This window comes from Struthio camelus, chromosome 15, assembly GCF_040807025.1.
Source record: "Struthio camelus isolate bStrCam1 chromosome 15, bStrCam1.hap1, whole genome shotgun sequence".
NCBI lineage: Eukaryota > Metazoa > Chordata > Aves > Struthioniformes > Struthionidae > Struthio > Struthio camelus.
In genome coordinates, this window is record NC_090956.1 from 18,363,009 (window position 1) to 18,607,435 (window position 244,427).

A 244,427-nucleotide genomic window follows, 5' to 3' on the forward strand; every position below is an offset into this window, starting at 1 on the left:
CTCTGTGCCCTCAAGATCGATTGATATCCCAGCAAAAATTACAAAGATACACCAATTACCAAGTGCTCCAAGGATGTTGTTTGGAAAGCGAACCCCGGAATATGTTATGGGCATATTCGGGTTGTGGCAGAAAGTGCCAGGGGCTGTTCTCAGAAAGAGAGGAAAGGGACTGAGGTCCCGGTTCTTCGCAGCCGTGATGCAAAGCCCAATTTACAATGGGGTCATTGGTCATTCTGTCTATTCTTTTCACATACCAGCCTTTAAGAGCAGAGGAACATGAGGTTATATTTAAGAAGACCATAAAAGCAGTTATTTTCTGGTGTATATAATTTTTTTCTTCCTGAGGCAAGATAAATGTTTTCCTTTGTCTGATAATATGGTATGCCTTATTTTAATTCTGCAGCTTTTTGCAATTGTTACTATGTACAAAGTGCAGCAGTGACCAGATCAGAATGAAATAAATTTTTAATAAATGCAAATGCAAAATGCATCACACAGCAGTAGAATCAAAGTGGACTGTGTTGGGCCACCACAATTTCAGTCACAACACTAACATACTCGGGGTCAAATTGCCCTATATAATTCCTCTTGTTCCATCAAAGTCTTAATCCTACCACCACATCAATACATTGAAATAGTTATTGTTTCCTGTGTTTGAAGACCTCATGTAGCTTCTTCTGTAGCCCTTTCTGAGCTTGTAGAACACAGCTGTGTAGAAATCACGTTAAAGACAAAAACTGGAGATTGAAACAAGACTTTCTCAACCCCTTCCAGTTCCCTCTTTAAAATCAGACATCATTGCTAAATCGCTTAGATCATATCTACTCAGTTTGGAGTAGAGGAGAGAGCATCAGGTCATCTATATTCCTAGGCAGCAAAACAGTTACAGCTGCCTGGGTGAAATCTCAGATACAGCTCAGAAGAATACTCTCTTCTATCCTTTCCGAGCGAAAAAGAAAATCACCAAAAATATGATATTATAGAAGTGTGGGGTTTTTTTAATCATTCTGGCACTCTCGCCACAGCATAACAGATTTGTGGTTAAAATACTGTGTGATATTCTGAGAGAAGGGAAAGTGAAGCTATAAAGAGATGCACTGCAGTTAGGAACGCTCTGCTCCTCTTCAAATCTAACACTTATCTCATAGACAATAACTGCTGTCGCCATACCCGCTTCCAACCCAGCAGTACACAGTGTTGCCTTTCTATCGCAGATCAAATGAGGCAAGGGACAAAACGCCAGAGCAATTCTCTTGTCCTCAAAACCCAAAATTTAGAAAGGGCGTAGTACATGCATAGCAAATGTTTTACGAAGTTTTAAGTTGTGTAATTCCCTGAAGCACTGCGCTGCGGTATATTACATGGCTCTACAATCCCGTAGCCAGAATTTTCTATGGATTTGCAGCTGGGCTTACTCCAAAACCTGTGCAGCATACAAAAGACGATTGCATAAACCTGTGCGTAAATGTTCATCCCCACCTCTTTTCATCTGAATAATCCAAAACACTAAACAGAAAACGCGTTGCAATCTGCAACTGGACTGTTGCACAAATCAGAAAATGATCAAGTTAAGTTACACGTTGCAATGTTCACACACATTGCACAAATGTCAATTCCTTTAAATCTCTATTGATTCCTCTGCAGTTATGCTGGAAAATCCTGTACCATGCGTTACAGTAAGCGGAAACTTGTCTGTGAAATTATATGAATAGTTCAGACAAATGTTCTGAGGGTCCTTTGGCAGTTCCTATAAAAGAGACTTCGCTTGTCCTTTTAGCTCTTCCCACTGAAACTTTGCTGTGAAGACAGGTTGTCTAAAAGAGTCATCTGCAAAAACAGAAAGTCTTTATGTTTCTGTACAGTGTTAGCTTCTAAACCTTATTTTTCAGGAGCACACAAGCTTCGAAGTAACACAGGTAAAAGAGAATATGCGCAAGATTTTTAAGAGAAGAGGGGAACAGACAGTGCCGCAGTGCAGGAGGATGGCCTGTGGCGCCCAACCTTCTTTTAGGGGAGATGGAGGTAAAACTTCCAGAGAAAGTAAAACGTGTCAGGACTTTCCCTAAAAAAAAAAAAAAATCCCCTTAGCTGACCAGTAATGGTCAGACATTTGCTCAAAGTTCAGAAAGGGTTGCTGTTATTTTTGTTTGCCAGGATTGCCTGCTCTTTATGGAAGGTAAAGCCAGTTCAGAAGACTTTTAACCAAAGCATCTGCGATAGACATTCACTTGAACCAGGAGACTGTGAGATTAGCCTACAATAGGTATGAAGGGAAAAACTAAGATCATTCATGGGACAGGTGCCATGCAATAGGTGTCTGCTTTGCAGTCTTGTGAAATTTTATTTTTAAGGGTCGTTTGTCTGTAGCATGCTAAAAATTACTGATGATATATCTGCAAGATAAATTTTGAGCTGAGCAACCTGCAAAGAGGAAAACAGGTCAATTAATACTACCATTATTTTTCTACTTTTTGGCCTGACTTGGAGCCATAGAAACTCATACCACAAGTTACATCACAAACAGACTGTTTCTCTATGCCTTTTCACTGTCTCCCACCTACTCATGGAAGCCTTACCGACAACTTTACAACATGACTTCCCATTATTTGACTGCAACGCTTGGTCATTTTCACTGTTTTTAGCTATTTTATGTTGTAGTAGAAAGTGGAGTCATGGCATGGCAGCGAGAGCAATTTAACTCTACTTTGGGATTCTTGGATTAACATCTCTGTAGCTGTGCAAAACATTGTTAAATCTTTTGTTCTGTCATAGTTTTCTTTTAAAAAGACCCATTTCAGAATGATGGAAAGGGGAACGCTAGCTACAAGCTTTCCATCCACTGCCAAATCAGAGTTGAGTGCTGATGTTAATCGCAAAACTTCCCAGGGAGAGTGTCCTTTTTTAAATCAGCCATGGTTTTACAGGCATCTGTTCCTGTTCTTGTAGGAAATAACATTGCAAGATTGTAGCACCAGTGTGGCAAACCTCAGTGCAAGACCCTACCGGAGGTGAAGATCCTTAAACAAACCTGAGACAAAACCCATCGGACTCATTCACGCTCCCAAGTGTGAAGAGATACGTGTCCAGGTAGTCTGTCCAGCTGCCAGGCACCAAAATGCTTGTACCAAGGGGTTCTGCCCAGGATCCTTGTCATGACAGAGGGGACAAGGGACACCCACTGTGGGGTCCTCCTCACAAACCTCGCTGGGTTCATCTTAGATAGATGACCGTATACTGATTTTGGGTTTGCTTTTTCGTACCTGTTGGGAGGACAATGATTCTGATCTTTCGTCTCTCCATCATATCCCACTTACTAGGTTTTGCTCACTGTTCTCTGCCTCTTTATCTGGCTGTTTCATGGCTCCTATCCTGCTCTCTGTCTTCTCACCACCATATCCTAATGGCTTAGGTCTTTGTATTAGCTGGATTGCAGGCTGTCCCTTCGTTAAGGCTGTCCTTTGTTTCTCTGATCTGGATGGCTTGGACGCTGCAAGGAGATGTATTGAGAACTTGGCGCTTGGCTAATCCAGGTGCCACTAGCGCCTGCCATTTGTGCAGTCCTTCTCCTGCCGTGCGTTCCTTGGTGCTTCCGCACCCGGACATTTCCATTCACCCTCCGTTCATACCAGTCTTAACATTCCAGTTGCAAGTAAGAAAGTGACATTAAAAAAAGAAGCAGATGAGACCTGGCATCCAAGTTCCTCCACCGAGGAGCTGTAGCTATAAAAACATACTAGATGTAGCTGTATTTGTAGACAACAGCGTTACTTCACTTGCTTGGAAACGGAGCAAGTTTCTATTTCAGTCTTTGCTGACTCAAGGGTGAGGTGCCCAAGCTGACTCAGCAGCTTGGCAAGTCAGGAGAACTTCTTGTTATGAATGGAATGAGCAATAAATGTTAAAGTTTGTCTTCGTCTTCCAGAAATGTATATTTGAGTGAAGCCACCTCCTGGTGCCAGACATTTTGCCAAAGAAGTGGCATTATCTGTATTACTTTCAGCTTAGGAGGCCACTTGAATGAGGCAACCGTAAAGCTGGCAAGTAAAATCCTGGCCCGGTAGGAGCCAGTGATTCACACTTAGGTGGGCAAGGTTTTATCCCTCCTCTTTAGGCACAAATCACATAAAAAGATCTTCTACTGCTTTACTTTATTTTATCTGTGCATCTCACTTGGGACATGAAATTGTGTCAGCAATATGAATTGAATCTGAAAATTATAATTTGAACCACAATTTCAGAAGCTTGAAACTGCAGAACACAATTTAAAAAAACCCCAGCCACTTTGAGAAAATAGGAAGAATGCGCCACTTACTCAGCTTCCTTCGCTTCATCTGGAAAAGATGCCAAAGGCAATCCTCGGGCTCTTCTTTTACAGAAAAGTGAAATGAATACCATGAAATACATATAATCATTTCTCTGAATGTAGAATGCATGGAGGAGTAATGGTCTTCTGAAATATTTTCTAATGTTTATGTGTTAGTTCGAGAATGGAAGTCAGACAAGTTATTTTCCTAATGAAAACATGCGTTCTTTGACCTGGAGATTATCCGGATTCAGACCAAAGCTCAGGATGAACACCAGGCAGCTGGCAAGCATGCAGAAGCAGAAGTTTGTCAGAAGGTGAGATTCTGCTGCCTATCGAAGTAAGGAAGTGGGGAATGGGGCATCTGCAGTCTCTCTCCTAAATCTTGCTACCTCTGGATGTATAAACAGGTTTTTAACATATTTTCCTCCAATATTTTTGCTGTTTCCAGAGCCAGACAGGATGAACACTCTCCATCTGTGACATCTATGCCACTTTTTCTTTCAGGTTGTAAGTTTTGCTTTGTTGACATACAATAAAAGCCATAAACTTCTAAATAGCATTCCTCCTCCCCAGCTACACCAAATAACCAGGTATTAAAATACTTCTCTGCTGTTCTAGCCAGCAGTTCCTGTCTTATATTCTTTAAATGGACCAAGTTCTGCCTCACAAAGGCAGTTTGCAAAGTCTAAAAAAGGATCATGTGGGTTACCACACTTTAAGAAATCCCCCAACTAAGTGGTTTCATGCAGCTCCATCAGAAAACTGGTGAAGGGCAATACTATGAATGTCAAACAAACGCTAATCGGAGGAGCCGAGAAAGCTGTGCCTCTGAAAAGGCAAGCAAATCCAATTCTATAGACTAAATATTTAGCAGCGTGATTTAAAATAAATGTGCAAGCAGAATATGCATTTGCCTGAGCTATTGCAAAGTATTTCCTCTAAGGCAGGCTCTGAGAAAGGAAACCAGTCACAGTGTGTTTTGGAAGGGCAGCCAGGATTCGTTACAGGAGAACTACCAGACACTGAAATTCATACCGGACTCAAAATCAATACTGCACGTAGCTTCTGGCTGTATCAAGATGTGCTAACTTTGGTTGCCAAGAAGGGGCTTCTTCCGTAAAGGATGCTACAAACTTCATCCACTCAGACACCGGCTTAGAGGAACACACTAAGTGTATTATATTCCATGGTGTTAAAGTCCTCCTGGAAACAAAACAGAAAACAGAGAGGAAAATAACAGACAGGACTTTGAACCACTCTTTGCCCTTTAAGATAAATTTTACCTGAACACTTGAAATAAGTACAAGCATCATTGGCGTTTCTTGATTACTGCTTGCATGTATTTAATCTGCCTCTGAAAGTTAACAGGCCAAAGTCTTCATGATACAAGCAGAGTGAAAAATGACATAAGAACCGATCTTGAACCGATCTTGGGGTGCAGCACCAGCTTTTTCCCAGGCAGTACGGAGCTAACAAAGACACAGGCTCTCGGTTCTCCCCCCTGCATACGTAGCGTACGCTGCCGTTATACATAGAATTTGGTAACGACAAAAGAAGCTGGGGGACGGCTGGGCTGGTGAGCAGCCACGGCGCGGCCCTTCACAGTAACGCAGCTGTTAGCAGCTCTGCTTTCACGGTATGAACCCCAGACAGGCTTGGTCCGGGGATGTGGTAACACTAACTTACCGCCCTGCTTCACGCAGAAGACCGAAATGAGACTCCGAAATGAGCGGGAGTCTGCAGGCGGCAAACCTGCCAGGAGCTTGCTCAGGGGAGAAAGGATCCAGACGGGCTAAAAGCTGGGATCTGGAGCTTGCCAAATGAGGGTTTTGGCAAGTCAGATGCCTCATTTCAGTGTCTGTCAAAGCAATATGCTAAAGCCGGGAAAGAGGAGCCCACTTCGCTATTGGAGATCAAAAGCAGCCTCCGACTCGTAGCTAGACAAAATTTGGGGTCATGTGGGTCACTCCAGCAAAAACTTGTGATGCAGGCAATATCTTTGATGTGATCCCGTTTCTTCTAATACACAAAGTCCTGCTTTATGGAGCACGGGGGGAACAAGACACACTGCTCTTGCTTCCCAGCCGGTCCGAGCGCTGCCTCTGCTCGTCCTCCCTGTCCCGCACCCGCGTGCCGACAGCAGCTTAGGCAGGAACCGCTCCTCTCCCGCAACGGCGTGAACACGCGGGGGAACTCTGCGCACGCACGCACGCACGCTCGCACCTGAGCCACCTCCTCTGGCTCGCTCATTTACTGCTAAACACGCACGACCCGAAGCTCAGCAGCGTCCCTTCAGCTTTGCTCTGCAGGCAGGCATGCTCCTGCCGCTCCCTTGTCAATATTCTTCAAAATCGAATTGATTTATATCAAAATATCAAAATCAATACCAATATCAAAATCAGGCAGGTTTCAGTAATAACGTCGAGGGGCCTCATCTTTCGCTACATACAGCTTTATTCCCTCTTGCGCCAAATTTCTACAGTATCTTCGAAGCTGTTGGCCTCTAGGTTAAATAAATTCGTCTTCCTTTCTGAAGTAAAAAATGTGTCTTGAAGCACATTTAGATGAATCAATAAAAAGGCTGCAAAGAAGTCTTAGTAAACTTATCAATTAATAGGCCAGCCCAGGAGGCCCTCTGGCCTTTCTGCACGGTCAGCTAAGGGAGCGCTTTCTTCCTGCCAGCGTATACACAAGAGCGGCACTGTAAGCAGCACTCCTGATAAAATATTGATCTGCTGACATCAGAGAGACAGTTACGTTCCAGCAAAAACAAAGCAATTATTATCATTGATTGGACTTCTTTTATTATTGATTATTTTGGGCTCTAAGTACTTCAGAAAACGCAATTTTCTTCTGAGCCCCCTCCCCAACTTTACAGCCCATTAACGCACAGCGACCAATAACATTACGAAGGAAATGGAGAAAAAATACAAGCTTCAGTTTCAGTATCTGTGCGGTAACGTATTTTTTGTTAGCATTTAAAAAAGGAGGGCATTTTAGTGAATGGTGTCCTCTTAAGAAGACAAAGGGCTTGGCGTTGGGCGAAGCAGGTTCTCCGAACGGAGCGGACGTGGCGGAGGCCTGAGGAAAGACTCGCTTGGGAAAAGGCAGATGGGATTCAGGCGGCGAGAAGCACCAGCGGGGCTGGGGCTAGGTTGGGACCGGACAGGCGACAGGGCTGGACATTTTGGGAAGAGGTGTGGAAACAGGAGCTGAGCGGCGAGGAGGGAGCCCGGAGCGAAACTGGAAGTAGCTGCTGGGCCCGTGTGAGAAGGTCGGCTGGGCGCCACGGCGGGGAACGGCGGATGGCGAAGGGAGAGCTGGAAAGCAGAGGGGAACAAGGCGAAGAGAGCACGGCGAGGCAGAAGGAAACCTCGTGAAGGAGGGAAAGACAGGAGCCGTCTGGGAGGAAGAGATAACAAAATCCAGGGAACGGCACACGAGAGAGGAGCGGTTACAAACAAGCGAGGACTGGGGAAGGAGAGGGGGGAAAAGCGCCCGACTTTCCAGCGGACCCAGTGAGGCTGCGGAAAGGTTAAATTGTTTGTCGAGCCGCGTTGTGTTTGCGCAGGGCAAACACCAGCGCTGCCAAGCGTGCCGCTTCGTTCTTCTCCCCTTCGGGCAGACGGGAGCTTCGCGGGCCGCTGTGGCGCGGCTCGGCTTAGCGCGGCGGGGGCAGGCGCGCACCGCACCGCGGGCCGCGGAGGGCCCGGCCCCGCGGGGGGGGAGGGGGGGCGCCCGCCGCGCGCGCGCCTCCAACGGCCCCAACGGCCGCCGCCTCGCGCCGCGCGCGCGCCTCCAACGGCCGCCGCCTCGCGCCGCTCGCAGCGCCTGAGGGAAGCGAACGCGCCCGCCGCCGCCGCCGCCCGCGGCTCCCCCAGCCGGGGGCGGGCGGGCTCGCTCCGCTCCCGTCCCGTCCCGTCCCGTCCCGTCCCCGCCCCGCGGCCCCGCGGCGCCGCCGCGCGGCATTGGCCGGGGCGAGCGGGGGGTGGGAGCGGCGGGGGCGGAGGCGCGCTCCCGGCGGGCGCGCGAGCCCGGGGCTCCCAGTGACAGCCGGCGGCGGAAGATGGTGGCGGCGGCCCGCGCCCCGGCCCGCCGCGCCTGAGCCGGAGCGTCAGCCCGAGCCAGCGCCCCCGCCCGCCCGCTGCCCTCCCACTCGCTCGCGCACCGCGGCGCGCAGGCGGGCCGCAGCCGGCCCCCGCCAGGGCGCGGAGCTCCCGGCCGGGGGGGGTGGCTGAGGCAGCGCCGGGCCCCGCGGCAGGCGAGGAGCAGGCACCTGGCCGCGGCGGAGCGCGGCGCAGCGCAGCGCAGCGCAGCGGGGGCGGCTGGGGCTGAGGGGGCGCTCGCCGGCTCCGGGGCCCGCCCGCCGCCGCTTCCCCCGGCCGCTGCCCGCGGCGCCGGACGGGGCGCCAGGAAAGCGCGGCGCGGCTGCGGGGCCCAAGGCCCCGTCGGCGGGGAGCGGCGGGGCGGGCGGCAGCGGCTCGGGGCCGCGCAGGCCGGCGGGGGGCGGCCGCCTCTGCCGGGGCGCGGGAGGCGGCGAGGCGCGGCCGGGGCCGGGCGGGGAGCGCTGCCCGCCGAGCGCCGGGGAGGCGCGGCGCTTCCTCCGCGCAGCGAGCCGCAGCCGCCATGGAGGAGCGGAGCCCCCCCGGCGGGGGCCGGCTCTCCCCCCCGCGGCACTGAGCGGCCGCCGCCGCCGCCGCCTCGGCAGGGCTGCGCCGAGCCGGGCCGCCGGCTAGCAGCGGGCGGCGGCGCCCGGCCCCGCGCGCCCCCCGGCCGACGGGACTATGCGGGGCTGCCCGCGCCCCGGCGCCGCCTCTGCCCTGCCCGGCTCGGAAGGTGCGCGGCGCAGCGCGCCAGGCCTGCCCCGCCGGGCCCCCGCGGCAGCGAACTGAGCCCAGCTCTTGCCGCCAGGGTCGCTCCCCGAGCCCGAGAGATCCAACTCCTCCAAAGCTCTTAAGGAGGAATTGACAACATGGCTTCCCCACCGCACCAGCAGCTGCTGCATCACCACAGCACCGAGGTGAGCTGCGACTCCAGCGGAGACAGCAACAGCGTGACGGTGAAAATCAACCCCAAGCAGCACCAGGGCTGCTCGTCGGCCAAGCACTGCAAGTACAGCATCTCGTCCAGCTGCAGCTCGGGGGAGTCGGGTGGCACCCGCCGGGCAGCTGGAGGAGGCGGCGGCGGTGGCCTCCGCCGGCAGAAGAAGCTGCCGCAGCTCTTCGAGAGGGCCTCCTCCAAATGGTGGAACCCCAAGTTCGACTCCAACAACCTGGAAGAGGCTTGTATGGAGCGGTGCTTCCCGCAGACCCAGCGCAGGTTTCGCTATGCCCTCTTCTACATTGGCGCGGCCTGTCTGCTCTGGAGTATCTACTTTGGCATACACATGAAAGAGAAACTGATTGTTTTCATGGTGCCAGCTCTGTGCTTCCTCTTGGTATGTGTAGCATTTTTTATGTTCACTTTCACCAAGACTTATGCCCGCCATTACGTGTGGACTTCGCTGACGCTCACCCTCCTGGTTTTTGCTTTGACTCTCGCGCCGCAGTTCCAGGTTCTGACACCTATCTCAGGAAGTGGTGACATGTCCAACCAGACTCCCCCAGCAAATCCCACAGACACTTGCCTTTCTCAAGTAGGCAGTTTTTCTATGTGTATTGAAGTGCTCTTGTTGCTTTACACAGTGATGCACTTGCCCTTGTATTTAAGCTTGTTTCTCGGACTCTCCTACTCGATCCTCTTCGAGACCTTTGGGTATCACTTCCGTGATGAAAACTGTTTTACACCTCTTGGAACCAGTGCAGTTTACTGGGAATTGTTGAGCAAAGCCTTCCTTCACATCTGCATCCATGCCATCGGTATTCATCTATTTATCATGTCCGAAGTCAGATCAAGAAGCACGTTCCTGAAAGTGGGGCAATCAATCATGCATGGAAAAGACTTGGAAGTGGAAAAAGCCCTGAAAGAGAGGATGATTCATTCTGTTATGCCAAGAATAATAGCCGATGACTTAATGAAACAGGGGGATGATGAAAGTGAAAACTCTGTCAAACGTCACTCCACCTCAAGCCCCAAAAACAGGAAGAAGAAGCCCTCCATACAGAAAACCCCTATAATATTCCGTCCTTTTAAAATGCAGCAGATAGAACAAGTGAGCATTTTGTTTGCAGATATTGTTGGCTTCACTAAAATGAGCGCAAATAAATCTGCCCATGCTCTGGTGGGACTTCTGAACGATCTGTTTGGCCGTTTTGACCGGCTGTGTGAGGACACTAAATGTGAGAAGATAAGCACTTTGGGAGACTGTTACTACTGCGTAGCTGGTTGCCCAGAGCCTCGGGCAGATCATGCTTATTGCTGCATTGAGATGGGCTTAGGTATGATTAAAGCTATTGAGCAATTTTGCCAAGAGAAAAAAGAAATGGTGAACATGAGAGTTGGTGTTCATACTGGGACAGTCCTGTGTGGCATTTTGGGAATGAGGAGGTTCAAGTTTGATGTGTGGTCCAATGATGTCAATTTGGCCAATCTAATGGAACAGCTGGGGGTGGCTGGAAAAGTCCATATTTCAGAAGCTACAGCAAAATATTTGGATGACCGCTACGAAATGGAGGATGGAAAGGTGATTGAACGAGTTGGTCAGAGTGTGGTAGCTGACCAGTTAAAAGGTATGTGCTTCTATTTTGTACTGGCTTCTTTCTTTTTTATTTAATATGTTTTCCCCAGTGCCTGTCTTCTGCCTGTTGACTTCTGCCAATTGAACGTGTCTTACGGTTATCGCTATGTGCTAGTGATCAGAAGCTTCGTGGGGATTATAGACGGAAAGCTGCCGCGGAGAGATAAGTGTGAGAGATCTTCTGGGGTATTCAGAGTATACGCTGGCTTCAAAACTCCTTAAAATTCCTTGTGAGAGTATCACATAGTAGGGAGGAGAAGGTAAATGTGTTTGCTGTCTCCAAAGGATTTTTGTTTTAGTGTGTCATCTTTTCATTCAGTAAGTAAACTTGTTAATTGACTTCATGTGCCATACATAGAGCATATGTGTTTTGCAAAATTATGTATATCTGTGAAAAGTTTTTGGCACTGAAAGAGTTGGTACTGAGAAGGCTTTGGGGGAAAAATGACAGCTGGATTCACAGAAAGAAATGAGCACTGTATATTTGGCAGTTTGATAGCGAGTTGTTACAGTTAGAAGTTAGGCTGGAAAAAGTTAACTCAGGTGATTCACTAAGCTAGCAGATGTTCTTATTCCTGCAGTTTTAACGGTTTGGGGATGAAACTGCAAATTTGCAATTTGGAAAAGAAAATAAAGGATCATTTGATTCCCTTTATGGCTTGGATAGAGGTCCAATTTTCATTCTTCTGTGGAGTACTCATTTTGAAATGAAACCCTGGATTGCTTTCCAGTAGAGATAGCAGTACTTCAGAAGTACGTTCAGGAGGATTGTATGTGTTGAGGGTTTAATTGTCTGTCTCTGTGGACATATAAAACTGTGAATGCAGGCATCAGAAAAACTGTCTGTTTCTTTAGCGCTGTGCGTTTGTCTCACAGAGGTTTATTTGTTCTGCGGTGGCTGTGGTCCAAAGTGGGGAACAGACAAATGAAAGCCGGAGTGGAATATGTTACAAACCCTTTTTATGTTATGTGAGTTTGTTTATTCATTTGGTTTATATATGCATTTTTATATAGAAAACGTGGAAAACAGAGAGGAAGAAATTGAAGGAGCCATAGGACAGCGTTGTGATGGGGGAAGAGATACTTGTTGCAGTAAACGTAAGAAACGAGGACAGAGTGGTTGTAGAAAGGTCAGTGAGTAAGGACAGGAGGGGAGAGTGTTGCAAAACAGTGGAAGGGTAGAAGTGGTAATGGCAGTCTGCTCGCCTGTGGCAGGAGCTTATTTTGATATGTCACTAATCCTTATTTTTGGTGAACTGCCCGTCCATAAGCACAAGGCAACAAGGATGAAATGAGAGGCTTACGGGGAGGAAAATATCAGTAATAACATAGACAGCTGGAAGCCGTAGAACTGAAGCAGATGTCCCTGGACTTCAGCTTTCTGTTTAACTTTTAAAAATACAAATTAAGTTAACTTCTTTGAAAATTGCTGACATTGCTGTCTTTTAGACAAAAAGAAAAAAAATCAGATGTAAAAACTCCACATTATTCTGAATGGAGCCTTGGCTTTTTGATAAAAAACAAATTGAACAGAGACTACCCTGTGATGTTTAGGCTCTCATTGTTCGTCTTCCATCTAACTGTACAGCTAGATGCAGTGTGAAGGCCATGTTGTAGCAACAGATTAAGTATTTTCATTAGGTTCATAGCTGTCCTCAATATCATTAATCACAAAGTGACATTAACCTACTTGTGGAGGCTGCTGGTACTGCTCTTAACATTTATTTATTTATTTAGATTCTCCAGGAGACCACAAGAGCACTGTATAGAACAACTATTCCTCGTCCCAGAAGTGTTTTTTCATGGTTTTTCTCAGAATTCTGTTCTATTTTATGTTTCCTGTGAGAAGACGTAGGTTGCCATCTCTTCAATGGTTTGATGATAGCAGCTCTGAGTGCCTTTCACAGGTCTTGCTGTAGCCGGGATATTACAGGTGAACAAACTACACTGCAATCTAGATAAGATGAATGTGTGCTTCGTTTGTGGGTTGACATTTTAGCGGCTTCTTCTTACCTTGAAATCTAGCTATGAAGGTAATTGGAAAAGGTGGCAAGAATGACTTCAACGAGGAATATGGGTTGATTGTTGTTTTTTCCCCCATCCGTTTTTTGTGGTGGAACTGTAATTAGCTTGCGTTCTCTTACCTGTATGCCGTAGAATTGCAGAAATGAAAATCTGTGTGTATGTGTGCTCGTAAACTAAGCAGAACTACGACACACCTTTATATGCAGCTACGTTGAATACGGGGTCCCTTTCCCTCCTGACAGCTCTGCGCAGGTCACCTGTGATGCGTGTGGTGTGTAACACGGTTACCCGTTTCTTCCTGTTTCCTCAGTACTTTTCTTACACAGACAGGTTACTGGGCTGAGAGGTTTTATGGCATCAGGGACAAAATAGTGAAAAGGCAATGATACAGGCAATATAATGGCAGTGCCGCAGCACAGAAGAGGCTGGAGTTTAAAACCTGCTGCAGGGCAGGTTTTGTTACGGAGCAGCTCTGAGATTTTTGTAGGGAACTGAGATTTTACCTCTTAATTAGTTGTTGTCTGCCTTGTGCCCGCTCAGTTTTGTGAACGGAGGTGCAGTTGAGAAGCTCTCCTCACCGTGTGAGTTGTGCTTCCCTGCGAATTAGTTGGTAGTAGCGGCACAGAAGAGGAAGTTTATTGTGGTTATTTAATTATGTGATGCTAGTGCTCTTTTCAAGTATTGAAGTGCTGTCGAGATAACAGACATGAGCTTTATTTCCCCACCAGTACTTTACTTCTCAGCTTCCTTTCAGCCTTTGGTATCTTAATGATATCCTATTTTTTATGTTGTATGTCTAACGTATTATCTCTTAATTGTCTGAGCTGCCACAGTAGTCATAATTATCTTTCTAAGGCTAAGTCAACATTAGCAAGTGATCTGTCCTTGTTTTCTGGAAGGCACAAGGCATAACTGTAAAAATTCCTCTTTCCCTGTGCCGTTTTGTAGTTCACTGAAATTTTCAGAACGGAATTATCTTTTCTTCCTTCTTTGATTGCCAAAAGATATGATGCTTCCCTTGGCTCCTTATGGCAAGAACGAGGGCCCAGGTATTTTCCTACATGTGTTTCTGACTTAAATAGATGACATTTAAAACTAACCAAGGAGCAAAGAGAGCCGTCGATGATGCTATAATATTTTTGCCCATTTCAGACTGCTATTTCCTTAGGATTGTGCTGTGCCTTCAGCCGTCGATGATGCTATAATATTTTTGCCCATTTCAGACTGCTATTTCCTTAGGATTGTGCTGTGCCTTCTGTTTTCCCAGCACCTGATCCTCTTGGTTGTGTGGGGAGCACAGGGGAGCAGCACCATAATGATTTTTGAGGTCGACATGTAAACTGTAGGGCTCAGTTCAAGTTTATCTTCCGTAAAGTAAGTTTTTAAAAGGATTTTAGACGACTCACTTTGTCTGTTTTCTTACTTGCTGGTTTCCTAGGAAATAAATGTATTAAACACTGTGAGATACTGAGAAAAGACTGTGAGATGCTGAGAGTCGCATAGTACCTGAGATTATGGCAGAAATCTCTCTTCTAGACCTTGTAGACTCTGAGAGAGCTCTCCTTTTCAGGGCATAAAAAATTCTGCTTGAGGAAATATTTTTGTTTTGCTCTGTTCTTCTTGATTGTTTGCATTTCTCTTTCTTGTTACTTATGATGTCACAATATTGCTATTTACCCGTCAGCCAGAAAATCTTCCAGAAATATCAGGGTCACTGACATCTTTTTTTGAATGCTCAAAATACATAAGCTTGTCGGGGCAAGAACGCTTTCTCTGTGCTTATGGAGCCCAGCGCAATGGAACTATGATTTCATTTGGGGCATCTGTCTATATGCTGTTACTCATTTGAGTAACTCAACTTATTTGAGTTCTCATTAAAAAAATTCTCAACCATTCCGCAGCAAGATATCTTTTTGTTCAGTTTGTCTCAAGCAGTGGATTTATAACTGAAGTTCTTTTAGAAGCCCTCGAAAACACAGAAACATTTTGTATGTGATTGCTGTTTGCTTCATCTTGGAAAAAATGTAAATGGGTTTTGTGTCACTCTGTCACCTGGCTAGCAAAGCTGAATCATTCAGGGTTTCATGATTAAGATCAACTTTCACGGTACTCAGTGCATGAAAATGCACCAGTTCACATATGGCAAGCGATGGCAGTTACTGATAAAGCGTTGCAAAGAGCAGTAGCTTAGTTGATCACCTCTCAGCCTTCTCTGTTTCTTTTAAGAATTTTTCATAAGCCTGGTTTATCTGCTTTACTTTAAAGCAATTTTTAATAAAGTAAATTGGTTCTACAAATCAATTTCACTTGATATTGTCATCTTTTGTTCCAATCCAGCAATGCTATTCTTTCTCCATAAATAGTCTAACTTTCTACATGGTGGCAACATCTGACTGACAGGATGATTTTTCTCTTGGCAAACCATGGGCTGCAGCTCTGCCTGGTGACTCGATAGTCTACTTCTTTCTCAGGTTTAAGTTACGGGGAACATACTGCTGGTGTTCTTGAAAGAAAAGTCTCCGATAAGGTTATAAAAAGAGAAGTCTTTGAATTTTTCTTCCCTTCCTCCCCTCTGCTGCGGAAACAGGGGGAGAGACCATGTTTACATCCTGACGGCCGGGAAGTTTTCCTTGTGTGCCCCATCTTTCCGCCTTTCGTCGTGCCTGCGCGTAGAGGACCTGTAGCTGTCGTATGCTTCTCGAAGTTCATAGATAGGTGAAAATAAGATGAAAATTTTCCTTAGCTTTTTGAGTCCTGCCTGCTGGGCCCGGCGTAAATCTAGGAGGCTTGCGCTTATGCCAGCAGGCCGGCTCTGCAGAGAGATCTGCACAGATTCGTCGTTTGCATGCAGCGGGGCTAATAGCAGCTTTAGCCTCCAGCTAGCAAGGATTTGGGGGCTAGGGGGCAGGAGATTAGTGCGCTTGTTTGTTTTGTTCCTTCCGTCTGCTGTGCAGTTCTTCCTATTCAGCATCTAGTTTCATCACAGTCCGTAAATGCAGATCTTCCGATAGAGCCTTTTTGTATGTATTAATCTAATCTGTGACAGTAATGGTAATTTTGGATTTCATGTTTTCTGATGCTAATCTGATGGTCAGGTGGTAAATGATATATCAAACAAATGTCAATTATTTTTAAGTAGTAACAGAGGAAGTGTTTGTATATACTTCCGTTTTCCCACAAAACAAAATTCTAAGTGATGAGTAATGGAGGAAGAAAGTTTTAGTGAATGATCAGTTTATACATGTTACTGAATCTGACCTAGTAACTGTTGTTTTTGAGATGGTAGTTGATGATCTTATTTTGAAGTGTGCAACTGAAAAGAAAACATCATACACATGTTGACTTCTTCCCTGAATTTTAAGATAGAAAGTGTTCAGTGATATCTTAACAATGAGAAAAAAAGCATGAACATAGAAACAGATAAAGAGTTATAATTAGAGGTAATTTGCGTAAAGGCATATTTCCAGGAAGAAGTAAATTCTACATACATTTAACATTTTGACTACATCTGTAGTTTCATAATGTCATAACAAAAAGAAAGGGAGAAAAATAGTGAACGTAGTTGCGCGACTTGTTTCTTGTCTATGTCTTCACTTGGTGTAAGATATTTATTTCATAGTTAGCAATGAAAGAGAGAACTTTATACGAAAAGCTAGTAATTACTGAGCATTCTAAATATTCCGCATGATACAGCGACACAACGTTTTCTGAAAGTAAACCTACATATTTGCACATTTGTGCATTAGTACTGATGACTGCCAAGTAGGCTTTGTGGCCTCTGCAGAAAGGTAAATTTCTCAGAATTTTGAGAAAGATTCACGGAGTTCCACTTAATTTTATGCAAGACCAAGTGGAAAAATAATCTCTATTTAAAAACATTCACACTTAAGCTGCTTTTGTTACTTATAGGAAACTTGGCAGTTTACTTCCGAGTCTGTGAGCTTTGATAGCGTACTTTAGGGATAATTTGATTACAAACAATGAAATGTTACTTGCAAGTATAGTCAGTATCTGTATAAGATAAGATATCTGTAAAAGATACTGCTGCATTCTGTAGTCGTCATCCGCAGAGTCTTAAGTATTTATTTTAGATTTCTTTCTTTGGTTATCCAGAATATAGTTATTGCAATGTAAACAGGTATCCTTGCAAATAACAAGCGTGAACTCTGTTCTTGCTTCTTTCTGTTTACTGCAGTACAGTAAATCTTCAGAGGTATATGAGAGACTGCTTAAATACAGGAGTACTTCTTATGCTTTAAATAAAAGCCTTGATATTGTAGCTTTTAAGGGGAAAAGATTGATGGAAAAGACAAAACACAGTCAAAGACATGTTATTATGTTCGTCTTTTGTCATGAGAATACATGATTTGAATAGGTTGTGTGAAAATTGTCTGCAGTTATTTCATAATAACATGTACTTAACTTTTCTTCTAGCGTGCAAAGACTATAAGAACTTATGTTCACCACTTTAAAATACAGTACCGTTTCACTGCATATAAAGTTGCTGTAGGTTGTCCTGAAATACTAATACAATTAGTAAATTAAAATTATTTTCCACCATCTGCAGTTTGTGTTTAAGCCACATCTCGATCCAGAATCACAAGCTCACTCCATCCATCCTTGTTCTGTAAGGAGAGACAGCTATTCATATTACCGTTACAGCTGACACTTAAATTCTGTGCTATTTTTAGACTATTTTCAATCTCATTTCTGTCCTTTGAAAAGGAAAAAAAAAATTCCTAACCCTTAAATTTTTAACTTGCAGTAGGAGTTGCTTTTGCAAAGAAGCCAGCCAGTCAATATAATTGCCTTATCAGATTTTAGCAGGTTCTGTCATAGAAGTTTGTGTCATTGAGATGTCTGTTTCATCGGATTTGTAGGAAATTGATGGAATTTGATTTAAAGCGAAGCCATGTGGTTTATGCAAGTGCAGCTGCTTGCTTCCAAGTAATGTTTTGTGAAAATGTAAAGTGACAGTTGCAAAAGAACTGGACTGGAGATTGTACCTGAGTGTTACCAACTTTTTCTTCACCCAAATATCACATTGGGGTACTGCTACTATCTCGGGCACTAGGAAAGATTTGGCTGAACTTGAACTTCTCTTGCTAGACGTTTATCAGCATTGGACTGTATTGGAAGACTGTACTGCCCTTCCAAGCCAAACTGTCTTGATCAGATGAATGCTCTCTTTCACTTTATTCAAAAATGTTTTAACCTAGAGCATTAGACCTACTAAATATATGGCTTTTGGGATAGGTAGTTTTCATGGCTCTGAAATTATTTTGTGAAGGAGTGAAATGTTGTAGACAGTCTTCAGCTAGCATCTCTCAGTTTTTGAAATGCCCCTTACAATTACCTGAAAACTTTACTACAGTGTTGCTACAGTAACTTAACGTGGACATTGTTAGCATACCTTATAACTGAGGATTATGTATTTTAAGTCTTTATTTCACTGAGAGCATTTACTGTTCCTCCTGTTGCATTTCTAATGCTGATGTCTTCAACTTGACTTGTTACATCTAGAAATCATGTGACTGTCATGAAATAGCATCGCTCATGATAAAATCCAAAAAATTAGAATGCAGAAGAAGAATTAGCAGAAAAATAAAGTCCCCTGGCTTGTGGATGGGCCCTTTCTTGCTGTTTAGCTCCTTACTATATGCGGCAACGTGAAAACAAAGGAATGTGTCTTCTGCTATTCCAGTAACATCTTGATTGTCTTCTAATGCAAGAGTACTTTTTTTTTTTTTTGGCTTTTACTTTTTTTTTCCTCAGCTGTCTTCTGAAATTAACTCAAATTAACTTGTGTAGACCTTACTGTGGGCTGGAAGGCCAGGTACTCCTCCTGGCACTGTGTCTTTCCTTAAACTATAGGTCTTCCCACTGCATGGGGGGGACACTCGGAAAGAGAGCCAAAGAGCATTAGCAACCAACTGTGTATGAAATAAAGAGGGAAGATTCACTTTCCTTCCAATCTTGTTAATTTACAGGTTGGTTAATTTCCTTGCTGGAAAAATTCCTTTTTTTTCTCCTCAGAGAAGAGGGGGAGAAAGAGAGACTGGAAAGCAAAACTAGTTGATAATCAACACCAACAACGTTAACAACTGTTCGTATGTGTTTTGTCAGCCAAAATGGTAATAGTTTGGTTGGCTGTGCTTAAGCAAAAAGAAAAAAAAAAAAAAAGGTCTATAGTTGAAATAAGAGTCCCTTGTTTGAAATACTGATTCATCCTACCGGAAATACAGAACTTTTGCTTCTCATACTGGATGCTTAGTTTTTTGCCTTCATTAGGTTAGAGTAGATGTTAGAAATGGAATCTTATTTTAAAATATAACAACTTTGGACTTCAGTGTTTATACCTAATATACTAATTAGAAGTAACTTTCTCTTTATGGTATATTGCACTGCTGACATCTCTGCTCATGTTTAGCAGTCAAAGCCATGATGCTTTAGTGGGTATGCTATTTTCAAGAGAGCACCTTGATAAGCTTTTGCATAGCTGTTGCTGGTAGTTTTTGGAATCAAAATCCTCCATTTATTTTTTGTTAACTCTTGTTTAATGGATGTGTGAAGCCTCTTCTGTAAGGTCCTAAGTGTCTTTAGCCTCTGACTGACTTGGATGAAAGGTAAACAGGTACAGAGTTTGTTGGAAATCCTCAGGGCTTGACAGCACCAGTGCTGAAGACAGAAACTATGAGGAAACCTTACGGTAAGGACGTTATTTGCAAAGGGACCAAGTACAAAGTTAGCTCCAAGTTTCCTCTATTTAGAAAGTGTGATGCTTAAGAAGTATGGTCTGTGTTTCTAGGAAGTCCGCTTGGCAGTGCGGCATCAACTAGAAGCAGGGACATCGCTTGAAAATATCACATGAGAAAATTCAGTATTAGTTATTTCATAAGCCCAATAAACCATTTAAGAGAACCCTCCCCCCAGTTTTTAGTATTCATACTGACAGAAATTAAATTTCTTCTGCTGAGGATGTTAAAATGAATATGTACATCTTAGTTTATGAAACATTGCTGTCACTGGAATTTTCCATCGATTCAGAGTGGTAAATGAAAGGACAAAAGGGCTACTAGGCTTTACTGAAGTCACATTTTCTTACCCATGGTGGAAACTTTACTTTTAAATTGGTATTTATGATAGTTTTTCACAAGTAGGTTTAAAAAAAAATTTTTTTTTTTTTACATAGAACTATTGTAAGCTCTTTGCTTTTATATATTTAAAAAAAATCAGTAAATATATATAATATAAATATACATAGGTTCAGTAAATAACAAGCATCCTAAGGATGCACGTATGTGAAAATATTCCGTCGGAATTGTCTTTACAGTCCATTATTTATGAAACATAGTCTTATATGCATATGTCTGTCACAGTGTAGACCTTTGGACTCGCAGCAGGAGAGCTTGGGTGTCCTTTCTTGTCGTTCTGAGCTCTGTTGCTTTATCCGATTGGATCATGGCAAAATTAAAGACTTGATTTAAAAAAAAAAAAAAACAAAACTCTTACTAGCAGTAATACTTGTGACTCCACAATCTCATTTCAGTCCCATTGTCAAAAATTTTAAAATAGGGCTTTTTGGACAGCTATTTCCTGTTACTTTTTATGGGATACAAGCATATCCCTAACCTTAATCGTGTGACTAAGGCTTACTGCTGTCAGAGGATAGCTGACATGTCTGATATACAGTACAGGTATATTTGCAGGATCAGACATAATGCTATAAACTTAGTGCTTCAAAATTGGATTTTTCTGAAGGCACTAAAGAAGCTTAGATACCCATAGCCACCGAAATTGCCAGGGACCACAGTGGAATTCGTAGACTTAAGACTCCTAATCATTTATTTTACAGAGATGGTTTGCCTTTTGCAATTTATTGTCTTAAAACCTTCAAGTCTAAATCCGTTGTCTGCGTATCACGACAGATGCCTTAGTCCACTAAAGCAAAAAGGAATGTTTGATTTTGAAATCCTGTCAATTGAAATGTTTATGAAAAGTGTATATATCTTTTTATTAGCTTTCATCAAAGAGTAAAATGACCTACGTGTAGCCTTCAGCTTAGGCCTCCTAATAAAGGAAAGGACATACTGTTGGACATATATGAGCTTTCCAGTAATCTCGCCAGTGTTGTTTTGGTTTCTCTGATAACTTGGCACCTGATCACTTCCTTTATCTCAAGGTTTTATGTTGCTGCATATCATTGTAGGTGTAAAAATCTTCCACATAATTAATGCCAACAGTTACATGATTAGTGTATTTCCTGGGGGAGTCTGTGTCTTGCTTTTGAGAAGAAAAACAGAAACAATGTTTTGTTTTGGGTTTTTACTGTATGTTCCACATTTTATGTTGTATATATTAGTTTGGTTTGTTAATGGGGACATAGGAACGTATGTATAAATGCCATCCTTGTTATTGGAGAAAAGTAATTTTTGAAGAGGATTATTTTTGATTCTTTCCTTTAGAAAAACCCTGGATTAGCCTAATCTCCTTTAAGTCTTCATTTTATGGCTGGATCTCTTCAAACAAGAGTACTTTTTCTCCAGTTCACAGTTAGAAATTCAGCCCTGTGCGTCGCTTTGGTTTGAAGACAGAGACCAAAATCTTAAAGTCTGTGACATGGTTGGAGCTGGTAGGTGTGATAGATCTTGAACCTGAGCAATAGGTCTCACGTGGCCTGAGCATCTAGGCCAGGGTAGGCTGCCACATATTGTAGCAGCTAGAGCTAGTATCTGTTTTTTAAATTCACGATCAGATACATGAATCATGGTTAATCAGCCTGGAGTGTATGCCAAGTTCTTGTATGACTAATAGCCTGTTCTTCATCAAATGGGTGGCATTTTAAGGAAATAGTTTTGCTCAGTCATCCACATTTAATAAGGAGCACGAGGAAATGTGCGTGTGGCCAGTAGAAGGTGGGAGCAGCATCTAAGGTGGTTTTTCAATGTATATTTGTCTTCAGCTATCATTGGATCTGTCTGATTCAGCCAGACTTCTTTCAAGAGCTGATCTCTTGGAAAACAACGTGGCAGCCTTGAAAGTGGACATGTTGTTGAGGGGTACGCGTGGTTGTGGTAACCAAGCCCGTGGCCTCTTGCTTTGTGGGCTGCTGTAGGTGCTGGGACAAAAGTTGATAAGGAATGGCATTTTGTGGATCCTGCAGGCAAAGGCCACAGCCCCGGGGACTGCTGTTGTGCTTTGACACTTAACTCCTGCTTGGTGATAGAGACAGGTGGGCCATGCCTTCTGCTGTTCAACAGCTCGTGGTAATTTTGGGTCTATAATCAGATATTGCCACTGAAGCAGACCATACTGAAAACATTTTAGATCGACATGGTATTTTTCTAAATGTTATAAAAATGCATACATAATGTGCCTATATGTAAAATACAGGATGTTTGTCAAGCATTTAATTCTTGAGGGATTTCAGGGGGAACATTTTTGTATTCAATCGTGTCAGTAGGAGAGAAGGCTGGAAATCATCTTAAAACTTAAAAGTAAGATTTTAAAGTTTCGATATTTGTCTGCTAGGTTTCCACATTTCACAGTGCATCTTTAAAGTAGTGTATTTTATAAACACGTAAATATGCTGCATTCCACGTGTATTCTGGGACTTAATTTAGATGATGATTTGACTTGCGTGCCACCCAATATCAGCTATGGGCAACTGCACAGGAAAGAGCATTGGAAATTTGTGTGAGTTTTTCTGCTGCTGCTGTAGCAGAGAAGGCTTTGCTGCATTATATTATGCTGAAAGTGCATTTTTGCCTAACCTGTTCAGAGCAAAGGCTTTTGTTGATTCTTGCACTGCTTAGTTAGCCTAGGAGTTGGACCATGCCCCACTGATGTTTTGTACAGCTTTTTAAACAAGAAATCTTCCTGATTCAGATGGCACTCTTTGTTAAAGTTTTCAGTTATAATTTTTTCATTTCAAAGAAGAGTCTATTGTTTTAATAAGAGAATTATTGATTTGTGGACGTTACGTGATTGTGTGTGTGTGTGCATGTGTGTGAACGTGATTGTCTTCAAGACACTATTGTAACACGACAGCCGGTGTGGGAAAATATGTAAAACTCGATTTAGAAACTGCATTTTATATGCATTGAGTATATCTACAGTTTGAGACAATTCTGTATCTACAGTTTGAGACAATTCTAAATGAAGCGAATGGCTTTCACAAATATAAGTAAATCAAAATGGTGTTCTAAAAGTCATTGCTGTTGTATTTAGGTGATTCAGTATAAAATGAACATGCAGTACAAGAATGAAAGCTATAAATACAGACTTTGAGACTGGAAGCAGGATGGGTGACAGTATCTGTAAGAGTTTTTATTGCCCCCTTGTTTTAGAAATGCACATTTCAAATTTTAGCACTGCTGTGTCTTCAGAGGCTATTTTGTTGACTAACAGAAGGCGATCTTATGGAAAATTTGCCAGTGAATTGTAGCAGATATTAAAGGTTATTAAAAGGGTTAATCCTATCATTATTATTTATATAATGAGACCCTTCTCATATAAGAAGCAGTACTGAAATAATTACGGAGTCTTTGCTGCTACCTGGGCTTTTGAGGTGATTAGGAGCCTGCAGCACTGAGCCCCAGTGAGATGCACGCTCCTGCAGAGCAGCGGGTGTGGAATAGCTAGACAGTAACTTAATCCAGATGTGCTGTCATGCTGCACGCAGTACATGGTGTATGCACTGTGGAAACAAGGAAAGAAGGGGGTGTTGACTTGAATTCAGGGTTAGGCCATAATCTAGGAAAACCAGCAATGATCCCATCCCTATTTTTGAGCTGATAATGGCTCTTTTAGAACCTTGTATAGGGCATAGGAATGGTTGTCATTTTGTGAGCGTAGTTGGCTTTTTTTTCCTGGTCTGACTTCGCCATGTCTTGTAAATTGAAGAAAAGCCCCTTCAAAACCCCTTACTTCCAAGAAAATCTAAAAGTAGTCTCTTGATGTATATATATTTAAGGGCTTTTTTTTTTTTTATACTAATATGTAATGGAACCATAACAGCCTGAGGGTAAAATATTGCTCTCATATATTTGCTCTTGCTCTTTGCTCATCGGGAGGGGAAAACTCTACCCCTTAGACACAGCACACAAAGTGTAAAGATCACCGGGTATTTGAATAACTAGTATGGATTGGAATAACTAGTATGGACTAACTTTTTGTTCCTCGTGCATGGATACTGTGGTCTGTGGTAAGCCTGAGGCAAGTGCTTGGTTTGAAAAGTCTGTCTAGCGTCCCTATCTTTAGCTTCTTGATGAACCAGCTCCTCATCTATACTTATGTAGCTCATTCCTGAAAAACAGTTGTCTAGACATTTGACGGTCTGAATGTATTATTCTTCTGAAATATCCTTTCAATAACCTACTGGAGGAGGTAACTCTTACTCAAATGTCAGTTATATCTGTGGTCAGATGTCCTGGTGTTTGTTTGTAGTGTTCCTGCTTGCTCTAACAAAGCTACTGGAATGGTTTCCTTCAGTTTCCTGTTGTGTGAAGTTTAACTGTTGCAACCTTCTTTTTTATGTGGGACTTATCAGACTTGTCCCTAAAATGCGATGGCAAAGTGTTGGCTTGCTGTAATTGAAAGTTCTACTATCTGTTCTACTGCGTGGCTCCTAAAAACAGGCTAAAATCCCTATCGGTCATGCATTATGTTCACTTCTAACGTGTTTTTGTGATGGGTAGAGCAGCACAAAAAGTTCTATGTGCGCCGAGGTAGGCCAGTGGGCTTATTTCTTATAAGAAGCTGTACTACAGTTTTGTTGTCAGTGATCTTCCCGACACTCTGGATTTGAGGTTTATTCTAAAATGCAGCACTTGCTACTGGGAATGAGTTAAATAGACTAAATATTGTGTATATAATATTAGTATCATTGTTCCATGGGACGTGGAGAATGTATTAGATAATTCCGTCTTGGGCACTGTTTGCTTGTAAATATCTTTTTTGTTCTGAGATGGGAACATTTTCTCCTATCCAGTCATGTTCCCACATTTTCTTTCTATTGCTTTTTTTCTCCCCCCCTCATGTCAAGGTAGGGGGGAATATAGGGGAGGATTGTACTTTCCCTTTTAGTGTGGCAGTATAAATTATTTACAGGTAATTTGAGGTTTGCATGACATTTTTATCTTATTTTTTATGATGTAGTTTTTATTTGATAAAATAAATCAGGCTCACCTCCTCTAACTGTTATTCTTCAAAATGTAAATTTGTATTCAAGTGTTGGTATGTGGAAAGATCAGGGAAACCATGGAGATACCATACATCTCTGTTTCAAGAACAGGATTAAGAATTGAGGGTGGCAGCATTAAGAATGTGTGGCAGCATTTAAAATCTCTTCACCGATATAGGTAGATACAATATTTGCAGTGAACAATGTTCACTTTCTGTCCTACTCAAGTTCTCATCCATTCTGTTATTCGTTTTGTTTTCCTATGCTTTGGTGGCAGAGTCGCTTAACGGTATTTCCCAAGTTGCTGGTCTGCATGTTTTCATTTAGTTTTGAGTCCTCACACTCGTGTTAGGAACCTACTGTTCTGCCTCTAGACTTAGAAGGGAGACATTTTTCATGAGCTTTTTTTTTTTTTTTAAAGTTTTTAAAAGTTTTTTTAATAAGATTTTTTTAGCGGGCGTTATCTGGGAGGAAGGGAGACATTCTTTAATGGTCTAAAACGCTCTGGTGTCTAGCAGCAGCTTCATGGTGTGTGCCCTTAAAGAAAAGGGACCGCTGTCCTGAAGCACCGCTACCTAGGCCTGTCTTCTTCCAGCTGGTGAAGACTCACTGTGGTGTATTTGGAGCAATTCATAATATTTTCTGAAACAGAATGTCACTTTTCAGACATTGGGGATGGAAAAAGAATACTGCAGGAAGAAGGGTATAGTCAAGATGCTTTTTGCTTTTTTAAATAGGCTATCCCTAAAATAAATCCCCAGACCCTTGAAAGGGTGGTAGGAGGAGCCTTCGCTTGTCCTGTGTGTTGAAAAATTAAATGACTGATTAGTGAATTCATTTGGCTAACATTTGGCTAGTTCGATTACAGATACTACTTAGTGCGACTGTTTATGTGAATTCTACTTTAGATGTGAACATGTCTGCGTGCATGGACATATTGGAGTTTTTGATTTATCAATGTACATTGTCTGTGTAGAAATAAAAAAAATGCATGTTTTTAGTTGCAGTTATATCAGCCAAGACGACAGAGAAAAAGGCAGATATTTATGGCTAAGTGTATAGTAACATCTGTAAATTAATCTCTAATCTGAATGTTTATAGCACAAGTTGTAGGTTGCTGAGTTCCTTCATATTTACCTTTTAAAATATAGTACTATTAGAGTTGGAATTTTAATTACTTGATTTTAAAATATATTGCAGATTTAATTTTTTTTGTTAAATCCACTTAACTAAGAATTTGTTAGAAAAATATATTTTAATAGAGTCTGAAAATATATTTTAATAGAGTCATTGTTGATTTTTGGTTCAATGGGAGACAGTTAGTTCCCATGGTCAGTGCAGTCTCCTCAACATGGGGATGATGGTGCTTCTGTATTTCCCAAGTTCAGATGCTGGGGTCTCTCCGTGGAGATTACTTTCCCCCTTGGCTGCTCCTTCACATTCCTGGCCATAGATTTTATGGGCCACAAATGAATGGAATTTTCTCAGTGAAGCACGAGATACTAGCCATGATAACTGGGCACTTCTAAAGAAAGATCATGTTTGCTGGTAAAATACCCTCCCTCCCCGCAGAAACCTGACAGCTGTTTTAAGAAGTTATTTTCAGGCTGGAACGTGAAACTTGGAAGAGGACCAGACTCTTTTTATAAACAAACTTTGCAGTTTTTCTCCCTATTAAAAATGACTCTGTACTTTTATTTATAATTTAATATTGTTGATCATGCAAGAATACTGTAGTTTATTTCCCTTTGTTGTTTACTTTAATGATCTTTAATGTCTGCTAATAATTCAAAAGCATAAACAACTGGAGGTAGCAGTGGACATCGTAGTGTGAGTTATAATCATGTTTTCAGTGTAATTTGCTAATGTGAAATATGTTGTAAATTAGGAAAATTAGGATTTACAGCTATTACTACTATTATGGTTTCTAGTCATAGAACTGAAGAGCAAAAGTTACCTTTGAGCAAGATCTCACATATTTTACTGCAAGTTTCCAAGGTTCCATAGCACCATTGTAGCTTTTTGCAAAATATTGTGGCTTATGTAGATACATTTTCAAAGTGCTTGTTTTCTTTGTTCTCTTGCAACAGAAGATAAGCCCTGTAGGCATTAGAGCAGCAAACTATTCTAATGGGAAGGAAGCTGCTCAGGGAAAATAGTTATTCCTAAATTTTCTTTTGTATTTTTAATTACCCATTAGATTGTATCTTCTCAGAAGTAAATTAGAGAGGAGTGTTGTGACGGTATTCAGAAAAACTGGGTGGACAGTAGGGAGGTGGAAATCAGAGGGACATCATATGGCAGTGTGAGGGAAGAGATGATAAGAAGTAGAAATTTTTAGAAAACTTAGATGGTAAGTTTTCTTTGCGTTTCTTGTTTATTCCTTAAATGTCATTAAATTAATAATAGAAGAAACATAAACATAGTCTTCAGTTAGAGTTGATATGTCATTAATACGTCAGTTTTTCCTATGATCCTGTGAAGTCGTTAAAAAACAAAAGAAAAAGCGAGTGAAGACAGAGAATGCAATTTTGGTATTTAACCCTGGACACTAAAATCTAGTGTTTTAATTAAGAGTTTAACAAATAGGTTAGTTTAGCTATTGCTAACTAGTTTACCGAACTAGTTTCAGTCCTGGCAGATTTAAAAATTGCAAGAGATGGAACGTGATCTTTTAGAAACAGATTTAATCCAGCTGGGAATGACAAATGCCCCAGTCCTTAAAATATGTATGTCAGATGATTTTTTTTTCACAGATGGGATGAAAAGATTTTATTAGTTGGGAGTTTCTTTTCACCTCAGTAGGCATACTTCTTAATCCTAGAGCAATCTCAGCTGGCCTGCCCTCCTCATTCGGGCATAGATAGGTGTCCAGAAAAGTGCAAAGAAATTGTAGTTGTTTCTGTTTGGGGGGAAAAAAAAAAAAGTGGATGGGAGAGAGAGTTGTGTCTTCAGACGAGTTGAAGGCTTCCTGAAAAGAGGAAAGGAGGAAATTGTTGGCAATATATGCTGGAGATAGAACAAGAAGTCCTGTACTTAAACTGCTGCAAAAGAGCTAGGCATATGGGGAGGACACCACCACCAACTTTGCAATGTTGAGAATGCTAAAACACTGTAATAAATTAATCTAATAGCTTGCCTTGGGGTGTTGTGGAGTTTCCACTACTGACGGTTTTTAAGATTAAGTTAGGGAAGTATCTGTTGGGAATGTCTTGGATGTCTTGCCCTGGGGCAGGCAGACGAGTGGACTGGATGACCTCTCAGCACTCCTTGCAGCTATGTTTCCTGCTTCTGCAAAGGTAACTTAGCACGTCCTAGGAAGTAAGATTAGAAAGATGTGAATCATGATGGATTGCTGCTAAACAGCCTAACTGCGCCACTGTCAATAAAGATGCAGTACCTCAACAAGATGGCATTAAAAGAATTTTCAGCCTCTTCTGAAAAATTTGGCATAGGACTGTTGCTGGTTTGTTTGGGGAGAGGGTGGAGGGGGGGTTTGGTGGTCCTGAAAAGTCTGACTTGTCCAGGATACAGAAGAAAAGAAAATTCTTCCCCTTAAAGTAGATAGAGCTGATCTTTGCTGTCATCAGAAGCAGCATACTAGACAAGATGGAGTAATAATGTAAAACTGAAGATGTATCTTTCATTTCTAAGACTATTTAGTACCCGACACTATTTAAATGTTCCCAGAGGAGTGAGCCTGGATGCAAGTTTTGCCCGCAAATGTTGCAAGATTATGACCCAGATGCACATAGGAAGTGTGTCATCTTTATATACACACATGCATATATACACCCACACATATACATGCATACATACATATATATATGTGTGTGTGTGTGTGTGTGTGTGAAAACATTGGTTTTGTTAGTTCAGAGCAGTTAGTTCTGAAAGAATATGGTAAACTAACGTTTTGGCCTTTGTTTTGCTTTTGATGTGGAAGCCTTTGGATGCTACGGCCATATAAAATGCCTAGACAGAAGTTAGGGTATCCGTGTACGTTCCAGCTGTCAGGAAAGTTTTGTCTTCAGTGCAGAGGCAACCTGTGTCACTGGCAGCTAGATGTGACAGTCCAGGTTAGTTCTGCATATGCGTGAGGAATTATTATGTCTCCTGTTTCTGTACTTATCTGTGTTTGCCTTGGCCAGCCTACTCAAGAGTCCACAGTTAGCCAGACCTAGGTTTAAAACACTTATGATCTCTGGTCTAAAGGAGGTTTGGGGAGGGAAGGGGTTGGGGCGGGGGGAGGAGGGGGTTGGTGGATGGGAAGAGCATCCAGGTTACTTGTGTAGTGAAGATGTGTCCTGAAACAGAAATGGTGTCTTGATATTCCAGCCAGCGGCAGAGCTCAGTTAGGAAAAGTTGTCCCTATAGATCCTTCTCCTTTTAGTGCGTTCTTTTGGATAAGCTTATATGATATGTTTTTGAGATTGCAAACTTATTTGTTGTTAGAATTTATTCTGCTCTAAACTGCAGAGTTTATTATAATGTTTCCAAATTCCTTTAATGGGAAATTTCAGGCACACTGAAAAAAAATAGCGGTAATATGGGTGAAAATATGATCCATGAATAGTTTAAAAAAAAAAAAAAAGTTTCCTCTTGTGTAAACAAAAGCACATGTGTATCATGAAACTTTCTCAAATATTTTCTCTTTTCATTTTTATTTTTTCCTTATCTACTAGTACAATTGTATAGGCTTTCGATAAGCAGGTAAGTATCAGAACACTCATATCAAAGATTAGGAAAATAAACTTGATTTTTGATAGAGACAAAGTTGGGAAGTGATGGAAACAATATGGGTATAGAGGGGAAATTTTCTTTCGGGTAAGTGAGCCTAATGATTTCATTGATAATATTTCAGACTTAATAATGCCTCTTTCAGCTGTGAGGGGAAACATCAAATAACTAATTTATTATCAAGTTAGCTGTTCTTTCCTTATAGTTACCTACAGGCAGACTAAATAAAAACAACTTAGAAAAACCACGGCGCTAAAATGAAAATAACATTAGGGGAGAGTTACTTCAACAGCTGTTTTTAGGTTCCTAAAACTTGAGAATGTCTTTTTTCACAACTATGTTTACTGTTATAATCAGCAAAATTGTTGCCTCGAAGTACTAAATTTTTAAGGCTGTCAGGAGGTTCCAGGGGTTTATGTTTCATCACTTTATACCAGGACTCTTTCCTAAAGATTTCTTCATATATGTTGGGTTTTTTTTTCCTGTTACACTTTCTTGTTAAGGGACGTGTTTAGTACTGAAAGGCTGCCAGTATATATTTATATCCATTTTTTCAATTATTTTTTTCTCTCTTTGAGTTTGGAACTTGTGCTTTTATTTGGTTTAGTTCATGTCTGATGTAACAATGCCAAATACAATTATTTAAATTTCCTGTTATAACATTTTGTACTGCACTGAAGTTTCACAAGTCCAGAACTTATCCAAGCTCTACCTTGCATAAGGGTTCCAATTTGAAATCATAGTGGGAGCTATGTTCCTAAGTCACTTGTATCTATATTTCTACAGGTTGTGGAAACCAAGCTTTACATTCAGACTCTTGGGGAACAAAATTTAGCCCTCACCAAAGCTATTTTACTAGAAAGCAAGCTGTGCCTTATTCCTTTAAGCCCTGACTTATTTAGAAGAAGACTAGACTGACTTTTTAGAACTGTTCTAGCTGGATCCCCTGAAAGATCCCCTTGGTTGTGCTGTTGTAAAACCCCAATACTGCTGCTGTATGTCATGTCTCTAGCAGGGAGGTTGTGCAAACTGGGCCGTCACACTAGCTACTTTTCTTGCTATGGTACAATGCATTCCCAAGAAATACCAAAGAGAAAGAGTGGCCTATTTCTTCAGCCTCCCAATAGTTCAGGATTGATACAATTGGGATAGTCCTCAGATTAGTCCAGTAAACTGAATTATGTTTTTTGGCAGAAAGGAAACGGGCCCTTTAATTTCTCCATCCTGTTGCCAAAAACAGTTAATTTTTTTTTTCACGATTCCTTGAGCTGGCCGTTGTTTGGTAGAGGACAGCAGCGTGCCTCTCAGGCTGTTCCTCAACTTGCACTGACGATGGCCATGCTGCTTTTCTCTCTTCAGGATTTTCCATTACATGAGGTTACGTTTTTCCCTTCAGCTTTCTTTAGTTTTCCCATGTCTGCAAGCTCATGCCTATGACTAGCCAGCAAAGCCTCATCCCTAAACCGGCCTGCGGTTTTGGCATGAAGGCTCCTCAGTCTGTATCACTCTGTTCTCCTTGGTTGCTGCTGCTCGCTTGCTTGCACTCTTTTTTTCTTTTCTTCTCCTTTGCCAGCTCTCCCCTCTACTCTCATTAGTGTAACTTTTAATCAAATTAAATGAAGGAAACACAAGGGAAAACGCATACGTTCTAGGTGTCTGGTACGCCTCTGCTAACGCAGTGTTCTCTGTGCTGCTTTAGATCTGCCTTGGTGTAATATGTGGAACAATAGCTTTCTGCTGTGCTGGTTTCTAAAAACTGAAGAGTTGGGGCAGAAGCCTCAGCCAGTTATGGGGTTTTCAATAGGGAGGTAATGAGGGTAGTGAGGCTTTGTTTCCCTTCTTTTTGGGTGCAACGCGCTTCTCATGTGGTGCAGACAGTGTCCTTATGGCTGCATGGTCTTGGCCACCCCCCCTCGCTCCTTGTAGATCAGAATTTGTGAATGGTATTGACTTTCCAATTGCCATTTGAAAATTTGTTTTACCTTCCTCAATAAAGTCTGAAGTTTTTCCCTCCCTGCCTCCAGCTTCTTAAATTTTCCCCATGCCCCTTCTCTTCCTTCCAGTCTTTCCTTCCAGGTTTCCACTCCCTTTGGAGTCCTTAGATTGAGGCCATGAAAAAGGGTTGATTCAGTGTTTGAAACAACTGTAGAAGTGAAAAGCTGAAGCAATGGGAGTAAATGAAGTAATGGGAGTACATAGCTTGAGCAGGATAGCTGGAAACTCCTGTAGCGTATCTTCGGATGGGCAGCATTGTTCCTCGGTTGATAGTGGATCCAGTGCAGGAGTTTCCCTCTTCCTGCAACCTCTTTTCTTCCTCACAGTTGTCCAGTTAACGTGCCCACCAGGATGGGATTCTTGAAGAAATAGCCAAAAACTTGATTGGGAAAGGTCATAGTCTTGTTTTTAACTTTATATGGGGTATGATCTGGAAAGTGATCTGAATTTTGATGACCTGGGGGTGTATCTAAAGGCCCTTTAGTCTTCAAAACCCATTTTAGCCATTTTTAATAACATGAAAATGTAAAGAAGCAAGTAGTAACAAATGATAGAGTAAGTAGCAGGTAACCGAGTCCATCGTTGGTTCCTTTTAAGAAAAGGATACCATCTCTGACGGGCTAAGAGGCACCCATAAACTTTTTTTCAAACTGGTTTGTTCTAGCAGTGATGTATGGGATTTACAATAAGCACAACTGGAAGAAAACAGTATAATCTCATGTTTGGAGCATCTCTTTTGCACTTGAAAATAATTTAGATTAGTTCTTTACTTACTCTGGTTTTGGTTTTTTCCCCTCTGTAATAGTAAAGACAGTATGCGGATAATTTTGTGAAGAATAGTTTGCCCAGGGGATAACAGTGCCTTCATGTGAAGCATAGGGTGTCCCCTCCCCCCCCCGGCATTGCCCAGCCATTGACTTTGTGATCCATAAAAGGAAACGAAATTTCTTGTCAAAATACAGCCAAGCCCATTTGCTTTCTGGGAAAACTGTCCAATAACTTTGCTGATACAGCCCTGTGATGTTGTACAGATTAAAAGTATAAACATTTACTTACGCTAACTAGGATTGTTGGGCTTTAGAACCCATAAGGCAGGAGAATAATATATTGCTACCAACTCATGAATGGTCACTATTCAGCGATTTAAAACCTAGATATAGGTTTAACGTACAAAACAGTTTTTCAAATTTCTTTATTTTACCATGAGGAATATAGAATATACCAAACACTCATAATTTTCCAAAATCATTCCTCTTTACAGCAAAAATCAATTTGGGGTAAAAAAGCAAAGATGATTTTTTTTTTTTCCTTATCACTTAATTTGATTTATTCTGCATTAACAGTTTTTCCTTATTGCTGAGAGAATTTTAAATTTCTATAGGCTTCTCTTTAAATGATGCAAGAAAGCAATCTGTTGGCATATAATGTAAACTAACTGAGTGGAAAAGTAAATATTTAAGCCTGACATATTGAAGTTTAAATAGTGGTTACTGTGCGTAATGTTTTAATTGTAAAAACATTTCTAGAGTTCTGTTAGTAAGCAACATTGCTTGTCAAATGGTAGTGGCTTTAAAAAGCTGTATTTGTATTTTAGAAAGCGTATCTAAAATTGGTCACAAGTAAGTATTTGACCTTTGTTGTACCTCAGATCCCTGATGTGTTTGTCACTCATCTCTGTGATAAATTCTGGTCTGCCAGGCAGCAAATGCAAATCAATGGGCAGATAAGCTTAGCGTTGAGCTTTTTATCCAGGCTAGTTTGGGGGTTGTATGTCTAATCACAAAATTAGGAGAAAGGTCAGACAGTGGGAACTGGCTTCATAAATGCTAATAACTGAATCAACTTTAAATCCAAAGACCTACGCTTTTACCTGGATATTAACAATAGTCTGCTCAAATTAGGAAAGCTTTCTAGTTACGTGGAAGATGTTTCTTTGGGGGGATGTTTGCATTGCATCTTACTGATACAACTAGTTAACATTTCTCATCTTAGTCATCTCACCAAGGAAGCGGAGTTTGGTTTTTCTCACTCTTTGGAAGTTGATCTTTAGCACTCAGGTTTTGCAAGAATAGGATTTTTATCATACCTTGTTTCTTGAAGTACCTTGTCACATGGCATGAGTTGCAGGCGTCATGAAACACTCTCCTCCGAATTTCCTGTTCTTGTGAATTTAAGAAAGGTCCTAAATATTGTTTTAACACAGTTCTTGTGTTTAGGAGTAATTACACAAGCTTTACTGTATCATATCTGTGTCATCAAGACTGGCTGGCTTCCATCTGGGCACGAAACCAGGGAGATGGAAGCTTTTAGCATACTCTTGACATTGCACAACAGCTGTACACTACTTCAAGCTAAAGTTTAGCTCAGACTGAGCCAACCTGACATTTGAACTTAATGTTTAACATTTTTTACTTTAGGGGTGATGTTATAGGGAGATATAACGCTATTGAAAAGAGTTATGATGATAACTGAACATGAGCGTAGTCTGGAATTCCACTGATAGTTGTAGCTGTATCTGCCTTGAAAAGTTTGTTTTGTATGTAAAACCTATTTTGACTAAAAAGTTGTGTAAAATGGAATAGTGTGAGAGATCATCTTTCTAAATTTCAGCTTTTCTAGGTCTTAAAATATTGATTTTTAAAGTGCAGAAATTCAGCCTTTGATTGCCCAGCAGACTGTGAACACACTGGAGCCTTTCAGGGTGTTTTTCTTACCTTTTTGAAATGCAACTTACTCAGAACAGATTAATACATGAATAAGTGATATGCCCGGTTATAAACGTTAATTATCGTAGTCTCCATAGATGTTGCTGCTGTCTTTGTCAGCTCATACTTTCTCTTTTTTATTCTGTCTTTAATACTCTCTATTAATACTGAGTCATATTTTAAGTTGTGGTTTGGAGGCTGCCTTCCAGAACCATGAGCTTTCTGCTGGTGGAGCGTTGTACCGTGTTATTTCCTCTAGTAGCAACTTCTTTTGGGGGTAGCCAAAATATATGTTATATTCTGTTAATTTCTTTCTGAAATACCTTCAAGTTTTTTTTTTTTTCTTTTTCCCTTCTTCATCATGAAATCTTTGGTCGCTGTTTGAAGTAGCCTCGAGATGCCACTAGTTTTGTGTAGCAGCATAGAAACAGCGGCCTGCCGTCTTCATGCTTCCAAAATTCCTGTTTCTGCCTGGCTGTCCTTGTGATGTGATTGGGATCCTCATGGCAAAGAACTTTACCTCCACCAGGTAGATCCAGCAAGAGCAGGTGGATGATAAAGGGCAACTGCTTCCCTTGAAACTTAAGTCTTCTGGCTCTCGCAGCATTACGAAAGGCAGCTGAGAACAATATGAACATGTAACCAAATAATGTTTGCAGTCATATTGTTCTCTGACAAAATGATGTCAGTAATTTGTATACGTTGAAAAATAAATGATTAATACATTCTATGGCCAAGAAAGGAAAAAAAATCTCCCATTTTTTTGGTAGTTACTCAAATGCATACAGTAAAACATAGTTACATATTTAGAAATTAATATTTGCTCTGCCAATCCCATACCCCTGATGAGGATGAGGTAGTAGCACTTTTATTACTGCCCTCGTATAAGTAATCTATTCAAAAAATTGTTATTTTATTTATATCATGCTCATGCCTGTTAGCCTTAATAAAGATCAGAAACATTATCTTAAGTGCTCTACAAAGACTAAAAAAAGTCTGTTGCGCTAAGAGTCTAATTTAAATAAATGAGATTGATGCAACAAAGAGCTATAAACCAGCCCAGATGCAACAAAGAGCTATAAACCAGCCCATAAATAAATCTGTATACAAGAAAAGATATCACTACTTAAATATTTTCCTTTATAATGAGTTTTTTTTAAAAAGGACTATCTAATATGCTATCTTATATATTCAGAAGTCTAAAAGCTTTGTTCATAGTTATCAAATGCGCTATGCTTATAGTTCAATTTGAAGACTGTTCAACATGTACCAAAAATCTGGTCTTCCAAACTTTCCTCTTACAGATGTGTCCTCTCTTGCATTTGATCTATGATTTTTTTCTTGCAGCCTAGCACTACTTTTCCATCATCATTGATTCCATAATTTGTTGTTTATTTGCTCTCTCTGAGAGCCCTGGACCAACATTTGCAAAGGGTGTAAGAGGAAGGTTGCCCTGTAGACTACTATAAGACGTGAATACTTATTACAAACTGCTCATTTGCTATATTTTGCACGTACTCATGTACTTTGGTCCATGTGACTGTTTGGAAATAAGTTACTCAAACGTATTTAGATAGCTGTAGTAAGCTTTACATTTGTATCACATTTTACATTTCATTGCAGTGTGCAAATCCTATCAGTAACTGTTTAGGAATGGTCTTCATGGAGTCGGGATATAGTACGTTAGAGTCTTTTGCAGGTGCTTGCTTTATGCTCATTTCCTTTCTCTCTGTTGCCAAAAGTTAGATTTGTCTGACAATAGTAATTTCTTCCAAATGTTTGAATGCTAGAGTGATACACATAGTAAGAATGTAACTTACCCATGATGATCTTTATTTTGTGGCTATAATTCTCTGTGTTTTTTTATTTTTTATTTTTTTGTTTTTGAACAATGGTCCTTAAAGAGCGTTTTTGCTCTTTAAAAACGAAAAGTCCAAATGGTCATTGTTATTTACAAAGGCTGCCAGTGAAACAACACCAGCACACATTTGGACTATGTTTTCTTTGACAACCTTTCCTCTGCTCAAAATGCTCAAAAATTAAAATCAAAGAAATAAAAAACCTAATTATTGGCTAACATCTTGTATAGTTTTCATGATTTTTATCATAATGATATAGATATATTTAGAAAACAGAGGAGTATATTTTTCAAGCAACAGCTAACAAGGTTGAATAATGCATAATCAAAGCAGTATGCGTATTACTGTTCTGGTAAGAATGTCTCTAATAGATACTCCCCTATTTCCAGAACTCAGTAAAGGCCTGTATGCTTCATAATGTGGGAAACGTTGATTTGAATTTTATAAATAGTATATATTTCTGTCTATAGTAGTGGTAGCAACAATACATTTGTGTACATTTTTAAAGCTTTAATACCAGCAGATTTTACAGGCTGTATGTAGTCTCAGTTTCCTGAGAAATGCTGCATGCTAATTTACGATGCAGTTGCATTCAGTTTGACTCTTAATTTTCTGTGTGTGTCACTTAACAACAGATGCTTTGTGGAGTAAAGACTCCTATAATTAGATTTGGCATATGTTTTCATGATAGGTGAAATAGTTTGCATGCTTCCAAAATAAATATTTTCTGCAGTCTGTATTTACAATAATGATAAACAATTGACCATGTTAGCTCTCAAGTCCTGCATGTTTAATGTAAGCCATGGCTTACGGAATGGGTACCCTTGTGATCCAAAAATATTGAGTACTTTCTAATGACATTTTTTGTTGTTGTTTCAAAATGCCAAAAAAGGGAAAGATCAAAGTGCAGCCTGTTCTTTCCTGCCCTTCTAGATATACAAAACAGCTGCAAAGCACAATCAACTATTGTAGTGATATGTGCCCGAGTTCTATAAATAGGCGTAAGGCTGCAAACCTGAACTGTTCTGCTGAAGAGGCCAGGGGATTTTTGCTCCTGATTACTGAACATTCAGGCGCACATTTCTCATTTAGAACCGTATTTTCTTAGGTTGCTATATTCCATTAAATCTGAATTTGAAATGCTTTTACCACAAAAGCAAGACTACATGATTTCACTGTTTTCTCATTATCTGGCATTTTCTAACTTTTTTTTTTGTATTGTGCATAAGAATTTTGCAAGCTTGTAAGGGAAATCAAATTAAATACATGAACTAACACTTTACCAGAAGTGTATAGGTGTGATATATACCCTTAGTGGGAAGTTTAGGGCAGTATGTTTGAAGAGTCGGAATCTAGCTCAAGTTTCATTAAATAGTGTTCTGGACTCTCCTTCAACCTGTAAACGGGTAGAACAGTACTTGGTAAAAGAGTTTCATCTTCTTTTAAACTGGAAAGTATGCAGCTGCTTCAAGTACATTCAAAATGGAAAGTTTCTGCTTAACTGTGAAAAAGTGATTAAAATCTACATGGCAAATTTAGAGCGGTTAGATCTGTTCCTAGATTTTTTTAAATTCGATGTGCTGCGTACTTTTTTTATTCATTGTGTTAACTAGCATTGGAAGAGTTGTTGAGAATAAGAGAGCTAGGAACTTGCTAGATGATCGAGAAAAATTAGTGTATTTGGCATAAGTAAGCATAGGAGATTATTTGGATTTTGAGTATCCAGGATATAGTCAAAACTGCTTCTGGGAGTGGTGAAGGAGAGTGGAAATTACTCGCTTTCTTGCCTCTCTCTCCTCCCAAAACAACTATTGATTCCCATTGTGTTTTCAACAATATTGGTGCTGAACAATATTAGTAGTAAAGCCATGCTTTAAAATAAAATCAGAGCCCATGATTAAAATAGATATTCTAGCATTTAAAATTGCTACTTTTAAAGTTGAACCTTAACGCTTTGAGTGAGATAAACTAGTTCATCTCTTGAGTGGGAGAAGTCGGACAGTCTCCTGCCCCGGCTTTGCCTACCATCTTTAGTGCATCAGACAAGAATGGGCTTAGCCTTACTTCAGTGTCCAGTGTTCTTATTTACTTGCTTTTGAGACCAATAGCTATTCTGTGTCTTCCTGAAATGCTATTTTTTTTCCCATGAGATCTTGTTTGGGTTCTGATGTTATTACAGGCCCCTCACTTGAACTCCTCGGCCACCTCGTTATCCCGAACATAGCGCAGCAATTGCAATCGGCCTCACAGCAGTTCACTGTTTGAGTTGGCAAATCTTTGCCTGAACTTGCTGCACCCTCCAGTAGATAAAACTGCAATCTAAAAGCAACACAATCTTCACACCAAAGATCAAATTCAGGCTTCGCTGAGCACAGCTACACTTTTTTTCCCCCCCGCCTTTGTACGTGCTTTTGTACGTGCTCTTTTGCCTCATAGAGAAAGTGCAGCTACTCTGGTTGTATGCACAAGACTCAAAAGCGTATATATGCACCATGCAACTCCAGCTGAAAAGACAAATGCTTTGCTTGTGCTTTGGCGCTAATGGGAGAGCAGGCTTAAAATAATCCATTTTCCTCCAGGAGGTAAACAACTTTTATGCTTCTGACATAAAAGATGAGAAGTACAACTCCCTTCAAAACCAAAGCTGACTCCTTCAGTTTGTGGCAGCTTCATAAGTAAAAAGATTGTATATCCCAGCTATGAAGAATATCTCCATATTCTGCATATTCACTTTCTCCATATTCTACAAACAGGACATCTGCTTGTTGTGTAAGACCTTCATCAGACAGATGGGATTCAGTGGAGCCCTCCAGTAGCTATTAGAAAAGTATTTCCTTTCTCACTTGTAAGTTGTATGCCCCCCTCTGAGCTTTCCAAGCGGACTCTTAATGTGAACTCGCAGTGGCCTGGATGAATGACAAATCGAGCAAGGCATTTTAAAATGTCTTTTCTTGAACTGGGCAGCTAATTGGAAAAAAGGCATTGAATTATGGGCTAACACTAGAAATTTGTTTTAGGTTGGATCCTGTGCTCTGCAGGAGGATACTGCTATTCGTTTTAAAGTTTCATTTTCCTAAGAGACATAAATGGCTGTTTCCTAGCCTATTGAAGTGTCTCAAGAGGTACAAAAATACTGGTCATGCACATGAACTGTTCAGCCTTTTTCTATAGACAGAGATCGACAGCTCTGAACTAGGAAAGCAGTGACACCTTTTCCTTTGATGAAGACAAGTATTAGCTGTGTCATGCAATTCATTTTGTCCTGCCCATTTTGATACTACTGTAGATTTTTTTGCAGGAAAAAGTGGTCATTATATAAACTCTAGTGGAAGACTGTTGTATTAGCAATGAATATATGTATGCTTATATATATCTTATCTTCATACACTTATTCTTCTGTTATTCCTGGTGTTTTTAAGATATCTTATGACTTGCTTTCTAGGGCAGAAAAAGCGCTCTCTACATAGCACTTGCAGCGCTGACATGCCTTATTTTTCTACTGTGTATTAAAAATGCTTTATTTTCATAAAGTATTTGTCTAACTTTTACTGTTTTTAATGATTAAGCTTCTATTGAAAGAACATTTTTGTTAGACTCCTTTTTATGGCTAATCTTTTGGGGAGAGCAGTCTTTATTTGAGATACAATTCTTGCATAATTTTCATATCGCTGGTTAAGAAAGAACAGTAGGCAAGTGCAATAGACAGAGTGAAATGCAGCAAGAAGTCTATCCAGGAAGGGTGAAAAATGCCCATAAAGTGTAGAGATAGCATTGTAGAGAAGAACGAAGTAAAAATTGTGAGAAGTGGACTTTTTCTCATGGTGATACTTAAAAAAAAAAAAGACAGTAGTTATAAAAACACTCTCTTTTGATAATATATAGAAGCCTGAAGGTAGCAAAAAGCATGTTCACTTTCACATTCAAACAGGCTCGTGATGTTTCTTGGATTAGGTATTCTGCCAAAAGAATTGCTTATTATCAGTTTTTTTAAAAAAAAGAAAAAGAAAAAGCTTTTTAAGATGAGTAAGCTAAACCCGCTGTGATTCATCATGTTTCTCAGAAACACTGATCCCTAACCTCAGGGAAAGAGTAATCCCACAAAATACTTCATTCTTCATTGAGGAATTTTGTTTTAAAATGCTTGTATGCTCAAAAAAATCACAAAAAACTTAATTAGGAGAGTGGTTCAGTAGAATTACAAGGAAAGAGTATCAGAGAGATGTCACTTCCCATTCTAATAGAGTTCCAGCAGGAAACAGCAACAGCAGCGCAGAAGCACATGCAGCAGTGGGGGAAGCTTTTAGCCTTTGTTAGTTTTTCATTCAGTTCGGTGAGGTTAGGCCAAGAGTCTTTTTTTAGGGACTAATGGGGAAGGAGTTACTTCTGGGTTTTTCTTTTGCTTAATTTTTAGCTTTTAGGTGGTTTTTTAGTTGTTATCACAGGTATGGCTTATAGTTTTTACAGGAATCTTCTTCTAGAGACCTGAAATTTCTTTTCCCTGTGTCTCTACACCATGCTCCAAAGAGGCAGGGTGGTTAAGAGACTCTTAAAAGCTCCGTGCAGAATTGAGAAGGGATTTCAGTTCTGCAGGCACAGCACCACACCAGCCGGAAGCTGCCCTGAAGCTGCCTTGGGGGCTCATCCCATAACTTCCCTAGATACCTGGGCCTATTTATATAACTCACGGGGCTACTTTTGCTGCTGTTCCTTGACATGTGCTATAACTTCCGTTGCAGAGAGTCTGGAAAAAGAGAACACACTTTCGTGCTGTGTATATTCATTTCGGTTTAATACTCTACTTGAAGATGCCCAGGCCCTACAAGGGAGAGGGTGATGCAGGAATTTACATGGACTACAATAAACTTCTGCAATAAAAACTTTCTGTGAATAAACCTGTTATGCAGTAGTGTTCAATCATAAAGAAAGCGTCAAGATTTGTTCCCCATAAGAACTTTTTTAACAGATTGTTTTTGTTGGACAATTTTTTTTTTTTAATCAAGACTTACTTGTATGGAACACTTATCCCTTACAAAATCACATCAAAACTTTTAAATAGAGTAAAAAGGAATCATCTAAATCTTGAAACTAGCTAACCCTTTGTAAGAACGCAGTTAAATGTTAGGAGGGCAAGGTCGGGATTAAAGAATAAGCTATCAATTTCAATTATTTATTGAAAACACCTAGCTTTGTGATAAAAGGTTTCTGGATTTGACTATGGTGAAAAGAGTCAGGTTAGGTTTGCTTTAACTATAACAAATCATTCTGAATAAGTATATATCTTTCCAAAATATGAAGTATTCAATATTTCCTGAAACTTCTGTCTCTTGCATCAATTTATCAACAGTTACTCAGGGTAGCTGGCTATCTATCTAGCATGTAAGTATGGCATAAACATTATTAAAACTATGTTTTTTGTAGAATAGAGATGTCACTTCTGAAGAGTTTATCAGGAGGTTGGCTAAATCGGTTCACCAGTAGATTAACTAGGTGAGATAGTGGGCCACTTTGTGGTTTTGAGAGGAGATGATCTTTAGTCCACTCTGTTTACAGCAGCTCAGAGCCCACTGATTTTCACCCAAGTTGTTTTTCCATTCCAGGCGCGTTGCTGTACTCCCCCGTAATAACTTTTAGCCTAAGGGAAGTTTGAAATGTAGTCGGCTGGTTGCTAGCACAAACTCTGTGAATGTTTTTGTAAAAGATGAAAAAGTCAAATATGGGACACAAGCTGTCTGAGGAGCTAGTTGTTGGGGGCTTGATTTGCTATGCAGCAGACTGACTGCCAGGTTTGGATGATTTGTGAAATATTAGAGCCTTGGCAAGTAACTTCAGCTTGTTACTGTGTTTGAAATGAGTTCATCCTCATACGAAGAGCAACAAGTCTTTGCCCAGTGCTGATACTCAAATCCAGTTTTAAGGATGAAGGAGATACTATCACGACTCAAGTAAGCCAGTAAGAAAGTCTTTCAAGTGGCGTAAAACGGACTTGGGTGAAATAAGCACTTCTGCTCTGCCAACAGACTTATATTTGGAGAATGTTTACTTAACTGTATTTTGTGTAACATCATTCACCCTAGGTGAATTTAGTGACTTACGTAATGTTAGTCAAGAGAATTCATTGAGCAACAAGTGACAAATCTTGAATGAGATTAGTTTTACAGGCAGTTTGCTGTTTGCATGCATGAATGAATTAATTACATACATACTATTATTTTATAGGCATGTTTTGCCTAAATAAAAATCATGTGTAATCTAGCATGTATATCATTTGGTGTAGTACAAGTTACTAAACAGAATAGCGATACAACATTTGAAATGAATGCGCAAGACCAGGCGTAACATGCTTTTAAATCTTTGTACAAGAGCCCGGTATTTGCTATGATCTCTCCTGACTCAGCTATTTGGCTCTTGTATACTGGGAGCTTTGAATAATGGGCCTAAAACCCTCAGCAGCTACACATGTGACAGTAAGTTTGTTCTCTGTCCTCGTAGCTGGGGAGGATGCAGGGTTTCATCATCCCTCTTGCCTCTCGTGTCTTCTTCTAGGACTGAAAGATGCAGTCTGTGCCGCAGGGCAGTGGTGTAACTGGAGAGGATGATAGAAAACATCTTAGAAGATTTTTTGTTGTGTTGTTAGATGGTTTTCAACCTTTTCTGTTTGCAGCCTCCTATGAGTATAGATGCTTTGCAGTTCTTGGAGAATAGAAGCCTGTTCTTGCAGACTTGTTTTTCTTAGTTATCTAGCATAGATCCCTAACGAATACTCTGCAAATTCATTGAGTCTAAGGATCGCAAGCTGAAAACATCTGGTCAACAGAAAATTCAAATCAGGTGTGGGATAAGACTCCAGTTTTATGTTCTAATTGCTGTTGCTATCTTTCTGCACGCTTAATAGTCTCTATTTTAGAGGAGGTAACAAATACCTCCACATACTATTTGGGACAAGGAAGAACAAACGACTTACGTTTGCACATTTTATAGAGAAGATAATTGAGTTGCAGTTTAGGGAGAATAAGGAATAGATCTGAGGCTATTGGTAGTATAAAGTTTCATTTATTTTCCTATGTTGCCAGTTAAGTAGTAAGTTGTGTTTTTCTCATTGGTGTAACTAGTAAAGAGCATGCTGCTTTTCAGGAGGGGTTAGGGGTACGGTCTCACAAGCAGATGTGTAACCGCGATTGCAGAATCGGTCACATCCTCGAGGGTCTCGCCAACACCTAGCTACAGTCTCTGTCTTCACTATCGATTTAGTTGCATGCCCCAAGCGGAAGGGGTCTGTGTTGTGGATCTGACGTAAAGTCTGAAACCAGGGATGACACATGAAAGGGGGACTCTTAATGCGTAGTGCTAGAGATCGCCCAAATCTCTATGCGCAAGGGAAATGGAAGGGATTTCGGGAAGGTTTTGACTGTGTGAATAACCATAACTCTGGAAAAATTCCCTTTTCTTTTTAGCTCTATTTTGCAGTTTTCACATGCTTTTATTTTGGGAAGGGTTGTTTGTTTATATGTTTTGCTTAAGGAGGCGAAACAAACTGGCTGAAAAGATGTTGCTCGGGTGGGATGCGCAGCACTTAGCATTTCAGAACGGTGCAGTAGCTGTTCACTGCAGGGGCTCTCAATTAATCTTCTTTTTAACTAGAAATACTCCAAGTACTCTGTGGCCGGAGTTTGACGATTTAATTACAGGTACAACTGTATAGTAATGCATATTCACGTGGTGTCTGGGTTCAGGAGTTTCTTCTTTACCATCTCACCAGTGTTTACACTACTATTAATACTGTTATATACTACTGTTATATATTGTTATTCTAACGTGTCACTTGCAACAGTTTTGTTTTCATTTGTTTTGTTTTTCAGTACTGAATTAGTAACCATTTAAAACTGTCCGCTTTGTGTAAACAAGTGGTACCTAGGTTATTAATAACTTAACAACCTACCTTGAATTACAAATGTCTATTTGTATTTCACAATACACAAGGCATAACACTGGGCGAATTGTGAAACTGCTGAGTGCAACATCCTTTCTATTTGTCTAGTCCCTTGTAGCCCATTTGAATAAATATGTTGATGCTACCACAATTTTCACAGCAGGCAACATTGACAGTAATATTGCTGTATTGTCATGTTGTTGAAACATGCTTGGCTCTTCTGCAGTCCATCTATCAATATCACGTAATAGAGCAACACTTTTACGGTCTCTCTAGAGCCTGTGCTCACTCACTAAGTAGCTCTTGAATTTTGATGGGAGAGCAGCAGAGTTTGAATTTTTTCCTTTGAAAGGGAAAAATAATAAATAATCCTTATTAACCAGTTTCATGAGAAGCACTCAAATACCTTTAATGAACACTTGATCCAAATATTAATTCTTCAAACAGTGCTGGCAGACTATGGTGACAGGTGAGAAAATGATGATCTTTTTATTTACTTTGAAAACTGATGCAGAGATGTAGTTCAAAAAAATTAATAACCTCTTATTTTTAATGTGGGAACTATCTGTAGTATACAATTTTACTTATTATGATTTGATCCCATAAGGACCAAATTTTATTTTTTATGAGTGTGATTTTTCTTAGGCTAATCGAGTTAATGAAGTTTTACATGAGTTAACTTGAATGAATACTCTTCAGTAACATCTCACAAAGCATTCTCATTGTCTGTAGAACGTTTTTGTCTTATCTTTTTCGAATAAACTGTTTTTTAAAGTTACTTGCAGACTGCAGGGATCATCTTTCCATAGATGCCCCAGTGCCAATAAACAAGCCTGCCAGAGATTTGTAACAAATTTTGAGTAACTAGCAGAATCAGTAGTGTGCATTTCTTAAAACGCTGCTTTATCTTCTCAAATAATTACTTTTATTTTGTTATTGCTTTCTATAATATGAAGAAGTGACAAGTTATGCAAGTACATATCCAATACTGAGGAAAGGTTAAATGAGAAGGGTCGTTCTTAGCAGTATGTGATTAATACTTAGAAATTTGAGTTAGAGATCTCTCATATATTGTCATGAAGATGCTTGAGACGATATATTTCTGTTCTGACCTAAGTGAAAATATTGATGCTTGCTGAGTGTTTTCAGTATTACTTGATCAGTTGCTTGGGGGGGGGGGGAAAAGTACTCAAAAAATGGTGATGACAGAATGACATCATCTTTAACTTTGAAAAGTCAGATTGCAAATTTTTAACAATTACCAACCAAAAAAAAGTTACACGTGCAGAGTCAGCCAGCTCTCAGAGCAGGTTTGCGCTCACTTCTTATGATTTAGGTTTACTTCTCCGCAAGTCCACAGAGAGCAGTGAAGTTGCAAGGCTCTTAGGACATAATTAGCCTGTAGGATAGCCCTGGTTTTAATAAAATGCTGATTTAGCATGTAGGATTGTGACTACCTGTATTATGCAAGAGGGAAAGAATTTGCCCAGCTGTAGTCCTGTCAACACAAAGAGATCACACCAGTAGAGCAAAATAGACTTCTAAAATCTTGTTTAAATTGGTGTGTGCTCTTGTCTGGATTCTATTAAAAAGTATTAGTACCAAAAGCCACAACGGCTCACTTTGTTACCAAATGCCTAAGTAGGCTCAAGTTGCATCAGACTATTGTTTTGGATTGGAATCCTTCCATGCATCACGCATGCTTGCTCTTTGTCATTTCTTAAATATCAATCCAAAAGATAGGTGAAATCTCCCAGTGTCATGTGAAATGTTGCAGGGTGGAATTTCTAATAAACTTCTAATTGCTTTCGATCTGACTATGTCTTTTTAGTTTAAAATGTTCCCATTCCTGATAGCCTTGAGCTGACAAAATCCACACGTGGGGTCTATATCTGTTCGCCATATTAAATTGCATCTGTGTTTTGCAGCGGCTGGTACTGGCCCTCCACAGTTCCTGGGGTATACCATGCATTATGTGGACAGGAGAAAATTTAATATATAAGAGGTATCTGTTCCTGGAGTGCTTGTGGCTCTGTATAATTGTCCCATCTAGAGGATTTTTCAAGAAAATGCCACCCCTCATCTATCGATATAGCTTTGGTTTACAATCCTGTTGTTTAAACAGATTGTTTGAAGTCCCTGCCTTGGAGATACCCTCTGTATAATTTTCCGATCGCTTATTTCCCTCCTGCAATAAAATATAATTTTAAGTTAGAAACAGCTTTTTGTTTGATCATAACAAAATGAAGTTTTGAAAGTATATGCTATATACCCCGAAGAATTGTTACACTCTTTGAGCAATGTGGAAAGGCAGAAGTTTGTGTGTGCAACAAATTCAGCATGGAAATGTTAATGTCACAGAGGCCGGAGTGAAATCTCCAGGAGCCTCTAAGGCAACCTTCCCCCAGGGACTTCCTCCATCATCTTGCTGTCACCGAAGTCGTTATCATGGCCTGACCATAAGCAGTGATTCGATGCAAATACAGAACTGATGCTGAGGGTATTAGAGGATTCAAATACCTCTCTCTATGCTGGTTTGCATTTCGAAGAATTCTGTATTATGTAGGAGCTGTTGGATGATAATACGCGGTCCTAGATTGGTTCAAACAGAATATGATGCAGAAGAAGTTAAGGTTGTTTGCTGCTTTAGCCATGTATTTCTGCTCTTTGGAGGATTTTCTTGTCAATTGGGGGGAAAAAAAGGCATTTGCCGCTCAACAAGAAACTGGAAGAAAGCATCTTCTTTTTTCATTTTTTGTTGTTTTGGGGTTTTTTTTTTTCAATTTTAAAATGTAAAACATCTTTTCAGTGTTGTGACCCTATCATTTTTCTTAATTTTAAGAACAGAGTCCCTAGCATGCCAAAGAGCATATTGTCCATCTAAAATGCAATTACATCTGCTTTACATCACTGAAGCCATGCAAAACAGCGGACGCACCATAGCTCTTTCCAGCTGATATGCCAGTGAGCAGTGCAGTGTTACTGGACAGGCTTTCCTGGGGCCGAGATGGCTCAGTTTCTCCAATTTAACCAATTTACTCCTACTCTGAGGTTTCTTCAGTACTGCCACCTCAATCACAATTGAACCAGTGAAGCAAATGTTAAATTCCTGAAAGGGCCATATACGTAGTTAGATTTGATTTCTAACGCATTGTTCTTTAGGTATGTTTTCAGAAAATATATTTGGTAGTGGGAATATTGTAATTTTTGAAGAGGTTTCAAGCCCCTGAAAAAGCTATGCTTATGTTGACTCTTTTTTTATCTTATTCAAAAACTTAATTTTCTTTCGGCATTCTCATTCTTTCGCAGCTATTAAAATTAACGGAGGGGGTAAAGGCATAGTCAACGAATGTGAGAAATAATGCCCATAAGATAATAGCAAATGTTTTTTCACACATGTACTTCCATCATGGAATTTGTTTTCACAAAGAGGTTACAAAAATGAAGGTTTCAGAAGAGTTTAAAGGTGGATTGAGCATTTAATAGTTAATCCCAACTAACCTTGGACTGAATTTAAGCTCTCTTTGTGCCTTAAATATAGGAGCATCACGTATCTCAAGTTTTGCGAGGAATCCTTAGAACAGAGATAATCTTTCCCATGGCAAGACTAAGAAGTCATAGGGATCGGTCTCAGCTTCACATCTTTCCTTTTGCCAAGAGTTTTAAAAAATATATGTATGTACGTTCCTGAGCCAGCAGTTGTAGCTGGGCCGTTGTGTTGGAGCTGCGTGTCCTTCATGGGTTCCTCTAGGCCTTTTTCTCCCCTCTGCTTTTTTTGCACAGGTGAAAAGAAGATAAAAGAAACTGAAGGAGGAATAGGACACCAGGCTACAACTGTATGCCAGCAGTTTAACTACAAACATATATTGTAGGTTTGGATACAGGGTTCCCCACTTATAACTGGCAGATGCTGAACTCCAAAATTAGGCATATGTTGTTGATCAACATTTTCCAAGCCCGCTGTCGTCTGCGAGTTGATTAAAAGTAAGCATTTTGTTAAACAAAGAAAAACAGAGGTTTTCCGTAGGACAGATGATGTCTCTGGTTTCTCTGGCTCCTTGCACTCCTCCTTTTGAGACTACAAAGATAGGTTTGGGGGTTTTTGTTTTTTTGGAGTTTCTTTTGGCTTTCCATCTATAAAATTCTGTTTCTTATTATCGTTGTTTCTACTTTCCAGAGACCTAAGATAACAAGTTGGCTCAGAAATTCCCCGTTCTAATTTTAGTCGCAGGAAATATGGTCTATACATTCAAAGTGCTTTTCCAGGTAGGGTTGTTTATTACAAAACAGGCATTTTGTAATGACATGCTTTTGTTTGCACTGAGCTGAAAACAGTTTCTACTCTTCAGACAGTAAGACTTTCTTTGTCTGAAATGCAACTTTTCAGGTTAGAGAAAATTACTTTTATTTTCTGTAAAGTCGTCAAATGTTTTCTTGCACAATCCTGCAGTGTGAGTGAGGGAAAAACATCTGCTGATGAAAGTCATGTGCATTTTATTCAGCTATATGGATGAAATATCTGGAGATAAAATGCTGAAATTCAGTGCTAGAGCAGGACATATCTGAGGAGTATTTTGGGGCATTAAAAAAAAAAAAGACTCCTGAAATTTTTAAATGTCATTTTATTTGTGGACGTGATAGCTACTAACGAGAATTGTGATATGCATTTTGTCTGGCTTTTCTGGCGCTCAGCTATCATTTTTCAAGAGGGATGGATCTCATGACATCCTTTGGTTTCTACTTAATAATACTGAAGTGCTGAGTAAAGCACTCTTGCATGCAAAGTTGCTCACAAAACATACAGAAGTAGTAGAAATTTGTTAGCATTTCATATATAGGATATTAGAATTAATATAAGTAAGCATCTATCTTAATTGCAGGGGAAGAAGCCTGCTGTTTTGGGCTCCGCAAGGAGCGGATTACATACAGATGCGAAGGGGACAAGATGAAGGGATGGTGTCGTGTGATGACACTCTTGACTGCGGTCATCGTGAGGATTGAGTGTGTGACCTTCAGGCCTGACAGCATTAACCTCTCTGGTTTAATTTGCGAGAGCAGGTCCATGCGCTGAGGGAGAGAGTCAGTCTTTTGAGCCTGCCCTGGTAGCGAGAGAGACGCTGATCCGGCACCTGAAAGAAATGTCATACTCGGCAGTCGTGGAGAAGTTGTCCAACAGCATAAAGTAAATGTTACTGTTCATTTGCTATCTGATTACAGGAACGTGTTTTGCTCCTCCCCACCGTTTCTGTCTAGTCTATCCATGCAGGCAGTGAGAAAGATCTAGGAAAAAAAGCAAAATGGTGAGTTTGTAATCAGTACCAAGCAGAAGTACCCTATAGATATGTGTGGGGTAAGAGTTATTTCAGCCTCAGAGCTGGAGTAAAGGTTAACTAGAAAGACAAAATAATAGTTAAATACTCCTGCTTTTTCCCTCTGCTGTTTTCCAAAAAGTGAGGGAGAACAGCGCCTTTTTAGACGCTATATCCACTGTCATTTAAACGTGACTACTGGTAGTTCCTTCAGGAAATCGGATAAATTCGGTTTGGCATGGCTTGCTGGGTCCAGCCGGCAGGCCGGGTTGGGTAAGCGTTTCCACTCTTCGAGCATCTTGTAAACTTGCTTGAAAAGCTGCTCCGCTTGCTGTTAAAGATCAGCCTAATAACTCCGCATCCCAGGCACGCCGCCGCGCAGGAAGCTGGTGAGGTTCTGCCTTGGGAGCTCTGCCCCCTCCTTGGTTCGCCGTTCGCAGGCAGCTGTTGGAGATCTGCCTGCGCCGCTTTGGGGAGAAAGGTCTGTGGCACTTCAGAGTCCTGGTAGCTCAGGGCTTGCTCGGAGATTCAAGCACAGATTGATTTTTTTCAGATCAGTGAAGTGCTTGACTGCAATTTTCTCTCCCAGGAATATGCTTACAATGAGGCAACTTTTTTTTTTTTTAATTACTTGAAATTTTAAGATCTTTACGTGCCTAAATTTCTCACAAACAGGAACCTCAAGTTGGGCTTCAAAGACAGTGATTTCAGTGAATTGTGATTAAAGAATTATTACTTGCCTATAGCATTTCAGCTTTCTCAACTATGAAAATTCAATTAACTGAAAGATCTTTTGCAGGTTTATCACAACCTTTTTGATTATCCAGTTTGTGTTTAGTGGATGCTGTTACCCCAGTGAGGATGTTTCTCTGATCTTTTGCTGCTTTGTTCGTTTCAGCATAGATGAATTCTTTAATCATGAAATTATTAGAATCTTCAAGGAGAAAAAAAAGTACCTCTCTGAAGTTAGTTCTTAAATTTAACAGTCTGATAGCAGGTTAAGATTGCAAAATAGGAAAAGCAACTATTATTATTTAAGTAACAAGCCTAATTTACGTTTGAAGTTGCAGGTATTTTGGCACTGCATTCAGCTTGGTTACTGGGTTCCTCTTTAAAGGTGCCTCAGTTAGTTTGTATTATGTTAGCTACATAGCCAGGTTTTATCTAGGAGAAGGATTTTAAATTTCATTTATATTTGTCCATTTTCAGATTTGCTCTCTAACAGTTTCTAATGTTTATGTAATTTGACCAAGATCTCATGTTATGGTTGTATATAGCTGCCATTGATCCTTTAAGTATTTGTACGTATTATCCGTAAGTGTCAACGTTACTGTAGAGTAACATCTGACTATTTCAGTGGAGTGCAATTTTTGCAACTCAAGTATACTGTATTCACTTAAGGTAATCACTGTGTTCTTAACTTTTGCTACTTCTTAAGTTGCTTGTTGTGATTTAAACTACCCGTTGTCCAGTTAACTGGATTTGAATATTTTGTTATGGGGGAAGGAGAGAATTGCAGTGCAATGCTGGGTATAATAAAGTGAGAAAACATTCCTCATAAACACGAACAGATATGGCATTGATGGCATTTTAAGGATGAGATGAAGTACTATTTTTACTATTGAAAATCATTCACATCAGCTACGAGTTCTAAGATAGATTTGTGGGTGAGGACCCAAAGAATACTACAGCTCATGGACTAATGGCAGGCACTGTGTTACTTCTTGCATAAACATTAGATTAGATTAGTACCTGAAAAATTAAATTTTTAAATTTAAATTAAAAAAAAAAACATGGAAAAGTTAGGAGAGAAGTGCTGAAAGAAAAGAAACTTTAATTAGTAGCAATAAATGCATTTCTGGTCTCTTTTTTATTGTTATTTGCCTGTCACGTTCCATTCTAGAAATTGCAGTTAATATTTTATTTTACAGAGCAAGTCAGAGTCTGATGAAATTGTATGGCAACATATTTTATTATATGAGGAAGCCTAAATGTAGGTCTTGGTTTCCTTTCCAATGAATGGCAGTGGCTGAATACCAGTTTCGTTACTCCTAGGTCTTTGGCAAAGTAACAAGTTAATGTGTCTTTGAAGGAAACAGGAAAAAAAAATTTATTATAAGGAGAAGAGAAGAGAAAGAAAGAGATGATTATGGAGAAACATTAACCCAAAAGTAATTTGCCACCAATCAGTTTAAGAAAAAAAAGGAACTAAAGTTGATCCTGAACTGTAAAGCTTTTTTTATGAGCTTGCTATTCTACTGGTAGATACTTGTAGGGGTCTATAAATGTTTTTTTCCTCATACTATTTTTACAGGCATTCTTTTCTTAATATTGGAACTCTTTAAAAGATATCAGAGATATATAAAATGAGATAGTAAATTACTGAAAAATAATAGCTAACACTTGGTTCATCATGGCAGACAGGGAAGTGTTATTAGTTAGCATTATATTTTAGCTGAAAAAGTGCTGCCATATATTTTCTTGCTCTCATGTACGAGTGACAGTCACTTTTGTTCTCGCATGTGATGCAGACAAGTTTCCTGCAAACTCTTATTTTGGGATGCAAGATACTGAAAAAGCAGGGAGCTGCAAAAAAAGGGCTCAGTTATTTTTGTAACTTCATACCTATTTACTAATTATTTGGGAAGAAATACGCTGTTGAAGTGTGTAGACATTAAAGGAAATGATGGAAAGAAAAAATGAAGGAGAATTGTTAATATAAAGCTATTTGGTAAAAGGAGACATAATTAATACAATTTGCATTTTATTACATCCGTACGAGGCATGGCACTGATCTCCGCAGGAGAGAGAGCTGTATGCTGAAAAGCAGTTACCCTAAAAAAGAAGGTAACATGTCAGTCAATCTGTTAAATGCTGTTTCCTGGTACTGCGGCTAAAAAGGTGAAGCAATTCATGGAGGCTGGAACAGGAATATGTAGCAAGTATGGGATTATATCTTTATTAAATGCATCGGTGAGACCATGACTGAAATACTGTCATCGTTTTTTGGTGTCTGTTCCTTAGAATCAGTACTGAAAAGGGTTTCAAAAGCATTTGAAGTTCGTTAGATTATACCTGTGAGTATGTGGTTTGCCAGAAAGAAGGTAATTTTCATCTTTGCTTTTAACAGAGGGCTAAAAAGTTTCAGCTCCATGCAGGTAAAGTATAAAAAATCAAAACATGAGTCTTATTTTGACAGGATATTGCTTAGCAACACTTCTATGAACCACCCATCTCTTGAGGTCTAGTATTTGGACCTCCAAGCTCGGAAAGATTCCCTGACTGGTGCCCTATACAAAAAGTCAGATCAGATCGGCATGACAGCGTCTTTTGTCCTGAAGCCACAAAAGTGAAAATACACGAATGATTCAATGAAAGACTCAGAGGACCAGAAACGCTGCTTCTCTCCCTTTCCACGTTGCTCCCAGCAGTTACCTGAGAGCATTAATCTCTGCAGCCGCTGCTGCAGCCCGGGGCGGCAGAAACCCTCTGGTTGCAGCGCTTTGGCCCAAGCAGGCAGCTGGCAGGGAGCTCCCTGGAGCCGAGCGTGGCTTTGGAGCCCGCTCCCTCTCCCTGCCCCTGCCAGAGCCTGCGTTAGTTAATTTTCCACTCGCTCTGCAAAGATCACTTTTTCTCACGCTACTGAAACCAGGTTGAGGGTTGGGATGTTTATACACAAAATTATTTATAATTATGTTTGTTTATGTGCACGCAGAAAATCGTGTCTGTGTGAGTGCAGGCATACATATGATTTTTGTTATTAGGAGTATTTTTTTAGTATTTGGGGTGGATTTCTGTCTTTATAAGAAGTTCAGAGAGACGCCGCTATAAAAAGAAAAGCTAACTGAAGAACAGGGCAAAGTACAGGAATGTGTTAGGACTTCTAAAATTCAATGTTTGTGGGACTGATAAAAAACACTATAGTTATATGGAGGTCTTGCCCGTTAACTATGTTGTGAAAAATGCACTTTACAAACATTGCCTTGTCAATATTCGAAACGGTTGAATTCAAGAAATAAATCTTTTGGATCTGTAGGCAGGCGCTGTTACTCCTTGTTATGCCTTCAGGTTTTCAGAACCTGAAGACAAGTGAAGGCAGCAGCTTGTCTTTTGCAAATGTAAATATGTAACTTGTTTTTGCCAGGGGAGAAAATAACATGTAAATTAGATTAGTATGTTGGAGCGGGGTGGGGAGGTTGTTGGAGTTCCCCCCAGTCCGGTACAATATTTCTTCTTGAAGGAATTCGCCAGCTCCCAGGTACTGGTTTCTGAAAGGCATCTTTGGAAAAAGCCAAAGCGGGCGGTTGGGTAAAGCCTGCCGGAGTACGTACTTGCTATCAGACAGCTTGAGACTGGGTTATTTTTAAGTATTGACTTTGAATAAATTTGTAGGAGGGGATATAAACAGTATAAAATTGAGAGTGGCAGGGGGGGAAGAAAGGAAGAGCTCTTACCTTTAAAAATGACTTTAAAAAAGTCTTGGCTTTTCATAGTACTTTCTTCATTGTACTGGCTTGAGTCAAATTGTTGTGCGGCAGCATACACCGCAAAATGCAGTTTGTGTTTCGCATAAAACAGCTTCTCCTCCATTGTTAGCATATCAATTTAATATTTTGATATTACCTGATTTAAACCTGCCATACGGTGACGTGAATGTTTTTCCTTCTATGCGCTTTTCTTAATGGAACATGACAAAGTGTTACTTGTAGTAACTCACTGGATATTTAAGAGAAGGAAAAATACTACTCATGTATAATACATTTAGTTAAATCAATACAGTTCTACTGCATTAATGATCCATTTTTTAAACCAAAATATTTCGGGCTGAACATAGGAGTTGCTTTGTGAAGTGTCTCAGAATTACAAGGAATACTAAAGCAGATATAATTTTCCTGTCATAAGAAGGGTTTAATCACAAAGTATTAGGCAGGCAATATTAGCACAGTTCTGTAATGATTTTTAATCTCATTTGCAAAAACTTTTTAAAATAACCTTTTTTCCTTATTTGCTTTCCTGAGACCTTGATCTTGCAAACATTTAGCATTTGTAAACACTTAGCAGTAGGCGTAGTCCTGCTGATTTCTTATTAAATGTATGCTGTGATTCTGCAGAGTATTGGCTTGTGTTTGTCTATTTTCAGATGAAACCTTTGGAGCTATGCTTCCTGTTTAGCATACGTGGTAGGGGTTGGGAGCATGAGGAGGTAATAAAGAAAGGTTTTTTTTTTTTATAGTTAAACATTCTCGGTGCCAACAATCAGCCATTTTAGCCAACTTTAAACCCTGCAACTAAAACATGTGGGACAAAGCTATGTGTGTGAGAATAGTTCTTAATGCAAAATGTTGCAATAACTGCTTTTGGTTAGCAGGGTTGGCCACATATAGGAAGTATGAAGGGTGGAGTGGGGTAGAGGAGCCACAACCCACTGTGGTTTAAGGTTGGGGAGAGTGTGGATATTGCTTTTCCAAACAAGTTTTCAATTACGGTAGTACTCGTAGCCTTTTCACTTTTTCCTCAGCACAGGGCTTAAACTGGAGATAATTTTACTTTATGTAACACAGCTACAAAGTAATTACGCTGCACAGTAAAACAGAATAAAAGCATTTAAAAAATGCCTCTTTAAAAATACAGAAAACAAACAAAAATTTTTTTCCCCTTTAAAAAAATATAATAGTAGCAGTGGGAAAATAATCTGGTTGCTTTGAGGTAGCTTTTAAAAATAGGCAGTAGTAAGCTTAATGCTCTAGATTTCACCAGAGCAAACATATAATTGTAAGCTGATTGTGGTGAATTCCTTAAATTGCAGCCCCCATGAATATAAGTTTTATAAGAGACAGTTCCACATCTGGAAGCCAACAGCAGCTCAGGATTTTATGAAACACCAGTGCCAGAGTAAAGTCCAAGCGCTACTACAACTGGTATGAAAATGAAGATTGGCTATAGTATAACATCTCAAGTAAGTGAGCTAATGCCCCAGAATTGGAACAAGCTGAAGAACGCAGTAGCTTTCCTAGCAGCCGGGGAGCCTGAACTTGAAGTGGCCGTATGGATGCGCCTCTCGGTACGGATTGTAGCAGCGCGGAGGAATTTCAGTCACTAGTGGCATAAACAGAGAAACTGAAAAACTGCTATTCCTAGATCTATTATTTTTATTGGAAAGGTTACAGACAGAGCGTTGTCTGCATTACATATTACAGACAAAAAGTGTTTATAGAATATGACTTTTTATCTCTGGATAAAGTTATAAGGGAATGACCTTATCGTAATGACAGCCGTTACTGGAACGGAAGACCGCTGTCTTCCACAGACTGGACCGGAGCAGGCCTTGATAGATTTAGTTCCAGCTTCCATCCTATGGATGGGGGCGAGTGAATGCAGTTGATCATCGTGATAGTCAGTGTCTCAATACGACTTGCTGACAAGTATCTTGACCAAAAAACCCCCAAAAAACAAGAAAAGAAAGCGATGGTTTGCCAACCCAAGTACAAAATCAGCAAGAGATCACGTGAGATTCTGTCTTTCCAAACAAGGCAGGGAGAATTGGGTTGCGGAATCACGTAGGGCAGCAAACTTTAATGCTACAAAATAACAAACACATTCCAGGTCTAAGAGGTGATGCCCTCGGTGCTTTTAGGGGCGCGATTAGTGCCCTTCCCTGCTAGGTGAGAGATTTCCCCTACGATGGCAATAAAATTAACTCACTTGAATTCAAGAGTAAGTGGGATAACTACTTCCTTCTCAGTCTTTGTGCCTAGACCACGACCCAGAATATCATAACACATTTCTCTGGAAGTAAAGCGATATTCCAAACAGAATTCGGATCCTTATTTTTTTGAACGGGTTTTTCATACTGATGGGTTTGATACAACACAGTATTCACCAGCCTGGCCTTTGATATTGGATCTGATTTCCAATTATGCTTCAGTTCATACAACAGTTGCAGAGAGTGTGTGTGTGGGTGTATGTGTGAGAGAGATTGATTTTGTTCTTTAAAAATGTGAAGTCTCCCTTAACGATGAAAACCCGTCAGAATTTCTAACACTTACACTCCATTTCCTTTTTCAGTGTGCTACCAGCATCAATTAATCTTCACCACATTTCTGTGAGAAATGGAGATTATTACTGGAGGAATACATACAGATTTTCAGAACTGGCGTATCAATATAGATATCCCTGAAAACCAGGCTGTGATAAGCAGGCTGTAAATACTGTGCCAAAAGTAAAGAGTTAATGTCAGAGCTCCGATTACAGTTTTGAGGTGAATGCTTTAGGTCTTAGCTTTTTTTTCAAAAGTATATGAGTGAAAATGGAATAAAGAAAGTGCACGTCAGTCATGGCTGTTGCTATGTGCTAGAACAGTCTCTTGTATCTGGAACAGCAGATGTTGGCAATTCTGATTCCCACCACGTTACACACAGTATCTTTATATTCCTGATGGTTGTTCCCAACTAGCATCTGGGATTTTTGTGCTGTGTTCCTGATCCATGATAGTCAAATAGTATGAAAATATGCATTTTTTGATAGCTACCATATTTCATATCTGAGAAGTCAAAAGGAGTGTTATTTTTGTCATTCTGCCATTTTGACTCTTCATTTCTTATCTGTAGGTTTAAAGACGTACCTGATATCTGGTCAGAAAGTGAAGGACCCTCACTGCAGCTGCTCACCAGCATTGCTTCCTGGCTTGGAGTCGGGAGATGCAGCCAAGATCCAGGGAGCCTCATCAGCTGAGAACATTGGTGATTTGACAAAGACCCTCAAACATGCAGAAAAACCTAAGGTTAGTTCTTGTTTCAAAGTCAAGCGGCGTGGATCTAAAACTGTATCAAGTGAGAGACGTGTGGATGGGAGAACCTTACGATTTGCTTATTCATTGCTTTGTATATGTATATTTTTTTGTGACAAAACCTGGTTTGAAGGAGGAAAAAAAAATACAAAGCAAAATGCTTGACAAGAAATCTCTGAAGTAATGTGAACAAATAGAGAATTTTCTTAATATTTGTATTTTAGGACTGAGAAGTCAAAGCTTCTTTACCAATGGTCTCAATTTTATGAGAGGAAGAAAAAAGGATTCAGTGCCTCATGCAGCTGTAACTTCTGTGACTTTCTCCATTTGCTGTGTTCTGCCTCTGCTTTTCCCCATCATGCATGGCACGTCCATGTGAACCTTCTCATATGAATTTGTAGTAGATATCAGTAACTCTCTCCCCTGCTCCCCTTCCCCCCCAAAAAAGAAGATAACAGGGTTGTTCGTGTGGTAGGAGAAAATGCTCTGGTAGGCATTAGGTTGTGTTTTATCTGCTTGCTCTAGAAACCTATATCTAGACCTGAGGGCAATGATTTGTATGGATTCAACTTAGAGAAGTGATAACGTTTTGTTGCGTTCACACTTCTCACAAGAACTCTTGACAAGTAAATCTGTGAAACAATGTGTATTCCTTTGATGCTTTGCTGTTACTCTCAGTCTTCCAGGGCAGAATAGATTTCCCAAACAACAGATGACTGTTCTTTCTTTTCCTTTGGGTAAAGAGTTCCTCCTCTTGGGTTGGCTGAGCTGGGCACTAACGGTCACAACTACAGGAATGAAATGGCTATCTGAACACCACTGTTATTAGACTTGAGTGGTACGAAGCCCAGTGTATTTAGTCCTGAGAGGGTCTCTTCAACAAAGATTTGATATTTAGCTGACAGAGTCGATGGTTGAATGTCTTTGCTGCTTGTATGCATGTTGTCTGGATTAGGAGAGATGGCTGAGGCACCTCTACCCTGTGTCTGTGCTTGGTTGTAATTTTGGACTGAAAACACTTGATCACCAGTGAGGTCAGCCAGAAGGCTGATCCAGACTTACGGCTAAGACAGCTCTTTAAACAGCAAGCCAACTGTATGGCTAAGGAGAGGTACTGAAGCTGACTTTGAGCAAGCAGCTGAGGAGCGGGTTGTTTTCGCACAGGCATCTTGCTCTGCTTGTGGCTCATTCGGTATGGCTGTAGGTATCCTCATGGCACTGCTCTGAGTGGCACAGACATACTGTTAGTGTAGCATAATTCCGGTGTCAGGTAAGGAAAACGGGAGCCTGAGTACCATCGAGCTCCACAGCATTGTGCTGTTGTTGTTTTCAAGGGATGCTGTGACAGTAGTGAGTAATAAACTGATCTGCTTCGAGTGGTGAAGGAAGAAGAAAGTAGCAAGTGGAGCAGAATTACTGAGCTGCCAGTGAGTGAAGCAGGGGGCAAGGGCGGGGGGGGGGGGATTAAACAAAGCAATAAAACTGAAGTTGCTGCTGTGAGAGGAAGTAAGTATGCCCTGTTAATGTCAGACAGTAAAGTGAAGCTTTAACTGGGGGGCAGTGAAACCACAGTGAAGTATAGTACTGACCTGGCTGCTCTTAAGGTTTGCTAAAACGTATTATGTATTAACTTGAGGTACTCATTGTTAAAATGACCTGAGTCCAAAATATAATCTGCTGTTGAGGATCATCTGGCCTTTCATTATGTGTTTTCTAAAACACAAGATGACTTGCGCTGCAGAAGGGTTGACACAGTTGTGTCACTATTCCAAAACAAGTAGTATGCAACCTCGAGACGTGCTGCTGGCTCACATTGTTTTGTTGACTGCCTGGTCCCCTTCGTATGTTTTTTTACTCTGGAACTGTCTTGACCAGGTGCTAATTACTGTTTAAACACTGAAAGCTGGTCTGCAGAGTGCAAAAGTGCAAACATGGCTATCCAGATAAATGAAGGAGAAGCTAAAATTGGCAATTCAAGAAGGGAAGCTTCTTCAGAAAAACATCTAGGCCAAGTGGCTGCTCAGTTTCAGCCTTCTTGGATACCCTGTCTGCCTTTGTCCTAAATTCATGCTTGTGGGTACCTTTTTTTATTCATCACCATGAGCACTGCAGGTCTTGGCAGTGATTTCCCAAGCAGTCTGACAACACTTAAGAAAATAGTGCTGCCTGACTTGCCTGAAACGCAGGGATGCTGAAGTGACTCTTGAATGACCCTCAAACTTAGCTTTCCGTGCTGTCTGATAAGGATCCATACAATGCGTGACCAAAATGTTTCAGAATGGGTATAGCATAATGATGATGCAATTCATGTGAGTGCTGAGCATGTATTTTAGAAACATGCTCTATGACTGTAGTTGGAGCATGTTTGCAATTCAAACGGTACTTGCTTCTCAAAGCATTGCTAGTTGCAGATATTGCAAACTCCACAGCAGGTTTTCAAGTACGGACCTGCACCAGCCTTCTCTCTGCCTGGACAGTCTGTCGCTGAAGCGGTTGTGGACTGAGAAGGCTGGGTCAGTCTTTCAAGGAATGTTTACTTTGCCAGCCGTGCTAGAGCAGATCTTAGAGCATTAAAAAACAAACAAACAAACGACAAGGAACAACTTTATGATTTAATCACAGTTCATGCCCAATTTGGTATGTTTTTTTTTTTTTTTTAAAGGAGTGGGCTTCTTTTTACTTTTTTTTTTTAAGCCTTCAGTTTGCTGGTAGGGTCTAGAGATACAGTTTGCAAAAGAATCATGACTTATATGCCAACTGTTTTAAATACAAAGCTGTAAACAGTATCAGTGTGGGAGGTGATGACTCCAACTCTGCAAAGAAGACTAACTAGGAGGTGCAAAACTATAGGCAGTTTGAAATATTCTTGTTTTTAAGGGAATAAGTAACCATACTGAGGGAAAAAGATTACTTCAGTATTTTGATCTTGAATGGATGTTCTAGCGGACAAGGTCTCTTAAGGAAGGTCGGGGAGGTGAATGTGACAGTAAGTGATTCATAAAAGGAACTTTCTCATCCTCTCCTTGACGATATTAGTAGTTAATTGCAAAATATCACTGAAGTATAAATATCAACAAAATATTTCAAGTCATAAAGTTTGTACATGATAAAATGGTGAAGAAAGATGCTAAAAATAGAAGTAAACCTGTAGTAGCAGCTGATTCTTGAATGAAAGCACTGTAAGCTACTTACCTGGTTTTGGTGTCTATTTACTTTCCCTATTATATTTTATAAAATCCCTTACTTGACTTGGAATCGTAAGCTGCTGTAAAAATGTTCTAATCATCTCTTAGATGAAAACAGAAAGTAATTTTGCTTGACTTGGTGTTTGCTGAAAGTGCATTAATGTATTATTCATTGTGATTGGGCCACATACACATTGAGCTTATGTAAGCGCCTACAGTACAGAATGAAGTTAATGATGTTGACTTGCACACACAGAGATAAGTCAGATAAACTGCTGTCTCTCTTCAAACGGTCAGGCTTCTTTTCTAAGATTTTTGTCATCTGATTTAACCCCAAGAGCTAAGTATTTGAAATGATCTTGCTGGTTTGTTAGCAAGATCAAACAGGGAACGCTTTCTTTATTTTTGATGTTAGAGGTATTTGTGCTTTATTATCACAATTAACTGACTTCTGCCATGGTTAAAGCTACTAACTAATGCTCTAGGAACATAGAAGGCTTGTTAGTCCATTGTCATGTTCATTTTTAAAGCCATCTGATACTGCCTTATGTAAAGTGATCAAGGCATTCGTGACATTTATTCCTAGACATTTTTTAACCAACATCTTTTAAGACCTGATTGCATACTTTCTTCTTATGTGTTCATCTGTTTTCGCATTACAAAACTTGTAGATAATTTCAGTACCCCAGCCCAGACTGTGTTTCTGAGGAGCAACGCACATGACGGTTTGCTGCCTAAGAAGGCCCAGAATCTCCATGAAAGAGTTTTAGGGACCGTATTGGATGATTAGGTGGATCAACAGTCATTGGAAGAGTGGACCAGAAGAAATGCCATACCGTTTGCTATGTTCTATTTTTGAATTTGGATGTGACACCAGAGAAGGGAGGATGCTTTGGGTGAAAAGTCAATCCTCAAAAAGAGTTATACACTGATCTTTGAAACAAGGAGTGCATCTGAAGGGAGAAATGTCTTGGTTTTGGTCTAGAAGAGAGAGACACTCTAGAGGAACAGTCCCTCCTGAGTCCAAAATAAACAGATAAAATGGGCATGGGATGTTGAGTTTGGGATGAAAGGTGCATGCAAGACTCAAGCTGCTTGTTGGAAACTTTATCAAGATGTTCAGTGAGCTCCCTAAACCATCATTTAGTCTAGTGTGTCTAGCTAAATTTAGCATGCTCTTCCCGATGACTGGTGTGTCTGTACTCGTTAATAACCTTTTGACAAGCCTGGTAACAGTAAACCATCTTATGAGCATAGGAATTGCCAATAGGTATCAGATACAGCGTCCACCTAATGCAGTATCCAGTCTCTAAATGGCCAATACTAGAGAAAAGTTCAAAGAACTTTCCAAGATACAGATATGGGATTAATTCCCCTTAGAAAGAGCACATCTTAACTCTGAGGAATTAGATTATTTTAAAAACTGAAGCATGATGTTTGAGATTGCTTCCAAAATGTTACCTGCAACTATTACAACTCCCCGTGTTTTTGTTTCCGTGTTTCCTATGACATTTGCTCAGTGTTTGGCCTCAACAACGTTCCATAGCCTGAGCTCTGCTCCATCATCTTATGAAGCTGTATGAAAAAATATTTCCGTGTATTAGTTTTGGAATTGTTGCTTTCCATTTCTCTATGCCATTAACAGTGCATCATGCTGTTTTTTGTGTTTTTGAATTTTGCTGCGTTTTGGGCTAAGTCTTCACTTAGCTGGTCATAATGTCATTTAGATCCTTTGGCAGACAGGTTTTTAAATAAAAAAAAAAAATTGCACTTCTCTCACTAAAGGTCATTTCATTCTTCTTTGTTTACCAGTATATAGTGATTATGGTATATCTGTGATCTTATACTTGTAAAGCTTTCCTGGGTTAGATTTAGCTTTAGGAAACAGAAAATGTGTGATTTGGTTTTGAAATGGCAGATTTTGTTCAATTTTTGCTCCAGGTTTCCCATTCTGTATTATTGTTTCTAGTTTAACCATGCAGCAAATATACAAGTGGACCAAAATATGGATTGCATAATATTATGGTGATGCCAGAATGTTCCTGGCTAAACATTTTTTGTCTCATTGCAGCCTTGTCCTTCATGTAGTACCACCCTTGCTCCCCACTGCGATGTCAGCGTAGAAGAAGGAGCTATCCAGAATGGTTGTCAGGATGAGCATAAAAACAGTACCAAGGTAATTTAGACTTCATCACTTTGCTTTTTTTCCCTCATTCCTCTACTTCAGTTACCTTTCTTATTTTTGCATTGTGTTGCTATTCCTTTGTTTAACCTCTTAAGCAGCAGAGCCAGTTTAGATTTTGAATTTTTGTGTTGTCAACTTCAGTTGAGGCAATCCAAATTTTCCAAATGACTAGTAATTTTCTCAGCCCAGTTTGATGCCAAGAAGGACCTAAATTTTGGGCTCTCTAAATTATGCCAACACTACCCAAAGAAAGAGGCAGAAACAGCTCTATCACTCTCCATGACTTATACCAGTAGACTGTGTGTCACCTAGCTGCAGGTTATGCCTATATCTTGCCATTATCTTCTGCATAGGAGCTCTAAAGGACAACCGTTCCTGCTCATCCGCACGGCTGAAATTCTCAGCATCTAAGTTATTTCACATCCTTTTCTCGCTGACAAATACAGTCTTACATATTCAGCATGCTGCCACAGAGATTGTTTTTCTTGCCAGTTGCTTAGATATTCTTAGAGAAGCCACCTGCTTCCCCTGCAGTACCAGACATTACCTATTTGTCGTCTTGTTCATAGCCCTTCATAGCCTTTCTGCTCTGCCTTTTGCCTCTTACTCTTTCCTGAAAATTAGGCTCCCACCTAAATGCAGACTGGATGCCAATTTTCATCACCTGATTGTTGTATTTTCAAATAGGTTTAATGCCTCCCCTCATCAAGGAGGATTGCTTTATGAACATGCTCAGAGCTAGCCATCCCATCCCTTCAAATCTGTCTTTAAACCTCTCCTTGCACGTAGTGCTGTCCAAACGCTTGCCTGGCGAGCTGTTACATTAATCTGTGTTTCTGTATCTGACCTGTCATCACTTATCCTTAAGTTGTAAACTCAGAGTTAGAGGCAGCCTTATGGTAGTGTGTTGAAACGGTACATAGGACAGTAGGCTGTATTCTGTGCCAGGCTTCCTAGGAAATAATGTAAGGAAAATAATAATCTCTTCAACTCTCAGGATTTTAGAGCAGAGTGGCCAGCAGGTACTGGTCTCAGAAAAGCATCAGATCTTTAAGACGAAAAACATTGTGGGAGATCTTCCCAGACTGCCAAATGGTATGCAACAAGTTGCTTCTTATCCAGTCTGCTTCTGCCTAAATGCCAGGGATCTACAGAAGCAAACGGCAAACTGAAGTTTGTTCAAGTACCAACTGCCTAGTGCCATATATTGTCTTCATCAGAATTTGTCTTCAAATTTCTTTTCACTGCAGCTATATTAGCTTTGTGTGCTTTAATCATCAAGTCATTTAACCTTGCCGAGAAGAGATCTCTACAGTGCTGAATAAAATGTCAGTAATTTCACTGGAAGAAACATGCTCCTGGAGACCAAGTCAGATGTCCCTCATTTATTCTGTTTTATTTATTACTAGTCAAAAATTGGACCGGTTACATGCCTCTCCAGTAAATCTGAGATGCCAGTTTAAATGAAAGCTTAAATGAGCTGCATGCACAGAAGTTGCTGTGCCATTTGATTTCCAAATCTTCTTTGCAGTCTCAGATTTCTTAGGAAGAAGAGTCATAAGCTTGTTTTACACCTCTCTACAGTTGTTTTTTTTTCCCATGCCACATCACTGCACTTGATGTCAGCCTTGCAGCATTCAGGTTCTCTGTCTCTCTGCCTGTCTGCCTCTCTCATCTCCCTAAACTATATTAACCCCTTCCTTAGTCCTTCCTTGCGTCCTATCTTCCTGTCTCCTTGCGAGAGGAAGTTGTCACGTGGAGCATTGAATCTGAGAGCTCAGAAGAACTGTACAGCCTGTTGCCATCAGAAACCCTAGTAACATTGGGGCTAATGGCATTTATTAAATAGGGATTTTCTCTTGACACACAAGCAGTTTCAAATTCTAATCCTCTCCTGTTAAGATTAACAGAGTGGAGACAGCACAGGAAAACCTTGAGCTGACTGAAGGGAAGAATTTTCTTAGGGATTTGAGCTTTTGCCAAAGAGCTAAAGAGAAAAGGCCAAGAGAAGTCCATGCTGACCTTCTCTAAAAGAGCAGAAGATTTCACTGCATTCTTCAGATGAACTCAAAGATCAGACAGGGAAAGCAAACAGTACATAAAAGTGCATATCTTATATTTGAGCTGTTCGTACAAAAAAAAAAAAGTTTGTAGTCTGTCGTTTACTGCTTTTCAAGTAACGACATCTGCTGCAGGGGTGAGGAAAAAGAGGAAAATTCTTTCCAAAAGAAAGAATAATAAGGATAACCATGACCCTCATTTTCCTAGGCCTCAAGTTGTTCTGGGACGTGCCCAAAGCAAACATAATCTTTAGCATAAATTAGAGAAAAAGAAAAGAAAAAAGAAAAGAAGAACCTTCAATACTATCAACTTGTTTGACGGTTCTCTTTGGTTTGTCTGTTATTACTCCTCATCTCAAAACGAAAGATGTTACTCTAGTGCTGCAGTATGTCACGTGCTCCTTAGGAATGTTCTCTTTGGATAACCTAGGTAATCTGTTATAGTTACAGGAGGACCTGTTCTTAAGTTGCTGAATCTTTTCCCTTAGAAGAGATTCTGGTGGCCTTTTATTTGCAAAGTTCTCGTGCCTCTGGCTTACAAGGAGAACATCCCTTTATCATACAGCAGCACCTCTCCAGGCCAAGAGTTCTGGTCTGCTTTTGCTGAGATATGCAGTGCTAAATCACCTCTCTCTTCTGTTGCTTATGTTCTTTAGTAAAATATTGGCTGCGCCCCAGCACAACTACTAAACTTGACTATTACACTTCGTCAGCTGCTGTCACTGTATTATGAACACCTGCAAGCTGCCAAAACAAATGTCCTGAGTGGTGGTAGGGTTTAGACTTGGAATCCTTTCTCCTCCTTGCTCCAACACATGGCCCTCCAGGTTCTCGCTTCTATCTGGGCAGCCCCCAGGGTGGGAATCCTGCGTTTCTCCTGTGCTGGAGGAAAGGGAAGCATAGATCAACTCCCTCCCCCTTTTCCTGCAGCTTCAACAATCCATTCCAGTATACCTTGTTATAACATATGATACAGAGCAGGGCTTCCTTCAGCTCTTGAGATCATGACAGTGAGAAGGAACCAAGCCCAAGCACTTTCTGACTCTTCCCTACTCAACGTAACAGTCTCCTGCTGCTCCCTTAGTCTTACATCTTCAGTGTTACTTATGAGACAAGTGATAGATGAAAGTGTTTAATTTGCACGAAATACACGGGGTTTTTTTTCTACTAGAAGAATAGATATAAAGAATGCTTATGTTAAAGGAATGTTGTTGAGAGGCTTTTTGCAGCATCTTCCTTTCAGAAAATAGAGAATAATATGTAAACAGTTGCCTGTTCACCTTTAATTATACCTGGCTGTATTTGGGTGCCTCATTTGTTTTACAAAATAAATGCAAAAGGAGTTTGAATTAAATTTGCATGGGCAGTCAGAGATCAGATATTTCTTAACTTCAGGCTGATACTGCAATCTGAATGACATAATTCAGTGCATGATTTGGGTGGTGATGATATTTATGGTCTCAATTTATGGTCACTAATGTAGCATCCAGTAATAGTCTTATGGAGAAGCTAGTCACTGCTCTGCTGGCTGCTGCAGAGGCAGAAATGGAGAAACTTCTGTCATGAGTGCGTTTCAGGATGAGGATAAATGATACATGATAAATTACAAGACTGGAGGGAGGCGGTGAGCAATCAGATATGCCAAGTTTGATGTATGCTTGCCTTTGAAAAATATAAAATGATCCTGACTACCTGCAGCTCCCTTTCAGTCTAACCATATTTAGTTGTCTTAATTTCTTGACTTGCTTAAATGCGTATTAGTCTTGATCAAACAAAGTGTAAAGGGAGGAGCTTCAGGTTCTATGAAAATAGAAAAGTTTTTGGTTGGAATTTATTTGTGTTCTCAAATCAATCAAGGCAGAATTGGCAATCCTGTGCACTTAAACTGTATTGCAAGCTAGTATCAAAAATACAATGTTAATACAATTATAGAAGAAAACCAGAAGGAAAAGGTATTTTTTAAGTCAGGGAAGAAAAGATGTGTTTTCAGCTGCAGGATAATTTTGTATAGGATAATGAGACATATAAAGGGGCTGTTTCAATGTAGCCTGTAAAGGACGAAGTTTGGGAGGGCAGCAAGACTCTAAAGCGGTCGGGGGAAGGACCAGCAAGGCTGGCAGAATAAGTTGGCTCGTGACCTGTGGAAAGATAGCACAGTGTAAGCAGGTATTAAAAAAGCTTTCATCCTGGCTTGGAAGAGGAATACGTGAAATTTGGGCTTGTGTTTGGTCGTGGTTTCGTGTGTGGAAAAATTATTTTGTTTTCTGGTGCCTTGAAATTTGCAACATAAAGGGCAAAAAGACAACAGCTAAATAGCTTACATTTTATAGGAGAAAGTGTGAATGATTTCAAAGCAGGTAGAGTTATGTTTGTGAGATGGTCAGGTGAAAGTTCAGTGTGATGGTATATGCTGTGAGGGTAGAACTTGTTTCAACTTTTGTTCCATTAAATCTCTTCTGTCGCTTTTCCAACCGTTTAATGTTTCCTGTGTATGTTTTGCTTTCTGTCAAGCAGGCTCCAGGAGGGCATAACCCAAAGACTCAGAATGGACTTTTGAGTCCTCCACAGGAAGAAAAACTGAGCAATAGTCAGACCTCGCTTTATGAAATGTTGCAAGAGAAAGGAAGATGGATGGGAGTGAGTCTGGATCAATCCGCTCTCCTTCCTTTGAGGTTCAAAAACATCAGAGAAAAGACAGATGCTCACTTTGTGGATGTGATTAAAGAAGACAGGTAAGAAAGTGCAGGTTGCATAACGTAAAAATCCTACAAAAGAAGAGAAGGTAATGACAGTGGTTGTGTATCTTTAATCCTCATTTATGCGCTTTTTGTCTATTATTGTTGAGATGTTGTAACACGTTGTATGTTTTCTAATCTTGGTCTGTGTTCAGTCTGGAAACTACAGTAGGAACTTGACATCAAAAACACTCTGCTCAGGAATATGTAAAGCCAGTTTTTTTCATCATTTTTTCCTTGATGAACAATCATTCTTCATTTGACTGTTATAAAAGGAAAAACACCCCTTAAATGACTCATCGTGAAGTTGACCTTTTGTCTTTACATTCAGAATTCCTCCTACTGCATGTGTGTGTGTGTGTGTGTATATATGTAGGGAGTATATACATAAATAGGTGCAGCGCGTATATGTATATCTGCAGTTAGCAGTGCAACATAAAATTTGAGCCACAAAAATTCACATTTTTGTATACCAGAACAACAACATCTGGTGACATCAGGTGATTTACTAATGCATAGAAATCATATTTGCTTGGATTAATAGGAGAATTGCAGAATTAATAGGAGTGAATTCCCATGTACCTATTAGCTACTTACAGCATTTTGTAAAATTGGCCTCTCCATTTCAAACAAACAAACAAAAAACCCCCTTCTTTTGGGCAGAGGAAAATATGTTCTCTAAAGTTCAGTTGTAAGCACGCAGTCATATCTCCCTTATTATGGCAGTGATTTAACTGGATCAGATAAACAGATAACTTGAGTTTGTTATTATTTATGGCTAATCCTATTTTTGATTCAATAACAGAACTGCTTCCACTCAGATTAGGTGCATTTTATTTAAATATCCTTGAAACTGTGTGATCATATGTACTCTAGGCTGTTTGGAAGAGGGACAGCATCTTCTTAATTGAAAACATGACCAAAGCAGGAAGAAGTGAAAGAGAGGACATTGTGTTTTTTGTAACATATTACTTATTTTATTCTTTTTCATCATTATTACCTATCTAACTTTTGCTAACTTTCTGTCTTTTCAAACTTCTGTTTGTTTTGTTTTCATTGTATATATGTGCATCTTAGCCGTAATGAAAAATCAGTAGATATAATTGTTTCTGAATATCCAGTTTCTTCTCCTCTAGTTCTTTTTAGATTACATTTTTCCTTTGGCCACCTTTAGTAAAAATTCTAGGTTCCTGGGTTCTTTTATCATTTGTCATTTCTGTCATGAACATCTGAGAATAGGTGTTCAGTTGATATTTTCAAATATTATTGTGAAAGTCAAAATGTTTGCAGAAATCAGGAAGAACAAAATTTTGAATTTTTTTTTTTTAATATAACCAGCATACTGCAAATTTTAAGCTATCAGAAGTAGTTATGCCAATTTATGCCATTGGTCTGCTGGAGATGCTTAGCTGAAGGTCTTGTAGCTTCAAGGGCTTGGAATTTTCCTTCTCCATTTACAAAATGGATAATTCTTTCTGATTCGGAAAAAGGAAAAAGTAAGACTCTGATCTGACATCAGTCAAAGCCTAAGGTTTTTTTTTTTCCCCTCAATTAAATATCATCATTACCATATTAAGTGGGCCATTTCTTGTTGCCAGGGAAACTTCTCTGCTGAGTTCAGTTCATGTAAACATAACTTTCCAAAAATAATCTCCTGATTAATTAGGCCTATGCAAAAGGGATTAAGCCCACCATTTTACATTAATCCTTTTAAACATTTGTTAATGCTAAGTTGTATGTAATAAGTCATTTAAAAAATATTCTCAAGCCCCTACTATAAAACATATATGCTGTTGATCTCAATTAATCTGGTGCCTGGTGAAGATGTTCAGAAACGGAATATGAGTTTTCTTGGGTTGAGGGGTGGAATCCAAGCTTCTTTATCATCTTACGTGAAGCTCCTTTTGAATAGTAATATTGGAAATTTGATTTCACGTCAGTGCAAACTCAGCAGTGGCGAGCTGGGAGTTTCCCCTAGCACTGGGCAGTGATTTTCACTGTATTGCACAAGGCTGGTGTTCTGATCTGTCATGCAAATTAGGCACTGCATTAACAAAAAACGTCTAACCCAGATACGGTGATTAGATGTAGACACTAGTCACACAGACTTCCTGTACAGTTGGGGAAGAGCTAAATACATCCAAGGGACAATTCCGAAGCCTGTACGCTGAGTGAGGGAGCTGTGTGGGGCTCGCTGGTAGAAAAGGCTGGGCACTGGTGAGGTTTTTCATTTCTGACCGTCTTTCTGGAGTTTAGGTGTGCGGCTGAGAACTCCCCCAGCAGCCTTTGGGCTCTTTGCATGCTGAGATTTTGCCTAGGAGTTGATACCATGCACAGTTCCAGCTTTCTTTAATTAAAATAAATAAATACATAAAGTCAGTCTTAGTGTGGTATTTTTGTATTATTACATTATGCAGAATACTTTTCATAGAAGTCATAGGTTTGCCTTTTCTTAGAACTTGATAATATATATTTGGCAAACACTGCACAGTTGGAGCTTTGAAGCTGGCTTTACTACAGCCAATATAAAAATATCATGCTTTGTTCATTGTAATGTGTTGTGTGTTTTAGAAGAAAACTAGTAGTACAAGAGGTGATAAGAGTACGGAAAAGTTAATCGCGTTGAAGATGACCTCACAGGATTCTCTCTTTTGGGTTTTTGGTTTCCAAGAAGAATTATTTATCCCCAAAATTATAAACCTTTTGAAGTCTAAGAAACAAGTACTCATGTGCTAATCATGACAGTACTTACAAAAGGTCTCTTCAGAAGTGCGGAGTAGAGTCTCAGGGAAATATGAACCTTTCCCTAGAAGTTACTTTCTTTATAACCCTTTATCCTTTTTTTTTTTTTTCCTTCCCCCTTGGGTCAGTTTCCTGTTTAACTGCTTTTTTTTTTTAATATGTTTTTCTTTCATCTCCCACTTTCCAGTCTTACTTGAGTCATGGAAAACAGAGATACTGTTTGTGCTATAGGGGCCCAGGGCCCCATGGGAAACAGATTATGTGTTTGACTGTGTTTAGTCAACTAAACTGGGATCTTCATCTTTGAGACAGATGACTATTGACCTGGAACGGAGCTGGCACAGTGTGGCTGGTTGACATCAGAAATGCTGCCTTCTCCCTAATTTGGTAGTTTTTATGTCTTCTGTTCCCTGTGGCACTGGCAGTCGGGTTTATTCTTCCTACACCCTTCACAGACCATCACAACTCTGGCACAATATCAACATACTCCGATGAGCTTCCATGGAGGAAGAAAGTCACACTAAAAAAAAAAACTTACAAAATTCATATTGTAAGATGTTACTAGAAATTTTCTTACAATCTTCTGTGCCAGTTGTCACTCCTATGTCGTTGTTGGAGGAGGGAGGGAGGACACTGAAGAATGAAGGAAAGAAAGGGGACTCGAGTTGATGTCTTGTCATGCCTTTGGAGCATCCTGTAGTATTTTTTATGAACTGGCCATGGCCGAAACGTTTGAAGGATATAAAATAAATATGCCATACTCGTGGTTGAAGTCCCTTGATTGTCTTCTAGAGCTTCAATCTGGGAATGTTACGTGTGGTTGGTCTTGCATCTCAAGGGAAAATATCTCCCTTCTGCTATATTGTGCCAGGGAGGTTGGACTTCTAACAGACTTCTTTGCCAGGAGTAAAAAAAAAAAGAGTAACATGAAGAAAACAAGGCAAGCACAAGCTATTTCTGTAGGATCTTTCAGCTCCTTCCTCTACTTGGGTTTGATCTCATGTGCATTTCTGTGTCTTTTGCTTAGTGTTAATAACAGCAGAATAATCGAATCAAATTGTTGCTCAGGTGCTACAGTTTTCAAGGTGGGAATAGGAAAGAAGCTACCACATTTCAGATTCTACATCAGTCTTAAAAATAGCAAAAGTTACTAAATGACAAGTGGAATCAGTTGCTAGAAAATGAAAGGAGTCCCATAACATCAGATATTCTCAAGTCTCAGATTAGGACTATGTAGGAGAGAGGGTGACAGACTATCTCAGAAATAAATTACATAAGCAAGCATGACCTTACTCTGGGACCATTGTGCCCAAAGCATTCAGTGCTGTATAAGCTGAGTTCTTTCAGTTATTTGACACCTACTGGAGAGAGAAAATGTTTGCAGAACAGCAGCACCGTAGGTGTTAGAGCCAACATGAGAAAAGTGTTCTTTCATAAATCTCTTACAACTAATGTAAACTCAAAAAATGTTCTGTTTTTGTTCAGGGTGGGTGGGAAATAGAAACAACGTTTTAATGACTGAGGCATCTTTTATGTTTTTCCTGCACTTGGCACTAGAAAATAAGGTGAAGGAGCGTGCAAACACCCTCTGGTAGATGCTGCCTCCTGGTTCATTAGTTCTAGTAAGCTAGTTTCATTACTTGCCAGTGCCTTTGGTGATGATTCTGGTGATTTCACATTTTCTGTTGCAGAAGTAAATTTAAGCTATCCATTTCCCTAGGAACTCTTTTTTTTTTCTGCAGCCTGGATCATTAAATAAATGGTCTCAGCTGAGTTACTGAGTTATTTTAGTGTCTTTGAAATAACGAGAAAGTGCTGTTTTCTAAAATGGACAATGTTTTTTCTGACAAGTCACCTTTATCAACCTGAGCTTTGTTTTGAATGATAGAGTTCTAAGACATAAATATCCGAGAGCCATAAGTTCATGCCTCTGTAGCAACAGTTAACCTTTATTATTCACTGGCTTATACTACAATTATCTGTAGTCATTTGTGATTATAGTTGTTAAATTTCTGAAGGGATTTGCTAGTGTCTTCCTGAAAAAATAAAAGTTTGCTCCATCATGTTTTCGTAAAGTATTTCCTCTGACTGAGCAAGTGATGTACGTGGAAGGTATCAGTACCGCAGTAACTGAGAGCAAAGACATGCTGCGGGAACTTCAAAGCCAAGGTAGCCAAGCTTTGGTGTCACTGGAGGCAGAAGCCACAGAACAGTGGGCTCTGAAAGAACTGCAACTGAATAAACTGATACTGGTATGTCTTTTTTCTCTAGCCTCATGAAAGACTACTTCTTTAAACCACCTATTAACAAGCTGAGCCTGAACTTCTTAGATCAGGATTTGGAGATGGCCTACAGGACGAGCTATCAGGAAGAGGTATGATTCTCCTAAAGTTGGTTTCCTTCTGTAATCTGTCTAAGCAACCATCTGTACTTGTACTCATACTGTTTTTAACACATTTCATTGCAGTTGATGACAAGGGTCAGGAAATATCAAGTATGATTTATTGCTTGGTGCTATTGCCTCTGAAAACAGTCTCCTCCTTTCAGTTAACCTGTCACGCGCCAATGTCCTGAGTCCAGTCCAGTATTTGGGCTGGGAACGCATTTTTGCAATCCACCACAATACACAAGAACAAATTTTACTCGTTTCACCTACATTATCTCCATGTTCAGGTTTATGTTTTAACGCTCTAGGCAGGCCAGAGAGCTAGGCTAAGATAAAAGTAAAGGATCAAATGCTACTTGCCTCCTCATCAAGTATCCTGGCTTTGACAATGGTAACTTTGAATGTCAAAAATTTCATATATGTGCTGCATTCAGAACAGACAGTTCACAACACTGTGTGCAGTGTTGTTAAGAAACACCAGTTTCTTAACTGGTGCCTTTAGGGTTCTGCATTATTTGATCATAAAAAATCCTGAATCTCCTTGAGGAGAGGGGACTTTGGTGAACTGTTATGAACTTTCCGTGTCAGTTGATATTTCTGCCTGCTTGACATGAACTAGCAAGATGTAAGTTGCATATGGTGACATTAGGTGTCGGTATGAACTGAGGCTCCCACAAGTAGCTGAAAAGTAGCTACCAAAAGAGGGCAATCTCTCTCCCCTCCCTGCTCCTGATGGCTCTGGTGCTTATCAGACTGTTCCCTGCAGTGACCCAGTTCATTTTACTAACCTAGATAAAATACTCATCTGTTTTGTTTTTTGTTTGGGACTATTTTTTCCTTGTGTTTTTTTTTTCCTGCTCTCTTAGTGTTGAACCAGCAGAGAGTTTGACAAGTGCCAGAGCCAGTGCAAAACAAGTGACTGGGAGCAGAGAGGGAAGAGGGACCTTCCCTCTTAGTGGTGGTGCACTATCAGTTCGGATCATCCATCTTGCAGAATCACACCCTGATAAATGTAGGGGTTGATTCCCTCTTCCTGCCGCACATCTGAGGGCCGGGAGGATATCTGTCATGGTTCTAGCCAGCATTGTCATGTTGTCCTTAGCAATGGCCCCTTTTTGCTTGTTTTCCACTTTTTAAAAGTGAGACCTTAATTCTTTTTTTTTTTTTTTAACAAAGGTGAGGATAGCTGTGTTGCAGTTTAATTCATTCAATGTGTTCTGGAATGCTGCAGAAAATCCTGCGGCACTTTGTAGCAGTGGTATCTCTCTGAATAAACCTCGTGTAGCAACAGCAGGAGAAACTTCCTGTGAGATTCATTCACATTTATTAGATTATATCCGCAGTGTATTGCATCTGCTCATATCCTAAACTGAATGCGATAAGAGAACAAGTCAAGTGTTGTTTTAGTACTTTTTGACTGTTTTAGAAATCATTATTTAGAAAGTGCTGGAAATTAATACCGTAATATATGTATGTGAGTCTGATATGTGTGCACACACACACAGAATTGCCTGCACAATTTGCATACACTATACAGAAAACAGAAAATCAAATTCTTTCCAACTGAAAGTTCGGAAAGAAAACTAGTAGTATTCAAGCATATGTAGATTGACCTATTAATGTGGGTATGTAGGAAGTTCATGGAAGAAAGGAGCGGGAATGACTTCTGTCCATTTTGGTGGTGGTAAGCTGTTAAGGTGGTAAGCTGGCCTGGCTGCATTATGAAAACCTACCTGGAAATGGAAATCTTCACTTTGTAATTGTAACTGCACTATTTGGGGGAAGCCTGTTAAGCCTTAATATTAGAACGTGCTGATCCAAAACCGAAAAAATGAAATAATCTTCAACAGTGCTAGACACACACTTGTTTAATTGTCTTGCAGTAAATTGTTGCTGAAAGTAGCTTCCAACATGAGTGGATTCACCATAATTACATTATGTCAGCTGCATACTTGGTTTGTGATCACTGTCTTTCAGCAGCTGCCCTTCCTGAGAGCTGGCTTAGCCTGTTCTTGTTTGGAATTTAAGGCACTACTTAACACTCTTAAGGCACCCTGAACACTGTCACTTTTGGATACAGTGCTGCTTTCCTTAATTCAATTTTATGTAGCTGTCTATGTGGACTAAAGGGATTCTGCTACAGCTCAGACTAAAAGGTAGTTTTGTACTGGAATGGTGCTAGCTGAATGTATTAGATTGCAGAGAGGTGCAAATGAGAGAGAAGTTCATTTTCCAGTGTTCCTGAGTGCAGGTGGTGTTCTGAGGAGCAAAAGAAATTCCCGGAGGAAACCGTAGTACAAGACCGTAGGAGTCAAACTGGGCTACCTCTTGGCAATATTGATAACATACCTTCCTTCCTTTTTTTTTTTTTTTTTTTTCCTTCGGAGCTTACTTTCTGCCATCCAGTGTCTAAAGATGACTAAGTTTAAAACTGGAAGCGTTAAGGCTACAAAGAAGAGCTGCAAACTCTGCTTAGATCATCTGAAATAGGAGCTTAACGTTCTTTTTAAGCCCAAACGGTCACAGCCTGTTCCTCTGTCGTCCCGTCCCCCCCACCCCATACTCACACACACAAGCACACAAACGCTGGAAGCTGCACATTCTTGCCTCCTCCCTTGGGCAGGCATAAACACTCATAAGATTGGACTCATTGGAGTAAGCCGGGACATGGAGCTCATGATCTAGTTTTCAGCTGGATTGGCCCTCAAACCAGCTCACTCCACAGCTGCATGAACACTAGGGCCAGCACAAAATGGGACGGGAATGCGTGGTAAGGGGTTAGAGAAAAGCAGAACTTGATGTCCTGGGCCTACATCAATTTAAAATACATAGTGTCCTGATTGTTGCTTTTAATCTTGACTGAGAGACAGACATGAACTCTGCCACATGCAAGTCGTTGTCCCTGTAGACTGGTGTGTGGAGGGTTTTCTGAATGAACCATTGGAATCAGAATTTTTTTTTTTATTGTTAGAAAATCTATTGCTACTTTGAATAAAAATCTGTGAAGAAAACTTTTAGCTTTCTCTGTTAGTGATTATGGTTTTTATGTTTCTTCTCATAGCATAGGTAATTTTTGTGTAGTTTATTTCTGTATCATAATATCCTGTAAAAATATGTTAGTGGACTTTAAAAAGTAATAAAAATAAAAAATCATCCCAGCCCCAGTGCTTTTTCTCAACAGAAACTTACTCTCAGGGAACTGATAGTCCTGGAACTATCTGTTTGTTTTTGCTGAGGGGTGTTGTTTTTTAACACAGTTGAATTAATGAAGTGGCAAAATGTTCTGTATTGCTTTATTAGTTTTTGTGATCTGCTATTTATGGTGACGGTTGAATTCAGCAAAGGAGTATTTATTCTTGTTCATCCCTTCCCTCAATCCTTGTTTTCCCCATAGGTTATAAGGAATGCCCCAGTGAAGACGTTTGCCAGTGCTACCTTCAGCTCACTCCTGGACGTGTTCCTTTCCACCACAGTCTTCCTAATACTCTCCATCACGTGTTTCCTGAAACATGGGATGGTCTCATCCCCTCCACCGCCGGCAGCAGTCGTGGTATTCGTCATTGCTATCCTGCTAGAAGTGCTGTCCCTCGTCATCTCAATTAGGTAAATAAAGTGAAAGAAAGTCTTGAAATAGCAATATGAACTAAAATGGTGGTTGACTGGATAAACTTCTGTTTCACAGCATCCCAGGAACTCTCTCTGAGAATCTATAATATTTGGGGAACAATGTTAGCGAAGCCAGGAAGGCTTGCAGCAAATCTGGTGCGAGGAGAAAATCTAGCTAACCAAAGGGAAGAAACATGACTCTGATAAAGGCTACCTATGGATCTGTGCGTTGTGGCTGCCCCAGCTTTTTGTTCCTCTTGATGCCACACAGAGCTCACTGTCATCACCCTTCAGAGAACCATCAGAATGAGGGAACTCAAGCAGAAAACTTCTTTCTGTCCTTCAGAAAAAAAATCCCCTCATTTAAATTCCTAGACAAAAATACATCTTTCTGGTGTTAAAATTGATTTTTTTTTAAATCAGAAATGCAAAGAACAGTCCATTTCGGGGGAAAAAAAATGTGAAAATTGCGTTACATCTGTCCAGAATTAGTTTTCTTAATGATTTCTATTTCAATGTTCATGGGCTTAATATTCAAAATAGTTTGTGTTTTTCAGTTTGACACGTAAGTGAAGTTAAGCATTTCCCCTGAGCCCTCAGCTCTATGACAGTCATCTGCTGCTTGAGGTGGGTCACTAGTTTGCCTCTGCAGAAGGGACTGCTTCTCAGGACTGCGCTTGGCAGTGCCACAGTCCCCACGCTGTCTCTTTGCAGTTGGCAGTGAAGGATTCTCAGTCCCTGAGTTCCTAAACACAGAGGTCCCTGCAACCCCTGTGGCTGTACCTCTCCTGTGCCCTTGGAGGTAGGGTAGGGCTTGCCTAAAAATGCAGAGATTTGATATTTAATAGCAATTTTTCATTCTGGATTTATATCTGGTCACCTGCAGTGTGTGCGTCCTGGTCCTCTAAGACCCTTACGGTCTTCACCCCATCGTTTTTAGTCTGAAGACCGGTGACCATGCAGTTCCTACCTAATCTGGGCTTTTCTCCCAGACCTCATTGGAGATACTAATGTGCTCAAATTTAGTAGAAGACTGCAGTGGTACATGCTTCCAGTAAGGCTCGTGGTCTTGTGGGTGTGTTGCCTGATTTATATAGATACCACACATAACTTGTTATTAACCCAGATGATAGCCTCAGTAATAAGTTGTTTGTCTGTCTATACTTGTGTGAGCAGGTTTCTTCTCCCCCCCCCACCCCCCCATTTTACTGCAGTTCCCTCTGTCACAAGAGCAGGTAATAAAGGTGATGTGTGGAAATGTATGTCCTCGCTTGTAATTCTGCAAGCCTATAAGATATGTGTAAATTAAAATGCTTTTCTAATTACAAGTCAGAACAATTCTGCTGATGATTCAGAAGAAAAAATAGATGGCAATGTGCACTGTTATTCTGAATTTTGAGGGTCAGCTAAAAAGTACTAAATTACTACTTCAGTCACTGAAGTCAGCTGTTAATGCAAATGTGTGTACGAGTGTATGCAAGCGTATTTGCACAAATACAAAGCTAGCGTTTCTGGGTAAAGAGATACCGTTTTTGAAGAGTGGAAATGCTTTTAAAAATAGTATTTCTTAGCAGGTTTATTTTATTATTACAGTTTGAATAGTATGGTGCTTTGGGAGATCTTAGAAAAACGAGAAACTCGGGAAGTTAAGTGTTAAGACCTTTACTGGGAGATGCCCAAACTTCCAGTATATCCTATATACCGCAAGCTAGATTAACTGTTTCTCTGTGCTCTCACTTGCACCAGCCCAGAGAGGCGTTATCCCCTTTACAGAGCCATGTCAGAGTGCTCCGTCTCAGGAAAAAAAGGTGAAAGTTTTTTGTCAGCTTGACGTGTCGGGGCAGCTCTTTAGTTGTATCAGGTGGGGGAGTAGGAAAGCAGTACAGAGCAGTTAGGTTGGGCTAGGCAGCCATGCGACGGCATCCTTGAGTGTGTTCAGCTTTGAGCAATTCAACCGCCACTTTGTAGAAAAGCTGATTTCTGCTGTGCAGATATGTTTAGAGAAAATCAATGTTCCTTTACCTTGCAGGTGCCTTATCAAAGGATATCAAAATATCCAGATTTAGTATTTTTCAATTTATTATTTTTCTTGTTTATTTTTCTAGTGCTGAATGCTACTGTCTTTGCATTTACCTTTTCTTTTTCCATATGGTTATCAAAAATTAATGCTATAATCTGACAAATGTTTATGAGTAAGTACATAAGCTTTTACTTCAGTGCTGTTCTGTAATTGGTGATTCAGGTGTTTCTGAAGGAGAAGAAGAGAAAATGCTGTTTTCAGTATGCTATTTGTGTAATCAGGAGTTTGCAAAGCAGTTTTGTCTTTCTGAATTGCATGTGGCTGTAGAGAGGTTTAGATTCATTGCACCACTGTATGTGCTCTCTGGTAGTGAGCCCGGGGCGTTGCCGAGGTGAATTTAAGTGGCTTGATAAGGTTGTTTTTTAGCAGTATTTGGTTCTGCCACTAGTATTTCTGATATTTGTATGAGAATATGTATGGCTTAAAGCCTGAATTTTACTTTCTAAACCAGCCTAGATTCTTCGTTTCAAGTCAGTAAGATTTAAGAACTAAGGTGACTCCTAAGTCTCAGAAATATTTTTGAGATTTTTAGTCATTCTTTCATGCTTTATTCTGATTTGAAAGACAGATTGAGAAGCCTCTTATTTTGGAGAACACCTGTAGACAGCCATCAAAACTTAGGTAGTCCCATCTGGCGTAGTAATAATAGATTTTCAGTAAACAGTGTGTTGACAGCATGAAGGACTGGCTTTATCCTAAAGGACGCTCGAAGGAAGTTTAGGCATGCAGGAAACATTGCAATTCCTGCACAGGCTACTACCGCTGCGGGTGATCTATGGTTACCAGCAGTGACTGCGTTCATCTGAGTCCAGGATGACCATGAATCTCAAGACCCCACAGATCTTCATGGTTAGTCTGAGCAAAAGCATTGCTGGGTGGCATAAATAATCGCTGCCCTTCTGTGCCCCTCCATCAACCTTGCAGTTGAGGAGCAGGGATATAGGAATCCAGTTGCTCCTGGAGCCCCTGTCATGCTCTTAGCCTGAGGCAAGCACGAGACGTGGCCTTCCTTTCTTTTGGTGGGGGGGGAAATGTCTTTAGATCACTCTGTATTTACTGCAAAGTAATAAAAAATTGATTCTCAGGAACTTACTACCGCAGACTCACGTTCGTGATCTTTCCTCTGCTAAATGAGATGTAATTTGTATTTGGTTTACCTCTGCTCATTGCATCTAACACTGACCTAAATCTCTTAAGTGCAAAAAAGGATCATCTCAGGTTTGAGCAGATCTTACCCAGAATACTTTCCTAAAAAGAGCCTCATGCTACACACAGTGGTAAGAAAGAACACTTTGTAGATGAAAGTCTCAGCAGCTCTCTGGTAAACTCCCAGTTTTAAATGTGATTTTTTTTTTTTTTTTTTTGCAGGACTCCTGTTAGTAGGAACTGGTATCTGCGTTGGGTTTTGGTTTGGGGCCTTTTTTTCTTTTTGAATTAATGCTATGTATTTATTTTACAGTAAATAACTGTGCTTTCAGGCCACTCCAGTGCATTTCTGTACAGGTGTAACAGCCTTCCACTTCCCTACTCTGTGCTAATGAAGAAAAGTCTTGCCCTAAGTGTGCTCAGCTGGCTACATTAAATTCAAAATGTTTAAGTTGTACACTGTTTTGTATATCCCCAGACAATGGCTTTACAGACTGTTCTGTTTTTCCACTATTTAGGTATAGCAAATGTCGGCATTAGGAGGACAGACATATTGTTATACCCTCAGCATAAAGAAGCAAAAAGCTTCTTTTAAGGACTGTTTAACATACCGGCATATATATACCAGCTCACTTTGACCACTAGTTATACACAGACACAGCACAGAACTTCCCGTACAGAAATGTCATCCCAAATGACAATCACAGAATACCACAGAGATATCTGAAGGGAGGAGATTGGACTACAATGCTGGGCACAATCCCAACGTTTCAGGAAAGGGATTATTTTGAGACCAGAAAATTCTTGCCTAAGTTGCTCATTGTATTTTCATTATCATGATGCAAAACACGCTCTCTTTAAATCAGTCTAACTTTTAATTGAATCCAGTAGTCCAGCTAAGGAATACTCACTACAGCTCTTATGGCTGAGAGCTTTAATCCAGCTGAAATAATGGGAGAGGTGAACACTGTCTATAAAATGAGAAATAAATGAGAACTTTTAAGTCTGATATAGTTGAAGTCCTAATGGGGCAAAGCTTAGAAGGGAGAAGGGTGTTTTGTTTCCTCTCTGAAGTGTCTGATAATAAATTATTGGAGTATCTATAAATGAAGCTCCCACTGTTATCACAAGTGCCACTCTAAAATTAGTTGTATAAAGCTGCATGCAAAAAATGGTGCTTAATGTGTAAGCATGTGGAATATATCATCTCCAGATCTGTAACTACAATGCAAAGAATGTCCATCTGCGCACTTGAAATGTGACTGCTTTGACTTTCATGAGTTTAGTTGAAGTGTAAAAGGTCTTAAAGTTCTGACATTTTATAAAAATGTCTTGGGAAATGTCACTGAACGTATGACACTGTGGGATTTCGCTTGGGATTCTTAGGAATGCTTCTGCAAGGATACGTGCAGAAGACATCTGCCCACTATTTCAGGTGTAAGTACAGGATTTCTGTTAGCTAGAGACTTCTGCTAGCTCATTCTGGCTTTGGAGTAAAACTTTTTAGAAGTAAGTATTTAAAAAAAAACACATTGCTTTTGATGCCATCCTTCAGTAGAGATTGACCAAGAACAAAAATTGCTTGCTGAAGCTAGAGCTAAATGAGCCATCTCTGTTAACAACATGACTTATAGAGTGTGTATTGATGCAAGGGAAAACAATGTATTCTGTTTGCCTTTATTTATTTCTAACATCTGTGACTTTGGTAGTTAATATCCCACCAAATTGTTGCTATGCCAAAACCTTTGATTTGAAATATGGGAATCGATTTTAAACTGCCAGTAAATACAGAAATGACGGTAACGTTCTCCATTACCCATTAATCATTTATGTCAAAGTTACTAATTTGAACTACAGCTTGTGTAAACATCTTAGATGCGTTAGCATTTAAGCCCTGTTGTGCTACCCACTGACACTGCATTATTTACTGATAGTGCCCTGTAGCCATTAAATCTGTCTGCAGCTCTCACTGCTGTCTGGATTTAATGCAGTTCTTGCTTCCTGTGATGGGAGAGTTGTGCTGTATTCACAGCCTTTTGCTGTTTTGTGAAGGAAGGGATTTCAGTTGTTTCAACTCTGGAGCGCAGAGTATTGCAATAAATTCTATATTGAAAAAAAGTCAATGCAAAAAGGTAAACATTATCACTGAGAAATGTGGAGCTGTTCTGGAATTTGTGCTAGCTTTTTCAAACACTCAGCTGCCTAAATAAAGAAGTGTCCTCATCACAGGATTAACTGATCAGGTTTGCTGATGGATTTGTTGCTATAGTTCCCACAAGAATTTGTCCTGGCATGGAGGCTTGGCAAAAAAAAAGCTTTCTGCACCATCTAGTCCCCGTGTAGGTTGGGGTGAGAGACATGAGTTGCACTGGGTATCTGTCACACTCTGCATGCCACAGAACTGGTTTCTGTGCCAGCCTACATGAGAGTGACATGAACGATCACACCGTGCGTGGGCAGAGAGGTGTCACTGATTTGCATTTGCAGGGATTTGAGTTTTCCTGTCTTTTCATGCAGCTGGCGGGGAAGAGCTGTGGTATGTAGCTTAGCCCAGGGCATTCTGTACTGGAGCCTGACTTCTGTCTCCTTTCTCACGGTTTAGCCATGTAAATGCTAATCCCGACTCGTACGCTTTAGGAGAATTGAATTTTATTTTTAGCGGCATGAACTTGGGTGGCATTTTCAGAAGTATTCGATACTGGACTAACTTGGCTGCTACCGAAGACGCGGATAGTTCTGTCATTGATGTTAGAGGCACCGAAGTTAGGACAGTATGTAACGCTTAAGAAAATCCTGTTCTTACTCTGGGTAACTTTTGAATTTATTTTATTTTATTTTATGTACCGTTTTTCTGTTTCTGTGCTTTGTTGGAAGCTCCTTCTTGTGATGTAATGTGGCTTTTTTTTGTTGTTGTCTTAAATGGCAGTCCCGTGAGCCAGCAGCTGAGAGATGTGTTAGCCCCCTCTTGTGGGAGACTGGTGTATTACAGTGTCTTCCGTGCTGTTACCCAAGTTTTATCTTTTCCTACGCATTCAAATATAATTCCCAGATTTAAAAAAAAAAAAAAAAGAGAGAGAAAGGGAGAGAGAGAAGTATTATTAAACTAGGGCTGAACGACAAGAAGAGCTCTTGCAGCTTCCAAAGAAAGCTGGAGGTCGCAAAACGCTCAGAAGTCTAGACTTGAGAATTAAAATAACATTCACAAACTATACATTTTTGAAGGGATGCAAATAGTGTCAGTTTCACCTAAACAATTTTAAATTTGCCCTGTTTTGTGTAAGATTTTCATCTGGCATTATACCTTGTATTTTAGACAAGAGTATTAAAGAAAATCTTAAACATCAGTGGTAGACGTTGTGTAATAGGGAAGGATTTGTGCAACTCTGGAGTGTGGGGATTTCATATCCTGTGGGTGTTGAACATACAGAACATACATTCTCATTGTCTGAGAGCATCTCTGCCCAAAAAGTAGTGATTATTTGCTGTTTGAGCTCTGCTGCGGTTCACTGCTACAGTAGTTCACTGTGCTTTGTAGCGGTATGTATAAACTTCACTGCCCCGAAGTGTTGCAGTCGCTCTCTCTTTCAAGCAAGTTCGTGAAGTCGTGGAAAGGCAGGAACCCTTTGATAAAGCGATGAAAAGCCTGGGCACATTCGGATAATTATATTCATCCACAGTGAAATGGCTTTGTATGAAGTTAACTGTACTGCATTACCTTATTATATCTTAATAAAAATAATAAGAAACTTAAACAGCAGCTGCAGTTTTTCTAGCATGAGTAATGTTTTGGAGCTTTAGGAAGCAAGTTTCCTGAAGATCAGTTTCCGTAGATAAATAACAGTTTACATGCAGTGTCCTCAAGCATCAAGCACACTTTTGCCTTTGCTTACTCGTTTGAACAATTAGAAATGCTCTCATGTAAGAAATATGTCTGTTAAACTGCTCTCGAGAGCTCTTCCTGTTTCTCTGTCTGGCTCCTTCAGCACTTCGCAGGTTTGGGCCTCCCTTTTTACCAGCAGCTTGAGGCAAGAACCACTTCTTCCCGACTGTCTCGTGCAGAGCCAACTGGGCTGCTGCGCTAGATACCACCAGGCGAGTGGAGGAGCCGTGAGCTGCCAGCTGGCCTCCCCGAGCGCTCCTCGCAACTGCGTCTTGTGCGCCGACGGCAGCGGACGGTGCCAGCTCGCAACCCGCGCTCTCTTCCAGTGCCCTGATGAGAGGGAACGGGGTGTGATTTCAGCTGGGAACTTCTGTCCAGTTGGTTGTGACTGGGAGAATTGGTTTCCATTATAATATTAAAAATGCATGCGTTTGGATTGCCTCTGGATGGAGAATCTGTTGGTAGGATGTACAACCCTACTTTTCAAACATTTTGTGATGTTACTTCAGCTTCTTTAGCTTCCACTCCCTTTAAGGCTAAATATTTATGAATGAGGAGATGTCTTTCAGGCACTTAATCTTCCAAGTAACTGAAACAGTTTTTTCAGTTTGTTTCTGCAAAACGCACCGCCACACGGGTCCTCCTCTTTTCTTTTGTCGCACCCCCTTGCTGTACCAAGCAAATGATTCTCTTTCAGCAAGCATGGATTATTTCCCAAAATCATCGAGAAGTCATGCGTTGTACAATATGCTGTGACTGTTCATACAGCCTAAATGTAGTGTTCAAAGTTACATTATTACAGGTAAATTGAGACGTATGAAGTGATGCGCTGAAATTAATGCATAGGTTTGTCCTGTGATTTGTTGCAGAATGGCATTCTTTCTGGAGGAGGTGATGGCTTGCACGAAGCGTCTCCTGGAGGTGATATCTGGCTGGCTGCCTCGACATTTTTTCGGTGCAATCCTGGTTTCTCTCCCAGCTCTTGCAGTTTTTTCACACTTCACCTCTGATTTTGAGACAAACATACATGTAAGTTGTGGAACTCTGTTTCATAATCTGACACATTTGGATCTAACAGAGATTGTTGCTGGCCTGCCTTCTTCCTTCATATCCCTCATGTTCTGCATCTGTTTGATACAGATCTCTCTTAGAGAAGTAGTTTTTTTTGTGTATGATGAAATATATAGTTTGTTATGTAAATAGTCACTTCCTTTTTTGAAAACCCTCATATGAAAAGGGATGTTTATATACCTATAAATGCCTACCTACATATGTATATTCTTTCTCAGAATAAACAGTTCTTCAAGTGCTTTTTCTAGATAGTGTAAAAAGTGTATCTTAGATATTTTTTCATTGCATTAATTACGATTTTTGAGTTAGAATTTGTACTCTGAGATGAAATGATTGCTCTGCAAGGGCAATGAGAATGGTTAGAGAAATTCAACATCTATCTCCTGAAAAAGGTACTGAAAGAAATTGGCTTATTTAGCCCAGTCAAAGAAAGGTGCTCAAGGGATTTGGGGTGTCCTTTAATAAACACATTCAGAAGAGGTGGGGGAAGGGTTTAAATACTGAAGAGAGGGTAGAATAATTTAATTTAAAGGCTGACTAACTAAAGTCAATGCTCTTTATGAATAAAATACACTGGAAACTAAGACAAAAGTTTGTCTCAGAAATGAAGTTCTAGAAGAGTTCTAGTTCTAAAGCGAGTTGTGGATACGGGAACCTAAATTGTTTTGAGATACAGTTTGTTGAGTTTACACAAAGGAGCAATATAACTAAGCAGAACTCCTGCAGTTAGGAAATCCAGTGTGTGCTACAGGTTTCTGGGCATTTGATGCTCAAGCCAGTCTCTTCCGGATGACTGGCTTGTTGGAGCTAGAGACGTGCTGTTGCTCCTAGAGACGTTAAGTTCTCAGAACAGCGTCCTGTTCATGTCTTTGCCATATTTGGAGTCAGATGGCATTTTCCAGCCAGTTTAGACTGACAGAAATGGGTGCTTTGAGGAGGGGGGGTAGTTGTCTTCTGTTTTCTTTTTTCTCTTATGTAGCACAGTATATGACCATTCCTTTCCAGGACCTTCTGGGAATGCTAGTATCACAAATCTCTTGCTATTTTGGGGTCCTGGGTGTAGGTAATGACCAGATCTTCTTCATTCTCTCTATCACACATTATAGGTGCACAGTTTATTATTGAGTGGTAGGAAGCGTTTGGTCCATGGGAATGTGCGGATCAGGTGTTCTGTGGTCCTTTCTGATTGGAACATATATTCCACGATTTTCACAGTTGCAGAGGATGGAATTTGAGGTTCTGTGGCATCCCATGTTAAGATCATTCTACAGGTTTCATCCTTTGTGAACTTTAGTTAAGTTAAATATTTTAAAGCTATGTGAATTTCTTTAGTTTAATGATGGCCTTCCTCCCTCATGATGACCAGTTAACTAATTATAGGAGTGTTTTCCTCACACTAAAGGGAGCTGAAAAACTTCAGATCTTTCCAATTTCTTTTTCCATTTTATATAATTCCATTCACCACCATCCTTGATTATGTTTCTAAGCATTTAAAAATAAAATAGGAAGAACCACTATATAAGTGTATTCTCAGTACCTCTTCAGATCAGGTTATTAGTCCACGTGCTTCAGTAAGATGGTGGTGTTCATCACAAAACTGAGAATGAACTTTGCTTTCTTTCCTCTTGCAGGTCCTCCAGAGTCGTGGGGTTGTTGGCTCACTCTCCAAGAGATGTCCCAACTCATCTTGTGCTCAGTGATGTTTCAACAATCATGGAGCTCTAGGAAATGGAACCAGTCTATAGAGGGTCAGGTAAGTGTCATATTTTACTATGACATGGTTTTGCAAAGTTTTTTTTTAATTCATGGCATTTTATTCCTCCCTGGATATAAATAATTAAAAACAAAAATAACAACAACAACATTGAAAAAAAACTTTCCAAAGCCATGCATACATAGTAAAACACAGCACTTACTGACCCTCTGTAGGCTGGCTTCATGCTGGGGCATCACTTGGAGTGAGAACCAGTGCTCTGCCACTTTAGGAGACCTGAAATGGGGGAAAAAAAAGTAAGTTTAAATTATGTTTTTTTATGGACACTTCTGAAATTCATTTTATCCATTTTTGAGTCCTTAAATTAAAACTGTGCTTGTGGTTTAAAATGGTAAATTATGTAAGGGTTTTTTTTTTTTTCCCCATAGATAAACTGTTTCTACCTCTGAATCACATGCTTATTTGTTATGCTACCGTATTGCTAATTTTCTGTTCCTGTACTCCAGCTGTAAAAGAAATACAAAACGGAAGAGAGGGAGAATGATCATTTTGCTAGTGTAAAATCCAGTATGTAGCTAAAACAGAAAAGAGCTCTGTAATACAGTTGTGGAGTCTCTGTTTTAGCTTGGATTGTCATTGACATCCCCAATACAATCAGAATTTGCACATCAGCTTGAGAGTTTTGTCTGCTGCATCATTGTATCTCAGAGAGATTAAAACATTCTGGGGAATAGCTCTGTTCTGCACTTCCTTTTATTTATCCAGTAAAGATTTGGAAAGGCAAGGTTTTCTGAGATAGGAAATTTGGGACAGTAAATCTAAAATTGTCCTTTCAAATTGGCACAAACGGTGATGTTACAGAGCATCCGTTGACAATGACAGATACCCACTCTTGTTATCAAAACAGCTTTTTGTCATTCTGAGATCACCTGTTGCTGGGCAATATGATAACTTCCTCTAAGAGGGGTTTTTAAGGTTAGGCAGTTGCACAAAGTATCTGAGGGTGAATATATTCCGCATTTTCAGTCAAATGGAATTTGGATGTCCGATATAAAACAGCAGGATTGGATGCCAGTAGTTAGAGAGGAGGTTAGCGTGAATATACACCCTCTTTTTTGATAGGAAGAGGCACTGAGCTTTTTGCAAAGGTAAGCTGAAAGTACAATGGCTGCGTAATGCAGTAACACAAAACTCCAGCTGGTGAAAACTGTGACAGACTATCTATGCTGTAAGTTTTCTTGTTCTTTGAAAGGAAGACCTCCATCTAGAAGTGCTGTCTCCTGAAATTCTCAGAGAGTATGTGGGATTACTTGGTGTGCATTTTAAACGGGAAATTAGGTCCTTCTCTTTCATGTCACATGTTCCTTTATTTAAGGTGACATTTACGTACGGAAGGGCTCCAGTCACCAAGAAGACGCTAATGTGCACTCTCTCTCTTTGTTGCAGTATACCATGTTTATGTGTTGCGCAATTCTGATCACCATTGTCCAGTACTGTAACTTCTGCCAGCTTAGCTCCTGGATGAGATCTCTATTGGCAACTGTAGTAGGAGCAGTACTTCTCATTCTGCTCTATGTCTCCTTGTGTCCAGACAGGTGAGCATCATACCTTAGCACTCATAGACCGTGTTTTGGTCTTATTTGTTTTCTGCACCCATGAAGTGAGAGTCCAACGCATATGATTTTTGTATCTACCATGAATTTCTCCAGTATCTCAAACTTCAAAAATGGATTTGGGAGGAGGTCGGCTTTATTTCAAGGATTTCAGGGTGATGTCTGAGGGGTCCTTTCCTGTAATCTGTTCAGAAATGATGCTCTGTCTTCAAGCCATGTGTGTCTAGGGCATGCTTACACATATGTTAGTCAAACTCTCAGAATTTCCTTTTCGTCTTCTGCTTTGAAACCTCTGTTTTCTTTTCTTAAGACATTTCTGAGGTACTTAGTGGTGCTCTTTGGCACCACCTCTTCTTCAGTTTTTCCCCGTGCTCCTCCAGATTTGATTTTGGCCTGAGGATCTTATATATCTTTCTTCCAGCTTGCTCCTCAAGGAATTTTTCACTATAGAAGGCAGATACTCAGATTTAGTAGGGGTCTAATAGCCTGTTTCCTCTCCCACTTTTCTGCCTCTTCAGAGGATTCTGGAAGACGATAACCGGAGGAATCAAGTTAATGCAGTTTCTGTGTAATAACCTTAAGGCTTTTCAGTTTTTCCTCTGATAAGCAGTTTTCCCCATAGGAGAACTTATTTGCAGGATCCTTCTTCTAATTTCTTGCCAAGGTAGTCAAGGGACTCCTTCCAGCCATCTGTCCACTCTTATTGTTAAAATTTTATAATCAAGTTACACTTCTCAGAGGCTTAAGATGCATAAACTTTGGCACTCACCACAGCATGGACTTTGCAAGGATCTCAAAAGCCATTCTTTTTACCCTTCTTCAGAGTTTTGCTGAACCATATGGTGAAAAGCATGGAAAAACAGAGCGTTTGTAGATACATGATTTGTGTGAGCATTTAGCTTTTAAGCCCCTCTTCAAGTATATGCAGTGGTCTCTTTTAATCTTGATCTAATTTTAAAAAGAGAGAGGGAGAGAAAGAGAATAAAAAATACTCCGTAACATCTGTTCAGACCATATGTAACTCAGAAGTTGCTCTAAGAGTTGTAGGAAGAAGAGTCTTTCTCTCCTTGAAAAAATTAACTTGGAACTAGAGTCAGTTGGAGAAAGGTTTGTAGATCACTTTAGACTAGAGGAAATCTCTTTTTTGTTTTTAAGCAGAGCACTCAGGCAATGAGTACAGGACAGCCCTTTCTAGCGTCAGTGGGGAGAAGTAGTGTTCAGTTTATGGATGTCTCCCTATCTCATCTTTGATTTATCCATTTGATTTTGGTTGTCCAGCTTAACTAACTTTAATTAACTAACATCTTCCAGGATGCTAAATTCATTTCTACTCAGACACCTCTGACTATGTCGGCTCTCGCAACGGGGACTTACCTTGTACCTGTTGACGTTTTCTTTGTGCCACTATCACCGTTTCACTGTCTTTAAGTCTGTCCAGACATCAGCTTCACTGAGAAGTTAGCCACAGGTGTGTCTTTTCAGGGAAGTTAGTGAATAGTAAATCTTTGGTGGTCTTTCATGACTCCCTAGCTACTCTTCTGTAATTCCCCCAAGCAGAGGTTCTTACTGCTCCTTAGGCTACATGCATGCCACCATGTCTGCAATAGAGTTACCGTGGCATAACTAGATGCTGGTTCACTGCAAACCTTTTAAAAAAATCTAATGTAGTACCGGAAGCCTATGCAAAGGCATTTGTCATGCTAAAGCATGAAAAGTGTATCATCATGGTTGATGTTCTCTTGAGTGATTGCTTGAACAGACCTCTGTGCATCCATAGCAAAGGCGTTTTGTCACAGAAGAAAATCAGAAGGATTAGTATCATAATTTTAAGTCTAATTACTTATTCAAACTCAAAATTTTAGAAGAAGTTACAGGTGCAGTTATCATATCGGCTTGTAGTTACACTCTGCATCCTGGCTTTGTGCATAGGGCAGGACAAAAAACTTTAGGTAACTTATGCTTTTTCCTTCATACCAACTTTTTTACGAGACTGAGAAAGGCTCTTCCCAGGCAGAGAGGTGGCGACCTTGCCTGTGTATAATTTTATAGCATCAACTTTTACTGACTCCTAAAGGGGTGGTGTGAATGCTTAAGAAAGTGTCTTTAAGAATCATTGCCAGGGACGGCATATTTGGTCCTGTGGTTTGATTAGTGGTGACCATTAATGGACCGTTAAGTATGGAAATCATAGAATATGTTGTAATTTCATCTTTAAAAAATAAATATTTGAAGTAATATTGCTGTCCAGTTGCATACCCGACAAATAGTGACTTGTGGAAGTGATCATGGATGAAAATAATAGATATTGAACAGTGTGTCCCAAAACTTTTACTTGACTAGCTTAATAATAATTTTTTTTGTTCCTGTCTTATCAATAGTCTAGATAACAGTAGTAGTTGCAGTTTTTTGTGCATCACAGGCAAATTCATTCTGCACGTTTCTTCACTTCTTTCTTCCAGAAGTAACTGATCCTGAGAGTTTTAACACTTGATTATTGTAGAGAAATTGTAATGCAAATAAACACAAAACTTTTCTCAACTATTTATTTTCTGTCGTGACATTTTCAAAAAGAGGTTCTGTATCTGTCGTCTTTTATCATCTTTGTATTGTGTTAGTCGGACAGGATGGAGGCATAACATTTTTTTAGAGTCCTTAAATTGCTTTTCCATGCGTCCAAGGGAAGATTGAATTGTTTAAAAATGACTTGTTCCAGACATCATCTTGACTGCATTATCATCAGTTACTCTTCAGAGGTGTTTGCATCTCTGTACCTGGCTGTGTCTTGCAATGCAAAAAGTGCAGGAAAGTCCCGTTGAAACAAAGTTTGACTGAAGCTGATCAAAAGTGAATTGCAATTATTGGTCCTACAGTCTACATAATAGAAAAGTTTAAAGTGCTAACTGAAATTCTGGCAGAATGTTTTGTTGATTGTTTTAGCTTTCTTTCTGATATCAATGCATTTTTGTTTCAGCTCTGTGGAAACTTTTCATCTAGATTTGGCACAGAACTTTAGGTAAGCTTTATATAGAATGGCCATCTTTATATTTAGAGAGAATTCTTATTTTCTTTTTCTGCATTATGTTTTATGTAAGTGGATAAACTAGATCAAATAACATTTAGAAGTCATTTATCTAGAGATACATTTTTCAATCAATTATAATTAGCAAAACTTTACATGCACAGTAATACACTTGGGAGTTCAACAAATTGTGTATGCTGTATGCTGCTTGTGTATGGAACTTCCTTTCCAGAGGACTTGGACATGACTAAAAATCGTAAGAGACTTATGCTGCACTCATTGAATTGTGTAAAGCTATTTTCTTTTTCAATTAGATTTCTGGGAAGTAGAGCTATGAAGAAGCTGTAAAATTGCACCTGTTTGTGTAGTAGCAGACATTTATAAACATTATCCGCACATTATGGGCTATATTTTTCGTTTTTTTTGCTTGACTTGCACTGTTTGGAAGTGTGCAGATTTGGGTGCTACCCACAGCTGGCCAGCAGAGTTGCCTGTGCTAGAGGAACTGCAGCTGAAGAAGCCGGCTGCAAAGAGTCACGCTGGCAATGGAGAGTCTGGGAGGTGTTTGTCCCCCTGAGCTCTCTTGGGCAGCGTAGCCAGTAATATCATTTAGAGCAAGTGAAATCGTAGCCCTAGACTCTTTCCCTAGATTCTTTATAACCCCTTATAAACCAACACGTCAAGGATTCACTCTATTTTAGTGCTAACGTTCTCATAGTTTTATTGCGAGTTTCACTTCTGCCATTTTAAAAGCGTTTTTACTGGTCTTCAGTTTTAGACCATTATGTCCCCTAATTGCAAATTTAAGGGTAATTTTAGGATGATGTTGTCCTTGATTAAAATAATGACCCTGTGAATACATGAGTAAGCAATTCTTTTAAACAAGTATGTATTTAGGAGGATGTTGCTTTTCCTGGGAGTGTGTGTCACAACAAAATTACTTTTTAAAAAATTTTAATCTACACGAATGCAGTGATAGTTTAGAGGAAAAGGGTGTTTCCTAAGGACAAAGAGATGGTAACTATGCTTTCCATGTTGGATGTTTATTTGCCAGGAAATTATCTATTACTCTGGTGATTTTTAAGAAGGATTTTCTTTTTTGTATGGCTTTGATTCATGACAGGTACCTTTATTTTTGTAATAGAATTCCAGTTTGCTAAAGCCAGAAGACCTGGAAAGTTAAAGCCAAAAGAACAGAGGTGGCTTGATTTTTTTATAAGCCTGAACACTGAATTTGCTGAAAATGTAGTATATGAACTATTAAAGCATAGTGGTCACTGCAAGTAATGTCTTAGTATTGGCCTGAATTTGGATCTTCAGTGGTTTATTATTAATTCTGTGAAATCACCTAAGTTGTATTACTCAGAATTATAAACGTCTTACCCTTTGGTAACAACAACTTAGCAGGCTCCTCACAGCTGCTAATCACTAATAAATAAGTCATTCTGCCCTCAATAATTGACAGCAGTCTTCAATTCAGTGACGGTTTCTGTATCATCATATATGAGGAATCTGTCCAAAAACAGCTATCAAACTGTGCAAATATTTTTCTTCCAAAAATGTATCACGTAACTTTTAACTCATGGCAAATAAAGATACAAGTGGATACCAAGAAACCAAAACGTGCAGGGGTTCTTATTGCAAGCAGTCACGGAGTACACTCTGCCTGCTTTGCAAAACCTAGCTTGTGATTTAAATACCAAATAAGGCAGTGACCAAAATATCTGGCTTGTTAAACATTTCTAAACTTCATTTTAAACTTTTTATTGTGAGATGTTCTATATTTGTATTTTGTCTGTCATTCCTTCCTTCAGCTGGGGAAAAAATGCGTGCATACCATATATGTGTTTTTATCACACATGCTGCTCTTCTGCATGTCAGTAGCAGTTTTGTCAGGCGTTGGTTCGTTGTTTTCATTTTAGTGTGAGAACCGTATCAGTGCAATGTGATGCTTTTTAACAGTCCGGATTCCACCATTCTGAAGGAGCAGGAACTTATAAATTGACATGGTTCTTCTATGTGTTAGAGGTTGAGAGAAAGAACTAGGAGCTAATCCTGTTTTATTTCTATCACAGATTTCCAACAGAATTCAGCTTCTCTTTTCAGCTTTTGTTGTTATTGTTGTTGTTGTTTTTTGGGTTTTTTGAATGCATGTTCCAGGTCTAAAGTTCTGTATGAACAGAATTTCTCCTTTACCCAGGTGATGGACCAACAAAACACTGACGCTCCCTTATTCTAGTAAACTTTTCTGATGTTCGTTTCTCATTCCAAAAAAAAAAAAAAAAATAGATTCCATGTTCACCAGAGTCAGCACATAAGCTTTCCCTTTGCTCAGTGGAAAGTTACTTATTGCAGAAATAGTTTAAGAAGGCCAAAAAAACTTTTTTAACTTGCGTGCCTTGAACGAGGCCATTACCTTTGCCTTTTCTTGATCAAGAACTGAGATAGTTGTTAAAAGTACATGGGAAGAAAGATACTAGTAGTGAAGTTGTAGCACAAAGTTCACCCACCTCTGGATTGTCTACACTAAGCTAGATAATCAAAATATGGAATTTGCTGCCTTTTCTAGAGAGACCATTTCGTCAACCCAAAAGAGATACTACCATATACTGTGTCTTCTAAGTAAGAACTATATCTTGTTTTCATTCATTTCTTATCTCAGAGCAGGTAGTGTGTCTTTTTCCTGCTTCAGATGGCTCCAGGAGGAATAGTGATAGGCCACTTGAGATGGAAGACTAAAACCACTTGATGACAGTTTTCTTTAAATGCCTCCCCTACGTGTTCTTCATCAAAAGCAGCTGCTTTATTTCCCTTCTTTTCCTCACTGTTCCACCATTGCATTCTTTTTAAAGATTTAGCAGGCATGCATCCACTTTAAATAGAGCAAGACATCCAGATCCAAACATAGGATACTGCCTCAGAAGCAAAATGGCTCTCCAAAAATCTTTATAAGTAGAAAGCCATTATCTTTATGATTTGTGATCAAGCCAAAGGAGATTCTATCTCTGGAGCTCTCACTTGTTCCACATTCAGCACTCAGACCGGATGAAGATGCCAAGTTTATAGTTAGGCATCTATGCCAGGAAGTACTTCAACTGTTTGAGTTAAAGGAGCATTGTCAGCTTAAGATTTTCAATTTGAATGATTTTTAAAATTAACTTTCTACTGCAACATCTCATAAGAAGTTAAGAAGATTTTTAATAGAGGTGTGGGGTTTTTTCCTTCTTGCATTCTAAAGGGTAACTTCAGATACAGGGTTTCCTTTTCTTGCAGACTACCTAGAAGGTAATTTACAGTGACGGTAGGTCCTGAAACCTAGTAGCCGCAATGTTCAGGAAGAAAACTGATTTTCAAGTTAGTCGTATGTAATTGTTTCCTCCTTCTTAGTAATGTGGCTTTTTGTACTAATACTTGCAGCAGTCAGTGATCAAAAATGCTGGGTCTGAAAAAGATATTGTACCTTTTCTTTTGAGATACTAACCCATTACCTTATTAATGAAATCAGGTCAGCTTACAAGTGAGTCATTGTCATTTCAAACGCAGATTTCTTCGTTTGTACATCCACATGGGAAACAAGGTCAACCCAGTGCTTGAGGAAATGATTGAGAGCTCGCAGATGCCAGTACTTTAGGAAGTTCTGAATGGGAGGCAGGAGGTTTCCCTTAAAAGGCAGATCTTGGGTTCGGCACAGGCCACTTTTTATACTTTAAGATGCTGTGGTCCTTGCCTAATTTATTGAGGAATATTTTGTACAATAGAGAGTAAATAAAAAGTCTTTTATGACTTAAATGAATCCCTGTGGCAAGGATGTTTGATGTCATGGCAGATTATCTGAATCGAACTCAGGTACTCTCAAGGGAGCAACGTGTCATTGCTCCGGGCTTCTAGCAGATATCTTCCCAGTAGATACTGAAAGTAATCAATTGTTTTGAATAGTGCCTGAATTATGTTCCTTGAAAAAGATTCATTCCCCACCCTCCCCAGTCTTTTTTTTTTTTTTTTAATCTTTTCTCTGTGTACTGAAAATAGGTCTACCAGGAAGTTAAGGGAATCATAGCCATATTGCTGCTGCCAGTGTGATACCGCATCATCTCAGTACCTGATCCAGTTTGAACTCACCATCCAGGCTACTGAAAGCCCTCCCACTTTTTGAAAACACCCTTTCCATTGCTCATCTTCTATCAGATTAAAAATTTGCCAGGGGGGGACAATTTGTGAGTTGTTGGGTCCAGCTGACCTGGTAGTACCCATACTCCTTCATTCTTGAAAATGTGTCGAGTCCAAACTCAAATGTAATGTGTTAATGAACTCATTTGCCTAATACAACAGTGCAACAGTGTATGTATGTCCGTGTGAAGCTAGCCTTTCTACTGTTGAATAGAGTTTGGATAAGAGTCTCCCTTGGAGCAAAAACATCAGCCCTTAATAATATTTAGAGGAAATACAGAATTTGATACTGTGCAACCTCAACTCTGAATCACGTTTTTGGCCATAGACTACAACCCTAAATTAAAAAAATCAAAATTAGCCCCAGCGTGGTGGTTACAATCACTTGCTACGCTTCTCTGTTGCGTTTCATCAGAACTCTTTGCCTCAGTTCCTTCTAAAACCATCATTATTACTGACAAAAATTCTGGCATTTGGGTTGAAGTTGGAGATTCTCATGTGGATTTTAATTTACTGAATTTCAGCAGGAGAGTGCTTTGTTTGCAGCTATTGTCCATGTACCACTAAAGCTGCTTATTTTCATCTAAGCCATATCCTTACCTACCTTTTTTGCCATAGGGTATCTTTCCTTGACTCCTTGGAGAGAGTTAAATTACTTCAGCTTTCAGACTTTTTATAGCATCTATCATTTCACTTAAGTTTGAGAAAATCTAACCAAGAACCTTATTTCCTGTGGTTTGGTGAAAACATTTATCTGTTTTGGAAGCGTTTATCACACCAAAAATCCACAGCTACCTGGTTCCAAAATGATGGGATGCACTGCCTTAGGCGTCAGCAGCTGCTTCTTTCAGCCAAAGAGCACTTGTTGCTGCCGTTCAATTCCTTTTAAAAAGAACGAAATAAAACCATTTTATGATACTTCTTTTCAAAATTTACTTTTCTTCCCTTTGTTTTATTTTGTTTTTAAGCCCAGGAAATTGGGGCAATTTTTTGCTGTCTGCAAAATAGGTTGCAGGGATTGAATTTCAGGAACTGCTACCATTCTAGTCACTAATAATTTAGCCTTGTTTTTAATCTCAGATTCATTGTATTTCTAGGTAGAAAATGAGTAGGTTCATAACAGAGGTTCCATTGAGAAAAATAGTCCTAAGGGAGAAAGGAAGGAGTCTTCCTACAATAACGTACTAATAATTGCTGGAACTTGACTGTAGCGACCTCTTCTGTGGCTTGGGAATAGTATCCTCCTCTCATTCTCCCCTCTTGTCTTTTTAATGTCAAACCAATAAAATGGATGTAGCTTCACCTCTCTTGGGAGAAGGATGTTTTTGGTTGATAGCAAAAGGAGTAAGTTCCAGCAGAATGACAGAAATGTTAATGACCACATGCGGTCTTATCTTGAATCTGAAGTTCGACCTATAAATTCTCTATTGTAAATATTTAACTTGCAGGAAGCTTTTCCTCTGATAGCTTTACTATGATAAAGCCAATAGATACAAATGCAAAGAAAGACCGTAACCCATACAGATGTTTTCAGGGAATTGCATGTATTCATTTGTTATCACAACAGTGCCTTGTGTTTGCTGTAGCATACCTTTCTGGCTATGCTCTCAGTCAGACATTCGAGAATGAATATTCAGAAAAAGAAATTAGATCTGTAGTATGGCTCAGTTGTCAAAATATCTGCTTTGATTTCATGAATGGAAGCATGTCCCTCATGGATATAAAGAAAGAAATTGAACCTAGAAATATTTTCACATGTTACAGAAGCAAATTGAAAGTCTCTGCTCCAGCTGTTGCTACTGTTGTGCTTTGGGTTTTAATCTCTTTTGCTAACATACCCTTGTAAGAGGAATACAGAGAGACACTGAGAAAGAGGTTGCCTTTCTACTGTGTAGAAAGGCAACCTGTGTAGTTAAGGCTAGATGTATTCTGAGGAGAAAGCTTGGTGTGACGCTTTTGCTTATCAAGTCATCTCTTGACTTGAATAATCTCAGCATGTGTCTGCCCATGTCAAATCTTATGCTTTGCTATAAGTTTTTTTGAAAATATTGCAGTTAAGTGACTCCAGAAATCTGTAAATTTCCTGTGTACCAATCCATCCGGGTTTAGACTTGGTTTCTAGGACTGCATAGGTGGGGTCTTCTCAGACTGAATTTGCATCTTCACAGCTCTCTAGAAAGTTTAGATTGCACAGACTGCTGGTATCTGCTTGTTACGGGTGGTTTGGCACTGGACGCCTACTACATCCGTGCTTCTTAATCTGCACAGGCAGTCAACAAGCAATCAAAGGGATTCAAAATATGGCTCTCAACCTATGTGAGCGCTGAATGTTTTTTATCTTGACGCTCTGAGATACTTTGTCTCCCCCATAAAAAGCTTAAATGGCTATAATGTACAAAAGATGTTTAAGCCAGAGCTCCATATTTCCTGCTTTCATGCAGGTGACAGTATTTTCCGTGAAGTGACGCAGTTTTCCATCTTGTGACACAGTTTTCTTCTTCCAGAGCCTTGATATGTTAACGTTAAAGGCACATAGTAAAGGTTATTGGTCTTTGATGAAGAGACAAGGGAAAAGTTTTGAGAGTATAAAGTAGGTATTTCTGAATATGGGAGGTAATACAAAGAAATAAATTCCACATAATTTGCGCACACGCACGCACACACACACACACACACACACACACACACACGTGCATGCATGCACACCTATACACAGAGATACACTTACACACATGTATCTATATACACAGACGTTATAAAAGTTGTGTAGTATATTTTAGCTATATATGTATAAATATATAAAATATGTATTTTATATATAAAATATAGGATATAATGGTTTTCATTTATTTAGTTATAAATAACAAAAACTCTTTCCTTGTTGAAGTCCTTAGACTAGGACTAATGGAAAGGCTGGGCAATTTCTGTGTCACTGAACCCAACCGATGATAGCCTTTTAAGGAAGTACTCCGTAAGTTGAAGGTGAAAATTACTTCTACAGCATGTTTATCAGCAGAGAAAATTATCAGAGCATGTTTTGTAATTTAATACGGAATGTTACACTTCCTACACTTGTTTTCAGCAAAGGATTTCCAACTGCAGGGTAGAAATTACAGTGCCCTAACTCTGTATTTTGTTCTTTCTCGTTCTTTTGCTTTCTTCTGCTTCCAGCTCCAGAAAGAGTCCATGCAACAGCTCAGTGCCGAGTGACATCAGGAGGCCTGCAGACCTCATTGGTCAGGAAGTGATATTGGTTTTCTTCCTCCTTCTTCTCCTGGTTTGGTTTCTGAATCGAGAGTTTGAAGTTAGTTACCGCCTCCACTACCATGGAGATGTAGAGGCTGATCTTCATCGCACCAAAATTCAGAGCATGAGGGATCAAGCTGACTGGTTGCTGAGAAATATTATTCCCTATCACGTGGCTGAGCAGTTGAAGGTTTCCCAGAGCTATTCCAAAAACCACGATAGTGGCGGGGTGATCTTTGCTAGTATTGTGAACTTCAGTGAGTTCTACGAAGAGAACTACGAAGGAGGCAAAGAGTGCTACAGAGTCCTGAACGAATTGATTGGGGATTTCGATGAGCTGCTAAGCAAACCGCACTACAGCAGCATTGAGAAAATCAAAACAATTGGGGCGACTTACATGGCTGCCTCAGGACTAAACACCTCACAGTGTCAAGACAACAACCATCCACATGGACATTTGCAGACCCTTTTTGAATTTGCCAAAGAAATGATGCAAGTGGTGGATGACTTCAACAACAACATGCTGTGGTTTAATTTCAAACTTAGGATTGGCTTTAACCACGGCCCCCTCACTGCTGGGGTCATCGGCACCACCAAGTTGTTATATGACATTTGGGGTGACACTGTGAACATAGCTAGCAGAATGGACACCACTGGCGTAGAATGTCGTATACAGGTGAGTGAGGAAAGCTACCGCATCCTAAACAAGATGGGGTATGACTTTGATTATAGGGGGACAGTCAATGTGAAGGGGAAAGGTCAGATGAAGACCTACCTTTACCCAAAATGCATGGACAATGGGATTGTGCCACATCACCAGTTGTCTATATCTCCAGACATTCGGGTTCAAGTGGATGGCAGCATTGGGCGATCTCCGACGGATGAGATTGCCAACCTGGTGCCTTCTGTACAGAATTCTGATAAGATAGCCCATGGCACAGATAACTCAGAAACCAAGGACATACTTCCTTCCTCCAAGAAGCTCCAGAAAGATTCATTGAAAGCAGAAGAGAGGTGCAGGTTTGGCAAAGCTGCAGAGAAGACTGACTGTGAGGAAGCAGGACCTGAGGAGGTCAATGAACTGGCAAAGCTAAATATCTCTAAGAGTGTATGATGCACTGTCAGAGTTGCATGAAGTGCTCTGTCAATAGAAACACAAAGACATTTGCAATTGGCAGTTTTCTTTTTGAAGAGAGACCTTCTCAACACCTGGGTTGTACGTTTGTTTTCATTTCAGTGCCTGATGCTGTGTGGATCACAGTTCTTCAGGGCTTGTTTTCATCCATCTCTTTCCTCCATGCCCCAGATCCCATCCCAAGCTCCCCAGCTCCCTGTGCAGCCATCTTTCAGCTGAGTAGAGGATATTAAGTGCCTTCAGATATACTCCACTGAACTCCCTGTCAAGGTACAGAGGCCCCAAGTGAAATCATAGCTTTGGGTATTTATCTAATTTTAAAGAAAGGAAAAGCTGTGGTTATATCATTTTTATTGTTGTTTCTCACAAAACACTTTTTTTGCCTAATGCAACTCCTTGGGTTTTTTATATCTATCTGAACAATATTTTACCGTTTTCAGACCTTTTGTATGTAAACACAGACAAATGTGCATGTATCTACCATACAAGACTGACATAAAGTGCCAGTAACGTACCACAAAAGAATGTCTTGGCAAGGGGGTGACACAATTTTCCTTTATGTTGGGCTGGAGGAGGAGTTCTGCAGTGGCTTAACGTTTAGTTAGAGTTGGCTGAACAACTGCTGTAGTTTTATTCTCCTGTACCAATGCTTTCCTCAAACTTAATGTGCCATGGTGTGCTTTGGATACACTTGTTTTCCGTATAGCCAATGACTTGTTGACACGTGGGAATGGAATCGGAGTTCGGACTTCACCAACTCTCAGGACAGGGTTCCAAAAGCAGAGAAGTGACCGCAGAGTGTTACAATTCAGGTCTTAAGCACCTAAAACAGTTTCATTTTGCTCCGCACCCTAGCTGAATTTGCGAAGGTAGGTGAAGTTGGTATCTCGAAAGCTGGTCTGATTTGAGAGAGAGAGAGAAGCTAAATAAATGTTTTGGGAATGCCTTTATTTATTTATTTATTTTATTTCTATTTTTGTTTGGGTTTTGTGGAGGGGATTAGGAGAGGTGAGCTGTTAGTTGGTTTAATAAGAGTAATAAGAAGTCCAGTAGTGTTTCAGCCTCTTTGAACTACCAACCACTGTGAGGATGTTACTTAGGCAATATTTGTTTCAAAGCTGGAGAAACTTCCGAAGCCACCAAACGCAATTGAGGATCCCAGCTTCCCTCTGTACTGAATTAATGGTGCTGCACAATATTTTTCAGGATTTGCCCCCTACACTGTGCTTTTGCAGCAGGGAATAGAACAGCGTGTTCCCTGTATGCCGCTGAAAGCAGGAATAGGGAAAGAGTCCTTTATTGTGAGCTGAGAAGCACAATAACTGCCCAGCCCTACAAGACGACTTTGTGTGGATCCCTGTGACCAAGGATCTGCATGAGCACAGGAATCTCTTTGCACAGAGGTGGCTGCAGGATTGCAGCCTTAGACTAGATCAGTCCTCCCTTTGCATGCTTCCATCACCTCTTTCACTTACATTTGATGCCCTGCTTTGGATAATATTAATTATTCAGTTATTCCAGTTTAGCCAACTCCTTCCGACGCCAAATGGAATGAAAGAACTTTTTGTGCCCAAAATAAGTTCATTAGCCAGGGAAAAGCTGGTGAAATGCAATGCTGTATTGTCTGCGTATTGATATGTTTTCTAATTATTTCTTTCCGTCTGAACTGAAAGCAGAATATATGGATACTTCTTTTTATTCCCGGTGTGACTTTGTGGAGTTTGAGTTATAATAAATATATACGTTGTGAAGTTCCTATTCAGCTATGTGAGATCCATCTACACTCCATGGAGAGCACGGAGCTCTCGAAGCCTTTGTCAAATGTCAGTCTATAAGATTTTTGGATCTCAATTACATTAAACAAGATTCTGTACACTGTTCTCAGAAAAGCTGCTGTATATGCATCTTTAAACTGAGTTGGACATGGAAGCTTATTTAAAATGAATCTTACTTGCTCAGTCTCCCAGCACACAAAAAATACTGGGTATTCAACCCCCTACCCTTTTGTCATAGATGCTGTAAGCCTGATTTGGGGCTGCTCCTGACAAGCAACAATATAATGTTTTTCTTAATGCACATTTCTACAACAGCCTTCCTTGTCGGTAGATTTAAACTAGTCCCTTTCCCCCGCCCCTTCTTATTGGGTTGCACTTCCAACTTTCAGGTAGTATAACTCTGCAAATACCTCTTGCATCCAAAGAATGTATTCTTGAAACCCTTTTTAGGATTTTTGTTTCAGTTACTTCAGTGTGTGTCAGTATTTCTTTTCTTACAGTAGAGGCGTCAACATTGTCTAGAATTGTTTACATGCCTGCTAGTGTTATATTAGGTGTCTCAAGGTTGTTAAACTCTTTTTGCCTTTCACTTATTTTTCCTGATTTTAAAGAGACAGCTAGCTCCAGTGGTAAAATAGCATTTCGCGCTCGTTGATCAGCTGTGTATACTGGCAAAGTTCAATCAAGACGTGCCCACTTCTCTCTCGTGTTAAATGCCGCACAATAACTAGACCTCCACCAGCAACAGTCCTACGTCCAGTGAGAGGGGTTTGCACGTGGTGACTGAAAAAAGGAACAGTGTACTGCAGGTACTGGAGTAGGGCCCAGGACTGAGAGCGCCTTTCTTTAATTATTGAATTAATGCACTGCGTAATACAAAGGCCTCATCCTTTGGCCTATAAAACAAATAAAGCTCTCTTGCTGATCATGGTATGGTGCTGGGGGGGGGGGAGTATTTCTAGTTTTCTGGTAACATCAGCATACCAAAAAGTCCCAGGGCCTCTTCTTTGTTGGCACTAAGCAGATAAAGTGATCGAGGACATAAATACTAATGGACACTGAATTCAAGGGCTGTTGTCTGCTCTTGGAACAGATTTGTTCTACGTAGAGGAGTTGACTGCAGGCAACGTTACTCTGCCTTAAAATTGGAAAGCAGCCATGAAAAGTTGAGTAACGAGTCATACCTCTGTTTGCTTATTGCCACTGGAACAGCAGCAAACATTTAACAACTTCAACTGTAGAGATTGCCGTTCTTCCTTCAAAGGTTTTGAGTCTTTTTTTTTTAATGCCGTGTAGATACCAAATCAAGAAGCTGAGCTCTCAACAGAAAGTTTGAACAGCGAGATTTTTCAAAGGCACAAGGAGCAAGCAGATACCTATTTTCTATTGAAAAACAATGGGAGTTGAACCCTCACACCTACCTTTTACGCCTTTCAAAAGATGTGCCAGTCCTTGCAAAAATTTTTCCATGGGCGTTTCTAATGGCATCTCTGTGTTCCTCAGAGCCAAAGGCAGCCGTGTTACACGTTCGCTTGCAGGAGACCATGATCAAAGTTAATTTCATTAAAATATCTTTTGAGCTTGTTCTGTTAGCGCCAGCCCAATTGTTTAAACGCAGTGTAAAAGTTGAAGAGCTGGCCAGATAACCGGTAGCGTATTCTGCAAGCATAGTCAGTGCATTGTTGCACTGTGCTTCTGTTTTTAGGATGTCCTAATACTGATCATTTCAAAATTATCCGGGGAGAAGACTGCTGAATGTTAGCTAGTCCAGTTATTGCCTTCTGCCACGATTCACTTACAGGAGTTGTTCTAGAGCTTAGATTATTTTCCGCAGTGTCATCTTAGCCTGCTGCTAGCACACAAAAATGTTTTTTTTTCTCACAGCTACTTCAGTGAAACTGAGTTGATTTTTCATTTTAAAAAAGTAAATGGTCTTTCCATTTATTTATTTCTGGTGCTTCTGATTTTGCCGTTCTTCAAAGGTTTTGAGTCTTTTTTTTTTTAATGCGGTGTAGATACAAAATCAAGAAGCTGAGCTCTCAACAGAAAGTTTAAATAGCGAGCTTTCTGCTGCCCAGAATTTAGGATTATTCCCTTTTGCCTAACCTAAGAGTCCCAGTGTCCTAAGTGCTTTGAGCAGAGATTGGTAAAGGTGCAAGCTGGCTCTCTGCTTTCCTGCTGCTCTTTTCTAATACAGAGTACATCAGGGTTTGGAGGGGTCAATACAGGGGTGGAGAGGATGGACTCTCCAACAGGTAAGCAACAAAACTTCACCCAGAGTTAGGTTAGCACTGATTGGCAACAGGGAAATGGCTTTATGGGGGCGGGGGGGGAAGGTTGGAGACTCTTACGTTAGGCCCAAAACATAGAAAACAGGATTCTCAGAAGAAAAATGAAAGGCACTATTAACAAAAATTGTACATATACAAGCCGTTAGGTGAAGAAGAGCTAATTCTTGATTAAAGAACCAAGCTTTTAGGGTGTCTAGCACTTTAAAATTGCTGAACTCTGACTTGTTTCTAAAACTTTGATTCTGAATTTTAGAACTTTTAAGGTTTCTAGTGAGTGCCATGTTCAGCTCCTGCATTAGAAAAAAAAATGTTGAAGGTGAGCAGTTATTAACTTCTGGTCTTTATTTTCCAATGTTGCAGAGCACTGAAGAGACTATGAATGCCTGAAGTTGGTTATAATCTGATCAGCTTCCTGTGTGGCTTGTGGTTTTTTTTGCCAAATTTAAAGATAGTGCCTGTGTTCACACTTCTTTTGTGCTGCAGTCTTGTGTGTTCTGTAAGGACGGGATGTGGGGAGAGGTTCTCACCTCCCTATTCCTCGCCTTTACGAGACTAGAGCTCCTGTTTTTCGCAGCAGTGTTTGAATTCTGTTATTGTCAGGTCATGGTTTCATAGGTTTTCCTCACCAGTTCCACTGCTCTGACTGCTGCTTGCCTCTCTCTGTTTTTCCTACTATAAAGGGCAACAGTAAGTTTGCTTTGATATTTCTGTTCTAATACATTTGCCCAGTCGCAGCTGCACCTTTCTCCTTGGGTTATTGCTAAGCTGCTTAACAGAAGATAGAGAAGAGTAGCCGGCACGTCCAAATAGTTAAACTGAAGAATTCTGTTAAAAGAAAATTTTCATCTCACCAAAAAAGTTTGTTATCCTGAGTCTTAGGAAGCGTACAAAAGCAGAAGAGAATAAGAAATAAAATCAAGTGAAACTGTTAGCGGTGCTGGAATTCACCGAAGCAGAGTTGAAAAGGGTCCTTGTCTATCAGAGCACTCTCAGACAGTGGAAATGGCCTGTGGAAAGCGAGGAGGATTACAGAAGGAGCGTACTTCATTCGTTCTCTAAGTTTGAGGCCTCTTGGCTTAAAATTATATTGTGGGGACGGTTGTTATTTGAAAAGGAGTGTGGTCAAACAAAAAAAAAAGAGCAATTCTGCTTACTTTCCACGGTGGAAAGCTTCAGAAATACAAGTCTGCTGTCCATCCCAGAGATTCTTGAGCCGGTAGAGAGCTGACCGGTCATATGCAGATGGCTCCTTTTTTCAGTTAAAGACGGTATTAGTTAAATGTTATGAAACTTCTAAAAATGCATCAACTCTTAATTGATATGACTTCCTCAGTTGCTGAAGATGTCACAGGGATGATTTGACTGTAAAAAGACTATTATTTTCGAACAGCAGGAAAAACAGCCGATGCTGAAGACGGAAGTGTCCCATACTACTATATAGCAGTGAGCTATAGTACTTCAGCCTGGATGCGCAGGCAGCCAGGGAGACCCAGTCTGGGTCTCAGGTTATTTCTGAGACTTAGCTGACTATGTGTGGAACATGCGAATTGTTCAGAGAATTCGTGCAGGAAAGTCATTTATTCCAAGAAATGTTTTTTTCTTCTTTAAGATCTCTACGTAGGCTGTAACAGTCGTCGTTTGGGTTACCAGGGGGACAACGTTTAAGGGAAAAAAACTGAATTACTATTCATTATTACTAAGAATAGTCTCAACAACCAGTGGCTGTAGAATTTTGCAAAGTCCTGTAAAAAATAAGTTGGAAACTATATCCATTAAACACTACTTCCTGCAGACAAACCGTAGCCCTCTAGGTGTTTAGTTTGAGTGGTCCAATGGTCTGAAGATTTTCAGTTGAGCTGTGAAATCATAGATCATTTTCTGCTAAAACGCACAGTAGAGGAAACTTTGGAGGCGGAATACCAAGGCCTGCCTGTAAAAATATGGTGTGGCCAGCATGGGATACAATGTAATGATAGATTTTTTTTTTTTTTTCCTGGCTGTGCAAGCATAGACAGCCCAAGAAGCATGCTATACAATAACATACATGCTTCCAGGTCAGGAGATCAGGCATAAAGAAACTGTACTGCACTAATACATTGACATAGTTAAAAAAAACAATTCAATTGATTTTTAACTATCAATCTGAAAATGTAGATGTTTCCATGTCCAAAGCTACCATTGTGTTGTCCTCTTCTAGAAGTAGTACGAGGCCTGCTAATCAGGTGGCAAAATACGGGACAAGCGTATAACATCATGCACAAGACTGAGCTCAGCAAAATCGCTGAGAAAAAAGAGAAGGTGACCATGAAAGGAGATGGCAGGTTGTTTTGAAGACTGATCTTTAATTTCCAGGTTTGATGTCTTTGCTTGGCTGAAGTACAGGAAGGTTTATCAGGTATGAAGCAGAGCCCTTCTTTCCCAGTAGGCTTAAGAATTCGCTATTTTCCATGGTAGGATGAGGGAGCCTTAAAATGGATGGGTTTTTTTTTTTCTTTAAGTCTGCTTTAATCCTACCCTCCGAACTCTGTCCTCTCACAGTGGTAAGAAGGAGTTATTTTGTCAATGAAAAGCTTCTTATCTTGTCAGGAGCTTGTTATCTTTATCTTATTTGAGTTTGTTTAAAACCAAATGTCAGACTCTGAAGAAGCTCAAGCAGAAACTGAAATTCGTGTGAAATATGTTTTGCCTTAACCGCCAGCGGGGCTGTGGGAAAGAGTTAGGAGGTGCATTATATGCACGGAGAGAAACAAGTATAAAACTGGCAGAAAAAAATAATGACGGTTTTCCATATAAAACCATTTTTAAGTCTTTGCCAGGGGAGTTAAATTTTGTCTTCAGCTGAGTTAACTGGTTATGCGACATGTATACAAATGTGTGCTACTTCTGTGGGAGAGCTGCCGGTAGGCTTTGAGAAAGGGGATTATTCTGGAAGAAATCGATTGCTAGAAGATACTTAAAGCTTTTTTCCTAGTTCCTGACTGTAGCTGTAGGCGAGTGGCCTAACCCCAGCGTGGTGAGGAGCAAAGGACGGCGCAACGCGTTTTGCCACAAGCCAGTGCAGACGCAACAGGCTGCGTGTCCTTTCAGCAGCTCTTTCACACGCAGGTCTCCGAGCCGCGAAGCAGTGGGAAGGAAGCTGTCGCTTGCGTTTTACAACTACGGAAAGAGACTTTTAGGCTGCTCTGTCTGGTTTTTGCGTTTTAGCCTTCAGTCGTCTTTTGTATGTGTTTTATTCTGTCCTTTCACTGTTTTTGACTCGCTATAGCAACACGTATTTTAATCTCTAGGAGTTGCCGTGTTCGGTGAATCTTAAGAACCGCTAAGAGGGTAACAACGCGGGAACAGTTATTAAAATTATAATTTTCAGCTCTTTAATCAGTGCTGCTCTAACTGGTTTGTCATTTATAGCTGACATTAGCGATTATATGCAGTGAAAGTCAAAGCTGAGCCTCCAGCAAGTGATCGTTGTCAGAGCGGTGGTTTGTGCGTGTCCATAATTTGAGCATTTTGAGAAACGTGAAGCAGATGATGTCCAAGTAAACTCTCTAAAGGACTTTTGTTTTCTCCCTTAGCTATTAATATGTTCACTTATTTCTAGCTTCATGTATTGGCTAAATACTAGTTTGCAATTCAAAGGCGGTTTTTACCAATGTCTTGAGAGAGATAAGAGCTCAGGGTGTGGTACGGTGAAACCAGGCGTGCGTGTGTTGGTGGGCGCGCGTGCCTGTTCCTGGCTACGCGCCTGCGGGAGGTGGTTGCCCCTTTGAAACTATCGACCATCCTTGAAACTTTGCCTTTGATTTCACTTGTAATTTGTGATGTTAGCTTTATATTTTCATCTTGCTGTTGCCTGCTAGCAATTTGTCCGAAGGAGGGTTTTTTGCAATATTGCGGCGATCCGTTCCGTATCGTTGTCCGAAACGGAGTTCAGCCGCCACACAGGTACTAGGACAGTCATACCACCACCGTCGTACTTTTGTAGCGTGTTTGGTGTGTACAGTTGCTAGAGTAACCTTCCGCCTAATTTAACATCCTAAATTGTTACTTCTAGTTTTCCGAGGCCATGGTGGTACACCCATGCTGAGACAGGGCCTTGCACCCTATTGAGAACACAGCTTTAAACTTCCAGAGTAATAAACTCTTTAAAGCCAAGAGCCTTAACTAGCGCTGACATCTGTTCAGAGACAAAAACGCAGTTGCAAGTTTGTGCTGAGCGCTTGAGAATTTGTACGCTCGGCGGGGATGCCTCCCGTTTGTGAGGCGGTAACAACAGTATCCAAAGACGATACGGACCTTGGCCACACTCGCTGAATTCACGAGGAACGCACAGAAGCGCGTCCCCCCTTGTGCTCTCAGGAAAGCCATCTAACTCCCACAGCGCTGGCTTGACTTTCTCTATATTGGGTTTATCTTCAAAGCTCCTTCTTCCCTTGAATCGGTGTTTTTAACTCAGCATAAAGAGTTGCACATACGGCAGGTGAGGACTGGCTGCTGCCTTCCCGCCCCTGTCCCTTGGCAGTCCTGCTGCGCTGAGAGAAGGAGAAGGCAGCGAGGCGGGTTGTGTGGGAACGCCGGTGCCGCGGGAAGGAGTGCGGCTTTCCTCTGGGTGCGGGAGCGCGGAGGCGGGGACGGCCGCGGCGGCTGCGGTCCTGCGCACGGGAGGGCTGGCGGGGCCCGGGCGCAAGCGGGCTTTGCTCGCCGTAGCGCCGCAAGTGGGATCCCCCGCTCAGCTGCTGAGCTCGTGGATGTTTACGGAGAGCACGGACGCCTGCGCTTCGCGCGCTGGGCAGCGGCCCTCTGTCCCCATGGATTGAGACAATCCCCGTTCCGCCCGCTCGCTAATTAATTGCGCCTTTGTTCAACGACTTTGTAAGTGCGTCTTCCCTCTTCGCCTGTTGGTTTTGTTTTACGTTTTCCTGCGAGTACATTTCAGCTGGACATTAAAAACGTGCACTAGAAATGCAGACACTGCTGTGGGACCGCACCGGAGCCGCGCGGTGGGCCGGGCCGGGTTGGGTTTAGCCTGGGGATTTTCGTACCTTAGTTTCTGCAGTGTTACACCTGTACGTGACACTATAGAAGCAATTGCTGCGTGTAAAGCGCTGTGGTGCCTGGTTGGAGCGTTACCTGATCACAAGCCGCCTGCGAGCAATTCTTTCGGGAAGTGAGAATCTCACTTCGGAGTTTGCTTTTGTTTAACAAATAGCTGCGAGTTTGGCCAAGCCGTAACTTGTGCTCTGCTTGGCAGTGTGGCAGACCTGGGAGTCGACAGAGACTCCAGACCGTTACCTGCCCTCCTTATAAGCTGCCTCTACAGTATTACCCGAGACTCTAGCACCGCCTGTCCGTGCTCAAGCACACACGGAAATTGCACAGAAAGTGTTAAACATTAATTGAGAACAGTTTCCAGTTTAAAAATTAAAAAAAAAAAAAAAAAGAGAGAGAATGAACACGTTTTAAAGCATCCAGGTTAGCTGGAAACTGTTTCTTCGCGATGTCTTTGGTTTCTTTTTCTTTCCATCCCCAGCAGACCCCATCATCACACTACGTTCTCCCCTCCCTTTTTGCAAAAAGACGGAAACGGGCTGTTTACAAACACTTACACGGGGCAGTTGGGAACTTCTGCCAGGTAACTTTTGCTAGGGGGACGGGGCTTCCTTTCGGCAACTTAATTGTAAATATTCTGCATATGCTTTGTTGACAAAACAGAAATGGAAGAAAGTTGTATCTGTGAAATATTAAGCTATATATGTATATAGATAAAATGCATATTATCTTTGACTCGTTACTCCGGATCTGTAATCAATTGTGTATTAAACTGTTTTACTGTATCGCAGATCATTTCACGCTATCTTAGATGTAGAAAAGCTGAGAAAGTAATTCACAATACAGTATGTCAACTTAAAATTTGTTTGCTTTTTTATTTTTGCTTCAGCACAACTTCAAGTGGAATCTTGTGCCGTTTGCCCATTGTTTCGAAGAACAACAGTTTGGAACATACGTTTTTTGAATCCTTTGTTTTGGATCTGGCTTTTTACAATGTTTCTTTGACAAATCATGAAACCACTAAGTTCATTTTCGATTAGGCATATATATATCTTAAGTGCTAAAGGAATTATAGCCCAAAACGTAGACCTGCTGCCCCCTTAACGGTTGGTTGGTGGTAGATGACCTTGGTGTTCTCAATAGTGGTTTAGAAGAAGAATCCTTCCTGCTTTTTGCTCATCTTGATACTGCTTTAAAGGACTTTGGGAACGTGCTCTGCGGCAGCCCAGGTGACAGCACTGCTGAAGCCATCGCGCTGTCCCTGCTGCGAGAGACAGGCGAGAGCTTCGGCTGCAGGGGAGAGGTGGGGGTCAGGCTTTCCCACGCCAGGAGGTTGCTTTGGCTGAAGTTGGATGTGAATTTAAAATAGTTATCGTTTTATTTAGCAGACAGTGTGGATGTTTTATTCTGGAATACCAGTGCCTTATTCAGATTATCTTAATCCACTTGGAAAGTGGATTAAATTAATTCAGAGTGTGACATTCTTATTCTGGAGTAAGAGTCCACAGAAAAAGAAATACCTTACCAGGAATAATCGCCAGGGAAGACAGGCCTTATTCATATTTTCAAAGTCTGAGTTTGTCCAGCAGGAAGGGCTAAACCTGCTGGGCAGCTGTAGGTGGGTCGGCAGCAGAACCTCTGTCCGTCTCTCTTGCTCACACGCACACCCACACAGCCCTCGGCCTTCCTCTCTCGCAGTCTCCTTTAAGTATCCCATTGTATTTTCGTTGGGTTTCACCAGGAGAAAAATCCGTTACGTTTAACAAAGTGAAGGACTGTTCTGCGCCTTTGCAAAACAAGGTTCTGACCCTGAAGATCTGAAGGTTTCTTCTGGATTCGCTGCTCACCTCCTTGGCCCGAGGTGCTGTGCCCCTATCCTTCTGCCAGCTCGTGACCATAGATATTTGCAGTCAGCAGGGCTTTAAATTAATAAACCCTTTTCCTATTTTTATCTGCTAACGAGGGGGCTGTGCTGTCGTAAGTGATGGTGCAGGTTCAGTGGGACGTCCGTGTCCTGGTGGCTTGGGTTCGCTTCCCCCTGCCATGCTTGTGGGCTGCGGCAGACGTCCCCCTACGAGCTCGGTGGTCCTGCAGGCACTGAGAGGTGAAGTCTGATGTTTGTGAGGGGGCTGTGTTTCTGCTTTCCCCCATATTTTTAAATTTTTCCAAAGACAAGGTAAGTATCAGAGCACACGTATAATGCACCCGTGGTGCAATTTGCTCTACAGCCAGCAGATACCACCATATTACTCGATGACAACCCAGGATTTTATGCCAATACATGTATTTAAGCAATGCACAAGCGTTCCTGGGTGTTAGCCTTCTGCTGTAGGTGAAAACTGTTCAAATGTTATCCGACCGGTTTTCTGTTGTAGAACGTGGTGATTGTGAACTGCCAAGGGATATTTTTAAATAAATCTTAACAAAGGCCTTTCAAATAAATCCCGTCTTCCTGTTTTCCTTTTCAATTATATTTTGTCCTCTCCCAAAGTAACCCCATTTTAAAGTTTCCTATCTTTCTATACTTAAGTTCACAGTGAAAAATGGAGTCTGCGCAGAGGTTGGGTATATTTAAAAACATTGGCTTCCTATGTTTGCTTAATTTATTGGGGCAGTTGTGGATGGGAAAAACGCAAAGATCCTTCAGCTATGTAACCTCAGGGACGTATTTCGGAGCAGTTGCTGAAAGGCCGCGCTGCGTTGGCAGCAGAGCGGGTCCGCGGAGGAGCCGGCGGGTCGCGGCGGCGCGGGGCTGACTCGGGGCTGCCCTCCTGGAAAGCGCTGCAGCAGCCGTTACTCTTGCTGCTTTTTGTTTCACGATGACAACAAGTGCCAAGTTTATCCCGGACGCCTGAAACGTAAGTATTAACTCAGCCTCTGGCTTTCGTAGTTCGGCGTGGTCGCAGGCTGCGCGTGCTGCCGGCCGTCCTGCTCGGGGGCAGCTGTTTCTGCGGAGCCAACGTCGACTCTGGGGTAGCGGAGATGCGCGTGCGAGAGCCTGGGACCTCCTGCAGGAGCGCCCGCAGCAGCCCGGGCGCCTGGCTGGTAACTGCGCATCCATCCCCCTTCGTACTAGCACCGATTTTCTCGGGCTTGTACTTTTGGAGGGTGATCCGCCAAGCTGCGTGGGAGGGACGGCGAGGTGAGCCTGGCAGGAAAAGGAAGAGGAAGAGGAGAGGAGAGGAGAGGAGAGGAGTCCGTGCTGCCGAAGAGCCGGAGGCGTCTGGGCAGCCCAGCCCCTGGGCAGAGCCAGGCTCAAGCGCGCGGGAAGGGGCTGCTGAGCCCAGGGGGAAAGCGAGGAGCAAGCGGTTTAGAAACCCGGACGCCTCGGAGCTGTGGCTTGTCGCTCTCGACGTTTGGCTGAAGACCTCGCAGTCTCTTTGCCCCGGGGACGTCTGGCGGCTCTCTGAGGGCGGGAGCCCTCGGGCCACGGTCCCGCGGGGGACTTGGAAGGGAGGTGGGCGCGCGGCCGCCTGGGGGTCTCGGCCCCGGCCGCGGCCCTCTGCCACGCAGAGCGCAGCTCATGGCAGGGCTCCCTGCGCCGAGCGTTGGGTCTCGTTTTTGCTGCACTTCAAAAGATTTTTCTCTGTCTCTGGGGTGAAATCTCCCTTCTTTGAAGAATTTTTTCGCCCCGCTCTCCCTACTTTCATAACGTTTCCATCCAGCCAAAGGCCCTTAAGCAATTTGTATTCAATTAACATTGCTACTTAATCACCAGTTAGTTGCATAATTCAGCGCAGCTTTGCCACATCACTTTGGGGAGCCGGGACCTGCCAAAGCATTCGCTCGGATGTGCAGGACGCCGGGCCCGCGGGGCCCGCCGGCTCGGGGGATCGCAGCGGGCTTTTGTTCTCGCTTGTTAATCATTGTTTTGCTTCTGGTAACTAAATTTTGTTGCTTTGTGGTGTCGAGTGGCAATTCTCATTTCACAGCTTTGCAGAGTTTATGGGAATTTAAGGCCTGGATGCAAATGAACTTCATTAACATGCTTAATTATCTTATAAACCTCATATCCATCTGTCCTGCATATGCTTTGTTGTCGAAGCTTTAAGACAAGCAACCACGTTAAGCTTGGCATGATGCGTCGGAGAGCAGGAGTCCTTGGCGACAGCCAGGTTTTGCACGCGGAGGTACCTATTTTTAATATACGGCGGTTTACTCCGGAAAGCTGGGCTCGCCGGGGACGGCAGGGAGGCCCCGGCTGCTCCCGCGCCAGCGCTTGCCGCCGGTCCTGGCGGCGTGGGAGATCCCCGTGCCCTCCCTGGCGAAGGGGAGCCCCAGCCCGGGCCGAGGAGGAGGAGGGCAAACCCAGGCTGCTGTTAAAACAGCGAAACGCTGGAGGGAAAATACCAAAACTCGCAGCCCGGTTTTCCACGCGGCGCCCCGTAAGCCCACGTCCCCACGCTGCGCCAGGCTGCTGGCTACGAGCCGGGCACCTGCCTCGCCGGAGAGCCCGAGCGGGCGGCGGGATGAAGCAGAGCCTCGGCAGGGGCCGACCCGCTGCCCGGTCAGGGGACCGCGCAAGCCGCCACGATGGCCGCGGAGGAGAGGGCCTGGGGGCAGAGCGCAAGTGCCGGCGGGGACCGCGGCCCGTTAGCTGCGGTATCGCGCCCCGAAAGGCTCCCGTGCAGCATGCAGGAGCTGGCCGGTGCTCTGCTGGCACCGAAACCCCGGGGTGGAGAAAGGTTTGGGGCTTTCAGGGCCCGCCCAGGAGGGACCGGCGCTCTCAGAGCAAAATTCACCTGGTCAAAGAAGGGAGCCAGAGCCCGCGGGAAGGCAACACGGTGCTGCAAAACTGCCCGTTTCTGGAAGGAGCTGGACGAGGTAGAGGAAGCTGGTGCTGAGCCCTGGGAGTCCCGTGCAGCCCCGCAGCCCAAGCAGCTGCGTTTTGGCGCGAGAACGCCGTTAGGACTGAAACATCATCTTCCAAAGGCCACCTCCAAACCGAGAGATTGGAAAAAAACATGAGAACACGTGGCAGGACAACTCAGTCTTAGGAATGATTAGCTAAAAGCAAAAAAAAAAAAAAAAAAAAAAAATAGAAATTTTTCCGATATGTCAAATCTGGACAGACGCCGGCAAGAGTCTCTTGGGCTGGCAGCTGGCTCATGCGCGAGAGGACGGGGCTGGGATGAGAGTGCCGAAACTTCCCCTGCAGGAGTTTGCCATAAAGAAGCTCTGGGCAGGTCCCCAGGAGGAACCTGTCTTGAGGGCACCGCGCTGAAGGACCCATCCCCAGCTGATGCACCTCCAAACAAGTTTGGTTTTTTCGTAGTGACAGATAAAATGCAGAGGACGTGGGGCGTTGCCGTCAGGGTCACCGCCGAGCTTCGAGGCTGCGCTCAGCTCAGGGCCCCTCATCCCTCGCCCGCAGGACGCACTCTGCCGTCTCCTGCCCCAGGAGCAGGGAGCGCAGGGGAAGCCGAAAGCTCTGACGGCTCAAAGGTTTGCACCGTTTTTGGAATAAAGCTGGGCGTATTCTGCGTGTTTTTAAAGACGCTGCCATGGCGATGCCCCGTGTCCGTAACTGCGACGAAAGGCAGCGTGAGGACTTCACGCTCCCTGCGGTACTGGGTGCTTCATCCCGCGGAGCTCCTGCTGCCACGCAAACCCACGTGTTCTCCCTAAAACATCCCTGGGTTTCTGGCAATGGGAAGAGTAAGGCTCAAGGCAGAGATATCACAGCATCCAGGAGCCTGATGCGACAGCCTCCAAGCTAAAGCTCCGGAGACAGAAATCTGCACCAGCCTTTTTGGGAAGCCAGAGCGCCGGAGCCCTCCCTGACGGCCGGCTCCTCTCCCGCGCCGGGAACGCTGCCCAGCGCCCCCGCAAGCCAACGCGGCCGCGCTCGTGAGCAGTGGCTGGGCTCGGGCAGGCAGAGACCTCGCGACCGGCATTTGCTCATTTGCTCAACTGCTGCAAGTTGTTAAATCGTTCAGGCGAAAGGCTTTGCCAAACCAGAGCTGTGCGAGACTGTGGCCTCCGCATCGCCGCCTGAGCGGGGCAACTGCGCCAACAGCACCCGAGCCCCACGGCCGATTCGCCCCACTCCCAGCGGCATGTTTCCTCCTCTCTGCAAGATGCTCCCTCGCTCCTGCCATCGCCTCCCTGCCGGCACGTGCCCGCACCCGTGTCGGCCGTGGGCAGCGAGGGGCCGTACGCGTGGAGAGGGCTCCGGCTGAGGCCGAGGGAAGGGTGCTGGCAGGAGGTGCAGGGTGCTGCCTTGCCTCCTGGAGGCTGCAGTGGGGATGGAGGGCCTGGGTGCTTCAGTTCTGCTGGGGAGCTGCATCTCGGTATAGGGTACGGGAACAAGTCATTATCCTGAATATTGGCATATTACAAGATAATTCAAATATACCCCTAAATCCTGCCTGTTTGCAGCCCAAGAGCTCAAACTTGCATCTGTTGCTAGTGCGCAATGCGTGGGAAAGATGCACTACAGTCCCAGCGTTGCATGCCACGAGGGGAATTGCAGAGGATGCTTTTAGCCTCAGTTAATTTTAATTCACCATAAATGATAGTTTTGTTCAAAAATACCATGAAAAACATAAGCCTTTACTTACAGGTTGTTTTGCAAATCCATAGAAGCAGCAGTTTAGCTGCTGGATAAGAGTGTGTGCAAAGCCCACGTTTGCACCGCGGCCCCAGGAGGGTTTTCCAGGCTGGAGCAGGAAGACGATGTGTAACAAGTGGCTCGGGCGGAGAGGGCAAGGCAGCCAGCATGGCTCAGAGAGGTCAAGCTGGAGACACCATGATCGGCGCACACCAAATGAACGTGGGCACCGCGTGCAAGGAGCCTCGCTGGCCAGCTTCACTTCTTCGAAAGGAAAAGCATAGCACGAGCAGGAGTCTGTACAAATCATTAGCTCCTATGTACAATCGTGTCATGCCAGGAGTGCCTCCACCAGCGGCTCGTCACCATACGTGGGATAACCCACCACAGCGTTGCTCTGCACCCCTCGCTCTGCTCTCGCCTCGGTAAAAGCATGGCTGCTGTTTTGCACCGAATCGCTGCTCACTGGGGAGCATGTTTGAACTGAAACATTTTCCCTGGCCTGGAAGGGACCGAGGAGTCGGCTCATGGGGAGCCCGGAGCCGGAAAGCCCTTGGGATGGATGTCGTGTGGTCGCAGCCGTAAGCCCATGTTTTGGGGCGCTGGGAGCAGCAACGCATAGCAAAGCCCTGACGTAAGAGCTTGGTCCCTTCTTTCACTCCTCCTAACTTGCTTCATGGGAAAGACGTGTTGTTCCCGCAGGGGCTCAGATAACGCCCAGTCCCAGGAACCCCTCCGCCTGCTCCCTCTTCGCGTCCAGCCTTCCTGGTCTAGCGCCAACGTCCCTATTGAATTACCGCTCCAGCTACCGTCTTCCCCTCCACGACTGCCGGACGCTAAGTTTGAGAGAGAGGAGGTTGAAACCGTTATGGCAACTGGAGCTCTGACAAATTTTAAGCTTTAGCGATGGATGGTGACGCTGCTGCATATGCCAGGTTCTGCTCGAAACCAGGATGCTGGGTGAGCAATGCCGCCCTGCACCGCGGTGACGGTGATGCTGCTCCGGCAGCCGGAGCAGCTGAGGAAGTGTTTTGCACAGTGCACGGAGCCCCTGGCAAAGCCCACAAGCACCCTGCCGGCGTCCGGGTCACTCCTGTGCTGGGCATCCGGGAGACTGTGGCTCATCCCCACATCCCATTCATGTCCGAAGGGGGGACCCAGGTCACCAGCAGGAGCAGGGGGAAATGCATGGTTTTGGCACTGGTTGGTGGCTTTAGACGGTGGGGGTTTGCAGGCCCTCTGCAGCACCGCGTGAAATACGGCCACACGTGCACAGTCCTAGGGTTCCTCCACGGGTGCTCCAAAATGGTTTCCAGCCCCGGGAGACCCTAGGTCTCAGCTGACGGCACGTTCACAGGTGCTGGTGCCACCATGTGATGCCAGCTGCATCCATGCAGCTACCACGGGCTGCCAGTGGGCCAGGACGGGAGCCCAGGGCCACTGTTGTGGGTGTTTGCTACAGGCCACACGATCAGGAGGAAGAAGTCGATGAGGCCTTTTACAAACAGCTGAAAGTAGCCTCACGATCACAGGCCCTGGTTCTCTTCGGGGACTTGAACCACTCTGATACCTGCTGGACGAAGAACACAGCAAGGCTCAAGTAATCCAGGAGGTTCCTGGAGAGCATTGATGATAACTTTCTGACACAGGAGATGGAGAAGCCGATGAGGAGAGGTGTGCTGCTAGACCTTGTACTAGCAAGCAAAGAAGGTCTAGTTGGAGATGGGAAGGTTGGGGGCAGCCTTGGCTGCAGTGACCATGAGATGGTGGAGTTCAGGATCCTACGAGGAGGGAGCAGGGCAATAAGTAGGATCACAACCCAGGACTTCAGGAGAGCTAACTTTGGCCTCTTCAGGGACCTTCTTGGAAGAATCCCATGGGATCAGGCCCTAGAAGGAAGAGAGGTCCAAGAGGACTGGTTAATAGTCAAAGATCACCTCCTCCAGGCTCAAGAGCAGTGCATCCCAATGAGCAAGAAGTCAAGCAAAGTGGGCAGGAGACCTGCATGGATGAGCAAGGAACTCCTGGCAAAACTCCAACAGAAGAAGGAAGTCTACAGAATGTGGAAAAGGGGGCAGGCCACTTGGGAGGAATATAGGGCTATTGTCAGAGTCTGCAGGGATGCAACAAGGAAGACTAAGGCCCATTTGGAATTACCTCTGGCAAGGGATGTCAAAGACAACAAGAAGGGGTTCTTCAAATACAGCATTAACAAAAGGAAGACTAGGGAAAATGTGAGCCCACTGCTGAATGGGGCAGGAACCCTGACGACAGAGGATGCAGAAAAGGCAGAGATACTGAATGCCTTCTTTGCTTCAGTCTTTACTGCTAAAACTAGCCCTCAGGAATCCCAGGCCCTGGAGGCCAGGGAGAAAGTCTGGAGAAAGGAAAACTCTCCCTTGATTGAGGAGGATCAGGTTAGAGATTATTTAAGCAAACTTGACACCCACAAGTCCATGGGCCCTGATGGGATGCACCCACGAGTGCTGAGGGAGCTGGCTGATGGCATTGCTAGGCCACTCTCGATCATCTTTGAAAGGTCATGGCAATCAGGAGAGGTGCCTGAGGACTGGAAGAAAGCAAATGTCACTCTAGTCTTCAAAAAGGGCAAGAAAGAGGAGCCAGGAAACTACAGGCCAGTCAGCCTCACCTCCATCCTTGGAAAAATGATGGAACAGCTCATCCTGGAGGCTCTCTCTAAGCATGTGGAGGACAAGAAGGTGATCAGGAGTAGTCAGCATGGATTCACCAAAGGGAAATCATGCTTGACCAACGTGATAGCCTTCTATGATGGGACGACTGGCTGGGTAGCTGAGGGGAGAGCAGTGGATGTGGTCTACCTGGACTTCAGCAAGGTTTTTGACACAGTCTCCCATCACATCCTCATAGGTAAACTCAGGAAGTGTGGGCTGGATGAGTGGCCAGTGAGGTGGATTGAGAACTGGCTAGATGGCAGAGCTCCGAGGGTTGTGATCAGCGGCGCAGAGTCTAGTTGGAGACATGTAGCTAGCAGTGTCCCCCAGGGGTCAGTACTGGGTCTAGTCTTGTTCAATGTATTCCTCAGTGACCTGGAGGAAGGCACAGAGTGCACCCTCAGCAAGATTGCTGATGATACAAAACTGGGAGGAGTGGCTGACACACCAGAAGGCTGGGCTGCCATTGAGAGGGACCTGGACAGGCTGGAGAGCTGGGCGGAGAGGAACCTCCTGAAGTTCAACAAAGGCAAGGGCAGGGCCCTGCACCTGGGGAGGAATAACCCCAGGCAACAGGACAGGCTGGGGGCTGACCTGCTGGAAAGCAGCTCTGCAGAGAAGGACCTGGGAGTCCTGGTGGACAAGTTAAGCATGAGGCAGAAGTGTGCCCTTGTGGCCAAGAAGGCCAATGGTCTCCTGGGGTGCATTAGGCAGAGCATTGCCAGCAGGTCGAGGGAGGTGATGCTGCCCCTCTACTCAGTCCTGGTGAGGCCACACCTGGAGTACCGTGTCCAGTTCTGGGCTCCCCAGTACAAGAGAGACATGGCACTCCTGGAGAGAGTCCAGCGGAGGGCTACAAAGATGATTAAGCGACTGGAGCATCTCTCCTATGAGGAAAGGCTGAGGGAGCTGGGACTCTTCAGCCTGGAGAAGAGAAGGTTCAGGAGGGATCTGACGACTGCGTATAAATATCTGAAGGGACAGTGTCATGAGGTTGGGGCCAGACTCTTCTCAGACGTGCTCAGCAATAGGACAAGAGGCAATGGGCACAAACTGAACCACAGGAAGTTCTATCTGAACACGAGTAAAAACTTTTTTCCTGTGAGGGCGACAGAGCACTAGAACAGGTTGCCCAGAGAGGTTGTGGAGTCTCCTTCCTTGGAGCTATTCAAAAGCTGTCTGGACACGATCCTGGGCAATGTGCTCAAGGGGACCTTGCATGAGCAGGGAGGTTGGACTAGATGATCTCCAGAGGTCCCTTCCAGCCTCAACCTTTCTGTGATTCTGTGATTTTCTGGTAAGGTATTTCTAGGAAAGCAAAGGGACCCCAGCATGATTTTGTTCCTGGGGAGAGCAGGAGCCCTGCAGTGCTTCCCCTCGCCCCTGCAGGCAGCCCAGGACAGGGTGGCCCTGGGGACACAAGGACGATGGGGACAGGCCTGGGCCTGTGATGGTGCAAGGCCTGGCATGTCCTGGCCTTTACTTCCCCCTAGTGCCATCCACACAGCACGTTGCTCTGGCAGTGGTGTCCGGCAGCACAGCAAATCCGCCACGGGAAGGAAAAAAAAAAAGCTGCAGTGGGGTAATCAGCCATGGGAGCACAGGGCAGCAAGCGCGGCAAATGGCCGGGCCATGTTTGGCACGCTCCCCAGCAGCAGCATCGCAGGACAGGAGCCACGGCAGGCACTCCCAGCACCTGGAGGGCAGATGGTGGCATTGAGAGCGATGGGTCTGCACAGCCCAAAAGCTGGGTTCAAGCAAGCACCAGAGCAGGGCCCTTGGGTAGCCCAGCAACTACAAGGTGGCACCAAGCATCCTTGGGTGCTCATTGCTACAGGAGCGATGGGGAGGAGAGGAAGCTGGTGAAAAGCACAGTGATGAAGACACGGAAGGGAGCCGAAGCAGAAGTGATGTTTCCGAGGCTGAAAGGCTGCTGAAATGCAGTGCTGAGGAGCAGCAGGGATGCCTCTAGCTGAGCCAGGCGTCTCGGCCCCCGCTGCGAGCCCTGGTGGGTCATGGGGAGCATGTTGTCCTGGGCCTCTCTGCGCGGGAGACCAAGGCTTGTGGGCATGGGCCCTGCTTGGCGCTGAGCCCAGCTCAACCTCAGTGCAACCCTGCATGCATTGAGCGATGCCCGGTCTCAGCAGGGAGCTGCACAGCTCCTGCCTTTCCCAGGGCAAATGAACCATGTAGGTGCCCGCATATCCCTTCGCATCCCACTGGAGGAGCCCACCTGCACCCAGCTCCTGGGGCCTCGGCAGTGCCAGGAATTCATGCTTGGAGCCGAATTCCCCAAGCCCTAGAGAGAGAGCATAGAAAACAGCCCCAGTGCAGAGGGTCGGCATTCATGAGCATGCAGGGAGTGGTGGGGAGGGAGCCGAAGCACCAACCTGTGTCAATTTAACACGTTTCTGTTTGGTATTAGGGGTTTTTAGCTGCTCCGTTCCCAGCTCGGCCGCCTGCCAGCCCCACTCCGCTCCTGGGTACTGTCCCGTGGCACATAAGCAGCCCCAGGGAGTTTCTCAGCCGGGAAACAGCCCAAAGAAGGCTTTTGCTGCACTCTTCTGGCTTCGGAAACATTTTTCAACCAGATGAGTCCTCTTTTGCAAACCGTATTTAGTGGCGTCATGCACCCAAAGGGTTAATGGCAATTAAACCCCGTTCCATTTTAGCAGCCGGGAGCACTAACCCCCCCACCCAGGCGGACGCTGGCAGTCCCTGCACCGGGGTATTTATAGCACAGTGAACTTTGAGCGTGTCCAGCGAGCAGGCAAAACACGCCTTACGGACGTGGAGCGGGCCCTGGCCGAGCTCAGCGCTGCCGGGGGTCTCGGCCCCACTCTGCCCCTCGTTGGCTCTGCTCTCCCCCAGCTGACGTGCCGCAGCCCAGCCCCAGGGTCACGGCAGGGTGGCTGCAGCCATTTACCACCAGCAAGGCCACGTCCCAGCCCCTGCGCACCATGCTCCAGAGCAGGGTGCCCCACGGCCAGAGGACAGCAGGGCACAAGCGGGCCCCAGCCATGGGAACCAACCTCCTGGAAACACGCCTGGGCGAGCTGATGGCCCCGCAAGGACCCACCTGCAGCACGTGGTCTTGGCTGTCAGGCAGGTCGGAGGGTAGGGATAACGCCAAGGCGGAAATCACTGCTGAGCTCTCAGACGGGCAGCGCTGGGCATCCTGCACCTTCAAAGCCTGCTTTGCACGGCATGACACCCACCTTCACCCTTCTCCAGCCATGGCATTAGACAGCGAGCAGCATCCTCGCGAGCCAGCGCTCCCCTCTTCAGGGGGAGTCTGTGCTGTCAGCCGGACAGAGAGATTTTTCCCTTTTCCATTACAAGGTACAAGCAAAAGATCTCACCTTCTCATGCTGTTCCAGGCCAAATCCATTCCTGCCAGACAACTTGCCAACCAGGCCACCACGTCCTGGAGCAAAACAGAGAACCATCACATCTGGTTTCCAAACTCTGAAACTTGGCAGAGCAAGGGGGTAAGCACAGGAGGCAGACAATGGGAAGCCCTTGTATGTGCAAAGCCTTGAAAAAATAAAAACAAAAACAAAAAATCCCTGAGGTTTTGCAAATCTTTTACATTGTAAGCATGAGCAGACGTACTCGTAGGGTGACAGGCCCCATATTCAACACAGCAGTCCTGACAGTCAGTTTTGTCTATGCCAAGATGGTTTGCAGCAGAGTGGTGAAAGGCTGGAGCAACCACAGATGACCATGGCCATGGCCATGGCCATGGGGTGCTCCATGGAAGCCTCATGTCACGCATTGCCACTGTGTAGCGCCATTGAGTGCAGCTCCCCACCAAAGTGCCCTCCTTCAGCCGGAGGTTGTCCTGCCACTGGGGTCATCTGATGTCTGCAGCAAGGTCCACAGCCATCAGATGATCTGTGGGCATCCTGGTCTATGTGGACATTAGTGGTCTACACAGGACCACAAGTCTACGCAGGGCTTGTTAAGAGCAGGGGAGAGGAAGAGAAGTGATTCAAAGAGACTATGTCATCTGGAGCACACCCGAATGGATGTTTCAAAAGGGGCATTAATGTGAGAGGGCTGCTCAGGGGACATAAGCCTGGGAAAGTCAGGTCTAGCAATGTCCCCTTGCTAGACCTGAGACAACAGAGACAGCGCATGGGCTGGGAGCCAGCTGTAGGCACAAACCAGCTGAGCAGGAGCATTATGAGTCCAAAACAGCCTTCTTTCAAGGGAGGAGCTGCTGAAAGCGTGTAGCATTGTTTCTGAGAGTGGGCTGAGCTATTGATCCCTGCGCAGAGTGCCTGGGGACTGCTAGATGCCTCCAGAAGACCCTAGGCATGCTGGTCAGTGTTTTTGCAGCAGGAACATTTCTGAGGCCAAGATTTGGCTTGGAATGTTTTTTTAGCAAATAGAGAGAGAGAGCAAAATAGAAAGCACTTATCTGGCATGTCTCCATTCATGGTGGGCTTGTGCTTTGACTACTCCTGTGCAGTTCGGGTTCCCCGGCACAAAATAGATGTTTCTTTGTGTAGTAGGGCTGGAAGAGGTAGAAATGGGCAACATGGATGATCAAAGACGTTGAGTATCTTCTATACAAGGAACAACTAAACAGTCTGGGATTCTTCATCCAGGGCAGGAGATGACTGAAGGAAAGAAGACCAGAGGACTGGGAAAGTTAAATGGGGAATGAGTCTTGTTTCTCCTGACACAAGAGCCACAGGGCACCAAATGACCCTTCTTATACCCTTGAATTTTTGCCACCCAGTGACTGCTGAGCTTTAGCTCTCCTCACCCTCCATGCCGCAGCTCAGCCCCATGTGTGTGGTCCTGACAAACGCAGGGTCAGGGGCCATGGGGAGCTACCACCCACAGCACGCAGGGAAGGCTGGACAAAGGCTACACAAATTTTACTGCACAGAGTGTGGAGAGGGGGTTGCTGGTAGGTCTTTTCCCCACTTTAGACAAATTTGGGTGAATTTTCACAAGGACATTGGGTGACGGACCATTGACACAAGGATCATCTCCAACCCCATCTTCTGGGGCGAGCAGCTGAATGTACAGAAGTCGTTACTGGAAATCTACCAACGGTGCATATAGATTGTTTTTTTTTTCTCTCTCTCAAAGCAACTGAAATGTTTTGGCTGAAATTTAATTTTTTTCTTGTGAGATTTCGCTGTGATGCTGGCCCCTCGAGATAACATTTCATCTGAAGTAGTTAATGTTTGACAGTGTTATAAGCAAATGAAAACTGGGTCTTATAAAGGGAAGCGTCTGGATATCTTCATAATGGAGTATTAGCCTCATTTATAATTACAGGTATATACAGTTTTGTACAATTACGCATCTTGGCTAACTCTAACGGCAACTGCCCAAGATTGTATCTTTTTCCTGAAAGTGCAGGCAATTTATTTGGGGGAAAACTAATTTTATCCTCATAGGACAATAAATTATGCTGCTGTTACCCTCTGAGATGCTTCAAAGATGCTTTTACAGCCTCATCCCACCCCAGGACCATGAAATGGCCTTTCGCATGAGCAAGCAAAGGAGCAAGCACTGACAGGTAAGTGAAGGAATGACAGGAATGGTTTCAGTCTTAGAGATTTCTGCATGAAGTAGGGGATAAAAGCATGTCTTCAAAATAATTGAGCGAAGATACCGTTCATTACATAAAGTTGATAGGCTGATTTACGTTTTTATAAGAAAGAAAAAGCATTTTGTGGGTGACGTAGTACCTTCTGCTGAGAATGTCAGCGTGAGGTAAGTGGGCTTCGACTGACATGGGAAAAGTTTTCCCACAAGGACTGAATTTTTATCAGAGAGCTTAGTCTGAGAAGAAAGCATTTTTAAAATACAATTTTTGTCTCCATAAAAAGTTTGTTTTGATAGCACAATATGCGTTTACTGCAAGAACGTTGATTCTCACCTTTGCTTGCAAACTACCGTTGCTTCATCCGAGTTTGGTGGAGAGTGGCTAGCAAGAAAATTGGGCTGTCTGTGTTTCATAGATGTAGTGTTTGGTCACAATTCTGCAGGAGGAAGGTCTGATGTGCTTTTTAGGAAATTGAGGGTTTTTCAGGAGACATCAGAGCATGCTGTGGCTTAGCGACACTTTAATTTCATTCACGATGAGCGGCCTGGTGGGGGGTTTTATCCTGGTTTCAGGTTGGTGGCCTTTGGAGATTTGCTATGCCATGCTTCAGATCCACGGCTGTCTGGCATAACAGTTCAGGTTGTTCAAAAGCGGTGATTAGCATAAATGAAAGAGTGGGTGAAATGTTCATTATATTGCCTACTGTCATGTTTGTGTACCAGATTTTGGTGCCATCTGTCATTCCTGTTTTCCCGTCGTTGCCAAAAGTTGTCATTCTGAATGGAGGGTGGAGACATATTTTCAAAAGATAACATAAGATAATTTTAGGCACTTTAGGACTCATAGGTTCTGTGCTGCTGTGCTGCGTTTCAACAGTTCCCATGGACTTCAGCTTTGTGAGTCTCTGATTATTTCTGGGCAGTGATTTAGTTAATGTAGTTTTTAAAGTCACTGGTTGCAGAGTCATGCAAGAATCTCAGCTCTCAACATTAGAAAAGTATATTTCTAGCTCTAGTAATTGCAAAAAAAAAGCTTGAAAATAAAATACATGTCTTCCTTATTGCTCAAAAAACTCCAGAGAATAAAGAAGGGGGTATATAGTGACATTGCACAGTTAGAAGCCAGCCTCCTGACTAGAAATTTGACTGAAGGCAGTAACAGTTCTGCTATAATAGACTACAATGTCCCCAGACTATTTCCAGAGACAAATGTCCCAGGGATGGGAAGATGGACAAATTCAACCTTGAAATAAGCTGCAGCTCCCTCACAGTGAGGGTAACTACATACTGCGACAATTCGCCAGGGGAGCGGTGCGCTCACCGGGGCTTGGAGCCTTTAAAGCAAAATGGACTCATTTTAAACCACGTTTTAATTCAGCTTCAGGGAAGAATGAATGCAGCAGCCTGCGGGCAGGGAGGTGGAGCTGTGAGCCCCCTCTGGACATGGAGACTCCATGCCTGAGACTCCCTTGGCTCAGCCTCGGTTTTCAAGGGCCAGGGAGAGGAGAGGGGCCCTCAGATTGGCCTTGGTGGGCCGACAGCACCTGGGGCGTGGGGTGAGGGTGTGAAGAGGTGTGTGTGGTGCGAGCCTGTGGCAAGCTAAACAGGCTCCTGGGAGCCAGGCCATGGGGGCAGTGCAAGCCCTTGGAGGGCGACCCACCTCCAGGCTGGCTGCTCAGCCTCTGAGGTGGGTGTCCCACCTCCACGATGGGTGATCAGACTCTGAGGTGGGTGATCCATCTCCTGGGGGAGGGGGGGACAATCAGCCTCCAGAATGCGCAACCCACCTCCAGGGTGGGTGGTCAGCCTCCAGGTCAGGCCACCCACATCCTGGCTAGGCAATCAGCCTCCACCATGGACAATCAGCCTCCAACATGGGCAGTCAGCCTCTGGGGTGGGTGATCCACCTCCAGGATAGGCGATCCACATATGGGGTGGGTGACCCACCTCCTGGGTTAGCCATCAGCCTCTGGGGTGCATGACCCACCCCCAGGGTTGGCGAAGAGCCTCTGGGGTCGGCAACCCCCTCCACTCATTTAGCCAGGATTGTTGTGAGCCAAACTGATCACCCAGTTTGGGACAGGACTTCAGTTTTCCCTGTGCCAGCCAGGAAGGGAGAGGGGCTCTGGGCTCATCTGCCTGCCTTTGGGCTTGGGGTGCTGATCTTGTGCTGAGGGTGTCTAAACCTTCCCTGACAGTGCTGGGGCTGCACTGGCACCTCATCTCTTCTCATCTCTGCCCTGGACACACAGCAACTTTGCTCTCCTGAGGACTGCAGGGATTAATCTGACCCACATTGTAAAGCTGTGCTCAAGTGAAATGCAATATCCTGTGATGTACAGAAAGACAGAGGAGATGATCTAACGGTCTCAGCTGGACTTAAACTCCAGGAAAACACAAAACTAGATCATTTTAAAGGCCTAACTCGTGATTTTTTGATGGTTCAGACATGGTCAGCCAATGATTGAAATTCATAACCACAGGTACAACAATATCCCAGTGTTGTGGCCGGAACGCACAGCTAGAAGAGCGGTATAGAGGGCTATTGCTTGCACAAGGAGAGGTGGGGAAAGGGCAGCAGGGCTGTCTTTGCTCTGGAAGAGACAGAGACTTTTGAGCATCTCTGAAGATCGGTGGGGGGAGAGCAGGGCTGTGTCATGACAGGGGCCGTCTATAGTCCACTGGAGGAGCCCTGGGAGGCTGGGTTCTGGTGTCTGGTGTGTTAAGGGGCTGTCTGAAAAATTGGACAATGAGCAATTGCTTTCCAGGACATGGAGGAGCCAGGAAACATCTCAGGAGAGCAAACACAGAAAAAGGGCCTGAAGCAATAGGAGCTAGTCAGAAAAATTTTGAATAATGTGATTTAAGAAATAGCTGTTAAATTATTTCAAACCAACCTAGCTTCCTTCCCGAGCTGGCAGCGGAGCTGGGAGGAGCAGTAGGTGGGCCATACTCTGACTTTATAAGGGTCTTCAACACAATTCCCCATCCCTGTGCTATAAAGAACAGAACAAATAGGCATCAGCTTAAATCCCTGTGAAACAAAGGTGCATAACGGTTTGAAAGGAACAGCTGGATATGTGGTTAATACTGGCTATGGCAATGAGTGGAGATTTTAAGTTGGACCCTGAATCTCAGGCCTGAATCTGTTTTAATTAATAACTTATTAATTAGTCAGCTTGTAAATGAATAATTTGCTTGATGGAGTGGATAGGCCTGAGAAGGCATGGCTGCTACTGTTTGGTGGAGCCACAGCAGTGGGCAGGCGCTGAACCTCAAATGACCAGGGTGCCCTGAGGCTCTCCCATGGGGAGGCTCAGGAGAGAGGAGCCACACAAGGCCAGATACGGCTCAGCCCCCAGTTCCAGCAGGCCCTCGCAGGGGAGATGGTGTCCCGGTGGATGAGGGCTGGGCCAGGGCATTGAGGAGCCTTTCCACCTGCAGAGAGAGTTCAGGCCTATGTCTCCATCACAGGCCCAAAGGGGCCCAGAAATTGGTGTCTGGGCTGCGCCACAGAGAACTCTGGACCAGCCGCTGAAGCTAAAAAAGGGTACGTGAAGCATCATGTTGTGAGCAAGTGAAAACCACAACCTCCCTCTGTGACTCCCTCTTTGCTGGATGCTTCTTAGAAGCTTTTAAGCAACTCTGTGGTGGGTTGGCACTCTCGGTTGTAGCTACCACCCCACCTTGATCTTGCATATCTGGTGCCTTCCCAAGGCCTTCCCACCTCGTTGCACTTCTTCCCTGCGGCTCTGCTCTCCTGTGGCAAGCTGGGGGCACAGGGCTGAACTTACTTTAATGACTGATCTCATGCTAGCTACAGAACATTTGGTGATATTTTAGGCTATAAACTCTTCCTGGCAGTCTCCAGCCATGCAAAATCCTGTATTTTATGAGGTCCTCAGTTACTTTTGTAATATGGATTTGAGATAACAGTTTTAGCCTGTTTAAACACTTTACTACTGTAAATTGGCTTTCCCAGCTTGAATTCTTCCATGTTTGCTCTCTTCTAGAACGTGATTTTACAAAGCTCACAAGCAACTTCCACCTTAGCATTTCAGGACGCTGTGAGTATTTCTGAAAACCAATGTAAGAATGTTCAGTCTTTTATTTCACGAGTGTATTCAAACCAGCCCAGGAAAACTGCCCTAACTTTCAAGGCAAGTGACCAAGTGCCTTCTTGTAGAGGAGAGTGTGAAAGGCAGCTAAGAAGCCTTTAAATGAATGGGGAGATGATGTGGGCTTGGGCCACGGTGGGTGGAGCTGACCTGATGGAGGGGCCAAAATGTTGGCTCACAGACTGATTTATTAGATGTGATTGTGGTGTGACTGGGTATGATGGAGCTGAGGGACAGAGCAGAAGTGTGGTGGTTTGTTGAGCACTGCTCCAGGATCACAAGGAAGAGAAGCTCCAGGCTGGGCAGCCTGGTGCTGTTCTGGCCCCACTGCCCTGCTAAGTGCAAGACTGGGGGAAGTTTTAATGGCTTACATGGGATAAATGGAAAAACAGGAGAAAGGGAGTTTGTCTTATTAATCCCTAATTAGGATGATCTAAGACCGAAATATAGAGTGCTTACCGTGTGGCCCTGCACACTGGACAGCCAGCCTGCTGAACTCAGTGTTGGAGGAAGTAATCAGGGTGCATAAGGTGGATAGGTTGGTTGGAAAAGCGAGTCCTGTTATAATTGGAGACAATGTTGCAACAGCAAAAATTGTAGTGTCACAAATCAGAGGACAAGATGCCACAAAGACTTACAGTGTGCAAATTCTTGCAAGAATGGGATATGAGTAATATGCATAACAAAAACAATACAGCCTCATGCTTCAAGGAATGCAGCAATAATCTGAGAGAATTGGTGGAGATTTCTCTCCCGGTCCAGCAGACAAGGTGTTTGGCTGTGAGGAATTTCAAACGTGCAGATTATTGTGTCCAATCAAGGACACAAAATCCAAACAAATTAAAATGCATCTGGACTAATGTGCAGTGATGGGCATGTATGTTAAAAGGGCTTCCTGACCTTTACAGGGATTGTTTTATATCCTGGAGCATGACATTTTATTACTCTTGTCTTATGCATAATTTATCATACAAAAATATTATTTTGGCTATAAAATCATTTGACTTCTTTTTAAGCCCAGCAATGGTATTTAACTTTCTGATCCTTTTTAAAACTAATTTCCACAGGCAAATTACATGCTGTGCCAAGAATTTCCTTTGGCTTTAAATTTTCCTGCCATTAATGTCATAGTATGGAACATCACAGCTGAGAGGGCGATCACTTTTTGATAACCTTGAAAACAACAGAGTAGCGCACCTCAGCAGAGTTGCTCTCACACAGGTTTTTTAGTGGAAATTATCCCAGTTTGTCCTGTACCAATTACAAGCGCCACAACAGTCAGCTTTGCTGCCCTGCTCTGATCCCCTTAACCTAAGCTAGGACCAATAATGACAACAATTATTTCTGTTTTTGCCCGAGCCCATTATTTGGGCACTGTGCAAATACATGGTGGAAGGAGATTTCTGCTAAAAGTTTTAAGTTAAAGCCCTGACTCTGTGTTCAGGAGAAATTCTGGACTAAATCAGCAGAAAGAGTTCAGGTTCGGCTCTGCCACACTCAACACTAAACACCAAGGAGATTCCAGGCATGATTTAGGCAGTCAAATTTCTAGTCAGAAGGAGGGAAGTGAGACACATCTGAGTGGGATGCGCCAGACCTTATCGAGGAAGCTCACTAAAGAGAACCACAGAGGTAAAGGAATAGTAGGTTGCTTGAATTGGTTGTTGTCATATCAAAAAAAAAAAAAGAATGCAGTTTGAATCAAACTGAAATGAAAAATTCAGTGAGGGGAGGGTTAGTGAAATGATACATTTTGGGTGATTTGTCCTTTCTTACTCCTTTTGTTTCCCCTGTTTTGGAGCTAAAGACTATTTGCAAAACACTGCTCATGCAGCGCAAAGATAAAATGTTTTCTTTATCAATTAATGGATCAGAAGGTTTCAGTGCTTTCAAAATTCCAAAAGCTGAAACTCCCAGAGTTTTGTGAATATGCATTGAATACCTGAATATGCAAAAGAGTTGTCCACCTGTAGAAAACTGCAGTTTTCAGTGAACATGTTATGGGCTAGAAAAAAAAAAAAATTAACTCTTCTAGACTCCTGAAAATGCTGAAAGGGAGAGGAGTTCGGTCTCATTTCTTCTGGGAAATCCAGTTTCTTACTCCGGACCGGAGGGAGGTGTCTCCTCTGCTCAAGATCCACCACTGCTACACTCTCCTGATGTCCAGCCCTGCACCACAGCCCACCTGGTTTGGGCCTACATCTTTTGAATCTGAGAGACCTGGGCAGGAGGGCCCTCAAGAGGCCACCATGTTCATCCACTGCTGCAGGATTGGACCCGGACTTTGATCTTTCCTGATGGCTGCTTGGCCAACGTGGTGATGGGGCCGCTCGGCTCATTGGGGTGTCCTTCGCACAGTGTAGGGTGGGCTGCGAGAGCAGCTCTCCCACTTCAGACCAGACTCCTGTCCTCTCTCCCCTGTGGAAGTTGTTCATTTTTGTCTAAAATAGGGAAATAACCCGTGGGCTAAAGGAAGACCAAGACTGGTTGAATAAACAGGTGGTTAATATATTCTCCTTGTCGACCCAGCTCAGTGGGCTCCCTGTCCTAATGAATATTGAAGAATCTTATACAAATTGGAACAGGTTCAGCAGGACAGTTTTTCCAGAGACCCAGGCCAGAAAGGCTTCCTGATCACCACTGTGGGCCCTTCCTTCTGCAGTGGGAGAGCACAGCCTGTGGCCTTGCTCGAAGGCCCAAGGTGGGATGAGCCCATTCCTCTTCAGGGTGCACTGTGGGAGGTGCAGGCCAGGGAGCTCTCCAAGAAGGGCACTTGTGGGGGGACCCACAGGCCTGCAGGGTGGAGAGAGAGAGGCTCCTGAAAAGTTGCTTGGCCTTGGGTGCTGTGGACGTTCCGTGTGCCACAAGCTAGAGGTGTCTGAATGTGTCCAGCCACACCATGGTCACCAGGCATTTCCATCACTGGTAGTGTACGCCACATGGACCAAACAGAAATCAGAGGAACTAACTGGAACTGAAGAGCAAAGACGTTAGAAACAACACCACAGCTGTGACACTCTAGAAGCGCAAGAGGGAAGAGGAAGGGAGCGAAGCAGAGTTTGGCTCTATGTCTGCACACAGTGATGCCTGAACAAGGACGGGACAGCCTCGTTTATGGCAGCTACCTCTGAGGCACTGCGGGGGCTCAGTTGTTCTCAGAGAACCCACGCAGAGTTAACTCTTAGACCCTAACACAGATGATGAAGCACCTGCATGCCACCTAAAAATATTTCACGGAGGTGGCATGAACAGAAGAGCTCAGGGTTGCTCAAAGGTGACTCTGAGGGTCCAATAGATTCTCTGACAAAAGATAAAGCTTGTGATAAGGTTTGTGGACTTGAATCCAGAGCCAAAAGCTTATGGGTTAGTGGGTAAGCGAGGATTAACCTTTGACAAGGCCAACAGAGTTTTCTGGGAATGGAAGTCACTGGCTCAGAATGAAGTTCCTGGAGATAACCAAGATAACCTCTTGCACTAAAGCCATGATCAACACCAAGAGTTCCTCCAGAGAAGAAGGCTGAGGCAGAGGGACAGGCAGGGCTCAGTGAAGCAAGAACAACAGCAGACCCTACTATTGCGGCTACCTCCATCAGCCAGAACAATACCCAGGGCATGGGGAAAACACAGTCAGTGTGCCCATGGCCTTGTTCTGCAAAGGCTTAGCAAAATTTTGTGCACCGGTGACTAGCTGAATGATACTGAGACTATAAGCTCAGGCAGGGTTTTCATGGGAACATCAGATGTTGCCGCAGCAGAAAATAAGGCCTGTCAGCTAGAATGCAAGGAGGGCATTTCCAAGTGTCATCCTGGGCACTTATGTGGAAGTCCCTGCATTGCTGTGAACTCTGCTACCAATAAAAGAAAAGCTACGTGGAGAGCAAGAAAAACAGCTGAACTATTGGATTTGCAATAATCAATTTATTTCCACAAAAGAAACATGCAAACTAAGTGGGTTAATAAGAGTTTGGATTACATCATGGAAAGGAGCGATGCTTCGTGCGGAGCCCTTGATCTCTTCTCCCCGACGCCCTCATGGACAGAATAGAGGACAAAAACGGGTGAAGAGGAAGCTGAAGACATCTTCCAAGGGACAGGGAATCACCTAATCCCCCACCTGGGGGTAGAGTTTAGAGGAGATGCTAATATGTCATTGCTCTGAGTTTCACGGAGCGAATAGAAGGAAAAACGGACTGAGGTACCAGCTAGCCCTAGTGCGAAGGATGCGGTCTTTCACTGAGATATAGATTCAAGCAAGAGCTGAATTCTGCAGTGAACTTAGGAGAAGGAAGCACGAGCTGTGCTAGACACCAGAGCTCAGTGTGTTAATTTAGACTGTCAGTCCACCGATTCAGGATTAAGCTAACATGCCAGGCTGTGACCTGCAACACCTGAAGAGTTTGCAAACACTTCCTCCTCCTGACTGTGTAATGAGGAGGGCTAAGTCTCAAACAGAGGGACATGGCAGAGAGTCAGGAGCTGGAAACCCCATAAATCTTCCCAGCATACCTAGGGGCACCCTGACTTTCCATGTGCTCAGAGAAGGGAACTTTCACCGTATCCTGCAGGCAAAAAAAAGTTTCATGTCTTTATTTTGGCCCATGTTGGCTGAAACCACCCATAAACCACTAATTGCAATTGCAAAGAGGGAGCTGGCAGACATGGGACTTGCTGAGATTATGCAGATTACTATTTTATTGATAGAAATATGATTTTCAAACTGACTGTGAAGCTAGGTGAGAGCTGGTGGCAGATGGACAAAACTTTTTTGTAGCTGAGCCCAGAGATGGACATTTTTTTGTCTCAGTTTGATTTAAAAGAACAACAAAGAACTATTGTCTCTCAGATAAAATGCAAACTCCGATTTCTAGAGCAACAACTCAGGATGAGAACTTAAAGACGGATTTATATAGATTTTACTAGCAGTTTTTCAGGCATGGCAAAATTACAGGCCAGCTGCAGCAAAAGGGCTTCACATTTGCAGCATAAGAAAAACGGACCTCTTGGAGTGATGGATTTGATTAGGATGACAATTGAAGACTACATGTTTTTCCTGAACTGTTATTCTCACTTCTGTGAGATAACCTTACTTGTTAAATGGAGGATTTCTGGGCATCAGAGTTATACTTGTAGAAAGGATGGTCATGATAGACAGTGGGCAGGGGTTTAGCAGCTCACAGAAACGTCCATCTTTGCATAGGTAGCACCTAGTCCCCACTAGACCCTATTCAACAGGGTCTTAAAATAATAAATGGTCTTGAAATAATAATTACTCACTGAAAAGGAAAGTGGAATCAAGCTCATGCTTGACAGCATTAAATTACAAGGATGGCACCTACAAAATACAGCCAGCCACTTGCAGATATTTTGTTCTGCAGAAAATCAAGCGATAGGCTGCTTGGGATGTTAGGCGCTGTAGCCCAAGGAACTACGGGTTTGCAAAAGTGCACAGACACAAAGCTAAACACAAAACAGCAGCATGACTGTGGTCCCAGGGGTTACTACCACTTCCTGAACACAAGAAGAATTCACACATACATTGAAAATCAGAAGCCAGAAACAACAGTTATGTCACATAAAGTTGCTCCACAGTCCCATGAGTGCAGGGTGTGTCTAACCAGACATACTTGGAAGAAGAATAGGCAGCACCTTCTCCAGCAACCAGGAGGAGAGAAGATAACGGACACCAGGCTTGTCTTTTTGCCTGGGACAGCTTAATTTCGCAGCAAAACCAGCAGGTTAGGCAACCAAACTCTGGGACATAACGTTGCCAGGAAAAATGGCAGTTCCCAGTGAGAACTGTTCTGATGATGCCATGGTGACCTGCAAGTTACAGTGCAGAGCTCCTCAGAAGTTGTTCAAACACTGTTAATTGTTTGGCTGTGAGGATCTGAGGTCGCACGCTACAGAAATGATACTTCCATGCTTTGGCTGGGGAAGGAAGATAGGCTCTTGGGAGCTGTATCTTTAAGAAGCTTAATTCTGGAGACAGGGAGTCTGGAAATGGGCTGCAGCAGTGCAGGTTTTATTATGCAATTTCTCTTGGACGTAATATAACCCCCGAATAAAGGGGTTATCCATTAAGCACCTGCATTCACAGTGACTCCTGAGCACCACAGATAAAGTCCCCAGGAATCCATGCACGTGCTTAAATTGTCAGCTCGGGGGAGAGGGGGAGCTGTGCTTTTATGCACAAGGTACGGTGGGGGCCAGGACTGGGAATCCGGGGCACAAGTTTGCAGGACTGGGGTTCATCTGCTTGCTGTGTAATATCTCCCAGACAGTCTCCTTCCTTCTCACAAAATCATCCTATTCCAGTTGTAGCTCACTGTGCTTGGCATTACGGTGAGGCCACCTGAGTCTTGCAGGACTGACACAAACAAAGGGCTATGGTATCCTGAGCACTGCAGTACTATTAAGCCTTTTGGGCAAGTAAGGGTCAAGGTCTTCCCCCCGCTCCTGCCAATATCCCCATGCTGTTCTGATCCCATGGCAGGGGGATGACTAGGGCCATCCTAAGGGGACATCATGCCATGGAGAAGCTGCAATACGCAGTAGCATTAGGATTTCCTCTTCCTCTCCTGCTGCCCTGGTGTGCAGGGTTCCTTCCCTCCAAACCACCTCCTTCCTCTCCCCCTCTGGTTTCCGGGACTCGCAGCTCCCCTCTGATTTTACCTACGTGGCAAGTCTCATTTGGCCTGGCACTTTGCTGTAAAGATAGAAGAGCTCTTCCAGCTAGAGGGAGAGGAAGAGTGGCCTACTTCCATCTGCTCCCCATCCCCATTCCCAACACTGAGCATGCAGCATTGTTCTGGCAGGGCAGAGGCACACCAGGGCCAGGCAGGGCCAAGCAGGCTGGTACACAAGCTACCGTGACAGGTTCAGTGGCGGTGTCATGGTCCTCTTGCTTGCTAGTTGTGTGATCAGAACTGCAATACTGGTGGAACTTCAGCATATGGTCTATCAAACATCTTCCTGGAGCTAAGTGGTAGCTGTGGGACCACTTAGGTTCTGTTCCTGGCAGGAGATCCCCATCCTGACTCCATGCCAGAGCTCTAGTGTCATCGCAGCAGCACAGAAGGGGGTCATAAGGGAAGCGAAAGGCTACGGGCATCTGCTGATGCCAGCCACTCCAGCAAATCCTTTATTTTCAAGACCATACACGATGTAACGGGCAAGGTAAGAGCATAAAGTTATCCAAAAGCTACGGTTCAAAACTCGCTGACTGACCTTCTTGAAAAATGCAAGTAGCAGGTAGCAAAGGGCACTGCTGTCCTCTGTTGTGGCTGACAGACGAGCTGACCTGATTTCCGTTTCTCCACGTGCAGCAGAAACACATCTTCCCTCAGCCTAAACTGGGGCAAACACCTTGTATTACAATGAGAAGCTGTTGCAGATCCTCACTTCTGTGTTTTAGATGCCCTACCCATGTGAGAGAAACAGTGCCCCTCTATCATTGCATTGCCCTCATTTTTAAAATACACATTTTACTGCTCCCAGTCTTGAAACATCTCAAGCAGTAGATAAGACCTGAAGCCAAGGGGTTAGTGGCCTGTCACACTACTGCAGAGAAGGCTCATAAACATCTGTAGCAATGGTGTTTAAGCAGCTGGAGCCTCACCTAACCGATATGGACTTCCCACCCAAATGAGCTCCAGCTGCAGGTACCCGTTCAGAACTGGGACTCGTACCTGGAGCTGAAGCCCTGCCTCACACTGGACTACCCTAAAACGTACAAGAACTCTCTGCTTTTTAAGGAGACGTCCGAAAGGCAGACATAACCAGAGAGCCCCCGCACTTGTTTAAGAAATGAGTAATAGACTGATAGAAACAGAGCTGGTTACTGCCAGGCCTCTACAAGAGCAGGCGCCATGTAAATAAATATAGAATTTGCAAGTAAACGTAACGAAATGCATGTAAATATAGAAGTAAATGTAATGAGTATGAGGTAGCAGTAAACAAAAGACAAGGCTTTCTGTTTGCAAAAGAAGGTGTCATTATAGATCTCCTTTCAAAAAATAAAAGATTGCTGTTTAATCCATCTCAGCTTATGGACTTTATGCACACACCGCAGGATCGCCTCAGCTCCTTTCTCCCGCCTGTCCTCCAGTTAGGACTGCTCTTAAGGGATATGTCGACATACAGCAATAAGCGATGAAAACAGCCCTGAGCAACTAGTTTGGGTACGAGACGCTTTGCTGCTATGGCACGTCGCCTGGGCTTATAGAACGACCTTCTTCTCAGGTTAGGAACCAGTACGGAAACCAACTGAAGTACACGAGCTCCAGCCTTACAAACCTGTTTCAGCCAGGGAGGTTTGTCTAGTCAGAGCGGAGGCACGGCTGGAAGCAAGCGGTCGGAGCGGGTGCCCGGCGCCCCGAGCCCACCGGCCGTTAGGTTGGGTCCTGGTGCCTGAGCTGAGCTAGCAGCGACCGGGTCCGGCCGTGGGCGTCCCCGTGGGCCGGCGCGCGGCCCCTGCCCTCGCGTACGGCTGCGGGGCGGTGGCGGACGCCCTCAGCAGCAGCGAGGGGCCTAAGGGCGCGCGCAGCGGGGGGAAGCCCTTCGGGCGGGCTGCGAGGCAGCTCGGGGGCTCGGCGGGGATAACCGGGCAGGCGTTTCGGCAGGGCGCGCGGCCCCGAGCCACGCGGGCCGGGGCGGGCTGAGAGGCGGCAGGCGCGGGCAGAGCCAGGAGCAGGGGGCGAAGGCAGGAGCCCGCTGGCAGCGAGGCCACACGCGACAGGAGCGGGCGGAGGGCGTCTGGGCGCTCAGCGAGCCAGCGCGGGGGGCGACGGGCAGCCAGGGGCAGGGGGGACAGGCCGGCATCGCCTGAAGGCCCCTCTCGTCCCCGTCCCCGCCTGAACCCAGCGCTGGCCGCCTGGGCAAGGGGGCCCGGGCCTCAGCCGCGGCCGAGGGGCAGCTGCGGGGCGCTGAGAGGCGACAGCGACGGGGGGGGGCGGGAGGACGGGGAGGGGGGCGGGGGCCCCGCCGGGCCTCGCGCGGGCCGTTCCCCCCCCCACCCCCCAACCCTGGGCAACGCGCCGCGGAGCAACTGAGGACGAGCTCGGCTCTTTCCGGCGCCGCTCGCGCCTTTCCGGCGGCGGCGGGGGCGGGGGGCGGGGCCCGTGCGCGGTGACGCAGGGCGCAGGCCCCGCCCCGGTCCCGCCCCCATGGTCTCTGGAAAAGAGAAGAGAAAAAAAAACTTTTTTTTTTAATTGAGGAATCAACAGCCGCCATCTTGTCGCGGAGCCGGAGCGCGGCGCGAGCGGAGCGGGGCCGGGCCGGGCCGGGCCGGGGCAGCGGGGCCGCCCGCCGGGGCACGGGCAGCCGCGCGGAGCGCCGCCGACGGGCACAGGGGCTCGGGGCAGCGGGGCAGCGCCGGCCGGGGCCAGCCGGGCGCCGCCGCCGGGACCGGGACCGGGAGCCGCGGCGGCCGCCGCCGCGCCGCCCTCATTGTTTTGGGGCTTTATTTTTTCGGCCCCCGTTGGCCGCGGCTCGCCGCGGGCGGGCGGCGGGGGTGGGGGCGGCGGGCGGGGGCGGCAGCGGGGCCGCGGCGAGCCCCCCGCTCGCAGGGGAGGGGACGGGGCGAGGAGGAGCGGGTGGGGGGGCGCTATGCTCCCCGAGTGACTGACTGAGCCGCCATCCGGGCACCTCCTCGGCGGCGGCGGCGGCAGCGGCAGCGGCGGCAGGGCGGGGGAGCGGCCGGGAGGAGCGAGGCCGGCAGGGAGGGGGCGCTGGGCTCTCCCCACCCCGCCCCGAGCCCTCCTCCCTGCGGCCTGCTGCGGCGGCGGCCCGGCCCGGGCATGGGGGAGCGGGGGCCGCCGCCGGCCGGGCACTGAGCGGCGCTGTTGCTCGGCCGCGGCTCCCGTGCGGAGCGGAGCGGAGCGGGGCGCCTCTCCTCCTCTCCTCTCCGGCGGCGGCGGCGGCTGCCCGCCGATCCCGGGAGCGCGGCGGGCCCCGGCGGGGCTGCCACGGCCGAGCCGGCTACCATGGCGGAGAACTTACTCGACGGGCCGCCCAACCCCAAGCGAGCCAAGCTCAACTCGCCGGGCTTCTCCGCCAGCGACAGCACAGGTGAGGGCCGCGGGGCGGCGCGGGGGCGGCCGGGCGGAGGGACGGAGGCGGCGGCCGGGCCCGGCCATCCGGCGGCGGCCCATCAGCGGGCCGGGCCGCTTACCCGGGGCGGGGGGGGGGGGGGGGAGCGGCCTCCCCGCGGCTTCACCGAGCGGCGGGGGTGGGACGCGGCCTGGCGGGGAGGCGCGGCCGGGGCGGGCGCCCCGCAGCCGTCTGCCGGCGCGGCCGGGCCTCCCGCGGCCGAAGTTACCGGGCGGGAGCCGCGCGGTTGTTCCCGTCCCGGCCGCGCGGCTATAAATAGCGGCGGCCTGGCCGCGGCGCTCGGGGAGCCGGGCCGGGCCGGCGGCGGGGCCGGGCGGAGGGAGCCGCCTGGGTGCGCGGCCCGCGCTGCCTCCGCGGGGCGGGGCGGGGCGGGCGGCGGCGGCGGTGGGGGGGGTCGGTGCTCCTGGAAAGCGGCGGAGCGAGGGCTGCCGAGAGGCTGCTCCGGCTGCGCGCCGGGTTGCGCGGCCGCCGGTGGGGGCCCAGCCCGCGCCCAGCGTTTTTGTGTCGAAAAATTCGCAGCGCTGAAGTTGTGGGGTTTCTTCCGTGACGACACGGCCGGCGGGCTCGGGGCGGCTGCGGCTTGGCCGGGTGTCGTGCAGTCTTCGGTGCGCGCCTCTCTCTTTCTCTCCTTTTTTTATTTTTTTTTTTTTTAAATCGTCGTGGGGGGTGTGGATAATAAAATGCATCAAAACGATCGTTTCCAGTAATCGCCTGCCCGTTGGAAATACGCACGTGTGCAGAAACGCAGGCGTGCGTGCACTTACTTCTGTAAGTGTCCCGAGTGTTCAACACGGGGGCCGCATAGGAACAAGTGATATGTTTGACGGGTCTTTCGGTTCTCGGAGATTAATGAATCTCGTTTAAGGGACAGTGATAAGTTAATCACGCTATGCCTGCTATGTTTCTATAGACTGAAAAAATTATTACCGTAATGGAGCTGATAAACTCTGTGGGTTTTTTTTTTTTAAGTTTGCTCAGTCTGCGTTTGGCAGTAGTTTTATAGATAGGTCTGTGGGTTTGGGTTTTTTTTTTTTTTTTAATGGAATCTTTTTCTTCCCAAACTGCAAAGAAATGAAACATACCAAAAAGAAGCAATATTGAGACTAAGAATGGGTAGAGAATACCTGGGTGAGGTCTTGTGACTGAACTACTTTAATCCCTTTTTGTGGAAGTGACTGAATATCATAGTGAAGGCTGATGCAGAAGGTGCTGTGAAATGCACCGCAGTAACTCAGAAAAACACAGTTTTTCTTTAATTGCCCAAATAGACACGTTAGAGGCTACTGGTAGCCAGGAAAGGATCTTTGAAGCAGGTTTTTCTCTCTCTTTTATTTCCCCCCCCTCCCCGTTGCCTTGGTCTGTTCTGGAACGCTTCAGTCATAATTACGTCCTGTTCAGCAAGTTCTAATGCGTCTTGGTGAGCTCTGTGGAGCACTAGAAATGTAAACTTGAGTATCTGCATAAAGTTTTGCGCAGCTGAGAGGACCTTTGGTCACCAAGGACAGAAAACCTCAGGTTGTGTTTTTGACAAATAGGAGTATTTCGGTTGTGTTCTGTTGTGATCCTAGTGTTCTTCGGGGAGGGGAAGCATCTCTTTGAGGGTGCAAGCGATGTTTGTGTGCTTAAAAGTGCTTTTCTCAATTTGCTTTCTTTTTCTTTTTTTTTTCTTTTTTAAGATTTGTTGCCAGCAGCTAATACTACTTGTTGAAAGATTGCTGAACTCTTCTATGTGTTGTAGTAGGCAATACAAATAGTTTGAGTAGTGATTTCTATCAAATCCCTGGTCCTGAACCTAAAGCAGGCTGCTCTCTTGCACTGAGGCTTAAATAAAAAAGTCGTTGCAACATGGAAGGCTCTTTATTTATTTTAAATCAGAGAGATTTGGGTAGATAGTTTTGAGATTCGTGCCCTTACTTAACAAGCTGTAAGTTGTGTCCTGGATAACTGAATTGTAATTGCAGTCATAAACCCCAGCTGTTTGATGCCGCGGCTTGCGTGATTGGGACATGCTTTAAAAGACATCGTGTTAGGCCCAGTTGTGTAGTTTTGTTGCTGAATAACGAGGCATCAATCCTGCCAATGCTTAGAAATGAGTATAGTGGTGTGCTGGTGAAGGGTCTGGTGGCAGGCCTGAATTTTCAGCAGAATGCAGCTGCTCGCTCTTGTTTATATTTCACTTGATGCTTTGATGCGGTGATCTTGAGCAATTCCTTTTGTCAGGGTAAATGTTAGTTCCCTTTAATCTTTCTGGTAAAAATAGCTTCTTAGCCTACTGTAGCTAAGTTTGTGCAATTTAAACTGGCTTGCTTACGTTCTGAAAATATGACCTTTCCTGTTAAATAGCTAAATCAAATCTCTGATCTAAGAGAAGGGAGTAGAGAAAAGGATAGCAGAAACGTATACTATGTATATCATAAGGTGTCGTAACAGTTAGCACCAGGGCAACTCTGAAATCTGCTTCTGTCAATGAAGTATGCTGATGAAGACCCATGGCTACCGGCTCCGCTGGCCGTTGCCGTTCAGTATTCAACAAGCTGGCTAATATGATAAGAATATTCACGGGCGAGATTTTCCCGTATGTAGCCAGGTAGATTAGCCCTTTTGTCTAATGGCTACTTTATTAGATACCCACTAGTTTTCTTCACTAAGCATTTGTACCTCGTTTAAATCTTATGAGGCGTTCTCATCTGGGTTGCTTTAGAATAAACCAGAGACTAATATGAAAAGTAGAATTATAGTAACTTCAGTTATTGCAGAGTATTATTTTAACATTGAGCGTCGTGATTACTTTGTATATCCTGCCAGTTCACGGTATCCTGCCAAACGAGCAACGCCAGCAAAGTTCTTGAGCTGGTCCTGCTTTGAGCTCTGAGCACAGATTGTGAAAGATGTTTTTGGATCAAGCAGCAGCAAAGCTCGCGTCCGTCGGGTGCCCGTGCGCTGTGGTTCTGCAGAGAGCTTGCCGTTACGTGCATGGCACGTAACGCGTCTATCTGTGTTTGTTACGTACCCTGCAGCCTTCTGCTGCTATAGAAATATGCTTGTTCCAGAAATGACAAATCATAATTTGGGCCAGAGCAGAGGGTGTCCTTAGCTGAGTTATAAGTTAATATATTCTTAAAGTAGGTGAAGTTGGAGAGAAGGTGGGATGAGCGGCTTCAAAAGTCGGTTAGAGCTGGATTTTCAACCTCACACTTTCTCGTGGTTTTTCACAACTTCAGGACATAAACAGGTTAAACAGTATGCCTGCTGCAAAAGACGCAAAGCGAGCGTTTTGGTAATTCACGTTGTCTTTACGGTCCAGCCTGTAAGCGTTGTGGTGTGTGTATTTTAAAGCTGAGGAAAGACTGGCCCTGTCACACAGTCCTCTGTACGTAGTGAAAGGAGTAGGACTCTGGTTAACTCCCAGTAAGCTACTGGGAGTAGTGAGCTTATGTATCAATGCACAGCTTGATTTGATCTTACTCTTTTGCAATGTGCCAAAGAAATAGGTAGGTGTATATTGATGGATTTAGTTTTTAGCTTTAAAAGAGATGTTCCACCTTTAAATTGAAATGGCTTAATGAAAGCCATCAAGATTTTCTAAGCAAATGTTCAGGTTTTTAGCTAAGAGTTCAAATGGCCTCTCTTCTCGGTGATCAAAAACCAGATTTTGTTCATGTTCTCTTGTATACATATTTTTAGAAGTGGTCGTTCCTGCATATAGTTGATAAGTTTCATGGAAGCCTATTTAATCGGCATACTTTTGTTGTACATGGCACGTGTAAAAGCTTTTTTGCCTTTTGTGCAAATGTCGTATGTGCAATATAACAGTAGGAATTCCTTTGCTACATCTGCTTTCTCCCTGTCTCCCTTAGATTAAAAAAAAGGATAATTTCAGTAGGTGAATAGGCTTGGATTTATAAGCAGAAAAGGAGGGGAAGAAATGCTTGCCCTGAAAAGATCTAGGTGAAGGGAGTGCTTGTCGTTTTAATTGTTTCACGAGACTGTCGTTCGTTTTGTGGTGCTTCCACCGTAACTAGCCAGGATGGAAAAAACAGTGTGATATTTTATGCCTATACTCTTTCTTAAGACTTGTCATAAATGTGTAATGATGGAGGGGGAGGTGGACGGGAGGGAGATTATGATGCCAAGCAAAAATGTTTGCTGTGAGCTGTGTTGAGTTTGATGAAAGATGACTTTTTGCACCCTAAGTAACTGACCTGCGTAAATTTATGCCTGCGGTTGTAGTTCGGGCTAAGAGATGTGTGAGATTAGAAAATGGTTCAGCTGTTTAAACTCTAATGTAGCTCATTTGAACCAATTCGTGAAGCCTTACTGATAGCAAGGTTTGATGTAGTTTCTCACTGCTTGGGGATTTTGCAAATTTCTCCAAAGAGTTTGACACTGACGCTTGCATAAGATGAAGCAGTTGATCAGATGGGTCTGATTTTCTGTGACAGTCCACAGGGTGGTTAGGTCATGCTTTACAATTGTTCTCTTCCCCCGCCCCGACCCCACTCCATGCCTTAAGTGCTAATTCTGTGTATATGTTCGGAAGTTTATCAAACCGGTTTTCTTTGTGGTTTTTTGTTCGTTTCAGTGGCTTGCAATTAACATGGGAAATGCTGTCCTGTGCTGTGGCGTAGAGCTCCTGGAGAAGCCCTGCCAACACCAGCCGAGAATAAAGGCTGCGCTCAGAGGGTCAGGCTTTGCTGTACCCCTGAGATCTCTTGACAGCTTGTGAAATAATTCTCGCTTTTCTGTTGCAGATTATTCACTTTCTATTCTGGCTGCCTGTTCCTCAGAGTCATAGTCCAGTGCCATTAATTACTTCCGCAGCAACATGCTGTGGTGTTTTGCCACTGTATCTGCAACTTCAGATTAAACAACTCGCTTATTTTGGGTGTTTATTCTTATTGGAGGTTTTGCTCTGTTGCTGCCTGCTAATAGAGAAGAACACGAACAGAAACCTTGCTCTGTTAGCAAAATACTGCAATCTGATGAGAAATTGGTGGATTTGAAAAATTCAAGGATTTGTTCTTATACAATGCAAAAGCATGTGGGACAACTTAGAAATCTGACACTTCCATCTTAATTTGGTTTACGCTTTCCGGAATTTTTGCTTTGTAAATCTTCCCTTTAACGTATGTTAGTAACGTATGTTAGTTCAGATGGCTAAGTTACAGAGAGAACCTAAATCTTTTATTTGGAAAATGGTCTTTAATAGAGGTGTTTCAACAAATAGCGTTGAAAGTTTTGCAGAATCCTAGCATGAATGAAAGGAAAACTGAAACTTCTATTATCACTGCTAATTTGCAATCTTATGTAACTCGGAACCTGCCTTTAACATGCAGTGCTCAGAAAGCTACGCTTTATCTTGCCTTTCTCCACCTTTAAGAAAAAAGGATCTTTTGCCATAACTTGGAGCATCTGATAAATACCGTATCTTTGATTTGCAATAACGTCTTTTGTATATATATGCGCGTGTGTGTGTGTATATATATATCTATACGTAGATGTGTATGTGTAAAGTAATCTCTTACTTCTCTGAAGGTCATCTTTAATGCTGTGGGGATTTCCTCAGCGAGACAGCATTGTCGAAATGAGTTCTTTCTAGCAGATATGCCTCCCGGTCTCACAGGTAGAAATTAATTTCACTGCTGCTGTTAGACGTCTCTGAGGCAGTAGTCTGGGCCAGCAACTTTCTGTTGGAAAAGGCAAATGGAGTATCATAGTCCAGCCCCTGTCCATATATGTCAAACCTGAAGAGCACAAACTTCTCTCCTCGCTCTGCCCAAACTTTACCACTGCCAGTCCTTTGATAACTATTTTAGTGGATGTTGCTGATGACATAGTTTCTATGTCATCTCCTGTGCAGTTTCGCCTAATGGGACGAAGAAGAAAGATGGAAATTACCAAGAAACTTGAGATTACCAAGTACTGAAGCTGGATCTGTTTTGTAGTAGCTGTAAAGCTTGTTGCTCTTGTTGTTTTTCCCCTAAGTCTCGTTGACTCCTTTAAGGAAAGTATTAACGAGAATGATTCATAACAGCCTCAGTTCACCGAAATTCATGCTTTACGTTGAAACAGGTTAGTGAGAGCATTGGTGGTTTTTTATTCAGTCGACTATAGTTAGAAGCTTTTTAGAGTGAAAATGTAATAGGCACTAGTTTCAAGTGCGTATCTGTTGTTGCTTCCTTACGCACATTTGGTATGTTATTTGTGTTGTATGTTCTTGCACAGCTGAATGCGAATTACCAAGTAAAGTACCCTTCACTTAAAATTTGGTCTCAAAAGCAGTGGGGAAAAATGACATTAAAACAAGGATAAAGGAAACACAAATTTTGGCAGCTATTATACCTCATAAAGGAGACATAAAACTTGCCTGTTTTATAATGATCTTGTACAGTATTTAATTTTTTTCTATGTTTCATAATATTACTTCAATTGCATATTAATCACTGCTATTTCAGTCTTCACACAAGTAGGCCTGTTCTGCGCTTATATTACAGAAGATATATAAAGATGAGAACTTGCAGAGAAGGACTTGTGTAGCTGAAGAGACTGTTTGAGAAGTCTGAGCGAAAAGGCAGTATTGAGCTTGGGATTCTCACCGCTGTGATGCCATTGTGGGGAGGATGGAGGACTAAACAATTTAAACTCTGAAAGACCTCATATTGAGAGCTATGTATTTAATAAATCTACAGCCAGGGAACATTACAGTTAAGAATTACATGTGAAAATAATTCACACCTTTGAGTTCATCTGCTGATTTTTTTTTTCCAGGTGTGCAGTGAAGGTATCACAGCTTTAACATGAAGCAGTGCCTCTGTCAGTTGTGTGAGCTAAACTGAAGGCATTTGCTTGCCGACACTCTCAGTGCACTTTCAGACGGTGCACTTCATGCTGCCTCCAGCAAGCATACCTGCTTTTAATTATAGGATTCTCAGATAATTCCTCTTTAAAGGGGCATCCTGAACTTACATGTTTTGTGAGCCGTTAAAACGGGGCAACAGAGAAGATGCATGCATTTGTAATGGGATGGGAAAGTGAGAACCTCAATTCCATTAACATTCTTCAAGAACCCTAAAATATCTTCTCTTCATCAGGACGATCTTCTGAATGAAAAGCTAATATTACCAGTGCAGAGTTGTCTCCCAATCTGTAGGCAGATTGCTCGTCCTCCTCCTTTTTAGATTTCTGCTCTTACAGTAAAGAAAACTTCTGAAGCCTTTTGGTCTGAAACTATATGTAGCCTTGTAGCCAGATGCAATGCGACAATAATCGTGTCAGTAGTGTTGATGCTACTGGGTAGGATTTGCAGTTCCTCACCAGAGCAAACGCAGCGCTAGTGTCAAAATAGCAAAGACACCTTGGGAAGCAATTAAGAGGAAGAAAAGTTATGGGGAAGCTCTGTAGGGCTGGAGGAAAGCAAACCTAATCCATCCTTTTCCAGCTGATAGTACCAGAGCGGATCAGGGTGAGCACCCTGATTAGCGTTGGGCTTCCTCTGCCACGCACTTTTTTTTTTTCTTTTTTCCTTCCCTCTGGCATCTGGGGAGAGGCGAGACTAGCTTCTCATCTGAATGTATTTTTCATATTTATTTTTTAATATTACCTTTGGTACCAGTTGCAGTTAGTGTGCCCTTGTGTAGTACTTCATATTTTTATTAGTGTACTATTCAGCTGATGTCTGATTTTTGGGGGGCGGAAGGGTAGAAGTAGTAGTTCTGAAAATAGTTATTATTTCTGAAAGAAGCTAATGTCTTATGTTTTTCAGGACCTTCAACACAAAGCATGTTTTCACTGTGAGCACAGCAAAAGAGGGATAGTGGAGATGGTTTGGATAAGTACAGCAGAGAGACTTGGGGTTATGGCATGGTGATGCACAAAATACAAGTGAAGAGGGAGCGAGAAAGAGAGTCTAGGAACTAAACTTAGTATAATCAAATAAAAGTTTCAGTTTGCACCATTCTGCTTTCAGGGAGGTGAGAAAGAGCAGTAGATCGTTTCTGTATAGAGAAGTTATTTTCTGGTATCACACACCTTACTAGTTCTGGTGTTGGAGATTTAGGTACATGTGGTTTTTCCATCCTGACTAGTATATCTATTGTTCAGGCTGGTGTCAGGGAGATTTTCAAGACTGAATTGATGTTACTGGCAGTATTGTAATAAAGGTTAGAAGAAAACAAAACTCTGTCACTAACTTTTTGATATGTTTGCTTTGTGTAACAAGCTTCAGTTTTGAAAAGTTGCTTAGTTGCTGAAGTCTTTTGTCAAAAATGGATTGGGAGGCATTATAAGAGCTTGAAACTATTTTAGTTTGTTCTTAAGATTAACTAGCTTCTGAATGGGTAGTGTCCCTTTTGGTTATTGAGATGCACAGAATGGATTTAAACTAATTCTAGGAGCTGTATTCCTTCTAAGTTGCATCTCTACTCTGAATAGTATACAGCCTGTGGAGAATCACATGTGGTTAGAAGACAAGAGGCAAAGGAAATGGGATAGAATGAACATCTCAGTCCCGCTACCAACCCCCCAAAATCCTGGCTATAGGAAAGTAAGAGAAGGCAAGTGTTGTGTCCAGTTTCAAAAAAAAAAAAAAAAAAAAAAAGCCAAAAAGGCAATGCCAGAACCTACAGACTGGTCAAGGTCACTTCCATCCCTGGGAAAAACATGGAGCAGGTCCTCTTGGAACAAATTTCTGAGCATGTGAAGAAGGTGACAGGGAATAGTCAGCATGGATTTATCAAGGTTAAATCATGCCTGACCAACCAGATTGTCTTCTGTGATAAAATGACTAGATTTGTGGGCAAGGGGAGAACAGTGCATTTTGCTTACCTCTACTGTAGCAAGGCTTTCAGTATGGCTTCCCAGAATATTCTTACATCCAAGTTAGGGTGTTACAGTCTGGGTGGATGGATGGCTAGATGGGTTTAAAAAAAAAAAAAGAAAAGGTTGGATGGCTGGGCTCAGAGGCTAGTGGTTAATGGGTCATATTCTACCTGGAGGCCAGTAGCAGGTAGGTATGGAGGGGTCTATATTGAGACTGTCTTCATTAATATGATGAAACCATTAATGTCTTCATCAGTGACTTGGAGCAGGTGACAGAGCACTTCCATCAAGTTTGTAGATGACACCAAGCTGGGAGAGGGGACCCGTTGATATGTTTGAGGACAGGGCTGCCATCCAGGGGGGGCTGATAGGAATGGGCTGAAAGGACCCTTATGAATTGTGGCCAAGACAGAAACAAAGGTCTGCACCTATGAAGAAGTAGTCCCTTGCATTGCTACAGGCAGGGAACTGACTGGTGGGAGAGCAGCTTTGCTGAAGAGGCCCAAAGGGTCTTGGTAGGCAGCATCCTAGGCTGTATTCACAGGAACACAGGCAGTAGCAGATCAAGGGAAGTGATTATCCCCCTTTACTCAGCACTCGTTAGACTGCACGTAGATTACCGTGTGTAGTTTTGAGATTCCCAATACAAGAAAGGCGTTGATAAGCTGGAGCAAATTCAGTGAAGGGCTACCAAGACGCTGTGGAGCCTGAAGTATTTGCCCTGTAAGGAGAGTGGAGGGACCAGGCCTTGTTCAGCCTGGAGAAGAGAAGGCTTGGTGAGGTGGGGGTACCTAAGGTGGGGGACAGCAGCCTGTCCATGCCTGTGAGGAAGTTACGGAGAAGATGGAGCAAGGCTCTTCAGGGCATGGCAGGAGGATAAAAGACAGCGGTCATAAAAACAAGAGAGGTTGTGATTGGATATAAGGAAGAGATTTTTCAACGTAACGACAATCGGTCATTGGAAGAGCTTGTGCGGAAAGGCTGCGTAGTCTTTGTCCTTGGTGGTGGTTTCAAGATAGCTGAGTAAAGCTCTGAGCAGCCTGGTCTGATCCCGTAGTTGACCCTCTTTGAGCAGAAGTTTGGGACTTAGAGACCTCCTGATGTCCTTTCCAACCTGAATGACTCCAAGTCTGTAAGCAAGAGAGCAATTGCTAATGTGTTATAATTATCCTAGTGGCGGTTACCTAGAATCCTGAAAGGTGAAGCTAGCTTCTGTGAATTGATATATTTGTATTTTGGGCAATCCCCTGATTTATAAATGTATTTCTTCCTCCCAAATGCAGAAGACCAGGCAGAAAGAAATATAGTTAATTATCCAAATCTCTTATTATGCAAGCCATAACTTATTAGGGTTCATCCAGATGCTTTCTGATATACCTTTTGTTACCCCCAGCCCAGCTTCTAGGATCTCCTTAGCCCACTCAGATCCCCCGTTCTTAACCTGACTGTTAAGCAGCAGGTTTTGAACAAGTGATGCTCTTTTTTGAAAGTCAAGGTCAGATATATGTCAGTTTGCTGCCTTTTTGCATGCCTTGTTGCCCTTATTAGCTTAAGACGCTAATGTAATATTTCCTTACTGGAAATTGTTTCATTTTATTTTCTGTGAATGCACTGTTTAATTTTTCTAAAACCTTAAATGTGCTAATTGTCTTTGATGAAACAATAAATTACAGAATTGTCAGCCCTAGAAAGGAAGTTGGAATGCAGGTGGTAATGGCTGACTGGAACAAACAGTGCGGCTATTGAGTCGAGTTACCTGACATCGAATTTTAGGGCATGGGTGGAGTGCTGAACTGTTGAGGCTTTGTCGGCCGGTGTCTGGCATGACTGAAAGACGCTTTAAGAAACAAGATTGAGCTCGTTGAAATGTAACAGCTATGTTGGTGCCTAAAGAGAGGTACAGTGAAAATACTGCTTATACACTGGGACTTCCCGTGTGGCTTCAGTGTCAACTTCTAAGTTTGAGAACAGAAAACTCCCAGTCACATCTCAAATAAAGATTCTGCCATAAAAATTGAAACTGAAGTTGATAATGTTCTACCTGCTTTGTATGTAACACATATGAGACAATAAATCACGTAAAGAAATGGCTTAGAACGTTTGTCACCTCTCCAGGCTGATCTAGAGGAGCTGAAGAGGCAAAAGTAGTGACACTGAAACAAGCTAGCTGGTTGAATAGGGATATTAACAACATAAAAAATATCCTGATACCTGTTATAAGTAGTCATACAGGTTAAAATGTTCTACTTGCCCTCTTGCTCCTGAGAACGTAAGGAAGGAAGAAGTACATTCTATTCCAGTTACGGAAAGTGTCATCCAGGAAGGCGGAAAGCTGTGACATTTAAGCCCATAAAACTGAAATTAGAAGAGAATCTCTCGAGTGTGGTTACCTTCTGAGTAAAGATAAATGCTCAAACAATGCAAAGGTCTCTAATTGGAAAAGGATCAGTTTGAAAAAAGTGAGGTTTTCTTAATTGCATAGTGCTTCTCCATTCCTGCTGAAAGACAAGTTACCCACGCTTTCTGTTGCCTCTTTTCTTTTGAGAGGCAGTTTTATGTAACTGAGAGATCACGAAAGGTGTGAGGTTTAGAGTCAGAAGTGCTGTGTTAGACACAAGAAGCTACTAGGTGGATCTCAGCAGGCTTAGTCAGCTCCACTGCTTCCTGATAGCTGCTGAAGTAAGAATGTGTGTTACGAGTTAAGGAAATCTAGCTTTCCTAAAAATAAAGACCGCTTTTTCTCTTCTGATACATGCTTGTAGGCTGCAGGTTTGGAAGAAAAGATAGTACTGTTTTGTATGAAGAAAAAGTAAAACAGCCCTTGGGAGGGGGGCAGATAGTCTCATAAGTCTAGAAGAGTAGCTTGCCTTCTGGACTTCTTGATGGTTGGCTTCTTTTCACCTTGACTCTTCCTGTTCATTAGATAATCCTAAATAATTGAACATAACATGTAGGGCAGATATTAACATCTAATGTTCATTGATAGTTACCTGATTTTTTTTTTTTTAACTCGTCTTGCAACTTAACCAAATTAAACAAAATCTGATTTTATTTGTGCTTTTTAAACTGAGCCTCTTGTAGATTAACTTTAGAAAGATAAAATGCTACTATGACGATTTTTAGTCCTAATCTGGGTGTTATCCCTGAATTTCTTTCTGTGTATGTGCACTCAGAATTGTTACTGGTGGTGATGCAAGCAAGCTAAGTGCTGCTCTCAGCCGGGCACAGGTAGAGCACTAGAGCCTGGCTTGCCTCCCCCCAGCAGCCTGCTCGCTCTCGTTTACCTGGTGGTCCCGCTGCACTTGCGTTCTCACGCTCCTCCTGTGACTTTCCCAGGTTTTGCTAGTGGGCATAGGAAAGGCAAATTATCTCAGAAATCCTTGGGAAAGGTTCAGGGTGGTTCCTCTTACTGTAGCAGAGCAGCCCATGTGCTATGTTTTTGTAGCTCTTTTAATTCTTTGAGCAGGGCAGGAACAGGTACAATACTCGGTACTTGGGGTGGGTCTCTTCAAGGTAGGTATTTTTGTGTAAGGTAGGCTGACCGGGGTGTGTGTTGCCTCAGTAAATATAATTAAAGGCAAAGATATGTCTTGGTTTTAGGCTCTTGATAGCTACTGTTGACTTTGAGAAAGAGAAGTAGTTGAAGCATTAGGAATGTGATCAATTATGTTCTTTTTATGAGGATGAGGGGACAGAGGTCACTTTTCACTTCCCTAACCATCAGAAATGGGCCACCCTGTTGTTATAGCAAACTTATATCTATATATATATATATATAGATATAGATATATACAAATATATCGCTACCAAGACAATCTCTTTTCTTTGTGGATTTGTTGCAGACGTGCTTAAGTAGATAATTGTTTTCTGTTGTATTTTATAGCTGTTGTAAAATGCACCTTATATGTTGCTGTGTTTTAATGTGCACAACTCTAATTAAAATATAAAACCAGAAAGCTTAATCATTTTCTGAACATTTGACTACTCGGTGAATTTTTACATAGCCACTATGCTAAGCTATTTTCTGCTTTTATTTTCCTGTTGGAAGTGTTGTAAACTTCCCGTGTTAACACTAATGTATAGCCTTCTTACAGGAGCTGAAGAGTGGTAGAATATTTTAGGTTTTAAGAGGCAATATTCCAGAACGCTTTCTTCACTCTTTTGGTAAATGGCAAAAACATTTCCAGTCTTTGGCTCTGACAGCACTGCTAAAAGAGGTTGGCTGGCGCAACAAGAAAACTTGAGCGCATGTACTGTAACATCCCGTTTCTTGAAAGTGAGCTTCATGGAGAATTATGCGTCTCCATTTCACAAGTGGGGAAGCTGAATTACAAAGATACAAAGGAAAAAGCTGAAAGCATGGATTAGTTATACATAGTCCCCTAGATTAGTGGGCATTGTGAATAGTCAGCATAACCGAGCGCCAGATCGCTTGCTTTAGGCCGCTGACTGGAGAAAGGGGGGAAGGTGACTGCTAAGTAATGGTGGCGATCACCCTTTTTTCTTCTGTTTTGCAGTTTTGAAGTATGACTGGGAAAACACTTTTTTTTTTTTTAAACTATTTTTTTACTCTTTTTCTACATCTTCCCCCTCTGCATTTTTTCCCGCTTCTCCTCTGTTCCTCCTGGACCTTCCCCCATCCCCCTCATCTTTTGTTCATAAAGTATTAATAATTTTAGTGCAGAAGCTCAGAAAAATATTGTTCATGGGGTTTAGGAAAGTAACTTGAGCGAGCGTTGTAAACCTTTAACTTCCCAGTGAGCTAGGATGGCTGCGACAGTTTTCATCAGATGGGGATGCAGCTGAATGGAAGGGTCGATTGAGTTAAAGATGCTGAAATTTCAGAGGAAGAAAAGTAGACCGAAACATATAAGAGAGAGGCACAAATTGCAGCATAATAAATGTCAGGTGGTTGCGAGGGAAGGAGAGAGAAAGATGATGTGACCACTGAAAAGAGCATAGTTAAACAGTGAAATTTTGTAAAAGAGAAGTTGCCAGGGTGAATTAAACAATTGAAGGAAAAGGTAGGAAATAGAGAAGCTAAGGATACTTTAATGAACAAAACCGACTTAAGAAAACATTAATTTGTTGCTTGCTTTCTTGTAAAGGGAGTAGGAGATCTGTTCCTGAACTGCGGTGTGTTTTGCTGGGGCCCGTGTCGTGGAAGGCTATAAGGATTCAATGCAAGTTGTAGACCCTTAATGGAGACGCTGCTATGAGCTCCTCAAAACAGGAGGGATGTTAACGTTTTTGTTTGTTTACTGGGCAGGTTGAAGATGTAGTTCAGTGGTCGTTGCATTGCTTACTCAAATAAATGTTTTATTCAGTTTTATTCAGTTAGGGTGAGTTGAAAATTTGAATGCCGGCAATGTATATCATGTTTGAATGTATTTGTAGTATGTCCTAGCCTCGTGATAAAAGTTAAGTGGTGGTTATGTTTTTTAAATGCGCATAGTGTGGTTCCAGTTGCCACTTACTGAATGATTGTGTGGCACTGTTGCAATCTGACCTTGCACGTGATCTTTTCATGGTTGAAGAGTTTGTATGAATTAAACTTTAAAAGAATGAAGTATTTGGGGTTCCTTTTTTAAAATTGTTTACTGTAGCCTTGAAAAACTTTGGCTTGTAATGTTGCTCGCTGTGAGGGAGTAGGGTTTTTTTCAGGGCTGGCTTTTGGAGGGGACAAGTTCTCGGTTTTCTTACTTTGGTGAAAAGTGGTTGCTTCAGATCATGTCCTTGGACAGGGAAACCTTTCCTTTGCTGCTGAGTTGATTTTGAAAGCTGCTCTGATGAATTGAGGCTAGTCTGCTTTACCTGTTTACTTTATTGATGTTGGTGTGTACACTTGTCCTCGTATATAATTTGCCTTCTAATGAAAGTACCTATATGCCACTAACAACTCTAAAGAACAAATAACTTTCTATTTTTAGTTAGTACTGAAATAACATTGTTACACGCGTGCTACTTACAATGTGCAATAAAACATCTTAGTGAACCTGAGCTGCCCCTGATTTGAAAACCTCAAGGAAATCTGACTTTGTATCAGTTTGACGTTTGGGTGTTCCAGCCAGGCGAAGCACTTCCTTCAGGTGGCTTAATGACGATTTGATTTCCACCCCCCGCCATCAGGAGAGAGCGTGGATCGCCTCTGTCAGTAGTGGGTAGGCTAAAGGAGGGCAGGGCAGATGGAGCGCAATTTGAAACGATGTGGTGAGCTGAACTGTTCAGAGCTTGAGAAGTGACTCAATTCAAGAGCGATTACCAGGAGAAAATGCTGAGTGCCTTTCAGGATCTTTAGCAGATCATGATACAAATCAGTGACTAGAGACCGATGTTGGACGCATTTGTTTGTGAAACTGAGACCACGCTCCCGGAGAAAGCGGTTGTTATCTCTAGATCGGGATTGGAAGCCTTGCTGGAAGACATTCTTTGGCCAAACGCAAACAGAAATTACGGGGTTGAAGGTATGTTTGGGTGAAATGCAGTGGCCTGGAATTACGTGAGAGGTCAGAGCAGGTGATATAATAGTCCTTTTTGGGAGTATAAATCAATAGGAAAAGCTTGATATTTCTGCTGCCTTCTTTTAGCCAAAACAAGAGCAATCTAGCAGTAAGGTTAAATGGTGGTATTCATGCCCAGTCAATTTCTTAGCTTCGGTACAATGCTTTGTCAAAAGTCTTGCAATAAAACCATTTATAACAGTATAAGGTAAAACACTGACCAATCTGTATGTGGTATACATTGATGACTGCGCTTTCTGAAAGGCCTTGGAATTCACGTCACGGTGAGCCTCGCTCGCTCGGTGGCAGTAGTGGCACTTCGGGGAAGATGCGCCTTAATACCCTTCAGGGATTTTTATAACTAGGACAAAGGGATGTAGAAGCATGTTTTAGTCAGTTTTTGTTACATTTTTCTTACCTGTGTTTCTGTTTTAACTTGTAGATTTTGGATCTTTGTTTGACTTGGAAAATGATCTTCCCGATGAGCTGATCCCCAATGGTGAGTTGGGCCTTTTAAACAGCAGCGGGAGCCTTGTTCCAGATGCAGCTTCCAAACACAAACAACTTTCTGAACTTCTGAGGGGAGGCACCGGCTCTTCCTTAAACCCAGGAATTGGAAATGTGAACTCAAATAGCCCTGTGCAGCAGGGAGTTGGTAGCCAAGTTCAAGGGCAGCCGAACAGTGCTAATATCGGTAATCTGGGTGCTATGGGTAAGAGCCCTTTAAACCAGGGAGACTCTTCTGCTTCAGGCCTGGCGAAGCAAGCAGCCAGCACCTCTGGACCTACCACACCTGCATCGCAAACACTGAACTCTCAAGCACAAAAACAAGTGGGGATGGTGACGAGCAGCCCTGCAACATCACAGACTGGACCTGGGATATGTATGAATACTAATTTCAGTCAGACACACCAGAGCCTTCTCAACAGTAATTCTGGTCACAGTTTAATGAATCAACCTCAGCAAGGACAAGGGCAGGTAATGAATGGATCTCTTGGGGCAGCTGGAAGAGGAAGGGGAGCAGGAATGCAGTATTCTGCCCCTGCCATGCAGGGGAATGCAGGCAGTGTGCTGGCAGAGACTTTAACCCAAGTATCTCCACAGATGGCTGGTCACACCGGACTGAACACAGCACAGACAGGAGCAATGACAAAAGTATGTACATATAATTTAATATATTCTGTTTAACGCATTTTTTTTAATCCAATCCGATGTATAGCAAACTTAGACTCTTCTGGAATGAAATGAAAAAGTATACTTTCTTGAGTCTGTAGTTGCCAGTTTCCAGGGGATACCATAAAAGCAAGATAATTGAAGCACTATTTCTGACTTAATCAGAAGTGAAAGCACTCATTTTAAAAACATCACCCTTGATAAAAGTTGGATAGTCTCTTAGAGGGGTCAATTGGGAGAGAGTAGCCTAATCCTTCAAAAAGGGAGCAAGTGATTACTTCTGTGCAGGATCTCATTTTAGGAGCCAGGCAACTACATCTTATAAAGCACTGTGAAATCTGTTAGAGAAAAGCTTCCGGATTGAATGGAGAGGTGTAACAATCGGTCTTTCTGTTGTGGACCACTGTCAACAGGCATGCAGTGAATGTTTTTCAGATATAGAGGCTCTGATCCGAAAATGTTCAATTTCGCTGAGGTTGTCCAGCTAATGCAAACTCTGGGCAAGTAGAAGGGCACTGTCTGGGCAAGAAGTCTAATTTGGTGGTCATTGCGGACTGGGGCAGAGAATATATTTATCTGGAAGTGTGTATTTCTGTGTTGGGGCACTGCTCTGATTCCTGCCTGACATAGTCATTGTTTTTTAGGTCTTGACTTTCCTGGTATGAGATTAGAGAAATGTTCTGGGTGCTGCTCCTCTTTCAGCTGGATAGCAGTGTGCTCATCTCTTGTCTGTGCTGCTTTGGTCCTGTTCCTTCCTGGAGTTTTGATGGCAAAAACACTGTTCTGATATGTAGAAAAAGATAACCGTCTCTGATCTTTTCTCTGTCTTTAAATTAACAAGATAATGACTGGAGATGTATTAACACGTAAGCGTTAATTCTTTGATGTGTTACCAATCACAGAAGAAGCTGCATGGCCTGACATAAAAGCAAGCCAAGTATGAGTCGTGTTCTCTTAAGAAAAGTGAGCGTCGCTGTGGCGTACTGTATAGTCCATTTCAGTTTTTGAAAATAAAAAATAAAAAGCGTTTTCTCGGAACACTGAAAGGGATCCCTTTGGTTAAGGAAGAGATGTTTTATGATCTGGATAAAGGTCATAGAATATGGAAGTGAGCATAGCAACTTCTGGCCTCTGAATCCGACCAGATTTGCTGTGTGGCGGGATTGGTCTTTTCACAGAAAGAAATAAGCTTCCCTTTCTTTTGTTTTTCTTGAAAATTTGTGTGAAGAATGACACATTCTAATTATCTGGCTTATTTCTGTTAATTTACGTATTTTAAGTTCTTTAGACTAGATCGTCTCTAGCTGCGATGTGATTATGTGGTAAAACTACAGCTTTTCTGTGCGTACTGACTCAAATAAGTAGAATTACCCCAAAGCAAAGGAACTTGCCTGAGGCCCTCATCTGAAGGAGGACATACGAATCTGGACGGGGGTGGTTCTATGATATCTTGATTTCTGTTAAACAAGAAGTGTTTATCCCCTAGTGGGGAATAGGCATGGACTCAAATTCCACTTTTCAGTGACTTTGCTCTTAGCCTGAAGCCAGCTGCAAATGGGATCCTAAAGTGCACCAGCCAAGGAGGACGACCTGGACTTTGGCACGTGTTCAAGAAGCAAAGTAAATGTTAATTTTGAACAAGGAATGTGTTGGAAAAGAATAGTGGAAGTGCCCCTAGTGTATAAATCATTGGGGTTTGTCCTCATATGCAATACTGCGCTCAGGCGCTGGTGATGCGTTTCCAAAAGGTCGCCAAAAAAAGTGCATTTCCAAAAGGAGCAAGAATAACACATTCAGAAACACGTTTCAAAAGTCCTTAGAAGCAAAGCTGTTTGTGACTGAAAAGACTAGAACTATTTAATGGTAGAGCGTAAGTGATAAAACAGTGTTTCTGTGAAGGTGCTAGCACTTAAGGGAAAACAATTTAAAACTTGACAAACTTGGAAAAAATACAGGATTTGGTATTTTCCGAGGTTCCGTCTCATACCAAGTGAGATGAAGCTTAAAAGCATTATATTTAAAAAAAAAAAAAAAGGAAGTTCTTTATTTACATCTTAGTTTTCTTTTACTGAGAGAGCAAGTGAACAAAATGTTTTACACAAATGTTTCATGTTCCAGTTTTGGAAAAAGTTCTTACTCCCTGAATTATCTTTTGACAAGTGGAAGTGTTCTCTGTTTTTGCCATTTTCTTTAATAGGCATTTGAGGATTGTTATCCTGTTCCAGCCTCTTCCCATCCCCTAGTTTGTTGTCTTAATGGGATCATCAACAGTGATTGTTAGCTTTTTCCCTTATTGATGTTCTAGTTTTGATGAAAGGAAAACTCTTAAGAAAAGCAAATAAACATTTTGGTTTGTATTGCTAACTTCATTTCAGCGTTAACTTAATTTTGTCTGTTCTTCTGAAACTGAAATCTCTGCTGAAGGAAAATGAGAGTTTGGTTTTTCACCTGCTGTTCCCTGATGACAAAAATAAGAGCAATAAAAATAGTGAGGCAGCTGATCTACCTAATAGTGAATGTGCATAGCTTGACTAAACTGCTTAAAAGGTAGCTGCCATCATGCTCTAAGAACAGTAGGAAGGCTGGAAGCAAATTCTTCAGCTGGTAACTGTAGCAATATATCCCAAGGGGAGGAGGTATGAAATACAAATGCAGGGAAAAAGATTCAGAGAACTCCTTAAACCAAGATTTTCTCATTTGGTTTAAAGTTACTGGTTTGCATCACTGATCAAACTCATTGATTTCTTTTTCTGTTCTCTCTGTTCTTTTTTAGGATTGTCCAAGACCCCGATAGCTCGGTAAAATTGTAGTTCCTCCATTTGTTTTACTTTTTTTAATCTATTGACAAACATCTAAACGTATCGGTGTTTTGAAAGGAAGGCTCAAGTTCTCTTACGTATCCGAGTTGTCTCTTGAGATCCCTGTACTGAAAACTTTCTCCTTCCCAGTGTATTTAAACTGCAGATTCCTCGAGCTACGTAGGCTGCCGAGATAGCCTCGGCCCAGGCGGCCTGTCGCAGCAGCCCTTTCGGATGCTACGGAGCTGCTGCATGCTCTGCCCTCCCTCTGTCCCGGAGGCAGCAGAGTTGGTGATGAAGCGAAGGTGTTCAGTGAGGCGTACCTGGCCCCCCAGAATCCGTAGACAGATTAGCTTTCTTACGCTGGTTATGAAATTGTTTCTTTGGGAGGGGGTTTTATGGAAAGTTACCTCCCCCCAGGCGGTCCTCGTGCTTCCCAGGGTGTCGTTTGCACGTCAGGGTTGGCCCAGGGCTTTTGAGAGGGCTGGCTTTCCCGGTGCGGTGGGTTTCTATGCAGTGGGCAGCAGTCTTGTGACCCTGTATAGCTTGGGGCCGGTTTTCTCGGGCAAGATCTTACTTCCTTGATAGTTTTCTGTAGTCCTTTTCTAGTAAATGACTAATCAAGGAAAGTCCAGGGTGTCAATCTTCTCCCTCCTTTTTTTTTTTCCCCACTTCCCTCCCTTCCTCCCGCCCCGTGGTATGTATTTATACTCATATACTCGTTCTCTCTAACAAGGGCCAAAAAAAAAAAAAAAAATCTAGACTCTCATCCCTTCACCTGCTCTTGGAAGTAACTGAGATTCACTTCATTTGGGGCATCATGAGCCAGTGTGGTTAATTTTAAACTGGAGCTGCCATTTTAAGGCAGCCCTTACAAAGAAGGGGAAGTAAGCCAGAAGTAATCCCTGCAACTCAAACTCGTGAGCCGTGGTGCTTGCATCTTGAATGAGCTGAAGGAGGCAGGTAAACCTTACCTGTAGCCAATTGAGAAGGGACTGAAAAATAACCACATCTCAGTGTCGCAAGGCCCTAAGTTACCGGCATCAGGAGAGATGCTTTTCCATCAATAGGGAGAGATGAAAGCAAAACACTTTCTCAGTTAATAGAGACATAACCAAAGGAAGTTCCTAGTTTTTTTATGGTCCTCCAGAAGACTCAACCTGTCAGTACAAGTTAAACTATAGCTATTAAAATTATAGTCATGTTTTCTTGGGATTACATAATGTGGTGTTCTTGATAGTCTGTAATATTCTTGGAAACAGGGAATGGAGTAGTTTCTGAAAAGAGCCTATGAATTAAAGATTCGACAGCTTACCGTAGTAAGGAATTGAAGTCTTTGTTGGCCATGACTGTATAGTTTGCATTTTCAGAGTTATTTAAACTATCTGCTTTGTTTTTGACCTGAGACCTTCTGGAAACCACAGAGGAAATCTGTCTCTTTTATGCTGCAGTACATATCTCTACTTGGTTCACTACCAGAGTCCTTTCCTGTAGCAATTTTGCTTGTTAACTATGGGATTATAGCCCTGTTTTTTTGGACAGCACTACAGGGTAGTTTTCATTTCACTGGGCTGAAGTTCTTTAAGGAATCTGCTGAAATGACCGTAAGGGTGGTTTTTTTTTTTTGAACAAAGATCACATGGGAAATAAAGGGTAAGGTCGTCTTGGCACAGTAATTTCCAACAGTAGCAGAATTGCCCCTTTTTTGCTGTCTTTTGGTTTTTAAATTCCATTAAGGCCAAGAGAATGTGTTCAAGCCATCTAGAAAAGCTTTTTAAATGTAGGGTTGCGTTTTTTTCATTTTTTTCTGTTTTTTTTCCCTCAAAGATTGAAGGTTTTGAACATTTTAAAAAGAGGCAAAAATAAGCAGATGGTTTATTGCTTCCATAGAAATGAGCGCTTTATTGCAAGCATGCTCCGTGCCTAATATTCTTCTGTTGCCATAAGAGTCTGTCCCTTTCAAGTAAGGGCGATGAGGTCTTCACGTTGCTCAGCGTACCTGGCAGCTAGAACTTGAAGTTGTGTTTTTGTAGGTTCACTGTTAGATAGACCGTCTTGCAGAGATACGTTCTCCCTAATGCCTTTATCAAAGCCTATGCAAAATTGGAAAAAAACCTTTTGAAACGTTCCCATTTATTCCACGTTGTTGTCAGCCTTCTCTTTTGCAACCTGTTACTGGTTTTTGGCAGTGATTCACCTAATTGGTACTTGAGCCCGTACCCTAGAAATAAAGTCCCATTGAGGTGAGTAGGACACTTCAGCGCTTCCATTTCCTGTGTTTCTAAGACGTGATGCTGTAGAGGTCTGTAAAAGGAAGCACCTCTCCTTCAGTAACTTCAGAGAGCTGGCTTGCTCCAGCAAGCGTGCACAGGAACCTAGGAAGAAATTCTGAAGTTGTGTGTGATTAATCTGCACAAACCGTTGCTTTTAAGCTGTGGTGAAAGGACAGCTTGTCGGGGGGTTCCTTTCAGAATGCTTTTCTCTATAGAAAACTACTAAATTTATTTCAAGATTAGTTGGTAGGTTCTCCCCCCCCCCCCCCCCCGAAGATGTGAATTAGTCAAACGTTATTGTGCTCTATATGCCCAATCGGTGGAAAGGATGGTTTGGTCAGATCTTAGTCTGAATCTTTGAGAGAGATAAATCAGGATAAAATGGTTCTTTGTTTTTATATCTAATCCTGATGATTACAGCATTATTGCTTTTCAGTTAGATGTCTTTTCTGTAGTTCTTAAGCAACTTCATTACAAGTATTTTGAAAACTCTGGGGAAAAAAATCTTTATATTGCCAAGAGCTGGAACCTGCTGGGCAGCAAAGCTGATTTAAAAAAAAAAAAAAAAAAGCTGATGTGACTGGCAGGTCAGTTAGTCTTGCAGTGTAATATTTAGGGAAAAGATCTAGTTGTAAGCAGTACAGAGAACTCTATCTAAACTCATTACAAGTGCTGTGTTTTCCTTATGTTTGTGCGTGTGTGTGATTTCTCCAGGTAGTTTGTACCAAGTAGAATTGCCACCAAAACCCTACAGGTTCAAAATACCATTAACCATGCCAAAATTAGATCTGATTTGCTGGGTAGCTGCATATTAATTTAGAAAACCTATTAGCTTCATTCATTTGTCACAGTGTGTGTTTACACCTTTGTTTTTGTTAAAATTGCCACATGGCTGTACATATTGCAGTGCGGGAAGCTTCTGAAGGTGTAGACTAAAGAAGTTCGGAAAACACTAAAACGGTTTTTTATGTCTACCAAGAGAATAACCAGTTGTCGCATTTTCTGTTGTCGAGGTGTTAAATGAACTGCATTCTTTTTTTTTTTTTTTTTTTGCTGTTTCTAAGCAGGGTACATCTATTACATACGCCTTTGATAGGCGTACGCACGGTTTTTCTCCATGTCGTCGTTCGCCCAGTGATGTTTTGGTGTTGGATATTAATCTTGAGTGACTTTAATAAGATAATGAATAAACTACTCTAAAGAGCAAGAATTGGTTTCCTCTTTTGTGGATACCAGACTTCAGCTGTATATGTAGTTATGTTGTTTGGCTCTATGTTTTGAGGAATCAGTGGTAAAGAAAACTTGTGATGAGAAAAAAATAAAGCAAATTATTTAAACAGATTTCCCAGTTGATCTTGCTAAGTAGCAGCCTTAGTTGTAGAACGCTTGCTGATTGTGAATTAAGTCAGCTGAAGATGTTCTCATTCCACTGCAATTCTGTGCGTTTTAGCAAACTGCTGGTACTGCTTGTTTCTCTGGTGACTTCCAATCTGTCTGGATCCACTTGAATTGCTTTAACATGACATGCACTTAATTTGCTTCTCATGCTCTTAAGTTGTCCATGCTCGGTTGCCAAGCTGACTGTCTCTTTGCAGACCGTGCCTCCAGCAATCACAAGTAGCCTGCCCAAGGCTTATTCCAAACAGTGCTGCTTCCCAGGTTTGGTGGGCTCTTACAGACTTGACCATAGCTGCTCAGCTCCCTGGTCAGCAACATCATCGCCAAAACAGCATTCTTACTGAGCAGAGACATACGTTCTTTTGATAGTAATACAAACGAAAGTAGAATATAAATATATAGAAACACATAACAGCAAAACTCACTGTATTCTAGTAAAATTAAATATCTGTAAGCGCAGTTCTGTTTTGAAACATGACCATGTGAAGTGTTACTCCACAGATGAATTTCCTTTGATACATCAAAGAGATGCAGTGAGTTGAAAAGCTCACTTACCACAGCTATTACTCCTGGCACCTGAAATTGAGTTGTCTCCTATTTCTAGTACAGCAGAACTATTTATTAAATTCATTTGAGTTGTGTGATGTCATTGAAGATCTTTGAAGTGATAGTCGCTTGGCTCCCATCTGCAGATTGTTTATGCAGGAGCGTAGGTTCAGTTTGATTCTAATGCTGTAAGTTAAAATAATTTATGAAACGGAGCAGTCAGCCTTCATGGGGGCAAACCACAGCTTGGTTTCCTCTCCCGTCTGCTTCCAACTCAGGCACTTAAACCACCCATCCTTGTAAACTGAGCTTTTGGAGTGGCTTGTTGTCCAGTTGACAAAAATGCGATTTTTATGGTATCTTTTCAGAATAGAATTGCACCATTATATTCAACTGCAGTAACCCGTCACAAACCTTAAATACTATGTCGCCAACTTTAAATCATGTTGGTTAGTATCTCATAATTCTTCAGTTTATGTTGTTGTTGGAACAGTGTTTATTTCTAAGTGGTGTATTGAAAGAAGTTGTTGGAAGTGAAAACGCACAGATCCACCAGTTTTTCAGAAGCCACAGACTAAAAGCAAGATTTCCAGTGTTGTTTTAGAAGGTTTATGAAAACGTTAAAAAGAACTTCCAAGTCCTTACTCACAGGCATGACTGAAATGGTTTGTTTCTTATTTTCAGGCTGTTTTCAAATACCTTCCTGCTGCTGCTTTTTTTTTCTTTTCTTTTTTTTTTTTTTAAAATACGCAGTAGACGCGTGACTCATGTTGAGAAAGAGGAAAGCCTGCCTATTTAAACGAAGTGCCTGGTTACTTAGAAATGTCTTTATCATAGTGATTTCTCTAATAAAGCCTAATTGCACGTGTAGATCCTATTGCACGGAAACATTTCTGCTGATAGACTTTCTGGTTGGTCTAAAAAATTCTTGCTTAAAGATAAATTTAATATTTGTACTTGACAATGAGCTGTGAATATTTTGTGAATCCTATAATTAGAAATGTACAGAAATGTGTCAGAACAGCCAGTATTATGATCTGTAAGCTAAACGGTGGTGTGCATTCATAGAAAATGGGCAAGAAGAAACTTTGAAAATTATATGTAGTGTGGAATATGCTTGACCTAGCTAGGAATCGGGAGTGGAGGAGTGTGAGAAGAGGAGAGTCTCCTTCCACAGTTTCCACGAGTGAAAGCACTTTGTTAAGATGCAAATGATAAGAGTCCTGCACCATACGTGCTCAAGTCTACTTTGTAGTCAGCAGGCTATTTCTCACCTTAAACACTTAGTCCTTTTTTTAAAAAAAAAAAAAAAAAAAAAAAAGAAAAAGGAAAAAAAAACTTTTAAGTGAGAAAAGGTATTTCATTAAGCGCTTCCCTCACATCTCCAAAAAATTATGAATTCTTTAGTGATACAATTGCTAGTTTACTTTGCAGGGCTGAGTATAAATAGTAGCAAACTGTAATAGCTTTTTTCTTCCTTCTTGTGAAGGCTAGTGTTCTGAGGAAATACCTGTTGTTGTTTTTCATTTGTTTGCAAACCTAATTCCCTTTCTGTGTGGCACTGAATGATAGTTTGACTGTTGTAACTTTGTCCATTGGCCATGAATTGCACGTGCTCATTTCTCCTCCCCACCACCCTTTTTCTTGCCCCTAGAATTAAAAAAAAAAAAAGCATCTTTAACATGGCAGGGTGGAAGAGCATCTAAAGCATGCGAGTTGATAAAGTCAAACTCTACACCCAATTTTTTATTACTTAGGTATGTGTATATAACTGTTTTAGGTTTGCTAAATAGGAAGCATGCTGTGCCATAATTCAGTAGTGTCTTCATGTTAGCATGAGTCATAATTAATATAAAGATATTAAATATAAGAACAAAACATCCTTGTTAAAAGGATTCACCTGTGAAAAAGACTGCTGGAGGAGACTGCTGCTTTCTCTTAAGAAATGCTGCTACGGCGGAAGACCACAATACCCTTTGAAACTTTTGGAAGTCGACCAAATAAAATAGTAACCTTTACAATGGGCAGATCTTTGCGCTCTGGAAATGGTGAAGAGTGGGTAGGTGGACATCATGAGGCTAACAAGGGATTCCCCTGTTGAACTGAACCGCGTTTAAGCAGTGCGCGTGCAGTCTCTTGGCTGAGCGAGCCAGCGCCTTGCAATTACACCTTTGGTTTGATACTGTGGATCTTGAGTTAAAATACGTTTCTGCGTAATACCGTGGCTAACGCACGCAGCCGCCTTTGGGCGAGATCTGTGCGCCCAGGCCTAGTTTGTTCCCGCTGGTCAGCGTTAAGCGGGTGTTTTGCAGACGCCGCCGTCAGATGTTGCCTTGTTTAAAAACCTCTCCAGAAGTCTCTTGACAGCTTCGCATGACTTGTTAGATCTTTCTTCGCGGAGGAGAACGTTTCTGCAGAAAGACTGTAGATCTCTAGGGAGTTCTTCAAGTCAGTATAGTTTTTCAAAATAAGCACGTTTGGCTCTTGATGCGAATTTAAAATTTTTTCAGCCAAAAATATAAGTTTCATAGTCTGATGTTATAGTAAGTAAGGATTTTTGTGTTAAGCGCCTATTTTGGGTAATTTATATTGGGGTTTTTTGACGTATTTATTGTGAGCCTTAGTGTAAAATTCTGTAGTGTAAAATTTTTGTCTATTTGATTTTTTTCAATCCTAGATTGAAATAAAATAATTATTAATTTATGTTAGAAATACAGTCTCTCCCTTCATTGTATCCACTCTTACTTTAGGATGCGCTCCGCCAAGGAGTGTGCGTACTGTAAAGAGAGTAAACTGAATACCTCTTTTCATCATGTTTTTGAGACATCTTCCCTGTTGCTGTTACTCTTAAGAGCTACTGTTACCGTTTTCCCAGGTGGATAGGATGTCATATGACCCAAACTTTTTGCTAATACATGCTTAGCCAGGGTACAGGAGATAAACATGGAAAAGAAACCTCTTAAATAACGTTACTGTTTCAAAACAATTTATTCCTTCTAGTAATGCATTTTTGGAGCTTGGTTTGCACTCCTTTTACTTGACTGCCTCCAGCCAACCTTAGGAACTTCAGAACTGTGGAGGTGCCACCTGACGTATCTGTAAATTCTTGTACGGCCTTTTGGGTACGTATGGAAAGGCTGAAACCTGTGATATGGAAAACAGAGAAAGAAGCGCAGGTGTTACTGTGCATTGAGAGTTGCTGTTGATTTGAATCACAAATTTAGAAACCTGCATTTAGCTTAACCATGGAGGACAAGCTATAGGAATGATTTGGAGGGAAAAATGTTTGAATTGGATTCCTGCGTAATAAACTTCTGGGATTTGGATGGGACCGTAGTGGGTGTTTTAGTACCTGCTGATGCCTCTTCTGTAAGTAAAGTCATAAAGGTGTTGGCATGTTTGCATACAGCCAGCTGTCTGTAGAGGCATGTCTTAATTGAATTTTGAAGTCCTTCAAAATTTTTTTTAAGTGTTGTTGAATTGGATTAATTTATTTCAGATTATATTTAAATTCTCGTGTGTTGTGTTGCCTGATTTTCTTTTAAGGTGATCAGATCGTTTAATGCAAGTTGTCATGCTTACTTAATAAAATACAAACCCTAAATTAAATAATGGTAAATATGAGTCAGAATTAATCATATGGATTGTGCAGTACAGGCAGCTAGGTCCCTGTTAAACTGGTTATTGCTCTATTGCAAAATACTTTTAAGATATACTTAATCTCATATTGCATGTTTCGGTAATAGTTGTGTTGTGCATCTTCTTCTCTGCTGCTTTTATCTGTTAAAGTTAAATCTATTAGGCATACCTATTTCAACTAACTCAAGTTGCTAGAATTCAATTGGGAAGAGGATAAATATGTTATAGATATTTGATTTTTAATGATAGCATCACTCTAGTGATGAAAAGCTTTGCAAACGTTCAGAAACACCGTTAAAAGGGGGTTTTAGTGGGTTTTTTGTTTGAACTTTGACCTAAAATTTGTCTAGCAACGAGATTTTCTTGATGACACAAACCTCTGAAACCTCTTCTTTAGTTGTTAATTTTGGCATGTCTGATGAACTTTGTATTCTGTATTTATGTAGTAAGACAACTGTATGCTTGTTTATCTGAACAAAGACTTTTTTTTCTGCTTGGCAGCCAAAAACTCTTGGTGCGATTTGAATGCGTTAATCATTGTAGCTAATTTTTCAGTAAAGCTTTCAAGTATTTATTTTCAGAGGTTACACTTTCTACAAAGTAAACCTTCTAAGTTTTATTTTTTATTTGTCAGCAGATGTACAGCGGCGATGCTTAGTGCAGAAATTACTTTAATTCTTCCTGTAGCGTTTTCCGTTTTTTCAGGACTCAGGCCTTGCAGACCTTTTCTTCCCTCCCTTCCCCCCCACCCCACAAAAAAGAAGTTTGGAGGCATTTTCTTTCTTTATGCACATATACAGTGCAAGCATGCCATTTTCCTGCAAAACATTGATTTCTAGTTAAATTTATTGAAAGCTTTTGTTCTGTGTATAGCCAGTAATTTGTAAAGAATCTTTTCCCCTGAACTTGTCTTTTGTATTTTAGTAATAAAGAATGTAAAAATATTTCTGCATTAAGTGGACTTGTTGCCTTGGAATACTTAAATTTGTCTTTTTTTGACCTCTGCAAAATGTTTGGAAGGGATTTTCAAAGTTTCTCACAAGTGGTAATGAAACACCTGGCTTCCTCTTAATGGGATTTTTTAAATTTGATTTCTAGTTTTAGTAAATCTTTTGTCCTGTAATGAGGGATGAAATAAATTACAATTATTCCTGACCCTCTGAGTGTTTTTCTTTGAGTTAGTTTATTACTGAACAGCAAGACGCTAAAAGCTTCATGAATCTATTTCTTTAGGCTTTTTTATAGCAGTTAGCCCAAAAGATAGGGGAATGGAGACTTCCAGCGCAAGGTGCGCTTCCTGTGAGCGCTGCTAGCCAGGTCGTGATTTACTTCTTAAAATTAATTCCTGAAAAGTGTTTTTTACGGCGGCCTTGTTACTCGCTGACTTTAGAAGTGACTTTGTTGTAAGTGGTATTTTTGTCAAACTGCCAGATCTGCACATTGATCAGAACCTTTCACCTAAACTGAGGTAAGAGGAGAGCCGCTGTCTTGGCGCTTAAACCGAATTACAGAATTCACCTTTTTTGTTTTGTTTTCTTTTTTTTTTTTTTCAGTAATGCCATTGGCTTTCTGCCGTGCAATGATTAATGTTTTCCTTGCTTCTCCATCTGTCCTGCTAGCATATATGTTCCAAGCACCATGGTGACTTTCTCTTGGAACATATTACTATAGGATGAAATAGCAATAAGTAAGGGCTTACTTTTTCCCTCAGTAAACAGTTACAACATGATGCCAGTGTAGTGAAGAAAGCCTATCTTTCCCACTTCACAAATCAACATAAATTCCACCCAGACCCATCTTTCCCTGTTCTCTGAGAGCCTTAATCAGTTAGGTGGACCTTGCTTCATGTTACTGATTTGTGTTCCATACCAGAGGGAGATAAGGGTCCAAAGTGCAAAGTCCTCCCAGCGTGCCTGGCTGGAAGGCTGCTGGTTTGTACTGAGCGATCAAGCAACGCAGTTGACCAGAGTCAGAGCAATAACACACGGGAACTTGGGAGGGATTAACTCTGAGTGGCTGATGCCAATTCATGGTAGCTCTGCAACTTAAATGTGTTTAAATTCATCTAGGAATCAGTAGTGAAGCAGTGCAGATAGCAAAGCATAGGTCTCCATCTCTCTCATTGAGTGACCACTCTGGAAGGAAGAAATGAAGCTGTTTCAAAGTAGTTCTGTCCTATTTTATTATTCCTTACGAACAGTATTAAAAGCAGCTGATAAGGCAGTAAGTCTTAAATACCTAATGTTTCTCCATTACTTAGAGCATATCTACTTTTGCATTCCGTGTTTCGTGTACTTTAATTGGTCGTCAGGAACGTCTGAGACACCTGAATACTTGATTTCCTTGTGAGAAAAAGTTTAAGTAAAAGAAAGATCTAAAGGAAGAAAGTTGAGAACAATTGGAACCGAGCAAGGTGGCGCCCCTTTTGGTAGCTGAAACGCTTCAGTGGATGGGAAGAGTGACGGGTGACAGAGTGCTGAGCTTTGTTACTGAGCTGCATGTTGGAAGCCCGGGTGCAGAACTGTAATTTGGTCACCAGGGATTTGGAAGCTTAGTCCAATAACAGAGAATGAAGTGACTGGGTTTGAGACTGACAGAAGAGGAAGGCAAAGGTTGCATGGGTTGCATGCTTTGTGGCAGTGAGCGCATAACATCGGAATCGTCCCTGTCCCGTAGTGGCTTATGTCAACGGTAGCGTGTAGGCACCAGCCATGTACCGTTTATTTCTGTCGATCTTACGTGTCTACGCCAAACCCAAGGGATGCTTCTTGGATCTGTAGGTGACAATGGGAAGTGGAGAACTGCCATTTCATGCCAACTCAGCTGTTTCTTAAAAAATAAAAAAATAAAAACATGTCCCTAACGTACTGGTGCTATAATAGGGGGCCTTGGATAAAGCACATGAGTGCAATGAGTAGCAATGATTCTGCAAGGGTTGGATTATTTTCTTTGAAGGTATTCGCATACAATCCACAGTCGCTGTGTCAGACTAAGGTTATTGATTATAGCATAATCTTAGTTATAGCTCACGCATTCAGAAAACTGCATTGTAGTTTATAGGCAGCTTTTGAAAGGTGAAACTGGTTCAATCTGTTCCGCATTTACAGGGTTATTTCACACTGGATTCTTGCAGTGATACAATGGGAGAAAGCAGGTGGGAATCTTTTCCCCTTATAAATATAAGGGATTGTAGAAAGCAGTAGTGAGTGACAGATGTTTTATCAGAGCAATTCCTGCTGTTGAACAGACAAGCTTTTACATATGCAACTCTTCAATGCTACAAGAAGAGTCTATGATGATCTAGCGTTTTATCAAAACAGGTCCTATCCAGGATGCCTCTGTTCTTCTCTCCCCTCTTTCTCTAATCCTGGCAGGCATGTTCTGTTCTCTGAAACAAAAGTCTAATGATTAATCTGGGGCTTAGCATTAAGATTGGTTTTAGCTTTTGTATCATAGCCAAAATCCAAAATAATATAAGCATGGTAGTGGCTGACTAAAATTAGGCTGTCTTTCTGTCTTCCTGCAATACCTATTTTGCCACGTTCAGAGATGCAGGAACAGTTTGCAGGGGGGAAGAAAAGGCTCTCTTGCTATTTTTCCATCGCCAAAAACACAGGCGAAACAATTGTGAGAAGAGCCTAACTAGCAGATTGGCTGTGCAGGGTTTGTGTGCTCCTTACACTGGCCCTATAGCGGCTGTAGTACTTCACAGAACTGCTCCCCAAGGGCCTTCTAAACCATTTCCTGTAGCGCCTTCCTCTCCCTCCCACGTCCTCACGTAATCCTTCTGATGTGCTGACAGGACAAAACTAGCAGTAACGGTGGGTAACGCGGAGCCGTGGATACACTGAGTGTCTGCTGCTAACCCCACTGGGTAACAGCTGAGGTCTTCCTGCCTTTTCTTTGAGATGCTGTTGATTTGAGTGTCATTATCTACCTGTCCATCTAGCTGCTCAGAAATCTTAGGAACTTAATTACCTGGGAGACCTTTATCCGAAACGGGTCAAATTGGCCAGTTGGGTTCCAAAGCGATTAAGAAGAATTGACTTGAGGAAGGGGGAGGAGATGATGCGCTGCCTGTCACAGCACAATTACTTAAGCTGATTCCTTAGGATACCTAGCTAAAACACTGTTTTTGTGATCCTGCAATCAGTGTCAGTCTAAAGAGGCAGCTTAATTGCAGCTGGATGGAGTGAAAGAATGAAATGCTGTCCTGCAATTGTCCTTATAAGAGCAATCATCTGAAGTTGCACTTAGCCACGCTCTGTCTGCTCAGGCTCTAACGGGCAGAGGATGACACAATTGTCTGATGCCGGTTTTGGTTTCTGTTCTGCACTTCTGCTTTCCTGGACTTTGATACTTGTCTCTGGGTTTGGTTAATGGGCTTGGAAGCCTGGTCTAGGTCTTGTATCATGTTGCTTCCTGAGATGTGTTTTCTTCTCACTTCTTTGTGTCCTCTCTAGACAAACAGAAAGGAACTGTTAATTCACCTTACGTCATCAGGTTCCTTTGTATAGAGAAAAACATAGAAAAACGACAGTTAGTGACACAAAGACAGACTTATCGATCGTTACTTGTCGTGGGATCCCTAACATAGGCCATAGGACTTCTGTGAATTAATTCTTATTTATAAGCAGAAGCTCCTTCTATTTAGTTAAAGAATGATTATAACTTTCAGTTCAGTGAGACTTGCTCCCTTGAAAATATTCCCTTTTTTTCATTTGAAGGTCTTTAGCTTCAGATCTTACCTGTGGCTATATCTTTGCTAAATGGAAAAATCTTTGCCACCTTTCTGTCCTCCAGAACTGGTACTTGAGGATCGTTTCATTCATTGTCTTAACAAACTAAATACATTGAGCTGCTTTAGTCTCATTGTAGGGCATGCATTTTAGTTCTGTAAATTCTCCTGGGTTCCTCTCTGAGTCTGTCATTTTTACATATCTTTTCTGAAGAATTAATGCCGCATGATCGTCATCATTACAATAGCGTTTGCTTCGAGCCAAAAGCATAAAGATGTCACTTTATGCTTACGCGGTATTCTCTTTATACCTCCGGTTGTCATATCGAGGGCTCAGGTTTGTCGTTTGAGTACTTTCAAAGGCAGTCTAGTCAAGCTTGTCTAGCTGGCTTCCTTCCTTTCTAGGACTGTTTTCTAGTTGAGAAAAACTACTTGATACTGAATTGAATATTAACGATAGCTTTATTTTTAGTTTACGGGATTGGATGATAATCAGATTACTTTGACCAAGTTTCTTTTCCACTGAACCCGTGCTGCTTTGAGTTCTTTGATTCCCATGTCAACCTTTTAGTATTTTGTCTGCTGACAGGCTTGTTCACATCTGTGGGGGCTTTGTTTTTCCTTTCTCTCTTTTTAGTACTAGGCCCGAATAACCTTCTCCTGATTTTCTGCAGAACAGTCAGTGCTCCAAGACTTGATGAAAAATCTTTCCTTTTTTTTGGACTGATCTGTCTGGACCAACTGATAATAAGAAAATGATTCAACAGTGGTTCAAGACCTAAACCCAGTAGTGGTGGCAGAGCCAGACGCTTGCTCCTTGGCTCTTTTTAGCGTCTGTAAACGAGGGTGGCTTTCTCTCTTGCAGGAAAACTGATAGCAACCTCAGTCTCTCCTGCCATATCTTTTATTAAGTTTGGAAACTGTGGTGGGAAGGATGGGTTAAGGCAGCAGAGGAGATCAGAATTTCCCAAAGGAAAATGGGTAGCAAGGAGCAGAAATACACAGAGTTCTGAAGTTTCTGACAGCATAGTGGAGGGGAAGCTAAAAAAGGGATTGCGAAAAGCACCTTGTAGCAGTGAATGATTTTTGCAGCATGTTGTATTGGTTGCGTGTCTTGGAAGCCTCAGAGGGATATGTGGCAATGAAGCAACTCTAAATGCTTGGATGAGAGAACTGGTGGTAGCGGCAGAGCTGAAGGGATAGTTAATAAAAACTTAACAGTAGGAGGAAGGAGCAGGATTTATTAATGGCCTGTAAGATTAGTGTACAAAGAGGGAGTAGCTCCTTGGTGTTGGGCTAGAGGAAGAAGTGCTGTGGTATGTCAGCAGTGATAAAGGAAGGGAGGAGAGGAAGCTTTAGAAGTAAAGAAACACGATAGTACTAAGATCCAGTGTGGTCCTAAATTAGATTGCTGAACTTCTCATTTCTGTCATATCAACTATGAGTTGCACCATCATGAGAGATACTGAGATTTGGTCTGTATTTGGTCACAGATTTGGTTGGTAATATCTGTGAAGCTCCAGGAAATGGAGGAAGCTGAAGTCTACTCTGAAAATAACTACTATCATAACCATTCTACTCTGAAAAATAACTGAAAAGCAAAACAAAGAAAAAGCCTCCCACACGTGCTGCCCAAAACCTTGCCGTGGGAGATGTCTTGCATTGTCCATGCCTGCTAAACAAAGGCTGTAAGTTCAGTTGTTTTCAACTTGTAAGTTTGTGCATTGCTTGGCTTGTGTGAGTTGAATGAAATTCTGTATTTCCTACCCATACTCAGTAACAGATTCTGATATCTTAGAGAGTTGCCATAGCAATAAAAAAGGGGAACAGAATCTGGTTATCTTTTTGGGATAGCAGAATTAGCAGATGAAGTGCGTCTTTCCCGTAAGGAACAGTAGTATGGTCACGTTTCTGAGAACAGCTGTTTTAGAGTGGAAAGACATATTTAAAATAGCGTCCTGCATCATTCATGTTACCTCTTCATTAACTTCTAACCTTGACTTGCAGTTTTTTTCACTAGTGTAGTTTACATCACCTCTCAATCTGCCCCGCTGCGATTAATGGAACAGTCGGGTAGGAAGCGTGCCGCTGGTGGAAAGCGCAAACTAAGGAGCTGGGAGTAAAGCTTTTTGACTTTACTCCTAACTTCCCTCCATCAGAATTTATTGCAGTTGTGACCACGAAGAGCTGATCAAGAAGCAAGAGTTTCACAGAAGACAAACATAGGTACCAAACCTGAGCTGCAGGAGGGTGAGGTGGGACTCGGAGGAGGTGATTGCCAATATGGAGGAGTGGAGAACATGGCTTGCAGAAGATGACAGTTCCATCAGATAGGGAAAGGAGGTGACAAACTGACAGCCGAATGAGCTGGTAGAGAGGAAGAGGAGGCAATGTGGAAGAGAGCATCCGTAAGGAGCTTAGAACAAAATGGGAGTGAGCTGGAACATAACCAAAATTTTGAAATAGAAAAATAAGATAGACAAATAGGAGAGAAGCTTTATGCTTTTATTACAACACAAGTGCACTGATATGTTGAAGCTTGAGTAGCCCTGTGGTACGGATCCATGCCCATTCATTGCAGGTGGGAAAAGAACGAACTCTGCTGGAGTGCCCTTTTCTTTCTTTGCTTTCAGGAAAGTAAATTTAACTTGGGGCAAAATGTAAGTCTCTGTGGTGGCTCAGAGTCCCATGTGAAGATGACCATGCTTATCAGGCTGCTAACTACTATGTTCTTGCTGTTTTATCTTTTTTGATAACTTGGAATTACCTAGTAATCTTTCTGTGAACTAGCTAATTCAGGATCAGAGCTCTGTTGAGAAATAGGAAAGCGAGAGTCTTCTGAGTATCTGCCTTCCCCCCACCTACCTCCTCATTTCACACAGGAAGAAATTTGGCGGCAGGGGTGAAGGGTGAGGGGCTCAGCGTTGCATTTGAACTTTCTGACTTTCCGTTAGCTTCGAGACTGTTGGTTTCATTTTGCGGAATGAACACGCGGTGCAAAATCTTTAGCATGCGTATGCCCAATAATCTGATCGCGTTTGCCAATTGTTTTGGGGATTCCAATTAGTGCTCGTTTAGATGAAGCATTTCAGAAAGAAACTGCTCTAAACGTTCAGATCGTTAGCTAGGAAAATGCTGGTGAATCCCTTACGCGCTTGGACATCTTTGTCAGTGTGTGAGACCAAGGGGTTCTGGCTGAGTCTTCTGCCTTCTCTTCTCCTGCCCGCGACGGGGCTGAAAATGGTTCCCTTCGCTGGAGGTACTACCTTACTTACTTAGGTGGTTTTTATTGGAATGAATTTTGAGCTTCTCATTGGGTCTGAATAATAGCTCTGAAAAGCTGTTGACCTTAATCTTGTTTGGCAGCAGGTTGTTCTGCGACTAAAACTCCCTGTCAATCCTTGCCTGAGTTGAAAACTGTTATAAATAGGTAACAGCTCATTAGTGGTTCTTGCGTTCTGTTTTGTGCGTTTTCTTAGTCCCTGGAAATCATAGTCATGACAATAAGTTTAAGTCTTGTGAGGCAAAACAGATTTTTCTTTTATTTTACTGCTACTATGAACAGTAATTGGTCTGGTGTATGATCCCTCTTGACTTTTGCCTTTATAATTACTTCAAGGATTGCCACATAAGAAAGCTAAATCTTTCCGTCTTTACAGATTTTGGTTTGTTAGTTGTTTGAAGCCCATTTTCACGGAGAAAAAAAAAAAAGTCTTTGGCAGTCTGCTTCAGTGGCAGTAATTTTCAAAAATGAAGGTTACAGGGCACCTCTAATGTTTATACAATGTTCTCGCAGTATATGCTATTTCTTAAAGTAGCGGACTGGCGTAACTTTAGCTTTGGGATCCATTCGTTTATGCGAGCATACCTGTATACGTTAAAATAATATGCGGTCGAAAGCAGGTTTAAAATAAAAGTTTTCAAATGGAAATTAGTCTGTTTAGCACTTGATTTGAAAGGGCAGCAAGGCGGTTCTTAAGATTTTGCTTGAGTATCTATTACTTAATTTCCCCCTTTTTAGGTGTTTGTTATCTTCATCATAGTAGCTTGGAAAAAATCAAAGGTTGCTTTTTCGATGTTGTATTGAGCTCTGATGTGTTACATTTCGTAATGAGATCCGCTGAAAAGGAAATACTGAAAAAAGGGGGCAAACGAAGCAGGTGGTACCTGTTAGGATTGCGGTTGCTTAGTGCTTGTAGGGTATTTTGTCCTCTGGAAAAATCTTAAAGTGCACATGCTCAGTGCCCCTGCATTGGTTTGGCAACTAAACTGTCTGCACCGAGTCTTTTCCACCTCCTCCCCGCTCCTCTGCGCCCAGCTGAGTATGCTCCAGCCTTAGCTGCAAGCTCTAAGTTGGATTTTGCCTGCACCGTCCCCTCCAGATGGGTTTGGCCCAAGTGGGGCAGTGGAAATAGTAGAAATAAATGTTGTCTGTATAAGAAATCCTCTCTTCCTATTCAGGCTCACCACTGTGCTTTCACAGGGGTGGTGGCGGCGGCTGTAGGACTCTTAGGGTCTTGTGGATTCTGCCATTGCAGTGTTAGCTGGGATAATAGATATATTGGTTTATTAAGAATCCAAAACCTGCAAGCAGATTTCGAGGAGAACAGCAGGACTGAACTGCGGACAAATGAAATTTGTATTTCAGGATTTGGAAACAAGGGGAAACTGAGTAACAGCCACATGTGGCTAAAGTTCCCTTTTTTGTCCTCTGAAAGGTTTAAAAATAGTCATAAGCTACTTTCTCAAAATCTCACTTTTTAGTTTCAGAAGTTTTCTTTGCTCTTTAAAATGAAATCTGATAGACTTTCATGATGTTAATGAATAGCTGTGGAGATCAGATGATCCTTTCGTATAACCTCATCTGAAGTAGTGGGTTAAGCTAAGTGTGTAATGTTATTAACCATTTTGCTACCAGTTCTTCAGAGCAAATCTGCCCAAATCCATGGAGGGAGGGGCTGATTTCTGTGAAAATCATTGAGGGATGTGATTGCTTGAAGTCGCATGGATTAAAACTCTGGTTGCACCTGTTTTATGTCTAGTTTTCAAGTACTGAAAAGCAAACCCTTCATACAGAAAATAGCAGACTATTGTACAGCCTTTTTATGCATAGCTACTTTTTTGAAAATAACTTTTAAAGCACAAGTGAATGCTTTTACTGTTTTAGTGTTGCAAGTGTTGAGCTAGATATTATACGATCTTTCCTATATGCAGACGCTCCATCCAAGGTCTTAAACAGCTCAGGTTTAAGATGATCCGCTGTTTCAGTTTGTAGGACCTCGCATCTTTGCGACAGTTGGACCGTTTTATTAAAACCAGCTCCCCGCCATTCCATTCCACCCTGAAAAAAAGTCTGTTCTTAAAGTTTTTGAGAGGCGCTATTAAGGAAAAAAGGCACGTACAGTTGTATTCCACTTTTTCATCAGATCGATGCATCTGCCCCAAAATTTGAGGTTGCAGTATTCCTCGTGAGAACATCTTGTAATTATTTCTAGGCCTCACCCGAACCAATTGAAAATTCAGAAATTTAAGCCTTTGTTTAAAAGCCTAAGCATAGCCTTGAGGCTTTCTGCTCTCCTTGCTTGGTAAGGAACAGTGTGTCTTGCAGCCAACTGAGCCAATGCCACTTTTCTTGAAAAGCAATATTTATTATTGAACTTTAGATGCTGCAAAGCAGTTGGCGTTTTTTGGTCGTATGTACTATTCAAATTATTCAACTTTCCTCTGGAACAGAGCAAGTATATGGTAACCTGTTACACTGCAAGGTAGCAGCTTTTTAATAGGCAAGTGCACGAATGTATAGGGTCGGGTTCATCTATAGGGACAGAATGTTTTGTGCAGTGGAAAAAGGCCTGAATCTGGCGACAGTCGCGCACTGAAGGATGCGGTTTTGAGGAGGTACCTCCTAACATAAATCTGGTTTTGAACGCTTCTGGGCTAGCTACCTGAAACCCGAGTGTGCAAAGTGCACTGCCAAAGAGGACAGGGCACAGTCAAGCGGCCTGTATTGGACTCTGCCCCGGCATAGCTTGGAGCTGTTCACTAGGGCTCCATCAACAGTCAGGTACCTGTAAACATGAAAAAGCAACTGCTGAGCCAGTTCCTTATTACGAGGCTGTTAATGCTGTTTAGGTGACATGCGCAGTTCTTCTCTCCAGCCATGGAAATAGTCCTCCTGAAGTCCTGCTGATAACGGAAGCAAAAAGACCAGGACACTGGAAAGCTAGCGTGTTGTGTACGGAAGGGTTGGAGAGCTCAAAGAAAAGGAAAACCAGGATTTAATATTTCAAATAAAGACTTGCTCAGTGTTTGGATTTTATACTCGGGACAGGTGATAAGTTGTCCAAAATTCTTCCCAGGATGGGGAGACAAACATGATCCATCCTATCGACTTTTCATGTTGGTTTTATTTGGGGGGGGGGGGGGCATAGTCTTAGGCATCCTCTTTGGAAGAAGTAACTTCCTGATAGCATAACTCTTCAGGTAATCAAGTGTAATATTAACTGACTAAATAGAGATTTCACTGCTTTTCTTGGGAGACCGTTCTTCAGGCTAAATGGCTTTTTTGGATAGACAGTGTTCGCTCTGATAATTCAGTGGGAGTCTTATTTCTGCTTGCCATTCTTAAGAAGTTTTGGGGTTGTAATTTGTCATGGATGTCAGCTTTAGATAGTCTTTTGTTTTTATCACGTTTTTCCCTCAAGTACCAAAACATAAGTAGATGACCATTTGTTGGATGCCTGCATATGTTCCCCTCTCTTTCCCCTTTCTTTCTCTTTGTGCACAGAATGCACAAAATACAGGGTTTGAGGGTTGTTTTATTTTCCAAAATTTTTGCAGCGTTGGAAAAAGTAGCCTTCTGTCAGTGCAGATTGGGAAGGATAATCTTATTCTCTCCTTTGCATTTGCATGATGTTTTGTTAAGTTGAGTTGCAAAGCTTCAGACACATAGGGGAGATGCAAAAAGCCAAATATATTTTTTTAAAACTACTTTAAATTTGATTAAAGTTATGAAATTGAGAATTTAATATTTAGCAACTTTAAGTGGAATTTGGGCTCTATGAATACAATGATGGGTATTTGACGTATGTTTTCTTTTTTTCTTCTTTCTTTTTTTAATGCCCCTTCTGAATCAAGAAAATGATGATAATTTCATTCGTTCTCTTCCAGATGGGAATGACAGGTAACACTAGTCCCTTTGGGCAGCCTTTCAGTCAAACTGGAGGGCAGCAGATGGGAGCTACAGGAGTGAATCCTCAGTTACCAAACAAGCCAGGCATGGCAAATAGTTTGTCTCCTTTTCCTACTGACATCAAGAATACTCCAGTCACCAGTGTGCCAAATATGGTGAGTTGAATCGTATTATTTCCCTTACTTGTTGTGTCTTCATTGTATGTTTTAAATCCATGGGTGACATGGCTCCTGCAACTTTACTGAACTTTGATCTTCTCTGGGTTGTCATTTAAACGTCAGAGTTGCCCCATGGTTGTTCACTACCGCTTGAGTGAGGCAGCATCTAGACACAGTCTGCGTACTGTGCTTGTGCAGTAATTTAAATTTCAAAGCGAGCACTATGGTTTGTTACAAGGATTGCATTACATCCTTCCATTTTGTCCTGGGACCTTTAGTTCCAAACCAGGTTAAAATGTTTTCTCTACAAGTGCTCTTTGTAGCATTAAATTCCTTAATCGATTAGAATGTGTGTTTTGTATACGTTGTAGACTTCCCTCAAAAGCTAAAGAGTACCTTCCATATCCCTTGAATCTAATACTGTAAGCACATCACATGCTTTTCAGTATATATCGTGCAAACCATGCTTGCAGCTCACAAACTTAATAGTTCTTATTAGTATTTCTTGCCCAAGTTTGTAGTATTCTGTTTACTAGAGTTTTCTTTGTAAAATGAAATTAAATATTCCCATTTGTCTCAGTATGTCTGCGTATTAATCAAACTGCTTGTGTTGTTTCTATGGAAACTACAGCTTGTTGCGTTTTATACTCTTATACGTGATAGCAGTTACTATAGAAACTTGTAAAACCTTCCATAAGATGCAGATTGCCTTTTTTTTTTTTAATTTAACTAGAAAACTAGCTTTTTGGAAGAGCACTTCTTGATTTTTCCTTTACTGCCACTGACAAGTCTGTATGATCTGTATTTCACTTCATATGATTTTTTGGAAGGAGTTGGTGGCTGGAGTTAAGACCATGTCCAGAATACCACTTGTACACATGCAGAATTGTGGTGAAAGATAATTTGCTGCGTGACTATTCTCATTCTGTTTTAAAAATATTTTAAGCATGGCTCATGTGTAGCCCAATGAATTATCCACCTGATTCTGCAGAGAACTGAAAATCTGCCTGAAGTACTGTATTCATCTCAGCGACTTGATGATTCTGAAGCCTAATTTTATGCTCATGTCAATGTCATTGTTTTTTGGAAGCCTAAATCTTAATATACTCACCTATTAGTGGAGGATGTAGTGGCAGATACTCAGGTGGATTAAAAAAAAAAAAAAGGCAGTTGTTCTCAAGGCTTGTCTAGTGATGGAGGAGGAGGTAAAAGAAGAAAACTTCAGTTTCTTTTCTCCAAGCTTGTCCAAAAGATAGAGGAAAATAAAGGAAACCTACTTTTCTGGTACTGTAAGTTGCATGACAAAAACAAGAGTTGTCTCCTGAGAGGAGGAGAATCAAAACCATCCTTCTTTGTTTCTCAGGTGCCGAAAGTCTCAAATGTCCAATATATCTTTTTCTCCTCCCTCAAGCCAATACAGAGGGTAATAGATATTTTGGGTCATTGGCATCTGTATTGTAAAGCCAGAAGATCCCAACCCTGCTTATGGATCATGTGGTAGTTAGAGTCATTTGCAGTTCCTGATGGTGAAATTGGAGGAGATTTGCTCCTTTCATCTTTAAAAACTGAAATTTCCGACTAAACGTTTTTATTGCAAAGTCAAGAAGTCAAAAGGAAATGTCAGAATTGTTACATTTTAGCCTTTACTTGGCAGAAACGGATAAGGCAGTGTAGTTGGTTAGGAGTAGTACATACGTGACCATGTGCTATTTCTTCAACAGAGACTTTGCTTTGTTCAGTATGCAGGATGAATGGTGTCCTCTGACAGAGCATATAGTCAACATTTTGTTCCATTTCTGCTGCTCAGTGTGTGGTTATGGACCTTGTTTACTGTTTGTAACACCAAATTTCACTCAGCCAGTCTTTTCCAAGTGATCTTTTCGATAGTATTCATCACTGAAGTAGGGGTATACTTGAAGTTTGGATTAGTTGATTTTCACAGTGCCTCTATGAGAAAAAGATGTTTTATCCCAATTTTAAACCTGAGGCTGAGAGGCATGAAGAGAGTAAGATTAGAAGAACCTGCTGAGCATTAGTGTACAACCTGAGACTCCTAGGGCTTAACTTTCTAAAATGTCCTTCAGTTGAGAAGTCTTGGGTAAAGTAACTTTCACTGCAGTTGGATCTGTGACTCTTGAAACTTACGAAAGTGGTATCTCTGTCTCAGCTTGGGCAAACAGAACATGACCCAGATGGTGCTTCTGAAAAGTTACATGTTTGTGATAGAGGCAGTTCCCTAGAGCAGAGGTAAAGTGCTTTAACTGTTAGGCTTTCTTCCTGTAATCCCTTTATCCTTTGCTATGTCACTTTGGACTACTGCGATGTATTCAGATCCCAGTGACAGATGTTTGATTTAATGTGTTTGGCCGCTGGAGAACAGTCTCTCTTGTCTTCTGAAGGAGGCAGATTTCAAGAGGAATACTGTATACCACTGCACTATAGAAGTCTATCAGAAATGAACCTGTGGAGGATCAGAAGTTCAGCCTGTATCTATTATAAGAAAAGAATGAGCAACATATTTTTTTAAAGGGACCTTCAGCTTTTTTGCAAGCTGCTTGGAATTGCCAAAACAGCCCTCAATGCTATCCTTAATCCTAAAGGTGCCAAAAGTCCTACCCCATGTGAGAGGCAAACTCATGTGAGTGAAACCATGAGTAACGTATGGCATATCTGAAACAGAAAATCAGTTTCCAGCTGGACATTAAATACTCTCTTTGGCTGCCACTAGGAGTATGTAAATACTTACCGACACCTAGAAAATACACTGAGGGAGAATAGGGAGGAAAGACGATGAGAACCTCTTTGTCCTGAAAAACAAGGCGTTGAAAGGGACTGTTTTCATAATCTTGTGCCTTTTGTTGTAAGCTTATGTGTATGCTGTAAAAATAAACCAAAAGATGAGGATGTTTCTTAACCTAACCACCGTTGTGGCACTTGTGCGACACCCCTTACCTCAACCTCTAACCAGGAGTTTTCCCTCTGCCAGAGTTGTAATCATCACACTGGCGGGCAGGATAACCCTCAACTACAGCAGTGGGTTCTCTCTCCAAATTCAGCCTCAAACTCTCTTAAGAAGAGCACCTGCCCTCCCTCCCTCCGTCCCAAAAAATGGAAGTGATTATCCAAGTTTATTGCATCTTCCAGCCTTTCTTCCGAGGGTGACCTTACACCAGGCCCTGGGAAGCACAGTAGGCAGGAAGCCACTGCTGGCTGCATTTGGTTTAATCTCTTTAATTAGGACAGAAGTAACAGACCTTTATGGTATTAAAATGATTAAAAGGTCAGCTTTAAGGTATTAGTGTTCAGGTCCAGCAGGATAAGTTGTTGTTCACTTTTTTTCCCTAACTCTGTGGAGCCAAGCAACATATTAGTGGATCCTGGAGTTTTACCAGTTTGTCTTAAGGGCTGATTGATGGCCCGTTTTCAAAAATACACGATCTTACCAGATGAGGGATAAAAATTCCATTTGTAGAATAGCTCCTTACGCAAAAGTTCAAAAAGTCTTACTTACAGCTGGTAGTTTTGGTAGCACATTCTGACATCCACCAGTGGGAATGTCTCAAAGTGGGCAGACATAGTTACTGCTTTGTATGACTTTAACAGAATATGGTCAGTCTTGCTTACAAAATGGGTAGCTTTAAGTCTTGACTGAAGAACTAGTTCCTGAAAGAAAGTGTTGTTTCTGCCATGTTTTGACGTTTTGGAGAGGTGCTTTCCTGAGATTCAGTGTGACTTAAATTGTTTGAAAAAGGATCGGCAATGCTTAGCTGGGGTGAGATCATCCAAAACTTTTGGACGGTGGAAGTGAGCGGTGGTCCGCATTTTGGCATTCACCCTGTGCAGCAGGAGCCGAGAGCCTCTTGTTTAAATTAAGAGTACCTGCAGATTTTGGGGTGGGTTGTCGGTGAGGGGGAGCCCTATCAGACATTTCCATCAGATTTGCTGAAGAGTTGCAGTTTATGCGGTGCTGTATATACAAAGGGTGACGGCGGGTGTTTTCTTGATGGGCATCACAACTAAATCTAATACTTCTACATGGGTTATAAGGAGGGTGTGTGAATTTTGGCTGGTTCCAGACACCAGTGTGGTTTCACAGTTACCCTTCTGACCAGCAGATGGAGTTGAGAGAATGTGACTTTTTGGAAGCTAACAGAATCATTACTCCTCAGTTTTCTCCCTTGCACTGCCTACTTTGAATTGGGGCAGCTCATCTCTGTTTCATTTTTAAATTGCATCTCTTGAGCTAAGGCTTGTGTTCTTCCTTATTTCTGTGTTTCTTTTGTGTCTTTTGGATTTGCTTAGTAATGATTTTGATCAGCAAAGAGAGGAACACAAGGGTCTTTGGCCAAAGAGGTGAGAGTGCAGTGAGCTTCCTAAGAGACCAAGAAAGCTTTTAAATTCAGAAGCCAGGTTTAATTAGAACAAGTAGGGCTATAACTACCTAAAATAGGCAACTCATATTTTATTCTAAAAAGATGTATGAAAAAATCTCTCTTCATCTATTTTGTCTTTACAGTGAGGAACTTTGCTTGAAATCTTGAAGGCTTACTCTCTTTACGTTTCAGTGACTTTCTTCCATTGCAGCAAACTGAAACAGTCCTCTCCTCTACAGCAGGAGCAGTCTGGTTCCATCAGCTCAGAGGCACGCTGGGTGTCTGCTTGCTGCTCTCATCAGCATTCTCTGTCTCTGATGTGCTGCAGGTTTTCCGTTTGCTGTGCTCACCTTCCCCCTTTGCCTGCCCTGACCTGCACTCTGAAAGTTTCTCTTCCCCACACATGCTCGTTCCTTCTCTTCCTTGAGAAAGTCCCACCTGATATGAAGTGGAGCAGCAGCTTAGCAAACAGCTCGGAAAAGCTTTTGTCCACGCTGCTTAGTCGCAGTCTGTTAGAGGGGCAGATCTTAATAAACTGGAAACAAATCCAACACCTACTGCCCCGTGCCAGAGAAGCTGTGTATTGTGAGCAGAGCACGCATCTCTCTTCTGCCTTTGTGCAGGAGGCCATGCTGGGCACGTATATTGCTTTGAAGGGGAGAACGTGCTTTTTAGTTCTCACAACATTCATAGATAAGGTGCTAGGCTGACAGAAGAGAGCTGACAAACAGATTCTGCTCTTCCTGCAGTGCTGTGGCTCGTCTTCCACTTTCCCATTCCCCGTACATGAACGTATTTGGTAGAGAATATCCATTGCTGTTTCTACTCTTCTCTTCTATCAGTTGAGGTGAAGCACTCCATAGTCAGCACTTTGACAGCATAGCTTTCCTTCTCTTCGCTTACAAACTTCTCATTGTTCTTTTATCCAGTAAATCCTATAAAAGCCTCTCTTAAAATTATATTCTGGCCATTTGCTGTATGTAAGAACTGAACTCTGCAGATTCCTTTATGAAGCTTTGTTCCTTTATTGCTTTGAAACATTTCTTTGGTGTGTGTTGCTCGCCATTTGCTTGTCCTTCAAATCAGAAAGCTTATAAAGACAAGGACATGAAGCTCCAAAATTGTGTCCTGAAGAAGGACGTTAATCCAGCCTTGGTTCCCAGCACAGTCAGCTGCATAATACTGAGGTATATGGTGGTGTAGCGAGAAAACTATCTCAGATATTGAAAGCCAAGTGCACGGAGGAAGGTCTCTGAAGACCTTGAGGACTGGCTGTTCAAGTTCATTCTGTGGCAGGTCCATAGGAGCCTCCTGACCTTCTGTGGTTGTTGTGGGGTCTCATAAGGTTATAGGGCTCACTCCCGAGTACCAGTTTCAGAGATAAAAGTTACAGTCCATAGTGGTGAAAGGTAGTTGAAAGATGAAAATCTTGTTACTCACTTCTGATATGAAAACTCTGGAGCCACATGTTAAAGCAAAGGAATAAAGCTCGGGCTCCAAGCATGTTTTTCATGCTAGGACCGTGCATGATACTGACTTTGTATGCAAGAGCTGAGAGTATCACCTTACCTCTCTGCTCATTTGCTAGCTGCACTGCAGGCGCTCAGGTTGGTGCTACTAAGAAACTAACTTGGTTTCTTGTCGCCTGAGTAGAGCTTTCTCCAGAGAGCACTAGCAGCTTCTGAGACTCTGTGCCCAGTTCCTCTCCATCTCCTTCAGCTCAGACAGCCTTTCTTCCCTCTTAGTCTTCTGCTTACCCTACAGACTCAGCTTGTGATTCCTCCTGCTTTTGGAAGAGGAAATGCAGGCACTTGTGCGTACAGGTACTTCCACTTATGTCAGCCTGTTCTGTGCATGACTAAGCCTCCAACCTCTGGAGCCAAGGCAGACCACCAGATTCATGATATCAAAAGGATTCTTTCCATGTAGATAGGGCCAGGCTGTTCAGACCATGCTGGTTCATGTTAACTGATGGAACCAGAGAAACCACCGTCCAGGCAGAGAATATCAGAATGAATTGCAAGAAGTGTAGAATGACTCTGTGTCCCTCAAAGTGAACCTCTGGTAGTCACTGGAGAACGCCTGGGTTCATGAAGTGACTGTATGGAGAAATGCCTCCTTTCTTGATATTCTCGGTAAATGACTGGAGCTCTGGTTGTAACTTTGCGATAGCATAGTACTTAAGTGGTTGATGCAGTGATACTAAGAGCTGATGCAGAGCTTATTAGAGTACTCCTGCAATTGCTGTTTGCAGGAAGGACTTCTTTCCACCTTAATGTAAACGTGTGGGGTACAGATTGGAGTTGATCACACAGAGTGCTTAATTCAGGTAGAAATATTATTTACTAGTTAGCGTTCTTCAAGATTTACAGTTGATGCGTATATCCACTTTGAATGTACTCATGCAGAGGTGAAAGTAGAATACAACATGGCGCTCTCCAGATATTGCAAGGCTTTTTTTTTTTTTTTTAAAAAAAAGCCGTAATTGATAGGCTGGATGTGCCCACAATGTAAATGAATGTGTGGATGACACATTTTAAAAAGCTCTTTTTACTGGTGAATAACCTCTCTTTGCTCTTTGAAGATGTCAGCAGATTGAGAAATCCACAAGTACAAAGTGCTAACCGATTTGATGGCGCAGCCTACCTTCAAGTTAGGATGATGAAAGGTCTACAAAACAAACATCTGTATCGAAATACTAGTCCTGTAGCAGTGGATTCTTAATCATCTCACTTAGATCCACTGTTGATTACAAACCTGTCTTAAAGAACCAACAGGCATCTTGTAATGCAGGATTTGGCCTAATGTGGTGATTCCAGAAAGAAGAATTCTGTGATGACCAGGGAGAAGGAAAGGACACGGAAATAAGAAGAAATAATGGAAGAGGAAGTGTGTTTTTAAAATGTGATGCTGTATGGAAGCTAGACTGACACTGCCTTCTTCTGTATCAAGTTCTGACCTGTTGAAGGATAATCACTGCTGTTGCAATTGATGCTTGCTTTTATAAGAAAAGATAGATAACGTTTGATCTTGAGGGACAGAGGGCTGAATGCTTTTGTAACGTAAGCACAGGAAAACATAGAGGATTATCAGTCATCTGAGTAAGTTGCCGGTGAACTTTGCATCCTTCCAGGTCGATGAAGACGAAAGATATAAGCATCTGTACTGCCCAGAAGAAGTTTTTGCCCTGTAGAATACTTCAAAATAGGGAATGGGCAGAACTAATCTTCTTATGTGTACCTGTAGTTTCCATAATTTTACATGGTACTAAGACAACATTCCTACAGCGAAAAGCAGCTATTACTCCATTTCTAGAAAGCTGGTTAATGAAGCTTCCATCTCGATTAGAAGTCAGGGAAGCTTTTCAGTCCCTGGTCTGTTTGTTCTATTTATGGTGGAGCTCAGCAAGATAGCAAGAGGAACAAATGAACCCCCCCCCCCCCCCCCCCAATCTGACCTTTGAATCATTTACTGTAGTTGTGGAAGCAAAGCCTCTGAATTTCCTGCTGCTTCGAGAAAATTGTTAGTGATTCAGGTGGAACAATAATGTAGTGTCTTCCCATTTGCAATGGAAAGATTTCTGTGGGTGACAAGAGGATTTGCATCCCTTTAGAGTGACTTCAGGCACTAGTATATCCTCCAGTTTTGAACTACTTCCTGCAGACCACCGTCCTTAGAAGGTAATCTAACGGGGACGAGGTCAACTTCTGCAAGAGGTTAACAGTCCCTAAAGTGAGATGGTGGAAAGATGAGAATATTTGCAGATTTAGGACTTAGTGAGGTTAAAGCAGTGACCAGCATAACTCTATAGAGTATAGGAAATAGAAATTGTGAGTTGTTCTTTCATTATACCTACATGCAGATATTCTCATCTGAGCCAAGGCTGCTTGTTTTTCTAACTACTGATAATCCACGATTCTGCTCTTTGGTTACTTGATCTTCTAGAAACCTTTTCCGGGCAGGGTGTTATTTCTGTGCTGATACAGCTGTAGTCATGTTTGTGGTAGGGCAATAACAAATGTAGGACTTTGGCTTGGGAAGCAATTCTTTGATTGGGATGAAAACATCACTTTCAACAAGATTTTCTTTGGCATGGTCTCTGTATTTTTGTGCAGATTGGCTGAGCTAATCGTTTCCTATTTGTAAGCTAAAAATTATTTCAGCAAAGCGTGTCTGCTCTCACAGATTGCTTACAGAAGAAATGAGAAACTTGATTTCAGCTGCATGCCCTGTGAGCATCAGTGGATGAGTTTTTCCCTCCCTGTTTCCTTTTACCGCTTGTTTTCTAGCAAGCTCTTGACAAACAGATGCAGCACTTGTTCGTTGTTTCAGACTTGCCCAAATCATTAGCAGTGGCAGAGTCCCCACCTCCTCCATCAAATACCAGCCTTCTTGTTTCCTCGGGGACTTGTGTGCTTCATTCTGCAGAAGAAAAGGTACCTGATGTGCAAGTGGCAAAACTGAGGACAAAATTTTCTGCTGAAGTAACGACAGCTTTTGTCAGGGAACTTTTATTCATCTCTGAAGATGAGTTTTGTGCTATTTTGCAGGTTGTGGAGCTTTCTAGGGAGTGCGATTGAAAAACTTTTCTCAAAGGTCAGGAGTAGAGTGAGTGGGTTAATAATGATATATCCCATCGCTTAAGGTTGATTTGGTCAGTAGTTCTGTAGAAAGCACTGAACTACTTCCTGTGTTACCTCTCTAGTATAAACCTTTTCTTCTTATTTTCTATTAAAAAGGGTTTTCAACAGCTGGTTTTCCTTAGGCAGCTTGGAAGTTGGTAAGCTTTTCTCTGGTAACCTGTATTTACAGTGAATAATCAAAGTGCTTCTTGAGACAGTTTAATCTTTGTCTGTGCGATTAATTCAGGCAAAGAATCATAAGGATTTAAGCACTTTTGTGATCCCGTACTTGCTGCTTCTGGTGAAGTTAGTGCAGGCTGTGAATATGCTTTGTGTAATGGAATCATCTTTGATTAGGATAAGAACATTTTGAAAATCAGGTTTCTACATCTGTTGTCCTTCAAAAGGTCCAATAAGGTAATCAAAAAGCTCCTGAATCTGTGCTAAATAAATAACTTGTCAGGGAAGCCCTTTTCCACTCGGATGTATCCTAGACTGAAGATCTCTGTGGGTATGCAGGACAGTACTCGGGCATCGTTGTAGAAGTAGGTTCATGAAAAATGGATGTTGGAAATAAAATATTGGAATGAATTTCACGAGCAGACGCAACCTAGCGTCACCCTGTAGTTAACTCTAGTTCACTTTATATCTGGATTGCTTTATGCCTAGTAGATGTCCCTATCTGGAAGAAAAACGGATTTATTTTACTTTGGAACTTTTTCTATGAAAGGAATATCAGAACTGCTGTATGAGGAGACAGAATGCTAGTATAGGTTTCAAAAATGAGTTCTGCCTACTATTACATTATAAGGCTAGTCGGATACGTTTTTCTGTCTTTTCCCATTGAACTCCTCTTTCTGTTGGGGACAAGAAACTGGGATTGAAAGGTGTAGTGCTGATAATACTAAAATATTATTAAACATACTTGAATTCCATATCCAAGTTTGGCAAGCGTTCATTTTTCCTGTTAGAATTATGATGTACCTAATTAACGGAAGATTTCTGGATGGCTTGTCAATTAAAGTATTGGTTGTAAATGTCTAAACAAAAGAATCTCTCAAAATATTTTTGTTGCTCCAAAAGTACAATGCAAAATGGTCAAGAAGGCTACAGAAACTAGTTTAATAGTACTTGTAGCCAGTCACGTCAAAATGCACGGTGAGTAGTCTTGTGGTGCTCAAATTATTGTACAAGAGTAAGATCAGAATTTAGACTTGCAAACATGATGCTAAACTGACTGTTTTCTTAGTCCCAGATGCAAACCCAAGTACAACAAGTGGGGATTGTACCAACGCAGGCAATGGCAACTGGACCAACAGCAGATCCGGAGAAGCGCAAACTGATCCAGCAGCAATTGGTTTTGCTCCTTCATGCCCACAAATGTCAGAGGCGCGAGCAAGCGAACGGAGAGGTGCGAGCCTGTGCTCTCCCGCACTGTCGAACCATGAAAAACGTCCTCAACCACATGACACACTGTCAAGCTGGGAAGGCCTGTCAAGGTGAGAGCGTGTTGCTAAAGCTACTCTTGCAAATGACCTGTGTAAGATTTCTTGCGTAGTTGTCCTTGGTGGTTCTTTTTTGTCAAGAAGATGACCGTATCTGGCAACTAGTTCTTTAACTAAACAGCTGGTATATTTTTCATTATTTTTACCCCAATTTCCATTTCTGGTCTCTTTGCAGTTGCCATTTTAGAAAACAGAAAGCCATATTTGCCTTTCTGAAGTAGAATAGTACTAATAGTAGCCTTGAAAGCTACCTTTCTTTTCCAGCTCCAGCATTACAGAAAGAGGATGTAATGTCCGCCACGTGTTTGCCTCCAACTCCCTCATGTAGAATTCACCAATGTCCTATATTTTGTTATGGCATTGTTAGTGAATCCCAAAAGTTTTTAGTTGCGTTTAGCTGTTTTTAGTTGTATTTACAGTATTGCTTGTAGCGGAGAGAAAATAGCGCTCTGAAAAATGAAATGAGTTTATTCAAAACCAGTAAACCAAGCAGTAAGCTTAATTCTATCACTTTCTCTTGTTATAGTTGCTCATTGTGCATCTTCACGACAAATCATCTCCCACTGGAAGAATTGTACTCGGCACGATTGTCCTGTGTGCCTTCCTTTGAAAAACGCCAGTGATAAAAGAAACCAACAGCGTAAGTGGTTGTTTTACTGCTGTCATATTGTAATGATACTGATAAAATGGCGTTAATCAAACATGCAGCGTAGGAATAAACTTTGACAGCGTCTTGACAAACTTAATAGCTGTAAGTACTAGTCTTATATAAGAATGAATATATTGGCGTGAATTCTCCTGTTTGATCGTTTAATGCCATTTATTACTTAAATGTACAATACACGAAAAGGGAAAGTTCTCAGATCAAGCACACACCCATTTTTCAAGAGCGTGGCCATTTGTAGCTGGCGTTTTCTGTTGAGGCAGGTCAATAGTTATTTGTGTCTAATTGTGATTCCGGTTGCAATGCAGTTTTGGATGTAGGTAGAGTTTTGGGGAAGATGTAAGCTACGTCATTAGTTTTCAAACTAATAGAAACAACTTTTATAAATTAGATCAAGGTGCTGATGATTAAGACTATCAAAAATATTTTTATAAGTGAACATTTATAGGAAGAAAGATCTGATCTGCATATCTTAATCATAAAGTGTACTTAACCCAGGTATTGATAAGATCAAGTTCCACAAGTCATAGTATTTTTGTTCATGCCTGTTTTCCATGGTAGTGCAGCTGTTGCTTTTGTTTGTGGACAGTTTCTAGTGTATTTCTTCCCGCTTACTCTGAAACAGAAAATATTGAAATTATTTTGGTAGATTTTAATTCAAGATCTTTTCAAAATATGCCAAAGTAGAAAGTCTGACAGCATGGATGCTGCAGTTTTAGTAGTCTAGGTAATGTTATGCCTAAGAATACTTAAGAGCTAAGAAGTGGAAAATAGCTGAAGGACTTGGGGCCTATAAATTTTAATTGTTTTGGAAGCATTCTGCTGATATCCATCTGGGCTGACACTGCAGTGAGGAAAGCTAAGAAACCTTGGAGGATAAGGAAAGAGCTCTTAGGTTAGATGAATTTAAGACAAAGGGGAGAATAGTGGATAAGTCTATCCAAAAATAGCTGATGAGAAAGCTTTTGTTATAGTTCATCCTCAGGATACTTTTTTCCCTCCAAAACCAAAAAAAATTAAAACCAGCAAGCTAGTTGCAGGTAATGATTTTGCTTATCTCATACCAAATTCCTCTGTGGTAAATGAGATGCTTCTTGTGTGTTGAAAGAAACAATTTGTTGCAAGTGATTAATTATTAATTATTATTAATTATGTTTAGTCTTTGAAACATGTGTTGATAATATTGCTTTTTAATGTGACATGGTTGGTTTGTACATAACATCCATACTATGCAGTTGTTCTCAAAGTGCTAACAATTTCTAGCACAACAGAATTATGTATTTTTAATACAAGCTGCTGCAGAAAAATAATTTGTGCAATGTTTGTTTTTATATCATTCATATGATTTATCAAAAGTGAAAGCATGTGAACAAAAGCAATCCTTAAAAAGATGACTTTGCTATGGGATCAATGTAGGATGTGTCTTGTCTTCAGTGAAACAGAACGATAATGGGTAAATGTAGAATTTGGTTATCTTGTTGCATGTAGGGGAAATGAATGTGAAATCTCCCCTCTTCTATTCAATTAATTGATAATCCAGCGCTAGTCACCATGAAAATATACTGCTTAGTGTGCCGAGGTGCACGCTTCTTTGTTCTGAAGTATGCCTGAGTCATATATACGACATGTTGTGGTTTGTTTGAAGGTAAGAAGCCGAACACCAACAAAAGTCATTTAGATACGATGTAAAGGATGCTGCTTTTTAGGCACCCAAGTTTGCAAAATAATTTATGTTAGCATGTGCGTTTGAAAATACCATACCTGATCAGGTGGAAACTAAGTTAGGGTAGTTTAAGACTTCCCAAAGAAAGTTTTGGTTCTCTTAGGAATAAACAATTATAGAATGTACTATTAGCTTTGGGGGGGGGGGGGGGGGGAAGGAGAAAGAGAGCAAGAGAAAGAAAGTCTACATATGGCAGAAAATTATGAGGAAAAATTTGGAATGGGAAAAAGAAATGAGAAGTATAGTGATGCTCTTTACTTCTGTCAGGCTGTCATCCTTACAGAAAGAACTGCCACGTGATGGTCATTAAAGACTGAGCCTAGAGCCTTCCATCCTGTGCTTGTCTTACCAATGTGTTTTGAGTGCCCTTGTATCTCTGCTGGGCTTTCAAGTGGCTCCTTCTGAGCGTGCCAGTCTTTGGGGAAGTTCAGTTTGGCAGTTCAGTACTTCTGAAACATTGCAATATGGTGGCTTCTTTCCACCTTCCCCATCTGAAATGATTCAGAGGCACTTATATGTAAGATTAAACATACGTAAGAGATCTTTGTACCTATCTATACATGTTTCTTTGGGGATTTCCTCTGAACGCTGCAAAAAATCCTGAGTTTTGGGTTATTACAAGGGAGTTTTTTCTTTGAAGTTATCTTATCCAAATTTCAGTGTTTGGATCCTTTGCAAGGAAAGTTTCCTGGCAGGTTTCGTGCGTACAGTTACTCGAAGAAAAAGTAATACTGAGGTAATCTTGGCCTGTCTTTTATTATAGCTGGTGGTAGTAACATGCCTTGTGAATAGGACATGTTGGGACAAATCTGAAGGACGGATTTGAAATGTCTGAGTTCCTCACGGCTCTAACAGGGTATCTCTGATTTTGGGGGGTGGATGGGGTCTGGAGGGGGGAGGAGATTCTGCCAAGAAAACAAAAGTTATTTTGCAGGTCTAAATTCTTAAGCTTTTCTTTGAATAGGCCAGCTGCTCCTGTGTTTTGAAGAGATGCCCTGAAATTGTGTACAGTGTTTCGGACTTGGAGGGTGGTTTTTGCCAGGAAGTACTTTTTTTGCTTCCTGCTTGAGCCCATCTAAATTGGACCAGATTATAAACTTTTGCAGATAGTAATTCATGTACTCCCTAGTATTGCACTTCTACTGCAAGAGTTACTTTTCTGAAGGTTTGTCTGTTGTAAACATGTTTGAGCCTCTTAGTCTTCGGTTGCCAGCCTAGGCAGATGTGTGCTGTGGCACCAACAGCTCCTGGGTACGCTGCTTCTTGTAGCCCTGCACGTGATGATCGGTGTTTACAATTTACTCTGCAATGTCATGTGTTACGTGAGGATGGCACATGCTTTGTTCCAGGATCAGAGAAGTCGGGAGTTTTTTTCTGTGATGGCTCTTCCAATTGAGGGAGGCTATAAGGTGGATCTGTGGTCGTGGAGCTGGTCTCCTCTGTGTTCTTCCTTGTAGGAGGTGTTGAAGAAGAAACAATTTAAATAAAATGCAGGGAGGGTAAAGCTGGACTGAGGAAGAGCAGATGTGAGATAACAAATCTTCATCCTAAAAGGTGATTCTAAAGAAGACTGGGTCAGACTCCAGAATATGTGAACTCAGGGTGAAGGATGGGAATCTTATGAAGGAAATGGGAATAAGGCCTGGGAGCTAGCTGGCTGAGGGACTAAGTTATTGAGCATGGACAGAAAGTGAAAGATGGTGTGGATACAGAGCGCTGAGGCCGGGAGCTGAGCCTTTGTAGAGAAGGAAGGAGGTCAGGTGCATGGGGAAACATGTCTGTTTAGGAAGAGTAAGCAGAAACCTGTTCGTCAGCACACTTCCTGTGAAAACCCAAGAACGTTTTTGGGGCTGTATATGTGTGTATGTGCTGAAAATCAGGTAGGTGATGACCTGCCAGCTAGCAGTTGCTCTGCTGGGCCACGTGGTAGATGTTTAGCCCACAGATTAAGAAGTTCCATTCATTGCTATACTGTGAAGGGTTTGGGGTTTAGTTTGATGGTTTAAAAAAAAAAAAAAAAAAAAAAAGCAGTGTTTGTTCAGTTTAGTACTGAGATTTCCTACTTCTAAGTTGCTCATGCAATCTTTATTTACCCCATGATTTTATGCATGATACAGCCTTTAATGAAACAATCACGTGCACTTAACCTTTTGTATGCGTGCCTAACTGGGTACAGGACAGACGTGGTCCGAGGTGAGTCGAGGTAACCAGTGGAATTTTTGCTCTGGCCACTTTGAGCTGGAACAGGTATAACGAGCAGAGCGAGGAGCTGCAGGGTAGAGGAGCTGAACGTTGAATAAACGTCAATACCGGAATTCTGAGGTAAAACTAGATATTTAAAACGGGCTTCTCACAAGTGGATAAACATGTTGCTGGCAGGGCAGAGGTAAGGTTAGAGAAGTGCTGGGCTCTCACAGTTAAAATGACGTTTGGAGTCTGTTTTAAATGAAATGCTAATAAACTGGGGAGGGGGGGAATCCCTCTAGAAAAACAGGGAATGCAATCTCATTAAGTCAGCATTGTCTCCTTTGCCTGCTGAAACAGGAATCCTATAGACCAGAGAGCGTGTGATCGTTTAGATTACATACTAATGTATATATCCCAGGGGGCTTAATTAGGACTGCTTAGGTGGTTCTGGAGTGCTTAACTTCTGCCTGTTTGAATTTTCACTCTTTAAGTATATAAGCACCTGTGAATTTTTCACATTGAGGTATATGAAGTTTAATTGTCTTCAAAGCATTTAGTGTATGAAGAGTCCTATTAAAGTAATGGCTGTATGGAGTTTTCATTACACTTACCACTTCTTTAATGAGCTCATCAATGTCTAAACATCAGTTGATGAACAACCACAGTAGACATTGCTCCATGTAGCAGTGGACTAATTTGATAACTCATGTTCATTTCAGTCCTGTAGTCATTTTAATTGACTTGATTTCCTATGGTATCTACCATAGAAAGGACTACATTTGCACCTGATCTGTCCGGTATGGAAATTATAATCTCTCTTCCTCCCTCTTCATGTTTGGCAGGTTGAGATAATGTCATGCATTCTTATAAAAACAAATGAACAAACAAAAAACCCACTTGAAAGTCAGATTCCTGGAAACACTCAATACAGTACGCTACAAACTGAGTTATAAAGTGTCGAAAAGCTGAGAACAAATAGAGCCGCTCATCTCCACGCTGTAGTGTATTACTAGCCCTAAGAATGTCTTGTAATAAGGTATTTCAGAGTTTCAAGTATTGAAGCAGTGTTTGGCTGTTTACCAGCTTTAGCAAGTTTTGCCTACTTGGGTAGGTTTGTGCACACGTGTGCAGCTTTGGGGGGAAATTAGTCCTTTGAAGCTGCCTCTCTGCTGCCTGTGCTCATCTCTCACGACTTGGGGGTATGTGTAGTGAACAGTACATCCGTTACTTCGCTGTTGGATCAGTTTTCCAAGAGAAGTGCCTATTTCGATTAATATGTATAGTTGTTAATAAAGAATTTTAGAACTTTTCTTTGACCTTTTAGTTTCTTATTCAAGGCAGTACCTGCACAGCTCTGCTCTGCTACAGTCCCAAAGTAGCTAAAACCAAAATAGTCTTGAGACATCATCCTGTTAGGATAGTTTTAGTATTTTGCAAAGAAAATGGTTTGTTTTTTTCTGTTTAGAATAGGCTCATTCTCCATGCTGTCACTTTTAAAATCTTTTATCATTCATCCTGTCAACTCTGACAGGTGCCCTAACTAAGTTTTTTGAAAACAGTCTTTGGTCTGGGGCAGAAATAAAAATCTGGAAATCTGATTTTGCATAATAAAACTCATCTAGTCTAGGCTGGATTGTGTTCTTACAGCTGCTCTAACAGAAGGACTGAACTTCAGCTTTGTAGCAGCTGATGCCACTGCCAAAGCTTGGCCCAAAACCATGGGCAAGAGGTAGCTGATTTCTCCAAGCACTGCCTCATTTTCTCTGTGAGCCTCAAGCCAAGCTTACAGTCTTCAGAAGATCTATGCCAAGTTTTGTTCCCCTGAAGAGCGAGAGGAATGGTGAAACACTTGGGTGTCCACAGTCTCCAGCATCACCTGTGATTGTTCGACCATCTCTGGAGATTTGCCTCCGTCTTTTACAACCAACCACTAAAGGCGGAGGTTTTCTTTTCCCCATAGCTTTTCTTATAGGAAGCAGAGAAATATCACCCTCTTCTGCTTTTCGCTAAGAAGCTTTGGGAGTTTTTAATAGCTCCTGGATGGATCCTTTGCTGCCATGGCAGCCTCTGGAGCAGCTTGAATTCCAGGGTGCCACAAGTTTTGTTCTACTTCACCTTTTTAGAGATTTCCTATTTCTTGGCTTACACTAGTGTAAAGGCATCTTTCTCTTAGACTGTGCAAGCCCAGTGTTCCATGCAAGTCCAACAAGAAAATTAAGCGATTTTGTGTATTTTGAGAATTCCAGAGATGGAGTTAGTTCTTTTTGACAGAAGGCCCTATGGAGGTTTTAAACTGTGTTCCTTCTTCAGAAGGTTCTTCAGAAAAACCAGGGCACCCTCTCTGCCCACCTTGAGTTTCAAGAAGTTGGTCCTTTGAGGAAAATAATAGTCATTCTGTGGCTATTAGAGCTAATGAATTTCCAGTTCCTGGTGAATTTAGGTCTTGTGATAGGTTTACGTGTTCATTAAATATTATTGCTGAGGAGGAATTTGCCCCTTATCTCTTGCAGAAGATGAATGTTAACACAAGAAAATATTATGGTCTTACTAGCCGTTGAGGAACCTTCTTGAGAGAGGAAGGGAGCAAATATTGAAGCCTTTCTTGTAGAGCAGTTTCTTGACTGGGTTGTCTGGAATCTAATGGTTGAGCTCATGCTTTTTTTTCTTCCTTTTTTTTTTTTTAATGAAACTGATAGGAAGTCAGTCAGCTTTCAAGCTTCTGTTTTTGTGCTAAAGTTGGTTGAAAACGATCGGTGAGTTCAAAAGTTATTACAAGTGTATCTACAGTGTTATAAGCATACACAAGTCTTATTTCCTTGGTAGTCTCAGCGTTGAAAACATAGTGGATCGTCATGGAAAAACAGGGGAATGTTTTTTTTCATTTGTTTGTTTGTTTTTTCTGAAAATGAGGATCTCCTGGAGTATATTTGTTTGTAGTTTGTTGACAAATTAAATGCAATTGAATTCCCATCTGGAGAGGGAAAAGCTTGGATTCAGTGATGTGTTTTTTCTCTTGGTTAAAAGCTGAAAGCGTATGTGTATTTTTCAGTGATTCTCTCAGCTTCGTTGCTGCAAAGATGTGAGAAAGCCTAGATAATGCTGTTAATGTCTTGGAAGGCCTGTTTCCACGAATTTGTTTCCAACCATGTGCCTCTTTTAATATTCCAATACAATAGCTATTGTTGCTATATTAAAAGCTATTGTTGCTATATTTAGATTAGAGATTTGTAGCACGCATTATATCTTTAATTGCTTGGGGAGAGGGGATGAAGTACATCCTCCTTCTACCAGAGTCTCAGTTATCAGTGTGCGCTGTCTCCATAGCGAAGGATATGCTCCATATGTCATTCCCAATGGAAAATGTTATTACTTGGAATGGCAGCTAAAGTGAGGACTGGAAAGCAGATTTTTTTTTTTTTTTGCAGTTCTGTTTTAGTAAAACAAGCTTTCTGCTGTTTCCATTTCCTGTCTGAAGTGGAAATGACTCTTCCATACATCTGCATGGTGAGAGAGTTTGGTTGGTCGTGGTGGTCATATAGGTTAATGAGTACCTGAATAGTGATCTTCTAAATCGTTCACCAAGAGCTGGAGCAGTCTCACCCCCTCCCTCCCTCTCTTAAAATTGTTTCAAATTTTCACAATCGGAAACCCATCAGTGTTTTTCGTAGGGTTACAGGGCATCTCTCTGGGATTCAGAGGATTCATCTAGTGACTGCTCAGAATGAAAATTTCTACCAACAGATCTTCAATATTACCTTTGTGTCCAAGGACACAGTATTTCTGCTGAACTCAGGACCTCTGTTCTGGAGCCAACTATTTTGACCTGAAATGGGATGGAGGAGGAAAGTGACAGAATTGCTTTTTTTCCTGGTGTACTCTCCCAAGCATGACTGTTCTATTTAACTTTGTTGGAGCCTTTACATTATGTACATTCTAGCAATTACAGGCTTATTTGCCCATGTATAGCACTTCTCTCTAGACTGCGTGTGTTAATTGCTAGGGTGGTTTCTGTAAAAGCAGATTAATTGCTAGAGTATCCTGTAGAATCAAAGGCTGAGTTTCTCTCCTTGGCATCTCAAGTGTCATTCAGTCCTTTGGCAGAAAAATGCTTACTGTATAGTGATATGTGCATTCTGTTGTTTCTTGAAAGGATTTGTTTTATTATTTGTCCTCGTTGATGTGATTCAACTTTCTCCTATACCTTTTCTTTTTATAGCCCTTTTAGGGTCTCCAGCTGGTGGAATCCAAAATTCTATTGGTTCTGTTGGAACAGGCCAGCAGAATACTCCATCGCTAAGTAATCCTAATCCGATTGACCCCAGCTCCATGCAACGAGCCTATGCTGCCCTTGGACTGCCATATGGCAACCAGCCACAAACACAGTTGCAGCCCCAGGTACAAGGCCAACAACCAGCACAGCCTCAGGCTCACCAGCAAATGAGGACCATTAATGCATTGGGTAGGTGGAAGAAAAGCAAGAGGAAACTAAGTTGAAAAATAAGCTGAGCTGTAGAATTTTTAGGACAGTTTAGTATATCACTTGATCAGAGTAGTGACTTTCAGTTCCTGTTGATCAATGACATGAAATGATACTATTGGAGCACTTCACCTTGCTAGATTTGACTATTAGAAGGCTTTGTATATATTGTTTCTGCCAAATGGCAGTAATTTCATTGTCTTCTCAAATGTGGTCAGTAGCTTAATCTCATCCAACACATTCAGCTGTAATTCCTTAAGTCTTTGGGTTGGTTTAACTAAAGTGGTTTAACCAGCAAGTGGTTCACCTATTCTAGCAGATTATTCTATCTCGGGGTGCTATCTTCCTCCTGATACTTAACTGGTAATGTTACATTCTTTGTAGCTTATTGAACTTAGAGCTAACAAATTTTAAATTTAAACAGCCACATTTTTGTATAAAAATCATTCAGCCTGAAATTAGTTTTTGATTCTATAGTAGTTAAGGATGTGCACCATAGCAGATATTAATGTACAAGTATTTATCTGATGCACTGTTTCTTTGGATTCATAAAGTACGATTTTTGCTATTTTATTACCAAATTATGAACCGGGTACCAGTGATGTTTAATTTTTTCCCAAAGGAGCCAACCAGATGAACCTTCCCGCAGGAGGAATAACAACAGACCAGCAAGCTAGTCTGATTTCTGAAACTGCTCTTCCAACATCCCTTGGGACAAATAAGTAATGCACACGTTTTCATTCTTGCTCAATTAAACATTTGTTTACATGCTTTATTAATGTAAATAAAGATATTGCCTTAAAAAAATTACCGTATTGTCACTTGAAATACTCAGTCACACCTATGGCTGTGGTGTTCTTTCCCTGTTTCAGTTCTACACTTACCACTTATTCCCCAAAGAGTCCCAAAATATTTAGTAGCTTTAAATGAATTCCCAGAGGAAGATTATTTTGGTTTTTTTGTAAGTGTATAAACAAGTACCTTAACAGTTGCAATTTTTTTTTTTATCACTCGTGTATGTCGTGTCTTGTAAACTCCTGAGCTTTGTTGCTCTATGCTTCCCAGTTTGGTGATCTCAGTTTCACTTACAAAACGTTTGATGCAATACCTTGAAGTGATGAAAGCAATTACATAAAAATAACCTCAGGCGTGAAACATACAGCAAAGTTCTGCGCTCTTATACTCTAACGGTCCTTTTTCTTATTATAGCCCACTAATGAATGATGGCACAAATTCTGGCAATGTTGGAAACCTCAGCTCAATGCCAACAGCTGCACCTCCTTCTAGTACTGGGGTGAGGAAAGCATGGCATGAACATGTCACTCAGGACCTGCGCAATCATCTAGTGCATAAACTGTAAGTATTCACCAAGGCCAGATATTCTCCCCAATATTTACAGTAGTAGAACTACAACACTGACGTTGTTTTGGTGGAAAAGTTGATTCTTAACTATAACTAAGCAGTGAGTGTTCTTCTAACCGATTGGAAAACATCGCATAAGCATATCAAACTGTCTTGCATCTCACTTGAGATACTGTTGATGAGAAAGTTGCTCTCAGTAGTGGTTCCCTGGCACTGGCCCATTGAGGATGTGCTGTTATCTTTAACCTTTCTCTCCAGTTCGTTATTCCATCGCGTTAACAGACAGGGCGGGCAGTTTGTATTGCTAATAAACGTGCTCTGCTGTAGTAAATAAAAGTATTTAGTCTCTAGACTGGCAAACCTCACATGTTTTCATCGTTAAGCTTGCTTTAATTTTGTGGAGAATAGTTTGATATAGATTTTTTTCTTTTTAAACAGTTTTGAGATACTTTACTTAATTCTGACCTATGAAGAAACGTGTAGAACGAACACTGTAAAGCTGAATAGAATTTTTAATTTTTTTTCTGAAGAAGACTTTTTCCCTCCTCTCATTTTCCTTTCCTGTAGTGTCCAAGCCATCTTCCCCACTCCTGATCCGGCAGCACTGAAGGATCGCCGCATGGAGAACTTGGTGGCTTATGCCAGGAAGGTGGAAGGAGATATGTATGAATCTGCTAACAGTAGGGTATGTTGCTTCAGTCCAGATATCCAGCATATTTTGAAGAACTGTGGTATCACAAAGCTGAAAAACATAATGAATACCACAAAGAATCATATCACTGTTCTGTTGATGAAGAAAGTCATGCTCTCTGCTAATGGCAGTGTTTGTATAGCCCAGTACTATCTGATTAATGTCACTTGAAGCTAATTCACCTCCTTCAGCTCTGTGAAAACAAGACACCATAGTCCCAGCCCTGCTTGAGCCCCCTCTGAAAGTTTGGTGGACGTGTTTGGGAATTGGAGCGCCGCTCATGGTCCTTGATGCTTCCCTGGCTGGCTTTCTCTCTTTCTGTCCTTTTTGAAGTCTATTTGTGTAAATAACAGTTTTAAAATTTTCTTATAGTCTCTGCCATTGGAGGTTTCATCCAGGACTCAGTTCTGTTGTGTTGCTTACTTTTACTAGTGCTGTTGGGGTAATTTCTTCTCTACTCAGCAGCACTTAGAGTGATTTGGCTAAGACAAATAGCTATTTCAAGTGACAAAACTGTAAGAAATCAATTTACCTGTGTTTGTCCTTGTGCGTGAGGCAAGACAGAGTTACCTGTTCTTGTTTATTAATTTTTCTCCATCTGCAATGAGGTGTCAGCTCAAATTTCTGTAACTCGGAGGGATCAAACCCCTGTTGATTGGCACACTGAGCATGCTACTTCATTATGTCACTGTGGTAGTTCCACTCCGAAGGAACCGCTCCCTGAAAGTGTTTTCATCAGGTGAAAACAGTGTTCAGAGCACCAGCACTAGTAGCTAGTGAAGATCTTAGCCAACCAGAGTCATGAGGTCAATTCTTAAATAAGATGAAGATATCAAAAGAGAGTAGTTAACCACATTCCAGGTGATACTCATCCAATAAGACAGTAATACTTCACAGAATCTGCTCTTCACAGATCAGTTCCCAAAAGAGCTGAAGAGATATTTTAAGTTTTATTTCCTACAGGCAGATGCACTGCAGCTCCACGTAAAATGCTGTTGCTGTGTCAGTGTTGGTCAGTGACAATATCATATTCTCCTTCTAGCTACCTAGAGGTGGTTTAGCAAGGAAGACGTGTGTGATCACCCTGAGAGCTTTAGAGAAAAAATGAGTATTTCATAGGCGTACCTAGGCTATCTTCATCTGTATACTTTGTTAGTAAGGATGAGACTAAGTAGACTTCTGGTTCTCAAATTAAATATCTTCTGACCTGTAGGTCAGACAAATACCCAGAAGTACCTCGTCCATTCAAACAGCTGCCTGAGCCTTCTTGCCAAAAGTCTTTTTTGTGGGAATTCCTCTGACATATTTGGCTTCAAGCAGTGAACGTGGGAGAAAGGGGTAGTTAAGACATCATAAACAATGTTTTGTGGAATTACACCTTCTTTTTGAGGAGCATCAGTTCTACTTCATGCCATTGAGAAATGGATTAGTTGGAGGGGCAATAGAAAGCAACTTGACATGGTTTTATGTAATACGTGCTCCTTGTCTACGTACACAGTAATCTCTGCATAAGCTAGTTACCTAGCTTATCTACAAGTAGGAGGTTATAGGTGAAGTTCTGGTGCAGAAAAAGGGAAGGGGCTGTAGTGCTTTTAAATTCTTTTGGACAACAGTAAGTGTCTTCAGTAATGGATTTTTGAGACAGTTGGAGGGAAGTGAGGAACTCCCAGAAATGAAGCTTCATATTGCAGCACTGGACTTTATTAATGGGATTGGTGAGGGATACCCCTCTCATCTCAGTTTTCTAACCTACAGTGGATCATACCGTAATCAGAAATTTTAGCTCAGGAGCACCAATTGGATGAAGAGAAAATGATTGTGGGATGAACATCGCTCGGCCTGTGGCCCGTGTAACACTGAGTGGTTTTAAGATCACAGGTTATCCCACAAATAAACGTAGTCTTTGGGGTTCTGTGAGGTTTTTTGCCTTTAGCAGGCACGCGTAGTTTTGTGCACTTGGCAGATGTGTGTCCAGCAATTGCTGACAAGCAAAATTGGCTCTCTTGCTGTGCGCTCTGCCTGCCTTGTTTGATCTGTTGTCCATTTGGTCTGAATAAAGTGGGCTTTTTGTCGTGCACAAACGTAGCATTTAGCATCTGGGCCTGTGGACTATTTTTCACTAATTTTCTGCCTTTGTCTGTTTTTAGATTTCCTGGAATGACTCTGTGTTGATAGATAAATTCTGCAAGCGAAGAGTGATTTCTTTTCTTTACATAAAAATTGATCTGCCTTTAACTGAAGGCAGTTGATCTGCCTGAAGTTTATTCAGCATAGCTATATTGTTGGCAGCTTCTTTCCTGTGTCTCTGGATTAGTGAATATGATTATTATGAAAATATCATTTAAAAATCATTAACACTTAGAAACTAAATTGCAGCTTCCTGTTGGTTGTTGTCCAAGCAATAGAGAACCTGCAATTCTCTCCTTTATCTGCATATCTGCAAGTCTAGTATATGTTATGGATAGTCATAAAGCCAAGTCATATGTTTTTTTCCGGAAGCTCTATTTTTTCTTACCTGCATTAAATCAGTGATGATTCTATCTCAGTTTAACTGAACTGTAAAAAGAAATAGTTCTTGTTCAAATAGGCCGGTGCGTAAATTTATTTAATTAAAAAAAAAGGGGGCAGTCTTCTGATAGAATACATTAGTTCTACTGATGTTTTTCCTGATACTGAGTTTTTGTTTGTTTATTTTTAGGATGAATATTATCACTTATTAGCAGAAAAAATCTATAAGATACAAAAGGAACTAGAAGAGAAACGGAGGTCTCGTCTACATAAACAAGGGATCTTGGGAAACCAGCCAGCCTTACAGACCCCAGGACCTCAGCCCCCTGGTATCCCCCAGGTGGCTGCTGCCATGGGCCAGGCACAGCCCGTGAGGCCTCCCAGTAAGTCCCCCTCTGTGGGGATGAGAGGGGCTGGGGAAAATAGAAGCAAAAAGTGGGAGGGTGTTTTTGTTTGTTTGAATGTTAATTTTGTTTTCTCTGTCCATTCTCCTGCTTCTGTTGCAGACGGACCTATGTCCATGCCAAACGTGCCTATGAGTCGTATGCAGGTTTCTCAAGGTATCTATATTTTCCTCTCATTGCAATTTGTGGATTCAGAATGAATATTTAGAGGAAAAGCTGATAATCTGTTTTTCTTTCAGTTTGAGGCAGGAGTGGGGGAATTAATTCCTGGGTCTCCCTTTTCCAGCATCATTCTTGCTGTTCTCTGTGCCAGGAACTGTCTCAGTGCTGTCTTACCTTAAGAACTAGCAATAGGTACTGAATACTTTGTTAGTGATTAGGAAGCAGTTCAGTCCTTTGGAAAGAAGAGAAAACAAGCAAGAATACTGTGAATGATCTGTCATTTGAAAAACATTAACTTTTGAGAGTGGGAGTTCTGACAGGTTTTTATCAGTTTATTAGCCAAAAAATACCTGTAACTGAAAACTTGCCGCATTAATTCTGTACATCGTAGAATCACTGATGATGGGCTTTCTTGATTTCTAATGCAAAGTGCATTTAAAAAGGCACTGTAGCTTGCTCGTAGCACTGCTGGCTTGCCATCGCTGCTTGAGGCTGCTGTTGGCCTCAGGGATGCATTTTCTGAAAAATTCAAACCCATGACTTCTAGATGCTGCAACTTTCCCAAAAAAGTAGCCCCTTTTTTTTTATTTCTTGATAGACTCTTAGTAGTAAATTCAAATTTATGTTGAATTTTCTTAGAGCAGTTGCATCCAGAACCTTTTTGGTTCATTTAGGTAGGAGAAAAAGTTGTTGGTGAGTATAGCTATGTAAATATTTATTTAAGCATTTCATCCTGTTTCAAAATATATGTATGTTAGATATTTCTTCCCTGGGAAGAAATTTTCTGAAGGAAAGGCACAACACCTTTTTAGCATTGCTTGTTTCTATCTTGATTTGAGACTAGAACTTGCTTTCATGTAAGCAATACTTATTTGTATCTTATTTACTTCAAGCGTTTCAGTGAAAGCTGAATAAGATGTTGATGTTTCAAGGCAAATATCTGATTTTAAGAAAACATCCCAAGGTATTATATACAAATAGCATCCTGTTGTTACAGATCATCCACACTGTTCATCTTGTGTGTGTGGTAGACCCTCTAAATTATGTTTTACCCTAACTGGTGTTCCTCTAAATATTTTTTGCTTCCTGATTTGTCTCTTAAGCTAAGTAATTTGGCTTTGAACCAAGTAGAAGGAAAATAAAATGAAGTGTAGGAGAGTTGGATTTTAGTCGTAAGAAATGTGAATTTTATTGTAGAGCATACATACAGAAATCCTGATGACTTGTTCCTAATGAGTTGTTTTGGGGGTGCATTTGCAGGAATGAATCAGTTTAACCCCATGTCCATAGGGAACGTACAGATGCCACAAGCACCCATGGGACCCCGTGCAGCTTCTCCAATGAACCACCCTGTACAGATGAATAACATGGGCGCTGTTCCTGCGGTTCGTATTTCTTGTTACAAAGTTCGTCTCAAAATTGGTTCATTACATTTAGCAGAGTTAACACTCTTATGAAAAGGCCACATCATAAAGTAGTACTGTAAATTGTAGGATAATTTCACAGAAATGTACTGAGCCTGCCAGACTCTTCTTGAGGTGCTTGTTTTCACTATTTACATGTTTTTTTTAAAAAAAAAAAAAAAAAAAGCCCATCCTTGGAGAGGTAGACGTCAGAGATGAAATATTATCCAACAAAGAGCGTTGTTCTTTCAGGAGCTGTATTTTTCTAGTATATGAACTTTCTTTTTTCCTCTGTGAAAACTTGGTTTTATTCTTAAGAAAAATGAAAATATTCTTGGTTTCACTGGATTATTTCTGTTAGCTCAGCGAGCAAAACAGAATTTACCATTCTTAATAGAGCTTTAATACTATTGCCTCTTTAAAAATAACTTCTGTCATGAATGCCATGGAACAAATGTTAATATTCTGCGTACATGCCCGGTTGCATTTGGTTTACTGAAGCAAGTCTTCCTTTAGTTTTGGTCATCTCTTATGGCCAGTTACTTTGAGGGTATTTTCCTTTGTGTGGCTATATGTTAATATCTTTAATTTGGATGTTAATTTTTAGATGGCAATGTCTCCTTCCCGAATGCCTCAGCCGCAGAACATGATGGGAGCTCATTCCAATAACATGATGGGTCAGGCTCCTGCCCAGAACCAGTTCCTGTCTCAGAACCAGTTTCCAGCATCCGGTGGGGCTATGAATGTGAACAACGTAGGCATGGGGCAATCAACAGCCCAGGCAGGGGTAACACAGGTAAGATGTATCTTCTAATATCTGGGTTATTTGCTATCTTAGTCTAATTTATTTAAAAATATATATTGTTTCAGTGTACTTGCATATCTATCCATTGTTTATTGTAGTCATCCCTGACTTTTGGGTTGCATCTGCCTTCTTCACAAGCTCTTACTTAAGCCTACGTACATGTACTAACTGGGGGGCTGTGCTTGCCTGTAACTCCTGATACAAATTCTAAAAAACACATGCTGCTGAGAATTTTAGGGAGTAATATCAAATTAGTTCATGGGACACTTCTGAACATATGCTCTTCTTGAGTGTGTTTGTGTGGATTTTAGGAGCTAACTTTAAATCGAGAGTTACAATAAAGTAGATGGGGAAAACCATTTTAAGTTTCTTTTCCTCTCTTTACTTCTGAACAGGAAATTGTTTTCCAACCGCTTGCGTTTTTTGTTACAGTAGTGGTCAGTGAAGTTAGAGTTGTGTTTCTGATGCCAAGGTATATGGCTTTCCACAGTGAGAGACTTGTTTCTGAACTCACCGAGTCAGAGTAATTTAGGTTGGTTGGGACCTCTAGAGTTCTCTGGTCCAACCCCATGCTCAAAGGAGGGCTAACACAGGTTACCCAGGACTCTGACAAGTTAAGTTTTGAGTATCTCCAGGATGGACCCTCTACAGCTTCTAAGGCCCCTGTTTGTTGTTTGACCACCTTCATGGTGGAAGAGTTTTCCTTAATGTAGTTAGTTCATTAAAACTGACTATAAATGGGCAATATAGAAGCATGTTTTAAGTCTGAAATCTTATCTTCAGGGAAATTACTAGTTGATGTAGACTTCTAAGAGTAAAATACACATCTGTATTAAAGCAGAAATGATAAATATATCTGAGGTGGAGTATTATTCTGTTCTTGTCACTAGTTATCTGATTCAATTTTTAGTAAAATATATAACTTAAAAGTCTCTACACCTCTAGAATATTTCTGTTGTTGCTGATCTGAAGGATAGATCCACAGTTTTCTTAAATATCTGGAGTAGTCTAATCAGAATTAAAAAACAAAAAAAACAAAGAAGCAAACTTAAGTATCCTGCTGTGCATTTCAATGGGGCAGATGTTAAATACACTGGACTGGTGCCCAAAACGGGGCTGCCCTAGAGTCTCAGCCTAAAATGTGAAATAGCTTGAAACCATTTTCTGTGCGAAGTCCAAACTTTGCCCAGCTAATGACATGATTTAGGGATTGTCCGCCTGCAGGTTTCCCCATTATGAGGAGATCCTAAGGATTCCCTCTCTTCTGTTGCAGTAAAATGAATGTAAAGTGATGCGCAAGACACATCTAGGTCTAGGAGCAAGGCTTTGGCTAAGAGCTGATGAAAATTATTAGAGGAATCGTAACAAAGTCATTTGCAATAGCAGCGTTCTTATACTTGTTTTTAGATGATTGCATATTTAGCCTTTCAAAGTAGTATTGTTTTAAAAGACGGCAGCGCTGCGATGTTGAGGACAGGTGGGATTCCCAGAGTTTGGGGAGATGTGTGTGTAAGAGAATCTCTCTCTCGCTCCAGCAGGGGCAGGTTCCCAGTGCTGCTCTTCCTAACTCCATCAACATGCTAGGACCACAGAGTGGTCAGTTGTCATGTCCACCAGTGACCCAGCCACCTCTACATCAGACTGCACCGCCGGTGTCCACTGCAGCTGGCATGCCACCTATTCAGCACCCGACGCCGACTGGAATGACTCCTCCTCAGCCGGCAGCACCCACTCAGCCATCGACGCCCGTCTCATCTTCAGGACAGACACCTACACCGACACCGGGTTCTGTTCCCAACGCGACACAGACGCAAAGTACACCCACGGGGCAGACTGCAGCGCAGGCTCAAGTGACACCGCAGCCTCAGACCCCGGTTCAACCCCAGTCTGTGCCAACCCCACAGCCATCTCAGCAACAGCCGACATCTGTGCAGGCACAGCCACCCGGCACTCCAGTAAGTACCAGCAAGTTGCATTTTTTTTCCTGGGTAGTGGAATAAGCATTCCACAGGAATCCTCCCTTTGTGCAGCACAGTGTTGTGAATTTATAGAGCCTGTACGTTTTATGGCTGTAAATCCTAGCTTCTACTTCAGAGCAGAGTTAACTCTTTTTTTAATATATACCTGTGTAAAAATGTGTCCGTTCAGATGTTTGCAGCGTTGTTTGAAAGAGGGGGGTATGCTGAAAGACTTTGTACCGCTCAAAGTAAAAATAGCAGCAATGTATGGAAAGATTAGGCAAAACAGGCCTATGTATAAAATTTGGCCCATATACATATATTTGGCCTTAATCAGAATCAGTCTTTTCTGAAAGTGAAACTTGAATCCTTTTGAATCCTTGCTCTTTTTTTTTTTTTTTTTTTTTCCTCCTTGTCAGAAGCAACGCGCATGTTGAATTGTTGAATGTTCAGTCTTTTACTGGGCAGGCGTTTTCTCTGTAAAAGCAGCCTCTTTGGGACAGAATTCTTCCTTGGCTTCTCCTCTGTAAAGCAGAGAGCTACGAAATGTGGTATATAGAAACTTGGCTACAGTGAGCTCCTATGTCCGTGTTCTGCACTGTTTTAGAATATCATCTCATGTCTTTTTTTGTGCTGTTCATTTTTAGTAAAGGAAAATATTTCTATATATGCAGTGTCTTTCTTTTGTACTGTTTTTACAACAGCTATCCCAGGCAGCAGCTAGTATTGATAACAGGGTCCCCACCCCTGCCTCAGTTGCTAGTGCTGATACGAATTCCCAGCAACTAGGACCAGATGCACCAATGCTAGAAAGCAAATCAGAAGTTAAAAATGAAGAAACTGAGCCAGAGACTAGTGAGACACAAGTGGAAGCTAAGACTGAGGTAAATGAGATTCTATACAGTTTAACTGAAAGCAGTGACAGATATAAAAGCACTTAATGATGTGTCTGAAATGGTGAGTTAAGGTGGCGAGAAGAGGGTAGTTACTGGAAAGTAACTGTCCTGAGGAAAGCCATGGATGGAGAGTGCTTTGACGATCTCATAAACTAATATTTTGAATGACTGAAGTTTGAGACATAGATGTAATGGCACGTCTTCCTTTCTTAAGGTGGAGGAGGATTTACAAGGATCTTCGCAAACAAAAGAAGAGGCAGACGGAACAGAAATGAAACAGGAGCCAATGGAAATAGAAGAGAAGAAACCTGAAATAAAAGTAGATGCTAAAGAGGAAGAGGAAAGTGGCACTAATGGAACCACTTCACAATCCACATCACCGTCTCAGCCCCGCAAAAAGAGTACGTACATGAAAACTGAAATTTTCTTACATACTTTGTTTTTACTAGCCTTTGCTTTCAGCAGTGTCTGTTCCTGCTGGAAGGTGTATTTTGCAGGCGTGTTTCAGCACATAGGGCTGGGAGATTAATTGATCCAGGTTATTTATTTTTGAAAGCAGGTCTCCTTTAATGGTATATGAATCGCAGGTGAGAAACGTGTTTTGCTGTGGTCTTGGTCCCAGCGATCATTTTTGCTATTTGTAGTCTTCTCACAGGTTCCAGTTTCTGACCAGAGGGACCAAGGCCGTAAGGCAGCAATTTCTGTAGAGAAATTGTACAGGGAGATCTTTATGTATGCATCTTGGCCGGTTCTCTTTCATGGGAGATCAGCTGAGATACAGTGTTCTCAGTAACCAAGAATATTCATTTCTGTGCTTTCTCATAAGAGGCTGCACTCGCAGCCTTCATACTGAGCTCTAGCTTGCATTGGCCTGAGAACGAGGTGCTTGAACTGATTTCCTGAATCTGTCTGTCTCTGAGGCTAGACTGCTTCACTAGCCTTAAACTTTAAAAAGACCACCTGTGTAGTTTTTTGTGTAGTGTTCAGTTGAAAACTTTTCCCTCAGAAATAGTTAGAACAGTTAAATTAGCTCTGTTAAGCTTATCTACAGTGTTGGCATTGGAATTTGTTTGGATGTAGTTGTGACTGTATCTGTAGCGTATATTTTTCCCAAAGGAAACATGATAGCATTGCAGATTTTGAATGGACTTACATGATTGCATGCCTTGGGTTAATAAGAAACAAATTAGATTTTTAAAGAAAACAGATAAAAGGAAATTGTTCCCTGTTGTAACGCAGGCCTTGCGGGAGCCTGCAAGATGAGATTTTGGGCTCAAAATCCTTAGCTGTTTTCCGGGTCTCTTAGCATGCGCTTATTTGGACTGACGTTTTCTGTGGTTAGCTTTTGACCAAAGGTAAGCTTTCGATATGCTGCAAACATCAAAGGAGGGAAAGTGGCGGTCCTTTTCATGACTTTTCCTTCTTTCCTTAAGAAGGAAGTTGCATATAATAGAACGTTACAGCTGCATGCTGTTCAGGATGTGATCAAGAAATTGCAAGGTTTTAAAGTTTATGCAGTGTGAATCATGAACACTTGCATATTCCTTGGGTTGTACTTAATTACAAAACGTAACCTTTTTACAATAAACACGTTTTCCTGCAGATGGTATTTTCAATTTGTAGTATAGTGGGCCAGCCAAATGAGAATACACTGCACAATGAGCTGGCAGAGCCCGTTTCAAACAAAACGTAACACAGGGATTTGAAAGTTTATTGGCATTTATAAACCAGTTATATTCCCAGTGGAAAGAACATTGCTACTACTTGTTAGAAGAAGTCACGTGGGAGTAAATTGAGCCGAGTGGTTGAAAGACTGAGGTTCTTGCAGAGTTCATCTGTCAAAAAGCTGTACTGTATCATTCTGATGATTAGATTTGGGTTACTACATTTCCAATACCTTATGTAGTAACAAATGTCTTGTCTTAGAAATATTGGCACTTTGTAACTATAAAGGATAACACATGTCCACCTTGGGCAGGTACAACTACATACACAACTTTAAACGGTGGCATTTTCTCACCAAGTAGTTTGTCCAACTTTAACAGAGTGTTTGTATTAAAACATTATATAAACCAAGAGGTGTTCAAGAGCAAATACCATTAAGTGTGTTCAAAGGTTATATGATATCTTAAAACTACTCATGATAACCATCTAGGTGTTTTAATTGATTGTGAAAGAATTTGAAACTCCTTTCCTTCCTTCCCATGTAGGATGCCCCCAGTTAGCCCCCCCCCCCCCAGGATAATATTGCTGAGATAGGATTTTGCTCGACTGACTTACACCCAAATTCTTATAGCTTGGTGGTCTTGGAGAATTGCATGCGCCTTGTTAACAAGCTTTTCTTCCTCTCCCTGTTCATAGTTTTGCCTTTGTAAGTGAGAGCTTGATACTCTCCCCATTCCAAATTCATGCTGGTTTGAGTTTTGTTTTTTTTTTTTTTTTATTTTCTTCCCCCCTCCCACGTATCCGATGTGAACAGGAAGGAAGGATTTTTGTTTCCTTGCCTTGAAGTCTTCTCTAAAGAAAAAGTGTAATATTAATTACAGTACTTTGTCTCCTCCTCTCGTTATAGATGGCTGCCTTACAGCTTGGTGACCTTCAAGATGAGTTTTATTGGCTTCTTCCCTTTATAAGGCATTCTGTTGCAAAGCCTGCAAGGGCTTTTTTGTAAACGTATTGTCTTAACTGTTTTGAGGATGTGTCCTCATCTTCCTCAAGACTTTTCTCCTTAGTAATCACAAGCAGGATTTCCTCTGTTTAAAAGAAAAAAAAATATTGAAAAGTTTAAAAAAAGGTAGCATTATACTCTTGTCAGGCAGGTGATACATCATCATGATTCAGGCAAAGATCCCATTTTCTCTCTGCCTCCCACGCATCCGAGACAAAATGGGATAACTGGATGCCGGCTCCTTACAGAGAGCTCCTTTTGCTAAAGGAGGAGAACTGAGGGCAGTTAATTGTGAAAAAGGAGAGAGGGGAGACCAGAAAAGTTCTTGTAAAATCTGGGCACGGGAGATCCTGTGATCACGCTGTTGTTAGTCATGTTCATTATAGGCAGTGAGTTCTGCAGATAAAACACACAGCTTATTTACTGCTAAAGATTAAGACAACTTTTCTTTCCATTTTTATGGGAAATGAGAAATCAGAGCACCTAGATTTTGGGTTTTATTCCTTCAAACTCCAAAATGAAAGTAGAATGCAAACTTTCTCAGCAAAGATAATTAATCTTCAAAGAACTTGGCAAAAGTTGTGCTAAATGTCTATTGTTTGGGACTTTTAAATCAAGATTAGATTTATTTTGAAAGATGCTCTAGCCCAGTGCTGTGTTGATACAGGGGTCAATATAGGGAAAAATCTCTTCTGACCACCTGCTTGTCATCTCTTACAGATAATTAAAAGGTGCTCTTTGACCTTTAAATTTTACTAAATGAAATAATTCAAAGTATCAAGTTATAAAGCACCTGAGTCAAAGTAGGAAGTTTCCACAAGCAGTAGAAAGTGCCTTTGCCCGTTAATTGAGCTCCATAATATAATCTTGTAACTGTTTATGAAGTTTTGAGAGTATTTAGTAGGGTTTTTTAAATAGGGAAGTGCCTGGAAATGCGTTATCAATAGATCCCAAACAGGTTTGTCATTTTATCAGGACTGAAAATATGGCAACCGCTAAAGCGATCCTCAAGTTAGTCATTGCTGTAACAACAAACATAGTCCTCCTGGGCCGATCTTCTTTTAGTCTGGCTATAATTTGAGTTCAGTAGTAGCAGCCTAAGATCTTGATGCATCTCTAAGGCAAGTCCATGCTGAAGTCCTCCTAGCAGCTTGCTTCGTCCTTTGCCGTGATTTAGCTTACGTGGGTACGTAAGCAGCAGTCCTGCCTCCAGGCACTGGCAACGCACTCAACCTGTCTACAGCTTCCCCTTGCTCTGCAGGGACTGTTTGCACCCCGACCGACAATTTCCAGGAGCTGCAGTGTGCAGAAATGCTGAAATAAAATTGAGAACTTAAAGCTTCAGACATTTTTGAGTAGCATGAACTCAGTTTTTTGCCTCGCATGTAATTTCAGCGGGCGCAATTGAGACGAAAAGGCTCAGGAAATGTAAACTGAATTAAAAAAGAAAAAAAACCTTCTTAAAAATCATAGATCAACTAGAGATCCAAAAAAGCAGTGATATCTATTCATGTCTTCGCAAAATACTGTTTGAGGGAGAAAGCACTGATAAACGTCAGAGGGGTCACTGCAACCTGCTGCCAGTGCTTCAGCAGAACTCCGAATTGGTCCCTTTTATTGGTTTCGTCCTCGTTTCAGCCAGGTAGATAAACACTAGATGCCACTCAGTTTTTTTTCTTTTTTTAAATGATAGGCATTCTTCCCTATTTCAAGACTCTTTTCCTAAGGAAATAAATGTAATTACACTGCTGAGGTGTTGAAAGAGCTCTCCAAGTTATCATTATTTTTCAGAAAATGCATTGCCTTTCTTGTCCTTGTCATCCGCTATTGAAAGAAACGTGACTGTTGCCATGCCACTGTTGCCAGGTGTTTGTAATGATGCATATAAATCTAGAAGTATTAACGCTTTCGAAATGAATTAACAGTCCCTCAGACTGGGACTGTTTGTATACTATGGCCAGAAAATTCCTATGCTGGTTATCAAGTTATCTAGTTACTTTCTGTAGAGCTGTTGGTAGCTCTTTGACCCTGTCCGCTAGGGATTTTTTTTGCTAGAAAAATACTGAAATGGAATCAGTGAACAATGTTAGAAAGGAGGGAGAGGAAGATACGCTCTTAGTCTCTACTCTGAAGAGCAAGGCTTCATCACCATTGAAGCAATTACTTTGTTAATTTGGTTCTGGATAAATTCTTTTTTTTTATGCTCTAGAAAGCTTACAGGCTACAGTTGTTGGTACGTGCGGATTCTGGGAACGTCATCTAGTGCAATTTCAGTAAAGATAAAAGCTGTGCAGTGTCCTCTTGATTCTAAAGTTTTGCTTCCGATCAGTGATGCAGATCAGGAAACCTCTCTTTAAGACTTGTGTGTTAATATGGTGGAGTTTTTTGGGTTTTTGTTTTGTTTTATTTAGTGGAACCCAGCAGTTAGGATACCTAGAGGGAAATTTTCTGACCTGTCTAACTTTCATTATCAGTTTTCAAACCTGAGGAGCTGCGCCAGGCTCTCATGCCTACCCTCGAAGCTCTGTACCGGCAGGACCCCGAGTCGCTACCTTTCAGACAGCCTGTGGATCCCCAGCTTTTAGGGATTCCGGTGAGTTGGCAATAGCGAAATAGAAAATGTTTGTGTGGGGCTTTTCGTCTTTGTTCGTATGAACGTTTCGTCTTTTGTGTTCAAAATAGCGTGAATCATTGACACCTTAAAACTAAAGGGTTTTATGTGTGTGTGTGTGTATGTTTGAAGGACTACTTTGACATTGTGAAGAATCCTATGGACCTTTCAACCATTAAACGTAAATTGGATACTGGGCAGTACCAGGAACCCTGGCAGTACGTGGATGATGTTTGGCTAATGTTTAACAATGCCTGGCTTTACAATCGCAAGACTTCCAGGGTCTATAAGTTTTGCACTAAACTCGCAGAGGTGTTTGAACAAGAGATTGATCCTGTTATGCAATCACTTGGCTACTGTTGTGGGCGCAAGGTATGTATATCAGGGGTTTGGATTGAGTTCTGTTCTCCCAGAGACCTTAGCTTGATTAAGCAGATAAAACATAGCATTTGTATAATTTTTTTTAATTGAAATAATGAAAGAGTTAGTAAAAATTCAGATTTGTAACAGCATGCTAAGACTAAAAAATGTCAGTAGCATCCTTCTTGCTATGTTTCTCTCCTTCAGAGAATAACTTTTTCAATCATAAGTAATATTAAAATGTTGTACTTGTTTCTCATGTGTTTTGCAATAAATTAGGCAGGTGGAGGGTCACATCTTTTGCTTGTGTAGTTAATAATTGTTAGCTCAATGAAGAGAGCTATGCTAACACAGTGGCTTGGGAAAGTGTGATAAATGTCTCAATATATTTTTCTCAATATACATCAATAAATATCTCTGTGTATTATAGTATCATTACCTGTTGGGTTTGCCAATCAGATGCTTGATCAACCCAAAATCACATTTTAAAGATTCTTTTCTCATCTTTGTTTTGCAGTATGAGTTTTCTCCACAGACCTTGTGCTGCTATGGTAAGCAGTTGTGTACTATTCCTCGTGATGCTGCCTACTACAGTTACCAGAATAGGTAAGTCCCAACCTTTTTTTCCCCCTTCCCCCCCCCCCTTCAGGAAGCAAGAACCTATCAGTTCTCTGCCAATAAGGAGGAGAATGATTATCAACCTTTTCTTTCCTTTATTCACCAGCTAAGTCAGGAAAAAGTTATCTGTCTTGCTTGCTAGCCTTTTGCAGGTGACCCTTCTGTTTTGTATTCTGCAGCTTGATGTAAGCTCTGTGTAAGTGCTCACTATTAGGTGGGCTACTTGCACCGCTTAAATGAAAGTTCTCCGTATTTTCTACAAAATCAGTAGCAGGTCTTACTGGAGGGAGGAGGGGAGAATTGCCAAAAGGCACTGAGAAAAGCATGTTGCCTTGTTTTGGGAGAGTTGTATATAAAAGTATACAGGTAGATTTTGGAATTGTTGTCCGAATTTGCAAAACAAAGGGTACTGTGATCAATTGTCTTCCTAGTAAATAGTTAATTCCTTTTAAATTTTTTTTTTTCAAAATGCCATTGCATAAAGTCAGAACCTGATTTAGATGGCAGAAGTGAAACGTTTTTCCCATAATTTTCATGGAAAAGGATATAAATTAAACAAGAAAGGTTGATCGTATATTGATAGTAACAAATGTAATGTAAGAGGTATTTATTCTTTGAGCATCACTATTAAAAACTGTCCAGACTCTATGAAAAGCTAGGAAAATAATAGTTTGCTATTAACATTTTCTTCTTTATTAATACTAGGACTTGATGTTTGTATGTTTACGTTAATCAAACCATGGTTAGTAGTATAATATTCATCTTCCATTTAATACTTAAGTCAAGAGTGCCATAACGAATAACAAAGCAAACTTTTAGAAGTTGGCTTTGTTCTCATTTTTGTTGTCTTTGATTCCCCCTCCCCCCAAAAATTTATAAAACATAAATGGGAAAAGAGACAAACTTCCTTTTCCCTATTTAAAACAAAATTATGAATTTCTCTCCAGAGGCTTGACAGTCTAAGCTTTGCCAACTTTGAAGTGCACAGCAGGCTGTAGTCTAACTGAAGTTATGGAATGAATTCAGAAAGTCAGCCATTTAATCTCTTGTAAGATCCCTGCATCACCAAATCATATTGTAAGATGTTGCAACGCTGTTGTATTCCACATAGCTGAAGCGGCGCGACATGGGAGATGAGGACATGTAGTGTTAGGTCCCTTGGGTCTTACTTGGCCTTGGTTAGGCAGATAGAATTGTTATGCAAGAATGTAAATTCACAAGCTTGCATATAATGTTTTATATAGGCATTGTGAATTCCCAAAAAAGTCAGTCTGAAGAGAAATAAAGCCATAAAATACATTTAAAGAGATAGTACTTCAGTAGTCACTGCAAGAGAAAAACGTTAAGCAGCAATTCTCAGTGTATTAGAATTTCAAATGCTTTTCCTGCTATGCAGCCAGAGGGTACCCTATTTGAAAAGAAATAGTAACTTCAAAAATAATTGAAGGGGTCATTTTTATTTCAGTTATACCTCTCCTATTTAATTCAGTATTAAATCATTTTGGAATTACTCAGTGGAAAGCAGTGTTGGTTGCTAGCACGAGGTATGGGGTTGATGGGGCTGTATTCCTCTGGGCTCGATGGTATAATACTTCAGTTTCCTGCCTGTTAGACGTATGCCAGTCCATTTGCATTACGTTAAGAGAGAGTCCCCACTGCAGAGAGCTTAGTTTTAAAAGGTGCTGCTAAAGAAGAAAATAGAGGCGCTAGGAAGGGGAGGTGATTTGTCCAAGTGTCAGTGGACCAGTAACCGGACTGAAGTACATGTAGTTTCCTGTTCTTTCAGATATCTTAAAGAGTTGGGTTTTGAGGAGTGAGGTTCTGTTCTTTTCTTTTCTTTTTCTCTTGAGGTCTTCTATTTCAGGCCAGTTAAATCAAGATCGGTTCATAGGAGGTTCGAATTTGTTTTGTTTTGTTTTTTTTAACAAAATGTTTGTTAAGATCTGTCACCACATCCTTAAGTATGCACGTGGCCTATCGGATCATAGAAAGCCCTTGCTAATCAGCTGTAGTGCTCTAAAACAGTCAAATTAGCCGTTTCCTGTTGTAACAATAATCCTAAAACCTTAGGTTTTTCTTAACCAGATAGTAAATGAGTGAGCAACAAATTGCAGATCCAGCAGATCTTTAATTGGCCAAATAACTCTGTTTTCCTCCATTGATGGAGGAGACATAACTGGGATTATTTGAAGTCCAGCATATTTCATAGCTAAATTAGAAATAAGAATGTTTGGACGTCATTGAGTTAGTGACCTCTGGTACTTCGATTCAGTGGTTAGTCGTTACTCAGTATAGAGCTGTTTGGCTTCGGTCAAGCAAGGCTGAAGTTAAAATAAGTGTTCTGGAAAATACACTTCAGGAGTGGATATCCACCTGAAACAAGTGATCGTTATTCAGGATCAGTGCTAGCACCCAATTATTAATTTAGCGTTGCCTTTGGATACACTTCAACTACAGTTGAAGCTTTACCTCTTAAAGCAGAAATTGAGCCTTTTCTTGATTTTGGTATTGAAGCAAATACCAAAATACTTTTGCAAATACTTTTTTCTGATAAAAGGGAATCAGTCACCTGAACAGTCTGCATTTGAAAAGCTTTTCATTTTCGATACGTTGCAATAAGTATGCTCTTTGGATTTTTTTGACTGTTACAGCTAGCATACTGTGCGCTTCCCGTAGTTTTTGCTGAACATCCGTAGCGGCATGCAAGACTCAAAGTGCGGGGAAAGCCTCGTTTCTGAGGGTCCGCAGTCGTGATAAGTTACAAGTATTGTTCCACCGTGGTTATTTTATGGACAAATGGTCATGACCTTTAGGTGATTCATTTTCACTCTATCTCCGCTTTTGTTTCCTCATTTTAATCACGTATTAAGGCTCGGCTCTCGTTAGCGTTAGGCCTCAGTTCTGCAGCGTGTAGAAGCCGACGCTCCGCTTCTGAGCAGGCGCTCGACGGGCCGTGGACCGGGAGCGCTGACGGCCTGCGAGACTGACCTGTTAGCGGGGGCTGAGCGATCGGGACTGGCGAAGTTAGTCAGATCCGTGTGGCGTTGCTGAAATCCAGGATCGAAGGCAGCGTGCGGTGGGGATCCCGCGTTGCTTCGTGAGACTCGGTCTTACGAGCGCTTTGAAAGCCTGTGAACTCTGAGCGTGGATCAGAATTGGCCGTTTCCGGGATTAAATAAAGTAGCAATAGGAGCCTTGACCGTGTGTTTTTCTGGTTACACGTTCCTGTGCTTGGGTCCTGCTTTGTTTCCATCCTTCCCAGTTTGACTCTGAAAACGAGCCACCTTGTTGCGAGGAGAATAATTACTTTTTTTTTTTTTTTGAAGAACATTTTGAAGAAGCACAAGATACAAAAAAGCCTAATAGCCAATGTGTGAAAGGGTATAAATTCTAAACCTGTAACGGCTGGAAGAGAATTACTGTTATTACAAGATGTAATAATGGGGTGAGGGGCAAGGGGAGTCGGCGCAAATGAGCTGCGCGGTATCAGCATCCGCTCCTGAAACGCTCTTCTGCGGTATTGCTCTGTACTAATCCTGAAATGCTTTTCACTCCCAACGATCACGAGCTAGCGGAATAATTACCCGCCCCCCTCCCCGGCTTTGTTGTGTTGCGTTAGCAGCTCCAAAAGCCCTCGGGTTGGCTCGAGAAGGTGACGCGCTTAGAGCTAGCTCAGCCGACGCAGGAGAAGACGAGCGAGACGCGGTTGAGCTTGTGCCAGGCCGCGCAAGCGGCCCCTCGGGCAGCGGGCACGGCGCGCGCGAAGCCGCGGCCGGTCGATTGTTCCTCGGCTGCGCCGGCGTGGGTTACGCGAGCGAGACGGAAAGGCACCTTTTTAACCTCTCGGCGTCGCTGCCCGGCCGGCCCCGGAGCGGAGGCGGCGTTGGGCGGGCGGCCGCCCACGCGTGCTTCTCAGCTAGCGCGGCGCCTCGCGGCGGCCGGGCCGGCTGGCGGCGCCCGCCCGAGGTCTGAGCCCCCCGTAAACCCTGCTGCGGTAACGTAGGACGGGCGCCGGTTTGGGGGGACGCCGCTCGCTCTGCCGAAGGCCTTTTCCCCACGCTGGGCGCTGCCGGAGGCCCCGAGTGGCGCTTGCTTGCGTTGGGTTTTTTGTGGTGGGTTTTTTTTTTTTTTTTTTTTTAAAAGAGCTTTTACCAAAAAATGGGCAGTGGGGACACGATGGCCGGTGTGCGTGGCAGGAAGGGGCTGTGGGCCGCAAACCCCAGCACGAGCCTGCGGACGGCTTTTGTTGCCCCCATGCAAGTACAGCCGGGGAAACCTGCCACCCGGCTTGCAGCGGCGCTAAGCCAGTGAGTGGGTTTTAAGGGGCGAGCTGCCGTGTTAATCCCCATCCCTTCAGTCGTTGGTTCGCTGTGACACTGAGTCTCGTTTGATGCCTTTTATACTTAACCGTTCTTACAGCTGTAGCGTTCGAGTACTAAAACTGCATTTTACTGTGCTGCCATTGCTGCTTATACTCTCTCACTCTTGATCCTCCATAAAGCTCCTTTATTTTGGTGATCCTGTGTTGGCCTTCCTGCATTTTACAGCTGTGGCCTCTCTGTTACCTTTGTTCATGTGTGAATTCATATCCTTTCCAAACATTTAGCTTCCTTTTTATTTTTTTCTTTATTTTTTTGAAATGACCCCGACAACTTTGGTTCCAGTTCATCCGAAACAAACCGACCAAAAAAATCCGTGTAACTGAGATTTTTTTTTATTATTATTATTTATTTTTTTTCAAATGCAGATTGTATTTTTGTAGAGTTGAGTTGCGATTTACTCAGCTTGGTTAGTTAAACCGCAGTATTGTTTTTGCTGAGTGTAACCTGGATTGGCTCGTGGTCCGGAGACCCAAAATTGTACCTTAACTTCATATGCCATTTGTAAAGCTTCGTTCCAGATTTTTAATGTACTCGATAAATATATTGTATGTATGTACAATATTTAATGTTGTTCACATATATACATATATTGTATTTATATAGATAAATGGCTGGAAACTCTGACCCATAATTGCATTTCTGTTAAATGTTTGTCTAGAGTATGGATTTGGTTTCATTTATATTAAATAATATTAGCTGAGCAGCTGGTCACATTTAATCTTATAGTCTAATAACTTTTTAATATTTTTCTAGAATTTTTTCAATACCGAGTGTTTCTGCTTTTATAGTTTTTAATGATAATCAATAAATGCTTTCAGCATACCCTTAAATTATTTAAATCTGTGAAAATGTGTCCTTAAGCTTTTTGACAGGCTATCCTTTTTCTTTTTTTTTTAACCGGAGGAAATTCATTCAATCGTTCTGAAGCCTGGAATCAAAGAGCTTTTTCTTTTTCTTTTTTTTCTTTTTTTTTTTTTTTCCCCTTTCCCCCTTAAGTAAGGAAAGTCAAATCCAAATTCTTAAATTTGAAGTACATAGAAACGTAGCGCTTGGGAGCTACTTCGTTAATCCTCCCCCAAATTTTGAATTTGACGCTCTCCTATTTTGTTAGTGATGATGGCCGTAATGTATAAAATGAGACCGAATGCTAATCTGTGCTTTGCCTTGGCTTTCTGCTCTGTGTTGTCTTGGTGTTTGCGTCTTACCTCTTACGTCTGTGCTGTTTGTTCCCTTCCCTGTTCTCTAATCCTGCCCTTCCCTCCCCTCTGTTCCTTCTCATTGTCCACACTGACCCATGAATCAACCAACAACGCCCCCCCTTTCGTCGTGGTGATCTGCCCTGCTCTGGTTGGTGGCTCCGTGCTTGGGTGGCTGTGTGTTGTGCTGGACCAGTTCACCCAAATATGGCCTTCTTGCTGACAGGTATCACTTCTGTGAGAAGTGTTTCACTGAAATCCAGGGGGAGAATGTCACCCTGGGTGATGACCCTTCCCAGCCTCAAACGTAAGTCGCTTCCCTTCTTCTTCACCCTGCTAAATAAGGTGGTTGGGGTGGGGGGGAGGAACTTGAGGCAGTATCGGTAGATGTTAACTAACGTTACTAATCCCTTACCTTTTCAAACTGAAGACTTTTGCTAATCCTGATGTATCACCTTCTGAAGCACAGCTTTTGTTTATGAGGCCAATGGCTTGTCTTCAACCTGGCCAGAAAATAAGATGCCCTAAGATTTATGAGGAACACTAGCTGCTTTGGAAGGTGGCTGCTTTACTGAGTATAGCTTCGCTTGTTCTTTGTGATTTAAAATTTATGTATATACTTGCCTATTTATTATATTGCTTATAATCTACCCCAGAAAATGAAATGGGAAAAATATTTTCTATAGCTTAAAATAAAAACAAGCTGAATTGCTGTTGCTTTCTCTGAACGGAAAGTAGATACCGATAAGCTTTCTTCAGACTTGGTTTGCTCATTTGCTGTAATTCAGACGAGAGTGATATTGTCTCAGGCTCTGATATAAAGGTACTACTGAGATTTCATATTAACTCTTTGTCTTTAGAACCATCTCTAAAGATCAGTTTGAAAAGAAGAAAAATGATACACTAGATCCAGAGCCGTAAGTACCAGACTGTTGTTTTTATGTTGAGATAATCTTGTGACTTTCACTTGTCCAGCACTTCTAGCCTGCACTTCAGCAATTAGGCAGCGAATAACGAAGTCTTCCTTTAAGCCTTCAGTTCAAGAGGTCTCAGTTTAGGATCCTAGAGATGAACGGCCAAGTTGCAGCTTTTACCCTTGAAGCTTGAATCCATCTAATGGCCACCACTGCTGAATGAGAGGTCGTGCTCTCACTCTGTTGTACTAGTCGTGGTGCTAGTCGTATCCTCGCGTGAATGGATTCAGCCTGTTGGATCCCTGCTTAGTACAGTGGCAAATTAAGCTGGGGAAAAAAAGAAAAAGAAATAAAAAGAAAAAGAAAAGAAAAAAAAAAAAGCCCTGCTGGGTTAGTGACCTGAATTGGCTCAGTAAAGATCCAGCGAGCAGCAGAACTGCATCCCCATGGGAGGGACAGAGGAGCAAGATCTCCTTTCCTGTTGATGAGCTGCCAGATTGGCATAACCTTCTCATGTGACTTGCATGGCACTCCCGTTCCTCAGTTTTCAGCATGTAGTGCAGTTGGGTTACAAGAAGCTGATAACTACACAGCCTTACTAAAATAAGTAAGGCAGAAACCTTGAAAGAATTTAAGATTTTTCTTTCTAAGTAGAGAAGTCAGCAGATGTTTTAAGTAATTTACTTTTATGCTGTGGTTGGCTTCGTTTGGGTAACAGTAATTCCTAAGGTATGATCTGCAAGACGCTACGCAAACAGTAGCTAAAAATGGCCCTTCATCATACATACTCTTTGATACCAAGCCCTGTGTACCTGTGTGGCTGCTTAAGAGAGTTATGGGTTTTCTCTTTCTTTTTGGCTAGACCTGTTAAATGTGTTTTTCTCTTCAGCTGAGTGCCTAGCCTACTGAAAGAGGAGTCCTCCTCGCTTGTGTTTATTACCCTTCAGTAAAAGCCAAAATTAATATTTCTGTAATGGTGTTGTGGTACTGTTCCTACTGTCCTTAGCTTGCTGAAAACAGACTTTATCTTATTGATGCATTGTTCTCTGACAGTTGATATGTAATATATTTGAATTCCGTTTCTCATCTTTGCAAATATTAGAGCTCCTCCTCCAGCCCTTTAAAGGTTAACTGCTCAGATAGACCCATATATTTGATTCCATATATTGCAATCTTGACTGTAAACCCTTCTGATGGTTCCCCCCCCCCCAAAAGTTTGTATGTTTTTTAATATATTAAAAAAAAGGCTGCAAACCCATGCAGATGAAGACAAGCTAACACATGTTTTGTTGGCATAGTCATTCACAAATGACTAGTTTTTACATTTTTACATTTACAGTAAGTAGAGCAAGCATTTTGTCAACTTGTGCTTGCAAGAGTTGAAAAAAATCTGTGGCGGTATTGTTAAGCAGAATTCTGTGAAGTTGGGAAAACTCAAAATTCTGCTTAGAAGAGGATAGAAAGGTTCTAGAGTATTGTGAAAAAGTCCATTTTACTTTTTAACTCATAGATTTTACAATTTCCATGTTATTTGATATTGTATACGTTTTAATCTTATTTACCCATGAAATTCATAAATGCGTATTTGTGGCTATTATAATGAATAATTTTGCTTGGCTTTTAAATTGGACCTGTCGAAGTTGATTTAGTTCTTAGTAGAGGGTTGGAAAGCACTTCCTCATTGAAATCTGGAAAATTACCTGCCTAATAACAAAAGTGATTAGTTTTATTTTTTTCTTTGCAGGTTTGTTGACTGCAAAGAGTGTGGTCGGAAGATGCACCAGATTTGTGTGTTACATTATGATATTATTTGGCCTTCAGGGTAAGGAGTGGTTCATTAGTTTGTTTTTAACCCTTGTACAATACGGCCAATATTCTTTATATAATTAAGATGTTCTCTGCCTTTACTTTTCAATGTGCAGTTACTGTTTTCTGAGAACGGTGTACAAAAGGGCAGAGCGTCTGTAAATAAAATACATTTTGGGAGGTGTTAGTGGTCTCACTGAAGTAAATTCAGATGAAAATGGGCATGAGGCAGGTTTGTTTGTGGTAGGTGGAGGAGATAGGTTTGTGCACTAAACAACACAAATGCATGTGTAACTGCTTGGCAGAATTAAACCAGCTCCAAAGGGTTTTAAGTCCTTCAAAAATGGAAAGATATGAGCTGTTCAAATCCAGAGAAAAACGTATTGCGCTCTGACAGTTAAAATCAAGGGTTCAAGCATTGAATTAAACTGGTTGATAAAGGGTTTGTGCTAAGTTTGGGGGAATTTTTTTCTCAACAGGTTTGTCTGTGATAATTGTCTGAAGAAAACTGGTAGAACACGTAAAGAAAACAAATTCAGTGCTAAAAGTGAGTTTGATCTTTCTGTTTGTTTATTCAACTTTCACCTTCTCCATGCCATCCCTAATTCCTTTGTTTGCGGATCTTCGTTACGTTAGCTTTTTGATTGAGACTCTGTTGTGCCATGACAAATAGTACAAGAACATTTGCAAAATTGGCGCTAAGGTAACCCAAGGCTGCAGTAGCTGTCATATTTTAATCAATGTTTGAAAGACCCACTGTTTACAGATATGTAGTCAGTGTTTGTGCTGTGTGAGGTCTTCAGCGTCTATGTCCCTATTTTTCCAAGATTTAAAAAAAAAAAAAAAAAAAGGAAAAAAAAGCAGCAGCATAAGGCTGCACGCACTTGGCTGGCTACATTTAAACAAGTTTCCATGTAGCCTTGAAACTGTAGTAAATTACTGTCTTTTTGCCGTTCAAATAACATGTAGTAACAAGTTGTACAGCACCTCAGCTGTACTGTGATGGTGCCAAAGAGTAATATATTTGAAGAGCTGTTTTTTCCTTCCAGAGTGGACTATAGAATAGGAACTCTCAGTCAGACTATTTAGCCAATGGAATGACATGTCTCGATCATCTTGAAAGTAAACACAGTCATAATCTTGTTGAAATGTACGCTAAAAAGAGTACCAAAAGCTGCTAGGCCAAGTTGCTTCACTCCCTTAGTAATCTTTGTGCAGTGTTCTTTGTGTGCATTCAACGCTGGAGAACAACAGTTGATATCTTCTACTCCTACGTGGTGGAAGGCAAAAAGAGAGTAAGGACTAGCATTGGAAACGTAGTGTGCGTGGTATGAAGAAAAATGAAGTGGGTGTAGAAACCAACAATGTGATTCACACATACTTTGAAGAGATCAGAATACAGGAAAGTGCAAGAACTATATAGCTAAAACTTGCAAGTGGACTTGATTCCTCCCTTGTCCTTCCTTTGTTCTTTTGAAGTTCTGGGCTTTACTTCGTTGTATTAAAAACTATCAGTTTGCAGGCATAAATCTTCCAAAGAGTAATAAAGCAGTTGTTCTGGATTAAACGTAATGTTTTGGTATGGTCATATGTGATTGATTGTAGTTCCAGCATAAGAGATTTTAAAAGGGTAGTTTGGAGATAATACATCTCATACGGCATTATCAAGTTACAGTAATCAGAATAGTCTCCAGAGTAACCTGACACATGCAAGATAGCATTGTTAAAAAGATTAAAATTAGTCTCATTAAAAGCAGATTAAGGTTGCAAGAGAACATTAATAAAAAGACAAAATAAAAATGTAGTTTTAGATAACCATTTTAAATGGATGTCTCTCTGATGTGTGCTGACTTTACAGAATATATTGACTTAAATTGTCTTAAATAACTATGCGATTCCTTGGAAGCATGCAGCTTTTCTGTGACATGGCTTAAAAAAGGTATTTGAGTAACTAGCATGTTGTTTAAGGTAACCATTCTGTTCTTTGGAGGTCTGGAAAGGGAAATAATGGTGTTTTTCCTTTCCCTTTATCTCCTTTTCCTTCCCTGTCCCTGCTGTTTGGCTCTTTGGTTTTCTTTTTCCCACGGTGATTTCACTCCCACTGCCAGTTCTAACCCACGGGTGGGCTCAGCTCTCGACATCGGTTTCCTTGAACAGTGCTCTCTAATGGAAATACAAGACCAGAGGAGGAAAGCCTACTCGTGTTGTTATCAAAACCTTGGTCTCGCTACTGGCCTAAAACCGAACAGGAATGATGAGTGTTGGAATCCTTAACAAGTTTCTTTTCCCCTCCTCGCTCTCCCCACAAAAACCCCTTACTTTACTGAATTGCCATCAACATTTCCACACTCTCAAGCATGCTGGCATAACTGCTGACAAATAGGTTAGCACGTCCCTCGGCTGAAAGCTATTGCTCAGCCGTTACGGTAACGTTCATGTTTCTGATGTAAATTAAGTAAAACTGGTTGACTTAAACACATAGCAAGTAAGCTGCATTAAAAGTAGAGTTGCCTGGTGCTATGCCAAATGGAACCCACAGACCAGCGTACCGCTGTGGTACGCTGTGAAATCGGTAGCTTTCAGAGTATTTTTCATGCAGAGATGATGTACAAGTGTTATATAACCAGTAGCTAACGCAGAGAGGTGTTTCAAAACCTAAAGATACCCTGACATCACCCCCAAAACACAGGCTGATAAGAAAGCCAGAAGTCTGACTTTCTTCCTATCTGTCTTATTACTCAGCCAGCAACAAATGTCTGACCGCAACAAATGTCTGTCGACAACAACAACGCTTCTGTGCTCTAGCTGCCTGAACCACCGCTTACATTGTTATGGGTTTGGGTGCCTTTTTCAGATTTGCGCTGCCGTTTTCTTTGAGACTTGAGCTGTTGTTGGAAATACATGTTAGATGTGTCCAAGAGCCAAAATACAGTTGCTTTCTGGAAGAATTTGCACACTCTAGTGCATCAGAATACATGGCTTTTGGATCCATTGTTTAGGCTGCATGTAAGCTTAATACTGCTTTTTTGTCTATTTTAAGATATACACATATATATATATATAAATAAAAGTATTTTACACATGTGTAAGTAGGTATGTATTTCCATTTGGCCTTTTTCTTCCTTTTTCAAGTCTTACTTTGAGCAGTGTAAGGAAGGAAGCAGATATCCTTTGGTTGCTTGGCATTGGAAAGATAATAAAATGAAAACAAAACAAGACTGTAGAGTTACCTAAATTGGCTTTCTAAATATGTACCACCTCATTAGCTGAAAAGGAGCTATTCCTTTTTTTCTGTTTGTCGTGAGAGTAATGAACAAAACTGAATAATTTCTTTGGAGTATGTTTATGGATTGCCCTTAAAATCAGGCCCTCTCTGTTATATATGGAAGATAATACCAATATCTTGAATGAGTGTTAGAATTGTTAAAGGCAGTGGTGTATTTTTGCTTTATCTTACTTTTTAAACCGTGTTGCTGGTTCTCGAGTAAATGATGATTAGATTGTGTTGCGCTCCGGATGCCATAGCCACACATTCTCGCTGGGCAAGGGGGCAGACCAGAAGGTGTAAAACAAGATTGCTTTGTTTGAGAATTTTTATAAACGGACTGCAAAATAAAATTTCAAGTATATAAATGCATTAGGAAGACCAACCTTCCTTTGTGGATATGTGGCTCTTCTCCCAGTATTGGTGCCTAAAATAATTTTTCGCCTCAGTGTTTCACTGCGGCATTCTGCACACAACCTGAGCAGGCAGGGAGAACCAAAGCCCTGTGTCAGTAGCTAGATAACAACTGAAAAATGAAGCAGTGAAGAGCTGAAAATTAAACGTGTGTTAGCAAAAGGAGTATCTGTAGATTGCACCATCACTGTGGCAAAAGAGAGTAGATAGGCCATAAAAATGAAGTAGAAATATTAGTTGGTGAAATAAAGGCAAACAGTAGGATAAGAGAAACAGTCATGCATCTCCAGGTCAAACTGAAATCTTCATCTTAATTTCTGGGCTTTGTTGTGGATTTATTTGAAAACTATCACATCCCATAGTACTACAGAAACAGCAATGCACACAAAAGTATTTTTAACTGTAAACGTAAAGACTTAGAGAGGGGGTGTGTGCGATACGTGGACTTGAACTTTTAAAGACCGCCATCACTGCACGAGAACTACTTAGGCTTTCTGTGCAGATTACTGTAACTGTGCAATCTAAAAGCTCTCTCGAAAAGAAAAGAAACGAAAAAGCAATGAAATCTCCATTGAAGTCAAAAGGCTTTTCATTTCTGTTGATTTGCTTTGCTTTGCTTCAAAAGGTGTGGCATAGAGCCAGATCTATAAAGTGATGTAATCTCTGTCAAACAGCCAGATAGTGTTTTTGTTAGGAGAAAACATTTGCAGTGTTCATAAAATAAGCCTGCACATTTAAAAATGGTACGTAAAGCCCTCTTTGTTAGTTCACTTACTGAGTAATTTTTCCACTTAGTGGTTTTGGTTGGCTTGTAAGGGTGTGAAAATTCAAGCTTTGAGCAAGAACATGGGTTGCTTTTTCTTTTTCTTTTTTAATTTTGGCTATAGAAATGAAAGCGCTAAATTCTTATATGGAGGTAAAACAAAAAAAGCATATTTGCGTTCTGAGAAGCAAGCTGAAAGATCTTGTGCACGTTGCAGCTGATCTTGAACTTCAGTAATTTCTCCTCCTTCTCCCTTCATTTCCAGGGCTGCAGACTACTCGTTTAGGAAACCATTTGGAAGACAGAGTAAACAAGTTTTTGCGACGACAGAATCACCCTGAAGCTGGAGAGGTCTTTGTCAGAGTGGTAGCGAGTTCCGATAAGACAGTAGAAGTGAAACCAGGAATGAAATCCAGGTTAGTACTGTTTATTATAATAAATACAATTTTAAATTTGTTCTTGCGCTGCCTTCCTGTGTAAACATAGCAAAACTGTGCCGATTTGCGTTTTAACTTCACTGCAAATTTTTGAAACTTAGGCACGAGTAAGCAGTTATGAAAGGTAAGAAAAGCAATATGCGGTAAATAAGCTTGAAGATGGTTGACGGTTGTATTTTAATTGGGAGGAACATACTGGTTTTGGTTATGATACTGCGACTTTGTGTTACTAAGTCCTCAGGGAGAATCTGCCTGCTTTTTGGCCAGCGTTACAGGATTGGTGGTTTAGTTTGGAACAGTTGCTGCGATTTCTTTCCTTACTGTTCCTTCACTGTGTTGTGTTTTAATAAATACTTCCACTTTCTGAAGTTATTTTCTAATTACTTCATGATAAATGCAAACTTTTCAAAGGTTTATTCTTGGAAGTAGTTTGGCTTTAATCCATAAAGACCGAATTGACTTGACTTCAGTTAATCGTAGGGCATCGCGTCTTCTCCTCTGTATTTAAAGTGTGTATTTAAAGGCTTACGGTTTCTGAGGATGGTCTTGTATTCGATGTCTGCCTATTCAGTCATACGTTAACTATATGGAAACTGTCTGTCCATGAATTCTGTAGTAACCGACTTTGCACTGACAGGATTCCCCTGGTTTAATGCAGCTCTGCTGTGACCCTGTTCTAACTTCTGCATAAACATTTCTAAAGAGCTAAAAATAAAGTTAAAAAGAATTTTTCTCCTTCCGGTAGGACACTGGTGTAGTAACTGGCTTTCTTGTTGTTGTCTCTTCCTTCCCACCACCCTTTCTTTCAGGTTTGTGGATTCGGGTGAGATGTCAGAGTCTTTCCCTTACCGTACCAAAGCTCTGTTTGCATTTGAGGAGATAGACGGAGTAGACGTGTGCTTCTTTGGCATGCACGTACAGGAGTATGGCTCAGATTGCCCCCCTCCAAATACAAGGTACTCTTTCATTTCTGTACCAGCAGCTTATACGCAGAGAACGTCTTGCTATGTTCACTGCTATAGCTATGTTTACTTTCAAATACAGAAGATTGGGAGGTAGGTTTCAATTCTGTGCCGCAGATACGTCTTACTGAATGACTGCAGATGACTTGGAAGGGAAAAACAAATTTTACAAAAATATGTTACAATTTCTAAAAACCTTTTTTGTGTTCTGTACTTAACTTGGCCTCTCAATGTATATTCTTGCTGTGTAAAAAGCAATGCTACCTATCTTTTTCTTTCAAGAACTGTTTATACCATGTTAAGAGGTTTGAATATTTATTAAAATAATCTGCAGTCATTAATTTTTCTTTGTTCAGTATGGTTGTATATGTATGTGCTAAGAAAGTCAGTTCTCAGTAGACAAGGAAGAGTGATTTTTCTGTCGTTCTTCTCTCATTGCCATAGGCGTGTGTACATATCATATCTAGATAGTATTCACTTCTTCCGCCCACGTTGTCTCCGAACTGCAGTTTATCATGAAATCCTCATTGGATATTTGGAGTACGTGAAGAAACTTGGGTGAGTGAAATCTCTGTAAAGAAATAAATCTCTCTTTCTTAACATTTTGCTTATCCAGGGTGCCAAATAGCTTTTCACTTAAGATAGTCTCTTCCGCCTTCTGCCCTTTTTGAGATGTGTAGAGCATTCGCCTCTGCAGTGGGGGGAGAGAGATGGGTTTTTGTCAGTAGGGTTCTTTTTCTGTCTTTAGGATTCTTAAACCTGTCATTGCTTAGATTGTCAACATACTGTTCTTTATATCAGAGGTCCAGTCTAAGCTTAAGCTTCATGATGAGATGCTGGACTCTTTTCCATCTGTTGTATAGATAGAGGCTATTGCCTCAACATATGTAGTAAAAAGAAAAGGGGGGAGGAAGGGTCTGAATTCACATCTCAGTTTGGCAGCGCTAGTTTTTAAGATGATGGACAAAATTGTAGCTGAGATTTCTTACCTTGTGTGTGAACTGCAGGTATGTGACAGGACACATCTGGGCCTGTCCCCCAAGTGAAGGAGATGATTATATTTTTCATTGCCACCCACCTGATCAGAAAATACCCAAACCCAAACGCTTACAGGAATGGTATAAGAAGATGCTGGACAAGGCATTTGCCGAGAGAATCATTCACGACTACAAGGTTTGCTACTATTCACTCGATGAATTGATTTTTGCAGGGCTTTTTATTTGAAGGTAGCTAATACTGTCTCCTAAGATGTGAAGTGGTGACAGTGTTCTCCAGGCACTTTTATTCTCAACTAATGTCTTCATTTACTTAAATTTTCTGGAAGTTTTACCTTTCCGATTTACAACTCTTTAAGCTTGGTCTCTGCCTTAAGAGAATTTCTTATTAACGTTTTGAACGAAACCATTGTATCCAAATTCGAACAATGGGGTGAATTTGTAAAGCCTTTGAGCAGCAGGTGTTGCCAAAATACCTAGGATGGAAATTTGGGGTGGGTGTAGCCCTTCCGTTTCTTTTCAAATGTGTTTAGGAAGACTGTTTTGCTTTGATGAAGCTCTAAGTCACTGGTCAGAGCCCGTCTAGGCATAGTTTCTTCACTGAGCTTAGGAATTGCACAGTTAATTTAGGTTCATAACTAGTTCGGTTGGCTCTATAACAAAACATGGTGGGGTTCCCAAGTGGGGGTATGCATTCCTGTTGGGGTGCTTAAGGGAGAAAGGAAAGAGGAAGAGCAAGCGGATTACTTCTGGACTGTAGTGACTATGATTATAAGAGGAGAGTGTCCTCAGTTTCTGCTGGGAGAGGATGCAGAATTTGGAAGTGTACAAGAGTCAGTCTTCCTGTGTTTGTCGTTCCTAAGCAAGAAAGTAGGCAGCCTGTTACAGTTTATAGTTGTTGTCCAGTTCTGGTGATTCTGGAGACCTGGGTAGAATACTGGGACTCTACTAGCGTGAGATCAAAAAACTGCTTATAAAACAGCTTCATCATGTCAAGATAAAAAAGATGGTGGAGGTGGGATTTTTTTTTTATTTTTGAGGGTTTGTTTTTGTTTTGAATTGTTTTGCTTTTTATAATTGGAGAATATCACATAAGTTCCCAAGGAAGTAAGCTTAAAATGCGAAAGGTAGCATTTACCACTCCTTCCGTGTTAAAATTTGCAAGAATTTCTTAATGGTAGTGAATGTGCTGGAAAAAACTAATGTTTTGATTGTAAGTGACAGTTACTAAGTGTGTGGAACCAGAACAGCATGTGTCAAGCCTTGTCATCTGATACGGAGTAGCAAAGAGAGGGTGCAGCTGGAAAGTCTTATTTCTCTCCAGATAAGAAACTGATCTTGAAAGGGACCTGAGGAAAAGAACGGGCTAGCCCGTACCTGTTTGTTAAATATGTAGCTGGATTTAAGGCCCTTAAAAATACACCCAGAACAGCTGCATAAAATATCTGTCCCTTTTCAGAGGCCAGTGTCCTCTCAGTGGTTCCCAGCCTTTCTGGGTAGGCAGTCCACAGAGCTTCAGCCAGCGGTCAGCAAAGGCCAGAGGCTGCGTATAGTCCTGCCACCGCAGCGGGACTTGATGTCCTTGCGTGTAGTAGCTGGCCTGTTTGTTCAGCTAATTCTTCCTGGAAGCATCGGGCTTATTGCACATAGGATGCACAGCCCAGGCGTGTGGATGAAGTCCTTAGGTGCTTTCAGATTTGTAAGAGCAAGGGACACTTGCTGTCACCAGAACGGTTTCTGCTCTTGTCCAGGAGCGGTATAGGAAAGGTGAAGTGGTGTGGGCTTGATTAATTCAGACAGTAACTGGGGGAAGGGTTTGTTATCTTTTCCAGGGGTTCCTCAGTCTCTCCCATCATGTCAGGAACATGAACCAGCTGCATGATGGAGGTTCAAGGGAGCCTCAGCAGCTGTATTTCAAAGATGGGCCAGGGAGCAGGCTGTTATCCATCTTACCAGGCCAGTTCTTTGAACTGTGCCCAGAAAAAAAGGCCTGCTGGGGGTGGGCCATGAGCTGTGGGTGAGGCATGGCTGCTCCACGTAGTACTGGATCTTAAAATGTTGCATGCGTGTCTGGTTCTCCTCGAAGTGGTCTTCATTTATTCTCGGTGTTTTGTGAAACACTTAACAGGACATCTTCAAACAAGCAACCGAGGACAGGCTGACAAGTGCCAAGGAGCTGCCTTACTTCGAGGGTGATTTCTGGCCCAACGTGCTGGAAGAAAGCATTAAAGAGTTGGAACAGGAAGAGGAGGAAAGGAAAAAGGAAGAAAGTACCGCAGCTAGTGAAACAACAGAGGTGAGTTAGCTTCACGTGCTGTATTTGCTTCTGGATCGCAAAGCTGTCAGTTAAAGCTTCTAGTAAATTAGAGACTTCATATCCAGTAAACTGGAAAAGAAATTCATCCATGTCAGATGTTAAATCAAAGCTTCCTTTAACTGCATTTCTGCTTTTCTTCTCAGATAACAAGTACACTGATGGCTTGGTTTTGGGGTGGGGGGGGGGGGGGGGGGAGGGTTGTTCTTTGTTTTGGGGTGTTGTTTACCAGAAAAGTCAGTTATGTCATTTCAGCATCTGTATTCTCAGAGAAATATGTCAAGCTACTTTTGGATTGCATCATGGCTGCTACATTTGCAGCAGTCGTTTGGCTGAGCTTCTGGTTCATACCTTTGCAAACCGCCTTCATTCACTCTTTGTGCTTTAAAAGGTGCTGTGTTTGTCAAAGCTGGATTAAATTTTGGTGTTATTTAGCAAAGGTACTTGTATCAATTTCCACATTAGGGGACTGAAATCGCAAACTTCACAGCGGTGTGAATTGTTGATCCTGATGGTGGTATTCCTTCACAAGCGCTCTCTTTTGTCTATAAATAGAACAAGTTTCTTTCTCAGGCTCCTGGCCAGGATTTCATTAGTTGTTTACATTTCTGTGTCTTGTCAGCAAGAGTACCAGAAAACAAATGGTTTCAGTGCTTTTATACTGTCCCTTCTATTTGTGATTTGCAGAAGGATATTTTGGGAATTAATTTAGTATGAAAATCTGAGGTCTGGCAGATTGTGGTGGAACCAAAAGCTTCACCTGGGGAGGAACTGCGTTCAGCATAGATGCCCTGACAGTTTGCACCCAGTATATATTGCATGTGATTGAGAGGAGCAATAGACCTTAATACATTGACTTTGTTATGCCAGGAAGTATCTTTTACTAACCCTTAGCAGCTTCTCTAAAGCAGATGTAGTTTACTGCTGTTTTTCTTATGGAACCGTAAAGTTAATAGCTTTCACCTTTTTCCCTCTGAATGTGATTTTCATTTTGAAATATTTCAACAAATTTAACAGTATAAAAATAACAGGAAGGCAAAGCTTTGAACTTAAAATTGCGGTTCTTTTGGTAGCAGTAATATTTTCATTGAATCATAGCGTGCCCTTCCGGAGGATATGCCAGTGTACAGCCCCAACAAAATGAGGGAAAAGTGTGTTCTTAAAAAGCCCAAAACAGCTAACTGTTACACTCATAAAAGATACCTGTCTAAAATGAGAAGAGGCAGCCATGACTGTAAACATCCATGTCTTTTCTCGAAGTTCTTAGCGCTGAAGTTTGCGTACGTGAAGAGCTTTTCAGAAGCCAAGCGCAGCTGAGCAGTGGCGAGTGCCCGAGGCTGCAGGCGTCCTGACGAAACGACGGAGAAGCGTAGCTTGGTTGTCGCCTCTGAAGTGGCGTTCTGTGGAAGGAAACGCACAAACGGAACAAAAAACAGAGAGGAAGAAGTGAAGGCGTATTAGGCAGCAGAGATGATGGTCCTCCTGCAGCAGGTCACCGTATAGCTCGTTTGTCTCTGCTGTGCCTGCAAACTTCCCAAGGAAGTTTGCTCCAAATTGAAGAGACATAAGCGTTTGTACCCCAGAGATGATGGTATATACTACGAAATTCAGTCTTTAACCATGTTAGGAAAATGGGAAAGGACTTGAGGGGCAGGGGTTCTGCATTTTAGTGAAGAGGAATGGGAAGAAGCTTCTGAGATAAAATTACCTTAAAGTCAGGCAGCCGCTGGGAAGTTTGCCCATATCCATGATTAGGAGGTGCTGTGGGTAGCTATTTTTTGCATCATTCTTCTCTTTCTACTCACCTGTCCCAAGGATTCACTGATTAAAAAAAAAAAAAAATTGCTAATAGCGTCTTTGTGTGGCTGGTTTCTGATGCGCTATTTAATAGCGTTTGGCCCAGCCCCATTTACCCTGCATGTTACTGTGATGCCAAAAACAGCAACAAGCACCTTTCCCCCAACTGTAAATTTTACTGAGCTCCACGGGAATGCAGATGAAGTTAGTCTGTGTTGATCCTTGCCGCCAGCTGCCAAAAATGCTGAAGCTCCTCCTGGAAAGGAGGAGAATTGGATCAAAAGCGTGCTGCAATTAACGGCGAGAAGAAACTCGAAAGAGGTGGTGGATGAGATTCAGAAGTTCTTGAGAAAGGTTGTGAAGGGACAAGACTGGCGTAGGAACTGTGCTCTTGGCATCTCTGGCAAACCTGGCTGAATCTACTAAATAGCCAAGAATGGAATCGATACAAAAATCAATTTTACAACTTCGTAGGATGTTGTGGAACAGCTTTGGATGGCTGGCCAAATATAAACAGCTTAAAGATGGGGTAGAAAGCAAACTGACTGAAACTTAGCCGACAGGATAATTCTGTTCTTACTTGATTGACATATAAATTTTAAAATCTGTGTTGATACTCAGCACGCATAGACAAAGGAGGCCGGGGCGTAATTCCGTCAGCATGATAGAAAGTTTAGGAGGGGAGAAAAAAAGTCATTTGTTGGACTTTGTCAAACTCAATTCTGAATACATTTAAATGGCATAGAGCTCTGTTTGGCTTCCCATGAAGTAGTAGAATTTTATTTCCAAACAGGTTTGGTCCAAACGTCAGTAAAAGTAGTCGCTGAAGGAAAGGGAATTTGTATCTAGGCCTCGTTAGCGGGGTGGAACGACGACGGTGGGGCCTGTGGTCTGCCTGCGGGACTGCTTTCGTCAGCTGGGATATTTCTGCTTCGCGTTTGAATAAATATGCTTACAAAGAAAACCTGGTTTTGCCTGTACATTGTGCTTGTGGAACTTAAATATATCAAGAGTATTTCAGTAGCTTATTTTTTACATTGTGAAAATCAGCATTCTCGGAGTCAGATAAGGGATTTTTATTGGGTGGAGATCTCCCTGCTGGAGGGGAGGGGAGGGTTTGTTTGTTTGTTCTTTTTAATTTTCAAGGGCGTTTTAAGTCTGAAAGTGATTTTTGTTTTCATAGATCATCTAAACAGCATCATCTGACCTGAAAGACCTGCTTTCCAATTCCTTTTTATTCATTACTGTAATGTCTCCTTTAAAGTCAGACATGTAAATCCCAACTGAAGGACTTTCAAGCAAATTTTTGACTCTACTTACCTTTAGCGTTCAGTATATGGTGGCTGTCGTCTGTTGTTGTAGCTTATTATGGGGAGGGTGAACCTTAAATGCGTATGAGTCACATATGCAGTGGCCAGTCTTCAGCCGGGGGAATAATGTCTTTTGTTAGTTTAAAACCCTGCATGTGTCTATCTGCGCGCCTAAGAATTTGTTCAATTTCAAAAACGAGAAATCGGAGCTCAAGCAAGTGCACGAAAGCCCAGATGCTCAACAAAGCGAAATACTACGCTTCTAGAATTTTTAGAAGTCCGATGTAATTTTAACTCTCTTTCTCATCAGAGATCTATAAAATTTTGTAAAGTAAGCAGTGGAAGCTGAAGTACAGTGTTTTCAGGAAGGAAAAAAATAAGTGAAAGATACAAATCACTTAATGTATATGCATAACGTAGTTTATTTTTAAACTGCATTTGCAATTGCTTGCCTCCCAGTTTGGCTTTTGATTTTTCCTGGAAGATAGGATATATTTAACACAACGTGGCAGACTTGCGGGCATTGGAACAAAGTCCTGTTATTGATAGCGAAAGCGTTTTGCTTTCAGTTAAATGAATGGGAGAGAGCTCTATATAATTTAACATCTTTCCTATGCATGTATTGCAGGGAAGCCAGGGTGACAGCAAAAATGCCAAGAAAAAGAACAACAAAAAAACCAACAAAAATAAGAGTAGCATCAGCAGAGCTAACAAGAAGAAACCCAGCATGCCAAACGTGTCCAATGATCTGTCTCAGAAACTCTACGCCACTATGGAGAAGCATAAAGAGGTACTGTCCAAATATGCTGCGTTAAGAGAAGATTTTATTCCTGTAAAACGCGGCATGATGATGGTCAGAACTGAAAAGTCAGGAGTAAAGCTTGTGATTGCTCTAGATTTTTTTTTTCTATTGGGTAACAACATATTGAAAGCGATTTCGCTAAACTATGTTAATTAGATAACGTTATGGTATTCCATTTCTGCAACAGAACATAAGCTTTTTCTGCAAGATTATCTAACCTCGCTGATTTTTCCCCTTTTATCTGCAGGTGTTTTTTGTCATTCATTTACATGCTGGACCTGTCATAAACACTCTGCCTCCCATCGTGGACCCTGATCCACTACTTAGCTGTGATTTGATGGATGGGCGAGACGCCTTTCTCACCTTAGCCAGAGACAAGCACTGGGAGTTCTCCTCGCTACGCCGATCCAAGTGGTCCACGCTGTGCATGCTCGTAGAGCTACATACTCAAGGGCAGGATCGCTTTGTCTATACGTGCAATGAGTGCAAACACCATGTGGAAACAAGGTGGCATTGCACTGTCTGTGAGGTATGTTGCATGTATCATCTGAGGGTGTTTTTCTTCACAGTTGCCGTGCTCTCTTGCCCTCCAGCAAAGCTTGGTTTTTCTGGAAATTGTCTAAAGTTCTCCAAACTGCATCCTTTCTGATATAAGGGCTGCTGAGCATAGGGACGGTGACTACCGTGGTGGAGCACCTTTTCTAGAAAAAGTACTTTTAGTTAATACACGTGGGAAGTTGCTGTACTCTGGAGTGACTACTGCTGCGTCATTTATCCCACTAAGGCTGTGTCAGGCAGCTCCTCTGCACAAGCAAAGCTTTTAGCTCCATATTAAAAGAGTTTTAGGACTGAATGGGTAGGGTGTGACTGTGTCGCAAAGTAACTGTGGGAAGTAGCATGAATTCCTGGGGCACCATTTAATCCATATTAAATGGATGTCCATGATAGAAACTAGCATACCTTTGTGCAAGGTAACTTTCACTCCGCTCTGTACATGGTACTTCGTGGTGTAATGAGTGCAGCCACGCATGAGTCCTGGCTGCAGCAAAGCTGGGGGAGGAGTGTGCCACAGCTCTTGATCGCTCTCTCTTCTGCCCACCATTGGCGGTTGCTTGCCCTTCAGGTCTGCCCCAAAAAATTACTTCCTAACGTGATGCAATGCTCTCAATGCCTGGTCTTTTTACAGCATAGATCACTTTGAAGTACGTTAGAGAACAATTACACGCGCAGTTATACAGGTGGACTGGAGGGGACATAGCCTCTAAAGGGCTTGTGATGACCTCTGGCTATAGCTGAAGCAGAAAAAGTGCTGAATGAGTGCAGCCTAGTCTCTACACTGGAAGTTAGTGCAGGGTTTGTGGCGGAAGAGCTTTAATTAAGCCCTCTGAGGAAAGCATTGAGCAGGGCTTCTTGAGGCAAGACTTCAGGAAACAGGTCTACACACTAGGAGAATTAAGCAGTGGAAGGAAGTATGGCCTTTAGGTTTCTTCTGGGTACTTCTGTATAAGGGAGTGACCTTTCTCTAGCAAGAAAGCACAGGGCAGTGAAAACGTGGGCATTTTTGCTCAGCAAGTTTTCAGACGAGTGTCTATCTTAGCATGGAACTTGAACTCTATTTAAGGGTCATTTTATAGATTTAAAAAAAAAAAACAAATTCAGGGCAGTATTTAGTAATCTGTAATTACCCTAAGAGTAGTCAAGTGGAGAGCAGAACCCTGATTTATAAGCACTTAAGGTAGACTTGTCTTAACTATTATCTCTGAGCTAGGTTTCGTTCACTAGTATGAGTGTAGTTAGACACAGTCGAACAGGGCTCGGAGGGGTTCCACGGGGGTGTCCCCTCCGTCCCTCTGCCACAAGGAAGGGTCACTTGCACCTAAACTGTTAGTGACAGATGTTTGACTTTTTTTTAAAGCACTGTGATGGCTACATGTGCTCTTCAATAATCTCTTTTGGTGCATAACTTTTGAGGTTAGATTTTAAGAAAATACTAAGCTGCTACCACATTTAAAGGTACAGGCAGGTTTTTAGGCCAGTATGTATTGTCACAATGGAAATGGTAAGACAAAGTTCAGTCCTGGGAGAGGATTCTTTGTAATGTTGATATTTGGGGGAACTGTATCAGCCCAGGCCCTGGCCATCTGTACAAACAGCTCATTGGAGCTTTGCTTGGTGTGTAGCTGAAGGAAAAAGGCAAGTTATTCAGAGATTGTACTGTACCAAGCTGGAGCTTTCTCAAAAGCTTCATCGGTAGGCGCTGTGTGCGTGTGTGCATGTGCGTGCGTGCGTGTGTGAATTCATAGAGCCAGACAGCCACCGCCCAGGTTTTATGGGGGGGAATGGATTCAGCCTCTCTTCTCTTCCCTTGCTACAGCTGCAGTCAAAGGTCTTAAAAGCCGCTGTTCTGTCTCCTCCATATGCTGTACCACTGGCTTCTCTCTGTGCTGCGGTTCTCAGTTGTGAGCCCTTAGTTCATGGTGTCAGACTGTACGAGTGCCGCAGCAAAGCTGCTTGTTGTATTGGCTTTGGTCAACTCTGTTTCTGAGCAGCAGAAGGGAGCGGCTCCAGGTACCCTCCTCTTGTCGCTTGTCCTCACGCCACACTGGTTTGGGGGCTATCTTATCACATAGTGAACTGAGGCAGGTCAAAAATAGCCTTGCTTTAAAAAAAAAAAGAAAAAGAAAAAGAAAGAAAAGAAAAGAAAAGTACCGCTGACGAAAGGGTCAGTGGAAGCGTCATCTTAGAGGAGATGACGCCTGCGTGATTCAGGAGGAGCACTGAGTGTCGTTACGCCCGTGCCTGGAGTTCTCACCGCTTGTGCCAATACTCTTGTATTGAAATCTCTGATCCCTGAGTGATAAGTTTGTGTTCTCCCCTTCATCAGCCGATTTGCCTTCCTTTGAACTAATTTAAGCCTCCAATCAGAGGTTGTTGGTCCTCCTTGTGTAGGTACCATTACAGAGAGAAGTAAATAGCTCCCTTCTTCAAAAGACAAAAGCAAAAATTCAAACCCTGTGGGATATTTTAACTTAATAAAATGAAGGCTCAGTTACAGCCCCGATTTGCACTGTCACCCGCAGTAGTCAAGAACAGGTCATGATTGCAGGCTCCCTTTGCTGTGGCAGCTGGTGAGGTTTCTGCCCTCATCTGCCCAACGCTCCCTGCCCCAAAGGTCCTCGTCCCACTGTCACGGTGACTGCCCAGGCTGCGCAGCTGCTTCTCTACATCAGTGTACCAGGTGTAAATTGAAACTGGCAGCTCTTCCGAACACGTGGCTGTTGTCTTGCTTCTGTTCTCCTACGTGTTCATACCCGCTGAAACCCATAGCGAGCTTCTGCATCAGGCTTGTGTTGCACGCTTAGGGCCACTCTTACTCTTGAGTTCTGTAACGGATAGAGTTGATGCACTAGACCACTGAACTCTGGACTTTCTTTGCTTTCAGGACTACGACCTCTGCATTAACTGCTACAACACTAAGAGCCATGACCACAAGATGGTTAAGTGGGGCCTGGGTCTGGATGATGAGAGCAACAGCCAAGGAGAGCAACAGTCAAAGAGCCCCCAGGAGTCCCGTCGACTGAGCATCCAGCGCTGCATTCAGTCCCTTGTCCACGCCTGTCAGTGCCGCAACGCAAACTGCTCGTTGCCATCCTGCCAGAAGATGAAACGGGTTGTCCAGCACACCAAGGGCTGCAAGCGCAAGACCAATGGTGGCTGTCCAGTGTGCAAACAGCTCATAGCTCTTTGCTGCTACCATGCCAAACACTGCCAAGAGAACAAATGCCCTGTGCCATTCTGTCTCAATATTAAACACAAGCTTCGACAGCAGCAGATCCAGCATCGCCTGCAGCAGGCGCAGCTCATGCGCAGAAGGATGGCTACCATGAACACCCGAAACGTGCCTCAGCAAAGTTTGCCTTCTCCTACCTCAGCCACGCCTGGTACCCCTACACAGCAGCCAAGTACACCGCAAACACCACAGCCTCCTCCCCAGCCCCAGCCTTCCCCTGTAAGTATGTCACCAGCTGGCTTTCCCAGTGTGTCAAGAACTCAGCCCCCTACTACTGTTTCAACAGGAAAACCTGCGAACCCGGTTTCAGCACCTCCACCTCCGGCTCAGCCGCCACCGGCCGCAGTGGAAGCGGCTCGGCAGATTGAGAGAGAAGCTGCCCAGCAACAGCAGCAACTCTACAGGGTCAACAACATTAACAATGGTTTGCCTCCTGGTCGCCCAGGACTAGTAAACCCGACGGTGGGTTCAGTGAACCAGATGCAGCAAGTTAGCATGAATGTACCCCGGTCTAACCCTGTAAGCGGTCCAGTGATGTCCAACATGCAGCCTGGACAGTGGCAGTCGCCTCCAATGCCACAGCAGCAACCAATGCAGCCAGGAATGGCAAGACCAGTTATGCCAATGGCAACACCGCAAGCAGTGGCTGGGCCAAGGATGCCAGGCGTGCAACAGCCGCCGCGGAGCATCCCCCCAAATGCACTTCAGGACTTGCTGAGGACCTTGAAATCACCAAGTTCCCCGCAGCAGCAACAGCAGGTTCTTAATATCCTTAAATCCAACCCTCAGCTTATGGCAGCTTTTATAAAGCAAAGAACAGCCAAATACGTGGCTAACCAGCCTGGGATGCAGCCACAAGCAGGCATACAGCCCCAGCCTGGGATGCAGCAGCCGCAGACTGGCATGCAACAGCCAGGCATGCACACTCAACCAGGACTGCAGAACATGAATGCAATGCAAGCCGGAGTGCAGAGACCGAGTGTTCCTCCCCAGCAGCAAGGGATAGGAGGTATGAATCCCCAGGGACAAGCGATAAACATTATGAACCCTGGCCACAACCCTAGCATGGCAAACATGAGTCCGCAGTATCGCGAAATACTGAGGAGGCAATTACTGCAGCAGCAGCAGCAGCAGCAGCAGCAAGGAGGGGCTGGCATGGCAGGAGGGATGGCAGGACATAATCAGTTCCAGCAGCCTCAAGGACCGGGCGGTTACCCTCAAGCCATGCAACAGCAACGGATGCAACAGCATATATCGATACAGGGGGGGTCCATGGGACAGATGGCTCAGATGGGACAGCTGAACCAGATGGGCCAACCTGGCATGGGGGCAGACGGCACTCCCAACATCCAGCAAGCACTGCAGCAGAGGATCCTGCAACAGCAACAGATGAAACAGCAGATAGGGTCCCCAGGCCAGCCTAATCCCATGAGCCCACAGCAGCACATGCTCTCAGGACAACCGCAGGCGTCTCATCTCCCTGGCCAGCAGATCGCCACCTCCCTCAGCAACCAGGTGCGGTCCCCAGCACCCGTTCAGTCTCCCCGTCCCCAGTCCCAGCCACCACATTCCAGCCCGTCACCAAGGATACAGCCCCAACCGTCACCTCATCATGTCTCTCCCCAGACTGGTTCCCCCCACCCAGGACTCGCAGTCACTATGGCTAGCTCCATGGATCAGGGACACTTGGGCAACCCAGAACAGAGTGCAATGCTTCCACAACTAAACACCCCAAACAGGAGTGCGTTGTCTAACGAATTGTCGCTGGTCGGTGATACCACCGGAGACACATTAGAAAAATTTGTGGAGGGTTTGTAGCATTATGGGAGCATCGCTTTTTTCCTTTCGTGTTCTTGGACATTTTGTACTGAAAATACAGACATCTGGGTTGTTTTGAATCCTGGATGGAACTGCTGCTTCCTACACGTGGAAGAATGAATTGCTGTTTAAAAAAAAAAAAAAAACAATACAAAGAATATATTTTTTTGTTAAAGCCAGGCGGTTAAAATATCTGGTCTCTTTTGTGGGTTTTTTTGGTTTTTATTTTTTTGTTGCTGTTGACTCATACCTTTTTTTTAATGGGGAAAACAAGTTCATTATATTCATATTTTTTATTTGTATTTTCAAGACTTTAAACATTTGCGTTTAAAAGAAGAAAAATAATATTCAGAAACTGTTTCCTGAAATAATGCAACATTATAATGTATCCCGGTAACTTTGACACGTTGCGGGAAGATTTTTTTTCTATAGTGAACTCTGCAGGCGTTTGAAGTATTACCCCTGGAAAGATAGGAATTGACTCTTGCACACAAAAACACACATTGGCCAATGCCAAAATCCTTGTCTTGCAGATGTAGAAATTGTTGCTTTGTTTCTCTGATAAAACTGGTTTTAGATGAAAATAGGGATGATCACTCTTAGACCGTGCTGATTTGAATAGAGAAGAAGCATTCTTTTCTTTCTTTCTTCTATGTGAAACTTGAAATGAGGAAAAGCAATTCTAGTGTAAATCATGCAAGCGCTATAATTACTATAAATAAGAAAATCCAAGAAGATTCAATCACTGTATAGAATGGTAAAAAAAAAAAAAGAAAAAAAAACTCATTTCTTACTTATAATATCATATTGTTAAATAAACTGTGTGCAACAGACAAAAAGGGTGGTCCTTCTTGAATTCATGTACATGGTATTAACACTTAGTGTTTGGGTTTTTTGTTATGAAAATGCTGTTTTCAACATTGTATTTGGACTATGCATGTCTTTTTTCCATTGTATATAAAGTATTGCTTAAAATTGATATAAATTACTGAAGTTTTTAACATGTATTCTGTTCTTTAAAATCCATGTAAGAATGTTTAAGGTTTTTATTTATTTATATATTTTTTGATCATGTTCTTTGTAAGACATGGCTATGGATATTCACTCATTACACAGAGCAGCCAGAGGCATTGATAGCAGTGGCACGATACATGGAGTATTGTAGGTAGCATGTCTGTTTTACAACACCCTTTAGTGATTGTTTCCTTTTCGGGGAGGGAGAGGAGAGGGGAATGGTTCCCATAGATTTAATACTTACAGGGGTTCGTCCATAAGGGTTAACTGGAATAAATTATTAATAGCCGTTGCTTTTTAAAAACTGCATTAATTTAGAGAAGGATCACCAATGAAAGGAAAATAGAAAGTACTGAGTTAATTTTAGGCTAATTTATTTAGTCTACAGTAAAATATGAACCTCTTGACTTTAACACTATTTTTCTGCTGTTAACTCTGAGTCTAGATTTGAGGGTTTTCTGTGGAATAAAAAATAACAAATCATGTACATGTTCCCTTTAATATCCTGTCACCATGCCCTCATGTTCCTGGGATACTTGCCCCTCCTTCTCCCAATGAATTACTCTTTTGGAGTTCAAATCCAGGGAAACTTTCCCCGCGTAGGTGTGAGTAAAGAACCACAACTAGCCTAAAATTCCATCGCTCCAACCTGAGGCTTCTCGATTACATGCAACTCGGATGGGATTTGCCACAAACCTAGCAAAATATCCCAGCCAGCAGCCTGCCGTTGCTCCGCTTGGGAACACCTGGCACACTTGGCTTTTTACGTTGAGTTGAGTTAGCGCTTCCTCCAGCGTCACGTTTGTATTGGACAGTGTTGGGGGAGAAGAGCAAGTGATTTCCCTTTTGAAAGGAGAAGCTTTAGCCCCGTACTGTGAAAAGCGTAGTGCGCTATGGCGCTACTTAAGTCTTTTTAACTGTTGAGGGTCTCTGCTTAAACTTTTCTTGCAGTTCTTAACTATTGTACCTTTTTTCACCACCATTGGATTCATCTGCCCACGCAATTGTCTTCAGCAATTCAAGATGTCAAAAATTTTGGGCTGGGGTGAGGTCAGTGAACACTAACCCAAAGCTTGTCCAAAAGAAATTGCTGTAAAAAAAAAAAAAAAAAAAAGATGGAAAGCCCTGATGCTGTGTCTCATGCTGTGTACTTAAAAGAGGAAAAATACTATATTTGTGATCAAAAAGAGGAAACTTGAAATGTGCTGGTGTTTCTAATAAAAGCTGGTAAAACTGCTTGGATTGAAGGATGGTTCCAATTGGCTGGTGCCCGGTAGGATGAGCAAAGCCCGACACCCAAGGTTAAGTTAACTGCACTCAGTCTTGCTAATACATGTAAATAATGTCCATTTTTTAAATGTTGGCACTGCTTCCGAATTTGAATAAGCCGAGTCTCGAACAGAGCACAGAGAGGTTGTGCAGCTCTCATGTTACAACGCACTTGGATTCCACCTCTTGGGGAAGAGGGGAGAAAACACCCGATGGGAAGCGCACGTTGGCCTCCTCCGAGGCCCAGCTTAGTTCTGAAATATGTTGAGAACACAGAGCAAGGGATAGGTTTAGGTCTGATGATGTCCGTTTGCTGGAGCAATTATTTTAGATAAGAGTGGGTGTTTTACGAGGGAAAGAAGTGAAGTGCAGAGCTAACTTGGGGCTGAGCTTGGAATACAGCCCATACAGTCCCAGGCAGAGGTTTCAGCATAGTCTTCCTTGAACTTTGTTACAAAATTCAGCACGTCTGAAAGCTGGACTGGCTTCTGATTTTTCAGGTCTTGCCTGTAAACATTTTCTTGGGGGTTGCAGCAGTGATAAGCAACAGCATCCTAGAAACTTGAAAATTTGCGGGGTAAGAATGCCCTGGAGATCAGTGCAGGATCTTTCTCGCTGGAGGTGGTGGCTAAGACCTTTCTTCCCTATTACGAGCAAATCACTGAATTTTTCAGGGAAAGAAGGTGCTTAAATCTGAAGGTTGAGCTGCAGCAACTCTGCATTTCTTTGTCTTCAGCTCTCTTGTGCTCTGCTTTCTGCTGCCTACTCTGCTGACTTGCTAATTGCTGATACAGCAGCCAGCTGTGAGTGCATTTCTTCTTGCTGCAGCTGCACCAGCTGAGGTTAATGTTGGTTGCTCATCTCTATCCCACCAAGCAGAGATCTGCCTGCAGTGCTGGTGTGAGTGCTCCCTGCTCTTTTCCACCTGGGTGCTATAGGCTGAAGGGGTTAGGGTCTGATCGCAGCAGAGGGTCTGATCGCAGCAGTGGGTCTGCGGAGGAAGTGCCCTCCAGTGGGGCATGCAGACTGGGGGCAGTAACCCCATCAGCCACTGTATTTGAAGCCAGAAGCAGGTACACGTCCACAGCCATAGCAATGTACTCATGAGCTGGTGTCAATATACGGCAACAAATGAAAGCGTTTCATAGCTTACGAGGTCTTTTGGGCTGCAGACCTGCTTCTTCCGTGGTGCTTCTTCCAAAACAGATTATGACTGATGGTTTTCTCAGTGCTCTGAAGATGTAGCAACCTTTGTACAAAGCTGCCAGTTGTTGGGGGGAAAGCTGTACGGTAGGCAGGTTCCTGTGTACAGGCTGCCTGCCCTTCCCTGTGTTTCCTCTCTGCAGACGGGAAGTTTAAATTGGGAACGGAGGGAGCTCCGCCAGCCCCCCCACGCGCTACCGGGACAGCGTTGGAAGACGGTCCGTGCCAGCCAGCCAGTGGACGGTCGAAGCGAGGCTGAGCAGAGTGGAGGATCTGTACCAGCTCTGCAGTGCACAAGCCTTCCCTGCCAGCTTGGCAGCTAGATGTCAAAACGGACCCAGGCAGCAGGGGGATTTGGAGGAAGGAACGATGGGAGGATTTGGGGTGTTTCACAACAGGCACAAGAGTTACAGCGTGGTGGGGGTGCAGAGCAAAACCCAGGAATGCTCTGGGGTGTGCTGGTGGTGGTAACAAACACGGTAACAGAAGGGAAGTGTTTAAACAGGCTCAAAAGTCATTTTGGATTTGGCCGCAGCCCAGGGAATCGAAAGGAGAGACGGGTTTCTTCCAGTGGAGCTACAGCCCGGCCAAAGGGCACCGTGGTAGCGATGCAAAGGCTCACGCTGCGTTTGTTGCCCCTAATATCTGGCACAGCACAGAATCCATTGCGTGCAAGTGTGTCTTAGATGCAAACCGAAGAAACGACGTGTGAATCGGCTTCGTCCCAAAGATAACAGTTGCAAGCACGAGTGAATTGCTTTTCTAGTGAGCTCTCCTGAGCGTAGGAATTACAAAGCTGTCTGTTACATGGTCCCTGCTCCTCCTGGAAAGGCCCTCATCTCCCCTGTCTGGAAGCGGTTAGCACTCATTGAAATGAGACCTGCTCAATCTTTATTTTTAGCTGTGGTGCTCGCTCAGGCCAGGCTTTGCTCTTGCACGCGTTCCAAATTCTGCTCTCGGCAGAGCTGGTTATTTCCTCTCTCACCCCCAGGCCCTCTAAAGCCTTTCTCCGATACCTCAGCCTTTGTCAAGTGTTAGTTCTCTATGTTCACAGCAGCCCTGGGAGATGAGGAATTTCAGAGGAATGGGAAACAGATATGAAGCAACG

At 42.2% G+C, this 244,427-nt stretch overlaps 2 protein-coding genes and 1 long non-coding RNA gene across 14 annotated transcripts; 2 read left to right on the top strand and 1 right to left on the bottom strand.

Annotated features, from left to right (window-relative positions):
- Positions 1-9,105: 9,105 nt before the first annotated feature.
- Positions 9,106-109,452, top strand: ADCY9 (adenylate cyclase 9). Of its 2 annotated transcripts, none has more exons than XM_068908066.1 (10): positions 9,106-10,974; positions 57,331-57,503; positions 62,766-62,870; positions 67,451-67,671; positions 72,688-72,790; positions 76,197-76,405; positions 84,384-84,543; positions 87,746-87,894; positions 90,884-90,925; positions 98,270-109,452. In XM_068908066.1, the coding sequence occupies exons 1-10, from the start codon at positions 9,279-9,281 to the stop codon at positions 99,456-99,458; spliced, it is 4,047 nt and encodes a 1,348-aa protein (XP_068764167.1). In that variant the 5' UTR covers positions 9,106-9,278; the 3' UTR covers positions 99,459-109,452. The 2 variants fall into 2 exon arrangements, with proteins under 2 accessions (XP_068764167.1, XP_009672956.2); XM_009674661.2 differs by having other exon boundaries at positions 67,454-67,671.
- Positions 109,453-111,750: 2,298 nt separating this feature from the next.
- On the bottom strand, positions 111,751-136,619 carry LOC104143884 (uncharacterized). 4 transcript variants are annotated; one of them, XR_011134632.1, is made up of 5 exons: positions 135,825-136,425; positions 134,757-134,881; positions 121,200-122,359; positions 115,155-116,714; positions 111,751-113,528 (listed from the first exon to the last, which is right to left on the bottom strand). It is a non-coding gene; the product is annotated as an uncharacterized lncRNA (long non-coding RNA). The 4 variants fall into 4 exon arrangements; XR_011134631.1 differs by having other exon boundaries at positions 111,751-112,725; positions 113,334-116,714; XR_693994.2 differs by having other exon boundaries at positions 111,751-116,714; positions 134,757-134,876; positions 135,825-136,619.
- Positions 136,620-137,371: 752 nt separating this feature from the next.
- On the top strand, positions 137,372-240,836 carry CREBBP (CREB binding protein). Of its 8 annotated transcripts, none has more exons than XM_068909200.1 (32): positions 137,372-137,597; positions 153,399-153,934; positions 154,061-154,111; positions 176,692-176,868; positions 187,116-187,365; positions 187,898-188,011; positions 196,162-196,404; positions 197,045-197,144; positions 197,632-197,778; positions 198,352-198,469; positions 201,174-201,366; positions 201,490-201,543; positions 202,810-202,934; positions 203,560-203,748; positions 205,293-205,712; positions 206,420-206,599; positions 206,826-207,012; positions 211,754-211,872; positions 212,023-212,262; positions 212,768-212,856; positions 218,673-218,753; positions 219,307-219,363; positions 221,105-221,182; positions 221,646-221,713; positions 225,874-226,024; positions 226,855-227,001; positions 227,452-227,565; positions 228,015-228,180; positions 230,131-230,298; positions 234,052-234,213; positions 234,473-234,754; positions 237,668-240,836. In XM_068909200.1, the coding sequence occupies exons 1-32, from the start codon at positions 137,513-137,515 to the stop codon at positions 239,831-239,833; spliced, it is 7,257 nt and encodes a 2,418-aa protein (XP_068765301.1). In that variant the 5' UTR covers positions 137,372-137,512; the 3' UTR covers positions 239,834-240,836. The 8 variants fall into 8 exon arrangements, with proteins under 8 accessions (XP_068765301.1, XP_068765305.1, XP_068765297.1 ...); XM_068909204.1 differs by having other exon boundaries at positions 153,399-153,455; positions 153,708-154,111; XM_068909196.1 differs by having other exon boundaries at positions 153,399-154,111.
- The last annotated feature ends 3,591 nt before the right edge of the window (positions 240,837-244,427 follow it).

Coding starts and splice junctions, on each gene's coding strand:
- ADCY9 (XM_068908066.1), top strand. CDS start 9,279: ATGGCTTCCCCACCGCACCAGCAGCTGCTGCATCACCACAGCACCGAG. Junction 57,504..62,765: donor AACATGCAGAAAAACCTAAG/GTTAGTTCTTGT, acceptor GTCTCATTGCAG/CCTTGTCCTTCATGTAGTAC. Junction 90,926..98,269: donor GATTTGGCACAGAACTTTAG/GTAAGCTTTATA, acceptor TTCTGCTTCCAG/CTCCAGAAAGAGTCCATGCA.
- CREBBP (XM_068909196.1), top strand. CDS start 137,513: ATGGCGGAGAACTTACTCGACGGGCCGCCCAACCCCAAGCGAGCCAAG. Junction 176,869..187,115: donor TCACCAGTGTGCCAAATATG/GTGAGTTGAATC, acceptor CTGTTTTCTTAG/TCCCAGATGCAAACCCAAGT. Junction 201,544..202,809: donor TCGTATGCAGGTTTCTCAAG/GTATCTATATTT, acceptor GTGCATTTGCAG/GAATGAATCAGTTTAACCCC.